At 49.2% G+C, this 243,889-nt stretch overlaps 6 protein-coding genes and 2 long non-coding RNA genes across 16 annotated transcripts; 5 read left to right on the top strand and 3 right to left on the bottom strand.

The window, feature by feature from the left end:
• LOC122384766 lies at positions 1-742 on the top strand. The gene is made up of 3 exons (XR_006257088.1): positions 1-23; positions 228-361; positions 608-742. It is a non-coding gene; the product is annotated as an uncharacterized LOC122384766 (long non-coding RNA).
• Positions 743-4,894: 4,152 nt separating this feature from the next.
• Positions 4,895-21,263, top strand: LOC122384764 (myosin light chain kinase, smooth muscle-like). The gene is made up of 9 exons (XM_043372482.1): positions 4,895-5,030; positions 5,336-5,523; positions 5,671-5,831; positions 9,024-9,153; positions 18,088-18,230; positions 18,447-18,609; positions 18,784-20,197; positions 20,511-20,674; positions 21,158-21,263. The coding sequence occupies exons 2-9, from the start codon at positions 5,349-5,351 to the stop codon at positions 21,184-21,186; spliced, it is 2,379 nt and encodes a 792-aa protein (XP_043228417.1). The 5' UTR covers positions 4,895-5,030; positions 5,336-5,348; the 3' UTR covers positions 21,187-21,263.
• Positions 21,264-21,806: 543 nt separating this feature from the next.
• On the top strand, positions 21,807-25,218 carry LOC122384765. The gene is made up of 4 exons (XM_043372483.1): positions 21,807-23,844; positions 24,157-24,264; positions 24,583-24,765; positions 25,201-25,218. Exon 1 carries the CDS (start codon positions 21,872-21,874, stop codon positions 23,555-23,557), a length of 1,686 nt encoding a protein of 561 aa, XP_043228418.1. The 5' UTR covers positions 21,807-21,871; the 3' UTR covers positions 23,558-23,844; positions 24,157-24,264; positions 24,583-24,765; positions 25,201-25,218.
• Positions 25,219-25,234: 16 nt separating this feature from the next.
• LOC122384762 (titin-like) lies at positions 25,235-134,195 on the top strand. 5 transcript variants are annotated; one of them, XM_043372480.1, is made up of 53 exons: positions 25,235-25,349; positions 25,631-25,658; positions 29,866-29,967; positions 31,100-31,204; positions 31,981-39,861; positions 40,721-40,813; positions 46,394-59,185; positions 61,071-61,496; positions 62,876-63,235; positions 63,483-63,929; positions 64,620-65,033; positions 65,663-66,889; positions 70,457-74,503; positions 74,812-75,162; positions 75,878-76,081; positions 76,355-76,456; positions 77,882-78,085; positions 78,472-78,678; positions 78,916-79,116; positions 81,009-81,090; positions 82,310-82,360; positions 95,788-101,982; positions 105,007-105,129; positions 105,709-105,861; positions 115,366-115,538; positions 115,762-115,952; positions 116,308-116,936; positions 117,196-117,319; positions 117,575-117,754; positions 117,882-118,017; positions 118,154-118,271; positions 118,406-118,557; positions 118,862-119,065; positions 119,299-119,479; positions 119,903-120,175; positions 120,438-120,595; positions 120,822-120,957; positions 121,172-121,313; positions 121,624-121,778; positions 122,057-122,177; positions 122,493-122,656; positions 122,934-123,218; positions 123,716-123,769; positions 124,874-125,028; positions 125,335-125,485; positions 125,967-126,121; positions 127,225-127,375; positions 128,510-128,614; positions 128,930-129,124; positions 129,477-129,569; positions 130,092-130,204; positions 130,459-130,558; positions 133,174-134,195. In XM_043372480.1, the coding sequence occupies exons 5-53, from the start codon at positions 32,491-32,493 to the stop codon at positions 133,368-133,370; spliced, it is 40,041 nt and encodes a 13,346-aa protein (XP_043228415.1). In that variant the 5' UTR covers positions 25,235-25,349; positions 25,631-25,658; positions 29,866-29,967; positions 31,100-31,204; positions 31,981-32,490; the 3' UTR covers positions 133,371-134,195. The 5 variants fall into 5 exon arrangements, with proteins under 5 accessions (XP_043228415.1, XP_043228412.1, XP_043228413.1 ...); XM_043372477.1 differs by having other exon boundaries at positions 64,620-65,015; positions 92,437-101,982; XM_043372478.1 differs by lacking the exon at positions 123,716-123,769 and having other exon boundaries at positions 92,437-101,982.
• LOC122384767 lies at positions 31,023-114,803 on the bottom strand. Its single transcript, XR_006257089.1, has 4 exons — positions 114,610-114,803; positions 85,381-85,466; positions 84,966-85,035; positions 31,023-31,184 (listed from the first exon to the last, which is right to left on the bottom strand). It is a non-coding gene; the product is annotated as an uncharacterized LOC122384767 (long non-coding RNA).
• A 2,157-nt stretch (positions 134,196-136,352) lies between the features above and the next one.
• LOC122384768 (protein eiger-like) lies at positions 136,353-151,161 on the bottom strand. Of its 4 annotated transcripts, none has more exons than XM_043372487.1 (7): positions 150,686-151,161; positions 145,335-145,537; positions 144,191-144,338; positions 143,117-143,276; positions 141,579-141,733; positions 139,267-139,414; positions 136,353-137,336 (listed from the first exon to the last, which is right to left on the bottom strand). In XM_043372487.1, the coding sequence occupies exons 1-7, from the start codon at positions 151,016-151,018 to the stop codon at positions 137,236-137,238; spliced, it is 1,248 nt and encodes a 415-aa protein (XP_043228422.1). In that variant the 5' UTR covers positions 151,019-151,161; the 3' UTR covers positions 136,353-137,235. The 4 variants fall into 4 exon arrangements, with proteins under 4 accessions (XP_043228422.1, XP_043228421.1, XP_043228420.1 ...); XM_043372486.1 differs by having other exon boundaries at positions 143,108-143,276; positions 150,686-151,160; XM_043372485.1 differs by having other exon boundaries at positions 144,065-144,338; positions 150,686-151,154.
• A 22,574-nt stretch (positions 151,162-173,735) lies between these two features.
• LOC122384777 (5'-nucleotidase domain-containing protein 3-like) lies at positions 173,736-213,798 on the bottom strand. 2 transcript variants are annotated; one of them, XM_043372507.1, is made up of 10 exons: positions 213,375-213,798; positions 212,744-212,919; positions 212,300-212,430; positions 188,980-189,073; positions 180,062-180,190; positions 179,393-179,550; positions 178,486-178,672; positions 178,006-178,146; positions 177,058-177,212; positions 173,736-176,188 (listed from the first exon to the last, which is right to left on the bottom strand). In XM_043372507.1, the coding sequence occupies exons 1-10, from the start codon at positions 213,517-213,519 to the stop codon at positions 175,984-175,986; spliced, it is 1,521 nt and encodes a 506-aa protein (XP_043228442.1). In that variant the 5' UTR covers positions 213,520-213,798; the 3' UTR covers positions 173,736-175,983. The 2 variants fall into 2 exon arrangements, with proteins under 2 accessions (XP_043228442.1, XP_043228443.1); XM_043372508.1 differs by lacking the exon at positions 212,744-212,919 and having other exon boundaries at positions 213,375-213,787.
• A 17,677-nt stretch (positions 213,799-231,475) lies between these two features.
• Positions 231,476-241,632, top strand: LOC122384778 (hyaluronidase A-like). The gene is made up of 6 exons (XM_043372510.1): positions 231,476-231,735; positions 234,405-234,669; positions 238,183-238,343; positions 238,997-239,166; positions 239,410-239,500; positions 239,721-241,632. The coding sequence occupies exons 1-6, from the start codon at positions 231,604-231,606 to the stop codon at positions 240,258-240,260; spliced, it is 1,359 nt and encodes a 452-aa protein (XP_043228445.1). The 5' UTR covers positions 231,476-231,603; the 3' UTR covers positions 240,261-241,632.
• The last annotated feature ends 2,257 nt before the right edge of the window (positions 241,633-243,889 follow it).

Here is a 243,889-nt window from a genome sequence, read left to right on the forward strand (position 1 = left end):
GCCGACCGCAAACAGCCGCCGAGGTACAGTGATCATCCTTCAACTGAACGGGGAATGGCACTAAACTAGATCGGGGCACCTGTTAAAATATCGACGTTACAAACTCGATTACGCTTATATCCAATGTCGGTCCATTAAAAAGAGCTACTGAAGAAGACAGGTATAAAGATGAGCCTGTTCCTACTAAGTTTGAAAGCTGTCTGACCATGTGTTCGCCTCGTACACAGGTTCGTCACCCAGATCCAGAGCCAGCCGAACTTGGTGGAGATGGAACAGACCAAGTTTGAGTGCCAGCTGGCGCCCGTTGGAGACCCCAACATGAAGGTCGAGTGGTTCTTCAACGGCAGACCACTGCCATACAGTGAGTTGATGCGTTAAAACCAGATGGGTAAAACCGCAAGAAGCACGACCTTGATCTCATAGAGTATTCTGTCGATGGTCTGAATAGGAGGGCAAACGGCATTCGGGGTATCTTCATAACAAGTACTCATTCATCAATTTGCGTTGCTGGCAAATGAAGTACGGGGTCTTACATATCAGATGTATGACCATCGACCTCCATGAAACCCCAATCAGCCGCTGACATTCCACGTATGTGACGTTGCAGAGAACCGCTTCACACCGATCTACGACTTTGGTTACGTGGCGATGAACTTTGGCTGGGTGTACCCGGAGGACTCTGGGGAGTACCTGTGCCGCGCCACCAACCTGTACGGCATGGACGAGACCAAGGCCATCATCAGACAAGATAAGGTCAGTAGAGGAGAGTGAACCGAAGGCAGGGTAGCGCAAGGGTTGGGAATGTCACGGAAGGAAATTGGTCCTATCATGGAAGGATAGGCTGCATCTTATTTGGCGATAGCACTAAGAAAACGACAACTTATCGAATCAAACCGTTCAGCATTCTCCGTCTTCCGCTCAACGGGTTGGACGCTTAGACCATCATTCAGAGGTCTCCGTTCTGTAGTTACGAAAATTTAAATGTAACCATTACCACCCCTACGTGACGGCCCTCTTCCTTCCATCAGGGCAAGCCGGGGTATCGTGTACGAGTCCCAGCTGCCGAAGGGCATGGAATCTGTCAAGAAGATCCAGGAGATGGAGTCCCACTGGAACCGGGCGCCCGACGCGCCCCTGGAGGAGGAGCGCGCCACGCGAGGCGCCCGTGTTTGTCACCAAGCCGGAGCCGGTGACGGTGAACGAGGGCGACTGGGCGCGCTTCTGCTGCCGAGTCACCGGCCATCCGCGACCCCGCGTCATGTGGCTCATCAACGGACACACCATCGTCAACGTGAGTGCCGAAAGCTGGTATGCTCGGTGGTATACAGCGTAAAATAGTATCAGGAGATGGCGAATGAGCTCCGGAAGGTAGGCTTTTCGGTTGTGTTTTAATATCCATTTAGATGGAATATAACTATTGGCGGCCGGCCTAGGGGCGTAGCCGGCCTAGCCGCCGGCTACGCCATCACACCAAAAGCGATCGAAGCACGATACGAGCCAGGTAGTAACTTGTAATAAACCGTCCACAGGGCAACACGCTACAAGCTGACCTACGACGGTATGTGGCGACTGGACATCCCCAAAACTCGTCAGTACGACCACGGCAAGATCGAGGTCGTCGCCCGCAACTCTGCCGGCGAGGCCTACTGCTCCTGCGAGATCAACATCAACGCTCGGCAGGACGACTACCGTGCCGTCCTCAAGAACTCGCCGAAACGTGAGTGGGCCGGGCGGCACGCCGCGCGCGCCATCCGACGGCGACCTGGGTTACCAGAGCCTCCCAGGTGGCCGTTTGTATATCGGGAGTAAGGGGAAGCAGAGACCAGCACATAAACAGCACGACTAACGCCGCTGGGCATCTCACACACTACACTTCCGTCACAGCGCTGGCCGCAAAACTGCCGCCGCCGCTCACTGACTTATTATAGCCAATAACACCGCCGTCTTATTGCTCAGCAGCGTTTGAAGTGAACAGGTAAGGAGCCGTTTCAGGTGCATGAGTTTCCGTTTGCGCATAAACCTATTTGGCGGTTTGAAGTGATTTTTTCCTAGGCTTTGCTTTGTTTTTATTTGCTTTCTTCGAGCCTCTGTCGCCTGATAGAATGTGCGTCCTAACCCGTAACCGAGGTGTCATCCTCATAAAACTTTGCAGCTGGTTATGCTTACCTGCGTGAAATGCAATCAATGTGTGACCACATTGGGGCCGAGAAGACAACGGATTGCCATAACCGTTAGCGAATTTTTGGTGTCAGTTGATTGCAGAGTAGTGTTCTACGTGCGACTTGATGCTTTTAGACAGTGCCTCGTGATTTTAGCCATGTTACCCGACTAATGTCACTGTCCTCGTCTTTATATGTGACCACACCCAGCATTTGTGCCTTGTCCTTGAGCGTTGCCCCGCATGTGACATCAGCACCGTGCTGCCACCTGCCGCTGCCCGCGATAACTTGCAGTTCCTCTTTTAGCCTGGTATGACTATGACCTGCGACAATACCAGAGCGAGCGCCAAGAGGTGGAGACCGAGCGGGTCTTCGAAGAGAAAGTGCGGCCCGGCATATCTGTTCTCTATCAGGGAGAACACAGCAAAGTTGTGGAGGAGCCCGAGGCGCCCAGGCGGTCCAAGCGGGGCTCTGACGCTTCAGACGTCGGCAAACAGGTACGAGCGTTTTGTGCCAACTGCCAGCACATATCTAGCCATGCATTCAGCAGTGTGTTGCAATGCAATGAATATTATGAAGGGCTATCATGAAGCGTAGATGCTGCGATATCAGTTCAATCTCAGTAACATAAAAATAGCTCCGACTTTGAATGTGAAAGTACAAGATAAAAGCTTTACGAGAGCTTTACACGTTAATTATCGTTGAATGTGATTGTGGCTGGGGTGATGGAGTTCATGTCTAGAACGGGGATTGACGGCAATTTCACTCTGCAGCTGCCGCAAGAAAGAACCCCGCTCGGCTCTGTGGCCAAGGGCATGGCGGCTATCTACGTCCAGAAACTGTGAGTCGACCAACATGGGCTTCCCCGATCACCGGTGGAAATTTAATTCATTTTGATTAATGTATCTTATATCAATCAGCATCAAATCAATTAACTCATATTGATATAACCATTGCAAATAATAACAGCTTACAATAGGTGCACAGCAAAACTTAGAATGCTGTCTAAACCACAGTGGTCTATGAGACGAGATGTGTTCATCTCAAACAATGAAGAGTATACCACCCTTAAATAGCATGGTATGTTTTCTCGCATATACCACTGTACTGATCACGCTTTCATGTTTGTTTTGTCCAGGGCTGAGGCAGGACAGAAGCCGGGAGCAGCCCGACCTGGCACAGCCTCAGCGCCCACTGAACCCGCAGCACCCGGAAAGGAGGTGAGCTAATCACATAAAAGGCGCCTGGTAAGAGTCGGACTGCAACAACGATCGTCATTACTGAAATCGAACACATTCCAGTAATAATGAAACTGTATTTTAGGCATCACGCAAACCACTTACGTCTCGTGTGTCTTCCAGGCGCCAGGCCGTGCACCGATCTTCACCCGTAAGATGCAGCCGAGCCGGGCTTTCGAGACGAACGGGGCCCGGTTCGACGTGGACTTTGTGGGCGTGCCACCGCCCGAGATCACGTGGTTCCGAGAGGACTTCCCGATCACGCCCAGCCACGACTTCAAGGTAAGTTGGTCGAAATATGGATTGTGTATCGCCACATTCATATGCCATCTGTGATCTGGCACTAGTCACAATGAGCAAAGGCGAACATGCAAGCAATTATCTATGCAGTAATGAACAATGAATATGCTACGATGTCATCTCACACTTTGCTGTCTTCGTCGTCCCCGCAGGTCACCACCACCGGTCGGCACTCGACGCTCGAGATCCGGGAGGTGTACAGCGAGGACTCGGGTCAGTTCTCGTGCGTGGCCTCTAACGAGCACGGCCAGGTGCGCTGCTCCGCAAACCTGGTGGTGGAGGAACGTCCACTGCCGCACGGTGTCCAGGTGCCGCCCAACTTCACCCAGACCCCGCGCGACGTGCAGCTCTGGCCCGGCACCAAGGTTGTCACGTTCGAGGCCAAGCTGGCCGGAACGAAACCGGTCGACGTCTACTGGCTGAAGGTGAGAGAGAAAATTGGCAGATTAGTGGAAGGTTGAAACGATTATGAAAGGTAGATGAACAAATACATTTATGAGAGTAATCTGAAAACCTTAGAAGAAACTAGAAAGACACATAATATAAATGAGCGATGAGACGTAAACAAAAGGAGATTGAAATGTCGGTAAGGATTAGAATCGCATCTCTGTCAGCTTCTCGCAATTTCCACCCTTCCTTTTGACACCACATTGCCCTCCCGTCTGTTCAGAGCGGAGACCACGTGGAACCTGACGGTCGCCACAAGGTGGCCAGCGACCGGGACACCTACACGCTCACTGTGCTGGAGCCGACTGCCGACGACTGCGGGCCGATCGAGTGTGTGGCCATCAACGCGTCCGGGAGGCGCGCTGCCAGGCTGAGGTGGGTGGGCCGTGCGCACGTTTAGAGGAGGTTCGGTCAACGACGCAGGCATGTGTCGCTTTTGCTTGTCTGGGTGTGTTTTTCTTCTTTTACTCAGTTTCGTTGAAATGACATCACTTCGCACGAAGTCGGATAAATGGTTCTTTGATGCGTTTAATCAGTCCTTGAACAGCAATGTTGTTGTCATCAGGAATCGAGCATCATTTTCTATCTTCGAATGAAACCACTCGCTGATGTCAAAGAACACCTTTAGTCGGCGTTTGACTGAACCTAAAGAGTCGAACTAACTCCATTTAGAGGTGATTCACACATGTGAATCGATTTGCTGAATTGCTGATGCCCAATTTCTCTTTTCAGCTGCGAGTCGCTGAGGGTCCAGAGGACACCACGCAGCCGAAACCCAAAGCCCAGGGGAAGGAGGTTCCGCCAAAGATAACCGTGCCCATGAAGGGCGTCACGGTGCAGGAGGGACACCCTGCCACACTGCGGTGTCGCTTCTCCGGGCAGCCAGGTTAGTTAGACGTGGTGTTAAATAGTGGGAGGAAATATTAAAATTCAGCTGCAGGGTGACACTTGGTAAAAGACGGCTTTATGGATTAGATTCAATGTAGCAATTCCTCAGCCCTTTTCTCTTATTTCATCAAGCCATCAATCAATTCCATCATAGACCACTATATAGGTATATAGTGGTCTATGATTCCATCAATTTCACTGATCAATACAACATTTCACCGTGCGATTTTTTCACTGAAGTTAAGCATTCCACCAGCTGTAACGATCATTAGCCTCTGACATGCCTTCACACTTCGCCTCCAGCTCCGACGCCGCAATGGCTGAAGGATGGACAACCGGTAAAGCCGTCCAAATACTTCAAATCGAGCAGGACGGCGACACGTTCGTGCTGAAGATCTCCGAGTGTTTCAAGGAGGACGAGGGAATATACACCTGTGTGGCGACCAACTCGGCAGGCAAATCAACCATGAAGGCGCCGCTGAAAGTCACAGGTGAGTGAAGCTGAAAGTGGGAAATGACGTATGTTTTATTCGTAAGCATTTAGAGTAGTCTGTAGTTATATGGTAAAGCCGGCACAATGTGTTAACGGACCGTGATCATGGATCGGTGTCTAATATGTGGATTATTTCTATTTTCAGCTCCGAAGCAGGAGATCGTCCCCACTGTGTCCCCGATGAAGGACGTCATCTGTATGGAGGGTGAGCCCGCCCGGTTTGTGGCCAAAATCACCGGCAAGCCCACCCCTACGGCGACGTGGCTGCGCGAGGGCCAGATCATCCCGCAGAGCGGGGAGTTCAAGGTAGGTTCAGAGGCGAGAACTTGACACACATGATTTCGGATCGTGTTTTATGACGGAAAAAATGCTATGGGGCATTCCACGTCAAATCGAACAAAAATCGGCTGTTTTGCACCTTACCATCAGCGATTTCATTATAAATTTGTGAGCGAGTTCCTGTGTCGCCCCGGACATTACATTGATGTTTTTTGCACATTCTGACCACAGGTCTTCTAATATAGGGCATCAAATTTTTACAAAATGTTGCATCTTTATATTTTTGAACGACCATAACTTTGGTTGTACTTGTTTGATTTGAATGAAATAAACCTTACTGTTAAGGTAATTTCTTAAGCATTTGTTTAGAATTGCATCGACTTAAATATATGACCTTGAAATTTGCTTAACTCTGTTCTTAAGCACAAAAATTGAAATAGCAAAAAACACGCCACCTTCGATTTGGCTCATTTTCATATATTTTATTGCCTACCATATTCTTAACAACCTGTGAAAAAATTAGAGTGGGCCATTCATAAGTTTTGAAGAAAATGGCACATATGCAAACGTATGTTAGCACGTGCAGTGGAGGGGGAAGAGTGAATTTCGCCCCACCCCTCCTGTTTTTCGCCAGTATCTCATAATATTGATGCGAAATTACTTATGGCTACCTGTCCAGAATTGAATTGCACATCTCATCGTGCAAGCAATAAGAAAATCGGTTCACAACTGTTCTAGTAATAGCGGTGTAAAGTGAACATCCTGTGGCCGCGGCGACGCGGCGACTCGGCAGCCGGCGCCGACCGCTACGCGCCGCCTGAGTTGTAGACTGTGCCGGGACGGAACGGAACGGTTCCGTCTTTACATCGCGCTCCTTACCGCTGATTACGTTCGATTCGCGTCAAATTTTGTGAGAAGACTAAGAAATGTACAGGCAATCTTATGGTGAAAGAATTCTGAAAATAGGTTGGTAAACAATTGAAATATGAACGTGTAAACACAAAATTGTGACTGCTGCGTTTCCCGCGTCGGCCGATCCCGCCTCAGCCGGCGACATGTTACTCTTAGCAGGACTCTAACTGCCATATTTATTATCGGATTAACTAGAAATTCCCCATACATACTCAAAAATGTATGCTCTTTCGTATAGTGAAGATCAAAAGACGTGAAGATATCGTTGCGTGATAATGTTTTCGTTGAATTTATTTCATGATGCATTTCCACACGGCTCAAAATTCACCGCAAAATACCGTTTGCCTGAGACACTTTTACGATGGAACGTGAATGCTTGACTACGATGACTATGCATTTCCATTCTCGCAGAGTTTGGGATATCACTAATCAGCAATCATTCATTTCAGAAAGTGTACACAAGCAATCATGTCTTGACTCTGTCTTTCAAGGTCACGCGCGGTTGCGTGATGTTGATGCATGAAAACGGCGTTTGCCGCGAAAGTTATGAATGGCCCACTCCAATTTTTTCACAGATGGTTAGGAACATTGTGACGGACATAATATGTAAAAATTACTCAAATCGAAGGTGGCGTGTTTTTTGCTATTTAAATTTTTCTGTTGTAACTCAAGGTCAAATGCATTTCAAGGTCACTTCAATTTAATTTATAATTAAAAATCAAAGCCTTATCAATTGCCTACAAGACCCTGTTAATATCATTTTGATACCAGAAAAGGAACCAGAGTTATAAGCATTTAAAAAAATGATGTGTGGCATTTTTGGCTATATTTGATGACCTATATCTCGGCGATACGTTATCAAATTTCGAAAATATGACACGTAACTCAGTTTTGAACCATGCCCAGTCTGCCTACAAATTTTCAGAAAAATCGAAGGGGATGACGGATTTCGGTGTTTGATTTGACGTGGAATGCCCCTATGCTGTATTAGACTGATAAGTGTCGAACAAACTTCAAATTTCTCAATTGACGAGATCATGTTTTCGAAGCCTGACATTTATGTATCAAAATGTATTTTATCAAACGGCTGAGCATAGAAGCATTACACTATTTATCGCTCACAAAAGACTGCCAAACTTATGCATTCTAAAGGTTGCGTGTTGTAAAAATATTTCGTAAGAAGACCATATCCCACCAAATTTATTGCCTGCGCATCGCTGCCAAGGCTAGAGTACAATTCAGCTCTGTCTGGAATGCTGGCGCCAGAAGACACACAGCCCTATGCCAGGCACGTTCCTGGCACCGGGCCGGTTCTGGCATCTAAATCCCACCTCACACGGGCCGGCAAAGACCTCTGGCTGGACGGGTGTTTATGGCGGCCATTGGGGCGGCTGTTTGGACGCCGCGGGTGACAGTTGGCACAGGGAGACCGCAGACTTATGGGACACCCTGCAGCGGGATCTGAGAGAATTCTCACATCTGGTGCAGAGTTGGCAACCGAGCTGGTCACGCGAGGCATTCGTGGTAGCTTTTTGCAATGTTTTAATTATTTAAATTTCGCAATTCGGAAAATTCGCTCCCCTTCCACGCCACTCTCTGCGACGTTTCCCGTTATGCAAGCGTGCCGGAAACACATGAAGTTCCTTTCAGGGTGAGCTGGTGCAAATGCAAACGACCACGCACCGGATCATTTTTCTTGTAATTTTTGTTTTGTTTTGTTGGGTTAGGCCCTTTCGGTCCAATGAGACCATTTCAGAGCCGGGAGGATGATAGGATGTAGGGGGAGACATTGGTCTGGGCAGGCACCCTAGTGAGTCGCCGGGGCTGAGCCCGTCCAGAGGACAGGCCACCCGGCCCCAAGGCACTCACTGCACCCGGCTACGGGGTGCGCTCCCTCGGGAGCAGCGGTGCCGCTCCAAGGGAGCAGCCCGCATGAGATAAAGTTGCCTGTCCAGCCCGGAGAGGGGTTGCGGCTTGGAGGAGAAGGATTTCAGTATCCTGAGGATAGAAGCACGGAACGGTCCCAATTCTTGTAAAATACCTATGTCAAATGAATCTATAAGGATGGAGTGTTAATTATCTTTGTATGAACCTTTCATCCATTTTTCATGGATACAACTTTTTCACAACCGTACATTCATGGGCAACTGATAAAAATCATTGACATTATCGAATAACTAAAATAACAAATGCAAGCAAATCGATTCAAAACAGTGCCAATTGACAATATTCTGTAGCGTTATCAATCAATGCGACACCTTATCTTTAACCTCATATTTTCATCGCCGTCATCCTCGTCGCCACCAGATGACACTGACGGGCGGCACGGCCGTGCTGGAGATCTGCGAGACGTACTCGGACGACACGGGCACCATCACGTGCCGCGCCACCAACGGCGCCGGAACCAGCGAGGCTTCCGCGCGGCTCACGGTCCAAAGTGAGTCAGAGTCAGAGTCGGAGTCCGAGTTGGATGACTCCGGTGAGAAATGAGCGGCGACGACCGGCGGCGGGATCCGCCGGGTCGGAGCGCTCAGGTAGCTGTCCCAGTCGTTTGTTGTTTAGACCCTGCCCCGGGATCTGTCCCAAAGGTATACCAATCGGTAGCGGTGGTAGTGGTGGCGGTTGTGGTGACTGGTGCTGCCTGGTGATGCTATAGGGAGGGTACTGGTGACGGTATCCTTTCATCCGAAAGCTGCCCGTGCGATGCACATAATGCAAATCACCCAAACCGTTCCTGCCGGTTCCCACCGGCCCGCACACAGACAATCACATGCTAACTCGACATTAATGAGTATCCAGTATTCAATGATTATCCTGTAAGATGTCCTTTTATCACCATACATGTACATATGTTCCACGTCCACTAATGCAGAAACGGAGTGTCTTATCGATTCGATTTTTTACGTCGATCGTTTTCTAATACCAACGGGTGCTTTTGATAACTGACCTAACACGAGGTTTTTGTATTCAGTACGACTCACCTGGCGATAATAAATGTGTACTGTTCTTGTTTTGACGAAATGTGACTCTTTTTGTCGCAGACATACTTTGCCTAACATCATTTTTTTAACATCATGCCGACGAATGGATATTTGAGACGTTTATTTTTGGAGATAGCTTCATTTGGCTGCGTAAGCACATTTAAACCACTAAATTAACGGACTAATTAACCTTGGTGCGGATAGAAACAAGGTACCGCAGTAAATAACCACATGCTCACTAGATACTCGATTTATTTTACACCGCTAACGACATTCGGCAACACTAACCACGGCGATAGATTTGACAACTGGCCGGCAATCGTAGCGTTACTACTCCTGTGCAGAAAACGGGTATGTTGACCATAAATATCATCATATATTTAAAAGTAGCCTTCCAACACCTCACAAAATAAGCTCTAACGAGATTGAGATCGCAACCATGCACTTCATTTCTCAATAGATCTGTCACAAAAAAAGAAAATCAGAGGATAACGCACACATCGCGGCAAATTCACCAAGACATTACTCAAGAGGTTCATTAGCATTCGGCAATACAAACCGTGATATGGATTATGAAGGCGGTGGCCGCGGAGCGCTGCGGAGGGGAACGATCGTAGAGGGACGGACAGGGAGGGGTCGGAGGGGAGGGTGGCCGGGGAGGGATCGTCGCGGAACGAGCGGGGAGGGGTCGCCCAAGACTGGACGGTAATTTAACACCGTCGCGGTGCCAGCTGCTGTCGCCCCAGGTCGCCGCGACAGCCCCGAACAGCGTCAGCAGATGACCTCGGGGCCCTGGCCGCAGCTCGCCGCTTCCAACGCGGGAAAGACAAATAAATGGGAGCGACTGCGGCCAGCGTCAGCTCGGCCGGGTGTTAGCAAACTCAGCGGGAGTCCGGGCGCAGAGATTCGCGGAACACCTAAAACATCGGTTACGCAGAACCCGAGAGCTGCTTGACAGGAGAGCATACGACTAGCATGATCAAATGGAGCCAAAACGTTTTAGCCATCTTGGTTTCTACAAAATGTATGACTACGTGAAAACGCATAAGCTTTCCCTTCAGCGTAACAAATAGCACATCTCAAACACCTTCGGCTGATCGAGCCGACTGGCACATACGCACTATGTAAACACAGATCTATAAATAGTGGGTAGCCCACCTCCTGCTACGCAAAGCAGGAGGGAAGCGGGATTTGTATACTCGCACGCACGCAGAATAACGACTTCCAACGTAACTGCGCGGGTTCTGTGGTTGGGACAGTCCGCCAGCCCGCCACATGCTATCTCTGGCACGCACGTCTTTGCGCGGAACATCACCCTCGCAGTTCAGTAAACAGGGGCGCGGATCGTAGGAGATATGCAGCGTGGCCGACGGCCCACGGCAATCGCCACTCTCATCGACGCGCGACGCACGAGCGACGACCACGCGGCGACGGCGGCGACGCAGCTGGCCAGCGAGACGGGGGTGAATGAACCGGGCGGTGAAAAGCCGTCTCGACGGACAAAAACGGGTCTTGGAGGGCGGACACAGGACGCGTGCCAGCGGACAGTAGGGTGGGCGCTCAGGACAGAAATAGACTTCCACCGGACACATTGCACGGTGCGCAGCCAAGCCGCGGCGGAATGGGCGTGCAGGAGCTACGGCCGACTCCAATAAAATTAAAAATTGTGGCGAAATGCTACAAGAAATGGCGAGTGACTGGGTCAGAAGCGAGGCTTCACTTTCGGAGGAAGGCAGACGAGCGATAGATCCAACAGATAAGGTAGCGTTTGGTAACAATAATGGAGTGCATAACACAAATTCAAATCCAATCTTCACATTTTACACCAAGAACTCTCAACTATGTCCAGTCCAACAATTAATTTCACTTTCAACAATTGCATCAATTCAACCATACCCAATCCTCCCCCTTTCAATTGCCAATCAGAGCCATTTTTCTCATATACATTTTCATTGCATACTACACACCCGTCCTTCACTACGCCATTTATCAGCCTTTACGTTCCACTTTACACGCCCGCAGAAATCACCATTCACCACACATCGCCAAGCTCAAGTCCTCACCAATCGTTCACTTTTCTCTGGTAACAGGCTCATTCTTCCCCAGCCATCGTCCTTTCCCACAGGCCAGGTCAGGTAGTCGTTGAAATGCTCAGGACTTCGTCGTGTCACATTCCGGTAGTTGATGTGCCATGACGTCCTCGGTTTCATCAGCCTGAGCCTGCCTGCATCGTTAACCTTACAGCAGCAGGGGCTCTTCCGTCCTGTTTTGAAGCTCTCTTCTGGCTTTATGTTCTCGTACCCCGTGCAGTTATGTATGTTGACAGTCCAACCTAATCACCCGCATCGTCACTAACATTACCGTCACGATACCACCTCAGCCCATCGCACCACTGTCTCAGTCGCACCACTTCCGCCACTACCTCACCCCTTCTCCACGCCGTCACCACAACTGCCACCGTCGCCAATTCCAGCCCCGTCGTCCCCACGTCGCCGCCGCCGAGCTACTGGCTCCTCCCGCGCTGGGGGCGGCACGGCAGCGTGAGCGCCGATTGGTCGACCCGCCCGCTCCCCCTCCCTGTCCCCGCCCCACAGTCTGGGGAGGGGATGCTGGCGGCGTCGGTGTCTCGACCGTCGCCTGAGCCGAGCACGAACCCTGGTATAATTAGCGACGCAACCTTTCACCCGGGAGGACAAATTGCACGACAAGGGACGGGAAGTCAGGCACCGTATCTGTGTTTGCCTGAGCTGGCTTGTTGATGACGTGCTTTTTCTTGAATGAATGAAAGAATGAATGAATGAATGACTCTGGAGTGTTAGGTAGGTAGATATGTCCTTTCAATTAAAGATGGTGCCTAGAAGTGCTCATGAACAGTTCAAAATGAGCCAGTAGTTTTAGTACAGTAGGAAATGTACCAAACGGCATTCGCTGAAAGCTGGAACACGATGTTCCAGTATCACGTAGATTTTGCTGTTCCGCTGTTGAGTGTCGGGGAGCATGGTCATCTAAAAGAACGCACCCTGCAGTAGATCCTACTGACATTTATGCGTTGTCTGATGCATTTTCAGAACAAAAGCCCGTGCTGCCAGAGACCAAAGAGGGCAAGGCAGCTCAGCCAACACAGTCAGCACAGCCGGGTCAACCGGACAAACCAGTGTGGCCGCCTTCTCGTATCGAGGTCCCCGTACTGGTCACTCCCAAGACTCCGTCGCCCACGCCGGAGGATGACGAATCTCAGCGTGAGAAGAAGGTGAACACCGCCAAACGGTGGTGGGGTGCGGCGCCGCTCAAGAAGGCACCGCCCAAAAAGCGATCTACTCCGAAGAAGAGCGAGAAACCCGAGACAGTGCCATGGGCCAACGCCAAGAAGACGCTGAAGCGCGCAGAGCGCATCGTTCACAAGCCGACCAAATTCCAGCTGGAGCGTCCAGAGCTTCACCACGTGGAAGACGACGACGATTGGAGCGATACGATGAGCGTCAGTTCGCACATCAGTATCAGCGAGGACGACCGCGGTCGGCGCTACTCGTTCCTGATGCCCGAGGAAGGCCTGCCGGGCAGCCGGCGCGGCTCGACGGACCGCGCTCGCTCGGCTTCACCGATGGGCCGCCGTCCGTCTGAGATCGTGTGCCTCCGTCCCACGGAGCGCCAGCAGCCCAAGCCAGTGGAGAAACCTCGCATCGAACAGGTGCCGCTCAAACCGGCCTTCGAACAGCCTCCTCTGTCACAAACACAGCAGCCACAGCAGTCACAGCAGGTTCCGTGGCAGCAGCTATGGCAGAAGCCGCAAGTTGAGCAGCCGCAACAGCCTCAGGAACAGCATGACGAGCAACAACAGCCGCAGCAGCCGTGGCAACAGCAGCCTCAGCAACCCCAACAACCGTGGCAACAGCAGCCTCAGGAACCTCAACAACCATGGCAACAGCAGCCACAACAACCCCGGCGGCCATGGCAACAGCAGCCCGAGCAGCCTCAGCATCCTCAGCAGCCTCAGCAGCCGTGGCAAGAGCAACCTCAGCAACCTCAACAACCGTGGCAACAGCAGCCTCAGCAACCCCAACAACCGTGGCAACAGCCTCAGCAACCTCAACAACCGTGGCAACAGCAGCCTCAGCAGCTCCAACAACCGTGGCAACAGCCTCAGCAACCTCAACAACCGTGGCAACAGCAGCCTCAACAACCCCAACAACCGTGGCAACAGCCTCAGCACCTCAACAACCGTGGCAACAGCCTCAGCAACCTCAACAACCGTGGCAACAGCAGCCTCAGCAACCCCAACAACCGTGGCAACAGCAGCAGCCTCAGCAACCCCAACAACCCTGGCAACAGCAGCCTCAGCAGAAACAGCAGCCTGAGGAGCCGTTACAACAGGCCCAACAACCTTGGCAGCAGGTTAAGCCTGAGGAGCAGCGACCATGGCTAAGACAAAAACAGCAACCACAGCAGCGACCGCAAGAGCAGCCGATGGCCGCCGAGGACGGACGCATATCACCCACAGAAGAAGAGCTAGTAGAAGCTTCTCCGTGGGCACGTGGCCTCGTGCGCCAACGGGTACAGTACACGAGTGATACGGCACCATGGGCTACCGGCAGCGTACAGTTGAAAGCCGTCGAGACCGTCGAAAAGAAGGTGTTGGAGAAACCGCAGCTGGCCACGGTGGAACTCCGACCGGTGCCTGACCAGGCTGATACTCTGCGCCGACGGTCCATGGACGCACGCGGTGAGACATCAGAGCTCCCACAAGATGCGTCCCTCCAACCTGAAGCAGAGCAGCAGGTGCCTTGGGCTCGCGCAAAAGAGCAACTGCGCACAGCAGAAAAGCCAGAAAAGAAAAGGCCGGAGAAACCTAAACTAGAACCGGTAGAACTAAAACCAGTTCCGAAACTCGAGGAAATGCCTGTGCCAGAACGTGCGGTGGAAACAGGCGTTGACGACGAGAGACGAAACGAAAAGCGACTCCGCAAAGCCACCATGGGCGAGACGCAAGGCAGAACTAAAGCCAACTGTGACAGAAAGTAAGCCAGTCGAGAAACCCAAACTCAGCAAGGTAGACCTCAAGCCATTAAGAAAGGCGAGGAAGCAGCGGACGGACAAGAAGCTGAAGAAACTGAAAACATCAGTGAGATGCTTAAAGATTCAGAGGTCAAGGCGCATCCAGTTCCCTGGGCACGTGAAAATGTTCAGCTTAAGCCGACCAAACAGGAAGGAAAAAGGTATTGAAAAGCAAAAACTAGAGACGGTGCAGCTGAAGCCTACGCAGCCTGTAAAACATCGCAAAGCGTTGCAGATGAACAAGGCTATGAAGTCGTAAAGAGCAGCAGCGAATCATCATTTGAAAAGATTGACGTTGTGAAAAGCTCAAGTGCTGAATCTTTTGAGATGGTGGAAAAGGCAACAATTCCTCAACAGCAGGATATCGAGCAGACAACCACTGGACCCGAAGCCGACACCCAGCCTGCTGGAGAGCTCCCAAGAAGCAAAAAGAGAAAGCACACCAGAGAAGACGGATGAAGCTGACACACCACGAGCAAGTCCCGCCAAACCGGAAGAGACGACTCGGCCAAGAGGAATAAAACCTCAAAAAGCCAGCAGCTACGGACTTGCCAGAAGATGAACTAGCACGCGAAGAGGAAGGCAAAGCGCCAGAAGAAACCGCATCACCTACCCAAAAGCAGGAACCAAAGGGGGTTCCATGGGCGCACCCTAAACCACAAGAACCGAAGGAAGTTCCGTGGGCTCACCCCAAACTGAAAGCTACGCCACGTGCTGAGCCTACAGAGGAGCAGCCATTGGGCCAACAACCGCAGCAGCGCACCCGGACGACAGGTCGGAGCAAGATCTTCATCCATCGGAACCTGCTGATGAAAAGAAAGAGGAGCCCGAAAAGGAGCCATGGCCAAGAGGTAGAAAGCACAAGAAGGGCACAAGACCAGAAAAGGGTGTGACTGAGGTGCCAGCTGAATGTGCTCAGTCACCTGAAGATTGGGTGTCGTTGGATGCACCAACTGACGAAGAAATCACACAGAAAACGATGAGGCTGCTGTCAAGAAACCAAAACAAAGGCAAACTGAAGTTGTTCTGCAGAAACCAGAGGAACAGCAAGCGGCTGTACCTCCCAACACAGAGGCCAAGGATCATCCTGAGGACGTAAAATTAAAAAAGAGACCAGCGCCAGTAAAATTACAGGAGCCAGAGGAAGTTCCTTGGGCACATCCCAAGCTGAAACCTTCCGCACGGAAGGATTATGAGCCTGAACATGTGACAATGGAAGACGTTAGTCTAAAGAAGCTTCCGGAACAAGAGGAAGCTGAAATACCGACTGAGGAAAAGGAACAGAAGATCATAGAAGTAGAGCCATTCGCACCAACTGATGTGCCTACGCATGACGACGTTGAACTTGATGAGCTTGAATTGGATATGCCCGATCAGCCAAAGAAAGACAAAACTCCCAAGACTTTAAAGAAAGCTCCAAAAGCTGAAGGTCCCAAAAAGCAAAAGGATAAGTCTCCAGAGAAAGGAAGGTGGGTAAGAGGGGCAGAAACCGGACCAGGAGACACCTGAAGACGAGGAAGGTCTGAGAATCGGAAAAGGGAAACTTCCTGAAGATGATAAGCCTTTAGAATATAGGCTTAAGCCTGGTAAGCCTGGACCTCGTGGCGAAGAGCCACAAGAAGAAATAACCCTTAAGCCATTTGCTAAAGCACCAGCAGACGAAACACCAAAAGAGGCAGATGGTCAAATAAAGCCAGATTACGTTCCAACACTGCCTGAAAGAGAGCCAGTAGAGCTTCAACCGTATGACAAGACTCCCAAAGATACAGACACACAGAAGGAGGATCTTCCAGAAACAGAAGAGAAGCCAGTGCCAAAAGACAAGGAAGATATTCCAAGCGAGGTTCCAACGGAACCCGAAAAGCTTGGTGAAGAGTCACCGAAACCAAAGGATGGAAGAGAGACGGGTGCCATTCCCAAGGTTCGACGAGCTAAGCCGACCCAAAGGGCGACCGAAGAGGACGTCAGTGAGGTCTTCAGAAACATGGACAACCGAAGACTTTGAAATTGTTTCCAAGGAAGCCGTTGAAGTCGATTCAACAATGGAGAAACCTGTGAGAAAACGATCAGAAAAAGAAAGTAAAGCCTCGTAAAATGAGGCCTGAAAGCCAAGAAAAGCCCGATCAACAAGAAAAGCCTGAGAGTGTTACTACTGAGGAAGTTTTCACTCATGAAATGGAAGAAAAGGATGAATTCGAGGAGGTAATTGAATACAGTGCTGAAGATGTTCCTGATCAGGGAGATGTTCAAGTGGAAGAAGTCCCAGGCGAAGATGTTCCAACTGAGAAGCCGAAGACAAAGAAAAGTCGCATGGTATTCTTCCCAGCCCTGGCGCACAGAAAATCAAGCCTCCTCGCTTTACTAGAAAGATGCAGCCCGTGGTCGCTAACAGAGGCGATGTTGTTACCTTTGAGGTAGAGTTTGAGGGCAATCCGGCGCCTACGGTATCGTGGTTCCTGAATAATGTTGACTTGAAAACGACTAAGCATACTACGAGCTGGAGCACCGAGTCCACAGCTGTGCTCGAGATCACCAAGGTGACGCGCAAGCACGTCGGACACTACACCTGCAAAGTGACCAATCCCGGAGGCTCGGCCACATCAACGGCTAGCCTGGTGGTACAAGGTAGATTGCATCTCTCAGTTCTGCTGATTTCGTTTTCTGTTTTCCTTTTTCGTTTGTTTGTTAAATAAAGCATGCTTGCGTGTGTTTACTCACATGTTCTTGTCGTTTCAGGCAAGCGACAACATTACGATTATTTTATGCCAACGTGATTGAGTCGTGACATTTTCATTGATCCCGCTTTATTTCTTTCAGTTTCTAGTGTCATTTACTTTAATGAGTCTTAACGATATCTTAGCAATTGTGATGTGTGTTAATAAAATATAACTAATCATTTTTTTTTCGCCAAGTTTTCTCCGTTTTGATGTTTTGCCAAGGATACCAATGCATCAAGCAAAATGTTAATAACCGCTTCAGTGTTTGAAACGTGTCTTTACTTAACAATAATTTAACATAATGAAACCTCGTGACATAACATTAACATAACATTAACAATCATGAATCATAAAATTAACAACGCAATGATCTGTAATGTCGAAAAATGCCAGTGCAAATTGTATCGCACTTAGGCTGAGTAAGCCAGCTAAATAAGGATACGCTTAGGTATGTATATAAATATGAGGAACTTCAAAGACGATTTTCACATTGCCCCATATCTTTTGTCATTTGAAAATGCTGACCATTTTATCAGTAACATTGCATAACAATGATTGTTGCAACGTGCAATTAAAAACAAAAAAAGACCAAGCTGACCCTGTTTTCACCAATTTTTGCAGAGAAACCAAAAGAAGGAGCACCGGCTCAGATTGTGGAGCCACTCAACCCTCGCCAAGTGCGACCCGGTCAAACCTTGGCCTGGGAGGTCAAGGTCATCGGCTCGCCACCGCCGCAAATCACTTGGTTCCACGAAGGACAGCCGGTGAGTCTTAAAAAAATAATCTGTTTAATTCATTGTAGATGCTACTGGAACGTTCTTCGTCGCAGGTGTCTAAAATATCGTTTTTCATCATCACTATCCACAATCATTGCATTGACAACATTCAGTATTCACTAGATGTTGTGATGTGTCAGTTGACAATCGAGTCAGGAGAGCAAGATTCATTTATAGACATTCCGTCGTGTTCTCACTCCACAGATCCGTCCCTCGGACGACTTTGTTCCGTCCTTCAACCCCGACACGGGCGTGGCGCGGCTGACGGTACCCACCGTGATGCCGGAAGACGTCGGCAACTACACCGTTCTGGCAGAGAACCCCTTCGGTCGGGATCAGAATACCGCCAACCTCATCATTGTCGAAGGTTCGTTCATTACAGCTGTAATGGCTTGCTCTTGACCCAAAGATGTGATGAATGTTCAAGCCTTTGTTTTCACCTTTAGATGCATCCATCCGCGATAATATCTATGGACCAATATTTTTTCAAAGAGCTAATACATGTTTAAGAAAGTCGACAACCGTGAACCTTTTGCCACAGGAACCGATTTGGAGAGTCTGCCCGAGGGTAGCCAGCCGCCAGCGCTGGTGGTTCCCCTTCGAGCGGTGGTCGCCAGGCCGGGAGCCGATGTCACCTACCACACGGCCTTCGAGGGCCTGCCGCCACCGGTCATCACCTGGTTCCACAACGGCAAGCCTGTCGACGAGACCGAGGGCTACACGGTGATCACTGACGACCGCGAGTCGCGACTGGTGCTGTCCCGCGCCTCCACTCCCGATGAGGGTGTCGTTGAGGTGGTGGCAACAAACGCGGTGGTGAGGCGCGGTCACGTGCCACGCTGGTCGTTTCGCCAGAGCTGCCTGACGAGGCGGAGCTGCAAGCTCCCAGTTTCGTGCGTCCAGTCCGACCCAGCATGTCCCGCTAGGAGAAACAGTGGTCATGAGGCAGAGGTGACCGCAAAGCCTGAGGTCACCTTCACTTGGATGCGTGATAACAAGAGGCTGAAGAACACCAAGAACATTCACATTACCAGTGACGGCAACAAAACTGTGCTCGTTATTAGTGAGATGCGACCGAAGGATGTTGGAGAGTACACATGTGTTGCAGAGAATGAGGCAGGCATGACGTCCTCAGCGGCGTCCATCCAGCCGCGATCTTCGCCGGAGAAGGCGCCTCGTGAGCCTTCTGTCACCCAGCCAGCCCCAGAGCAGCCGTCCGAGACTAGCGTGGGAGCTGATCGATCCAGCCCAGTCTCCGTGACCAAATCCGAGTCCCAAGAGCAGGTGGTGCCAGACGAAAAGACGGCGCCAGAAGAGACTCCGAAGAAAACGCCAAAGAAGGCGCATAAGAAGAAGCCAGAGATATCCGAAGAAAAGCCTGAAGAAAGACCTGAAGAAGCACCTGAAGAGGTGCCAGACAAGCCAGCGGCTCCTAAAAAGGAGCCGGTACCTGAGGAGCAGGTTCCGACTGAGGAACTTCCTGAAGAGGAGGAAGCACCTTCCGACTTGCCGAAGGTAACGAGCCTAACACCGGTTATCAAGCTGATGGACGGCGAAGAGCTCAAGGTGTCCTGTAAGATCGTCTCGCCCACTCCGACCCGCGTCGCCTGGTTGCACGAAGGCCAGCCGATGGACGAGCACCGTGACGTAGAGGTGACCATGTCGCCCGACGGCGTGTGCACGCTCTACATCAGCGAGGTGTACCCGGAGGACGCCGGCACCTTCACCTGCCGCGTCACCAACGCCGTCGGTCCCGGCGAGGCCACGTCTCACGTCAGCGTCGAGCCGTACGAGTACGTGCAGGACTCGGAGATCGCCTCAATGACGGTGGGCACCCTGCTCAGCGTGGACGACCACAGTGAGGAGGACCTGCTGGACGCACCCGATGAACTCGGACCGCGCTTCGTGCGCCGGCTGCCGCGAACGACCAGTGTGCCGGAAGGCAGCCCCATCACGTGAGTAACGCAAAGAACGAAAATTGTTTTCAATTAAGGAAGCTTTATCGAGCTGTTCAAAAAGTAATCTACTGCAGTCCAGGAAAAGAGATAATTTAAGAAATACGGTCAATGTATTCTAATGGGGAACTTCCTGAGGCCACAATCAATGCCAAGCATAGCGAGTGGCGCAGATTTTGACAAAAGGGCGAGATCAGGATAGTTCAGCCTGACTTGTTGATTGTTGATCTACTTATGCTGCATGCTCCCGACGCACACGCGGCATGTATTACCAGGGCCACCACTGAAATCCTACTCCCGCTCTGGACGGCAGGTTCGAGTGCCGCCTGGCACCCGAGGCACCGTGCGAGGTCACGTGGTACCTCAACGAGCGCGTGATCCAGCCGGGCCGCGACTTTGAGGTGGAGGCGCTGGAGGACGGCACGCAGCGCCTGACTGTGCTGCAGGCGTTCCCTGACGACGCCGGCGTGCTGACCTGTGAGGCCGAGAGCGAACGGGGTGTGGCAACCACCAGTACCCAGCTGCTGGTAGAGTCCGCGCCCAGTGAGTACCGCATTGGCGGCCGGTACCGGTGCCAGTACCGTAAGCAGCTCGGTCTGTCAGGGCGAGGCGTTGTAATTTTGGCAAATGTTTACACTTTTCATAAATCATTGTGTTGCTTATGTGCGAGAATTTGATCACAAGTGTTACAACGTCTGGTTTCTCATTTTACATCGAACTGTACTTTTTAAATGGTGTTCAGTGTCACGCAAACATCACTAAAATGGGATCAGGTGCTGGTTCACATATTATCTCATGCTGATGCGTTTGTTGAAACTCGTTCAATTTTTCGTCCTTATAATGTGTTGCATGCAGCGAAGGGCTATTCGCTTATTTGATGCTAACATGTCTGTTTGAACGGTACCTTCATTGAGAGGTACATTGTGCCTGATGTAACTCACCGTACTAACTTTGTTTCAGATATTTTGCTTCTTGGCTCTTTGCCTTGACAAAGGCACGGCTCTGGGACGGTTACTCAGATTTCATTTCCAGAGTTTTCAGCATACCTACATAAATACTGACACATAGGATAATAACACGGTAATCATGCATCGACCAGTGAGTGAATTTGTTGCAAGTATATATAATCTTGAAAGAGTCAACTCATTGCAATTAAAAAAGATTCACTGAAAACAATGTTTTGTCCCATTTTAAACCAGAAATATCACTTTTAACACTTTATAGATTAATCAACGACGGCATCGCCATTATCATTGTCATCACTCACCGGTCGATGTCGAGCTCATACTGACTACTAAGCACACTTCGGTTTGGTTTCATGCGCTGGTCTCTGCTTCAATTGATTTATTCTTGTGGTATTGTCTTCTTATTTTCTTCCGCCTTCCATTTCTTCTGGACTCTTGCTATTTTACTGCATAGCACCAGTAACGCAAGAATAGCTCCCATAAAACTTAACGTATCGATCATGAAACGCACGCAGTACACCAGCTTCCCTCAGGCACCTGACCACATTCCCCGCATCCAGGTCACGACGAGGACTCTCCCAGCTACCGGAAGCCGGACTGGGTGGTGCAGATGGAAGAGACGAAGGCGGCAATCCGAGGTAACGACTCCGGCCGCGCCGCCGACCCCGCGTGCGGTGAATCACTAACCCAGCATGGTGTGCCGCCTCCGATGGATGCCTCCACGGTCAGCATCGCAGAAATGTCCATGGGCGACGACAGTGTGTTTGCCTCTGACATGGAAGCCGCCAGCGAGGTGCAGCGGAAGCGCAGCCTCCTGCTGGAGCTTCGCGCGGCCAACAGCGAGACTGCGGACGATGATAGCCTGATGAACGACTACCTCAGCCGCCATCGCGGCTCCATCTCCGCGGCCATCGAGATGCTGAGTCTGTTCACGGATGATGACATCCCGGCATGGCATGGTGCCGATGCCGAGGGAGACTGCAGCTCCCGCGTTGATGATAGTCTGTCACTTCACGGGGCAGACTACACTGACATCATACCTGCCATGCTGCGAGGTATGGGTGGTTGGCAGGATGGCGATGTAGGTCATCGAGGTCCGCGTGACGCCGGAGACGGAGCGGAGGATCCCATCAGCACCTCATGTCGTCAGCCAGCCACAAGCGCTGTGTTCAAGAGCATGAGTGACCCTTGTGTGCCAGCTAGCCGGGTCTCAATTACTGAGGTCGCTCATGATACGCAAGCACCGACAGTCACATCGCCAACTCCGACTGATGATGCATCACGCACCTCCGAAGTCCACACCAAGATGGAGGACGTAACCGAAGTGACACAAATCGACTCTGGAGAAAGCATCGATGAGTTTCTCAGGCTGGAATCTACACTTGCCAGAGAGGCCTCAGAGGCTAACAGTGGAGCTTTTGACAAAAGTCTTGGCTTGGAGAGCAGTGGCAACGAGCATGAGGCAGCACAAGAGCGCGAGCGCAATGTAAGCATCTGCTCCGTGATGTCTGAAGATGACCCTGCCTTGTTCCTGCGTGCCCTGTTAACCAAGGGTCGCCAGGACAGCGTAGCCTCTGCCTCGTCCGACGGGGTTCGGGTGATGGAGGTCACCTCACCACACTCTGTCCTGCATGAGCACAGCTACGACGTCGAGGAGCCCGAGACTACCGACGCAGAGGATTCTCAAGATGATGACGATGATGAACAGACGCTGGCCGGAAGTGAAGGAGAAGAAGATCTCCTGGATGAGGCTGAAGAAGACGACGAGGAACCAGCTCCAGAGGAGGAAGGGTTTCCGTCCATCCTGTCTCCAATCAGTGAGCGCAGTGAGCCAGGGAGTTCAGAGTCGCGAACGCCCAGTCCTGATGAGGTCAATCCCGTGGGCGAGAAACTACCGCGCGGCTACAGCGCGTCTCACTCTCTGCATGGCACCATGCGCTCACTGCTGGACAAGCTGAAGATGCCGCGCTGGTCGGCTGTGGAGCGACTAGCGGCCCTACCACCACCCTCCGCGCATCAAAGAGCTCTGGCTGCCACCCTGGCCGTATCAGAGTACAGTCCGCGGCCGTCGCTAGCAAGCTCCGGAGATGAGAGTGATGACACGCTCGGAGAAAGAGTTGTAGAAGGCTCTGAAGGAAGCGGAAGTCTACGAGCAGCCCGTTCGGGTAGTTTGGATGAGCTGTCGTCCTCGAGGAGCTCAATCGAGCGATCTCGAAAGATTTCCCGAGATCTAGAGACGCATGAGCTTGAAGAGTCAAAGCGTGCAGGTGCTGAAAGGAGGGCTTTCCCTTTACGACGTAGCTGCAGCACCGAGGAGCTCGATGAACTTAATGAATTTCTGCAGCTTGAGAGGCAGATCATGTCAGAGACAGAGACAGAATGTGAAATGAGGTGATGCGTTTTTGGAAATTAACAACATCGAAGTCAAACAACCTGCCAACTGTCTCGCTACAAACTTTGTGTTGTGACATGCAAGAGCGTAACGATGTAATGTTTGATACTAACTGCAGTGAGAGTCCGGGAATTGTAGCTAGAAGTGTGCTGTGTTTTCATTTATTTATTGAGCTAACTACGCGTGAAGATTATTTTGCAGCCGCATGCCCCAATGCATGCGTATTTTGCAGCTAGCCGATGCTTATCAAGGGGACCAAACAAGACAACGGCCCTGTTTGACCAGTAGTGGTAAGTCATGGACTCAACAACGATGATACAAAGTTGATCAGCATTCTTCTACAGGCTAATATGGTAGAGTTCGAGGAAAAAGTTGAGTCGTTAATAATAATATTACGTTTTAAATAATACCAGTCGTAAGGAACTGATGTTTTAACCTCTTGTTCCAAACAGCATTAGTGAAGTAACTGAAAATAGTTTGCGAACATACTTACGAACACACACTTACTTTTAACGACAAAATACTATCAGACGATATGAAGTGCAGGCGCTGAGAGTAAAAAAAAAGAATACGCGGTCTGATAAACTGTCTCCCTGTTTTAGCCCGCCAGCAGCCGCCCAAGTTCACCACGGAGCTCACCGACCAGAAGGCGAAGGAGAACTCGAGCGAAGTGGAGTTCAAGTGTGCCGTCTCGGGTGTACCGAGACCAGGTCAGACAGCAACGCTGCTTCGTTGGCGCCAGCGAACCCCACTCCCTCCCGAACACAATCGTAGCTGTCTAGCTTAATTCCCCATAGAAAATTAGAATATTATTTATGTAGACACATACTCGTATCAAGCCATTTCAATAAACTACAATACGGTTCCACAATAAAGCATAAACTAGTAAAAAAAATGTACTGCTGCTATTTCACATGATGATCCTCATAATCAAAATGCTAATGAGACATGCAAGAGCAGCGAATGGGATGAGAAATTCACGTTTCCACTTGCCGATCTCGTTCACCACCAGTCCGTTCTCCCCACAGAGGTGACGCTGTTCCACAACGACCTACGACTGTCGCTCTCTCGCTTCGTGCGTATCCTGTACGTGGACGACCGCGTCAGTCTGGTGCTGTGCGATGTCACTCCAGACATGGCCGGCCAGTACACGGTGCGCGCCGTCAACCCGGCCGGAGAGGCCACCTCCACCGCCACGCTGGAGGTGCAGGGTGAGTCGACGCCCGTGCTCGACACGCACGGTCCCCCTCGGCACGGATGGCACTCGGTTGTCTGACGATTTGATGGAATGGTTGGGGTTGGATGAAATACCGAGCAAACACGGACAGGCATAGCGTGGGTATTGTGATGTGTAGTATTTGTTAAGCGATATCACAGAGATATGGCTTGTAAGTGTTTGACGGATGTTATGATTGTGAAACATTGTGCAACACAGTGATCAAGGTCGTAACTATGCGACCGAAAGCTTTGTGTATTTTAAAGTAATTTAAAAATAAATATCATTTTGTTATTTTGAGTTTCTTGAGTTGTCGTTATTCAGCGTACATCTTAATGTCATTTGAGTTGTGTATAACAACCATTAAACACACGATGAAGTGTAGCAGCTGTTGTTTTGTGACTGTAACGGCGACTCGGTCCGTCGACAGAATTGTCTGAAGAGGAGCGCGAGGAACTGATCAAGGAGCGTCAGGAGGCCGTCGAAAAACGGAAAAAGCGCGAACAGGAGCGCATCCGACGCATGGAAGAGAAGAAAACGAATCCAGGAGGAGACGGCGAGGAAGATCCGGGAGAAGAAGTGAGTTCAGGCCTCTGCCACGTAATTATCCAATATCTACATCCCAGTGAAGTTCTAATACCATTGTTCTATGGTATATGCGCTGATATTTTAAACCAAATACTCTAATGTCGCAGCGTCTTTCCTTTACAAAAGGGGTTTTAAAGGTGTTGGCAAGTGGTACGTTATCAACATTCTCCCCAAGTCGTCACCATGGACTTACACCTGTCTCCCCAATATGTGTATCTTATAAACGTGTAATGTGCATTTACATGCGCTTAACCCATGTATCTCCTTTCCAGGGAGCTTCTGAAGCCTATAAAAATAAAGGTATAGTCACTGCGTGATAAACATCTTAACGCTTTAACAGTTCATTCTGATGAATAAACGCCTAACAACATACGCTTAAACGTTTCTTTTAACGCGGCCACGCATTGCATTGCCAGCTTGGTTTCAACAGAAATGCTTACTTCGCTTTGCTTCGCTTCTAATGCTTTTGCCGTTTACATATGCTTATTTCGTGCCTGATAAATCTACTCTGGTACGCTTTTACATTTGTGTGCTTCTTGCTAGCATACAAGAAGTCAACGCTTTATTCAATCGCTTTCCCAATAGCATTGCTTATTTGTGCATGAGCCAGCCCAATGCGAGCCCTATCCGCGATATGGCTGTTCATGAGCGTAACAAACTAACACACTGCCTCTTCACAGTCGGAGGCAGGTCAAAGGCCGAGCGGCGCAGGTGGAAGTCAGACGAATGAGGATCTTCCAAGTTGGACCAGTGTGCGACTGAAGCCCACCCAGCCCGACTCTCAGTCAGCGCCAGAAGACAGCGCAGATGTACAGCTAAGGCCGGTCTCGCCACAAGAGTCGCACCCACCAGTCGATGGTGATGACATTATTCTTAGGCCCGTTCCAGAGAAGGAGACAGAACTCCCTCACAAGGACCAGGTTAAGTTGAAGCAAGTACATTTCAAGGGACTAGATATGTTGGAAGAAGGAGAAGACATTGACTTGAGATCAGTCCCGGCTAAGGAAATTGAGGTGCCTCATAAAGACCAAGTGCAGTTGAAACAAGTTCACTCCAAAGAGCTGACAACACTTGAAGAAGGAGAAGATATACAACTGAAGTCAGCATCGGAAACACAGCCCCAGATTCCACATAAGGGACAAGTGACGCTGAAACCAGTACCTCCAAAGGAGCCAAAGCGATTGGAAGACGCCGAGAGCATCCGTCTTAAGCCCGTTCCTCTAAAACACGTGGACCCCCAAGATGGACCGGAAAACATTGAGCTTAAGACAGTTATGCAAAGAGAAATTGAAGTGCCACACAAAGAACAGATCAAGCTGAAACCAATCCCACCAAAGCCTGCAAAACCATTGAAGAAAAGGAGAGTGTCAAGTTAAAGCCGGTTCCCCTGAAGCAGTCAAAGGTAACGGACAAAGAGGCCCACAAATTGAAACCGATAGCTCAACAACAACAACCATCAGTACCACATAAGCAACAGACATCGCTGAAACCAATCCCACCCAAGGAACCAAAAGCAAAGCCAGAGAGAGAAAGTGTTAAGCTCAAACCAGTACCTAAGAAGGCTGCAGCTCAGAAAGGTGAATCTGAACTCAACGCAAAAACTCAAGCATCACCTGAGCAAAGAAGGCTCCAAGATCTAGAGCTGGAGATAAGCGAGGAAGACGGGATCCCGAAAACCGAGCCAAAACAGCAAATGGATGACAGTGAAAAACGGTTGGAAGATGTGGCGGACCAAGAGGTTGGTATGGAACAAACAGGTGATGTATCTCTGAACCTCACACCAAACAAGGAGCCAGACGACGTCCAGGTGGATCAAGATGATGTGTTAAAGCCGATTCCACCCAAACCTACAGAGGATGAAACAGACAGGGAGGAGGCCGCACCTAAATCTGTACCACCAAAGGAGGTTGAAATTCCTCAGGAAGAGCAGGTTTCTCTCAAACACGTCCCAGGCAAATTACCAAAGGAGACACTGGATAAGGAAGAAGTACAGCTGAAACCTATTCCACCAAAGCCTGAGAAAGAAAAGGAAGCTATAGAAGAAGTGAAACTAAAGCCTGTACCACCAAAGGAAGTCGAGCTTCCTCACAAGGAGCAGGTGTCTCTCAAGCCGGTTCCTGGCAAAGTACCACAAGAGGCTGAAGAAAAGGAAGAAGTACACTTGAAACCAATTCCACCGAAGCATGAAAAAGAAAAGGAAACTAAAGAGGAAGTAAATTTAAAACCTGTACCACCAAAGGAAGTCAAGATCCCTCACAAGGAGCAGGTGTCTCTCAAGCCGGTTCCTGGCAAAGTACCACAAGAAGCTGAAGAAAAGGAAAAAGTCCACTTGAAACCAATTCCACCACCGAAGCTCGAGAAAGAAAAGGAAACTAAAGAGGAAGTAAAACTAAAACCTGTACCACCAAAGGAAGTCGAGCTTCCCCACAAGGAGCAGGTGTCTCTCAAGCCGGTTCCTGGCAAAGTACCACAAGAGGCTGAAGAAAAGGAAGAAGTACACTTAAACCAACTCCACCGAAGCCTGAAAAAGAAAAGGAAACTAAAGAGACAGTAAAACTAAAACCTGTACCAACAAAGGAAGTCGAGATCCCTCACAAGGAGCAGGTGTCTCTCAAGCCGGTTCCTGTCAAAGTACCACAAGAGGCTGAAGAAAAGGAAGAAGTACAACTGAAACCAATTCCACCGAAGCCTGAAAAAGAAAAGGAAACTAAAGAGGAAGTGAAACTAAAGCCTGTACCACCAAAGGAAGTAGAGATCCCTCACAAGGAGCAGGTGTCTCTCAAACCTGTCCCAGGCAAAGTACCAAAGGAGCCTCAACAAAAGGAAGAAGTACACCTGAAACCAATTCCGCCGAAGCCTGAGAAAGAAAAGGAAACTAAAGAGGAAGTAAAACTAAAACCTTTACCACAAAAGGAAGTCGAGATCCCTCACAAGGAGCAGGTGTCTCTCAAACCTGTGCCAGGCAAAGTACCAAAGGAGACTGAAGAAAAGGAACAAGTACAACTGAAACCAATTCCAGCAAAACCCGAGAAAGAAAAGGGAACTAATGAGGAAGTAAAACTAAAAGCTGTACCACCAAAGGAAGTCGAGATCCCTCACAAGGAGCAGGTGTCTCTCAAACCTGTCCCAGGCAAAGTACCAAAGGAGGCTGAAGAAAAGGAAGAAGTACAACTGAAACCCATTCCGCCAAAACCTGAGAAAGAAAAGGAAACTAGACAGGAAGCAAAACTAAAGCCTGTACCACCAAAGGAAGTCGAGATCCCTCACAAGGAGCAGGTTTCTCTCAAACCTGTCCCAGGCAAAGTACCAAAGGAGACTGAGGACAGGGAAGAAGTACACCTGAAACCAGCTCCACCGAAACCTAAGAAAGAAAAGGAAACTAAAGAGGAGATAAAACTGAAGCCCGTCCCAACAAAAAAGCCCAAGGAGTCGGAAGAGAAGAAACAAGTTCAAATGAATGCAGTTCAAGAGACAAGTACTCCCTCAACGGGAGATCAATCAAGCGAACCCCCAAATAAAAAAGGGACCAAGAAGAAAACAAAGCCAAAGGAAGCTCAAGAAACACAAGAGGTTATCGTCGAGGAACTCATTGAATCCATAAAGGGGAAGAAGCCCATATGGAGGTATCCGTCAGCAATAGCATTCATATTTTTCCCTAGTTTTAATTTTGCATGCGTCAATAGTGATGAGATACTAAACAAATGAAGGTAAGCTTACAGCAGCGTTGTAGATATACTTAAAACATTTAATTCGGTCGTTCTCATTGTTGTCCTTTTTTATTTTATTTTTCTTTTTGGTAGCTCCTTTTAAGGTGACTTCGCTTCATTGGCTCATGTTTTGTGACATCTATCAGTTTCACCGTGCCGAATCGTTATGTATTTAGAACTACGGTGTTCCACTTTCATGCATCTCCATCAAGCTAACCATAACTACACCATGTAGACCAATGTAGCTTCTTCTCTGCACGTTGTAGAGAAGCACATGAACTTCCCTCACAATATTGTAAAGCTGTCTTCGGGGAAAAACAGATTGAACAATAATGACAGTAGTACAGTGAAAATAGCTATTAATCTTAGTCTTAACTAGCAAGAAATCCTCTTGAATTCAGAAGTCAAAGTACAATACTTAGTTACATTGATGTGCAATGTGCATTGAACAATTAATTACCTAATATAATTACCCAAGTTACCTAACCTAAGCACCAACTTATTGGTCGCATGGTGATTCAAAATGTCGTATATGACCTGCTTATGAAGATGTTTCGATGAAATCTTAAGATGCTTCTATTATTCGCATATGAATGGGATAGCATCCCCATCTTCCAAGCAATTATGAATGGCATCACTGTCTTCCAGAAGCATTTAGCTTATATCACTGTTATCGAGCTCCATCAATATCTCCACGACACATCTACATATCATCGACTCGTCTCCCCGACCCGTGCCTGACCGAAACCACTATCTTCCCGACCCGTGTGTGACCGAAACCACTATCTTCCCAACAACAGAAGGTGCAGCCGATCATTGAGGAGCAGACCGCCCTGGAGACAGAGGAGACTCTGAGTGAGTCACAAACGGAGCCCCTACCGGAGGAGCGGCCCTCGCAACAGGTCAGTCGGACGCCACCAGTCCCCCGCTAACCCCACCCCACAGAACTACGGCCGTGTGTAAATATCATGCGACTGACTGTACAGGGAGATAGGAACATCGGAGTAAAATGAGTCTTTGACTGTGTGCTTGTAACGACGTAATGACTATAACCACTGAATATATGAAATAAAATGAGATGTCAGCAGCGTGTTTTTCTGCAATAAACTGCAATGACAGTGTGTCTAGATCTAACAAGTCAATCGAACATTTTTGTTCGTTTTTATTTTTGTTTTTGTAACAGTGGTATGGCCGCGGAAGTGGCCGACATTTTCGCGCGGTTATCACAAGACTTGAATAACCTTTTGAGTGCGTTTAAGTTGAGTTGGTTGCCTAAGTTGTGACTTGGTTCACCAGCGACTCATCTTTTGTGTCGCGTAGAGCGTCGGGTTTTCTTTCTTTGGGCAGAGTAACTCCTTCCCTCTGCTCTTCTGAACAATCTGTTTTTAAATGATACTTTTGTGTAAACATGTGGTGAGTTATTGGTAAGTTTTTAATTTTTATCATTTTTGCATGACGAAAATCAACCGCATGTGCGTGAGGCTGTGACCAAGTATGTGCTATTCGCAAATCCTCTGCGGTCACATGCTTTTTCTACCCCGCTGATACCTACACATCCACAATTTATTGTTGTGCTTCATCAGACATACAATACATCAATGTCCAGGTTGTGTGTTCCAAGCGACTGAGCAATGAACGTAGATGCATTTGCAATTCACAAGCTAGTAAACAGTCACCTGACTGTTCAGCTATGGATGCCGTGATACAAGTCATGTTCTGTGTTTGATCACCTTGTGTCGGCAAGCTCGCACCGTGCGCCTAGCCCTGATGCCGCGTTTGTGTGCCTTGATGTCTGTCATGCATTCCACTTGCTTGATCACTGCACCAATGCATGTGTTCTGGAGAAAACGCCCCCTGCCTTCCCTGTTCCTGCCAAATATCCCATCAGAGCCCAGCCCAAATTCGACTCCCGGTGATGGGCGGCCGTCCACCGTATTCCTCAAGCTCCGTACCTGTGTGCCGGGCACCGGTCGACGTCGCGGGCTTGGTAGACCCCGCCGCAGCGCCGCGGTGCTGACGGGCGTCATTTTACAGCCGCCAGTAGATGTAGAGGCGGTCCGCGACCGGCCTGAGGAGACGGCTCCGGCACACCGGCCACCCGGGACGACGTCCCCGCCGGCTGAGACCGCAGAGCGAGAGGTCAGCCACGGCCATCGAGATGGCCGGCTAACAACCTAAATAAACGGCTCAGCACGCTCCACAGGACACCGACGAGGGATTAAAGCAGCCGCTCACACTTCATCTTGAACATGCTGCACTTAAATAAATTTACAAAACACCAATATATATTGAATGGTTTGACGCGATGTTTAAACCGTCGTGCCCTATTAAAAAGATGCTAAATATGTAAAATAAAATAGGTAACACGTTTGGCTCAGAGTAAAAGGTACCATTGCGCAAGAAAAAAAAATATCGGCAAAGTTAAGCAAGATCCTTGAAATCTGGCTTTGTTCTTGCTTGAACTTTGAAGCGTTCCAGGTTTCCCAATTGGATCATATTACTTACATGACACACATTGGATCTTAAGTCATCACTGTGGACGGTAATAAGTTAAGGATTCATCTTTCTTTTCCATAACTTATCACATCACTGACCTTAGCACACCATACATCATTCAAACGCAGACATACAAAAACACACGGTAAACTCCTACTAACCAAAACATTTGTATGTGCTTAGATCATAGTCTCTCATGCTCGCCCCTTTCAAATTGGTGGAGAAACAAAGCTACATTTTTTGAAAGCAGTCTCTAGGAGCCTTGGTACTTAATTTACTGCAAATCCAGCCGAATCAAGCTCAGGCTATCCTAAACGTTTATTTAAGTAGTATATATATTTTCCGTCCTATGTGGGACGTAAACAACTTAAACCTGCCAACATAGACAATCGCAATTTGACGCAATTCAATACTTCCAGGACAAAACACCCGAATGGCGCGCAGCCAAACCCCTGCATGAAGAAACCGAACAACCGAAGGACACAGTCTCTGAGACTTCAACGCCTATTGAACACCCAGCCACGGAGCAAAAACCAGACACATCAATTGTAGATAATGCCATTTCTAATATCCCAGGTGCAAAACATATTTCCGAGACAACAAAAACCGAAGAGCAGGAAGCTGATGATGAGGTGACAAAACTGGTTACTACGACCAAACGTATTCAGAGGGAGAAACCTGAAGACATCGAGGAGACTCAAGAGGAAGTGCTTCCTGAGGTGCCCATCGAAGCTGAACCTACCGTTACTGTCGTTGAGTCGGGAGACTTTGTTGAGGTAACAGAGGTCACAACCACAAAGGAAGTGCAGCCTGGGCCAGACAACAAGGAGGAGATTATTGTAAAAACAAAGACAAAGAAAACAAAGAGGCCCAAAGATAAACCAACCGAAGGTCCAAAGCCAGACACAAAAACAAAGACACCTTTGGATATGGAGATTGAGGACATTCCTGGTGTCAAGGAGGTCTCTGAATCAACGGTTACTGAAGTAACTGAAGAAGACGACCAGCCAGTTGAGGTCGTCACAACGACAAAGAAAATCAAACGAACAAAACCAAAACGGCCGGAGGACGAGATTGACCAGGTACTGCCTTCGATTCCGCATGTTCCCGAGACCACCGTAACTACAGAGGAAGGCGATGATCATGTTACCGTCGTAGAGACTACAACTGTCAAGGATATCACCCCGAAACCCGACAACGAAGAAGAAATAACAGTCGTCACAACCACCAAGAAAACACGCAAACCAGTTGAAGGGGATACCACACCAAAGAAGAAACCAAAGAAAGACAAACCCAAACGACGAAGGCTTGAGGAAGCTCCAATCGACAAAGCTATAGCCGAATTGCCGGGGGTGACAAATATTTCCGAGACAACAAAAACCGAGGTAAAAGAAGCTGATGATGAGGTGACAGAACTAGTTACTACAACAAAACGTATCAAGAGGGAGAAACCTGACGACATCGATGAGACTCAAGAGGAAGTGCTTCCTGAGGTGCCCATCGAAGCTGAACCTACCGTTACTGCCGTTGAGTCGGACGACTTTGTTGAGGTAACAGAAGTGACAACCACAAAGGAAGTGCAGCCTGGGCCAGACAACAAGGAGGAGATTATTGTAAAAACAAAGACAAAGAAAACAAAGAGGCCCAAAGATAGACCCACCGAAGGTCCAAAGCAAGACACAAAAACAAAGACACCTTTGGATATGGAGATTGAGGACATTCCTGGTGTCAAGGAGGTTTCTGAGTCAACAGTTACTGAAGTAACTAAAGAAGACGACCTGCCAGTTGAGGTCGTCACAACGACAAAGAAAATCAAACGAACAAGACCAAAACGGCCGGAGGACAAGATTGACCAGGTACTGCCTTCGATTCCGCATGTTCCCGAGACCACCGTAACTACAGAGGAAGGCGATGATCATGTTACTGTCGTAGAGACTACAACTGTCAAGGACATCACCCCGAAACCCGACAACGAAGAAGAGATAACAGTCGTCACAACCACCAAGAAAATACACAAACCTATTGAAAAGGATACCACACCAAAGAAGAAGCCAAAGAAAGACAAACCCAAACGGCGAAGGCCCGAGGAAATTCCTATCGACAAAGCTATATCCGAATTGCCGGGAGTAACAGATATTTCCGAGACGACAAAAACCGAGGTAGAAGAAGCTGATGATGAGGTGATAGAGCTAGTAACTACAACAAAACGTATCCAGAGGGAGAAACCTGAAGACATCGAGGGGACTCCAGAAGAAGTGCTTCCTGAGGTGCCCATCGAAGCTGAACCTACCGTTACTGTTGTTGAGTCGGGCGACTTTGTTGAGGTAACAGAGGTCACAACCACAAAGGAAGTGCAGCCTGGGCCAGACAACAAGGAGGAGATTATTGTAAAAACAAAGACAAAGAAAACAAAGAGACCCAAAGATAAACCAACCGAAGGTCCAAAGCAAGACACAAAAACAAAGACACCTTTGGATATGGAGATTGAGGACATTCCTGGTGTCAAGGAGGTCTCTGAATCAACGGTTACTGAAGTAACTGAAGAAGACGACCAGCCAGTTGAGGTCGTCACAACAACAAAGAAAATTAGACGAACAAGACAAAAACGGCCGGAGGACGACATTGACCAGATACTGCCTTCGATTCCGCATGTTCCAGAGACCACCGTAACAACAGAGGAAGGCGACGATCATGTTACTGTCGTAGAGACTACAACTGTCAAGGACATCACCCCGAAACCCGACAACGAAGAAGAGATAACAGTCGTCACAACCACCAAGAAAACACGCAAACCCGTTGAAGGGGATACCACACCAAAGAAGAAACCAAAGAAAGACAAACCTAAACGGCGAAGGCCTGAGGAAACTCCAATCGACAAAGCTATATCCGAATTGCCGGGGGTGACAGATATTTCCGAGACAACAAAAACCGAGGTAGAGGAAGCTGATGATGAGGTGACAGAATTAGTTACTACGACAAAACATATCCAGAGGGAGAAACGTGACGACATCGAAGAGACTCCAGAGGAAGTGCTTCCTGAGGTGCCCATCGAAGCTGAACCTACCGTTACTGTCGTTGAGTCGGGAGATTTTGTTGAGGTAACAGAGGTCACAACCATAAAGGAAGTGCAGCCTGGGCCAGACAATAAGGAGGAGATTATTGTAAAAACAAAGACAAAGAAAACAAAGAGGCCCAAAGATAGACCCACCGAAGGTCCAAAGCAAGACACAAAAACAAAGACACCTTTGGATATGGAGATTGAGGACATTCCTGGTGTCAAGGAGGTTTCTGAGTCAACAGTTACTGAAGTAACTAAAGAAGACGACCTGCCAGTTGAGGTCGTCACAACGACAAAGAAAATCAAACGAACAAGACCAAAACGGCCGGAGGACGAGATTGACCAGGTACTGCCTTCGATTCCGCATGTTCCCGAGACCACCGTAACTACAGAGGAAGGCGATGATCATGTTACTGTCGTAGAGACTATAACTGTCAAGGACATCACCCCGAAACCCGACAACGAAGAAGAGATAACAGTCGTCACAACCACCAAGAAAACACGCAAACCCGTTGAAGGGGATGCCACACCAAAGAAGAAACCAAAGAGAGACAAACCCAAACGGCGAAGGCCCGAGGAAATTCCTATCGACAAAGCTATATCCGAATTGCCGGGAGTAACAGATATTTCCGAGACGACAAAAACCGAGGTAGAAGAAGCTGATGATGAGGTGATAGAGCTAGTAACTACAACAAAACGTATCCAGAGGGAGAAACCTGAAGACATCGAGGGGACTCCAGAAGAAGTGCTTCCTGAGGTGCCCATCGAAGCTGAACCTACCGTTACTGTTGTTGAGTCGGGCGACTTTGTTGAGGTAACAGAGGTCACAACCACAAAGGAAGTGCAGCCTGGGTCAGACAACAAGGAGGAGATTATTGTAAAAACAAAGACAAAGAAAACAAAGAGACCCAAAGATAAAACAACCGAAGGTCCAAAGCCAGACACAAAAACAAAGACAACTTTGGATATGGAGATTGAGGACATTCCTGGTGTCAAGGAGGTCTCTGAGTCAACGGTTACTGAAGTAACTGAAGAAGACGACCAGCCAGTTGAGGTCGTCACAACAACAAAGAAAATCAAACGAACAAGACCAAAACGGCCGGAGGACGACATTGACCAGATACTGCCTTCGATTCCGCATGTTCCCGAGACCACCGTAACAACAGAGGAAGGCGACGATCATGTTACTGTCGTAGAGACTACAACTGTCAAGGACATCACCCCGAAACCCGACAACGAAGAAGAGATAACAGTCGTCACAACCACCAAGAAAACACGCAAACCCGTTGAAGGGGATACCACACCAAAGAAGAAACCAAAGAAAGACAAACCTAAACGGCGAAGGCCTGAGGAAACTCCAATCGACAAAGCTATATCCGAATTGCCGGGGGTGACAGATATTTCCGAGACAACAAAAACCGAGGTAGAAGAAGCTGATGATGAGGTGATAGAGCTAGTAACTACAACAAAACGTATCCAGAGGGAGAAACCTGAAGACATCGAGGGGACTCCAGAAGAAGTGCTTCCTGAGGTGCCCATCGAAGCTGAACCTACCGTTACTGTTGTTGAGTCGGGCGACTTTGTTGAGGTAACAGAGGTCACAACCACAAAGGAAGTGCAGCCTGGGCCAGACAACAAGGAGGAGATTATTTTAAAAACAAAGACAAAGAAAACAAAGAGACCCAAAGATAAACCAACCGAAGGTCCAAAGCAAGACACAAAAACAAAGACACCTTTGGATATGGAGATTGAGGACATTCCTGGTGTCAAGGAGGTCTCTGAGTCAACGGTTACTGAAGTAACTGAAGAAGACGAAGAAGAAGTTGAGGTCGTCACAACAACAAAGAAAATTAGACGAACAAGACCAAAACGGCCGGAGGACGACATTGACCAGATACTGCCTTCGATTCCGCATGTTCCCGAGACCACCGTAACAACAGAGGAAGGCGACGATCATGTTACTGTCGTAGAGACTACAACTGTCAAGGACATCACCCCGAAACCCGACAACGAAGAAGAGATAACAGTCGTCACAACCACCAAGAAAACACGCAAACCCGTTGAAGGGGATACCACACCAAAGAAGAAACCAAAGAAAGACAAACCCAAACGGCGAAGGCCCGAGGAAACTCCAATCGACAAAGCTATATCCGAATTGCCGGGAGTGACAGGTATTTCCGAGACGACAAAAACCGAGGTAGAGGAAGCTGATGATGAGGTGACAGAATTAGTTACTACGACAAAACGTATCCAGAGGGAGAAACCTGACGACATCGAAGAGACTCCAGAGGAAGTGCTTCCTGAGGTGCCCATCGAAGCTGAACCTACCGTTACTGTCGTTGAGTCGGGAGACTTTGTTGAGGTAACAGAGGTCACAACCATAAAGGAAGTGCAGCCTGGGCCAGACAATAAGGAGGAGGTTATTGTAAAAACAAAGACAAGGAAAACAAAGAGGCCCAAAGATAAACCAACCGAAGGTCCAAAGCCAGACACAAAAACAAAGACACCTTTGGATATGGAGATTGATGACATTCCTGGTGTCAAGGAGGTCTCTGAATCAACGGTTACTGAAGTAACTGAAGAAGACGACCAGCCAGTTGAGGTCGTCACAACAACAAAGAAAATCAAACGAACAAAACCAAAACGGCCGGAAGCCGAGATTGACCAGGTACTGCCTTCGATTCCGCATGTTCCCGAAACCACAGTAACTACAGAGGAAGGCGATGATCATGTTACTGTCGTAGAGACTACAACTGTCAAGGACATTACCCCGAAACCCGACAACCAAGAAGAGATAACAGTCGTCACAACCACCAAGAAAATACACAAACCCGTTGAAGGGGATGCCACACCAAACAAGAAACCAAAGAAAGACAAACCCAAACGACGAAGGCCTGAGGAAGCTTCCATCGACAAAGCTATAGCCGAATTGCCGGGGGTGACAGATATTTCCGAGACAACAAAAACCGAGGTAGAAGAAGCTGATGATGAAGTGATAGAGCTAGTAACTACAACAAAACGTATCCAGAGGGAGAAACCTGAAGACATCGAGAGGACTCCAGAGGAAGTGCTTCCTGAGGTGCCCATCGAAGCTGAACCTACCGTTACTGTTGTTGAGTCGGGCGACTTTGTTGAGGTAACAGAGGTCACAACCACAAAGGAGGTGCAGACTGGGCCAGACAACAAGGAGGAGATTATTGTAAAAACAAAGACAAAGAAAACAAAGAGACCCAAAGATAAACCAACCGAAGGTCCAAAGCAAGACACAAGAAAGACACCTTTGGATATGGAGATTGAGGACATTCCTGGTGTCAAGGAGGTCTCTGAGTCAACGGTTACTGAAGTAACTGAAGAAGACGACCAGCCAGTTGAGGTCGTCACAACAACAAAGAAAATCAAACGAACAAGACCAAAACGGCCGGAGGACGACATTGACCAGATACTGCCTTCGATTCCGCATGTTCCCGAGACCACCGTAACAACAGAGGAAGGCGACGATCATGTTACTGTCGTAGAGACTACAACTGTCAAGGACATCACCCCGAAACCCGACAACGAAGAAGAGATAACAGTCGTCACAACCACCAAGAAAACACGCAAACCCGTTGAAGGGGATACCACACCAAAGAAGAAACCAAAGAAAGACAAACCTAAACGGCGAAGGCCTGAGGAAGCTTTCATCGACAAAGCTATAGCCGAATTGCCGGGAGTGACAGATATTTCCGAGACAACAAAAACCGAGGTAGAAGAAGCTGATCATGAGGTGATAGAGCTAGTAACTACAACAAAACGTATCCAGAGGGAGAAACCTGAAGACATCGAGGGGACTCCAGAGGAAGTGCTTCCTGAGGTGCCCATCGAAGCTGAACCTACCGTTACTGTTGTTGAGTCGGGCGACTTTGTTGAGGTAACAGAGGTCACAACCACAAAGGAAGTGCAGCCTGGGCCAGACAACAAGGAGGAGATTATTGTAAAAACAAAGACAAAGAAAACAAAGAGACCCAAAGATAAACCAACCGAAGGTCCAAAGCAAGACACAAGAAAGACACCTTTGGATATGGAGATTGAGGACATTCCTGGTGTCAAGGAGGTTTCTGAGTCAACAGTTACTGAAGTAACTAAAGAAGACGACCTGCCAGTTGAGGTCGTCACAACGACAAAGAAAATCAAACGAACAAGACCAAAACGGCCGGAGGACGAGACCGACCAGATATTACCTTCGATTCCGCATGTTCCCGAGACCACAGTATCTACAGAGGAAGGCGACGATCATGTTACTGTCGTAGAGACTACAACTGTCAAGGACATCACCCCGAAACCCGACAACGAAGAAGAAATAACAGTCGTCACAACCACCAAGAAAATACACAAACCCATTGAAGGGGATACCATACCAAAGAAGAAACCAAAGAAAGACAAACCCAAACGACGAAGGCCTGAGGAAGCTCCAATCGACAAAGCTATAGCCGAATTGCCGGGGTTGACAGGTATTTCCGAGACGACAAAAACCGAGGTAGAGGAAGCTGATGATGAGGTAACAGAATTAGTTACTACGACAAAACGTATCCAGAGGGAGAAACCTGACGACATCGAAGAGACTCCAGAGGAAGTGCTTCCTGAGGTGCCCATCGAAGCTGAACCTACCGTTACTGTTGTTGAGTCGGGAGACTTTGTTGAGGTAACAGAGGTCACAACCACAAAGGAAGTGCAGCCTGGGCCAGACAACAAGGAGGAGATTATTGTAAAAACAAAGACAAAGAAAACAAAGAGGCCCAAAGATAAGCCAACCGAAGGTCCAAAGCAAGACACAACAACAAAGACACCTTTGGATATGGAGATTGACAACATTCCTGGTGTCAAGGAGGTCTCTGAGTCAACGGTTACTGAAGTAACTGAAGAAGACGACCAGCCAGTTGAGGTCATCACAACGACAAAGAAAATCAAACGAACAAAACCAAAACGGCCGGAGGACGACATTGACCAGATACTGCCTTCGATTCCGCATGTTCCCGAGACCACAGTAACTACAGAGGAAGGCGATGATCATGCTACTGTCGTAGAGACTACAACTGTCAAGGACATCACCCCGAAACCCGACAACGAAGAAGAGATAACAGTCGTCACAACTACAAAGAAAACTCGAAAGCCTACCGAGAACTTGCCTGAAGAAGCACAAAGCCCAGTTCAAGAAACCACCGCTGATACAAGCATCCTCAAACAACGCAGAAGTGACGTGCCTGAGGTAACTTAAATGACGTTTTTCGAGCTTATTTTTACTGGCTTAAATATTAATTATTCTTATTTCAGCCAACAAAACTGTGTATTATGTTAATAACCGCCAGCGTTTACCATCCATTAATATGGAAATAATACCACTTTATTTTATCGCTTCGTTATTCATATTAAAGATCCTTCCTTAATGTATAACGCATTTCACAAAACTTTTAACAAAAACTGAAATTGAAGAAATAGGCAAGTAAGTTTAGCGTGAAACATTCTTCTTGGTGAATAAATTATATTTCATACCTTTTATAATGCAAAAGAACGTAAAAACACTAATTGGTTCAAGCATTTTCCAATAACGCTTTTTAATCGTGTCTTTGGCAACCTATTAATTTCGGAAAAAGTAGGCAACCAGTGAAACAGAGCTTTGTTTAAGGCAGCATCACACGTATTTATTTTCCTATGGTTCTCGAAACGGCAGGTACCTATGTATAATTTAATATTTAGTACGCAGCTTGGAGATCGAGTTTCGACGAAAGATCAATAAACTATTTAGAACGTAGGCCAGTTTTTCTAATCATTTTCATTGCCAGCCATATCCATTATCCATGAACACCCGTCGCCTCAGATTGAATTAATGTTTCTTCTCAATCCAAGCATGCTAGTATGTAAAATGCATGGATAACAATGCATCGAATCCGTCCCAGGATGTGCTTACCACTTGTCATCAATGGTTACGCTGTGCCGTCATCATGTTGTCGGGTTGTTCCATTGTCATGTTAGCATGGGAGTCATGTGTCTCGTCAGTGAACACCGTCCGTACATGTGTACAATAATTACGGAACAGATGATCTCAGCACGCCACACGCTACACGCAGGGTTCACTTCCCCGCCCGGACGCGGCGCGGCCCGACCGCCGGGGGTCGCCTTCCGTCGCCGACAGCGATGCGACAATGCCTTCTGACGCCGAGGTTTGTGCAGGCCCTCGCAGCAGCCTCGCCTGATCACTTCTTCTTCGCTCTGTCAATGGCTTTTTTCTTTTTCGCTCGCGGGGCTGTTCGCCCATCGCTTTACCACCGTGTTGCCGTACTGGAGCGAGACCTTTACTTGAAACGCTGATGTTCACGCAAGTTTGACTTCCCGCGTATCAATGCATAACGCCTTCGCTATGTGTGACAACGCATCTGTCAGATTTAGAGACCAGGTTGGTACTTATTTTCTTCGTTGCTCTTTATTCCTCTAATGGTGACTAGTTACTTGTTAATGAACTTGAACTTTGTGCCCGTTAAGCAGCTATGATTTCATTTAAGGTTGTTGATTCCCTAAATAAAACGTTGCATATTCTTCCCTATGGGGAAACAGGGCGCAAACTGTTTCCTTTTTTTCCCACGAACTGTTTTGATTTGTATAATAACATTTTAACCTTTTAAATGATGTTAATGAATAATGTTGTACAAAATGGCGAACAAAATAAACGAACTAACCATCAATCGACCCAAGATCATATTAGTACAAAATGAGATGTGTAAGTTGATAGTTGTTTGTTGTTGTTTTTTTTACTGTTACGTAATGATAATTTGTAAAAATATTACGCGATGGTTCAAATAGAAGAACATCATTAAATCTTCACTGAGCCGATGCGTAGTGACGCTTCATGGAGGTGAAAATCCTGCAAATTTCTATACCAAGATATATTCTTGAAAAAAACGTGGTACTTGAAATTAGTATAAACTTCAACCCGCGCACCAACGGGGGGGGGGGGCGGATATCCGCCCCCTCCCCCAGAGGTTTTCGTAAATAGCGGGAAACGTAGGGACTTTTTGCAACTTTGTCACCGTGTAAGAGCTACAGTAGATGACGGAGGCCTTTGAAAGTCGCAGGATATAATGCGGTCATTGGTAGCTACAAGTTGTTTATCTCGGAATTTTGATATCGATGACCAAAGGTCAGGTTGACCAAACCTTGACCTCCCCATTATAGTTTTTTCACTAAAATGCGTCGGAAAATGACTTCATATGCGATTGACCTTGACTACCTTCAGGCTTGTTTTGCTATTGGGCAGCTGTAGGGTCATGTGACGTCATCAAAGGTCACCAAAGTTTTTTTTTGCAAAAACTCCTTACAGAAGCAAGATGCAGTCGCGCGGATAGTCTCAATGTGTTAAGCTCGTCAAGGCGCACTTGATGATATGCATGATGACCTTGAGGTTACGTGACCTGAGGTCAAACTTTGACCTTGACCTTTCGAGGTCAACATATTAATGAATTGATGCGGATTGACGAGAGGATCACGATGGTGTCATTAGCTTGTTCTTAGCTTGGCTACTTCCAATGTTCTTCGAGAAAAACTTCAAAACTCTAGTCTGTTCCACATCAAGCTTGCGGTCGGAGTTTCTTCAACAGGTCGCTCCTCTGCTTAAGAATTTGCTTCCTTAAATGTAAGAGCTGTATATACAGAAATCACACACTGCTTTCAGCATGACAGTTCGGCCGCAAGCTTGAAACGGAACAGAGTATAGTTCCGCCATTTTGACTTTTTTCCCCTTTGACGTTATCTTTGACCTGAGTCTGACCTGAAAATGACTAGAAAAAACAACTGTAGATCTTGTCCGTGCGTACCCCATGCCGTTTACCGCTTGTCACTATCTTGCTTCGTTCTCGAGATATCAGGTGGCGGTCATCCACCCCTCCCCCCCCCCCTCCGCTGTCGGTGCGAAGTTCACGCGGATGGACGGCGGACCCCAGTCGGTGCGCGAGTTAAGGACAAAGTTATATTTATAAAGAAAAAGCATATGAATGGCAAAGCTTCATGAGAGCAGACGAATGTTTTGTGCGCTGCACACATTTTTTATGACACGGCCATACTCAGATACCATAAATACCATAAATGTCATGTATGAGCAGCAAAGCTGAGCTTCGTGGATACTAGATCCTCTACGAATCAGAAAACTTTGTCACATAAGAGTATGTAACTGTCGCGCATCGACGCATCGACGTAACACTTAAGTTCCATAGAACCTTTCGAATCTTAAGTTTTTTTTCTCGAAAACATATAAAAAAGTTGGCGACGCTTTGGCAACATTATCATTCATATCTTGTGAAAACGACTGATCAGAATCACTTGGTCAGATATGTGATCCCAGCTCAAAGCGTGGGTTTTATATTTTGGATTGAGTTTGGCTCCCCTGTCCGTCCAATTACTTCGTACTTAAGCTTTTTATATAAATTTAGTCCGAACCTTTTGAATGGAAGGATTCACAAGGACATAGCCCCCCCCCCCTCCTAAGCGAAGCTTATTGCGTTGACCCTCCCCTCTACCCTCCGATCGCGCAATTACAGTTCTATGGCAGAATTTGGAGAATTCTGCCATAGCACCCACGTTAACCCGCGCATGACTGGGGTGGGGGCTCGACAGAGCCCCCCTCCCGTTTTTCGGCAATATCTTATTTGACGGATCAACACAAAATTCGCGGTACCTTCAGCGGCATACATTTAACACTTTGTGTTACAATTTCGACTTCCTAGCTACCATAGTTTGGCCGGAAATGACTTCAGAGTGACGTCATGTCGGCCGATTTTGATGCAAAATATTGAATTACGGCTGACGCTCTCAAGAACTCAGTTTTAAAGCTAGATCCAATTTATTTGCAAGAGTGGACTACAAATACACTTAGCTACCAAACTGCTATCTCATTACCCCTCGCCCGCACATGGGGGGGGGGTTGCCACCCCCCCCCCCCCCCCAGGTAGTCTTTCGGCTCTGCACTCGACATTTTTAGAGCTAGAAGGCTGATTTTTCGTATAGCTGCTCCTCTATCCTTTCTTGATGTCTGCTGAAAATTTCAAGTTTCTGTGATTTTTGGTTTCGGAGATATGACCTTGTTTTTCACGTCATGTCATGACCCAAATGGCTAATTCTCAACATCTTGCGTTTGTTATGGGCCTTGTGAGCTTTTGACACCTTGATTTCGGCCTTGTTTGCCAGTCTTACCTCCCACCTATCATGGAACATGTTGTTCGACGATGTACAGGTGTCAAGGTCAGGGTCAAGGTCAACCTAGGTCATCTAAGATAATTGCGTTTTAGGCAAGCTGAATTTACTTTTTGTGAAGTTTTTTGACTGCATTTTTGGTAAAAGCTTCTCAGATCATGATTTCATGTAAAGTGGACACATAAACAATCGGTGCACACATCAGTATACACACAGACACACACAGACATACAAACACATATAATTGACCTTGACCTAACTTGACCTGAAATGACCTCAGCAGCAAAAATTTGGTCGGGTAGTGTGACAAAGAGCTTCTAGCTGGCTTGGCACCAGAAAACGGCATCGTCATCGGTATATGCTAAGCAGCGCACTTGATATCCAACGGTGACCCAAAACAGCAACATTTTTTAGTTTGACCTGACCTGGAAGGTCAATGACTGACCTGAGAAGGTAAAACTGGGTATCATTGGATTCGTCTCTTCCCAAAGAATCTTTTTGGTCTTTACCGCTAAGCTCTATCTCCAACAGGAACGAAATGGCGCGGGGGGTGGCAACCCCCCCCCCCCCCATGTGCGTTCTGGGATGGGAAAATGGCATGTGCGGGCGAGGGTTAAAAAAAAATGAAAAAATATGTATTTACAATTACAAAAATATATTTTTTGATTTCTACAAAAAGTTTCTCATTTTTGTCAAACACCGGAATATGTGTGATAAAACCACTGAACTCTAATATATACTGGAAGGAGCATTGGTGACTTGTTTTTGTCTATCGATTTCCGCCATGTTGTGTATACCAGAAATATAAATTGCATGTACGGTAGCAGAGGTGCAGTTTAGTGAGAGGTACACTACTCAAAAGTGCTGCTGCTTCATGCTTGCAGTTTGATTGCAGTGATCAACTTTTCAAGACTTTGGTATACACAACATGGCGGAAATCGTTAGACATTCTGGCCCATATACGGCCAAGGCGAGTGCCTCCCCCTGGATAAAACACACACTGATAAACTACTTTAGCAAGTTGTAGCCCAATATCTTCAAAAATAGACAAGCTATTTGCATTATTGTCAAAATTTTACAATTATATATTTTTCAAAACAATTTTTCAGTACATTTTTGACATCGTACAGCAATATTCATGGCACCATCGTATTTCTGAACTCAAACTGCATCTGATAAGCACCATTTTTTGTTAAAAAATTTCATTTTCAAATTTTGACCTTTGCTGACCTGAAAGTGACCTGACCTGTAAATTCAGCTAGAAATGACCTCAAATGACGCAGACGACATTTTTTTCGAAATATCCGTGTAAAATGGACCATGAGACATGCGTCACGTGACCGATACATGATATACAATTTTCGTGACCTAGGATGACGTGGCCTTGGCCTGAAAAAAAAAAAATTGAAGTAAAAGTTCGGTACCCTCAGGGTATCTAAAGCATATATTAAGGAGTGCGTAAACCAAAAATGAGCCTGATCAGTCTTGTCAACCGGCGGTCAGAGCCTAAATTGTGAACAAGCAAAAATGCTGATAATTTTTACTTTGACCTGACCTATGACATGACAGGTGACCTCGAGGTCAATGACAATAGGCTTCGCTCGACAGTTTTTCCAGGTCTATCAGACGCCGTTTGAATTTTGACGATCGGCCCAGTATTTTCGGAGATAGGACGCCGGGGGCTTTGGAGAGTCACTCGCGTTATGGAAAATACCCCAGCCATGCGCGGTTTAAACTTTAGCAGCATTTCCAAAGTTTAAGGTGCGCACATAGCCAGCGCGGCCGGTCCCCTCACTGACTTCACCTGGCTACGGCCTGCCACCAACCGCAACCATACCTGTCAGGAGGCCCATAAACGTTAATCGCCCGTCGCGCTTCAAACCCGGACTGTTATAACTAGGAACGCGTGCTCTCACCACGCGGAGTCCAACGCTCTACCGACTGAGCTACCGGGACCAGCTAAAAAGAAAATTTTCACATTAACTCGTGTAGGGCCTTCGCCGGGCAAAGTTTAAGTAAGCATTCCCTCCCCTGTATAACCTGACTACTGGGCCACGTAGAGGCACGCGGTAAGGGGCGTTTAAAAAAAATCATAAAGCCATCAAAAATATACTCCGGTCAAATTTCTGCTCAGTTGAAAAAGGTCAACGGCTCAGTTGAAAACAAGAGGTCAGCAAAGGACAAACTATGCCCCTATCAACCTTTTTTGACAAATCGGCGCAAAACTCGGGACGAAAAGAGCTGCAACGCCGCAAGAAAACGAAATAATGTATTTGACCCAAGGTCAAAGGTTTAGCCTCTATCAGGCATGACTAAGCTTTAAGCTGAGCTATGACATTTTACCTTCCTCAACCGTAAGACGATATTCCCACTCAAACATTGAGATTGATCCGTACCAACTTTGTAACAACTCCGAAGAATTAAAAAAACTTAATTCACTACACCTTATGTTCTTATGTTTTTCGTCTACGAAGAGGGGCAAAGTAAAAAAAAAAATCCTGTCAAATGTTCGAATGTTATGCTCTTATTGACGTTACAATTACAACTTCTTCTTTTTGCAGGCACCGGATCAGCTGGAGCTTACACGACTGTTGGATAAAGATATACCAGGTGTCACCGAAGTTAGTGAGCAAATCACTGCCGATGTTGAAAGGAATGGCGATGAGAAAGTCGAGACCATCACGACTACAAAGATAATCAAACGAAAGAAGCCGAAAGACGGCACAGAAACTACGGAAGAAATCCTTCCAGAAATTCCGGAGAAAGCCGAGCCCACTACGACTGTTGAGGAGACACCTGACCACGTCGAGGTAACTGAGGTTACAACGACAAAGGACATCCAGGAAGGTCCTGATGACCAGCTCATCACAGTTGTCACCAAGACAAAGAAAACTCGCAAACCGAAGGAAAGGGCGCCGAAGGAGAAGCCAAAGAAAAAACGGCCATCCAAAACTCGACTGGATCAACAGCTTGAGGAAATCCCGGGAGTCACCGAAATAAGTGAACATACCTCTACTGATGTAGAACGGAATGATGATGAGAAAGTTGAGACCGTCACGACTACAAAGAAAATCAAGCGGAAGAAGCCTAAAGACGGCACCGAAACTACGGAAGAAATCCTTCCAGAAATTCCAGAGAAAGCCGAGCCCATTACGACAGTTGAGGAGACGCCTGAGAACGTCGAGGTAACTGAAGTCACAACGACAAAGGAAATCCAGGAAGGTCCTGATGACCAGCTCATCACAGTGATCACCAAGACAAAGAAAACTCGCAAACCGAAGGAAAGGGCGCCGAAGGAGAAGCCAAAGAAAAAACGGCCAACCAAAACTCGACTGGATCAACAGATTGAGGAAATCCCGGGAGTCACCGAAATAAGTGAACATACCTCTACTGATGTTGAACGGAATGATGATGAGGAAGTTGAGACCGTCACGACTACAAGGAAAATCAAACGGAAGAAGCCTACAGACGGCACCGAAACTACGGAAGAAATCCTTCCAGAAATTCCAAAGAAAGCCGAACCCACTACGACTGTTGAGGAGACGCCTGAGCACGTCGAGGTAACTGAAGTCACAACGACAAAGGACATCCAGGAAGGTCCTGATGACCAGCTCATTACAGTTGTCACCAAGACAAAGAAAACTCGCAAACCGAAGGAAAAGGCGCCAAAAGAGGAGCCAAAGCGGAAACAGCCAACTAAAACTACGCTGGATGAACAGATTGTGAAAATCCCAGGCGTCACCGAGGTTGGTGAGCAAACTACTACTGGAATTGAAACCATTGATGACGAAGAGGTTGAGACAATGACCACTACAAAGAAAATCAAAATAAAGAAGCCTAAAGACGGCACCGAAACCACGGAAGAAATCCTTCCAGAAATTCCAGAGAAAGCCGAGCCCACTACGAATGTCGAGGAGACGCCTGAGCACGTCGAGGTAACTGAAGTCACAACGACAAAGGACATCCAGGAAGGTCCTGATGACCAGTTCATCACAGTTGACACCAAGACAAAGAAAACTCGCAAACCGAAGGAAAAAGCACCGAAGGAGAAGCCAAAGAAGAAACAGCCATCCAAAACTCGACTGGATCAACAGATTGAGGAAATCCCGGGGGTCACCGAAATAAGTGAACATACCTCTACTGATGTGCAAGGGAATGATGATGAGGAAGTTGAGACCGTCACGACTACAAAGAAAATCAAACGTAAGAAGCCTAAAGACGGCACCGAAATTACGGAAGAAATCCTTCCAGAAATTCCAGAGAAAGCCGAACCCATTACGACAGTTGAGGAAACGCCTGAGCACGTCGAGGTAACTGAAGTCACAACGACAAAGGACATCCAGGAAGGTCCTGATGACCAGCTCATCACAGTTGTCACCAAGACAAAGAAAACTCGCAAACCGAAGGAAAAGAAGCCGAAGGAGAAACCAAAGCGGAAACGGCCAACTAAAACTACGCTGGATGAACAGATTGAGAAAATCCCAGGCGTCACCGAGGTTGGTGAGCAAACTACTACTGGAACTGAAACCATTGATGACGATGAAGTTGAGACAATGACCACTACAAAGAAAATCAAAATAAAGAAGCCTAAAGACGGCACCGAAACCACGGAAGAAATCCTTCCACAAATTCCAGAGAAAGCCGAGCCCACTACGAATGTCGAGGAGACGCCTGAGCACGTCGAGGTAACTGAAGTCACAACGACAAAGGACATCCAGGAAGGTCCTGATGACCAGTTCATCACAGTTGACACCAAGACAAAGAAAACTCGCAAACAGAAGGAAAAAGCACCGAAGGAGAAGCCAAAGAAGAAACAGCCATCCAAAACTCGACTGGATCAACAGATTGAGGAAATCCCGGGGGTCACCGAAATAAGTGAACATACCTCTACTGATGTGCAAGGGAATGATGATGAGGAAGTTGAGACCGTCACGACTACAAAGAAAATCAAACGTAAGAAGCCTAAAGACGGCACCGAAATTACGGAAGAAATCCTTCCAGAAATTCCAGAGAAAGCCGAACCCATTACGACAGTTGAGGAAACGCCTGAGCACGTCGAGGTAACTGAAGTCACAACGACAAAGGACATCCAGGAAGGTCCTGATGACCAGCTCATCACAGTTGTCACCAAGACAAAGAAAACTCGCAAACCGAAGGAAAAGAAGCCGAAGGAGAAACCAAAGCGGAAACGGCCAACTAAAACTACGCTGGATGAACAGATTGAGAAAATCCCAGGCGTCACCGAGGTTGGTGAGCAAACTACTACTGAAATTGAAACCATTGATGACGAAGAAGTTGAGACAATGACGACTACAAAGAAAATCAAAATAAAGAAGCCTACAGACGGCACCGAAACTACGGAAGAAATCCTTCCAGAAATCCCGCAGAAAGCCGAACCCACTACGACTGTTGAGGAGACGCCTGACCTCGTCGAGGTAACTGAAGTAACAACGACAAAAGATATCCAGGAAGGTCCTGATGACCAGCTCATCACAGTGATCACCAAGACAAAGAAAACTCGCAAACCGAAGGAAAAAGCACCGAAGGAGAAGCCAAAAAAGACACAGCCATCCAAAACTCGATTGGATCAACAGATTGAGGAAATCCCGGGAGTCATCGAAATAAGTGAACATACCTCTACTGATGTGGAACAGAATGATGATAAGGAAGTTGAGACCGTCACGACTACAAAGAAAATCAAACGGAAGAAGCCTAAAGACGGCACCGAAGTTACGGAAGAAATCCTTCCAGAAATTCCAGAGAAAGCCGAGCCCATTACGTCAGTTGAGGAGACGCCTGAGGACGTCGAGGTAACTGAAGTCACAACGACAAAGGACATCCAGGAAGGCCCTGAAGACCAGCTCATCACAGTTGTCACCAAGACAAAGAAAACTCGCAAACCAAAAGTAAAGGCGCCAAAGGAGAAGCCGAAGCGGAAACGGACAACTAAAACTACGCTGGATGAACAGATTGAGAAAATCCCAGGCGTCACCGAGGTTGCTGAGCAAACTACTACTGAAATTGAAACCATTGACGACGAAGAAGTTGAGACAATGACGACTACAAAGAAAATCAAAATAAAGAAGCCTAAAGACGGCACCAAAACCACGGAAGAAATTTTCCCAGAAATACCGGAGAAAGCCGAGCCCACTACAACTGTTGAGGAGACGCCTGAGCACGTCGAGGTAACTGAGGTTACAACGACAAAGGACATCCAGGAAGGTCTTGATGACCAGCTCATCACAGTGATCACCAAGACAAAGAAAAGTCGCAAACCGAAGGAAAAAGCACCGAAGGAAAAGCCAAAGAAGACACGGCCATCCAAAACTCGACTGGATCAACACATTGAGGAAATCCCGGGAGTCACCGAAATAAGTGAACATACCTCTACTGATGTGGAACGGAATGATGATGAGGAAGTTGAGACCGTCACGACTAAAAAGAAAATCAAACGGAAGAAGCCTAAAGACGGCACCGAAATTACGGAAGAAATCCTTCCAGAAATTCCACAGAAAGCCGAGCCCATTACGACAGTTGAGGAGACGCCTGAGGACGTCGAGGTAACTGAAGTCACAACGGCAAAGGACATCCAGGAAGGTCCTGATGACCAGCTCATCACAGTTGTCACCAAGACAAAGAAAACTCGCAAACCGAAGGAAAAGAAGCCGAAGGAGAAGCCAAAGAAGAAACGGCCATGCAAAACACGACTGGATGAACAGATTGAGGAAATCCCGGGAGTCACCGAAATAAGTGAACAAACCTCTACTGAGGTTGAACGGAATGATGATGAGGAAGTTGAGACCGTCACGTCTACAAAGAAAATCAAACGGAAGAAGCCCACCGACGGCACCGAAACTACGGAAGAAATCCTTCCAGAAATTCCGAAGAAAGCCGAGCCCATTACGACAGTTGAGGAGACGCCTGAGCACATTGAGGTATCTGAAGTCACAACGACAAAGGACATCCAGGAAGGTCCTGATGACCAACTCATCACAGTTGTCACCAAGACAAAGAAAACTCGCAAACCGAAGGAAGAGGCGCCAAAGGAGAAGCCAAAGCGGAAACGGCCAACTAAAACTACGCTGGATGAACAGATTGAAAGAATTCCAGGCGTCACCGAGGTTGGTGAGCAAACTACTACTGAAATTGAAACCATTGATGACGAAGAGGTTGAGACAATGACGACTACAAAGAAAATCAAAATAAAGAAGCCTACAGACGGCACCGAAACTACGAAAGAAATCCTTCCAGAAATTTCGCAGAAAGCCGAACCCACTACGACTGTTGAGGAGACGCCTGACCTCGTCGAGGTAACTGAAGTCACAACGACAAAGGCCATCCAGGAAGGTCCTGATGACCAGCTCATCACAGTGATCACCAAGACAAAGAAAACTCGCAAACCGAAGGAAAAGGCACCGAAGGAGAAGCCAAAGAAAAAACGGCCATCCAAAACTCGACTGGATCAACAGATTGAGGAAATCCCAGGCGTCACCGAGGTTGGTGAGCAAACTTCTACTGAAATTGAAACCATTGATGACGAAGAAGTTGAGAAAATAACCACTACAAAGAAAATCAAACGAAAGAAGCCGAAGGACGGAATCGAAACTTCGGAAGACATCCTTCCAGAAATTCCAGAGAAAGCCGAGCCCACTACGAATGTTGAGGAGACGCCTGAGCACGTCGAGGTAACTGAAGTCACAACGACAAAGGACATCCAGGAAGGTCCTGATGACCAGCTCATCACAGTTGTCACCAGGACAAAGAAAACTCGCAAACCGAAGGAAAAGGCGCCAAAAGAGAAGCCGAAGAAGAAACGGCCATCCAAAACTCGACTGGATCAACAGATTGAGGAAATCCCGGGAGTCACCGAAATAAGTGAACATACCTCTACTGATGTGGAACGGAATGATGATGAGGAAGTTGAGACCGTCACGACTACAAAGAAAATCAAACGGAAGAAGCCTAAAGACGGCACCGAAATTACGGAAGAAATCCTTCCAGAAATTCCAGAGAAAGCCGAGCCCATTACGACAGTTGAGGAGACGCCTGAGGACGTCGAGGTAACTGAAGTCACAACTACAAAGGACATCCAGGAAGGTCCTGATGACCAACTCATCACAGTTGTCACCAAGACAAAGAAAACTCGCAAACCGAAGGAAAAGGCGCCAAAGGAGAAGCCGAAGCGGAAACGGCCAACTAAAACTACGCTGGATGAACAGATTGAGAAAATCCCAGGCGTCACCGAGGTTGGTGAGCAAACTACTACTGAAATTGAAACCATTGATGACGAAGAAGTTGAGACAATGACGACTACAAAGAAAATCAAAATAAAGAAGCCTAAAGACGGCACCGAAACCATGGAAGAAATCCTTCCAGAAATACCGGAGAAAGCCGAGCCAACAACAACTGTTGAGGAGACACCTGAGCACGTCGAGGTAACTGAGGTTACAACGACAAAGGACATCCAGGAAGGTTTTGATGACCAGCTCATCACAGTCGTCACCAAGACAAAGAAAACTCGCAAACCGAAGGAAAAGACGCCAAAGAAGATGCCAAAGGAGAAACGGCCAACTGGAACTACACTGGATGAACAGGTTAAGGAAATCCCAGGTGTCACCGAAGTAGCTGAGCAAACCACTACTGAAGTTGAAACCATTGATGACAAACAAGTTGAAACAATCACGACTACAAAGAAAATCAAACGAAAGAAGCCTGAGGACGGAACCGAAACTTCGGAAGAAATTCTTCCAGAAATTCCAGAGAATGCCGAGCCCACTACGAATGTTGAGGAGACGCCTGAGAACGTCGAGGTAACTGAAGTCACAACTACAAAGGACATCCAGGAAGGTCCTGATGACCAACTCATCACAGTTGTCACCAAGACAAAGAAAACTCGCAAACCGAAGGAAAAGGCGCCAAAGGAGAAGCCGAAGCGGAAACGGCCAACTAAAACTACGCTGGATGAACAGATTGAGGAAATCCCGGGAGTCACCGAAATAAGTGAACATACCTCTACTGATGTTGAACGGAATGATGATGAGGAAGTTGAGACCGTCACGACTACAAAGAAAATCAAACGGAAGAAGCCTACAGACGGCACCGAAACTACGGAAGAAATCCTTCCAGAAATTCCGCAGAAAGCCGAACCCACTACGACTGTTGAGGAAACGCCTGACCTCGTCGAGGAAACTGAAGTAACAACGACAAAGGATATCCAGGAGGGTCCTGATGACCAGCTCATCACAGTGATCACCAAGACAAAGAAAACTCGCAAACCGAAGGAAAAAGCACCGAAGGAAAAGCCAAAGAAGACACGGCCATCCAAAACTCGACTGGATCAACACATTGAGGAAATCCCGGGAGTCACCGAAATAAGTGAACATACCTCTACTGATGTGGAACGGAATGATGATGAGGAAGTTGAGACTGTCACGTCTACAAAGAAAATCAAACGGAAGAAGCCCACCGACGGCACCGAAACTACGGAAGAAATCCTTCCAGAAATTCCGAAGAAAGCCGAGCCCATTACGACAGTTGAGGAGACGCCTGAGCACATTGAGGTATCTGAAGTCACAACGACAAAGGACATCCAGGAAGGTCCTGATGACCAGCTCATCACAGTTGTCACCAAGACAAAGAATACTCGCAAACCGAAGGAAAAGAAGCCGAAGGAGAAGCCAAAGAAGAAACGGCCATGCAAAACACGACTGGATGAACAGATTGAGGAAATCCCGGGAGTCACCGAAATAAGTGAACAAACCTCTACTGAGGTTGAACGGAATGATGATGAGGAAGTTGAGACCGTCACGTCTACAAAGAAAATCAAACGGAAGAAGCCCACCGACGGCACCGAAACTACGGAAGAAATCCTTCCAGAAATTCCGAAGAAAGCCGAGCCCATTACGACAGTTGAGGAGACGCCTGAGGACGTCGAGGTAACTGAAGTCACAACGACAAAGGACATCCAGGAAGGTCCTGATGACCAGCTCATCACAGTTGTCACCAAGACAAAGAAAACTCGCAAACCGAAGGAAAAGGCGCCAAAGGAGAAGCCAAAGCGGAAACGGCCAACTAAAACTACGCTGGATGAACAGATTGAGAAAATCCCAGGCGTCACCGAGTTTGGTGAGCAAACTACTACTGAAATTGAAACCATTGATGACGAGGAAGTTGAGACAATGACGACTACAAAGAAAATCAAAATAAAGAAGCCTACAGACGTCACCGAAACTACGGAAGAAATACTTCCAGAAATTCCGCAGAAAGCCGAACCAACTACGACTGTTCAGGAGACGCCTGACCTCGTCGAGGTAACTGAAGTAACAACGACAAAGGATATCCAGGAAGGTCCTGATGACCAGCTGATCACAGTGATCACCAAGACAAAGAAAACTCGCAAACCGAAGGAAAAAGCACCGAAGGAGAAGCCAAAGAAGAAACGGCCATCCAAAACTCGACTGGATCAACAGATTGAGGAAATCCCGGGAGTCACCGAAATAAGTGAACATACCTCTACTGATGTGGAACGGAATGATAATGAGGAAGTTGAGACCGTCACGACTACAAAGAAAATCAAACGGAAGAAGCCTACAGACGTCACCGAAACTACGGAAGAAATCCTTCCAGAAATTCCGCAGAAAGCCGAACCAACTACGACTGTTCAGGAGACGCCTGACCTCGTCGAGGTAACTGAAGTAACAACGACAAAGGATATCCAGGAAGGTCCTGATGACCAGCTGATCACAGTGATCACCAAGACAAAGAAAACTCGCAAACCGAAGGAAAAGACGCCAAAGAAGATGCCAAAGGAGAAACGGCCAACTGGAACTACACTGGATGAACAGGTTAAGGAAATCCCAGGTGTCACCGAAGTAGCTGAGCAAACCACTACTGAAGTTGAAACCATTGATGACGAACAAGTTGAAACAATCACGACTACAAAGAAAATCAAACGAAAGAAGCCTGAGGACGGAACCGAAACTTCGGAAGAAATTCTTCCAAAAATTCCAGAGAAAGCCGAGCCCACTACGAATGTTGAGGAGACGCCTGAGAACGTCGAGGTAACTGAAGTCACAACTACAAAGGACATCCAGGAAGGTCCTGATGACCAACTCATCACAGTTGTCACCAAGACAAAGAAAACTCGCAAACCGAAGGAAAAGGCGCCAAAGGAGAAGCCAAAGCGGAAACGGCCAACTAAAACTACGATGGATGAACAGATTGAGAGAATTCCAGGCGTCACCGAGGTTGGTGAGCAAACTACTACTGAAATTGAAACCATTGATGACGAAGAGGTTGAGACAATGACGACTACAAAGAAAATCAAACGGAAGAAGCCTAAAGACGGCACCGAAATTACGGAAGAAATCCTTCCAGAAATTCCAGAGAAAGCCGAACCCATTACGACAGTTGAGGAGACGCCTGAGGACGTCGAGGTAACTGAAGTCACAACGACAAAGGACATCCAGGAAGGTCCTGATGACCAGCTCATCACAGTTGTCACCAAGACAAAGAAAACTCGCAAACCGAAGGAAAAGGCGCCAAAGGAGAAGCCAAAGCGGAAACGGCCAACTAAAACTCGACTGGATCAACAGATTGAGGAAATCCCGGGAGTCACCGAAATAAGTGAACATACCTCTACTGATGTGGAACGGAATGATGATGAGGAAGTTGAGACCGTCACGACTACAAAGAAAATCAAACGGAAGAAGCCTAAAGACGGCACCGAAATTACGGAAGAAATCCTTCCAGAAATTCCGAAGAAAGCCGAGCCCATTACGACAGTTGAGGAGACGCCTGAGGACGTCGAGGTAACTGAAGTCACAACGACAAAGGACATCCAGGAAGGTCCTGATGACCAGCTCATCACAGTTGTCACCAAGACAAAGAAAACTTGCAAACCAAAGGAAAAGACGCCTAAGAAAAAACCAAAAAAGAAACGACCAACAACAACTACACTGGATGAACATATTGAAAAAATCCCAGGCGTCACCGAAGTTGGTGAGCAAACCACTACTGAGGTTGAAACCATTGATGACGAACAAGTTGAAACAATCACGACTACAAAGAAAATCAAACGAAAGAAGCCTAAGGACGGAACCGAAACTTCGGAAGAAATCCTTTCAGAAATTCCAGGGAAAGCCGAGCCCACTACGAATGTTGAGGAGACGCCTGAGAACGTCGAGGTAACTGAAGTCACAACTGCAGAGGACATCCAGGAAGGTCCTGATGACCAACTCATCACAGCTGTCACCAAGACAAAGAAAACTCGCAAACCGAAGGAAGAGGCGCCAAAGGAGAAGCCAAAGCGGAAACGGCCAACTAAAACTACGATGGATGAACAGATTGAGAGAATTCCAGGCGTCACCGAGGTTGGTGAGCAAACTACTACTGAAATTGAAACCATTGATGACGAAGAGGTTGAGACAATGACGACTACAAAGAAAATCAAAATAAAGAAGCCTACAGATGGCACCGAAACTACGGAAGAAATCCTTTCAGAAATTCCGCAGAAAGCCGAACCCACTACGACTGTTGAGGAGACGCCTGACCTCGTCGAGGTAACTGAAGTCACAACGACAAAGGACATCCAGGAAGGTCCTGATGACCAGCTCATCACAGTGATCACCAAGACAAAGAAAACTCGCAAACCAAAGGAAAAGGCACCGAAGGAGAAGCCAAAGAAGACACGGCCATCCAAAACTCGACTGGATCAACAGATTGAGGAAATCCCGGGAGTCACCGAAATAAGTGATCATACCTCTACTGATGTGGAACGGAATGATGATGATGAAGTTGAGACCGTCACGTCTACAAAGAAAATCAAACGGAAGAAGCCCACCGACGGCACCGAAACTACGGAAGAAATCCTTCCAGAAATTCCGAAGAAAGCCGAGCCCATTACGACAGTTGAGGAGACGCCTGAGCACATTGAGGTATCTGAAGTCACAACGACAAAGGACATCCAGGAAGGTCCTGATGACCAACTCATCACAGTTGTCACCAAGACAAAGAAAACTCGCAAACCGAAGGAAAAAAAGCCGATGGAGAAGCCAAAGAAGAAACGGCCATGCAAAACACGACTGGATGAACAGATTGAGGAAATCCCGGGAGTCACCGAAATAAGTGAACATACCTCTACTGAGGTTGAACGGAATGATGATGATGAAGTTGAGACCGTCACGTCTACAAAGAAAATCAAACGGAAGAAGCCCACCGACGGCACCGAAACTACGGAAGAAATCCTTCCGGAAATTCCGAAGAAAGCCGAGCCCATTACGACAGTTGAGGAGACGCCTGAGCACATTGAGGTATCTGAAGTCACAACGACAAAGGACATCCAGGAAGGTCCTGATGACCAACTCATCACAGTTGTCACCAAGACAAAGAAAACTCGCAAACCGAAGGAAAAGACGCCAAAGAAGATGCCAAAGGAGAAACGGCCAACTGGAACTACACTGGATGAACAGGTTAAGGAAATCCCAGGTGCCACCGAAGTAGCTGAGCAAACCACTACTGAAGTTGAAACCATTGATGACGAACAAGTTGAAACAATCACGACTACAAAGAAAATCAAACGAAAGAAGCCTGAGGACGGAACCGAAACTACGGAAGAAATCCTTCCAGAAATTCCGAAGAAAGCCGAGCCCATTACGTCAGTTGAGGAGACGCCTGAGGACGTCGAGGTAACTGAAGTCACAACTACAAAGGACATCCAGGAAGGTCCTGATGACCAACTCATCACAGTTGTCACCAAGACAAAGAAAACTCGCAAACCGAAGGAAGAGGCGCCAAAGGAGAAGCCAAAGCGGAAACGGCCAACTAAAACTACGCTGGATGAACAGATTGAGAGAATTCCAGGCGTCACCGAGGTTGGTGAGCAAACTACTACTGAAATTGAAACCATTGATGACGAAGAGGTTGAGACAATGACGACTACAAAGAAAATCAAAATAAAGAAGCCTACAGACGGCACCGAAACTACGGAAGAAATCCTTCCAGAAATTCCGCAGAAAGCCGAACCCACTACGACTGTTGAGGAGACGCCTGACCTCGTCGAGGTAACTGAAGTCACAACGACAAAGGACATCCAGGAAGGTCCTGATGACCAGCTCATCACAGTGATCACCAAGACAAAGAAAACTCGCAAACCAAAGGAAAAGGCACCGAAGGAGAAGCCAAAGAAGACACGGCCATCCAAAACTCGACTGGATCAACAGATTGAGGAAATCCCGGGAGTCACCGAAATAAGTGAACATACCTCTACTGATGTGGAACGGAATGATGATGAGGAAGTTGAGACCGTCACGACTACAAAGAAAATCAAACGGAAGAAGCCTAAAGACGGCACCGAAATTACGGAAGAAATCCTTCCAGAAATTCCAGAGAAAGCCGAGCCCATTACGACAGTTGAGGAGACGCCTGAGGACGTCGAGGTAACTGAAGTCACAACGACAAAGGACATCCAGGAAGGTCCTGGTGACCAGCTCATCACAGTTGTCACCAAGACAAAGAAAACTCGCAAACCGAAGGAAAAGAAGCCGAAGGAGAAGCCAAAGAAAAAACGGCCATCCAAAACTCGACTGGATGAACAGATTGAGAAAATCCCAGGCGTCACCGAGGTTGGTGAGCAAACTACTACTGAAATTGAAACCATTGATGACGAAGAAGTTGAGACAATAACCACTACAAAGAAAATCAAACGAAAGAAGCCGAAGGACGGAATCGAAACTTCGGAAGAAATCCTTCCAGAAATTCCAGAGAAAGCCGAGCCCACTACGAATGTAGAGGAGACGCCTGAGCACGTCGAGGTAGCTGAAGTTACAACGACAAAGGACATCCAGGAAGGTCCTGATGACCAGCTCATCACAGTTGTCACCAAGACAAAGAAAACTCGCAAACTGAAAGAAAAAGCGCCGAAGGAGAAGCCAAAGAAGAAACGGCCATGCAAAACACGACTGGATCAACAGATTGAGGAAATCCCGGGAGTCACCGAAATAAGTGAACATACCTCTACTGATGTTGAACGGAATGATGATGAGGAAATCGAGACTGTCACGATTACAAAGAAAATCAAACGGAAGAAGCCTACAGACGGCACCGAAACTACGGAAGAAATCCTTCCAGAAATTCCGGAGAAAGCCGAACCCACTACGACTGTTGAGGAGACGCCTGACCTCGTCGAGGTAACTGAGGTTACAACGACAAAGGACATCCAGGAAGGCCCTGATGAAGAGCTCATCACAGTCATCACCAAGACAAAGAAAACTCGTAGATCAAAACGCATCACAAACGACGACAGACATGGGCCGCCTTCGCCTGATGGCACTCCTGACGTCTCTCCACATAACCAGGTGTTTATAAAGGGAACATCGCCTTGTTTCTAAAATATATGATTTGTCTTGGTTGAGCAGTTTTTTTTACAGCTTTCGTAATCTATTTGCAGTGATGTTGTTATAACTCGGATTCCATTGCTTATAAAATGATGATAGAACAATAACATGATAAATGATGAAATGGCTATTCTGCGTTGATTTAAAGGGAATATTTCACTTTCCTGAAATTAGTTAATTGCTGTGGATTAATGATTTTATGCTCAAAATAACCAGATAATAAAATTAAACCTTTTTTGTGAAAACGATGTTTGTCTATGTTTTAATATAGGAAGAACTACATTATATATTAAATCATGTTTGTCGCAGAAGCGTATTACGCGTTGACTAATCATATGGCTTAACATGGGAATTTTCAAAGTCACGTGGCACGTGCACCAGACTGTCTGCGGAGGAGAGACCCATACCAGAACGTAGATCACCTGGCCCACTAGAAATCCTGAAAAAATCAGAATTTTTGGAGCAGCCGTTTTCTAGAGCATCAAGTTGTACTGATCTCAGGCAGCTTTTGCCAAATTGTCAGGGAACTCAGATTTGTTTTTCAATAGAAAAACACAATTCTAAAGAATAGTGTTTTAACTATTGACAACAAACCTTCGGTTATTGTGTAGTTCAAACCTACGCATGCTGCATTGGCTGTATGCTGAATGTCTGACGATGACGTAGCTGCATTCCTCAGCAAGGCACTCTTGGCGGAACGAGAAATGAAATTTATTCGTCTAGGGTGATCGTTGGGCCGTAAAAGCTCTTGATTTGTGCTAGTCTCAGCGAAAGCTACGAAACTGCTATTGCAGTTCAAAACCCCATGTTAAAAGTGAACTGTGCCCTTTTAAGTCTTCGCTACTACGTTTCTAGCAAGTTTTGTTTAGTTTATTTATGTGAATTTGCTGCTGCTTTGAATAAGTTTATATTTAACTCCTTCAATGGCTTCTCTTGTTTTCAGTTGCAGCTACCAAAGCTCTGTCGCAAAATATCAACCATTACCTGCTTGTGGTGCTTATTTTTAATTGTTCACCATGTTTCACCGAAAGCAATTGTGGTGTCTTTCAAGTTATGTGAAGCATCTATGTACAACAGACATAATTTCTTTATAGCATAGTTATTACATTTGCTTTAGTAGTTTGGTACTGCAACTTTAATTCGCTCAATATTGCGTGACCATAGTTTAGCCTTTCGTCGTTATAAGATACCACTGCAACTATTCAGGGTACTATTTGCACCATAAAAGCTCCCTGCTTTTGATAGCTTTAATGGCTGGATATGATTCCCTTGCTAAGCAGTTATCCCTGTTACGGCGATGACGGACGCAGGATATGGGCGTTGTATGAATGTATATTTATTGGCGTTACATGTTATGTAGCCCTTTACCGTGGTATTAAAAGGTGTATGTAATTGATTTGGGCTTTTATTCTTAAGTTTCGACAGATGGAATGCTTTTAAGAATTATTATGATTGTTGTTAGGTTGTTCAGCGAATAATGTTTGACACTATGAAGCTCCGACAAATGCACACCCGCCGATCAATCACATAAAACACAATGCAGCCACAAGATATTCTGGAACAAACACAATGTCACCGGTGCATGCTGAATCCTGTCATGCGTGCATGCATGTTTTTAGGAACGCATCTGAAGCCTACGAGCTATTTAGCCTGATTTCCATCGCATCCTGCTCAATACCAAGCTTGAGACCACGCGTTCCGAATGAGCCAACTGACAAGACACTGCTCGTCTTATCGTCACTGCTTTCAGCGGAAGTGAGCATGCTACTAATCCTGCACCCGGTGACCCACTGGGTGTCGATCAGCTCTGTCCCGTGCTGTCACTCACTGAGTTGTGTACCCGCAGGAGCACGTTCCGGAGGACGCCAAGCCGCAGCAGAAGGAGAAGCCCAAGAAGCCAGACGGAGCACCCGAATGGAAGGGCTTCAAGTTGAAGAAGGTCGCCAAGCCGGAGGATGAGGACGAGGACGTGTTAACGAGCATGACACTCAGCCGCCCCGATCGGATACCCAGAACAGAGTTGGAATTCAAGGAAGTACCGAAAAAGTCATCTGATGATGTTCAGCCGGCAGATGGTATCATCTCGGAAGAGGATACGAGACCAGAGGACAAGATTCCCGGCGAAACTGAGGAAGACAAGAGCAGTGCAAAGAAACCAAAAAAGCGAAGGCCTAAGAAACGCCCGGAAGCTGTCGAAGAGGTTCCCGTAACAACACCCGAGGCAAGAGAAGGAGAGCAAGTTCCAGAAAAGCAAGATGACCGGCAGCCAGAGGTAAGTTTTTTTTGTGATTGTCATATATTTTACAAAGACGCTTATAAAAGACCAGCAATGGAGATCAAACCAAACAAACAGTGAAAATGCAAAAATGAATGACACATCATAACATAAATTTTGTGGGTATGTTGCTAGGCTTACATGACCTCTAACAAAGAAACATCAAGGATAATAAAATAGCTCATTCTTAATACACCTACTTACATGTATTACTTAGCCTCCTAACCAAACCTTCCTAAGTGCACTCAGGCAGCTTTTGCAAAATTGTCAGGGAACTCAGATTTGTTTTTCAATAGAAAAACACAATTCTAACGAATAGTGTTTTAACTATTGACAAAAAAAATTTGGTTACCGATTAGTGTATGTATATGCGCTAGGAAATGGTTGGGTGGTATGCTATTTCACCTTGTTACAATTGTTACCATCCTCTTCAGATATCATCCGTCACTGCTTGGTTACGGAGCGAGCGAAGCGAGCGTAGCTTTCCTTAGATTAACGGAAATTTCTGAGTATGAGCGGCCGGCCGGCCGGCCGGCCGTGGTCACGCTTTTGCGAGGCTTATATCTCAGCAACCACTTGACCGATTTACACGCGGTAATTTTTGTAGGGTAGCTTCATTCCTTCTACCAAGTATTGGACTATTCCTGATGCATGTGGGTGACCCCTTATGCACGTGCCACGTGCAAAACGAAGAGGTGTCCGTTTTGTAATTGTTGCAATATCTCGGTAACTACTTGGCCGATTGCGCTGAAAGTTGGCATGTAGGTAGGCACCCACTAGGCACTGCATATCCATGTGCCAGAGTTGGGGCGCTGCTGCACGTGCGCACGTGCAGGGGTCGTTTCCAGATCTCCAGAACGGCTCGACCAATTACCCTCAAATTTGGTACACAGTTAGGGACCGGTTAGTAGGGTGCCGTGCAAAAGTCAGTTGGGACCCATTTTGCACGTGCGCACGTGCAGGGTGCCGCTTCCAGATCTCGAGAACGGCTGGGCCGATTGTGCTCAAATTTGGCACATCGCTAGAGACCGGTTAGTAGGGTGCCGTGCACAAGTCAGCTGGAGGTTACCCCTCGAAATTTCGCACGTGCAAGGCTCACCCTCTCGCTCGCTCCGTTAGTCGCCCCAAAAGGCGTTATACTGGTTTGGTATTTTTCATATTTGATCTTTATTTGTTGCTGCCATTAAATCTATCAATGCATCATTTCACTTACAGTGAAAAGTTTTACAACTCACTAAGCGCGATCAACGTTTCCATGCGTAATAACAAACATGCCACCAAGGTGGATTCAATGGCACCCATATTGATACGTTTTTTCCCTGAATTAGTACCATATCCACTGGTTCTGTCAACTCATGTGTAAATTGCGCTTTCAGGACAAGGACAAAAAGCCGAAGAAGCCCAAGCGCGGACAACCATTGGATTCAGAAACTCCTGAGTGGATCGACTTCTCATTAAAACCGGTGAAACAGGTTCCCAAGGAGATAGACGAGGAAAAGCTGGAAACTGTGGAGCTGAAACCACTAAGTGATACAGAGGAGGACATCACTGACAAAGGCCGCATTGATAAAAAACCAGAACAGCCTGGAGAAGCGGACACGATTCTCAAGAAAATCCCCGGTGATGATAAAGAGAAACCCGATAAAAAGCCAAAGAAGAAAAAGATCAAGAAGCTAAAAACACCGGACGACATGGCCAAACCGGATGAAGAGGAATTGCCGTCAGGGGACGATGAGGTTTGTGCCGTTCATACTTATTTTAATGCGCTAGCATATCTTTATGTTGCACTGGATATTCAAAGAAGCTCAGGTTTGCCTCTTTGGATGCTAGTTTATTTAATATAAATAGTGCGTAATAAAACATGTACAGTAGTTATCTATGCTAGTTTAGCAACAGTACTCAGTAGGCTGTCCAATGTAATGAATTTAATCAAGGTCTCTGATACTTACATAGCTCACCGTTCATTTCGAATGAATATTTCAGGAGGTGCCGCAGCCAGCCGAGGTGACGGAAGTCCAGCCGGAGGAGCCGCTGCAGCCCGAGGACCACCTTCCAGAGTGGCAGCGTGTGAAGCTGAAGAAGGTGGAGGTGGAGCAGGAGGAGGACGCCATCACCTCCCTCATCATGACGCGACCCGATCGCATCCCCACCACCGAACTGCCCGACTTCAGCAAGAAGCCGCCGAAACCCGACATGGAGCAGACGGCGCCGGCGCCAACCGAGGAAGAAACTCTTGACGAGACCCCAAAGAAAAAGACCAAGAAGCCGAAGAAACAGAAAAAGCGACCAACGGAGGGTGAACAACCAGAGGCGCCCACTGAGGCCGTCACTACCGAAGAACCCGCTCAAGACGAGGCACATTCAGATGAGGTTCCCGAAGAGAAGCCGACGCCTCTGAAACAGCTACCAGACCAGACAACTTCAGACGAGGTTTGTGGCCGACAAAACGGTGTCTATGCTTAACAGGGCTATCGAAAGTAGCCTAAATAATGATAAACCCTCGTCCGGTCGGGCGGTCTCAATATATTCATTTTTTCCAAAACGGCTTAGTGTAAAAATGAGACATACAAGATACAAAATTAGCTGCATTTTAGGAAGACCTCTCATAGCATATGTGAGTTCTATGAGCTTGCATTAGATAGTTTTCTCTCATTTGAATAGTATGCTGACTGTTGAGCTCAAATTTTAAATTCAAATTAATTATATGAGGCCCGTGGCCAGGCGAGGGTGAAAATGGAGTGATAAATCTGCTTTATTATGTTTATATAACTAAATGTTTGTAAAGGACATTCTAAAATGCCTCAAAATAATGATTCGGCTTCCATGCACCAAGCAATGGCATACGAGTGAGCATCTGTTCCACTCATATGGCTACATATAAGAGTTTGAATGCAATCATCAATAATGAAACAAATCATACCTGACACAAATGATTTGACATGTCAGTTGAAAGGTCATGGAAGCAAAGTCATAGAAAGTAAAAGTATCCTTCCATTATTGCATGTTAACACAACTGAGTCAGTTTTCTAAATATGTTTGGATGAAAGGGTAAGTTGCATGCAATAAACAGACACTGCAGACTATGTAAAAATGTACATTAAATTCAAATGCACGTTTCAGGCTACACCGGAGCAGCCAAAGAAGCCCAAAAAGAAGAAGCGAGTCATAGCAGAGGAGGGACAGCCGGAATGGGTCAATTTCGCGCTCAAGCCAGTCCAGGCAGAGCCCAGACCAGTGGAAGCACAAGACATGGAGACCGTGGATCTCAAACCGATTCCAGACGTGGACGAAGAAAGTCCCATTGAGGCAAAACAAAAACCAGAAACACTTCAATGGGATTCTCTAGAGTTGAAACCGATTGAGAGCATGGATAGGCCTGTACTGGAGAAACCCACAGGCATTGATGCAAAACCCCTAAAAAAGAAAAAGAAACGCCCAAAGAAACCGGAAGGACCAGAAGAGGAAGAGACAAGTGACACAGAAAAATTGCCAGGAGACGAGCAGAAGCCAAGTGATGTCAGTGCCACGCCTGAGGTTTGTCGTGCTTTCAGCGTCTGTACAAAACTTAGACGATCTATGAGTTGTATTTTTGAAGATTTTAGTCCATTACCAATGGACCGGGTATTTGCATTAAAAGCAATGCGCTCGTATTGTATTTTTATTTTTGATGTGGTCATGTGCTGATATGTGGTGGTATTTTTATTTTTGATGTGGTGATGAAACATAACATTTGATCACAATGATATTTTGCAACTCACGTTTGGAAATGTGCATATGATACTGATACCAAATGACACTAACAATCGAGCAATGCTTATCGCAAGTGAAGCTGTTGTTATTTTCAGGCCAGTTTTATCATTCATTATCTTCGCGTTTCTTATTTCGTTGTGGTTGAAATGAAATTTCTATTGATAAAGTTCAACTGGTTGGAGGTTCGTAAATTGTATCGTAATGGTTCGGATTCAAAAACTCAGTAAACAAGTAATTAGAAATAAAACGAAGAAATATCAAAGAGCCCACACCTGCTTTCGTGCAGCCTGGGAGAAAAGGGGAAATATTGCTCCTATTTAGAGTTTAGCTTAATTTTATTCATTTCATCACCGAGTCAGGAACCATCAGATCGTGACCTAATAGCTAATCATGAACATGATCAATGCCTGCAGGAATCGGATGACTCTAAGAAGCGTAAGCCGAAACGAATGCTTCCTGCGGACGAAGAAACTCCGGAGTGGCAGAGAGTGCAGCTGAAACCCGCGAAACCCACCCAGAAAGGAACCGAGGATGACAGGGAGACGGTGACGCTCAAGCCGGTGGAGAAAATCGATGAAACAACAGTAGTTGATACTACACTAACAGAGGACACGACCATAACAACAATCGAAGAGGATATCACTGAGGAAAAGAAGCGAAAGGATAAGAAAAAGAAACCAAAGCAACCAAAGCGTGAGAAGCCAGAGACTGAGGAAGTTGTCGTTGAAGTTCAAGAGTCCAGTGAAGTGATTTCAGATCAAGAGGAAACAGAGGAGACCATTGTCATGACAACAAAAACAAAGAAAAAGCCGAAAGACAAACCATTTGAAGAGGAAGTGCAAGAAGTTGATATTAATATACCGGATGATAAGGACGTTGAAAAAGCAGACACAACGGAAGAATGGAGACGGAAGAAAGAAAAGAAACTCAAAAGACCCAAAAAAGAAAAGCCAACGACAACAGAAGTGACTGAAACCACTGACTTTGTTGAAATATCATCCGATCAAGAAGAGACAATTGAAGAGACAACAATGATCATGAAGACGAAGACAAAAGAGAAGCCCAAAGAGGGGCCTTTTGTAGAGGAACAAGCAGATACAAGTGAGATCGTAAAAGAAGAGCTTTCAAAGCGCGTGGAAAAAATTGATAAGACTCCGGCCACCGAACAAAAACCAGATGAAAAACCATTCGAAGAAGAAGTCCAGGAAGTTGACGTTGAGGTAGAAAAGAAGGACGAACTTCAAGAGGACGAAGTAGAGGAATGGAAAAGAAGAAAGGACAAAAAGAAACCTAAAGGCCCGAAAACAAAGAAAGACAAACCTGAAAAAGAGATAACGACAGAAAAAACGACAGATATAAACGAGATTGTGACCAAAGCAAGCTCTGAAGAAGACGAAGAAGAAGTAATCACAACTACAGTTACAACGCAAAAGAAAAGGTTGCCAAAAGACAAACCATTCGAGGAAGAACTGAAGGAAGTCGACATTCAGCAACCCGAAGAGGAGAAACTTGAACCAAAGGAAACACCAGAAGAGTGGAGACGTAAGAAGGACAAGAAAAAGCGAAAACCAAAGAAGCCTGAACCTGAAGAAACTGCTGACGATGTTGCAGAAGAGTTGGTACCGACTAGACCGGAGCAGGTCAGAGCAGAGAGCAGTCTGACAGTTTTCGCCAACATTTTGGAGTGACACTAGCGTGTGTATAATAACTCACGATTTTCATATCATCGTATTTTTATGCGTAACAAATATCTAACCAATAAATAAGCAATGTACTTTAAATCTATAATTCGCAAATACCTTATCAGATTTCCGACTATACCATTGTGTGACGAGTCTAAGGCAAAATTAAAATTAGTAGGGGAGAGTGGGGAAAGATGCCCAGGGTTTTGCTATGTCATATATTATTCGAAAATGACGATGGGAAAGCAAAAACTTGAAGCTTCAACGGAAGCCGACATCATTTTTCTCCAAAAATATCACACTTTCGTGCCCGAAATATTATAACTTTTTTTGCTATTAAGCATTTTCCTGAAGAAGTGAAAGGGGGCATCTTACCCCACAGGGTGGGAAAGACGCCCCCTGACGTTGGGAAAGATGCCCCCTGCACTATAAGTGACATAAATGGGCACGTGAATCGCCTGAACGAATCAGTAGTCCCTTCGAGCCTGCAGTAGACACCAAACATTGGACCTTGTTTGATAAACTCTTGCGTCGAGGTGTTGATGCCACTATTGTACAACTATTGGCTTCGTGGTATGGTTCGCAAACATTCCGTGTGATGTGGGGCACCTGTTTGTCGGAAGGCTTTCATGTGTCCAATGGCGTCAGGCAAGGTGGTATCTTATCCCCATATCTTTTCAACGTGTACATTGATGAGCTGTCTAAAAAATTAGACAGTAGTGGTGCTGGTTGTCATTATTTGGGCAGTGTTAATCACCTTTGTTATGCAGATGACATGGTACTGCTATCGCCAACGCCTCAAGGACTGCAAAAATTGCTTGACATTTGTGCTAGATATGCCGATGCACATGATATTGTTTTCAATGTTAAAAAGACGGTATGCATGGCTATTCTGCCCAATTTGTTTAAAAATATGTCTTTACCAGATATAGTCTTGAATGGTACTGTGCTTACTTATGTGAATAGGTATAAATATCTTGGCTTTGAAGTGAGCAATGTTCCAACAAAATCTGATGATCTGGAGGTGCAGCACCAGTATCGCCTTCTGTGTTGTCGAGCCAATTCGCTGATCAGAAAGTTCTCTCTCTGTACATATCAAGTGAAGAAGTATTTGTATTCCATGTATTGCTCGAATGTTTCTGGTGTTCATCTATGGCATTCGCATCGTGCTGCTGTTCTGCGTAAATTCATAGTTTGTTTCAATAACGCCGCTAGAATGTTCTTTGGTTATGACCGCTTTAGTAGTGCCTCATCTATGTATGTGAATGAGCGCATTGATAACTTCTGGGCTATGTACCGGAAAGCTGTTTTCGGCTTCATGTCTCGTATCGGACAATCTCGCAATGGCATCATCGCATCCCTATTTCATGGGGATCTTCGCTTTTTGTCGTCAATTCGACAGACCTGGTCCACTGCACTGTTTGCATATAGCTGATTGTATATAGCATATAGCCGATCACTGATCAGTGATCTTTTACCTACATGTACCTTTTTTATTGGACCTCGAGTCTGCAAATATAGAAATCTCTCTCTCTCTCTCTCTCTCTCTCAAACGTCATCATAAGGGCCCTCAAAAGTAGTCGTAAGGGCTTCAGAGGTCATCGTTAGGGCCATCATAGTCCAGCGCGGCCAAACAAGCCTCCGTGGTGGCGTTCGGAGACCACTGTGGGGCTCTTATAGGTCTTCATGATGCTTGAGGGCCCTCGAGCCCATCGTGGGGACCTCCGATGCCAACGCGGCCCATGGGGCCAACGTGGGAGCCCTCAAAGGATGTCGTGAGGGGGCCTGGAGCCAATATTGGGGCCCACATAGGTCGTCGTGAGGGCTCTCAGAGTCAGATGCCGCCCAAAAAGTCGCTATGTGGGCCGAGAGACCGGCATGGGGAGCACCCGACCGTACTGGACTCTCAATAGTCCCAGATCGGCTTTTGTCTACATCACAAGTATGTAATAAATGATTTGACGGCTGTTTGAAGGACAGCCTACGGATTTAGGGGGGCGTCTTTCCCCATCAGGACAGGGGGCATCTTACCCCAAGGTACCGAAGTAACATTAAATCAGTACAATTTGTTAGTCATAAAACTACACCCTGAAACAAACTGTTTGGGACACAGTACACGCATGCTAATGTATCACGACTATAGCAAGGGACGCAAAAATTATTTACATTCTTTGATATTTACAATGTTTTGACACCAAAATATTTTTTGAAAGCAGCAAATAAAAAACATGCAATCATCAGCCAGCCGTTGCCCAACTGAGCTTCGCAAATTTTTGTGCAGTTAACAAGGCAGGCTTCCGCTTTACGCTAAGAACATTAATTTCCAGGTCCGATTCTTTGTTTCGCCGCTAGAGTCTTTCCCACCCTGGGCATCTTACCCCACTCTCCCCTATAACTTCACATCCGAGTAATGGAATATTATCTCCAAGAGAAATAACAACAATACACAAAAACAATTGCAATACTGAGCCCTAATACAATGTCAATTATTTTTTAGCGCGATGCTTGTCTTTCCCTGACATAATGGAGGAACACTAATGAACTACGTAGAAAAAAAAAACTATTGATATCCCATAAATGAACTGGCAAGGGCAATGTCGATGGTTTTTATCGGTTGTTGCAAACCCATTCTTGAGTGTGAGCCGAATGTTTTCCCATAAACAATTACTTACTAGCATGAGCTCCTCTTTCTCATCTACAACAACAAGACGTCCATTGTTGTAAAAGTAAAATTTGTAAAACCCTAAAATATGTTCAAAGCAGGATTGAAATAACAGATACCATGAAAGAAATTTTATATTTTTTATCATTGTTATTATTAATTGAATTTTATTCTCCAAACCGATTACCTTTCATTTATCGAGAAAAAAAAGTAATTTTCTCGAAAATTATTTGCCGATACTTTGCCGTCTGTTGTTGTTCTTTCAATGGAATTGCAATAATGTGCAATGACTATTTACAAACGTTTTTTAAATCGTGTTTATTTTTCTGATGTGATTAAAAAATGCAGTGCACTGATATGTATGACTGTATGTATGTATGTTGATGGCATCGATAACAATTAAAGTGTGCATGTTTTAACAACGGGAAACTCGTGTTGTTCTTAACAGGTGAGACGTATTGGAGTTATGTAATATGGTAGGGCTGCTTAAATTTTTAGCATCATCCCAACCGAAGTTTCTCATGACGATACTTATCAACCAGGTCGTTCAAGGACATTTGTTATCCCTAAACAACGAAAATAAAGTCATGAATATCAATGATCCAACAATAGTGTCTATCAACTATCAGTCAAAATTATCTTGCGTGCTGATTGTTTCATAAAGTATGAATTCGGCTAATTCGAATTATTTTAAACATCACTGTATTCGATTCGCGCCCCTAACTGGAGTGTCTGGAGGGTGAAAGTTACATTTACCAAAATCACATTACATAGTGTTATGGTGGAAGGCAACATTCAAACAACCACAAATTTCGCCCCCCTTAATTCCTTTGCAATTGACCTATGTGTCTATGCGATTACAGAACGTTCCGGTATCAGAAGAGGATGTCACATCAGAAGACATCACAGAGAAACCCACCGTCTTGCGCCAACCGGAGGAAATCGACCTCAAAGAAACCACAGAGCAAATGACCGTGCAGTCATTCGATGAAACCACTGTTACTGAGGAGACAACAACACAAGAAACAGTGGTTCTGGTTGAGGAAGATGAGGTTGCAGAGCAAGAAGAAACAATCGCTGACACTACGATCACTAAAAAGAAGAGGCCAGAGAAACCAGATATTCCTGAAGGGACAGACGAAAAGAGTGACTCTCCTGAGAAGCCATTTGAAGAAGAGGTGCAGGAAACAAATGTTAGCGTTCCCGAAGAGCAGCCATTAACTGAAGAGCAGCCAGAAGTCTGGCAAAGAGGAAAGCCCAAAAAGAAAAAGCCAAAACGTCCTGAAATACCGAAAGAAGCTCCAGAAGAAAGGCCGGATCAGAAACCAGAAGAGAAACAAGAGGACAAGCCCGAGGTTACCGATAAGAAGCCCTTCGAGGAAGAGGTCCAAGAGACCGACATTGGAATCGAAGATGATGAAAAAATCGCTGATGAACAGCCTAAGGTATGGCAAAGAGGCAAACCGAAAAAGAAACCTAAGCGTCCTGCTGCTCCAAAAGAGGTTACTGATAAGTCAGAGGAAACGACAGAATTTGTTGAAAAATCGGAGGTAGAAGAAACACGCGAAGGAGCGGTAGAAGAGCAGCTCAAGGTGGACGTTATTGACAAGATTACACAAGAGGAAAGCGAGACTGAAGAAACTGAAGTTGTGACTGAAGTAAAACAAATTGAAAAGAAAAAGCAAGAGCGTGAACTGCCTAAACCTTCAGAGGAAACAAAACCACAAGAAGAGATCGAGGGACCGGACGCCCCAGATCAAAAAGCACTTCAAGAAGAAGTCAAAGAAGCAGACGTTGACATAGCAGATGACCAAAAAGTCCATGAAGAACAACCAGAAATATGGCAAAGGGGTAAACCAAAAAAGAAGAAGCCGAAACGTCCTGAGGCTCCTGAGGTACATGAAGAAAAGCCAGAGACCCCTGAAGAAGCTCCAGAGGCGAAACATGAGGTGCCCGTACAAAAGGAGGATAAGCATGAATCTCCGCAGGACAAACCACTGGAAGAGGAGGTCCAGGAAGTGGATGTAGATGTAAAAGAAGAAAAAGAGATAATTCAAGAAGAAGAGGTGTGGCAGAGAGGCAAACCGAAAAAGAAGAAGCCGAAGCGTCCTGAGGCTCCTGAAGCACCCGAAGAAAAGCCGGAAAAGCCTGAGGAGGTTCTTGAGACGACACCTGAGGTGCCTATACAAAAGGACGATAAGCCTGATTCTCCGCTAGACAAACCACTGGAAGAGGAGGTTCAGGAAGTAGATGTAGATCTTAAGGAAGAAGAGCAGATTATTAAAGAAGAAGAAGAGGTGTGGCAGAGAGGCAAACCGAAAAAGAAAAAACCAAGGCGTCCTGAGGCTCCTAAGGCACCCGAAGAAAAACCGGAAAAGCCTGAGAAAGATCTCGAGGCGACACCTGAGATGCCTGTACAAAAGGAGGAAAAGCCTGAATCTACGGTAGAAAAGCCAGTAGAAGAGGAGGTTCAGGAAGTGGAGGTAGATGTTAAGGAAGAAGAGCAGGTCATTAAAGAAGAAGAAGAGGTGTGGCAGAGAGGCAAACCGAAAAAGAAGAAGCCAAAGCGTCCTGAGGCTCCTAAGGCACCCGAAGAAAAGCCGGAAAAGCCTGAGGAAGATCTCGAGGCGACGCCTGAGATGCCTGTACAAAAGGAGGAAAAGCCTGAATCTCCGGCAGACAAACCAGTAGAAGAGGAGGTTCAGGAAGTGGAGGTAGATGTTAAAGAAGAAGAGCAGGTTATTAAAGAAGAAGAAGAGGTGTGGCAGAGAGGCAAACCGAAAAAGAAAAAGCCAAAGCGTCCTGAGGCTCCTAAGGCACTCGAAGAAAAGCCGGAAAAGCCTGAGGAAGATCTCGAGACGACATCTGAGATGCCTGTACAAAAGGAGGAAAAGCCTGAATCTCCGGTAGACAAACCAGTAGAAGAGGAGGTTCAGGAAGTGGAGGTAGATATTAAAGAAGAAGAGCAGGTTATTAAAGCAGAAGAGGTGTGGCAGAGAGGTAAACCAAAAAAGAAGAAGCCGAAACGTCCTGAGGCACCACAGGTGCCCGAGGAACAGCCAGAATCACAGGTGCCCGAGGAAAAGCCAGAGACCCCTGAAGAAGTTCCGGAGACCAAAGATGAGGTGCCCGTACGACAGGAGGATCAACCTGAATCTTCGCACGACAAACCACTGGAAGAGGAGGTTCAGGAAGTGGATGTAGATGTAAAAGAAGAAAAAGAGATAATTCAAGAAGAAGAGGTGTGGCAGAGAGGCAAACCGAAAAAGAAGAAGCCGAAGCGTCCTGAGGCTCCTGAAGCACCCGAAGAAAAGCCGGAAAAGCCTGAGGAGGTTCTTGAGACGACACCTGAGGTGCCTATACAAAAGGACGATAAGCCTGATTCTCCGCTAGACAAACCACTGGAAGAGGAGGTTCAGGAAGTAGATGTAGATCTTAAGGAAGAAGAGCAGATTATTAAAGAAGAAGAAGAGGTGTGGCAGAGAGGCAAACCGAAAAAGAAAAAACCAAGGCGTCCTGAGGCTCCTAAGGCACCCGAAGAAAAACCGGAAAAGCCTGAGAAAGATCTCGAGGCGACACCTGAGATGCCTGTACAAAAGGAGGAAAAGCCTGAATCTACGGTAGAAAAACCAGTAGAAGAGGAGGTTCAGGAAGTGGAGGTAGATGTTAAGGAAGAAGAGCAGGTTATTAAGGAAGAAGAAGTGTTGCAGAGAGGTAAACCGAAAAAGAAGAAGCCGAAGCGTCCTGAGGCTCCTAAGGCACCCGAAGAAAAACCGGAAAAGCCTGATGAAGTTCTGGAGACAACACCTGAGACGCCCATACAAGAGGAGGATAAGCCTGAATCTCCGCTAGACAAACCACTGGAAGAGGAGGTTCAGGAAGTGGATGTAGATGTTAAAGAAGAAGAGGAGATAATTCAGGAAGAAGTGTGGCAGAGAGGTAAACCGAAAAAGAAGAAGCCGAAACGTTCTGAGGCTCCTAAGGCACCCGACGAAAAACTGGAAATGCCTGATGAAATTCTGGAGACGACACCCCAGGCGCCTATACAAAAGGAGGACAAGCCTGAATCTCCGCAAGACAAACCACTGGAAGAGGAGGTTCAGGAAGTGGTTGTAGATGCTAAAGAAGAAGAGAAGATAATTCAGGAAGAAGAAGTGTGGCAGAGAGATAAACCGAAAAAGAAGAAGCCGAAGCGTCCTGAGGCTCCTAAGACACCCGAAGAAAAACCGGAAAAGCCTGTTGAAATTCTTGAGACGACACCTGAGGCGCCTTTACAAAAGGAGGATAAACCTGAATCTCCGCTAGACAAACCACTGGAAGAGGAGGTTCAGGAAGTAGATGTGGATGTTAAAGAAGAGGAGCAGATTATTAAGGAAGAAGAAGAGGTGTGGCAGAGAGGCAAGCCGAAAAAGAAGAAGCCAAAACGTTCTGAGGTACCTGAGGTACCCGAGAAAAAGCCTGAAGCCCCTGAAGAAGTTCCAGAGACGACACCTCGGGTGCCTGAAGAAAAGGAGGAAAAGCCTGAATCTCCGCAAGAAAAACCACTGGCAGAGGAGGTTAAGGAAGTAGATGTTGATGTTGAAGAAGAAGAGCATATTTCTAAAGAACAAGGAGAGGTGTGGCAGAGAGGTAAGCCGAAAAAGAAGAAACCGAAACGACCTGAGGCTCCTAAGGCACCCGAGGAAGAGATAGAAAGGCCCGAGGAAGTTCTTGAGACGAAACCTGAAGTCCTAAGTAAACCACAGGAAGCACCAAAGGCTCCTGAAGAAAGGCCATTAGAAGAGGAGAGTAAAGAGGAAGACACTATGGTTTCTGGAGATCAACCAATAGTTGAAGAACAGCCTGAGGTGTGGAAGAGAGAAAAGAAAAAGAAACCGAAGAAACCGAAACATACTGAACAAGCAGCACCGGTAAGTGGGGTTTTGATGGTTTGACGCTCATTTCGCGCAACATGATTCCAATTTTTCGACATCAATAAATAGGTAAATAAAAAAATGACAAACAAAAGTCACGAGCATTCGGTGTTATATGCTATTACAATCTTCAAAATTGTGTTTTGCGCAATTATTAACACTATATAGTCTTATAGCATTTCATTAGGTGCAGCCAAAGAGTTCTGCAAATTTAAGTCTGCAGAGCTCCATGTGCAGCATATTTCACGAACACGCACTGTTAGACAAAAAGTAAGACGATTTTAACGATGTTTTGGCTGTTTCAGGATGAAATTGCCGCAGAAGACATTCCACTGGATGAAGACGTGATTCCAGAGGCTCCCACTACTGAGAAGCCTGAAGATGAAAAACCAAAAGAAATCAAGAAACCGGAAGATGATAAGCCTGAGTGGCAAGAGGCTAAATTAAAACCAACCAAGAAGCCCAAGCAGTTACCAAAACAGCCCGAGGAACAGTTGGAACAGGTGCAGCTAAAGCCAGTCAAAAAGCCCGAGGAACTAGAGAAGGTCGAGGTTGAAGAAGTCCAAGTGACTACCATAAAGCAAAAGTTTAAGGAAAGGAAGCCAAAGCAGCCAGACGAAGAAGTCGAAGAACTGCCAATAGAAAAATTAGACGAGGTATTTTTGTCCGAGATGTGTGCTCGGATGCACAGTGCTGTAACTCAAATGGTGACTGACATGTTTTAGCTAACAATCAATGAATGATTTCGTATACGTTACTTTTAAAACGTTGATTACGCTGACGATTTTACCAGCGTTAAATTTTTCGTGTGTTTATTTCAAAGAGTGCCACTTTGTATGCAGCTGTGTGGCTAACATCTGTGATTCATGTTTTTTCTCGTTTGAAGTGTTCTTCATGTATTTTACATTATATTATATCGAACCACTTTTACAGCAGGCCCTCTGCAACATGTTAACTATGTGATAACAACATGCATACCTGCCCCACCAACAACCGTCTCTCAAACATCGGTGACTAACTGCGCTGGTCGACTTTGATCAGCTGCTGACCGCCATGTGACTAAAAATGTTGCAGAGCAGAACGATAATTCATTTACTAATTGTTCGTTACGCGCGTTTTTTACCAACTTGCCAACACTGGAGCTATTACTAGTTCACATAATTCGAATTCTTCTCAGCCTTCTCATTTTTAATTGTCGCTTCACCAATCACTCGTAAAAGGTTAAATGCATGCAAGCTCCACCAATAAGTCCATCGATAGCTAGCCACCTGTGATATAATGTCTCTAAAGTCTGTCTCCCAGGCCCAAGTACTTATGGTGTTTGCTCAAACACTGCGGACGCGTCTCTGAGCTTCCACTTGGGTGACACAGGAGACGGCGCGGCGCAAGATCAGCACGCTGGAGGCGTTCACACAGGAGGAGATCACCGTCGGCATGAGCGTCGACGAGGTGCGCCAGTTCATCGTGGAGCGCGAGACCGCCGAGCGCAAACTCTCCGAGGTGACGGCACCCGTGGTGCAGGAGATCACGCCCGAGCTGCTGGAGCAGGAGCTCAAAAAGGTTACCGCCGAAAAGGTGAGGCACTCGGAACAGAGCAACACACAAAATTTACCCCCAGTCATGAAGGCTTGTGAAAGTTTGAAAAGAAATGTTATTTCCTTGACGAATGATAGTCATACCAAAAGAAAACAATCGATATGTAAAAAGACCTTAATAAGGGCACAAAGGTTACAATGTTGCGAATCCCTTATGAACAAAAAAGATCATTGACAGCGAAACATCGGACAAAAATGAAAAGCACCATTCCAATACCGATTGATAGGCAAGTCACGGCTGCCGTCCCCTCAGGTCGTGGCAGAGACCAAGCTGGCAGTGATGCAGTCCTACACTGTGAACGAGATCACTCCACAGACCACTGTGGATGAGCTGAAGGCCTTCGTCGACGAACGGGTAAGCGACAAACTATAACCAGAGGAAACAACAAAGAATCGACGGCAGAAATAAGTGCAGAGGATTTTTAATGCTAAATATTTATGAAGAGCCCGCGCACCGACGGGGGTCTGCGCCAACTTCGCACCGACGGGGGGGCGGATGACCGCCCCCCCCCCCTGAGATCTCGAGAACGAAGCAAGATAGCGACAAGCGGTAAACGGCATCGGATACGCACGGCCAAGATCTACAATTTTTACTAAGGTCATTTTCAGGTCAGGTCAAAGATGACGTCACAGGGGTCGAAAAAGCCAAAATGGCGGCGCTAGATATGCAGAGAGTTTTTCTCGAATAACTTTCGAATTGGTCAAGATAGGAACAAACTAAGGGCATCATCGTGATCCTCTCGTCAATCCGCATCGAATGATATATATGTTGACCTCGAAAGGTCAAGGTCAAAGGTTGACCTCAGGTCACGTGACCTCGAGGTCATTATGTATATCATTCGATGCGTCTTGACGAGCTGAACACAATAAGACCATCCACGCGTCTGTATCTTGTTCCTGTACGGAGTTATTGGCCAAAAACCTTTGGTGACCTTTGATGACGTCACATGACCTCACAGCTGCCCAACAGCAAAACAGACCTCAAGGTAGTGAAGGTTGATCGTATATGAAGTCATGTAAAGTATATGGGGCCATTCCGACCCGTTTTAGTGGTAAAAACAGGGAGTTGATTTTTCCCCCATTGACTTATAATGGGGAGGTCGCGAAATTGACCTGACCTTAGGTCACCGATATCAAAATTCCGAGATATACAAATTGTAGCTACTAATGACCTAATAATATCCTGCGACTTTCAAAGGCCTCCGACATCTACTGTAGCTGTGGCACGGTGACAAAGTTGCAAAAAAGTGACTTGAGGTTGGGTCATTCAAAGTGACCTGGTGACCTGACCTTAAAAGGTAGGAAGTTCAAACTTGCACACCATGTGTAAAATTGATGAGGTTATAGTCATACCAAATTTCGCGGCGCTACGCGCCGCGGTTTTCCCGCTATTTGCAAAAAACCTCAGGGGGGGCGGATATCCGCCCCCCCCCCGTCGGTGCGCGGGTTAAGACGTTGGAGGCGTTCAATGATGCAAAATGAATACGAATGTATGTCCATTAATGTCTGGTTGCGTTGTGCATTCATACTGCTATAAAACAGTAAATATTTTCGGCCAGATAAGCATTATTTGATGGCTCTAGAACACAACACACGCTGTTTTTATCATCCACCAAATCATCCACAAACCACCCTTATTCATAAATATCCCCGTTCCTTGCCAAAATCTACGAAACCCCGTAGTTAAAGCAATACGAGCTTTCTACAGGAGAACGGATACCATCCATCTTGCATTGCGGAGACCTGCACATGACTCGAGCGTGTGTCTGTGACCCGGCAGCACGAGGCCGAGCAGGTGTGGAACACGGTCGAGACGCTGGAGATTGTCGAGCCGGCGCAACAGCACATCACCGAGGAGATCAAACAGATCAAACAGGACTGCGCCGTGGCCGAGGTGAAGCTCGACCTCACCGAGGGCTTCCAGGTGCAGGAGCTGCGGCCCGAGCTCACCACCGACCAGCTGGAGACGTTCATCACTGAACGGGTCAGTGGTGCAGACCGAGCGGCTTCAGTGGTGGAGACCGAGCGGCTTCAGTGGTAGAGGGCAAGGGTTGGTGACGGAGCCAGAGGGTTGGTGACTGGAACTGAGGCTTAGTGACGGAGATGGAGGGTTCTGGGTTAGTGACAGAGATCGAGGGGAAGGTCAGTGGTGAAGAACGAGAGTTGCTAACGGGGACGGCTTGTAAGTTACGAAGATGTTGAAAACCGAGGTCAGCGTCGGAGACCGAGGGCTAGTTGGCTTTAACTAATCTGCTAGTTGGGTTTAAAAGTTTAACTGTTACGAACCCAATTAAAACATCACGACTTGTAGTCCGCATGGCAATCCTCTTTTCCCTACAACCTCGCTGACACCATTTCCACTTCCACCAGCGTGACGCACAGCGGCGCATCTCCACGGTGGAGTCGCTGGCCGTGCAGGAGGCTGCGCCCGAGGAGGTGGCCAAGGACCTGACGCAGCTGCTCACCGTGGAGGAGAAGTCGGCCAAGATCAAGCTGGACCTGCTCAACACCTACTCGGTGCAGGAGGTCACCACCGACACCACGGCAGAGGAGACCAAGACGTTCATCGAGGAGCGGGTACGCGGACAACCTGACGAGACCGGACAGCGATACAATCCCTTGTAGTCTGTTTTAGCACATGGCATTGTTTTTAAAGGTACAACAATAAAACTTGGAATAAGCTCATCTTGCGTCAAGTCACGCTTACTAGGTCTCAAAGCAACAATAACATTGAACGCTGCAGCTGACGCTCAACCATGTCCTATCACGACAGCCTCAACGAAGTGTTGCTAACGTGGCGTCCTCTGCCGGCAGCATGAGGCTGAGCAGGTGCTGACTACGGCACTCCAGACGGTGGAGTCGACCGAGGTCAGTCCGGCCTTCGTCACGTCCGAGATCGAGCACATCCGCACGGAGAAGGTGCAGGCGCTCCAGCACCTGCAGGAGGTCCAGCCACAGGCCGTACAAGAGATGGAGACTCTCCTGCAGACCACCGTCGAACTCAAAAAGTTCAAGGTTCGTGCTGGGTGTGTGAGGGCTGTGGCGTAACATATCGAACAGCCCCAGGGATCCCGTGGATGCCTGTTCCGTGTAGGACCTTCGGTTTCTCTTTGCTTATATCTACCCATCAGTTACGCACGATGAACGATAATTATCACACAGCATCGCTTCATCTGGTTTTACCATCTTCAGGGCACTACTTTGTATCTAGCAGAATACATTCTAATCCGTACTAATGATGTGTTATATGTGTACAAAGTTTCTTAACGACTGTGACGTTACTTTTATTTTCTTTATGTTATGTCTCCTAAGTTGATGTCGTGTCACTTTTTGTTTTATTTCATTTGTTACATCCCTTGTGAAATAACACAAACGAGCGGGTTTATTTTCTTCCTGTATTTTCAAACTTAACCCCTATCAGTTCAACAACCCCTTCCACTATGTATTGTCTAAGCCCCACACTTCAAAGTGACTAACAGCGTGTGATGTCGGTCCCGCGACAGAACCTCTTCTGGGACTACTTCTATGGAACTGTGACCGTTGCCTACACCATCTACTTGCCGCCCGAGGGCAGCAATGAGCACTTCCGTATCGAACCGGTAGAGGGCTACAGCCCTCCCACTAGTCCACGCTAGAGCACAGCCGAGCAAAACGCCCAGGCCAATATCTATTGCTTGAAAGATATTAATGTTTAGTGTAATTTGCAATCAGTTTGAGATGTTCCAAAGTGTTATCCAACTTCAAGTGATTTGCGACAAACGGAGTTTTAGCTAGACTATTGTTTATGATGAATTTCACAATGGCAGTGTATGTCTTTGTGAGAATAAACCAAATATAAAAGTAACTTGTCTAACCACAAAACACTACAACCCAATGTTTCACGCAACGGAGCAACAACCAAGTACGTGATTAATTGTTTCACATTTGCAGCTTTTAGTTGATTCACGTAGTTTTCAGATGACTGAGCTTTGGTCGTATTCCCACATAGACATACCCTGCAGAATGTTTAGTCATCGCAGTTCTAAAAAGTCGATAGTTAGCCTAGAATGGCTATTTGTGGCTACTCGATGTTCTGCTGGTGTCACCCTTATTCGTAGCACCGACGTAACCCACATGCTCATGCAAGTGGTTCTCAGCGAGACATTCCGACTTTTGACGTTGTGACCCAATAGTCATAAAACAATAATACCATGTTTATCCCCTCAGTACTCCGCGATCACTTCGTCACACGCCGTCATTTTCAGATATGCCTTCGCATTGCTTTATTTGTGATCATAAATATGCGTCGAAGAATACAATCAATAACGTTACTTCAAAACCTATCCAAATCAAATTCAAAGGCTCAAAGCAGTCACTAACTACAAAAGTTGTAACAAAAAATCGCAAAATCACAGTTCTTCGGATCAGTGAATGTCCGTTGGAGACCTTCTAAGAGTATTTTCCCTGAAGTGCCAAACCAAACGAAACAATTGAAATGTAAGGCAAATGTGGTGCCTAGCATCGTTTTTGAGTGGGCGGTAATCCTTTTGAGAAGTTGTTTCAGTCACGTGTGTCCGAAAAATAGTGTGTATCGCGCCAGCTGACCTCTCGTGTAGATGTGCATGGTTAGTTGGCTGTATGAGAAGCATAGCATCCTGTTCAATAGCATTAGCTTCACCAGCGTGTTCAGAACCTCTCACACCTCGCGGGTATCTACTAACTATTCCAGGGAGATAACCCAAGCCCCCGGAGAACCTACACTCTGCTCTCGCGCGACACACGACAATGTTCTGTTTTACCAAAAATGAGCAGCGTATGCATGCTATTTGATCAGCTCAGGTTGCCTCAATCATCACATGAGGCATTGCGGGCACATGCCATCTGCAGCGAATAGCCCTTTACTCAGCTAACGTGCAACATGTTTTCAGTATGTGACGGAATTGGCAAAGGAAACGTCCGAGGCGACTACAGAGAAGGTCACTGCCACCAAAACCGAAACAACTGTGAAAGGTACGTAACGAGCTGCGTAAGTCGAATGCTACCAAAACTCCACCTAGATACGACCGGCGTTCACAAGCTAATGCATGTACCGTGGCGCCAACAACCCTCGATTTCCTGCTGGCCCCAATACTCTGCATGGAAATACGCTCCTTTTGCGCTTATAGGCTGAACGTTTGCTTTTACACTTCAGCGTTTAGTTCTCCTCCGTCGCATGTTACCTGCCTTTTTCGATGCACGTTCGAATATTATTTTGCGTTGTAGTTCAATTTTGGTTGTATTGCAACACGACGTGAATTTAATTATTTGTTCGCTTGCGCCACAAGCAATGTTTATTTCCTTTTGCTCATTATTTGTATAAAGGAGCACTTTAGCTTCGTAGCAAATCATTCCTTTAGTACCACTATTTTATTTTTGGCTTGCTTTGTTTTGTTTTGGTCTGCTTTTGTTTTGAGTGCTCCATTGTGCTGCCCACCCGCTAGTTAACTGTCCCGCCTGACCCCGCGTGACCCTGCTCTGTCCGTCCAGTGTATGCGACCTGCCCGGCTCTCGTGACCTGCCGTGACCTGACTGAGCTGCTGTCGGAGTCTGTGTGTGACCCGTCAGCGACCCTGCGAGGAGGCAGCGCCGACCGCCGCCTGGCCACGCTCCCCTGTGTGCTGGAGAGGTCGGAAAAGACGTCGTTCCGTACCCTTGTGTGTGTCAATGGCAGCGGCGTTATCAATAATCCGCTGCTCTCCATAACCAGTCACTATCTAAGGACAGTGTTGGTCTGGCCGTGCACAGTGGACACAGTCGTGGCGCACAGCGGACGAAATGCGGCGCGATATATCCAGCTGCAGTCAGACGTCCAGTGAAGTTTAGGTTCCCCTGATGAACTCGGCTAGCAATGAGTCAGTGATGAATGTTAAATGAATGGTAGGTCGAGGAAGTCCGTATATTTTATGTTTCGAGTGCCTGTTTCGTTAGATTAGTTAAAGATTGTATGAGCATAAACTGCCAAGGTTCAGATGAATGATGCATATTTGAACAAAACATTCCGCAGCTTCGTATTTACAACCGCCTTACGGGCGCCCCCAATAACTCGACTGCAACGCATAATGCTCGTATCGGTACATTTTTTAAATAAATTGAAAAGAATGCGATGTTTTTTTCCAAACCCATACAATGAATCATGTAGAGCTCGCCGCCAGCCACACGGTCACAACTTCACACACTCTACCGTTTCCAGACAAGAAAAAGACGCTGAAGCCGCGGACTGCTTCCGTAGAGCGTCTGCCAGGTTCGAGCCTCGTGTCACTTCGCTATGTTTCGCTCTGTCTAATATATCGCCTCAGCGTGGGGCGACCTCTTCTTCTGTCTCTGTCGCCGCTCTTTCGGTCTCTGCCACCGCTCTTTCAGCCTCTGCCGCCGCTCTCTAAAGTCTCTGCCTCTGACTCTGCCGGTGCCATCTGTCCCCACTCTTCCCGCTCACGACCGCGGCCGGCGTGCTGCGAAACTCACCAAACTCACTAAGCACGCAGCACTCACCGGGTTCGCTGACCTCTGCGGAGCGGTAACCTAACGAGTCTCACCGTGACTCCATGTGACCTAACATCACTCACGATACGATCTAACAGGTCATCTACTCTACAGCGTCAGTTCATGACAGTGGCGTTCGTGCGATGCCCCAACAGTTCACTCTCTTGGAAATATCTGTCTTTCTTCTTTCCAGTCATCCGTGTCACCGAATCTTTCTGGCATCTGCTTTGTGAAGGCATTTTTCACTGACCTGACAAGGCTAACGCTTTTCTGACCGGTTTCAAGCATCATTCGACGCAATGAATGAATTAACCGGTCGCTGAGCGAATACTACTGCAGCGCCAATAAGCTACCGCTTTGAATGCATTTATAACCATGTGACGTAACTCAACACGCAATGCAACATTTTATTTTGCATGTCAGGTAACGCTAATTGTAACAATTGTTGATTGTTGAGTGTAATGCTGAGGGCACTTTGCGCTAAGCAAGCAGCCTCTAATGGTGTTTTACTTACGATTCAGAGCAAGTAGTTCAGCGATGCTGAATGCATTAGCCATACTGCCCCAAGCATTACAATCAACAAATGCATTCATCGTTTATTATTGAATTAGATGTCATGTTCGTCTTGGTAGACCGTAACGTAAAACTTTTGATAAATACCAGTCTCTTAGCTTGCCAGATACATGAGAGTTGTGTCGAAGGACTCGATTCTTTTTATGTAACAACTCTTTCGCCTTTTATTTTCATTGTTCGTATTTTTTTTACCTCTGCTCTCTGGTTTGACCTCTATGACCATTTTTTATGCGCATCGAATTGTATTTTTGAAATGAGCGTAATGCCGTCATAGTTAGGTATTGCTGAGTGCTCTATGTTCGTATTCATGTCATCCGATGAAACGGATGTGTAAATATGAAATAAACGGGAGTCGTCGAAACACAATCAACGAAAACCGGCAAACCGTCAAGTCATCGTCAAGATATCGATTAAACCGGACCTAAACAAGATAATCACAAGAATAAACCAGAGATAACACATGTGGCCGTCAACTCACAGCTCACTCCTTGCGCTCGCCTCTCTTTCACTGTCTCACTCTTTCCTTTGCCTAACCTGCCGAGTTCTGAACACTCCTTGCCTTACTGAATTTGGTATGGGGATTTTTCATGTGGTGATTTTGTACTAAAAATCACTTCGCCGTGCTGCTGTCACGTGACTGTAGAGCACCGCTCACGTTGTATGCTGTTTTGTATATTTCTGCCAATGTGTGTAAATATGCTTAATGCAATCTGCTCGAGAAAGTGAACGAAGGGCAACAACTATTGGTGGAGTGTCTTTGTACCAATCGATAATCGACCACAAACATGTTCAAGATAACTTCAAGACAACTTTAATCGCAAAAGGATTATCATTGACAGTTTCTCGAGCAGATTCAAACACATAATCACTATGTTCTTTCTACTAACGATTGTTGTGATTGTTTACATATTCTGTCTGCTTTCTTCAGCACTGAAGGTCAGACACATAGCCGAACCAATCACGCAGTTGCTGCAAGAAAAAAAAACAAATTCATACTTAAGTGCGATTTAAGTATTTGTTTTCGTCACACAGAAGTTAACGTCATTTGTAAAATATGAATAAAATATCAACGAAACAAAAAAAAAAAAGAAAACGATCATGCATACATCTACTGAACTTTGTAACAAATCTTCTGAGCAGCCTGCAATTTTACTGAAAAACAGGGCAGTCAACGTTATATTTGCTTTACCTTCTTCTATATTTTGTGTAACAAAGCACTCATCACTATGTTTTTGAAACCTTCAATCACCGCACCACAATACATACTCTTCGATTTTCTTCTGTCTGTGCATAGCGTCTTTGTTTTCTTGCCGTTGAGCGTTGTTTCGTGTGACTTGAAAGCTGCTTTCATTGAGTCGTAACACATGCGGAAGACCAGTGGTTCCCAGTCTTCTCTTGTCATAGAAAGAGCAATATGTTCAAGTAAATATAAATTTTATTTTTTTCAGAGACCCATAAAAGCAAACAATGGTTGCTAACTGCCAGCCGTAAACCTATAAGAAATCGTGAAACGTTGACAAAAAAAAGAGGTATATCAAGACTATTCCGTCCGAAACAATTCAGATTCCGATGCTTCATTTCTACTTCTTTCTTGTTGTTTTCCTGTTCTGTAACTTAAATAAAATTGGCTTGGAGCCTGGTCATTATGCATGTAATACTGAGGAACGGGCGACTGGGCACAGAAGCGCACTGGCCAGAGCTGAAACCTTAACCTGTTTTTTATTGGTAACGTTCGTAATTGATAAAGATGTGCATAATCTGTCGACATCTGGTTACCGACGTAGTATACTTACCCAAAGCCTGCCGCCAGCTCCGCTGAACGTGCCCAGTGCAGCTCTGTGCTGCAGACGTGCTGTTTTAACTCTGTAACATAAACCAATAAATCGATAATAACAATCAACCTAAACGACGAATCAAAACATTGTTATTGCTCGCAAGACACAAAACAGGGGAACACAACAAGACAACAAACAGCACATACATGCACAGACAATTGTTATGAACGGCACAGGCATCCAAAAGTCCGAGGAGAGACTATTAACGATCGGTCAGACAAAAAAAAAAGATTGAAAGAAGCGCTTATAAGAGAATTTCACATAAAATTTAGAGGAAAATTTCTAACCGGAGAGTAGAACTAAGTTAAAAAAAGGAGTGAAAGAAAACATTAGGTGATTATTTAACTTCTTTTTAATTATAATGCCGACTTACCTATGATCAAGATTAAATACGTTGCAACGTAGATATCACTTGCAGGGCAGATCAAGTCTCATCATCAGTATTTCATTGCGATTGGGCTAAAACAAGCAATAAGACACGTCATCATCATACGACGACATTCTACAAATGCACAAGCAGCAGCACATATTACAACACAAAATACGGCTCACGAGGTGAACTTTAAACTGGAGTGTAATGCGGTGCCTTCCTATGACTGTGCTCAATATCTTAAGTGTACACTGCGTGTGCTCTTGTATCCTCATTCTGACATTTTGTCTTTCTTGCCGTTCATTTTTACGAATTTGACTGACGGTGGTTGTGAATGACTTATTATGAAAGTGAAGCTCCTCGAACTGAAATAGCAATGCCATGATTTTTGTAAAATGCTATTTTTTTCAGCAAGATGGTGAATGCTTTCCACATTTCCTCCTTACATGTGCATGTTACTAATATTATATCAGAATCGCTACGTCCTTCGTCGACCCTCAATATGTATCTCAATTATCAGGCCAAAAACCACCCACGTCTAGACCTGCTTAGTTGTATTAAAGTCCCTAGCATTCCCAAATATAAATAATGTAAATGTCAGAAAGTATTAAACCCTCCCTGCTGGTTAGATGCACCATAAGCATGAAGCATGTCCCTTACCAAAACCCGGCCTTGCAGAATTCCCGATCGAAGACGTCGAAGAAGTTAGCATCAAAGACGAAAGGCCAGTTTCTCCAACACCTGCCATCGACAAATCGGACGCAGTCCAAGTAAGCCAGATAATACCCCAGGAAGAGACAGAGGGTGAGACCGATAAGCTAAAGGTGGTCACTGGCGAAGGTAAGTCGGTGACAGAGCTGCGCAGAAAACATGTTGTCACGGTGGAGGCCGTCCAAAGCGAAGAGTCGGTGGAAAGTGTTCCCGACAAAAAGCCGAAAACGGATGCGGCTCGTGTTTCACTCAAAGGACAAGAACCTATTCACGTGGAAGAAACTCTCCCAGAGGAGACATCGATCCCTCAAGACAAAGAAAAACCGAATAGAGGAGAAACCACAGCAACCAGCATAGTGACAGTTGAAAGAAAAGCGCCCGAAGTGCAGGCAGTCAGCACAGATGATACAGCGGAAGAAATTAAGTTGCAAAAACTTCCGGAGGATAGCGCTAAGCCATCAGTAGTTCCACAAGAGTCCATTCAAGTAACTAGGCAGCATCTGGAAGAAAACGTTGTTGAGACAGAAAAGCTACCAATGGATGAGAAGAAAACCAAGATTTCCAGCGTATTGACAGATATGCGGGCACCCGAGATAGAGGCCACTATTCCAGAGGAAACTACAGACAGAGTTTGCGTCGAAAAACCCAAAACCCACAGCGGCAAGATCAGCGTTAGCCCTCATGAGGCCATCGAAGTGACATCAGCGCAGGTGGACGAGGGCGCGGAAGAGCATGAAGAGGTAAAAGTTAGAGACACACAACAAACCAATGTCACCCAAGTGATAATGGCGCGAAATGTGCCGGAAGTCCAAGAAACGCAACCAAAAGAAACCACAGAGGAAGTGAAACCGTTCGACATGACGGAAAATGTTGCCCAAGAAATATTAAAACCATTAGTACCCGTGGAAGTTATAGAAACAACAACAGAAGAATCGTCTCAAGAATCCAAAGAAAAGCTTATCATGGATGTGAAAGAATCAAAAACATCTACTGTTGTTCGGGATATGAGAGCACCCGAAATCACTGGAGTAGAGGCAGATGAAACCGCTGAGACAACAGATCATCCACAGCCTAAACACAGCAAGGCTGGTATCGACTTGAGCCCGCAAGAACCGGTTGAAGTACAAACAGCCCAGCCTGACGAGCAGGTCATCGTGAAGCCGAAGGAACAGCGCGACGAGCAACAGACGGGTGTCACCCAAGTAACAAGTGAAAGGCTTGCTCCACAAGTGACGGACGTCACAACAAAGGACGATGTTGGCAGCGTCAAGGAGTTCACCAGCAGTCCGGTTGAAGCGCTGATCACACTGAAACCTGAGCAGCCGTTGGAGATATCTGAAACGACTACTGAAGAAATCACAACGGAAAGCGGTGACAAGTTTATTATGGACGCAAAGACTCCTCAAATGACCACTACAATTACTGAGATGCGATTGCCGGAAGTGGAGGAGCTCCTTCCTAAATCCAGCACAGACATAATCGCAGACTTTGTTGCTCAGAAAGACTCAGCTGTGATTGACATCATAAAACAGGAACCAGTGAATATCACGGAAACTGTCACAGAGCAAAGCTCTGAGGACTTAATGAGCAAATTGGTGATGAATGAGAAAACATCTTCAGCCTCCACTGTAATCCAAGACATGCGCGCACCTCAAGTGCAGGAGATTCAGCAAAAAGAAAGCGTCGGAGATGTCGCTGAATACTCCCCACACGAAGAATCAGCGGACACCGAGATGGTCACGCTGGAAACAATAACAACGAGCGAAACCGAGACGACAGAGATGTCTGAAGACACAACGCTGACTCTAGAAGCTACCACATGCACTAGTGAGCAGAGAACTGTTCTAGGGGAGCGAAAGGCTCCAGAGACGGCCGAGGTGGTTCTGAAAGACACGGTGTCAGATGTGGAGAAGTTGGATATGGTTGATGATAAGGCTGTGCCCTTAATAAACCCTCAGAGTTCGATCTTTATTGAGGAAGTGGTGCCAACGGAAACCGAAGCCTCGTCAAAGGAAACCAAGCCAACTTCCTTCGTTGCGAAGATGGATGTAACCAGTCAGAAAGCTGTAGAAGTCACAGAAACAAAAACAACGGACACTGAAGAAGGACTTATCATTGAGGATGCACCTAAGAAAACAGCCAAGAAAGAGGCCCCTGAAAACCGTTCGCTTCAAGTAACTGAGATCGATTCAAATGAAGCACCAGTCGAAACACCAGACTTTAAGACATCTACAGAGACAGCTAAGACCGAAGTTACGATATCAAAATCTGTTGTTACATCGGATGTTGCTGCTATGGACACCATTGAAGAATTTGACGAAGAAACTATCAGAAAAACAAGTGCCCAGCCTACATTTGATGAACAAGTCACTGTTGACGTCACGAGCTCAGAAATCCTTGAAACTGAAGGCGAAATGGCGCATTCAGTCACACCAGATACAAAGAAGGCAAAGCACATCATGTCAGAAATTATCGCTTTAACTACAGAAGAAAATGTCACGGATGAGAACATTGGAGATGTTACTGAAGCAGAAACGCCACAAAAACGAGCACAACTGCGTCTCTTACCCATTGAGGGTCTTGAAGTTACTGCGCAAGAGACGAGTGGAATCACTAAAGATTTGATTAAACCGGATCTTGGCAACCAGCTCGCTGGCGTTGAAATGGTGCCGATGCAATCAGTGAATGTTACAGAGACAGAGTCCAGCGGCATGGAAGCCCCTCTTCAGGAGTTTACTAAACCGCAGCAACAGCAATGTGATACAGTCCTTCCCGAGTCCACTCCAGTTCAGGTCCAGTTGACCGAAGCATCTGAAGTTGAAACTGTTCTTGAAGAAAAGGTGACTCCAAGAGCTGAGCAAGCTGAAACGGGCATGCTGCCTCAACGAGGCATCACCACCACTGAAACGGGCACCTCCGAGACTCCTGAGACATTTGATACGAAACCAGAACAAACGGTTGTCGGGCATGTCGAAATGGAAGAGATGGCAGGCGTAGAAATCGCTGAAGCCGATACACAGGACGCCGAACAAACGCTTGAGGAGAAGAAACCAGTAACCGACAAAGCAAACATTGGCATTGACACATCGAAGGCAGTTAACGTCACAGAAGAATTGACCCAAGAAAGTGAATCATTCCTTAAACCAGAGGAAATTCCGAAACAGCAAAAGCCACAGACTTCTGTGACGCCACTTGATGAGGTTCAGGTTACTGAAAATCAACAAATGCTCTCCGAAGAAATCTTAGAATCTCGTGAACAGCCGCGCAGCGAAGAAGCTGTCGTACAAATGAACCAGCAGCTGAGAGTGATAACGAAGACGGAGACAGATGCTTTTCATTCAGAGTCAACCTTTACAGATGAAATTAAATCTGAGCAAGCTACTGTTGAGTTTACAAAGAACCAAAGCATTGTCGTTTCGGGTGCTGAAGATTTCGCTTCTGAAGATATACTTCAGCATGAGCGGCTACCGAAGACACAGTTGGCATCTATGGATGTAGACTCAATTCAGGCTGTAGAAATTCAACAGACTGAAGTGGTGGAACATCCAGCAACACTTCCAGACAAAGAGACCCCAAAGCCTAAGATCGCCATCATTGAGCTAGACAGTCATTCCGTTCCAATGATGCAAGAAACTGTAAATTTGCAGACAGAAGAAATGTTGCCAGAAGACGCAAAGCCAAAGTCGCAAGCTGCAGATGAGAAAATGGAAAACTTCGAAACTGTCTTCACTACTTCTGATGTAGTTATGCAGAAAGAGGATACATTCGAAGAGAAAGATGTAAGTTGCAATCAGGCCAATATGGATATTCAACCCCTCGAGCCGACTCAAATGACTGAAACTGAGGTGCTCCAATCAGAACAACCAATGGAAGAATACGAAAAGCCAACCGTTCGAGATGCTAAAACTGACTTGACGCCCCACTTCAAGATCGCCGTTGAGAGCAATGATACTCCCATGTCGAAAGAAGAAACTATTCAAGGAGACAAGCCAAATACAGATACCGTTACGGTATCAGTTTTGGAATCAAAGAGCGTTTCTGTCCAGGAGACTGCAGTGAATGAGACGGAAGACAACCTCTTGGAGGACAGGAAGCCAAAAGCAATGGAAGCGTCACTGACCGTTGCTGAAAATGAGCCTATTACTGTTGAACTGGCAGACACATATCACGGAGAGTCCCAGATGAACGACTTCAAACGACCACAGATGTCTGAGGCGTCTCAGACCCTTATAACGTCAGAGGGCATTGGTGTTGAGGAGACCGGTGCAGTGGAGGCTGAGGAAGAATTCGCCAAATTTAGAAAACCGCGCTCCGAAAACGCAGCAGTTGACGTGACGCACTCAGAAACCGTGGAAATTACGATGGATACTGCAGTGGAAGCTGAAGCATCAGTAGAAAGTCAACCGAAAGCCGCCGAAGAAATAGCTGGATCATCAATCACTGAGCACGAGGGCATATCGATATCTCTAGATGAAGCTTTAATCAAAGACGAGCCAACAAGTGATTTCGAAAAACCAAGAGAGGCGTCGGCGCATGTTCAGTTCCTAACAAAGAAAGGCATTGATGTGTCGGATATCGGACCAATGGACAGCGAAGATACAATGGACGACTTCAAGACCATTCCATCAACGGAGGCCATCGTCAGCGTTACATCCAACGAGGAAGTTGTCATTCAATCTTCAGAGTCGTATGTGAAAGAGGGAAAGGTCGATGAGAAAAGCATGCCTCAGTCTAGTGAAGCGTCTCTCACTGTGTTGCCCCAGATAGCCAAAACAGTCACAGAAGAAGAGCAATATATCAAAGAAGGCAATGTTTCAGAAGACAAACCGAAATCGCAATCCGTTCGAGTAGAATTTTCGCAGGCCGAGGGCATTCAAGCGGTGGAAGAAAAAACACTAGACGTTGAAGAGGAATTAGCAAAAATGAAGAAACCAAGAGATGAACAAGCCAACGTGGGGCTTACTGACCGAGAAGGTCTTCAGGTTGAAGAGAGCGTGGATCTGTTCAGCGTGACGACGCTCGACGCAAAACCATCACCAGCCACCGACGCTGCTAACATAGAGATGTGCTCCCATACTAACATAACCGTCTCTGAAATGTCCGAGTCATATAAGGAGGCTCCCTTGGACGAGTTCCGCACCCCGCTGCATGAGAAACCCACCGAGTCCATTACCTCCAGGCAAACGATCACTGTCACTCAAACAGAAACAGGCGAAACCCTCGATAAGCATGTCCCTGAAGCTTTGCCCGTCCCTCACTCTGCCACCCAGGACATGTTTCCCCTCCAAGGTGTTTCAGTTACAAGCACCCGAACCGATGAACTTCCAACCGATCTCGCCGAGTTCACCAGCTCGAAGGCGGTGGCGGAGACGGACATCGAGGCGCAGCACGGCTTCAGCGCCAGCGAGCAGCAGCGGTTGGAGTCGGAGGATACGTTCGAGAGCGAGGCACTGCCCGGTAAACATCAGGCCGAGGTAGGTATTGGTCTTGCTGAGGCCGGAGTGACTACAGTTGTGGAGCATAACGAGGCAGAGGATGAGTACACTCCAGGAAAAATGCCCGGAGCTGTTCAGCTCAAGTCTCGAATGATCCCAAGCGAGGGTATGCAAGTAGAAGAAGTGCAGCCTGGTGATGGTACTGGTAAATTTTTCCCGGAGCAGTTTGTTGCCACTGAGAAAGCTGCTGAAAGTGTATTACCTTACAAGAGCATTTCAGTGAAGGCGACTGATATAAACGAGCTGGAAGATGACTTACCTGATTTCAAAATTCCTTCATCATTCCGAACCTATGGCGATATGGTGCCCGAGCATCATCTGGAAGTCGAAGAAATTCTGTCAGAAGACATGACAGGCAAAATTTTACCTGAAAGCTTTGTTGCAACTGAAGTCGCTCAGAAAAAGATAATTGAGCTCAAGGGCCTGAAGGTGTTTGAGACGACAGCTGAGGAGTTTCAAGAAATATTGCAGCAAGGAAGCAAACCCAGAGAATTTATGGGCTCTGAATCCATCCAGGAGACTGAAGCGATGGAAATTCAAGAAGTGACACTGACTGAAGAATCTTCAGAGAAGACCAGTGAAGCTTTAGATACTCATCATGGCGTGATTAGGCTAGCTGAGCCGCATAAGGCTGCAACTGTAGACATTGTATCCAGTGGTGATGTTGAAAGTGATATGGCGGATAGTGTGAGACCTGATGTGCATGAGGCTGCGACCTCATATACTGTTGTGCAGCCAATCGATGTTTATGAGGTCAAACCAGGGGATATCGAGGAATCCTTTGAGCGTGACATCCTTCCATCCACCCAAGCCCACACCAGGCTCAGCCCACAGAACACTCTTGAAATTTCAGAGTTCCCCGCTGAGTCCTCTCCTGAGGATTTCACTCCAGAGTCCCGGCGGGAGGCGAGCGCAAGGACGGGGGTCGTCGAGCAGCAGGCCGTCATCACCGACGAGGCTAGACCTGAAGACGTCCAAGGAACAGTCGACGAACTCAAAGCTGCGCCAGCAACAGCCCGTACCGAGATACTCGAGCAACAGTCACTTCTCAGTTCCGAGGTGTGCATAGACGAGAGAGAGGATACGGTGGCGCCGTTCAAGGCTGGAGAACAGGTTCCTGAGACGACCACGGAGCTCGTCATGAGACACACGGCACTGCTCACAGATGTTGGTACACGGGAGGAAACAGAAGAGTACTCGCCAGAACAGCCGACCACCGCATCTCCAAGGGAACAGTTAATTGGTCTCGAAGCACCAGTTCGAGAGCAAGTAGAGCTGGGAGAAGTTGAGAGTGATTTCGATCAGAAACAGCTTCCGGAGCAGAAACAGGCAACTGAACGACAAGAGCTGGCTCAGAGTAAAGTTGTAGAATCGGAGGACATCACCAGCTTCGAAGCTGAAGAACAGTTCATCACATCAAAGCCTTCGGAAGAAAAACAGCCTAAGATGACCATGGTCGAGCAGATTGGAGTTCAGGGAATTGAAGAAATCGTTCATGACAAAGAGGGGAAGGTTAGCGATGAGGTAGCGCCTACAGAACAGAAAGCTGCCTTGGATGTCGTCCCCCAGCAGAATATCATTACATCAGAAGTAAAAGCTACGGAACAAGGCACCGACTACAAGGAAACAGACGTTAAACCAGTTTCAGCTGAATCCAGCATTCTGGAGATGGAGTCCATGCAGGGTGAAGTGACACAGACCGTAGAAACGGAAACTGATTTTGCTCCAGGAGAGCTCAATCTGAAGAAACCGACAGTGCGTCTTAACATCGTTGAAAAACGTTCCGCACAAACAGAAAATATTTTGGTCGGTGAATCGGAGGACACCTTCACACCCGGCAAGCTAAATGAAGTACAGCCAAAAAGTTCTTTCGCCGAGCAGGAATCTGTGCAAATTACTGAAGTTGCCCCGGATTCGCAAACAGGGGAATATGTCGTTGGCGATAAACCAGGCGAGAGAAGTGCTGACGTCTGTTTGTCTCCTATTGAACCTGTCATAACGCAAGACGCAAAATCAGAAGAAACTGAGAAGGACTTCGACAAGTTTGTGTATCCAACAGAGATGGCAAAACAGACTATTCCCGAGCAAAAGAGCACTGCTATTTCTGAGATCACAACGGGCGAGACTGAGTCAGAATATGCTCCTGATGTCATGCCAGAGCTACAAGAACTGAAAGAAGTGGTTGAGCTTAGGGAGCGCAAGACGGCGATTGCACAAGATATTGTGACGGAAGAGAGAGAAGGTGACAAAGAGAACTTCGTGGCAAAGTCTGTGCGCGTTGAGGGTCGCATTTCGCCACTTGAAGGTCTCATTGTATCTGAGGCTCAGCCAGATTCTGATGAGGATACGTTTGATCAGAAGCCTCTTCCGAAAACCGTTGATGCGCAAGTGGGCTTCACAACAGAACAAGCCTATGATACGACAGAAATAACCACCCAAGAAGCTGAAGAAAAATTCGAAAGCACACTGGAGCAAAAGGTTACAGCCCTAGACTCCATTATCCCCCAGGAATCTACTGTTTCCAGCGAGATCATAACAAACGAGCTTGAAGAAGAATATCGCCCTCAACAACTACCACAAACTGTTGAACTCATTCCCTCCACTAATCTTGTGTCGCAAAAGGCAGCGTCGACATATGAGGCCGAGATTGATGAGAAGGAGGAATGGTACGACATCCAGGAGGAACAAATGAGACAGCCGACCTTATCAACGATTAACCAGACAAGCATTCTCGTTTCAGAGATTGTTACAGATCAAAGCGAAACCGATTTCAACCCTGAAGTTTTACCGAAAACTACTACAGCAAGCCTTGACGTTTCCACGTTTAGTCCCTTGGAAACAACAACTACCCAGATAACAGATAAAACTGAAGATTGGTCGGCACCGGAGACGAAACAGCGTAATGCTACAACTACGATGCTAGAGCAGACCTCGGTGGATGTATCCCAGGTCGTGGAGGATGAACGAGAGGGTGAGTTCAAGCCTGGTATGCTACCGACCACATCAGAAGCTACTGAGCAGCTGATATTTGATCAGTATAAGGCTCCACAGGTCAGCCAGCCGGAGACAGAAGAAAGAGAGGAGTGGTACGATGCCGAAGAAGTTGACATTCGACAGTCGAGAGTTGAGGTAATCGAACAGCGCACGTTGCAAATTTCGCAAGTCATAACTGACGATAGGGAGGACGAGTTTACACCAGACCTAGCGCCAAAGAACAGACATGCATCGCTCCAAGTTTCACCAATGGAGCCTACTGCGGTCGAAGAAGCACTTCCAAATGAGAAGGAAGAAACCTTTGAGACAAAGCCTGACCTCGGAGTTACCGCTGGTGTCGAGGTAATTCAACAGGTGCCACTGCTCACTGAGCAAACCGATGCAGCTGAACGTGAGGACGTTCTTCAAGAGCAGAAGACTCCAAGTGGAGCAAAAGCATCGGTTGAAACGGAAACACCATGGACGCGAGCACCCACCATCGGACAAACAGAGCAAGCTGAAACAACGGAAGAATACTCCTCTGAGCAGGTCACAAGGAAAAAGCCAGGCATTTCGATCTTAGAGCAGGACTCAATCCAAGTCACCGAATCAGTTGTTGAGGAAAAAGAAGAAGAAACAGAGACATTCCAAAAGCCAAAAGAAAAGGAAGCGAAGGTAGGATTCTCTCTCCAGGAAACGCTGTCAACATCTGAGACGTTAGCTGATGAGCAAGAAAAACCTTTCGAGAGCAAGCCCGATTTGGGAGTACGTGCCACAGACAGCATTACAGGGCAGCCTGTGGCAGAAACCTCAGAAACACAGACATCAGAAGAAACTGAAATTCACAAAGATGCTGTTTTGGATACATCTGTAGCAAAAGAGTCGACAAACCTCGTGGAAATGCGCTCAGCTATTTCCCACCAGCAAATCACAGAGGAAAGAGAAGATACTTTCAAAACTCCTGAAACGAAGCAAGTCAGGCCCACTGAGGAGATTTTGGGGCATGAAACAGTTGAAGTAACTGAGGTAGCTCCGGAGACTAAAGAAGTTGAATTCCAGCCAGGTGAACTTCCAAATAAAAAATCAGCCAACGTCAAATTCGACTCTCAGGTTGCAATAGCGAGAGACGAAGTAACCATTACTGAGGCAGAGGAGGAATTTACACCAACTGAATCTAAGCAGCGTACCGCACATCCTCAGGTTGACGAACAGATAACCACTATTGTTTCAGAGACGCTGACCGAGGAGGTGACGGAGGATGCTACAACAACCCTGCCAACTGGTCAAACGATCGAGGGCAAGCCTACCATCACATCTAGAGCCGTCACAACAACTTCAGAAGTAACAGCAGATGACACTGTCGAAGATTATGACATCACCCAGATCGTGCAGAAAACTGCGAAACCTTCTATTGACGAACAGAGAGGTGTGGAAATACAAGAAGTTCGTCCTGACGATACTGAAACCTCATTGGAGGAGTTTGTTACTAACTCTAAACAGGCTTCCGTTGACTTTGAGCTTAAGAAGGCTCCAGTCACTGATGAAACAAGGACGGTCGAAACGGAAGAAACATACACCTCCGAATCCATTGGAACAGCTACCGCAAAGGGATCTTTCGTGGAAAAGAAGACCATAAATGTTAAGCAGACCATACCCGAGGACAGAGAAGAGACGTTTGAAAGTCCTTCCACAACAGTGGCTAAGCCAACTGAATCCATGGCGCCTGAAGACCGCGAAGCGCCCGTCCTTTATCAGCAACATCCCGAAGAGAAGGAAGGTACATTCGCCGACAAATATGAAGGCATTACTGTTAAGCCAAAAACGGTGATAACCGAAAGAAAAACTGTGGTCACCGCTGATAATACAACTGATGAGAAGGAAGAGACATTTGACATCACTTCACCAAAGGATAGGCAGGCGAGACCAACGGTTGACGAACACCAAAGCGTGGTCGTACTAGAAACAAAGCCCACTGACAGGGAAGAGAGCCTCGAGGACTTCAAGTTCCAAGGAAAATCTGCAAATGTTGACTTCGAATTACAGCAGGCTCCAGTGTCAGGAGTCACAACAACCGATGAGTCCGAAGATGTCTTCACATCAACACCCTACAGAACCGAAACAGCGGACGGGGTAATAATCACACAAAAAGAAACAGTAACTGTCAAACAAGCTATCACAGGGGACACCAGTGAAGACTTTGATGTTTCACTTCCCTCTGGCAAAACACTGTCGGCATCGATGGTGCCGGAAGACCGCCAAGCAGCCGTTGGATTCGGTGTTGAAGTCGAAGAAAAGGAAGTGACGTTCACCGACAAGCCGGAGGGAATTAAAGTCACTCCAAAGACAGTAATGACTGAGCGCACATCTGCTGTTAGCTCAGAGCCTGTTACAGAGGAACATGAAGATACCTTTGAGTCAGTTAAACCCAAAGACAGAAAGGCCAAGCCAGCTGTGGATGAGACTAGGGGAGTTGAAGTTACTGAAGCAGCACCCACAGAGCTTGAAGATTCTTTGGATGAATTTACTGTCAACAAAAAGAAGGCAAATATTGGTTTCGAAATTCAGCAAGCTCCCACGCAAGCAGAGGTGCGACCAGCCGAATTAGAGGATACATATCAAACCAGAGTCACCAAAACAGAAACAGCAGAAGGTACTGTGATAACAACAGAAACAATCACTGTCAGTCAAACGGTGACAAGTGACAGAGAAGCTGACTTCACGGTTAACCTCCCGAAGGACGCGAAACCGGGACAAACTATGACTCCTCAGGACAGACAGACTGCTGCTACACTTGTCATCACCCCAAATGAAAAGGAGGATGACTTTACTGAGACTACTCAAGAATTCACAATAAAACCAAAGGCGGTGCAGCCCGACCGAAAGACTGCAACAAAATCCGATGAATTTGTCGATGAGCACATCATTGAACTTGACCAAACGAAGCCAGTAGCTGTCAAGGCCAGGAAGTCTTCAGTTGATGAGCTGGTGACGGCATCAGAAGGAATAGTCCAGGAGGAGGAATCGGTTATAGTGGAGCAAGAGGTAGTGGACTCTAAAGGCAAACGAAAACGTTCGAAACAGGAGCGTCGACGAGAATCTGTTGAAGAAATTCGCCGTGGCTCAGTCACTGAAATTCGTAGAGGTTCTTTGGATATGACAATACAAGAAGTCCATGATGACGATATAAGCATATCTGAAGAAGTAACCATACAGCCGACGATAACCGAAGAAGATGACGTTCTCATTACGGAAGGGGATGGTATGGATACGACCCGAAGGGTGGTAAATGAAGAAAAGGATGGAAAGAAAAGAAAGGTCGTCATTCATACGTTTGCCAGCAAACCAACGGATAACACCAACATAGAAGAGATAGAAACAGTTACACATAAAACAGAAGAAGAGGTTGTTGAGCATACCATCGATATTCAACTGGTGGATGAAGAGTCCGACGAAACTGTTACTGACTTCACGGTCAAGAAGAAGAAAAAGAAACCAACTAAAGAAAAGACAAAAGAAACAAAAGGTCCGGAACCTGTTGAAGAAACACAAGAAGAAACAGCAGTACTAAAGAAACAGCCAAAGACAACAGACCAGGACAAAGAAAAGACGGATCATGATGTTGAACACACAATTGATATACAAATGGTCGATGAAGAAACAGATGAAACCATCACTGACTTGACGATAAAAAAGAAGAAAAAGAAACCAGCGAAAGATAGAAAAGAGGATACGACGGCTCCAGAGCCCGTCGAAGATACACAGGAAGAGACAGTGGTGCTGAAAAAGAAGCCAAAGAAGGAAGGACCAGATACAGAAACTGATACAGAAACTGACAACAAAGTAGTTTTGAAGAAATCCAAAAAGCCAAAAGATGCGAATGAAGAAGAAACCACGTTCGTTGTTCAGACTATTCCTCAAAAAGAGGACCTCAAAATAACAGAAGTAGATAATACAACGACAACGGAAACAATCATCAGCCAGGACATCACCGAAGAAGTCGAAGTGGAAGAGGAAAAGACAATCAAGTCCAAGCGCCCGAAGAAACCTAAGGCCAAAAAGCCAACAGAGCAAACACCAGAAGATCAGGCCGTAGTTACTGAAGAAACTACGCCTACAAAAGAGGTGACGATGAGTGTGACTGATCAGAATGTGGACGAGACGACGGAAGACATCGTCGAAGAGACGACAACTGAGTTCATGGTCAAGAAACCGAAGAGAACCAAGCCTAAGATATCTGAGGCTGATGAGTCACATGTGACCGAACTCATAGATGACAAAGAGGAATCGACAACAATCAAGCTGAAGAAAAAACGCAAACCAAAGCAAGGGGAAGACACCGTCAGAGAGGAATTTACGGTGAAAACAAAGGAAGCAGACACACAGGAAGAGGAGTTCACTGTGATCCAGCAGACCGACGAAGACGTTACCGAAATGGAAACAACAGACGTCACGATCAAAAAGAAACCAAAGAAAAAGAAGCCTTCAAAGGATATTAAGATAGATGAGAAGGAAGGTCAGGAAACAACCGACGATGCCGTTGAGTTCTGGGTGAATTGGGAATATGCAAAGGCAATACAGCGTGTACACCACGAAGAACTTCAATGGGCTCGAACATCAGGAGTTGATTTCTCAGAAACGCCCGAACAAACTACCATCCGCAAGAAGAAAGTTCGGTTCATTCAAAAGGGATCTGAAGAGCCCATTGAAATTGTTGAGGAGGTTTTAGAAGACATTCCAGCAGAGGAAACCGAAGAACAGGAAACAAAGAAACCAAAGAAGAAATCAGCAAAGCGAGAACTAGTTACACAAGAATCCCTGCAAAATGAGGAAATAATTACTAGTGAATATCCAGAACAAGATGATAAAGAAGAAGTCCCAACAGAAGTGGCGGAGCCGCGTCTTGACACAACTGACGACGCTGTTACAGTATCTGCAGCTGATGTTGAGGAAACAACACAAGTATTGCCACAAAAGAAACCAAAAAGATCAAAAGCAGACAAAACACAAGATGTGCTGCAGCCAGTGGTCACTGAGGAACAAGTTACTCAAGAAACACCTGAAGAGCTTGAAGAGCTTAGAAAACCGGATGAAAAAGCTATCACAGGCATTTCCCCTGATGATCTACAAACAGCGGTGTCCAAATCAAAAACCGACACGCAGGAAGCTCCTCGGGAAAAGCCGGAAAAGAAAAAGAAACCAAAAACTAAAGTGCAAAAACCAACCGATGAGAAAGAGGACGAAGATCAGCCACAGGAGGAAGTTTCAGCTCAGCAACCTTCCGCTGAGGAGGAGCCTAAGACAAAGAAGAGCAAACGGCCAAAGAGTCGACCAAAGGATGTTTCTGAGGCAGTTCCCGAAGACCAAGTGCCTGACAAGCCAGAACAAAAGCCTATTGAGGAGTCGCTTCAGAAGCACACTGAGGGCACTGACACCGTTGCAGAAGAGATAGTGGAAGAGATTACGACAGCGCCCATAATAACGGATAGCGCAAAGGAGCTCTCTGAAGAGGACAGCCTGGTTGTCGCAGCTGAAGAGCAGAAACCCAAAATGGAGCAAATAGAAGAAAGTGTTACGGTAGAGACAAAGCGAGTGAAGAAGCCAAAAGCGAAGAAGCGACCTGATGAGAAACCAGTCGACAAGTCTGATGACGTGAAAGAAAGCGCAAGTGTACGCTTACCAGACCAGGAGACGCCGATCGAAGAAACATCTGTAACCGTTGATGTCCCTGAAGATGAGCAACCATTAGATGAGATCACCGAACCAGAAGCAGTGACAGTAAAAACACCAAAGGGAAAGAAAAAGAAACCAGTGGTAACAGAGGAAACTGAAGAGGTTGTTAAGCTACAAAAGAAATCTAAGGTCCACAAGACTGAGGATGAAATTGAATCTGAGACTATAGATACTGAGGTAACGCTTAGGCGAGCGTCGATAGAAAAGCCTCAGGAATTGACTGAAGATCAGGAAACAGTGTTTGAGATCACTGCCAAAGACACTGAAGAAGATGCTGAGGCAACGGAAGTAACGCCTGACAATTTGCCTGAGGCCGCTGAAAGCATTACAATAATCAAAAAGGGTAAAACTAAAAAGCACAAACCAAAGGAACCGACTACAGAAAAGCCAATCGAAGAGGGAGAACAAAAGCCGGAAGAGTCACTCCCGGAAGAACCAGAGGAGGTTTCGATAAAACTTGCCAAGCAAAAACCTGTAGTCAAAGAAGAAGTGGGTGAGGAGGTAACACTCAAGAAGAAAAAGCCAAAGAAACGCGTTCCAGAGACAGATCAGGAGGTAGTCGCATCATCAACAACACTGAAAATTAAACGTCCTGAGGATGACGTTGAAGCAGAAGCGACTTTACCCGAAGATCAAGAGGTAGAGTTCGAGCTACCACAAAAGACAAGGACTGAAAGCCCTCTGGAGGACGTTGAAGATGAATCTGCTGAGGCGCAAGTTGTTATTAAGAAGGTAAAAACCCCAGATGATGTCGAGAAGGTGGAAGAAGAAGTTATTGAAGAAATCATCAAAAAGAAAAAGCCCAAAAAGAAGCGAACTGTCGTTCATGAGCCCGAAACCGAGACCTTACTGAAAAGACGTGATTCTTCAGAAGATGACGTAAAGGCGGACGCAGTTTTCGGAAAGCCAGATAAAGAATTTGATGACGTTCAGGAAGAGTTCGTCATAAAAAGGCCAAAGAAAAAACCATCAACAGTAGAAGAGCCTGAAGAAGCCATTACCCTGAAGCAAAGGAAACCCAAAAAATCAATCGATTCCGCAGAACAGGAAATAACATCAACGGACATCACTGTAAAACGTATTGAAGAGACTGTTGAAGAGCACTTCGAAGACCAAGACACTCAGTTTGAATTTAAGACAAGTAAAACGCAGGAGGTCAGCGACACCGAACAGCCGGACGAAGACGCAGAAGCAAGCGTCCGAATCAAGAAGATCAAAAAGGGTGACAAGCCGCACAAGAAACGTCATATCCCCTTCGCTTCACTGGACGACGAGGAGCAAGTTCGCATCGAGCTCGCTAAGAGTGCGTCTCAGGAAACAGTTGAGACGGTCTTCTTCCACGACATGCCCTCAGTAGCAGATGACATCAGCGAAGACGTTGAGTTGGCTCTGCCGAGACGTCGAAAGCCTGAGTATAAGGTGGAAGACGTTGAGACCGAATTTGGTGTCAAAGCACCGCGCAAAAAACGCGAGCCGCAAGACGACTCAGCTGACGGTGCAAGTCGTACCGTTCGGCAAACGTTTAAAATGAAGCTGCGTCAGGATACCATAGGCGCTGTGCCGGGCTCTCCTGGCTCATCTGTGGGCGAGGAATTCGATTTCAGGTTGACTCCCGTTCCGGACAAGGAGGCGCCAGTCTGGAGCGAGGACAGCGAGGACGCGTCGCTGCAGCTTAAGCTGCGACCCAAAAAGAAAGGTCAGCTGGCCAGTGAGGTCGAATTTTGGAGTGGTGCTGTTGTCTCTAACATTCTGTCGAGGCAACATGGATGCCTGCCTCCCTTTCTGGCTGGCGCTCGCTCTAATCATCAGCGCTTTCTAATGGCTCATATAATTTCATACTTCAACGAGTGCTGTCTACCAGCGGTCTTCCGCGCTGCTGCAAAGGAATCCGCGATTTGCGTGTTGTGGTGCAAAGGCTAACAATGTTTTATATACGCTGACACGGAATCCAAGCCAGAATGCTGTGTTCTTTTCATTTTTGGTTCGTCAAAAACATGTGCACTAACATTCTAAACCTTTCGTTTCCAGGTGGACCTTTTCAGGCTCTCACAACTTCACTTTTCCAGTTTGACTTTCTCCAGCAGCAGATTTAAGTCGCATCTCAAGTATCATGCATAGTGTATATTGTATTACTAGACCGAAGGCTGAATATTGACCGAAGGTGGTTCTAGCCGCCAACTGGTGTAGGTATGCCGTAAACTAAAAGGCACAACTGCTGAGAACGTGTACATTTTGGTTCTATGACTAACGACTATCTGTTACGGAGATTGAAGAGGGGTCGGAATATCTTCACCTGGGGTTCTCAAATCTCATCACTCCGAGACACTATTGAAATCTGAAGAAGTTGCCTACCTTTCACCCTGAATATTACTTTCACTTTAACCGAGGCTGTTCGTGGCCATATATGTAAAGTGAAACTAGACGGAGTTCGTAACAGCGTATGTTCATTCGTAGGTTCGTTCAAAGGTTCGTTAGGTAGGTATGTTAGGAACTTGGTAGCAACCAATCCCATGCATTGCAACATTAATCTGGTCATAGTGACCCAAGCTCTGCTGTTTGAGAGGCTCAAAAGTGTAATCGCCACGCCGATTGTGGATTGCTCTTGATCGTCAATACATACATACATACATACATACAAAATTGAGTTGAATATTCCATTGTGTTAACTTGAGTCCGTGCAGCTATGCCAAATGGGAGCTGAGAATGGACGGTCTCAAATTAAGAGTACGGTCTGCCTCTGGATCATCTATCTGTAAGCTAGCGAAATGGTGTCACAAATGCTGATAGTCCGTGAAAATGGTTAGCGATTAGTGGCAAATGCACATTGTTTCAACTGATGTTTTACCGTATTAATTTTCATCAGAAGATCCATCTTCTACGGTCGTTGGATTTTTCACACTAGAGCATAGCATGTGCTTATAACAATATGAACGGTTTCTTATAAGATCTGTTTCATATGATAATTCCTTAACTCATCATTAGCAATTGCAGGTACCTTTTCTACTTCATAGATATCATAGGAGCTCGAGCAGGTCTACCAAGAATTCAAATAGCCGCTTCTCAATGGGTAGAAGACTAATGAGATCAGGCAATGTCATGTATTGTGGTTCAGATATGTAAATTATAAATACCGTCGCCTTCTTCATATTCCACCGCGTTAAGCACCCCTTTGTTTGCCCCTTTGTTTTGTTTTATTTCGTTTTGTTTCCGATGTCTTTTGTATAGGTAGCGAAGGATGCACAAGTGCTTGATATTAACGTGTATGTAGGATGTCCCGGTGTCTTTGTGGCAGTTCAATCTACTTCATTTGATCGAAAATACGTGATATTCATTGCCCGTAAGATTTTCATCACACCTTAGATTGCAGTGGCTCACGATTTATAAAGCATTGGTAACAAATAAACCGTTAAAATTAACTCAGTTCTTATTTTGCATTTCGAAACATTACTCCAACCTGACTCAGATACTAAAAGAGGTCATAGTTGACATGTTTCCTGGCAGTCACCATCAACCAAGTTGTGTTTAAACATAAATCCGGACCAATAGGTTACCGAAAGATCATCCCCTAGAGAAGCTAATGTGTTGTTAATTGCGCTTTCGTGATTTTTTTCGCTTTCTGGTGCACTGACCTCCCTCACTGTGTTTCGTCCTTGTGATATTTTACAGCCGATATTGTGCTTACTGAGCATAGGCACACAACAGAATTTGTAACAGAAGGTAAATTGCATCTATATTGCATCATTGATGAATAGCATGCAATAATATTAATCTTTTTTATAAATGACATGGACACAGCATGAGGTATGCGCAAGGCACAAGAGCATCGACCCCTGGCTGAAGATTTGTGTCTGCCAGTATCTGCGCGCACAAATCCATCGTGCTGTCATATTCACTGATCCACAAATTTTGTTTAGGTGAAGATGGCCTCTTTTGAATGATAGTGTAATCTGTGTCAATCTGTATTGTCAACCCTGTCTGCCATCTGTTGGTGTCCTGTTCCAAGAATGCAAAATGTTCTGCCGTGAAATGATCACACTTAAAATCATTTACACTAGATAATAGGTGGGTATCAGACTTATCTTCATTCTGTGGCTCGAAACTGTCCCCTATGCCTTGCTGACGTTGCATCATGATGGTTTGCATGATTGCTCCATTGCATTCAATATCGTGAAGTCTATTAGGTGAATGCGAAATTATTCCATTGACCTACTCTCAACGAGTAATGCCTTGTGTACTCCTCGTTTTATATTGTGTCCCTGTCCCACTCCTCATGTAATGTATATCATCCATTGGAAACATTTGGTAGCGTTCAGCATTGAGCATCTTACCAGGAATTCTTTCACAGCTATCTATCCTTTTTTCAGTTGTTGTTGTTTTTTTTTTGCCATTTCGGTCTGACAAAACCTATTTCAGCGATTGACGGTGCTGATTAAGTCTTTGCTGTATCCCAGAAGAGTTCGAGCTGGAAAATACCCCGTGTGATCGGTCGCGCTAAATAAAGTGGTCGATTGGCATACCTCCATGCCCGATATTTCTCACCCAGTCAAAACCACAAGATAGTTTTTTAGTCGAAACAGTCGTACCCCATGTAATCGATAACTTATGCATCTTATTATTGGCATTTTAGCAACAGAATCACAATCGCGCCACGATATAACGTCTATAGTGACCCCTACCGGCGACCTGGGAAAGGTCGTGACCTGAGCGCCTGCGTCGCCAGTGGCTGAGGAGACGACAGCCCTCGAGGTGACCGAGGGTGACACCTTCTACGCGGTGTCCACCTATGTGGCCGAGTCGGACGAGACTATGCACCTGGTGGAGGGAGAACGCGTCTACATCCTCGGTAAGTGTGCCGGTAACGGAATCGGCGCGGTAGAAAGCCGGCAACAGAAATGGCGCGATAGAAATGGGAGCGGGTGCGTGGGGGGGAGAGAGCCCATAGAAGGAAGCGGACGTGTGAGGGGTGTTCATAGGGAGAGCGGGTACGTTGGGGGTGGTCACTGTTCATAGAAAGGGAAGTGGGTGCGGGAGGGAGCGGCATTCACTCGCAGCTCAGTGCCAGCCAGTCGGTGCTTAGGCTATGTGAGTGTCTTCGTTATCGTGCGACTTACGAGTCGCACAGTGCGTGTGGAGAGGTCTATGTGGCTGCAGAGATTGTCTGGCATTAGGGAATGGTGAAAACAAGACATCAAGATGATCATGTTGGGGTGCATCTGCGTAAGAACCGAAGTTTAAGTTTGCTGAGGGCTAAATGTTCATATATGTCAAATGACACGCCATAATTAATTTTTCGTACACCGAACAAACCGTAAAAATACCCCCAAGAAAAGTTCATCGCTCAACATTGAAATCCCCGTTCACCAGACATCACTATGCCTGATAAAAAGCCAACCACTGACGACCCTCCTAAACACGTTGGCAGAGAGCCACAACAGCGACTGGTGGTTCGTGCGCAAACACCTGACCGAAGAGGCCGGCTGGGTACCCGCCTCGTACCTCAAGAACGAGGACGAGTACAACCACTACGTGCAGCGCAAACTGAGCGAGAAGATCGGAAAACTGCCCGTCTTCGAAGGTAAGCCGGGTGTCCGTTCTTCTGCAGCTATTTTTTGTCTTACCATATCTACCAGTAAAACGCCTTTTGGGCGCCTTGTTTTGGGCGACCAACGGAGCGAGCGAGAGGATGGGCCTTGCACGTGCGAAATTGCGAGGGGGTACCTCCAACTAGCTTGTGCACTGCACCCTACTAACCGGTCTTTAGCGATGTGCCAAATTTCAGCGCAATCGGCCTAGCCGTTCTCGAGATCTGGAAGCGGCACACTGCACGTGCGCACGTGCAAGCGGGGTCCAAACTGACTTTTGCACGGCACCCTACTAACTGGTCCCCAACCGTGTACCAAATTTGAGCGCAATCGGCCCAGCCGTTCTCAAGATCTGGGAGCGCCCCCTGCACGTGCACACGTGCTGTAGCACCCCAACCTTAAAACATGCAGATGAATTATCTGATGGAGACCTAACTGTGTACCGAGTTTCAATTCAATCGGCCCAACCGCTGTGCCGTTATTGAGGTTGCAATTTTGGGGGTTCTTAAAAAATGTCCAACTTTACCACGCGCCACGTGCGGTGGTTGGCAAGAACGCATGGTGGCCATCACACCACAGAACTTTTACGTCCAAGTGACATAAGAAGACCGCTTGTCAATCGGATGTCCCGTTCCTAAGATATTAGCTTTTGAAGAGCAAGACATCAAGATGATCAAGTTGGGTGGCCGGCCGGCCGGCCGGCCGGCCGCTCATACTCAGGATTTTCCCTTAATTCAGTATGAGACTCCGCTCGCTTCGCTCGCTCCGTCATAGGCGTAGGAACAGGGGGGGGGCCAGGTGGGCAAGTGCCCACCCACTTTTCGAGGTGGGGGGGCCAACCATGTGTTTTGGCCCACCCACTTTTTACTCGAGGCCCCTCGTCTCGATTTGAGAGGACGTCGTCACGCTCCAGAATAAACAAACTCGGTAAAAATAAGTTCCACGAATCCCCACGCACGGACTCCAAGGGGCCGTGATGGATCCAAGGAGGCCCTCTGTTCATACCTGTCAGTCGAAGCCCCTGAGACTGATGGTCTGAGAGGCCCTAGTGGATCTGAGGAGGCCCCAATATCCACACTGGTCTGGGGAGGCCCCTGACACTGGCGGTCTGGGAAGCCCCTCTATCCACACTAGTCAGAGGTCTGAGACTGGTGGTCTGGGAGGCCCCTCCATCCACACTAGTCAGAATAGGCCCCTGACACTGGCGGTCTAGCCGAGGCCCCCTACCCTCACTAGTCAGAGGAGGCCCCTCTATCCTCAATAGTCAGAAGAGGCCCCTGAGACTGATGGTCTGGGAGGCCTATCCATCTACACTGTAGTCAGAGGAGGCCCCTGAGACTGATGACCTGAGAGGCCCTTATAATCACACCAGGCAGAAGAGGCCCATGCGACTGATGGACTGAGAGGCCCTTCTATTCATACTGGCCACAGGAGACCCCCAAAACTTTCGGTCTGGGAGGTCCCTCAATCCGGCACCAGTCAGAAGAGTCCCCTGAGACTGATGGCCTGGGAAGCCCTTATATTCACACTAGGCAGAGGAGGCCCCTGAGACTGATGGTATGAGAGGCCCTCATATTTACACCAGTCAGAAGAGGCCCCCGAGGCTGATGGCTGTGAGGCCCTTCTGTTCATATAAATGGCCACTGGAGGCCCCTGAAACCGGTGGTCTGGGAGGGCCCTCTATCCAAACTAGTCAGAAGAGGCCCCTGAGACCGATGGTCTGAGAGGCTCTTATATTCATACTGGCCACAAGAGGCCCCTGAGACTGATAGTCAGAGAGGTCCACTCCTAATGAATCTGAGGGGCCCTCTATCCACATTTACACTTTTCTAGGGAGGCCCCCGAGACTGATGGTCTGAGAGGCCCTTTTATTTATACTGTCCACAGGAGCCCCCTGAGATTAATGGTCTGAGAGGCTCTTCTATTTATACTAACCAGAAGAGGCCCCTAGGATTGATGATCTAACAGGCTCTTCTATTTATACTAGCTAGAGGAGGCCCATGATACTGATTGTCTGAACTCCCGACTCTGAGGGTGAACAACTCTGATATAATACATCCTTTTGATGTCGCGGAGGCTATAGCTAGAACACTCTCAGAGCGCTGCCGGGGTGACGCTCCCTCGCAGCCCGCACTAGGGCGAGCCCGACCCCAGCTTGGCTTGGCGGATTTTTCCACTGACGAACATATAGAATATAACGAGCCTTTTACAATGACTGAACTGAAGCACGCCATATCCTCGCTTCGAAGTGTCGCCGAGGGCCCAGACGCCATTCACAACTCCATGTTGAAGCACCTTCCTTCTAGCGCCCTGGAAACACTGTTAGCGATATTTAACTCGCTATGGGAGAGCGGTTTGTTTCCTGCAGCATGGCAAGAGGCCACGGTGATCCCCATTTTAAAGCCTGGCGAGTCGGGACTTGACCCACTTCACTACCGTCCTATCTCATTGACCTCTGCTCTTTGCAAGTTGATGGAGAAGATGGTGAATGCTCGCTTGAGTTGGTTTCTGGAACATAACGACATTTTTACGGACGCGCAGTGTGGTTTCAGGAAACACCGCAGTTCAGTTGACCATATCTTAGCTCTTGACACCGAAGTGAGGACCGCTTTTACCGAAAAGAAACACCTTGGGGCTATCTTTTTTATATTGAGGCTGCTTACGACACAGTTTTACGGCAGATCATCTTGAGGAAGCTTCTCAGCTATGGTATCCGTGGCTGTATGGGCTTTTTCATTTGCAACTTTTTATCTTATCGCACCTTTCGTGTCAGGGTTGGAAACCACTTGTCCAGCTCCCACCTTCAGGAGAATGGTATTCCACAGGGAGACGTCTTGAGTGTGGCACTTTTTGCTATCATGATTAATGACATTGGCGACAGACTCCCAACGGCTATAGGGAGATCCCTTTTTGTCGACGATTTGGCGGTATGGTTCTCCGCCTCAAGTGCGCGGCACACGTCACGACAACTTCAGCTTGCTGTGACGCGTTTAGAAAAGTGGAGCAAGGATAATGGCCTTAAGTTCTCAACTTCAAAGACTGTGGCTGTTCACTTTTGCCGTCGCCGCTGCCACGATCCTGATCTTGGAATCCGCCTCTACGGGCGAAATATCCCCACGCAGCCGGTTGCAAAGTTTCTTGGTGTTGTTTTGCACAGACGTCTGACGTACAACGAGCATTTTAAAACTCTTCGTGAGAGATGTTTTAAAACTCTAAATATTTTAAAATGTGTATCACGTACGTCGTATGGAGCTGACCGACGAACCTTGCTTTTACTCTACCGCTCTCTGGTACGTTCAAAGCTCGACTACGCAAGTTTCATTTATGACAGCGCCAGCAAGTCGCGTAAGAAAATGCTTGACACCATTCACCATGCCTCACTTCGCGTTGCTACGGGTGCTTTCCGTACTTCGCCAACAAGCAGCGTTCTGGCTGAGGCTCACGAGCCACCGTTATCTCTCCGTCGCCAGATGTTGGGCATGCGGTATGTTTTAAAACTTCGTCAATTTCCCTCGCACCCGGCATACCCGTATGTCTTCTCGCGAGAGATCAGTCGGTCTGACAGAGTGGCTGGTCGATCGACTTCCTTCGGTGGACGTATGCAAGCTCTCTTCTCAAAAGCAAACATTTCTCTTCGCGGCGTGAGGCGCACGTGGGGCGCGCCCTCGCCGCCCTGGAGAAATGCGTATCCACGAATCGATCTTTTACTGACAGACATCAGGAAGGACGATCAGCCGCCATGCACACTACGAGCACGGGCGCTGGAACACATTGCCTCATATGATGGTTTTACCTCGGTTTTTACAGACGGCTCGAAAACAGAACATGGTGTCGGCTGCGCTTTTGTGACTGGTCATGACACACGCACATTCTCTTTGCCAACTTCTGCCTCTGTTTTTTCTTCCGAGCTCGTTGCAATTGAGGAGGCTTTGTGTTTTATCGAGGTGTCTGACAGCTCCTGCTATCTGATCTTGTCAGACTCCCTCAGCAGCCTCTTATCTTTACGGAGTTTTAATCCAGACAACCCGATAGTACAAGACATTTTATCTCGTCTTACGTCGGTGGAACGAGCAGGTAAATTCATCCAGTTCTGCTGGATACCGAGCCATGTGGGCATAAGAGGCAACGAGCTTGCCGACGCGGCCGCAAGACGCGCGGCCGCGGCCCCCTGCCTCCGTCGTTTGCCTCTGCCGGCTCGCGATTTTTACCCAGCCGTTCGATCTTTTACGACGTTTAGCTGGCAGACAGAGTGGCGTCTCCATGGATCCGAGAAGCTACGAAAGGTGAAACCTACTCTGGAGCCCTGGCAGTCCTGCTTTCAAGGCAAAAGACACCATGAAGTGGTCCTCTGCAGACTACGGATAGGGCATACGTATGCAACGCATGGCTATCTCCTCCGTGGAGATGCTCAACCAACATGTAGCCATTGTGCCGTGCCGCTCACAGTCACTCACATTCTCTTAAGTTGCCCGCACCTCGAACCAAACCGGACACGCTGCCTCGGCCGCATTGCCCCAGGCACCACCATTCGCCACCTGCTGGGTGATGACTCACCCTGGGTTTTATCCGGCAGCATCTTTTCTTATATTCAATCCATCAGTTTTCCTGTGATATACTCGTTTTACTAGTATAACGTATCTCAAGTAGTTCTAGTCTTCTTCAGTTCGTCAGTTCTCTGTTGACATATCCGCTTTACCAGTACAGCGTTATGGGCGCAAAATGACCACCGCAGTCGACGCGCCCGTAAACCCCAATGAACGAACGAATGAACTGATTGTCTGAGAGGCCCTTCTATTCAAACTAGGCAGATGAGGCCCCTGAGAATGATAGTCCGAAGAGCCATGCGGCGGCAACTGGCCGTGGCCATATTTCGGCTCGGTAGGGCCCCACAGAGCTCATGAGAGCACCTCAAGGGCTCCTAAGTAGACACGCTTATCCCCATAAGGGTGCCACGCCGGCTTCTGAAGGCTCCTTGTAGGCATCTAAGGGCCCTTTCCGGCCTCTAACGGCTCAACCCGCCTGTGATGGCTCCACACCAGTGTTTATGAGCGCCACACAGCGGCGCCTTTGAGGGTCATACTAGTGTCTCTTAGGGCCCTATATCGGTGGCTCTGGGGGCCCACACCGGTGCCTCTGTGGGCCACCACACCTGTGCATCTCAAGCCTCAAGGCTCTACAGGGTGGGGCAGCATAATCGGGAATGCTTTTTGGGCTCTGGTCATGAGTAGGCATGGCATTATTTTGATAAATTATATCATGGCAATGAAACGCCCAAAAGTTGTGCATCATCTGACATGACTACATCCATGAGCATGCAACTTCCTGGAAAAGAGCAGCAAAATAGTTCGACGGTGCTCCAAGTGCTTTGCGCGCGCCCATAGGCCATAGACACTAATGTTAAACGAGTAAAACAAGAACATTTTGTTTAAAACAATGCCATTCCACGTAAAGGTTGCTGGACAGGTCAACGTGTTATCACGGACGATAAGGATTGTGTGGGGATACTTAGGACAAAAAGTTAACGTAATCGTCGTAAAATAACTCTTAGCAGAGGACATACAAGATGACTCACTTGAATATAAGGAAGAAGCTCTTGAGCATATTAAAAAGAAACAATGTTCAAAACTTCAGCGACCAAAAATCTTATCACCGACTGGAATACGATAAAAAAGAATGGCATGCCATATAGGGGATTGTATCGAGAATATTGCAGCGGTCATGCAAAGTAAACATCCTGTTGAGGTGATGGACCTATGGGTGGTCTTCAAGGGAGGTGCACGTGGTGCACCCTACTTCATCGAGCCCGGATAAAACGAGCACCTCTGGTAAATACATCCACACTCTGGCAGACTCACGTGGAGTCGTCGGAAGAGAGGATCACTGACGGTCCAGATCACGTCTTACGAGGACTCTGTCCGTGCTGGTACTGCAGTGAGGACGACATGTTATTGTGTAGGGCACCTCCACCTGAGATGAACCAAAAACTTCTGGTCCTTCAACTCCGCCGATTTAAATCCGACCAAATTCTTTATATGGAGCGTTTTTTGGTAGAAGTTTAATGAACAACTTATCATCAGTAAAAACGGTCTTCAGTGCAAGGTACGAAGCTGATGGGCGATCATGGACAAGCAGGAGGCTGCACGTGCATGCGCGTGCTTTTGGACCCGCCTTGAGAAGGTCATCGACGCGAAGGGCGGTCAAATAGGATGAGGGATAGGTAAAAGGTGACCGATTGATGGGATGTTGTTAAAATAGTGCTTGGAGCTATATTTTTAAATTCATGACCAAATAATCCCGTTTGATATTTATTCCCGATTATGCTGCCCCACCCTGTATATAGGTATGTACATCTGAAGGACCCACACCGACACCTCTGAGGGCCCCACACCAGTATCTCGGAGCTCTGAAGGCCCCACACCGGTGGCTCTGAGGACTTACCGGCTCCTGAGAGTACCATGTTGATGTCTAACGGCTCCACAAGGCCACTGAAGGCACCACACAAGCTCTCACTGAGCTCTAATGTCCATGTACCGGCCTCTGAGGGATTTAAGCCAGCGCATTCATAGCTCCACACCAGCAATTGTAAGGGCTTCACACTGAAGTATCTGAGGGTTCCACACCGGTGTCTCTAAGGGCCAAAATACCGGCATCTCTGAGGGCCCCATAGCGGCGTTTCCGAGGGTCCACATCTGGCGGGCACCCATCAGCGACTGAAGGTCCGACACTGTCGACTCCGAGAGCCCCATCTGCGTCTGGGAGCAACATGCCGTCTCTAAGAACCACAGCGGCTCCTCCGTCGAAAGATGGGCGTCTGCATGCCAAAGGGGAGCGATTCTGAGACAGTAGGGCACCTATGTGCAATAGAGGGGCGCCTATGAAGCCCCTAGGGGCGCCTCAATGCGAAAGAGGGGTGCCTCTGAGGCCTACATATATGGGCGTCCACATGCAATAGAGGTCTGCAGACTGCAATTGATCAATGCCATGGGGGGTGTATTCATAAGAAACAGGGGCGCCGGCATGGCAAAGAGAGGCGCCTTCAAGTGTCCATAAAAGAGAGACGCCTATGATAAGCGCACAATGTATGCGACAACGGGGCGACTGTGAGACATATAATAGGGATGTCTCTGATGACTATACCTACATAGGGCGCTTATTGCCAAAGAGGGCGCCTATGAAGCTAATGGGGGCACCTGGGAAACGAGGAAGACATTTGTGTAAGGGTTTTCAGGGGTCATGCGCTGTTTGCGGCAAATAGATTCTAAAAAAAATCGGAGGGGGAATAAATTTTAAAAATGGTGCGGACTTTCCGCGCTGTTCGCTTAAGCGGTTACGCCCCTGGGTACATCTGCCCGATCTCAGAAGCTAGATTTGGTCATACTTGAAAGCAGCCAGCAGGACGAGGCAAAAGTTGGAGGCCCCTGAAAATAGGAGGCCCCCTGGAAAAGGAGGCCCCTTGACAGGGTGGCCCACCCACTTTTCGTGACGTTCCTACGCCCGTGCGCTCCGTAATTATCTAGCTATTCACAAAGCAAAGTACAGTGGAAGTGGAAAATATATAGGTACCAGCCTGTTTCCCTGTTTCCGCTTCTACCTCAGTCACTGCACCATATAGCACCGACATGAAGCAGGACGGGCTGACACTGGCGGGTGCGGGATGGGCATCAGAGGCATATGCCCCCCCCCCCCCCCCCCCCCCGTGTAAGCGTCCAAAATTGATAAAAATGTTACAGTTTCCTTCCCACAGACAAGAAACTTATGAAATTACACCTTGCAAAAAAGAAAAAAAAATATGTGAATATGACTGCAAATCATGGGAAGCTAACTCCGAACACTTTTTACGATTTGGACACCATTTGGAGGGCATGCGTCCACCCCACTCAATCCAATACCTAGGTACATGGGTATATGTGGGTATGTACTATGTACATACCTGGATCCTCAAATATAAGCGGGCCCCGGCCGGAAGGTACCTAAATAGGCCATTCATTACACCATAGACTGAGGCAGCCGCAGCGGAACGGGGGGAGGCACCGGGGCACCGTGCCCCCCTTTGATTTTGGCATTTTAACGTTAGCCCTATCGGCGTTGCATGGAAAGAATGGGACCAAAAGTCGACAGTGCCCCGCCCCCCCCCCCCTTAATTGCAGGTGTTCCGCCGCCACTGCACTACACGGGGATTTCCCAGAGAACAAAAAAAAAACGGGCGATTGATGAACCACCGTCATATTTTTTTTTTTTTATTCAGGCCTCCCTCCAACGGGCTCTTGTGTTGTCCCAATTATAGGAGGGCTCCATCTCCTCCCGGCCACTATACCCTACCCCCCAGGCTACGGCTGAAGTGGGAGCCTACCCCACACCCGCACAGCCGGGGACGACGCCCGCGGAACGGGCGGAACCGGGAATCGAACCCGAATCCGGCACCGCCCGCACCGCGGGTCGACGCCTTAACCGACTGCGCCACCAGGTGGACATATTCCAGAGAAAAAAGTTATTTCACTCAATATACGCTAGCTGGATAAAATTGCAATCAAATAGATACTCTCCACAGGCACAAGGCAGACAATGCACATTGCAGCGTATGGTAAGCGGCAATGGGCTCCAACTGAAAGAAAAAAATAGCGCGAAACGAGCTTGTTATCGGAAACCGGATCCGTGTGAACAGCTATCATCCCTCCAACCACCCTCCAACCTTCGGCCAAAATATTACTAGCGGCGGAAGAGTGTCTCCGCGCCCCACTCACCTAGTTTTCCGGAAGAAAGAAAACACTCCCATTTTCGGCTGTGCGATCAATTGCCACCAGCAATCTTGACATCACATACAACCGACACAATACTTTCACGATCTTCTTCACATTCAAAATGTCAGTCACCACAAACGTTTATCACCAGCCGGAAGACTGAGACACTCACACCCGACCCACGTGGCTCGCGAACTGCCGCAGGCTTGTTTATTTTTGTTTTTGTTATGTGTTTCGGCCGCCAGGTGGACAGTTGCTAAAAAGCTGCAAAAAGTAAAAACAGCTCTGCAAGCATCTCTAAATAAACATAAATGTGTTTTGGCTATTGAGAAGCCCTCTTTGAGTTACACTCGGCTTCAGGTATTACTTTTCGGTATTGTAATTTGTTTTGCAAGCAGCAAGCTGCATTGCTGCATCATGTAGTCGCATTGCTAGCACAGAGCACTACAAAAAGGAAAAATACCTCGCTTCATTTGCTAGCCGATCGGTAGTAGCCTAAATGAAGATGGTCGCAGACTATTGTGACTGTGAGAGGATCAGAAACTCATTTCACGCTGTCACCCTGAACAAACACCCTTGAAGTCAAGTCAGTTTGCCTCATGTTGCTCCATTAGGTAGGTATTGATTGCATCTTGTGCCCCGACATCTCGTGACATGATAGGCATCCTGATCGCATTGCCGTGATTTTTACAATGGTCTTTGCCCGACGTACATTCGCTATAATCCTCATTTAACAAACTCCTACGTGTTTGTTCTCAGCGCCCAAGACGGGCCAGAAGTCGAAGGCGCCTCGCTTCACGGAGAAGCTGCAGCCGGTGAACGTGGTGGACGGCGCGGTGGTGCAGCTCGAGTGTCGGGTCGAGGGCGAGCCCAGGCCTACCATCACCTGGTTCCGCCAGACCGCCATCATTAAACCCTCCACCGACTTCCAGGTACATACGTGGAGGTGACGGCAGAGAACACCGTGGGCTTGTGCACAATTCGAAATATCGTGCACAGCCACCACTAGGCATTTGTTGTCACTACTGAATTTACGTCACCGGATTCCGTTGTATGTTTCGTTTTCAATTGAATGATTCAAAAAAGCCTCGGTGAGTAATACCTACGTTGGCTGGCTGGATCGCTCCCGCTCTGACTTTCCACATCTCCATCCAGATGTTCTACGACGACGACAACGTGGCCACGCTTATCATCAAGGAGGTGTTCCCCGAGGACGCCGGCACGTTCACATGCGTGGCCAAGAACGAGGCCGGCTTCAGCAGCTGCTCTGCGGACCTGGTGGTGGAGGCGCCGCTCTCCGATCACGGATCGGACGTCACCCTCACCAGCCGCCGCAGTCTCAGCAGGTGGGCCCGGCTTTCATACTACCACTTTGTGCAGCATCACTGCGAGGATATGACTGGGGAGAGAAGCATACGGAACCGCATCGATACTTTTTACCTGGCCACCCTGGATTCATATTTGCTAGTGTTCGTCGAGTAATACGGTAGGTATCGTTAATCGCAGTAGTGTAGCGTGGCACTAGTGCGCTATTTCATGAGAAAGAATATCTGTCGTGATTAGTGTCAATGCGAAAGGCGAAAGAAATAATCATTTTGATCATCCCAAGAGTCAGTGGGTCATCTGTTCAAGCTATGCCGACCAGTATGCACGCAACGTCGCAAGTCGATCCCATTATCATCTCCCACTTTTGCTCCCCAGGGAGTCGTCGCTCTGTGACATCCTCGAGGGCATCCCGCCCACGTTCAGCCAGCGCCCCAAGACTCGCACCGTCCAGGAGGGCGACGACGTCGAGCTGGAGTGCCGTCTGGTGGCCGTGCCCGAGCCGGAGGTCCAGTGGCTCCTCAACGGCCGGCCCGTCAAGGAGTCCAAGCGGGTCACCATCACCACTCAGAGCGACATGCACATGTACTGCCACTTCATCCGCATCCGCGGCGCCAAGACCAAGGACGAGGGTCTGTACGAGATCGTCGCCATCAACCGGGAGGGCGAGTCGGCCAACACCATCACTCTGGCCGTGGAGCCACGCGGCGAGAAGCAGCCGCCCGAGCTCGTGCAGCCGCTGCAGCCGCTCGTCGTCACCGAGAACGCGCGCGCGACGTTCGTGGCGCGGATCAGCGGAAAGCCGCAGCCGCGTGCCACCTGGTTCACTGGGAAACACCCGCTGACGCCCGAGATGCTGGCCAACAGCGATGTGACGGTGACCCAGGAGGGCGACGTGTACTCGCTGCACATCCCGCGCTCGCACCGCAGCGACGCCGGAGAGTACACCCTGCTTGCAGAGAACGCCGCCGGCTCCGCCAAGACGACCGCCACGCTCGTGGTGCAAGGTCAGTGGTCAGGCGGCTGAAAGCTCTATCCGATCACTCCTTCGTGGCATTTACGGACTTGAGGCTTTCGGCCTTTGGTATTAAACAGTGGACATAAACATTAAACACAAAAACAGTTTGAATGGGAAACATTGCAACGTGCTAATCTGCATTGATGCGCTTTATATAAATACTTTCTTTTTTAAATACGTCTCGTGACCATCTATCGTTTTCACAATGTCTATCAAGCTTACACGCCTCATTTCTGTCCGATCCACAGAGTCTCAGCTGGAGCCACCCATGTTCATCGAGCGTTTCACCGACGTCCGTGTGGCCGAGAAGAAGCCGATCCGGCTGACGGCCAAGGTGGTCGGCAACCCGCGTCCCGAGGTCACTTGGTACAGGTCAGTGTCATGACTCTGAAGTTTGTGACGGAAAAATATAGCAGACACCGAAATAACGGTGCTTAGTAAAATTTACAGACGGTATCGGATATCTCATCCACAAAGTACTACGTCTTATAGCAAGTGTCATAGGGTTCCAACTTCCAAGTATGGCAGTACCATTTATAGTTAATCTAATAAGTCAAGGAAACGTATATCACTCAGCCACGACACTGCATTTTTATTAACGCAAATGCCCCTGTCGAACATCCCCAGGAACGGCAAGAAGCTGAAGTCGGGCAAGACGACGTCCATCACGCACGTGGGCGAGGAGACCACTCTGGAGGTGCACGAGAGCCGCGTGGAGAAGGACGCCGGCGAGTACAAGTGCGTGGCCGTCAACCAGAACGGCAAGGCCACGCACCAGGCCCAGGTCGACATCGACGCCGACGTCGTGTAAGTTTGGGGGAGAATCGAGGCTACGAGGCTTACATGTATGTTTTATTTAAGAAGGTTACTTGTGGGTTTTGTGTGAAGCAGCTTCTGTCATCGTTTTAACCGATATCGGTGGCTGGCTTGGCAGGAGATTCGTGAAAGACCTGGAGGACTTTGACGTCGAGGAACGGTCAACGGTCGCCCTCGAGTGTCAGACGTCACAAGAGGTCAAGGTCACGTGGAAGCGTGGCAAGAAGGTCATCAAGGAGTCGGACAGATACGAGGTGAGCTTGACAGCATGTGCTTCTCCTCGGGTTGGTGATAAGTCAGTGCAAAACGTTAAAGACAACACACAGATGTCTTGCACCGGTTCGAGAAGTTGTGGGCTTTTACTCACGTCGGTAATATCCTCTTTTTCAGATCACACACGTGGGCAAGACGCACCGTCTGATCGTGCACGACGTGGTGATGGCGGACGCCGGAGAGTACACGTGCAGCACGGACGGCGCCGAGACCCAGTGCAAGGTCAACGTCAAAGGTCAGTCAATAAATAAGAATAAAAACGTCATATCATTTTTTGTTCTTATTTTATTGCCATGTTGAGCTATGCCAAACACTACCAAAGGCTCCGTCCTTCCGGTTTACCTCCACCGTGTTCATTTTCTCGCGCAGAGGGCGGCCCGTTCTTTGTGGAGAAGCTGACCGACATCGAGGTGAAGGAGCAGGAGACGGCGGCTATCAGCGTCACCGTCAGTTCACCCACTGCCAGGGTCGTCTGGCACAAGGACGGCGCCGCCATCAGCGAGGACAACGGACAGTACGAGGTCAGTGCGAGGTCGGGGTCGACAGATCTTACCAAGGGTGATTTACCCATGGCAAAGACGAAAAGCGAAGGATGTTGGCGTTTCCTTCAACTTCTAGTCGGCTTACAGTTCCCTAATTCTTTTTCGTTCGTAACTCTTGTTAATCATAAACGTAGCTAACATAATCCATAACATTATATATTGTAGCAATGTGGAAGTGAGGCCCGATGAAATTGAAAACTTACAGGAAGCTAGAAGCATAGCTTGCAACTTCTTATCGTCCGATCCACGAGTTGACACCATCTTCTCTCACTTTGCCCCACAGTTTATCGCCGAGGGCGTGTCGCGCCGACTGGTGCTGCGCTCCGCGACGGTACACGAGGAGGGCGAGTACACGTGCTCGCTCGACGACCAGGAGTGTACCTGCGAGGTGACAGTCGTCGAACTGCCCCCGGTGCTCACCAAGAAGATGACCGACACCACCGTCACCCGCGGCGAGCGGGCCATCTTCGAGGTGGCGCTCACCAAGGTAAAGAGACACTCATCTGCGTATGTAGGACTTTTTCTGTTATACGAGTATCGATGAATTTCGGGTGCATCCATGGGCCAGGCTGTATTGTTCGGTTAGTGTTTACGCATTATGTCTATTATTCATGCCAGGATCCATGAAGTAGGATTATAGCGTTACCTTTTCCCGAATGTATCGCAAACAAAATCACGGCTACGCACTACGCAGTAACGCTGTTTCCATAACCTTCGTAGGGTGACGCGTTGGTGCAATGGTTCTTCAACGGCAAAGAGATCAAGTTCTCTGAGCACATCCAGCTGGGCATCGACGGCAAGCGCCAGAGGCTGATGGTGTACCAGGCGACTTCTGAGGATGCCGGCACCTACACCTGTCGCATCGGAGGCGACTCCTGCACTGCCAATCTCACCGTGGAAGGTCTGTGTCCTGCTGCATAGCCGTTTCATAAAAGTTGCCTGGCTGTTTACAATACTTGTGTTTACCGACTTTGATAGATGAAGCTATTGACTATGGCTATCTCCAGCCATAGTCAATAGTCTATGGCTGGCGCTCACCAAGGTAAAGAGACACTCATCTGCGAATGTAGGACTCCAGCCATATCTCCATAGTAAATGACATTAGAATGTCATTTTACTATGGAGATAGCTATTGACTATGGCTGCGGTAAAGAACTACACAGGGCCTCGTAATTGCCCTCGGTAGCCGAAATCCTCACTAAGACGTTGAGTGTACGACGTGCGTTTCTGGAACTGTTCTAAAATTGTTCTCTCGATGAAATTCAAATAAGAGCACTTGTGCACACCCCTGATGTCACACTGACCTTCGTCCATTTCACCACAGAGCCGACGGTGGAGTTCATCGGGCGTTTGCCGGAGAAGGTGGAGGCGCCCAAGGACACCACGGCCTCGTTCACCGTAGAGCTGAGCGACGCCTCCGTACCGGTCACCTGGCTGAAGAACGGCGAGCCCGTCACGGAGTCGGACTCGTGCACGATCCTGGTGGACGGTCCGCGGCGCACCCTGCTGCTGAAGGAGGTCCAGTCCTCGGACGATCGCACCGAGATCACGTGCACGGCCGGCAACGTCAAGTGCACCAGCAAACTCAGGGTTACCGGTGAGGGACGATGGATGTGTGTGAGAGCTGGGGTACGATAATGTTGACTGACGGTGTTATAACGACTAGCTCACATCGATGAGAAACATCGCGGGAACGTTGTAAGGGTATTGCAGTAGGATTGTGACAGCACCAGGTGTGGAAGGTCTTCACATGTTATTGATTTCTTTGAAAGTTTAAGAACGACAAAATTAATTTTTAATCTTGAAGTGTTCAAACGTAAAAAATGTTCGTCCTACATGTGCATTTTCTTCGTTCCCAGTGGTCCAAATGCAGCCGAAGATCCGCGAGGACCAGCTGAAGACGGAGTACCTAGTGAGGAGAGGAGAGGACATCAAGATAACTGTACCATTCCGCGCCGCTCCGCCGCCCAAGGCCGAGTGGCACCACAACAGGAAGACCATCAAAAAGTCGAGAAAGGTGAGACCCAGGTCTGCCATTAGGTGTTTACGTTTAGCTGCTCAGGCACCTGAGGAGTCATCGATACTTTTTTCAAAGGCTCAAGTATTGAGCATCCCTAGCCTTTTAGCTTCTCCATTATGTGATCTCTGGGCTTCAGGGTCTCAGCTCCAGTGCCCTTCACCTTCTGTTGATCCTGGTGTAACTGTGGTTCAGCATGTGACCTGACGTGACGCCGTTGTTGCAGTACCTGCCGACTATCACCGAGTCCGAGGCGTGTATCACAGTGAAGCAGGTGGAAGACTCCGACTGCGGCACCTACACGCTCAAACTCGGCAACGAGGTCGGAGACATCTTCATCAACATCTCACTCAAAATCATGGGTAAGCTTTCGTCGTTTCTTTCTGCTATTTCAAAGGGAGCGCTGTGGTTAACCAAGTTGAAACTGTCCGCCATCTTCAAGCACTGCATATGATTAGTCTACGTCCTTAGAAACCGTTAGTCTTTTGCTGTCCCAAAACATCTTTCAAGTTTTCCCATACACCCTGAATGTGACCCCACGAACTGACCTCTGACCCGGTGCCCCGTCTCCCGCAGAGACGCCGTCGAAGCCGGGTCGTCCGGAGCCGGTGCAGGTCACGGACGACTCTGTCACCCTGCACTGGACCCCGCCTCAGACGGACGGCTGCTCGCCAATCACAAACTACTGCATCGAGTACCAGCTCAAACAGCAGAAAACGTGAGTGAAGCGGCACTATAATAGTGAATATACTATTATAGTCGATCCATCGACTAAATACTACATCATATGTGGGTTGACTAGGATCATAAGAAGCATGACATAACACGCATCGATGAGTGGATGAGTATTGGGTACCGAAGCCGATGACAACCCATAGATTCACAAATGTTTTCCAAAACACAGTTCGGAAATATATCATGCATCTTCTATCCAAATGATTGGCTTTCGACCCATACTCTTTGTATCCGCGGTACATGCGCAGCACAAATAAGCGATTCACTGACGCCAATTCGCGTATCGGGTGCAGGTGGACCAAGTTCGAGGAGACGACGATCGTCAAGGAGACGACCCGGACGGTGACCTCCCTGACGACCAGCTCCGAGTACCGCTTCCGCGTGTACGCCCTCAACGACATCGGCGCCAGCGAGCCGTCAGAAGAGTCCGAGTTCATCAAAGTCAAAAGTCAGTGGTTGTATGATGTATTGCTTATTAAGTCGACTCAATGTATTTCGATTGATCGACAATGTGTTTTACCTAATGTACGCCGTATTTTATTACGAAGCCACTTAATCACTATGTAAATATCGGAAAAGATGCGTGATTGGGTGATTTGTGATTAGCAGAAGTCATAGCTACGTAACTCAAATTTATAGATAACGTAGATAAAACTCAATCCGTCTACACCGGTTACCTCCATGCATGCGTCACTGACCTCTGACGACGATACCCGTTCACCGCAGAGCCGGTCGCTCCGGAGCGGCCCACCGTGGTGGAGGACCTGAAGGATGTGGTGGCCGGACTCGCCGAGAAGGTCACCCTCCGCTGTGTCATCACCGGCGTCCCGGAACCAGACATCCGGTGGTACGTTTACGAAAGCGTCGTCACTCTCCTCTACACTCTGCAACTTACGTGAAATTGCGTCCAGACGAACCGTTTCTTGTCGGGAAAGGGTTTCGTGACTTGATGTACTTGCATTAAATGTGCTGATTTACGTAGCCTACATCCAATAATCGTTTGTATACGTTGTCAAAAGTCTCTTAAAAGCATAGCATCTTTCATTAGTAGCTCTTCTTCCGAACCCACTTTAACGCTTCCGATAAACGATTAAAACAAGCGCTTCTCTACCACCCACTATTCGCCGTTCCGCTAATTCTTTTCTGTGCACTTCCTGTTCAGGACGCGTAATGGTAAGCCGGTGAAGAGCCGGAAGGTTCAGTACGACCAGCACGTGGCCACGCTGACCCTGGAGGACACCACGGAGAAGTCTGCCGGCACCTACACCTGCTACGCCTCCAACTCGGCCGGCGAGGTCGAGACCAGCTGCATGGTCCAGATCCAGGGTGAGGATGCTTGTTTCTGCCTCAACGGGACATTTTCTACGGAATGGGTAGATAGGGGGTAGTTGAGTGTTAGGGTGAACTGTGTCCATGGTATTTTCTGCGGATTTGAAGTGATGGTAAAGTCAGTTAACGACGGTACTTTCATTTTATTATTTTATTCATTGCTTATTCTGGACATATTTTCAGCTAATGCAATTATTTATCCATAAATAAGGCATCCTTGGCGATTCACGACTATAACTGTGTAACTGTCGCAATCACCTTCTCCCTTCCACAGAGCCGCCGTCTCTGGAGTATGAGCCGGCTCTGAAGGAGCAGCGGCTGGCAGTGGGAGCGAGTTGGACGGTCAGGGTGCGGGCCCGCGGCATCCCGCGCCCCTCGCTGCAGTGGTACCGCGGCGAGCAGCTGATCACCTCCTCTGAGCGGCTGGAGGTGCGCACAGAGTCCGACAGCACAGAGATCACCATCAGCCGGCTGGAGCGAGACGACTCGGCGCCCTACCGACTGGTGGCCACCAATGACGTGCGGACGGTCACAGAGGAGTTCACACTCCGGGTACTCGGTGAGTGGAGACGCTGCCGGCTGGTGGTTGTGTGGGCTGTTCGAAAATGAAAAATCAGTGATTTTCTGTCTGGGTATTGATCGTTTGGTCGGTCGTCTACTGGTGAAAGTAGTACATCTTAACTTCAAACATTTTACCTTTTTAATTAATTATATTTATATCCTGACTTTGACTTCATTATTTCTTTTTTGTTTAACAGTGGGTTTTGTTGTGTGTCCATTGATTGCGTTACATTTAAAGTTTTCTCCGCGAGAGTTTGAAATGTCGTTAATTGTCGGAACTCGTTACGGTGTCGACTGTCGTAGATGTTCGTAGATGTCTTAGATATTTCACTGATCCTGCTCTGCGATCGGTCCCAAAGACTCCAACCATTTACCTTTTTGTTTTGTTTTTCCGTTTGAAAGGCATTAGAAGTATTTACTACGACCCTCTAAATTTGTTTATTTCGTCAGACGTTTCGTTCTCTTTGACACATTCTGTTGTATTCGCCCGTTTAGATTACAGTCGACGCTCTATGAGTCGAACACGATCCAGTAGTTTGGAGAGCATCGGTAAATGGGTCCGCCTGTGCCAGTGTGCGGCAGGCACCGTGTCACCTCTGTCCACCCACCCCAGTGACTGGAGCTTCCGCCGAACCGCGCCCCTCTCCCCCTCTCTTTCCCACTCTCTTTCTATTTCTTTCTTTTCTCTGTCTATTTTCTCTCTTCCTCGATGCGCCCGTCTCCTGGGCCAGTCGGAACTGTCGAGAGGCACCAACTCCTATTTTTTTCACTGGTCAATGTGCATTGTGCAGTCACCTGAGGCATCAAGTGGACCGCCAAATATGCTACCCAAATGTGTGATAAATAAGCAGCTGTGGCGGCGCAACAAAGCATGTGATAATGTGACGATCTGGTCTTTCATTCCTCTTTTTCTTCTTCTTTATATTCTTCTTCTCTCTTCTCTCTCGGCCTCTTCTATTTCTTCTTTTCCGTATCTTGCAACTTGCAAGTTTACAAGCTCACAGGCGCTCCTGACTTTCCTCATCTCTGACACTGTGTGAGACCCGAGTCAAACCAATGTGTCCGATGTGCTTTTGCCTGGTGACGGTGAGGGTTGACCAATCCGTATAGATGTAGAAACTACTGTGCTATTGTGCCCGACTGTTCGGCTGGTGTGCGGGCTATAGGCGTCCTCTGTGGTAGGAAAAACGCTCTATTCATGAATGCCGATGGTGCGTTCGAACACCAATCCTTGTTTACCATTGGGCACGAGTGACTACATACGACCCGTTGTGAACCTAGCCAACAAATAAAATCACAGTCATCGCAAAGTTTTGTACGGGCGCTCAGTAACCAACAATGCATAACTCGCCATTTTTTATGCACTCCACTGTTCAACTAAAATAATACCTTAAATTAATCGATGATAACTTCTAAGAAATATTTCTAAGAAAGTGTTCGGCTCGATACTGTGCACACAACTTCTCGAAGGTCTATGTAGCTATAGTTGTCACCAAGCTAAGCAATCGCACCCTATTACTTTCAATTTTGAAGGCATATTAACGGAATAAATTCCAGACACCACCAAACTCTCATGTCCCTATCTGTAGCATCTCCCTTGCTACCATCCTCCCGCGTCCCACTGACCCCCCTGTGTGTGCGGCGCCCCGGCAGACAAACCCAGCCGACCGGAGGGTCCCCTGCTGGCCCGGGTGGCCGACCAGGAGTCGGTGACCCTCGACTGGCAGCCCCCGGCCGACGACGGAGGGTGTGATGTGGCCGGATACTTCATCGAGAAGTTCGACAGCAAGAAACAGACGTGGACCAAAGTGAGAGCAGTTGACCACTCGAGGGGGTGGGCATAGTGGATGTGGTTAGTTGTTTGAACTTATTTCGATGAAACTTGGCTGTCTAACTACGCTATAAGAGGAAGAATCGAACAATGTTACGAAGCATATCGTTTGCGTGTGTGGCACATATCAGATGCCACGGACACCCAGAAAAAATATCGTTCGAAGGGCTATTTTGATAATGACACTGTATGAGACAAAGTTCGTTTCACTAGCGTAACATTTAGTACCGTCAGTGATCCACCCACAAAACAAACTCCACGGCTGACCTGCGGCTGTCCCCAGGTTGCCGACATCGTTGGCGACATCCTCAGTTACTGCGTACAAGACCTGCTGGAGGGACACGAGTACTTTTTCCGGGTGTACGCCTTCAACGTGTTCGGCAACTCGGAGCCGCTCGAGACAGCGGAGGCGGTCGTCGTCACGAAACCATTCGGTACGAGATTGTACTAGAAAGACGGCGATTTATTGGATTAGTTGCCAGTATCACCGTATTTGGAGGGATAGAGCCACACAATGGATGGGAACCGGACCGTTGGAGCATTTCCTTTCTCCTTGAGATTATCGTATGTTGTTTGAGATTATACCACGATAACGATCAAGGATTGTTTTTGAGTGACATTAAACGGTTCCGATTAATGAAAACAATGCACCGGTAAAGATGTGTAATTGTTTAGTACGTAGCACCGGATGTCTGCCGTCTGGTCTTTTTTGAAACACTTGGCTGCGGTTTTTGGTGGAAAGATGATCTGACTTTTGACCTGACCGTAAACCTGTCGTCTGACTTGAATTTGTCGAGTTGAAGAGTTGTGTTTATTTCATGTTAAGTTCATCGGCATGACTAAACATGACTGACTTATAACTGACATCTGACCTCCTCTGATCTGACTGGACCTTTGACCTCACCCCACTCGCAGCGCTGCCGTCCGCTCCGGTGGGTCCGTTCGAAGTATCCAGCATGGGTGACACATCTCTGACCCTGTGCTGGCAAGAGCCCGAGTCGGACGGCGGGGCCGCCATCGTCGAGTACCTCGTCGAGAGGAGAAACGTCGGAAAGAAGGCCTGGCAGAAGGTGCGTGAAAAAGTGGTTTCTCTCGGACAATGTAGCTAGATGGGATCAGAGGCCATGCTTGACGGTGAAGGTCAATGCGGTTGGTTCGCGTATGCCACGCAAAGGCACACTTTAACTTCAATCAGCATATTGCATCATGTTGTGAGTCAAATGACATCTTAAAGTCAGTCCGTTGGGTTGCATGGTCGTTTCGACACAAGTACATCCCTTTACAAGTACCTACGTCCGTTTACGAACGCAATTATAAATAATTATAACTCAATCAACTTGCAAAGCACGGGTACTGCAGGAAGGAAACTCGCAATGTCCGACCGATCTTCAGACGATGGGAACCGATGACTCAGATCGCTTTACCTACTTTATGCAGCTGGATTTAATTACGAGCGCTTTGACATGTTGACTACTTAGCGTCAACTTGTCAGCATTTTATTAGCCTTTGACAATTTTTATGGACGTTGATTATAGGACAATCACTTGTTATCTAACTAAATCAGACATGCGACGATATGTTCAATTGATCTAATTCCGATTTGCGGAAACTCAAAGGTCTGTTATCTTTTTGCTGGTTACTGGTTAGGTATATGAATCTTTTCCGCGCCACGTGCTCAGAAACTGCCGAAGTGGGCAAATCCTAACCATGTGGATTGCTGTTACTAATAACATTCTCTGTATTCGGCATTATCGCATCGAAAAATATTGGTAGTGCAGCTGAACAGACTTCAAGGGCGTGTCCTCAGAAATGTCCCATTACACAAAATGTCAATAATTGGCGAACAACGTTCCCCGCCTACCATAAACGAGACCAAACCCCTGTATGATTCTACGGGATTTGACCCGCGGTCCTGAACGCTATGCGTCACATTGTTACAGCATGGATGATATAACACTATTATCTTATTATCTCATCCATGGTTACAGGTTGGAGTTATAATTATTTATAATTGCGTTCGGAAACGAATGTATAGGGATGTACTTGTGTCGAAACGACCATGCAACCCAACGTTTCTACTCCATTCGCAGCCTATCTGCGTGTTTTAAAACCGTCGTTTTACTGCACCCACCCAATTCATCTCTGACACTATCGACGCCGTTACGACCGTCAGGTGGGCACCACCGACTGCGAAACGCTCAGGATTGACGTCACGGGCCTGAAGAAGAACATGCAGTACAACTTCCGCGTGTCGGCACGGAACGCGGTGGGCGCCGGCCCGCCGCTCGCGCCAGAGGAGGCCATCACCGTCGGCAAACGGCTCAGTGAGTAAAGGGAGGGGTGTGGCGGGGTCGGTTGACAGGTGAACGGTGGTGGGACGGGTAGAACGTATTCGGTAATTAGTCGAGGATGTCATTATTAGGAATGTTTTAAAGGATTTGGACCAATCCCGATAACTTTATCCGTATAGAACGCACTCCGATAGGCTGAGTGGCTGAGTATCTAAGTTTTAGGGGAAGAGCAACATGTCATCGTTCCGTGCTTCTATCCTCAGGACACTGAAATCCCTCTCCTCCACGCCGCAACCCTCCTCCGGGCTGGACAGGCAACTTTATCTCATGCGGGCTGCTCCCTTGGAGCGGCACCGCTGCTCCCGAGGGAGCGCACCCCGTAGCCGGGTGCAGTGAGTGCCTTGGGGCTGGGTGGCCTGTCCTCTGGACGGGCTCAGCCCCGGCGACTCACTAGGGTGCCTGCCCAGACCAATGTCTCCCCCTATATCCTATCATCCTTCCGGCTCTGAAATGGTCACAATTGACCGAAAGGGCCTAACCCAACAAAACAAAAAAGCAACATGTCTGAGGATTGAGGCAGTAGTCAAGTGGGCGAAACGGCTAATGCGTGCTCTCTACGTGCCATGTTTGTTGCACCCTTTACATTTCATAAGGTTCGAGACAAGCATGCCAAAGATTAAGCCCGCACACCGCCTTATTCAAACGGTCTGTAAACCAGTGCAGTCACCGATCAGCTGAGGGCACCTTTCACGGGGACGGGGAGGGGAGGGGTCAGCCATGGGAAGGCCGTCGGCCGAGGGGAGCGGCCGAGCTCAGACGGCTCAGCGCACGGCAAGGCCGTTCGACAGGAAGGATCGCCCGCCGGGGCGCAGGGTGCGGTCGCCATGAGTAACACCCCGCCACTGACCGACGAGGAAAGAGCCGCCCGGGGCCGCCCGACGGCGCCAACAAAGAACCCAGTCCCCAGTATGCGCGGAATCTTTTGGAAACTGGCAAAAATCCAGTAGTGGATTCCACGATTATGATGTTGTCATATCAAGATCGGTGCAGGAAATGTGTCGTGGAAAGTGACGGTAGCATTGTATCGGGGCGGGTCAATGCCATCTGTGTAGTATATCTCTGTGTTGGTGATATCGTGCCCGTATCACGCGCTGTTGTTGTTTTCAGCGCCTCCGTCACCGCCGACAAACCTGACGGTCTCAGACGTGACGAGTCGCAGCGTGACACTGCAGTGGGCCCCGCCCACCAACATGGGAGGAGCCAATCTCACAGGTGGGTGCCGCAAACGATTGGCCTTTGAGCGGTGCCGTAGTGTTTGTGGTTTCGTTGTAAAGGCATATGACGCGCCGATTAATGGTCAACGGTCATTTAACGGCCACTGACGTCAAGGAAGCGTACTTCCAGCAACATGTATGAAGTGGGTCAGATAACTTACCTGCTTCTGTCGGGCTTTTTCGAGTACTGATCTACAGTGAGTTATCGAAACAATGCTTGGCTTAACCTCATGAATAGCGGTTATCTGATGAGTCAAATTAGGCAAATGTTCTGACCCTGATCCCCTCCCCCCACCACTCCTACCCGTTGCAGGATACATCATTGAGCGCCAGGCGGCTGGCGACTCCACCTGGGAGAAGGTGGTCACGCTGGACAGCTCCGTCACCCTCTACTGTATCTCGAACCTGCGGGAGAAGTCGTCCCTGTTCTTCCGCGTGTCCGCCGAGAACCCGATCGGAGCCGGCGCGCCGGCCGACACCGACCTGGTCTCGCTGAAAACGCACGCCAGTGAGTGCGGATGTGTGATGATGATGCCAGTACTAGTAGATCAGTGCTGGGTGTGGGAGTGTCGGGCATCTGTGATTATCAGGAAGATTATTGCCGGAAATGATGGTATGGGAGGGTAGCAGAAATATGAATGCCTTCGGGACTGAAAGGGAATTCGCTAAACCGTTGGTGATATTTTAGCGTAGCATTTGCATAAAATAAAATTGTAGATTGATGTGGATCCTTTATCTATTTTCTTATTTCTTTGTAATCAAAAATTTAAATGCTTCATTTTGTGCACTGTTTTCTGCCGCCCGTGCCCCCCTCCCGTCCCCCCCAGCCCCACTGACCCTTTTCGCCCCCGTGCCCGCAGCTCCGCCGTCCCCACCCACGGCCCCGCTCGAGATGCGCTCCACGGGGCCCAACTCGCTGCTGGTGGAGTGGGGCATTCCTGAGTCCGATGGAGGTGAGAGGTCGCCGGTCACTCAGAGGTCACGGGTCACTGCAGGGGTCATGGGTCACTCCTAGGGTATAGGGGTCACTAATGGATCAATGGTCACTTAGAGGTCACGGGTCACTCCAGTGGTCATTGGTCACGGGTCAGGATCAGGATACACGCCTCAATGGCTGCTCGCTTTGACCACTAAACGGAAGGGAAGGCTGAAAATGGCCATGAAATGTTGGGAGTCGGTCGGTTTTCCTTGACTTTGTATTAAACTGTGCGCAGCTTTCATAAAAAGATATCATGTGTCGGGCGCCGTTATGGTTCAGTCTCACTTTTGCGTACGCTTTGGTAGTTAATTTTCCTTGCATTTGGGATTTACTATGAATGGTAATTCTAGCAGATCTTTGACAGTCATTAATCCGCTTCTGGTAGCTGTGTCTAAAAATCATCGCATTTTCTCGAGATCACGGGCCAGCGCTATGACAGGTGCCGTCGTCGTTTACCGATTCCCTGGCGGTACTTTGACGAACCACTGTTTGACAGGTGCGCCGCTGGAGGGCTACGACGTGGCGATCCGCGATGCGCGCCGAACCATGTGGATTCAGGTCGGCATGGTGGGTGCCGACGTCACACGACTCCAGATCAAGGAGCTACACGTGAGTGTCGCTGCCTCTGGCTCTGGCCGGCCGGCTCGCAGACGGGTGTGTCCTCGGCAATGTCCGGGAAACTGGAGATGTCCGGAACGAGCGACAGCGGACACACCGCACCGTTTGCCTCATCAGAGCGGCCGGTTTTCAGCGATGGCGATCGATTAAATTGACGATTTGTATTCATGTCTGTTGATTGCTCATTCAGAGGTGCGTTTTTGCGAGGACTTTCCGGCTGATTATCCGTCGGTCTCCGCTTACAGGAAGGACACGAGTATTACGTGCGGATCTTTGCCAAGAATGAAGTGGGGATCAGCGATCCCCTCGAGAGTGAAGACGCAGTCAAAGTGGTCAGGCCGGCAGGTATGCATATTTCGCTCCATTCGAGATGTCCTAGATTCAAAGTAATTCGAGTTGTGTGAAGAATATCTCGGAGTAGAAAAGGTTACGCAACTGTGCACCGTTCATATATAATGCATGCAAGGAAACTCCACGGATTATCGATCTCCGGTTAAAGAGTGAAGACTGAAGGATATCCGTGTATTAGTCGATGTTTTGTTCCTTCCTTCCTCCCCATTACTGTTTATATGCGGACCATCGTGGTCTATAAAAACTTAGTGATCAGTGGGTCATACGGTAATAAGGTGCACACTGCTGCACCCTTCCCGGCCCAAAAGTCACCACCTTTTTCTCGACACCCCGCGATGATATAATTTGCTCTCATTTGAAATCTTTCATTAACTTTTAATTGCTCTCTTTTTTTACTTTTCAGAATTTCGATGATGTTAAATTTCACAGAGGCTCCTAAAGGAAAAAGCTTTTTAAATCGCTGCTTTCATAGCATGGAAACTTTATTCAATACGAGTCAGCAAAAAATTGTCATTTCATCCTTGCCACACCTCGACTGAGCGCATCAGACAACAATCACCGTCCTTGCAGGGACGATCATTGTTGCTGCCCTCAAACCGGTGTCATCGGGGCCTTCAAATGACCGTGGAGCCTACAATCGGAGATGACCCAGCCCACAGGCACTTCCTTCCCTCTGCTTCACCCCATTGTGTCCTCAATGAAACCGCTTGACAATAAACTGAACCGCAGTCCCTGGTGACTAACAGCTGAAGATGATCTTGATAGCAGCGATAGAGACAAACATGACTGCCTTAAGGTAATTTGATTTAATCATTTAATATTTAGATTAAATTTTATACACATGTCCGTCGTTTTATGTCCACTTAAGTAAATTCACCATGCCCTTATTTTGTACAACAAATTACAAAAGGTGCAATTTTAAAATCGAGCGTCGCAAAGGAAACTAATGAAGGCAAATCGGAAGAATTCGAGGACATATAGGAACAATCAACAATACACAGGAAGCACCCTACATATACGATGTAATTGCTAATGAACTAATGCAATCTGATTGATTGGATACGAGTCTTTTTATTCAGGCCAATGAAAAAGGACCTCACCTTACTTGACATTCCAATTTTGACAATAACAGAAAACTAAAAAATTGCATCGATTGAACGGTCTGGAAACTCATCAGAGCATTGTGCAATTTCAACCGAGAGTATTTACCTCATACCTGCCACACCTCTTCACCGCTCCACATTGTGGAACTTTTCCCGACTCTCACGTTCTTACATGTCGAGAGACAAGCAGTGATACACCCATCGAACACTGACATCGGCATTTTCTAGTATGTGTAGCGCCAAATATTTCCTGAGCATTTGCTGTTCTCGGAATTTTGTACTGAACTTACCCTGCGCAACTTTGAGACACAGGTGTCACTGGAGGCCGTTCTAATGCCTCGGATGAAACGAATGAGTTCATTCGCTTCACTCACATTCCTGAATCCAACTGTAGCCGTGACCCCGCTGACCCCAATGACCTTGACCCCGCTGACCGTTACTCCTTTGACCGTGATCCCACCGACTGTGACGGGTGACCCCGCTGACCCCTGTTGTGACCCTGCTGACTCTCTTCGTTATTCCACTGACCGCTGCCGTGACCCAGCCGTGACTCCTTTGCCCATGACCCCACCGACACCTGCTTTAAAGGTAGTGTGCCACCTTTGAAAGATTTCCCATTTTATTTTTCCTAGGATAAGAAGCTTCTGTTTTTACCTAATATCGCAAAAAAAATCAAAAATGGGCCTGGAATAGTGCCTTTTTCGCCTAGAAGTTTTTCGGTTTTTAGATATGTATAACAACTGTAGTGGGCTCACCTGCAAACAGGCGTCGGGCAACAATCGCGAATGCGGCGCACTTGTGACAATAAGCAAAGGTCATTATAGTGTTACGACCATACGACGTACGGGAATGAGTTATCAGCTGTCTAATCGTAGACAACACAATGTCGAGCCTTAAACTGTAAGCCCGTATTGGTATTGTTTCTTTTATATGGCTGTCGAACATTATTTATGGTTTGAAATATGATTTTATGTAAAATAATTGATATGAAAAAGCCGTCTTATAAGTTATGACCCCATTTCACCACACGCAAGTGGCAGAAATGACAATGATCAGCTGACGCATTTTTCTTGGCCGAAGTCAGAGCGCGCGGCCCGACGCACCACGCGTATTTGGAAATTCCGACCTCGACGAGCATCAGAAGCCACCTAACAGGCGTGTTCGAAACCGCAGGAGATGATGATGAACGGGTTTATCGAAACTTGATTGGATGAGCATATCGGTAATAGCGATTTCAGTGTGTGCATTTATTGTTCATAGTGGTGTGAAATGTGGTTGGGGTACGACCGACAACCCGTCGGGGCGAATTTCGCACTGGGGTACTCAAAATTTGAAGAATTTAGGACGTTTCCATGAGTTTTGAAGGTATGGATAAGTTCTAAAAATCCGGTTCTCCTTATCTGGGCCATTAACTCCATACGGTCCAAGAAAGCTGGCACACTACCTTTAATCCTACTGACCCCTATCATGACCCCTATCGTGACCTCCCTAACCCATGTCCCCCAGATTACCTGGAAGCGGAGACGGTGGACGGCGTGGACTGGGACCGGACGCCCTCCCTCAGCGCCACCACGGAGACCTCCTCCTGGCTGCGGGAGGCCGGGATGGACGCCGACATCCACTCCTACAGCCGGCTGGCGCTGCTCCGGCGCGACGAGTACTTCTTCCGAATCTGGTACTACTCGCAGGAGCTGTTCAAATAAGCGGCCGACCGCCGCTCGCGCGCGCACCCACCGTCCCCCGTTCCGCGTGCTGAATCAAAATGTGTCGTGTCTGTGCGTTTGTACCTTTTATGAGTAGCGACGACGTCCGGAGGAGGGATGGTTCTCTGCCGGCTGACCCGAGCGGCCGGTGACCTGACCTGACCTGTGCCGGGTCGCGGCCGACTCTGCGCGGCGTGAGACCCGTGTGATACGGTGTAGAGCTGGACGGCAGGATCCGCGGTGTACATAGTTCTTATGGAGTGATCCGCCGGTACGCAGTTGGATTCTCAGGAGGATGGTGACGACTTAGAAATGGTGTTTGACCCGTCCTGCCCCGGCGGGACCCGTCGGCCGCTCCAGGCTGACCCCTACTCTCGTGACCGACGGGCTGACCCGCCCGGGGCGCCGGCGGCTGACCTCGCCTGACCTCTGACCTCGCCGGTCCATCCATCTGCTGCTTCCATCGGGCCGGTGGGGTCAAGGCAGGGCGAGGCGGCTGCTGTCTTTGGGACGTGACCTGTGTGTGACCCCGCCTGACCTGACCGCGACTGGCCCTCTGCTGCAATTCCATCTGGTCAGTCGTATCGGGGAGGGTGAGTTCACTGCTGTCACTGCGGGTGACCTCTGCGTGACCTCGTCTGACCTGACCTCGGTCGGCCCTCTGCTGCGTCCATCCGACCGGCCGGGTCGGTAAGGGCGAGTGTCGGCGCTCTGAGGTCATTGAGGCGTCTGAGGGCCCACGGGTAGCGGGCAGACGCCAGCGAGAGGCCATGTTATTTGTTATGGAGAGGTGTGAGCTAATGGAATACAGTAGTATCGGCAACAGCTGTTTTATTACGATCGCGTAATCGTATTTGCACTGATCTAGTCATAGCGGAATTACTCTGCGGTGGACTTTTCAGATGCTCCTCCATTTCATTGCCTATTAGCTATAATTCTACTGAAAGGACTAGCCTTTTCGCAAAACCATTGGCGGGCAACCCGACATGCATGTAAGTAGATATAGCCTTATGTGTGCCTTAAAACTCCATCATACTTGTGTACGACTACGAACCCTAATTGAATGATTTACGGCGAAGAAACAGGTGGGCCTCTTATCAATATATCTTATCGCAAAGATCAGAGCGACTAAGGCAAGCACAGTTAACTTTCGCTGGCGGCTGTTTTCCCAGAATTAATTTCCTCTACCTTCTGACTTCTCCATTGATAAAACAAACAAGACATGTGTAATCGGGGAGCGCATCTGCCCTTGTACCTAGGTGAAGAGACAACAAGCAAACAGTTTTATCTGATTGCGGTTGGTTTCCGGATTTGAGTTTTGGGGCCGTTACGATTAGTAGCCGTTAACTGATTCACTGTCCCGTATCGAAACGGCAGCATATGTTATCTTGCCCAACTTACCCTTTATAAGCTTAGAGCGTCATTAATATTGCTACTCGAGAGCGTGAGAGCTTTTCCATTTGATTCAATGTCGGTTTTTGAAAGTCACTCATCACTTAGGTAAATAGCTGATGATTATTATCGATATCGATGACATAATTGTCTGCCTTTATTTAACTTCCATGGCTCTCGCCTCTCTGTCAACCTGTCTCCTTGATGTCTCCACGGTCTCATTAACTCCTCGTCACCAGCTCGTTGCCTCGTAATTCACTAATTGTGCCTCTATTCTTACCTCTCCACTTTTACCGTCCCCAGCTCTCATAAACCGAAGTCTAGTTTGAAACCACTGAGACGCTTCGTCACAAACACTCACCCCAGCCACCTCCCTCTGCCCGCCAACTCCGTGTGTCTCCCGCCAACTCCGTGCGTCTCCCGTCAGCTCCGTGCGTCTCCCTTCAGCTCCGTGTGTCTCCCGTCAACTCGTGTCTCCCACGGAGAGCAGTGACATCATAAACCTCCACTGAACCGACACCGTTAAAAACTCTCACCTGGCCGCAGATCCTCCAAGCAGATAGAGCGTCACAGTCACGACCCGCTACCTCAGTGTCGGTCCTTTGAGTCGCCCTGACCAGGCTCGGAAGTGGGTGTGTGAAGGGGGAGGGGACGGAGGTGCGCAGTCACGACAAGAGTGGATCATCTCAGACTGACCGCGCAGAGCGACGGCAGGCAGACCCGTAAGACGCCGCTGGATCCGAGATAGCCGTCAAAACATGTGTAGTTGTCGTTATCTCTGCGATCCGCCGCCGCGACTTCGTCGTCTGTCGTCTGTCTCGTCTGCCTCGTCTGTCCCGTCTGTCGTCTGGCTCGGTGCCTTATCTATTCGCCCGTTCGTTTGTTTCACATTCGTTCCACATCGCCCTGTTACGTTTGGGGAACCGCTAGAACGGTTAGCTTGGAGCGCAGAATCACCATCGTTGGTTTCCATCACTGATGACATAACTCATGGGATGATTACCGGGGAACCTGCGGTGAATGTGCCACACCGATTGAATAATAGTGACGTCATGATCAGCTGTGGAAGGGCGGAAGCACCAGTCGCTATCTGCTTCCAGTCACTGAGTCATCAACTCCGGACCGGCCAGTGAACATGCTACGCGCCCCGGTACCGACAAACTGGAAACTCTGTGAGGTTTAGGTACTGGAGCAGCCCAACTATGTTCCGGTGACTCAGCTGTGACTCATGACTCGCGTAAGGCGGCTTGTTGACCACAAAAAGGCGGTGGTGAGGGGAGCTGGACAAGTTGGGCATGTGAGGTGAATCGTGAAGTTTGTGTGGGTAGGGTGATTGAATTAGGCAGTGATAAGCAGCACCTTGTTAGCGGAGATGCGGATATGGGCGGCAGCTACGAACGATTATGGCGAGAATCGTCAAGTTTGTGTTTCGATTCATTGATAGGAAGACACAAGCTCTCGGCCAAGCAAAAAAGGCAGGTAGTGGTTTCAGTTGTGCTTCGACGGAACCATATTACATAGAGTGATGATTGCAAGATTGCCCAGCCCGAGCCTTCAGTAGCTATTCCCATCGTTGGGCACCAAACAGTGTTTCGAACATGAGTTATGAGTATATTTTACATCACAATATATTCACAGTTCAGGAACACAGCACTAGCACATGAGTGGTGACACCAAATGTCCTCACCGCGCAACCCACCTCGCATGCATAACTTACGCGCGCGCGCAGCGACCGACCTGACTCTACAACTATCACTGTTGGGTATAAGCGCCTGCCGGCCTACATTGCCCTGGTTACTGCTCCCCATGCACAGCCCGGCGCGCGCGGCCCGCCTGCCCGGCCGGGCGTGGAGGACCGGTCGCCTCCGCTCGCCGCTATGACTCAGGAGCAGCACGCTCTCCACACACTCCCACGGCGGCCAGCGCCGGGCCGGGCGTGTCGCGGCCTGCCCCGGCCGACCGGAGCCGCCGCGCCGCCGCCTCCGCTGGCGGCAGGACAGGCCCCGCCGGCGGCCGGCGACGGGACGCGATGTGACACATTGGCGAGCGGTCGCACTGACGGCTAAAAATCCCCAGCGCCGGTCGACGACGGAAAACGTCGCCTACATTTCCGGCACGGTATGGCGACAGGGACGCGGCCGTCCGTCGCCCATCACTCTGAGTTTGGCCTCGCAGAATTCACCGGGAGAGCGACCCGGACCTGACCCAACGTCCGGCGACCGGCGGTGACCGGCGGCAGCGCTCGCCACTCCGGAGTGGCGCCATCGCGGCCGGGTTCCGGGTCCGGGTCCAGCCGCCGCCGTCGGTGAGCGTCGGTGACGTAACAGTCGATGGCTCCGTCGGCCGCACACGTCCGGACAGGTGCCGGCCGTCTCCCGGTCGGGTGGGATGGACCGCAGCGCTGCGCGGGCGCCGCGCCGGCCCCTGCTGGCCGGAGGATGCCCGAGTGACCCCGGCGGTGACCGGCGGCCGCTCACCCTGATGAGGAGAGCCGCACCAGGCCAAAGAAGCTGCGGTCCCAGAGCAGTATCGAGTACCGGTTCGGCTCCAGGTCCCGGATGCTCACGGCGTCGCCTGTGAAAACGGACAGAGATCGCGGTCAAGGTCGGCCGCGGCTCGGCAGCGAGAGTGACCGGTAATGTAACGTCCGGGAGCCGCCGGACGGCGGGCCATGGGACGATGTAATTGGGTGAAAAGCTAACGAGCTGAAAACGGCAACGTCAGCCCGCGTGAGCAAATAGCGGCTTGTGATTGAGAAAAGACGCTTCTGGCATGCCGCAAGGATTGAGAAATGTACCGAAACGTTGACTGCCAGACATAAGTAAGCTTAAATTTTATGTTTTACGTTAAATAAAATATATTTGCTTGAGCAGCTGAGAGCTGTGCATAAGTCAGGATGCGTTTTGCTTTCTCAGCTGTTGCATGGTGTGCCGAAAAGTTTAAACGGAATGCATTCGTTTAATGCCTGTTAAAAGTTAAATATGACTAAGGTTTTTCAGATTTGGTTCAGCACCTTCGTAGTCTCGTCGGACTTTGTCTCGACAAAACAAGCCTGAGACCATGAGTGTGCAAATCCCTTCTGCGGTGTCTGAAAATGATTATGCAACGAGCGCTAGATAAGGTATCTTGTTTTGGGTGTTTTCGGTAAAAAGCAGTAACAAGTTAGAGCTGAGCGTCTATGTGAAGCGGTTGCCGCCTAAGGAGGCCGTCACGGTGTGGATGTTCGGCCGATTTCACACGTGATAAGGCCGACGTGAACCGGGCATTAAACAAGGCGTGGAGTGGGTGCCGTCCTATAACCCGCGTCGGAAGTAGTAAAGCCCGGCGCATTTTAATAAGGATGAGACTTAAAATGGGAGTGACACCAGAGAACAAGCTGAAGAACAATGACAGTGTACCACAGAGAACAGAAACACGTTAATGGTATTAATAGCACGGGTGCTCCGATGGAGTTATTGCTCTTGCGGTCAAGCCTTTCTCACTTTATGGCTCGATGTCATGCTGCCAACTTAATGCGGCCATTTTTTGCGGTAAAGCGGGGGCGAAGAGCGGACGGAAATTCGCGACAAAATTCACAGGTGTAACGCGGAAAACTGGATTCTCAAAGCACGAAAGAGTCGCCGCTGACCCACCGGCGTCGGGTAAGGAAGGTTGGGAAGCCGCGGCAGTGGCCAGTGGTTGACCTTGCTACATTAATTTTAAAACGAACACAACTAGACAGGGAGCGCTAACCTGCGTTACCAAGCAGAGAAGTTACATTGGAAAACATGGATTGCATGCTAAGGTGTCAGAAGTTCCCACTAGAATTGTAAAAACAGGCCCAAACAGGGGCAAATACAAGCATGTTTTGCTATGAGAGACAGCAGACATGTAAGGAAAGCTAGGATATTATAGTCTCGCCAATATGCTTTTCATCGATGATATGCCAAGCTGGGAACCTAATAAAATGTACTTTTCAAATCCTATTGTTACATCCAACGAGCTGCAATGCCTTGAAACTAGCACACAGCGATGCTTTTAAGTCCATTTACACTTCCGGAAGCCTTGGCGCATATGCATCCGCCCATAAAGGATCGTTTACTCCAGCGAACCATGCGATTTCTGACGATCTAATAACCACCCGAGCACGCTCTCCAAAACATCACCAGCCTCGTAACTGCATGATCCGCATCTTAACGCCTGTCGCCACACCCCGCAGATTTCACCCCTCCCTCGGCTGGCTGTGAGTCACGACGCCCGGGGCTCGGCGCCACCCCACTGTCCCACGGCCAACCGAGGCGCCCAGCCGGCTGACGGTCGCCGACCGGTCACGTTACGGCTTCCGTAGCGCGCACGAGATGCCCGGAGGCACCGGCGCGGCGCGGGGTGGCACCTGGTGCCTGGCGGCGGGCTGCGGAGCGGTGGACACTGGACGGGGAGGAGGGGAGGGGTCCTATGCGCAGGTGACTCACACAGGTATAGGTGACCGGAGGGGGGGGGGGGGTCCTATACGCAGGTGACTCACCCGGCCCTAGGTAGGTGACGGCGCCCGTGTGACATGTGTTGATCTTCTCCTCGAGGTCGCTGGCCTCCATTGCGATGCACTTGGCCACGGAGCGGGCGTTCACCTGGATCTCGAACGCGTTGATGTCGTTGTCTTCTAAATAGTTTATCTGGGGAAAAAAAGGAAAAACCGGGTCAGCACGGGAGCGTTAGACAAGCAGCAGGTTTAAATCAAATTACTTTTTAGGGGATGAGAATCCGTAGATATGAATAAATCGATTCTCATTTTTACTTATCTCTGATAACGTTTGCCGTTTGGCAATTGCAATGATTTAATGTTATATTTGTTTCGGCTATTGTGACAATCGCCCGTAAAAGACTGATAATTGGTTCCCAAATGAGATCATGTAATTACATAATCAGCCTTGGGAATTAGATGTTCGATAAGCTACTGCTTGCTACGGGTCCATGCAGCAGGCGAAGGCTAGAGGTAAGCCATGTTTCGTCAAGAAGACTAAATGGTCTTTGCAGAGACGAAGGAATGCCGAGTGTGCGTACCAAGACTGCTGAAAAACGTAAGGCTTATGGCTTAATTAATTAATAGATGAATTTTGCACACTCCTTCAACGAAATGTCGCCTGCATGTTAGTGTGTACATGATGTATGGTGTTTCTTGTTTCCGTTCTTACGACTGACGCTTTATTATAAACACCGTGGTCTCTTCATTTCGCAACTCAGGACGTGCCTGTCGAAACATTTTGTAACGGCACACAAGCATAAGCACAGCTAGAGAAATCAACGCCAGTGTCCTGGTACGCCAAGGCCTACAAACAATTTCATAAATTCCGGTACGGCCAGGCTCACGACGAAGCGCGCGCACATACGCCACACGTCATGTCGCAAGCGTTCGCAGAAGTGCTGTTCTGGCGGCGCTAAGAGACAACCACCAGACCACAACACAGTCCAGTTGTTTGGCGTAGTGAGGAGACCCTCCCCCATTTTCCCGAACCGCCGTCGACCGCCGCTCCCCACGGCCCAGTGCGTGCGTGCGTCAAATCTAAACATCTGACATTTCTTATTAGGAGTCTGGATTCTGCTCTTGACATTGAGGCGCGGAATACCGCTGAGCGAGCTGTGATAAAATAAACAAACGCTCGTCCAAGACCGGGCGCTGAGCCAACAAACTCCGTAGTTACTCTGCTCGAATGTTCCGTCCCGCCTGACCCGGCAGGGCTCGGAGACAGTCGCTCGCTGCGTGAGTCCAACGCGCTGCAGGAAAACTCGGACATGCTTTCCTGTGTGGATCACTTCTGGAAACTTGGCATCAGCCCCGGTTCGGGCCGGAAGCAGACAAGACGGGCGACGGGGAACCGGGGTCGGTGGGCGACCGGTCTGCGACGAACCGGCTGATTGTCGCTTCCTTTCCAGCCGGAAAAATGACGCTATGCGAGCGGCAAGAACCGTCTTTGGTAGAACTCGGGAAGCACTGTGACCTATCTCAAAGCGCAGTGGTCAAGAGGAATCCTGTGACAAATGATGACGCGTAGCTAAAATCGGCGCATCTCGTCATAGCCACACAGTACTGCATCCGCAAACGTCATGCCGCGTGAATTCCCGGACTGCAAGAGCGACAAATTCGGCTTCTTTGTCTCTTTGTGTTATGGAATCTCCGCAAAATTGTGTTACCAACGGCACAGTGGTCATGTTGCGTTGCGTAATGGTACAAAATATCGCGAACGAAAGGCTGACTGTATCCCATGTAGCCAGAAAGTCATTCCTGTTTCTCATTGACAAATTATTCATGGTCTGCTCCCTTGATAGCCCAATTTATCCTCCCAATCACCTTGAACGGATGGTTTGACCGTCACCGCGGCTGTTGACAACTGTCTTATCAACGATCTAATCAGTGTCCGTGAAGCCTAACGGCTGAAGTTGTTTTAGCTCCGCGTCAAACCGACAAACCTATTAATGTTGTAGTGATTGTCAAACGGATGTGACGCTTGTTTGATGTCTCATTCAGAGGGAAATTTAATCAGATTCCCAAGGATGATTAGCGTGATAGCAATGGGTGTGACAGTCACCAATGCTATCAGCTAGGGATCATGCGACACAATAGCCAATAAAACTAGGCATCTTAAAGCCTCAGGCACTGACCACAGAAACTACCGTCTTCCTTGGTCGGCGCATTCAGATTCAAGGGAGTTTCGATAGAGAACAAACTCAGTTCCTACGTGCCGCGTAGTCTGTCAGTCTTATACTGATTGCACAAAGTCTTCCAGTCTCTAGTCGATGATGCCGCTAGTCTCTCTAGCTCTATATCTCATCTCTTCTCACCTGTGCGTACAAATAGTAGAGCCCCGGCGTTGTGACGGTGACCTGGCCACCGTACAGCTGGAAGCTTTCGTCACACCGCTGTTCTTCCATCCAGTCGGCAGGCCGCCAGTTGGCGAACATGCCGTCGGGGTTGGCGTTCCTCAGCCGGCCGTTCCCTGAGGAGAGACAGACCCGGGCACTATCAGTACAGCTGCCAGGGACAGTGGACTGGCAACCAGATACAGGCACTAATACCGGGGTGGGTATCCCCGACAGGCAGGGAGGGAGGGTGAGATGTCGGAAATGATGCTCCACGATGCGAAATCAGAGATGCATCCCAGTGCGTTCGTATACCACCCCGTGAGCCGGAAAATATCAGGGGTAACGTGAAGGAAAGGTTGAGTAGAATAAATAAAATAAAATGCGGATGATGTCGGCGAAATGCGAGCTTTGGATATGACAAAATCAAACCGTTTATGTAAACAAGCAATTTTGCATAAAAAGAAGCCCGGAAAGGATTTTGACCGAGATGAAAATAATGAAAAGGGCATAAACTTATAGAGATGGATAGAAACGACGATAGAGACGAAAAATGAAACCAGGTCGGAGCGGGAACGGGGACCGAAAATGCAGACAGAGGTTGGGACGGGGCCAGTTGGGTCAGCCCGGGCACTCAGCAGTGCACGGCACGCGGGCAGGCATGCGTGGTTCCCGTCATGCTCCAGACGCGGCCGTCCCGCTGCACTACTGGCCGAGCCCCAGTCGGCGACGGCGTGCCCCCCGATCTCTATCACGGGCATTGTTGACAGGGCCATTGTACGACCGTCAAGGCTTCAGTCTCCACGTCTGGCCGTCCCGTTTAACAAGCAACAAAAATGACGGGCATGTCTCTTTCCGGTGAGGTGTTGTAAAATGCAGGGATGTGGGATTTGAATTGCCTCAGAATCGGTTCCATTATGTTTATATGGATACGGTAAAGGAAAACAGAGACAAAATATACAAAGCAAACAACGACATTGAATATCAATCAAAAAAATAAAGCTTAATGATTTAAATGGGTGAACATGTGTTAAAACTGTGCATAAAGATCCCCAAGGCGAAGTTAAACGAGTCCATTTGCAAAATAATTCGGGCAATTTATTCTTAAGCATGTTACTTCAAAGTTTGTTGATATTTTGTTGTGCCCAATTTTAAATTGACGTAGAAAAAGGCAAAAGCAACAGAAAACATATTGCGATCGTTCCAATAAAACGGTAGCAAAATAATAAATCATAAGTAACATTTTGGATGTTCAGCAAAAAAAAAAATAAAAAAAATCCAAAATTGTAGTCCAAAATTTATGGCATTGTTTTCGACGCACCGCTAAACAATCTTTTTTTTTGTAAGAGGAACAGTTATAGTTAATACCAAATAGCGATAATGTTTACCACATATTAAATGCACAAAATCTTTTAACAATTATCAACCATTATCCGCGAAATGGACTCGAAAGCCAGCGAGCACATGCCTTCACCCACAAACTACCATGCTAACAGTGGACAGATAAAAACCTTCACTACCGCCATAGGAGGACGTCTTGCGGCTGAGCTGTGACACATGTCCCTCGAAGTGCGCAGCGACGCAGCCGGTCGCCGCCTGCTGCTGGTGCGGCTTCGCTCCTCCGTGCAGGCCGGGCACGAAGGCGGTGGGCGAGCCGCGCGCTTCCAGAACTGGCGCCGCCTGTGCGAACATGGGGTAGGAGTTAGGGGAGGCGCGGCGGAGAAGGGGAGCTGTAGTGTGGGTAGAATGGTAAATGCATTGGGTTGGAAAGAGAGAAACGTTTATGAAACGAGCAGAGACGAATCAAAGTGAGAGCTTTTGAGATGGAAAGAAACTTGAAAGTTACACTGAAATGAGTGACAGTGATGCATACAGAGTGATGAAATGAAATGAGAGAAATAAGAAACGAAATAATGAAGAGATGAGCGGTGACGTGCAAAACACTTGAAATGAACATGCTGAGCGCTAGCTCACTAGTGCAAAAACATACTGTGCATTCTAACATGCGCTGCTCTAAAAACTACGTGCGGTAAACGACATTCGCATTTCGTGCGGTTCTCCGTGATGGTGCAGTACGCTGACAGGGTGGTGGGAAAGAGTGCAAACGCATGCTGTTGCCTCATTATTTCGGCAATTTGTACCTAGTTGATGTTTGACTGATGACGTTTAATACCAGACAAGTGTTAAAAATGAACCCAAACATGCCAACGCAAAATTTGCCAAAAAGAGACAAATTGCCTTCATCTGAGTGGGACAGTGGGACATCATTCATCATTCATTAGTAGGCATTAATATCCACGGTATTAAAGTTGTAAACGTCTCCCCTTCCTTTAAAAACTCGTCAGTCACCAAACACAACATCACAAATCGGTTACCGAACTTCTCGCACTCCCCCATCACAGTTAGGTACTTGGTGCGGCGTGTCCATGCGGTTAGCCGCCCTGTCCCGCGCTCGGCCCGTCCCTGACCTGTCGATTCCCAGTTTCGTTGGCCCGGCCGCCCCCCTCGGAGCGGCGCCCGCCAGCGGCCGCTCGGGTCAGCTCGTACGCCTTCGTTCCTGCTCCCTCGCCTCGCTCGCGACTCGTGTTCCTTACCCGGGAGCGGCGGTGCAGCTCTCCGGGCGCGACGGCTCGCCGGCCCGTCGGGGCCGACGCGGCGCCGCCCGGTGACCTGTCGTCGCCGGAGGCCGCGGGCGCGTCCGTGTTGACCCGGCCGAACCGCACCTGGTATGCGGCACTGCTTCTGCGCGGACACCAGCCCCAGACTGTCAGTGCATGCAGTGGAGAGAGCAACGGAACAGCGTGCATCGGACAACGACCGGACACAGGTAGAAAGAGAACGGGAGAGGCGCTCGTGGTGATGACTGACGCGGCCTTGGCGTGGCCGGCCGGGCGGGTTGAACGGACTCGGACAGAGGATGGGAGCTGTAGTAACCTCCCACTGAGAGCGAGAGTTGCACGGAGTGGGCCGCTGAGGCGGAACGGGCCGGTCAGTTCCCTGAATGGACCAGTGAGGCTCTCACTTCTGAGCAGCGCGGGACGTTTATGCATGCAGGCTCGGATCAGCAGGGAACCGGTTGTTGGGCTAGGTCAGGTCGCCGTGCCAGCACAACTGGCGGGGCCGCTGCAGAGCCGGTGGGATCAATGACCAGTGAATGGGGGCGTGGTAAACGGATATGGTGCTGGCAAAAGGAGCGGTGTTGCGCTAAATGACAAGGTTTGACATGGGAGGGGAGTAAAAATATCGAGGCATTCGGTGAACCGATAAACTTAAGCATCATTGAACACAGTACGGCGATTTTAAACTGGACCAGCAAAATGTTAGCCGACAACCGGTAGGTAAGTAACTGACTTTCACAATAATCGTCATGAACCGGGTCCAAAACTATCCGCATTAAGTTACAGATACTGATCTCCATTCAAGTTTTATTCAATGCAAGGCACAAGTGAGTCACCACAGTTAGAGGAAGAGCAGCGTAACATCAGCCTAATCAATGGTCTGAATCAGAGTAAAACCTGTCCCCAAATTCCCACGGCCCGAGGAGCAGACGGTTTGGATTTGCAGAGCTGAAACGGAAGGTTTGTCTATTGGACAAAGGTCTGCTGGTGGAGAATACGGGATAACGCAGTCACGGACAAAGACTAGAGGACTATATTGGCTGGACTCGGGACTGCAAGGGCCGGACTCGATGTTGAAGGTTGATAGACGGATGGATACGATGTTCCTGGGCCTACTGACCTGTGGTGGGCCCGGATGGAGGGGTCGTCGACCTGGGGGTCATCGGTCGGCGGCGGTCCCTCGCGCTGCGCCTGGAGGGTGCCGTACAGACTAAGGCCCTGGCTGGGGGTCCCACTCCGGAGACCGTACGGCTCGTCAAGGATGGGCACGCCGTCGATGGTGCGCAGTGGGTCTCCCACCGACCGTCGTGAGCGGAGGAGGGCCTGAAACACGCGCCACCGAGCTACTGTCACCGGCTGGAATCGACTTCGATTGGGATCAGAGGCATGCCCGGAGTATCCCGGGGCTGTCCTTAGCGGGGCTCTGCAGGTTGTCTCGACTCTCGAGTAGATCTTGAGAGCGAATCGAGCATTTCTCGAACGTCACTCGTGATCTCCTCGAGTGATGTAATTCTCTGACGCCGTTGAGTGGTTTTGACGGATACAGGTGATCCTCAAGACACCTTCAAGATCTTTACGGATTTGGGGTCTCCAATTAACCACGTTCTTGCCGCTTGCGTTTATGTTGTTTGCGGCTTAAGTCGCCAGAAGTTGATGAAGCCGGCACAATAAAAACAAACAAAATAAGAAGCATCGGACGACAAGAAACCTCAAAAGCAAAGGGACCAGAGCAAAGCATGCCAAACGACGACAGTCTACCAAACCACATTGAGCGTTCGTTGACACAAACCACACCAAGTACAAAAGCGCCCAAGTGGAATAAGCCCCGACTCGGAACAATGAACCGTTGTTAGCCGCATCGCTCGAGCGGACGGCGGAGTCTGGTCGCCACCACACTACCCATCACCATGGACAAAAGCGGACCACACCTTGCCCTGTTATTGAGCCATCAGACAAGGAAAGACCAACCGTACAAGATCGCGCCTCCACCCGCGTCGCGCGACGCATAAAAAAACGCCATCACACAAACTGCGCTTTACAGACCGGTAAAACCAGCCATAAACTATCGAGCGGCCTTGCGGCTGACCAGCGCAGCCCTCTGCGGTCTGTGCCCGGTCGGGGTCCATGCAGTGACCACCGAGACGTCTGAATCGGTGCAGAATCTGCACCGTGGTTTCCGGCGCCGCGGGCGGACGGGTCGGCCAGAGACGGACGGGGCTCTATCAGGGCTGCGGTCAGATCCCGCGGCTGAGTGCGGTCAGACACCCACGACCGGCGCCGGGAGCGCCGCCGATGAGCCGCCGCCTAACACAGACAGGCGAAAGATCTGCCACATTAAAAGAAATGGTACGGAACGTCGATACGGCTTATAAGGGGCCTCTCGGTCGGTATTTGCATTATTTACATGTCGTTGCTGCATGCGCCTCGCAATGAAACGGAAGGAACAGGCGTGGAGTCCTTCCGCTTCCGCGTCTTTTCTTTCTTTCATTCAAGGGTTCATATAACTGCCACCTCCATTCACCACACCTTTGAAGATCGCATGCATTCCTCGTCAATATTGCACACCCCTTACGGGCTACGAGTGAGCCAGCTCCTGGAATTATAACAGCTTGTACTCGGTCCAGCCAAACACAAATACTGAATCATGAATGTGTTCCACGAATCTGGCCCGCTGTGCAGTCATGCATGTGTCAGTCACGAAACGGTCGCTGCCACCGGGATCGGCCGACGACAGCCGCTCAAAAAATACCTGAGGTCGTACAGGTGGCTGTCTGGGGCCGTTAGACAGGCAGCTGAGGGGTCCAGGCTTCCTCAGACCTGGGTGGTAGCCCGTAGATTGCCCTGCCCGGCCCGGGTGGAGCTCGGGACGGCAGCAGGTGCGTCGGCGGGCGCCGTGGAGCGCCGACCGACCCCACCTGCTGACCGGCGCAGGTGCGAGCACCGCCACACTCCCAGCCGGCGGCCGCTCGAAGCCATAAAGACTGAGCAGCGCGGACGAGGTGCCGGCCACCGACAGGTGAGCCCGGTGATTTTGGAGGGTAACGTCTAAGGCTAACGTCTGCTGTGACCGCCTCCCAGCGGCTGCAGTTGGCGCCAGACGAGCCGTTAGCTACGGCCGCGCGCGGCGTGATCGTTGGGCTTTGTTTGAAACACCAAGGAGTGGCCGAGGCGTGGTTTTATGAGTAATTTTACTTGTCGTAGTGTCTAGAAATGAGTGGATGCGTTTAGTCTGGAGAACACTGGCAAAGACTTACAAAACGATTTCTTCACCAGCAAAGCCCCGAAAATGTCTAAACACAGAAGTACCGGCGTCTGAGACGAAGCAGATGTATAAATAATCGAGCGTGTTTTTACTCCTCGACAAACTGACCCCAGCCAAGTTCAGTGCTAAGGTCTCCTTTCAAGGTCGGTATTTCGCCACGTGGTCAAAGCACTAAACGCGAAAAGTGAGCCAACAATCACAATTAGTCAATGATCTTTCAATATTATTCACTTTCCCACACGCCAACTTGGGGTCGTTGAGCCTACTCATGCTAGAAAGTGTGCTTTGTGTCATTTTTCGTCGTCGAAACGAGTAAAGGAAGGCATGTAGGCGAATGTCGCAACACCCTCAAAAATTGTTCGTCCTTGCCATGTTCTGCAGTGGCGTGCAGCCCAACTTTTAGGTCTCGGCCGCGTGTTTGCGACAATGTAGCACCCAGAAGCCGGTTTGCAGGGTCGTTGGTGGCCGAAAAATCAACGGCAAGGAAATTGCTCACGGCCAGAAGGCCGCCAGTAGATTATAGATTTGTATGTTTTTCACACCCATGTGTCAATTTGACGGTAATTTTCAGATGTTCCCCGGCTTATTTACCCCATTGTGTTCATTAGGAGCTTGAATGATGACACCCGACACCAATCGGTATTGTTTTGATGGCTCATCGATCATGTCGATCAGCCTCTGTCTCTATATGCCGAAGGGGATAAGTTGTCAAGTTACAGATTGAAGCAACGTCAAGAGGCCATTGGAAAGGTGCGAACACTGCATGGGGTGGGGTCGAGTTGCTTTATAATGAAAACACGCCAACTGCATATACGTCTGCTATTAAATATGAGGTATAACAAACAAGCACAAATCTCAAGCTTACTAGAAAATCAGCAAAACATTGGTCAATTTTGCACGACCCATAAGCCAGGTGGGAAAACTTTCAAACAAGTAATAGTTGAGAACTGTGGAAAGCACCCTGCAGTTGATCCATTTTCCATATAACGTGCCTAAAGCGGGTTTAGTAAACTGTACCGCGCAAAGCACTGGCGACCGACAGGGCTGGTGCACAAACAGTCCATGCAGCAGCGCGGTTCCACACTGACACAATAGCCGGTGTCACAGTGGACAGCAGCCTTCAGTCGATTATCAGTCTGCCGTCTTGATACGGCCGAAATGCGGTGTGGGAACGGTATGCTGGATGAAATAATAGCGGGCGCAAAAATAATATTAGTGTATCAGAAGCCGAAGGCGTGCACGATGTAGGTGTGGAAGTAGTGTAGTTATATTTATTGTAAATTGGAAACTAGCTGAGACGTCGAAAGACAAAAAAGTCAAATTTAACAGATTACAAAATTCAGCCCGGTGTTGTACGACGATATCATGTTATACGCCGATGCTTATATGAGGGAGACTGACAGTGAAAAGCAATACCTATGGCAATACCACACGCTATTTCCCTTTAGATGTCACTGCATCGTCATGATGTTCGGCACTTGTTCGGAAACCGAACTATCGCGTACCTATGTGTGTGTGTGCTAGCGAATTCCAGGCTTAGTTTCCCCGGAAAAGATAGTACTCGACAAGTGATACAAAAAAGGGTGCAGTCCGTATCGTTCCTGGGTGAATAATGAACAGGTGGTGGGCGATTAGCAAATCGTAAAACACGCATACAATCGGCTCGCGATTAGCTCGAGGTTAATGGTAATTAAGATATCGTGTTTGCTACATAAATGATTCATGGAGCATAACACGTTTCATTTATTCTGCTTTGTGTTTGTGTCAATTTATCCTGGGCACACGAATCCAAAACGTTATTTGTCAAACAATTAGCTCGATTAGTAATTTTACGGACGATCTCATTGTTCCCCGACTGGACTTGCACAAGAGCTCATCACAACAGTAGCAGGCACGTGCCGTTTCTCACGCAATGTCGCGTGGTAATCAAACGGCACGAGCCAAACCTACAACTCAATATCATGAGCCATGCCAGTTTAACCATGACTGGACAATTTTTGGGGCAGGTTTTCTGGAAAACGTCGGTTTACTAGAGCAAAAACCGTTCGAGGGCGGGCTTTACATTCCTGGTCACACCTTACGGTGGGGACACTAGCAACACCACCGTTCACCGACGTACCGCTCACCAGTCCGTTACATTTGTCCACCGTTACTTTCCGTCTCCACACACCCAACCCAGTTGTGATATTCTAAAGCAGCCCATTAATCATCACATCACAGAGAGCTGGCTCATCACGCGGCCGCTGGCTTTCCTGGTGATAATTTCAGCCATCGGTGCGGAAAGGCGGGCACATGACTGGGGGCCGCCGCGGCGCCCCCGTCGCGCACCGATTCTCATCGGCGATTGTATCGGTCACGTTCAGCGCCACACACCCGCGGTAAGGCAGATTAGGGAGTGCAGATAGCGGTCACCGTCTCCGAGGAAGTGGACTGGTTTGTCGGAGTTTAACCCGTCCGCGATGGCGCCGAGCGGTTTGACCGGGAGCCTGGCCTTAACCACTCCTGGATTAACGCGAACGATTTTAGTGTTTGATTCTGAAACGATAAACTCGTAGCTGCTTGGGAGTGTATATCGACGAAAGCGTTATCATTATTTAAACGATCTTTCTCATAGACCATTTTGGTTGAAAATGACAAAACAAAAAACCTAACAAGATTTTGATCAGTAGGAAGCATCCATTAACATGGAACTTAAAATAATAAAACGAGCGCCAGCACCAAACGAAAAGATGTCCAACACCAAAGCACATTGAACTTAAATAGACCATCACCAAAGCATGAAGCATCTACACTAATGTGCAAGAAGAAAGGAACACTGGCAAAGTAAAAGCTACTATTCAGTGCCTGTCATTACACAACTTCTTTTAACGGCGTTTAAAAATGAACGGATTAATGACGCCTGAATGGCCAATTAATGCCAATGAATGAATAACAATGAATGACTTTGAGGTTAATACAACGAATGATGCACTATATCAATGCCAAAGATTATATCATCCTCCTGAAGATTCGAAGCTAAAATGAACAACACATAATGCAGCGCCTTGGCTACAAGTTACCAATAAGACAATGCTGACCGGTTGACAATTTGTCAAGAATTGTTGACAAAATTGATACCATCTAGGTAAGACTGTGCAAATAGCGGACAGCCAGTGAAGAGACTCAGACTAGTGCAGAATGCGAGCGCTGCTGGACAGCTCAGTCCTTACTGATTCGTCGCCGCCGCCGTCTGTCGCCTCGTCGAGCCGCGGCCCGTCGGGCGCCTCGCTCTCGAGCCGGTCGAGCCTCATCTGCAGCTGCGCCAGCTGCCTCTGCAGCTCGGCGCCTTGTCGCAGCCTGTGCAGCTCCACAAAACCCAGACAGAGACAGCAGGCGGCCAGCGTGAGCAGTGTCAGCACCCGGCCCAGCGGACAGCAGGACCGGCGCGCCGGGGCGGCACTCTCCTCAGCCGCCGCCGCCGCCGCCGCCGGGTCCACTGTAACCCGCTCCAGACTGGCGGCCTTCTCGGCGGCCACGTCCCCTCCTCTTGAGCCGAGCGCCATGGCAGAGACGTCCGTCCAGCGGGTCCGTGCGAGCGCAACTGACACTGACCAGCGCGGCACTCGACGCACGACCCGTCGCCACCTGCCTCTGGCCTGGACGACCGGCGCGATTTGAGGTGACTCTGGCGGCGCGCCGAGTCGGAGGCGCCGCCCGCCGGTGGCGCCGCCTGGCCGGAGGAGCCTCCGCGCCGCCTCCTCCTCCGCACCGCCTCCTCCTCCGCAGCCACCGGAAGCTGGACTAGAGCGAGCGGGAGCCCAGCGGTGCCCCACCGCCCGCGGTCAGGAGCCGTGGGCACGTGCGGGATGTTTGTTGATTTTCAGCAGGACCACATGCGTCGTGGTGCTGCCCAGAGACAGGCTCCGAGCCAGGCTCTGACGGACATTCGGGAGAAATTTGCGACAGAGAAACACCGAGAATAGATTCAGACGCAGATGCAGAGGCGACTGGCGGGTCAACTGGGCAGATGAGACGAGTTCCGTGTGTATTTTGCAGAAATTAACCGATAAATGACCGTGCCACCGCGGAGATGACGCGGCTGTCTGTTTGTGACCTTTCAGCTGAGGGATTTTAGTGAGAACGGCTGGGTGATTTGTTAGCTACCCGAGCGTCACAGGGCTCAGTCATTGTTTACATTGCATTCATCTCGTACCAGGGTCGGCCGGTCACTCAGTCAGTGAGGCCTCATAGTAAACAACTGCTGCAGGCTAAAAATACGTGACCTCTGACGTGACGTTTGGCTGAATTATTAGATGGTAAACATCAAATAACCCGCAACGGAGCCGGTGGTTTGAGTGAAATGAAAGGCTGAGTTCTACGTCCTATTTTGTGACGTAAAAGTAAGGAAAATTAAATTTATGTAATAAGAGTTTCAAATGACCTTTTCCTCGATAATTAATTGGAAATGCAATAAAAAGTAAATCTTATATTTGCAAATATTAAATTGAATTTAAATTAATTTACTTTACTTTAATCTAATTTAATTTAAATTCAAGTATAACTTTTTGGCTCCTATTTCTGATTTACATATATTATGAGGTTACTGGTTATTCTTATATTATTATTATTATTCATGAGCCTCAAGCAGAGTATCAGCCTTTTAAGAAAAATTAAATTGTGCAACTCTGGCTGCCACTGCCTCTAGATCACACGGTGCATCGGTATTAGGGAAACGCTTTGCGATTGGAAAAAGGAAACGAGAAAAGGATGCTTTGGAATGGTATAATAAGACGTAGCGTAGGCATGTAACTAGAAGAAGCGACATGTCATCAATGGGAAACATACGGCTGGCATTAAAATCCATTCAGCGAAAGATCATTGATTGCATCCATTTTCACACCTACCAATCATCAATCCCTATACCAAGACACGAATCAGTGTTCCCATAAATCCTTCCATCTATCTAAAGCCATCTTTGAGTGAAGCATTGATTCCTTCGTCACGACGTCCGTCGATGGGATGACATCGGCCCATGTTCGACACCTGCGACAGATAGTGTGCGTGTCCTCTTACCTCACGCATCTTCCTTATATCGATCCGGCGTGCTGCGACGCGTCCCGCTACAAACGGTCCGTTTAGCGGCACAGTGCAGGTCTGTTCCTGCCCGGTACGGCGCACCAAGGGCTCTCCTTTCTGCCCCCTGTGGTGCAGTCAATGAGCGCGTGGGACCGGACCCGTAAACTCGGACGGGCGGCCTTTCGTGGGTTCACACGTGTCTGTGTAGGGAACACAACGCGTTCGTGCCCCAACACGCGCCTGCTCGTTCCCCAACGCGTGTCTGTTAGTTGTTACCACCCAACCGTCTGGGTCCCCTAGCAGAACGTGTCCAAGGTCGCTGGTCCTATGGAAGCGGCTATCGATTTTCGGCGGCGCCGTGGTTTAAAGGTCACTGCTCTGCGTGACAGTACACTAAAATTAAACGTCGATTGGCGTTGGAAGGTTTAACTAGTTCAAAGACAATAAATAATCAATGAAAAAAGAACCAATTTAGGAATAAAATAATGCAAGCTCACTTAGCAGCGAGTCTTTGATTACTTTAGCTTGGTTTCTTTCATATACTTCGTCTTTTTACAACCAAACCCAAGCGTCGACACTCGACAAGATGGAACATGCGGGATCATGTCCTGTTATGCCCTTACAAACGAGAGGAAACCAATTACAAAACAAAATGTATAAACGTGACTTGTGAGCTGAAGCGACCACATCAGTATACAATAGAAGGACCGAAATATATTGTAGTGCATATAATTACTGAAACCGTCTGAAGTGGTATGTGAGATTTTGGACACGTATGTTGGATAAGCCATGGGACCGTTTCAGCCCCATTGCGTCATGGAGCACAGGTGTGACCATGCGCCCCACCACCTCGGCCAGACGGGTTCTCACCGGGTCAGTGAGTTTTCCCGCCTTTTTCCGGAGGTCGGCGGGAGGCTCCCGCGGTGCCAGAGGGGTCACCGACTGCGAGACTCGGTGTGATGTCTGTGGGACTCTGCGCTGGTCTGTGGGACCGCCGGACGGGTCTGTGGGACCCTCTGTGGGACCCTCTGAACGCCGCGCTGACCCGGCACCTGTCCGCGCGCGGGAAGTGAGGAAGAGTCGTGGTCGTTTTCACGGTTACTGACACGCCCGCGCTCCCACCGGAGCGGCGAGTGTTGCGGCCTGTTCAGGTGCAGGTCAGACCATTGAAGTAACGGAGCGGTACAGCCGCCGGAAGTGACCTACACCCATCCTCAGGGGTGACAGGTCACCGGTACTGCGGGCGGGTGTCAACAATGCGTGAGCAGAGGAAGATGCACCCTTCACTTCACAGGCCACAGGACTAACCAGTGACCAGCTGCCCTTTGCCTGCCTTCAACTACTGACTGGAGTCCTAATCCGCTTACTGCGGCTAATCGAGAGATTTAGGATCGACTTAGCTGATATCCTGGAAGTGGTGGGGTAGTGATCTGGAGGTGTGATCAGTGATGTAAGTGAGATAGAGAACTGGCCGAGTGCTGCAGGCTGCAGCGGAAATGTTATGTCATCTGTCAGATGGTGCGGTTTTGTCGATGTGCTGGTCATCAGTAAATTGATGCTCATCATGTGCGGGGTTTCTAAGCATTATGCCATTTCACAACGGTTAGAAGGATTGATTAAAAGCGGTTTCTTTCAGCAATGCCCTAATCGTTTGTTTTGATATATTTATATTCACCTGCATCTCTAAACGCAATTCAATTGCAGTAAACTACCTAGTTCTACGAGTAAAATATCAGCATGTTGACCGACATTTAATGAACCGTCTGTCTGTCTGTTTGTCTGTCTGTCTGTCGGTCGGTCTGTCGGTCTGTCGGTCTGTCGGTTTGTCTGTTTGTCTCTATATCTATCTCTATTTTCTCTCTCTCTCTCTCTCTCTCTCTCTCTCTCTCTCTCTCTCTCTCTCTCTCTCTCTCTCTCTCTCTCTGTCTCTGTCTCTGTCTGTCTATCTCTGTCTCTTCGCTCTCTCTCTCTCTATCTCTCTCTCTCTCTCTCTCTCTCTCTCTCTCTCTCTCTCTCTCTCTCTCTCTCTCTCTCTCTCTCTCTCTCTCCCCTCCCCTCGCTCACTCTCCACCAGCCCAGGTGGCTTTCGTGACCCGCTGTCTCTCCCTGTGAAGAGCCGCTGTCTCCCAGACCTACCGACAGCAGAGGTGCTCCTATCTGACACTGATATCACTACTCAGATCTGATCTCTGAACCACGACTGAGTCGTCTACAGGGTGTGAGTCTGTCTGATGGTATCGGAGTTCTGGCGCCGTACGGAGCCTTTTCTCAATGGGTGCTGCTCCCATATGTGCGTGTTTTTTTTTTTTGCAGTTAAGAGATTCATCTTGCTGTTGCGCAGGTGGTCGGTGCTCGGTACGGTAGTGCGTTGATGTGGGTAGGTATATCGTGGCATGGCGTGTGGCATGACTGCTGGATATATGGTAATTAAATGTAATGAATGCGATCACTATTGGTGTAGGCGTAATCAACTGCAGATGTCAGCAGATATTAATGAGGCAATGCATAACAGGCAAACTGATAATAACCTTTGGGAACAGGAACCGTGGTTGACTCCGCAAAGGTTTCGTTCGTTTTGTGCACAATAATGACCACTAGCAGTGACAAGTAAATGTAAATACAACAAAAGCAACTTCAATTACGTTTCATCAAGCAATCAGTTTAGCTCCATAACCTCTTTCTTTTTACACGGAAAGTTGACGGACCCATACGCTGGGGCAGCCATGCCTGATCCCAGAGCCCGCGGCCCTCATGACCCTGCAGCTAAGAGGAGGACCCCCGAGTCACGCCACCTTCGGCTGGCACGGTGCCACCGTGTCGTGACCTCCCGTGACGACGCGGGCCCCTTCCAGCGGAGACGTGGTCCTGCGTGATAAGGAAACGCGGCATCGAACGAGCGTATGCACTGTGCACTGTGTTGAATGTGCAAAGAACAAGTCAAGCCCACGGGCAACGTAACAGTGTCAATGTAAGTCCTTTCATCGGTGACAGACAGGTAAGCTATCCGATCAGGTAAGAATAAGATGCGCCGGATGTAAAGCTATTAGCGTCGTAGATACCGGTGTAGTAAGGCTTTGTTTCTCCTTGACATCATGCATCAATCAACTTATGACAGAGCATTGGCATATAAACGCTTCCGGCGTTCCATACCAAGAAGACCTATCGTGATGGATGGGATCATAGCGAGGTTAGGATCTTCTGCAGACCGCAGCTGTGTTGTCATGTGGCTGTTTCAATCGTAAGCTTTCAAACGGTAAACGGAACTACCCACCTGACCAAATGTTCGTTTACCAAATCAGGCATCCTGCAATCGTATGCGACTGGGTCTCACACCGGGCTTGTTATAGGTCAATGTCATACAAATCTCACAACCGGTTTGCACTCCCAGTTGCATGAACGAAAGCGTCACGGCCTGGGCCTGGCGTCATGTATACCGTAACATCTGAACACGCTCTGAACCGGGCTCGAACCGCTACGGCGCGACGCCACCCCGGTTTCGTTTGTAGTCTGTCACCGGGGGCGATGTAATCACGGTCTGTGAGGAGTGAGCGGTAACCCGGCGCTCAGGTTCTCCTTTCCGCCGCGTGTATCGCTCGTTCACAGACGGGGCAGGGTGTGCTGACACTATCTTCTGATGTGTATCTGGCCGCTGAGATGGGTGGGTACGGGGCTTAGACTACTGCGCAGTCTACTATCCCTCGGAACGTGTTTAGAAGACAGAGTTCGTGACGTTTGATAACGGTTTTTAATGAGCTCTCGCAATCACCATTGATTTTATTTTAAGGCACAGCAACCAAAGAAGATTGAATGATATATTAAAGTTATTTAAAAGAAAATGATAAGAAATAATTAATATTTCTCCAGAATTTTAATGACAGCTTTTCACCATTTAATAGTGTGACTTGTAAGATGAAATGAATGTGTGCAGCGTAGCCTCTAAACAGACGCAAACAATTCCATGACAGTTAATGTGACAGCGCTCATTGTCTGGTCGATAACCAAGACCTCAGCCGTTATGTGCCGCTCTGTGGGGCCCAGAACTGACCGTAAGGTATGTGGAAACACACCGCTCCGCCACCGCGACCACCGACGGCGGATTCCTGCGCACCTGTAAAGATCTGCCGATACTGATACAGATCGGTAACAGCCGACTGTCACTTTGACCCCCACCGGTCCCCTCCCCCACAGCCAATGATCGAATACCGAGGGTGATTACCGGCGCGTCCCGCCGCGGGAAAAATTCCGACCCCTGCGGTCACCGGTGTGCGGACACTGCACGCCATCGGCTGTCATCACACGTCATCAAACGCCATCGTGTGTCGCAAACGGGTACGGTGCCGCTAGTAGTGACATCTATCGGGCCGAATGAGTAGCGACACGGCATTTTTTAGCGGACGGGATGGTATGTGAACTGGTGCCCCACGACGGCGACAGAGGACGACCCAGGCATTTAGTTCTCACGGTGGGAAACCGCGCGGAATCTGGCGCCGGAAGTCGCCGGAAGGAGGATGATGGGAGCGAATTGCACGACGCGCGTGGATTATGGCGCCGGATAAAAAAGTGCGTTCAACAGGTACCTAACCTGTCATATAATCTTGCATCCAGTCACAGATCAAAGACGGTCTTCGATTATCGAACAAAAAGAAAAAATAACAAAATTATATTTTTAGACAATAAAAGTCCACAATTTGATCCCACTCTCTTTGAAGTAGGTAAGCACGTTCGAGCGTAATGAGAAGTATTTCGGGCGTCCGAGGTTGTACGCTTTAAATAAGGCAGTACAGCGGTCCCAAAACAGACAATCCGAGCTCCTTGCAACAAATCATGTACCTATTCCACTAATGAGCCGCTTTATGTCCCTTGTAACGCCTGAAATAAAGGATAGGCTATTACGTAATAGGCGCCAAGCATCGTGCACATTCCCGGTGACTGTCTATTGGCCGTGGCACCCCCCTCACCTAAACACGTGGCACTGTTATTATCATTACTAATGCATGGTGTAACTTATTCACACTGCAAATAACAGGCTGCATGCATTGTCCAGCAAAAGAGTAGCGGAGTGTGATAAGGTGATTCAAGAACATTAAAGTTATCACTGAAAATGAATAACTTTTCCTGTCACCTCACCAAGACTTTCTTTCTACATAAACGGTAAGCAATTCAATACCTGTGATGTACAAATCGAATAATACAGTCACTACTCAACAAGCCGGCCGATAACAAAGGAGGACGATGACTCATTCACCAAACTCGATAAAAAAAAATCACGACAATCGGAGCACATCGATCGGAAGCTGTGCATTCCCGATCCGCTCGATCGGAAACGGCACCCCAACACTGACCGGTCCTGTGTGATCACTGTCACCTCGCCTGTCACCTGTCACGCCACCTGTCACGCCGCCTGACATCACGAGCTGGCCCTCAGAGCGGCGGCGTAGGGACCTTTCCTCTGACGTCGACATTGGTCAGCGGCCTTCGCGTGTGGACACTGGGCTCGGACAGTGGGCTCCTTCGCGCATTGTACACATTCCTGGTGACTGAGTGTCAGTGTCTATGGGCTGTGGCACCCCTCCCTCACCCCCTCACCCTCCCTGCATCCGCCGGAATCGACCGCTGCCGCTTATGTGGGGGCGTGAGAGTGTGGGGCGGAGTGAAGGATGAACTTGCTTAAAAATGCGTTTTACCATGATGATCAATTGATCGGCACTGATTCCAAATGAAGTGTCTTATATTTAAATTCTTATGAATATGAAAGACGTTGATCCAGTTGCTAATTGAGATCTTTACTGCATGACTGTAACGGTAACTCAGAATGGAGCGGTCTCCATGAGACAATGAGAGAATGCACATTGTTTGCGCTGGGGGCTCTGTTGCAGGGCAACATACCTTGCTATCTTTTAGCTTTACCTTCTGTGGTGTCTAGCGATTAGCAAACGGTACGTAGCGATAGGTTGCCTTGATTTTGAGGTGCAGAAGAAGCAATTTATGCGGACACATTCATGATCGCCTGCATCTATCAACTTTTCTAGCCATTAACAAAAACCGTAAGTGCAATAGCTAATAACCGAATGTAATTATTCACCATGCACTCCCACATATCATGTATTACAACTCACCTAAGCAGCTTAGCCGTTTGATGCTCGTGCCATCTGGGCCCTGCCTGGCTACGGCTACAACCGCTAGTCTTATCCCACGCCCGCCGCACCCACACCTTGAATGGCCGGCTTTGGCGAAACTTGGCCCGTTCTTAGAACACATGGGGCCTGTTGACATGAAGGTGGGTCGACAACTCGACACTAAATGGACAGTAAAGAGCATGGTTTCCGTGAGGATCCCAGCGCTATAAACGACGCAGTTTATGAGGCGGTTTGAGGAAATTTTATGGGGACTTAAATGATCAAGTTAATTGTTGGTGCATGGTAAACCAATTTCGCTTCCGAAAATGTTTCAGACTTCGTTAAACACAGCCTGCACACACTTCGTTTCCAACATACATGTACTGCAGCTGATACCCTTAAGGGTAAGTACAAGCGTCTATTGTCGTCATTCAAACGCGTGTCATTCCATAAGTCTCAACGTGTACAATACAGCCCCACTTCAGTTAAAGCATGTTTTGACTTTTTTTAGATGACCATTGACCACCTGTCGTCACTAGGCAGCCGAGGAACCGAACTGAGAGGGCGGGATATTCAAACACACCCCATTGGGGCGTGGGAATTCTGAATACCCACCGAAGCACGGGTTAACGGTACTATAACTGCTCCGCTCCCTAGGATACCGTTATGTTTTGTTCAAAGGAGCAACGGTCGATGCCGATGGTGAATTCTTACAACGGATGTGGGTGCCCACTGTTTGTTCTTAAATAGTCATATCAGGATTATCTGATAAACATTATTTACACGGGCCGCGCGCATTGGACCTGATGTGCAAAATCTGTACAATATTACATGGCGTGGGACACTGGATCCCAGCCATGCATGTGCGAGTCACTCCCTCATGACACCACTGCAACAAGATAAACCGCGCATTAAACATGTAAGCCAATTTTGGTCACCTACTTAGCCACCGCTCGCAGGGCGATCCCAGCCGCATCTTGCCGTCACCGGGCCGGAACGTGGGCGCCGGAAGTTAGGTCAGGGGTCAGCCGGCCGGCCTATGACCACTCGGTGAAGGACCGACGACGACATAATGGTGCCAGGATCGGTGCGAGTTCCCACGGCGCCTCACAGACTCCCACGGGGTCGGCCGCGCCGCAGCGCCGCCCCGGGCCAGGCTACAGCTCGAGCACGATTCTGAGTCAGGCAGAGTTTTGACTGGTGCACCGCCTCTGGCGGCCTAAAACGACTGTAGGGGCCTCGGGGCAGCCTATGTCGGTAACAGACGCATTCGGGGCGGCTCATGTCGGCTACAGTCGCCTCGGGACGATCTAACTCGATTACGGTCGCATGCAGATGACCTAGCTTGTCTCGAGGCGATCCGGGCTGACTTTCCGGGTCGATACGGTCATTCACCACCCCCGTTCGATTTGCTCCCGGCCCGTGCCGACCGCGCACGCCCCGAGCCCGTGCGAAGATGACCCACAGGGAATGCGCCGGCCGAAAATCACAGCTATTTGCCCGGGCGGTTTCCGGATCCAATTACCGAAATAACGACGGGCAGGGGTCGTGTGGCCATGGGTTCGGCGCGAAACAAATATGTCCCGAGGAATGTTTAATGCCGATATCCCGTGCGGATCCGTATAATACGTCGGTTTTGGAATGTTCTATCAGGTTGGGTATGCTGTAAAGTGGTATAGATTTTGTGAGCGGTAGTTGCACGGGTGTATTATGAGCGGTCAGCAGCATGGGAACCCGGCAGCTCCCACGATCCGAGATGTCTCCCGGGGGCGGCCGGCGGCGGCCCTTCCGCGCGCTAATTTGTATTTAAATCACTGCTCCTAATACAGCAGGTCGCCCGGCGGCGGCCGAGTAGCAATGCAGGATCCGGGCCCGAGCGGCCGGCAGCATCCCAGTTCTCACGAGCGACGGTTTCACACGATCTCTGACCGCCGCCGCCCCCGCCGCCAGCGTCACCGCCCCCGCCCCCGCCGCCGCCCGTGCAATCTGCGGCGCCATCTCCGCTCGCGCGCCGCCGCCCCCGTGTCCGCCCAAATTGCCGCGCCTGCAGTGCCCACAGCGGCTGGCGCGCCCGTTGTGCATTCGCCGGTGGTTTGCGGGCGAGACTCTCACCTCACCGAGCACAGCACTGCGACGGTTTGTACCCTCGGTGCAGGATGACCTGCATCCATGACGTCACGCCCAGTGACCGTACCAGGTACAGAGGGTCCGATCAGACAGAATGGGCGGACAGACGAGCAGAAAGCGACAGAGAGCGCCGCCACCAGCCACCGGCGGAAACGGAAATGGCTGGCCGCACGCCCCCGGTGGCCGGCGCGGCGCCGGGCCGCGAAAGGAATGTCCGGTGCCCGTCCTCGCCTCTTTCTCTCTCTCGGCGGCAGCGGCGATCAGCGGCGGCGGCCGCCGAAATGGCCCATCCGCCGCCACCGCCGTCTCCGCCCGCGCCGCCGCCCGCTCCCCGCGCCGCCGCCCGCGCCCCGCGCCGTCGCCCGCCAAGCTACTCGCGGCGGCCCGAGGCGACGCGCTGGTGTCTCGACTGGCGCATTAATTACCGCGTTGGCGCCGCTGCCGACCCTCGACACCCGAGCCACCCCCGTGGCGCCCGGGGAGCGGCGTGAGGCCTGCGAGGAGCGGCCGTAAGGGCGGGATCCCCTCCCCGGGAACCCCTCCCCGGCTACCACCCAGCGCAGCGCCCGGCACTGCGCGGTGGTCGGCCGGAGATGTCGGGTGGCGGCCCGACACGTTATCGTGTGACAGTTAACGGCTCGGTAATGGAGCTGACGCGGCCGTTACCGGATTGTTAATGGCCCATGGACTGGAGAGCAGTGCGGCCCCTTGCCGCGCCGCGAATAAAGCACGGCCAATGCGTGGGGCTAGACCACCCCCGATTGAGACCTCCGTGCTATTGGCGCCGCGTAGATAATTAGATCTCACGCGGGAGAAACAATTTATCTGCCACCGGTATCGCTCTTCGCACAACCGCAAGTGATCAACCGCGACAGGAGGGGAAATTGAGGGCAAAATAAATCTGGGGGATAATTAGCTGACCGCGACGGCTGAGACTGAGCTCAAACGTGGGTGGTAACAAGGGCGTAAAACAACAAATTGGTCACGAAAAGACACATAGAACATGAGAAAGCCGTGACTGCGCAGTGCAGGGGTCGTCAGGCACATACAGTCCTATTAATATGCATGAGGGACCATCGGTTTACTACGAATGCCAAGTCAAACTCCACTCGATCGATGTGTTTATTTACACCCCAGTGACGTATGGGCCGGTGGCATCGGGTGCGTCAGTGGCGCTGATGGGACACGCCACGGGGCCCTTCCGGGAACTGGGCGGCCGGTTCGCGCTGCCTGTTGTGTGCCGAGGAGCGATGGCTGTCGACAACAAACTGCAGCACCGGGGAAATACACGGAAACATTTACCGTGCGCTGGGCGAGCGAGCGAGTGAAAGAAGTGCAGTGTTTTATTTTTTCTGAGAATTGGTTTGCATTTTCGTATGTGATTGTTTCGGGGTATTGATTTAAGGACGAGTGAAGAAACTGTTTTGAATTCACCAGACTTTCCGAAGACCAAACTTTCCCAACCTTTCCCCGTAGGCGTTTGTTTTGTGATGGCGCTGGGCGATAACAAGAGCAGGATGCACCCCACCGATAGCGATCGCCGCGGGGTGTGAACAGACCTTACCGGGCGTGTCGGCGTGTGAACGGTGCATTATCGAGGGCCGGTGATGGGCCGATGGACTGCAGACGGACAGCGTTTGGGAGCCGTTCGGCAGCCCGCGGCCAGAGCCATAAATCGCCTTGCATGAATGAACTGTGTTAGCTCGGTGCTGGAAGCCGGATTTAGTTTCGCTCAGAGGGAGAGCTTTATTGTCGTTGTGAACTGAATGGCGAATCGATAAGTACTGCCCTCCGGCAAAAGAGTGGTTGGTTAGCCTATGTGCTTTTGGTGAAATAACTTTAAATGACAGAGCTATAAAATGATTCAATAGAAATGATAAAAGGGCTCGTGCACACATTTCGGCAGTGGTTTTCAACAGCCATTAGACGTACTCATCATGCAGATCGATTATTGTGATGTTGGCAATCAACCACTTACCTAATACCTGGAGGGCCGTACAAGTAGAAAATGCTCTTAAAAACAAAATAATTTGCAGTCATTTCATCAGTTGTTGTCAGTCAGTTCATCCGTCAATATCAGCCATTTCCATGTCTGAATCACTGAACCATTATCAGTCATTTCAGATAAAGAAATAAATAAACTAGCAGTTCAGAGAATTGTGTGAAACGGGTAAACGAAATTAGGGCTGGACATCAGAATTCAAATTACATATTGATCAATTGCGATTGGAAATCATTAATCTTGCTGATGAGTTTTGCCATTCAAACTGCTGAATACCACGAGTCATTAGCTCATTAACCCATTGGCATTGTTATTTTCCAACATTGATTGCAAGATGCAATTAGCTGAATGTCGTACATTTTGGACGACGGTTGCATACTATATTAGACGACATTGCAATCTATATAGCACCCAACTCCCAGGGGCGGTCATTTCGTAATGATGATGCATCGATACATTAATGCGGTGTACTACACTGTACACACCACTGTATATATAATACATTCCTTTTTGAAAATAAAGACAGATTTTTGGGAGTGAAGTAAATTGGTAGGGATTTTTTTTTTTCGTAACCTTAGCCTCCAGAGAGAGATAACTTTGTTTCATATTGGGATACCGATAAGAATTAATATAAAAATTGGGACTAGATTTTGAGATTTGGACTTAAATCTCTATAACTTATCAGTTTTATTGACGCTGCAAAGTGTTTTTTTTTTTTGTGACATAAGTAACGGCTGAAGACTGGCAGAGTTTGGGGTCAATCTGTCTCCCGCTCACTACCCCCGCGTCCTCGTTTCGTTTCGTGTATTGTTGAGACCATCCACACCGTGGCTATTCAAGTCTCCCGTCATACATGTTGTAAAAGCAAAGTGACGCTAAAATATCGACAAGTTGCACATACACATAATGCCACATTACACACGATAAAACATATACTGCGATAAAAACATGATAAGAAAAGTGGGATGAGCTAAGCGTGAGCACATGACTAGGTGATGCATTCCCTTACTCATGATGCATTCCTCCCGACTGACCGTTCTGCGACGCCCGGCGCGTTGCCTCTATGTTTTGCCACGCGATGTGTTGCATTCCGTGTGGTGTGGGAGAGGGCCCGTCATGGTCGGGGAATGCGCGGCGGTGACAGCGGCGGGTCGCCACCGGTACCGCGGCACGCCGAGCCCGCTGATCGGCCGGGGAGTGGCGCTGCTTCCGCCGCCCGCGGACCGCCGCCGCGCCGCCCCCTTCTGTTCCGGCGCCGAGCACAGCACCTCTCGGCTGCCCCCGGCACGGCTCGGCGCGGCGCGCCAGGGCCACGGGCCGCCGCTTCTGCAGGGGCGCTGAGCGGCGCACGCTCCCCTGCACGCGCTGCCGCTCATACAGCCGACAGGTATGTCTATGGTACAATTATTATAATGGCCTGCAACACAGCTATGTGGGGGCAAGACTTTGCGAGGAAAGGTGTGCACATAAAGGATTACAGATTTAATGAATGAATTCCTAGGGAGCGCTTCAAACCGGACTGAGGTATGTTATGGGAGGCAGTGGTGCATAAATCAAAGTAATGACGAATAAAAGTATCCATAAACCATGAAACGAACCATGAAATGTGAAGTCTACGCCGAGTGGTTAACAAGTTTCAAGCATAAGTCACTAACAAAGGCATATGTATTTAGGTACTTTTGCAATAAAGTATCTTGTTTTCCGTGAAAAGGCATTGTCTCTTTTTTACCTTTGAAATTTAGGCTTAAAAAGGTCAGAGGTCAAAGTGAAAGGAAATTTGGGTCAAGGTCATGCAATTTTCAGGGAAGTTCAAAAATTGATTCACTCGAACATGCTTAAAATTCTCGTTGCGATTAGCCCCTATTTAGGCGAGCTATTTGTGAAAAAAGCCTCGGGACGGTCCGTTCGACCCCTCATAAGTGCGAGGGTTGAAATAAAACAAGTAGGTATTGCACACTGCACATCATGGAGTCTAAAAAACCGTTCTCCACTTCAAATCTAAACTGCGCGTCAAACTAACCGCAGATCACCCGTACCTACCATTCCCCGTGTGGGCGCCAGCCCCATTCCAACAGCTGGGGAATTCGAGCATAGCTGGGGCTGTTGCGTGCACTAATGGTACCTCCAAGCTCCTTACCTGCTCCTTTCCACGCAAATAAACTGTACCTACATGTGCACCTCTTATACTATTAATGATGTTCCATTTCCCGCTTCATGAGGGGAATGGAACATCATTATTAATTAGGGGAATGGAACATCAGCCCATTCCAGCGCTATGGAAGGGCTTCATGGCGCTGGAAGTCTGCGCGTTCATCAAAAATCGGCCATGATATTGACGAACGTCTCCCTAGCAACCGACTCCGAGCGAGGTTGGTCCGTTTCTTATAGGTATCTTGGTTGGTCCCGAGTGGTTTGTTTACATACCACTCGGGTATGTAAACACCGTATTTCAATTTATTTCAATTTGGTAAAATACCATACAGAATTAATTGAAACTTCCGAACCTTATGTTTCCTACACACTGGCGGATCCAGACTTGCGTTTTGGGGGGGGGGGCCAACTCGTGCAAGGAGCCAAACCTAGGGTACCCCCAAATCCTGTTTTCTCATCGGATTTAGGCCACTTATTTTTCGTCACAGCCCTGAAACGATAATTTTTTTTAAACTAAAAAAAAATAGAGAGAGAAATGGTAGCCCACTCAACCCGTGCCTTAATATTACTTTGAAAACACTTCAAATTGCTTTTGTCGACCACCGCTCCGGGTCGGTGCTTGGCGCAGCCTTCGCGGGCTGGGAGGTGTCGGTTGAACCTCTCTGCCGTTCGGCCCCTGATCAAGCTAGAGCTCGCGGAAAAAACGAGTGTGTTGCCTGTCAGTGACGAGAGGAAGCCGATGATACCCCATTTTAAGGTCCTTGGTCATTGGTTAACCTTCCAGGGCGGTGTTTCACGGTCGCGCTGCCAGCCGCTGCCAGCGCATTCCGCGAGCTAAGGTCAACCTTCGGTAGTGTTGTAGGTATAGGCTAGTTGATGTCTCCATGGAAACCAAAAGTGCCAACAGCGCTGGCAGCGTGCCGTGAAACACCGCCCAGGTCAGGTCACAGACCCAAAAGACGGGAAAATCAGGGCCTGTCAGAACCTCCTAAAGTAAGGCTGTAATAGATTTTTTTTTGTGCTGATCACGAATTTCATGTTAGTTTGGATCATAGATGATGTCTTCATGCCTTTAGGCCATGTCGGGGCAGGCCAGGTCAGGTCAACCAGGTCAACCAGTACTTATGGGCGTCCGTGTAGCAGGTGTCCGACTACCACTGGCAGCTACGTAACATGATACGAAGGCATCAAAACTACTTCGTAAATGTTCAAATGGTTGCTAAATGCTAAATTCAAAATCAGCTAAACGAAACTATCCTAGAAACATGTTAAACTCGGAAAAGTGCACCGAGGTCACCAAAGGTCAATGACCTGACTTGACCCTAAGGTGACATTGACACCTACCACAATGGTTGGGACCAACATCATTTCACATGTTTGAGCGTTTTAAACCACGAAAAGACTGTAAACGAGCGGATAATGTGAGCCGACATACGCGGAATCGCGATTCCGGCCAAACATGGCCTCAAACATGGCCAAACATATGGTGCGTTCGGAGAGGCACATTCCACGTGGAATCCGTGGAATACTCCATGCGCGCGGAACATTCCCGGAGATTGGCCGTTCAGAGAGATACGCCTCCGAACGCGGCACGGGGAATATTCCAGGGGACGGTGAATATTCCATGCTCTCCGAACGCACGGATAGTCTCGAGAAATAGGCCACAGGTCAAAGGTCACTTGGGTCAGGGTCATGAAATTTTCAGACTTTGTCAACATGAGGGTGCTAAAGTTTCGTCGCGATCGGATTCATGATAACTTACACGATAACTTCACGCGTCGATCGAGAGGTAAAGTATGCAATAAGAACTTCTTGGGTGAAGACGAGACCAACACTCAAGCTCACATATTTTTAATGATACGGTAGTTTCTACCTACTACGCTACTTTCTCACATTCATATTTCTTAAGTGTTTTTGGGGGCCAAAATACATGTTGCCCCCTTTCAGGCTTGGGGGCATGACCCCGTGGCCCCCCTGGATCCGCTAGGCCGAAACTAACTAGGCCGTTTTCAAACGGTCTGATATTTCAGGTCATGGTTTGCAAACGGCCGGTGTTTTCAGGCTGTTTCATATGCCCTGACTGGGCCAGGCCGTTTGCAAACGGACAATTTTCATACGGCCTGTAACATATATTCATATTTCACCATCTGTCGCAGCATCAAATGCTGATGTGGTGCACTCAAAAGCCGGAATTGGTCCTTGGATGCCGTAAGGACCCTTTTAAGAAATAAGTGACCCGACTGACCCCTTAGAGATTGGCCTGAGCTCTGACCGAAATAAGTCTTTTACCGTTTCACGGGAAGGGACAAAAAGGTCCCTGATATGCTTCTTGTACAATTACCAAACAAAACAAGCTTTTCAACGCCAACTCAGTGAGTGTTCCTAAAAAAATTATTGCGCATATTCCGTGAATGAAAAATTGCCGGGTCATGTCAGGTCAGGCTGCCAGAGCAAGTTTGTTAACTTGACAGTTCAATCGATATGTATGTATGCAATAAGACCTTCTCGGGCGACGACAAGACATGACGACACTTTATGAAGGAAGCTAGTAAACCCGGTGGTTTCTCCATAGGCACGGGAACCGGGGCAGTGGGGACAGCTTGCCCACCCCCCAACTATGGGGCCGTGGGGGCGGTGCCCCCACAACTTTCAGACGGAATACCCCATTTTTTGCAAATGTTTTCTTTTTTTGTTGAAAAAAGCCAAGGGATGAAAAATAAGTGGCCTAAAACCACCGGTGAGAAAACTATATTTGGGGAGACCCTAGGTTGATCTCTATTATGGTGTGCCCCCCCCCCCCCAGTCTGAAAGTAGTTCCCGCACCCCTGTGTTTCTCTACGCTATTGAATCACGCCGGTGATTCTAACTTTTAGGTATCTACTACGAAACCTTCTCACATTAATTTTTCTTCAAGCGTTTTGGGAGGGGGGCCAAAAGATATGTTGGCCCCCCTTTCAGGCTTTTGGGGGGCCATGGCCCCGGTGGCCCCCTCCCTGAATCCACCAGTGGGGGGCGGTGCCACACACAGAAAAATATTAACACCGTTATCGGTGTAATTGCACAGTACATATCTGAGCACTTGAGGAAAGTTAATTTAGTCCCTTCCCCGCTTAAATTACTCGCGCTTCCAAATGAACACCAGGAAGAAGGTAATAGAACACTGTTAGGAGGGTTGGGTGTTTTGCTACATGTAGTAAAACACCCAACCCTCCTAACAGTGTTCTATTACCTTCTTCCTGGTGTTCATTTGGAAGCGCGAGTAATTTAAGCGGGGAAGGGACTAAATTAACTTTCCTCAAGTGCTCAGATATGTACTGTGCAATTACACCGCTAACGGTGTCAATATTTTTCTGTGTGCACCACAACTTTCAGACGGAATACCGCCCTTTTTGCAAATGTTTCTTTTTGTGTTGAAAAAGCCAAGAGATGAAAAATAAGTGGCCTAAAACCGGTGAGAAACTAGATTTGGGGGACCCTAGGTTGATCTCTATTATGGTGTGCCCCCCCCCCCAGTCTGAAAGTAGTTCCCGCACCCCTGACTTTCTCTACGCTATTGAATCACGCTGCTGATTCTAGTAGGTATCTACTACGCAACCATCTCACATCAATTTTTCTTCAAGCGTTTTTGGGGGGGGGGGGGGGCAAAAGATATGTTGGCCCCCCCTTTCAGGCTTTTGGGGGGGGCCATGGCCCCGGTGGCCCCCCCCTGGATCCGCCAGTGTTCCTACAACTGAAAAATAGATATAATTCGTTTACTTTGTTTTTAGCTCCATTTCCTGCGATTCATATTTCGTCCGTATTCTACTTGTCTATGAACAGCGTCCATTAGCGGTAAGTTGACGAAGTAGAGCACGGGTGCCTTTGGGGGAGGGGGGGGGGGTGTTTGAGCGGGAGAACTGACCCAGACATGTCCGAGGAAGGAATGTGCGTGTCGTTGTGCGTGCGGTGTCGTGATCGGGCTAGTGCACATGTGACATTTTTTGGGCTTGATGTGACGTGTGAAGTGTGATTTTGTGAGTGAGAGAGGTGTCGAGTACAATCGTGGTGATACACAGATCGTGAATGACACTTTCTGGCTGCGGACTTCGTAATTTGGAGCCGTGATTCGTGAGCGTAGCCAGTGAGTTGTCGAGCTGTCAAAGAGTGAGTTAGTGAGTTCAGTAAGAGGTTAACCCTATTCCTGGCGGGGGGGGGGCTCAGGAGCCCCCCCTGAGGTTTTTTGGTTATTTCTCCCAAACGCGTTGAGCTAGGAAGCTCAAATTTTCTGACTTTTCCTAAAAGGCTTCTACGCAACATGTCTGAAAATTTTGAGTTGATCTGACCTCAGGTCAGGTCACCAGAGGCGGTTTGGTGACCCTACCTCAGAAAAGTTTGCAATCACGCCAGAGCTAGAGTTTTTGACCGATCAATTTTTTCTCTTCAGGCTTTAGTTAGGGTACCAGTATGTGCAATTTGTATATCTCGGAATTTTGATATCGGTGACCTAAGGTCAGGTCAGTTTCGCGACCTCCCCATTATAAGTCAATGGGGGAAAAATCAACTCCCTGTTTTTACCACTAAAACGGGTCGGAATGGCCCCATATACCATACACGACTTCATATACGATCAACCTTCACTACCTTGAGGTCTGTTTTGCTGTTGGGCAGCTGTGAGGTCATGTGACGTCATCAAAGGTCACCAAAGGTTTTTGGCCAATAACTCCGTACAGGAACAAGATACAGACGCGTGGATGGTCTCATTGTGTTCAGCTCGTCAAGACGCATCGAATGATATACATGATGACCTCGAGGTCACGTGACCTGAGGTCAACCTTTGACCTTGACCTTGCGAGGTCAACATATATATCATTCGATGCGGATTGACGAGAGGATCACGATGATGCCCTTAGTTTGTTCCTATCTTGACTAATTCGAAAGTTATTCGAGAAAAACTCTCTCCATATCTAGCGCCGCCCTTTTGACTTTTTCGACCCCTGTGACGTCATCTTTGACCTGACCTGAAAATGACCTTAGTAAAAATTGTAGATCTTGACCGTGCGTATCCGATGCCGTTTACCGTTTGTCACTGCGATGTGTAGTTTTTGAGATCTGAAGGGGGGGGCCGAATCGGCCCCCCCCCCGCCAGTTTCTTGTCCCGGCGGAGCCCGCCAGGAATAGGGTTAAGTGGGGCGTTTGATGTGAGTGTTGACATTTGTCTTCTGGGAGAACTTCAGAGAAGGATCCCGACCGACGAGACTGCACGCCTCAGAACTGCACTACGAGGAGCTTCGGATCACGACTGGTCAGTCCGCTCCCCCGACTGGTGGAGCGGTTATTCAGTTTCAATCGTGAGCTTAAAGGTAGATCGAATGGTTGATCCAGATGGGGTACGCTTGATTTGTCAAAATTGATTGGTTTGCATAGACGCGGGAACCGGAGGGGGCTGGGAGGGGGGGCAATGGGGGCAGCGTGCCCCCCCCCCACTCTGGGTCTGTGGGGCACGGTTCGTCGGAAGGCCATTTCATCCACAAAAGAAACGAGTTATACCATTCGAAAGCAGACGTTGAGCTGATTCCAAAAATGTATTTTTTGTTGAAATCGTTCGATGGCCTTTTTAAAAATTGCGTTTTTGTAAAAACGTACCTACCTACCTAATTATTTTTAATTTAATTCAACGAGCTGTCCAGGACATTCTTGACATCATAGGCATGTTTTTCCGTTTTTCAGTGAAAGCTGAATGCCAATAGAACAATATGCAGCGAAAAATATTATCAACTATTAATATGCGTCTCTCCAAGCCGGCAACAAAGCGCAATCACACAACTCAGTGTCACGATGGATCAAAGTAAGCCACACAAAAGCGTGAAATGACCCTTATCAAGTCGCCTTTATCTGTTCACAAGTCAATTTCACAAGTCAATGCAGTTTCACGACCCCATAATCCCAAGTAGCTACTTAGGTACTATTGGAGGACCGTGTCACTATCTATCTACCTGCGGTACGAAAATCATTAAAATTGCCATCGGTGAAAAGGACGAGGCCGAGGGCAAGATTGGGTGGTCAGTCCGGTCAGTCTGTGGACCGAGACAGTCCTAAGAGTCTGTCTGAGTGGCTCACAAATAAAAACGGCCCGCTCCCGAAGCGACCGCCGTTATACCGCGCTGTGAAAGCGATCACACCCCGGCCCTGTGCTGAGATTCGGCGCGTGATAGCCCACTGCGTGCCGGAGGACCGGTGGGGATGGGCCGCGCCGGGCCGGGCCGGAGGTGGCCCGCACACAGACGGAAATGCCAGCCGCTCGGCACGCCGCGGCGGCAGCGCGCGGTAAAGGAGGCAGGTGTCTTCTCCAGATCGGCAATCGAGGACAAATTATCCGGTGACGGCCAATTTCCACGGGGCCCGGGCGGCGCGGGCGGGCGGCTCTCCTTTCTAGTTCAAACAGCCGGTCGGTCGGCGTGTTGTGAGCGCGCGGCGGCACACGTGGTGACGATTTTCGGGGCGGCACGTCGTCAGTTAGAGGGTGTTTTACGGCTCCCTGGGTGGCACGTGAATAAATACGGGACGGCCTGCGAGCCATTGGACCGCCGGGTGGGGCGGCGGCATTGTGTGATAACAGGAGAGGCGGCTGTTAGGGCCGTTCAATGAGTTAACTAATTGGTGACCGGCTGAGTGTTTTGTATGACGATGTAATTGAGTCGTAATATAGGGCGATTATGGAAGTGCCGAAGGGTATTCAATGCATACCGGAACATCACATGGTTGGAGCACGTTTAGAGCCGATATAGCTGAATATATTAGCTCGACATCCTGATACCTTTCGAAATGCGTACCTAATCATCACACGCTTCGAAATGGTTTAACCCGGAAGTTGCTGGGGTATTTCGCCACCCACCGTTTGCTGGGGGGGGGGGGGGCGTTAAACGCCCCCAGCCGATAACTCGAGAGCCAATAGGCGCAGCGAAACGCACGAGGCGGCAAACGAAAGAACGCGACGAGACGCTTCAGATGAGTACTTTTAAGTTGAATTTTGAGGTCACAGGTCGGGTCAAGGTCAGGTCAAACACCTGAAATCGGGCTTTCAGTAGCATGGACTTCAGGGCTTCGCAATGGGCGCCTCTCGTCATAAACTCCGTCAAAACGGTGCACAATCCATCATGTAAGGCCTACAAGAGTGTCAGCTCCATGTAGGGGTCAGTCAAGCATAGGTCAGGGTCAAGGTCAGGTCAACCGGGTAGGCACATATCCCGGAAAATCAAAACTGATATTCGCAGCCTTTGACACATGTTTTATGGGTGATTTGGAGCGTAGAACACGATGGTGACATTCATATATGTGTACGTGGTTGGCTCAAAAAGTTCAATTTACGAAATTAATGTATCATGGTCGTGAAGTAGTCACGAGAAATTGCCAAGATTCAGTTCAAGATTTTGGAGATTGCGGAACGATAATCAATAATCGGAGATAGCCATTTGATTGTTCATGGTATTGGCAGTCTAATGGCGTTTACGGCATGTCTATATGTCTATTCTGTGAATTTATATGATTTTTTAAACATATGCCGTTTTTGGTCGAAAACTCAGAAATAATGACGTCACTAAAACCTCGATATGTCAAAATTTTTCCGACCGATTTTTTAGAAACTTTGTCATAATAAACTTCAATCAATTCCCTACAGGTACGCGCGCCGTTTTTATGCTATGGCCCGGCGAAAAAAGTGGGTGCGTTTAAAGGTAGTGTGCCACCTTTGAAAGATTTCCCATTTTATTTTTCCTAGGATAAGAAGCTTCTGTTTTTACCTAATATCGCAAAAAAAATCAAAAATGGGCCTGGAATAGTGCCTTTTTCGCCTAAAAGTTTTTCGGTTTTTAGATATGTATAACAACTGTAGTGGGCTCACCTGCAAACAGGCGTCGGGCAACAAACGCGAATGCGGCGCACTTGTGACAATAAGCAAAGGTCATTATAGTGTTACGACCATACGACGTACGGGAATGAGTTATCAGCTGTCTAATCGTAGACAACACAATGTCGAGCCTTTAACTGTAAGCCCGTATTGGTATTGTTTCTTTTATTTGGCTGTCGAACATTATTTATGGTTTGAAATATGATTTTATGTAAAATAATTGATATGAAAAAGCCGTCTTATAAGTTATGACCCCATTTCACCACACGCAAGTGGCAGAAATGACAATGATCAGCTGACGCATTTTTCTTGGCCGAAGTCAGAGCGCGCGGCCCGACGCACCACGCGTATTGGGAAATTCCGACCTCGACGAGCATCAGAAGCCACCTAACAGGCGTGTTCGAAACCGCAGGAGATGATGATGAACGGGTTTATCGAAACTTGATTGGATGAGCATATCGGTAATAGCGATTTCAGTGTGTGCATTTATTGTTCATAGTGGTGTGAAATGTGGTTGGGGTACGACCGACAACCCGTCGGGGCGAATTTCGCACTGGGGTACTCAAAATTTGAAGAATTTAAGACGTTTCCATGAGTTTTGAAGGTATGGATAAGTTCTAAAAATCCGGTTCTCCTTATCTGGGCCATTAACTCCATACGGTCCAAGAAAGCTGGCACACTACCTTTAACGCCCCCCCCCCCCCCCCCCAGCAACTCGCGGGTTAAAAGCCGAACAATAAGCTCTCTTAGCAACACATTTAAACTTACTTCATGTGAAGCATTAATCTTAAATATTTTTCAGAATCTATTTTCAACATCTGTTTACCATGTGACGTGATATTTTTGTCACTGATTGTAGCTATTGATTACGCATGGTGTTTCTCCATACGACACGGCATCTTGGTGAAACGTTTCTACACACTTGCACTTGGACGTTGAGCATATATTGCACACTCCATGGACAATGGACAACGACACACCCCCGGCGCTTATTCCAATGTATGGCTAGGCTATGAATAAAATACATGGCATGCAACTAAAACAACTGCAATGCTATGCAAAAACACTATGGTCCTACAAAAAATATTGCCACAAAAACTGACTAAATGCCATCCTAGTTGTAAAAAAGTTCCATTTGTGACTAGAATCAACTACGAAACTCGCAAAAACGATTCTAAATCACACAAATAAACCTTCCTGTAAGTGCACACAGTGCAGCATTCTCCCTGAATACAAAACCAAACACCACACCAAAGCACACAAGACGGCCGAATCTACTATCTAACTAGGTTTAACGGTATACCGAATTCATCAAATGGCTATGAAAGCACATCAAACGCTTTTGCGTAAAACGAATCTAAATCACACAGTGGCAGGAGCTCGCTCGCTAAGGTCGTTCGAGTGATAACACACGACTGCAAAATAATCGCACTGTATACATGAATCGACGCCCTTCAATATGCCTCGAAAACGGATATCTGTACGACAAAACGGCTATCAGATCAGTGCACATGACAACACCATCAAAAAACGCCATGTTAACCGCAGCGGCAGCGGATACATGTGGAAGTCGCATGTCGAATACTGGGACTGTGGGGGCCCGATAGTGGCCGCGGCAGGAAGCGGACAGAGCTGGTGACGTCAACTGGTGACCCTGACGTCAGCTGGGGCACGTCACCAACTCCAGCCGTCACTGGGCTGATGGTTTATCGAGCGCAGACGTCTCGTGCTCTGCGGTCTGCGGCGCCGCCAGCCGCCGGAGCCGGCGGGCGGTGGCGGATATCGGACAGGATACAACCGATCCGGGACCGGCGACCGGCCGGCGCGGAACAACCAGGCGTAAAGATCGAATCGATTCGGGGTCGCCGAATTTAGCGGACATGCAAAGAGCTATTATTACATATACGATCATAAAACAAGTTTGGTGAACAGCAATTACGCTTCTTCCATCGTGGGAACGACTGAAAGTGGATATAATACACCCGCAACTACACCGTTTTCACAAAGCTCGTTCGGTGGCAATGCTGGCTAGCTGAATATTACGACGATGACTTGTGAATGAACACCAATATCGACGAGAAACTGCGCATAGTTCTGCAATGGCACTGTTACAGTATCACCACATCGTAAGACGCTCCCTTCTCTAGCACAGACAGATTACATATCGGTCAAGATCACAACGGAACCTGCGAGGGAGCTAAGTAATCCCACCACTGAGATGGTAGCCGACTATTGTCCGTTTTCTTTTTCAGGAGATTTCTGCGAGCGGAAACCGAAAACACAGCCGCTGGGATCTGATAGCGGCTTCAACACGACTTATCGTGTCTTTGGGAAAACACCGACCGAAACTCGCTAAAACGGGCTGAGATGAGACAATTGTGGAGTCACGCTTTACGTCACTCTAAGCTGCTTAGGGCCAGAAGACGCAGTGAGAGTAGATCTGAACAAGTTCCGGCGGCATTTTCATATTTCAACAGGGCCACAAGTGGAGGTCTGGCTTCATGCAGAGTGTTTTATTTTTTGCTGTCTGATTCTTTTCTCTTACTTTGCTATTCAATGCGTTTTTTTATTTTTGATACAATTCATAAAAAAGTGTTAATGATTTGAATGATAATTTCAGAGGTCAAGACCACACATTAAGTAGTTTTATAGGTAGCAGCACGAGGCAAATGAGGCGTTCCAAACCAGGTTCGAGCCCAGGTCTACCTTCTAAACGAAACAGTCTTTGAGAGCGGTAAGCACCGAAAAAGTGAAATGTTTACCAAGCAATTAGAAAGTACCTCAGCTGTATCCTCGAAACATGAGACCATAATCTCAAACCTAATCTCATTCAGTTTTTACCGTCATGTTGTTTGTGGTGTTGATGATATAACCGCCGCACTCCCTGCTAACCAATACGGAGAGCACGGCGGACAGTCCCCTGATCCCTGTGAACTCGTGACTAGACGGCTCTGGGTACCTCTCGGCGACATCTACAGCTGTTCTGTACACAATACACCTGTCCAGTGTCCACATCAGACTTTCCATCACAAACTCTTTTGACACAAGTTTTGACTGAAACTAGTTCTTTCGTGACGTACTTCCAAACACCCTCCTCATGCCTCTCCCGAGCGTCGTTCTCACGCAGCGGGCGTCAGTGACGTCACTGGAGGCTGCTGATGACGTCAGCGGTGTCTAGACGAACATGGAGCGGTACTCGTGGGGCAGGGCGCCGCGCCGCGGGAAGAACACGTGCGAGGGGTGGAGGTCGAGCAGGTTGGAGATGCTCGACGTATACAGGTCGCAGAAGTGGAAGAGCCGGCGGGAGAAGTAGCTGGGGTTGTGGTGCGTGCGGAACAGGCTGCCGAACTGGTGGTTGAAGATGGTCTTGGTGTACAGCCTGAGGGGGAGAACGTGCAGCGAGTTGGTGGAGGTTGCGACCGAAAGCAGGCATCCATAGTCTTCTTGGCGAAACAGTGAAAAATGCAGACATGAAATATCACACCCGACTGTATGGAATGAACTGGCAGTAAAATGATGCTGACCCCGCATCGTTCCTCAGAAACTCGATGCTACTAAACTTTAAGCACACCTCAGCAATTTCGACACGCCCCATAAAAAGCAGGATGTCATACATTTTTCAAAGTGCACGTCTGAGTTCCTCAGTCTTTCAGCACCATAACGATTCAATACCAACCAACCGACCACAGCCCTGACCTCGGCGACCAACTAGCCTCGCTATAAAGACATAATGAACATCAAATGGCCCTGGACACAAATAGCGCCAACAGCAGGCATTTCCGGTGCAGCGAGCTCCCGATCCCAACTCTCACGCACTATCCTCGCACTACCTGTGCTGCCCCCTGTCCTGAATATCAAGCGCCCCATTCTACCCACCCACAGCCTGGTGATTGGAGTCTATCTATCGTGCTCAGGCTCGAGAAGAGGAATTCTCCACGGCAAGGAAACTTCTCTTGTTTATAGACGATATGAACTCCTCATATTTCGCTTAGTCATATCATCGTTGCCGCCGCTTGTCAACTCTTCACTATTACAGCAGTCAAGCCGTTCTGATTAGCTCCCACCCTGATTAGGAACCGGCCCCCCAACCCGATAAGAGTGAACCCCTCCCAGCTACCTCTTAACCTCACCAGTAGTCAGTCCCACCCACTGACTTCCCTTCCTCTTTTGACCCCTCGGCACCTTCCCTGTCCGTCTCTCGGCACATCCCCTGCCCGTCTCTCGGCACATCCCCTGCCCGTCTCTCACCTGAGTTGATCACGCTCGGCCTCCCACCGCTCGAGCACGGCCCGGTTCTCGGGTCGGCGCAGCTCGTTCTGTTCGCCCTCGATCAGCTGCTGTAGCTGTTGCAGCCAGTTGCTGTTCTCCTTGTACTCCGGACGGTTCAGGATGCTTATCTCGTGCTGGGGGAAACGCAGAGTGGAAAGGGTTAATGGCGAACAGAGCATTTACAACAAATCACATGATACAGAAAAAGAGAGCACGTTAACAGGAAACCTAACATTAGTGTGTGTAGACTTTGGTAGTAAGTTAACTTAGGATAACTTTGTAAGCTTCAGACAGTCACGTATCTTTGCAGCGGCCAACATCTCTGTTACTCCTGTCGCAATCTCGCCCCGCTCTCCGTCCCGCCGCACAAAGCCGACTTTCTCGAGTGTCGCCGGGCGGGCGGTGTGTTTGATCCTCGGCTCGTCCGCTGTCTGGCACGGCACGCAGTCCCGCACCCACCCGCACCCCGGCACCCCGGCACGGTGTGGGTGCGGGTCAGACCCCCAGGGAGGGGCAGGGGGTAGGTCTAACACCACAGAGACGCTCTGCCCACTGCAGTGCATTCCACACCCGGGCTTAGCACCGCGGCTCAACATTCAGCCGCCTCACCCACACAGAGGCAGAGGCAGAGTTCAAAGGCGGGTTACCGACGTACTGTGGGGTTACTAACAGATCACACGGCGGAATATGTGCTCCCGGGAAACCAGATTCAGGGCAAAATGCCCACCGTTATCTTCTTCGAAATAAAAAATCGTCGCTCTTAAAACAAAACACCGTACCTTACATTCAGACTGGTCGAATTAAATGATCTGTAATGTAACTCACAAACGTATGACTGAAAATGCCCAACTCAAAACGGCCAATTATTCCAACACCAAGGCATCCAATTATATTACCAGAGGACCAAATACATCACCCTTTACTCACATCCAGCTCCCAGAGAATGGCGCCGGTCCTCCATCCGTGGTGGAGTCGCACGTCGGCCAGATCCGTGTAGGGGTGGTCGCCGAAATACAGCACGTTCCCGCCGGCCCAGCCGGTCAGCTGCTGCAGCTGACGCACGTTACCCTGGCAACGGGAGACAGCGTCAGTCAGTTACCATGGTGATAGAGGAACAGACGGCGCCTGAGCAACGGTCAGAGAAATGGAATTGCGAATGGGAGGCGAACTCAACGCACTACCATAGGTGATACAGATGAGGGCAGATGAGGTGCGTTTCGTTGGCAGCAGAGATCAAAAGTTAACTTGGTTATAGAAGCACCAGTGACTGTAGCGACAGAAAGCTGATACAATACAATGTATTCATTATCTTTGGGAGGAATGTGATGTGAGCAATGAGTATATACAAGCATAAAGCCTAAAATCAGCGCCTTAAACGACAAAACTCCACACCGGCGCGGTTCCTACCTCACAGTAAACTTCTCCCTTTTCAATCTTGGTAACCTGGCTCCAAGTCTTCGACTTTGTCTCCAGATCATATCGCCTTAGCGGAGACGACCACTGGGTGAAAAACTTTGGTTTCTTTGCCTCGACAATCACAAGATCAAAGCGATCCCTCCAATCATCCCCGACCAGAAAATTCATGCCTCGATTTCTGTAACAAAACACACACAAAAACCATGTGTGAAAAAGGACGCCACACAAAACACGCGCTTCACAAGTGGGACCGGAAGCCTATTCAAAGGGCGGCGAGTGACCGAGCACGACTGCCCAGCAGGGGTGGCCGTTTGATAGGCATAGAGAGTATGCATTCCGCGCGTGCCGGGCATAGCGGGCGCGCCTCGAGTGGCGGCTGGTTCGAACGGAGGCGGGCCGGCCATCATAAAGGGCCTTTGGTGATGCGCCGGCCGGCCATCCGTCTGTATTAGAAGCGACGAGTGAGGTGCCCGCGCCACATGAGGCATTTCCTGTCACACGGCGGCGGCGCGACGGAAAATAGCTCCGGTAGTTACACTATGCGCCGGTAGGTGGCAGCGCCGGCACACGCACACAGGTATCAATGGCCCATTCATCGACAAACAGCGATCAAACACACTGTTCGATTCTTTGCTTGGATTTATGCAAACAACTACAGTGTAACACACGTTATCCTCCTTCACTATTCAGCGGTTTAAATAGGGATGATTTGGGTACAATCAATTCGAGGGAAAATAATAACCACAACAGTTCGAAACATCAACGAGACTGAAGGGGTCTGTCTCCCTACCCCTCCCCCACAGACTCACACAAAGTCGAACGGGCTATTGGTGACGAGGAGCAGCCTCATGCCGTGCTGCACCAGTCACCAGTCCCCTCCCCCTCCCTCCCGACTCACACAAAGTCGAACGGGCTGTTGGTGACGAGGAACAGCCTCCTGCCATGCTGCACCAGTCGGTCCAGGTAGCGCACCAGGTCGGGACTCTCCTCCATATAGTAGGCCGGGTCGCGGCCGACAATGCCGTGCATCAGGGGGTGGATGCTGCCAATGGCGTTCTGGTGGGACAGAGGGGAGGGGGCACGGGTCAGTTGGTGGGTGGTTAGGTCAGATGGTAGGTCAGGAATGGGTTTTTAAAAAGGGTAATTCAGACATGATTTGTGTCCTTTCTTTGACATTAGTTGTCGGACTTTCGTCCCCGTCTTGAGTTGAGCTGTTAGTTTCACAACGTTTCGGCCAGTTACTTCTCCGGCCGTCGTCAGGTGTTCAAGTCCGACAACTAATATCAGTGTTACTAACACCTCGTCTCAAGCATTCCGAAGAATTATGTCCTTTCTTTATCGTGAAAAAGCATTTGCGGACGTAAGGGACAGTCGTTGACAAAAGTAGGGAAGGTTTGATAGAAAAAACGAGCAGATAAGGCAAATAAGCGAACAATTGAAAAAAAAACAGCGATCAATCGAAGCTACACATGTTTTCAATCTTACATTTTCATGCACTTTCTCTATTCCAAGACAACTTCACTTATAGCGACCACTTACCCTGACGTCACGATCTGATATCACTTACCCTGACGTCAGTGAAGAGGACGGCCGGCTGGAAGTCGATATTCTGCTGGATGAAGAGGTCGGTGACCTGGCACATGAGACACATCTCGGGCAGCGAGAACAGGTCGGCCAGCTGAACCATCCGCGCCTCCTGCCGTCAGAGGGGACAAAGAGGGTCAAAGAGAGGTCAGGGAGAGGTCAGCTAGAGTAGAGGGGTCCACAGAGGGGTCAGGAAGGGATACCAGTATGAATATCAAGTAGTATATTGTGGCCAGGAGAGGGTCGACTGTATGATACATTCAGACCTCATGCGGCTCGCCAAAGGATTTCAGAATGCCAAGTGAATGTATTTGATCTTGACCTCAGACTGAACGGAATCCAATTCTATCACTAAATGTGACTGAATTTCCTGACTTTTTATCCTCCGTTTCTTCGCACTGAATCGAGCTATTTCTTTTCAAGACGCACGAAAAACGACAACACTCGCGAAAAAGTGGATAATTGATCTTGGGCATTCCGTCTTGGGTTCCGGCAAAAAAATGAATTGCCTTCTTGAACCGCTTCATTGATTCTGTCCTATCATCAGCAATCTGTTTGCGACGCCTAGTAACAATCGAACAATTACGAATTATTTATTCGATTGTCCGCCACGGGTTCATTACTCGGTCGAAAATTATAGCGATATACTATTCCAACTCAAACACAGCATTTCTTAGGGATTCTTCCCTCGTCGGTGGAATGACTAAGGACTGCGAGTGGCCCACCGCAGAGACGCGCCGGCCGGCCGGCCGGCTACTACACTGTGCGCACTGCACCATCAGAGGGGTGAGGGTTTCCAGAGCTGTGGTCATCGGGTCGGTAAAAGGGTGGTAAAGCCAAGGGCGGTATCAGGCGGTATCAGCGCAGTATAGTGGCGGTAGGAGGGCGGTAACAGGGCGGTACGAGGGCGGTAAGAGGGCGGTATAGATCGGCATCGAGGCGGTATCAGCACGGTATAGGGGCGGTAGTTGTAGTGTGAGAGTTGAGTTTTGGAGGCTGTCGCCTCGGCGCCGCGGGGAGCGTCGGCCGGCCGCCGTCTGCCCCGTCCCCTCCGGTGTGGACGGAGGGGCACATCTGGCGTCGGAGCGGTCCCGGCGGCCGTTCGCCCCAGTTTCGGGGCCATGCCGGCGCGTCGGACGGGACAGAGGGAGAGTCGTGTCCGAGCCATGGGACCGCACGGTGGTGTGTGAGGGTGAGCGAGAAATACAAAGAAATTTGGCAAAGACTACCTTTTACAAGCTATTTCGGCAACATGCCTGAAGAGAGCGATGGTGCAGTGACGCGGCAGTGATCGGCACCGCTTGCAACGACTTGCAACGGAGCTGTCGAGGCAGTGAGAAGCAGGGGTCGCCCAGGAGCCGTGGCGTCTGCCGTGGACCCCGCCCGTCACCTCGTCTGTCCCGGTGGCTGCTGCTGGACTGGCCCATATACAGCCGGCCGGGAGGATCGGCAGATACGGCGAGGTGGACTGCGACCGGCAGAAGAACCTAGTGCCGCTGGACTAACTGGACACTGAGCGGCTGGGCCGCTCTGTGCAATGCTCTGGCGAGTGATGCTCGCAGTGAGGGTGCTGGCGAGTGATGCTCGCAGTGAGGGTGATGGCGAGTGATGCTCGCAGTGAGGGTGCTGGCGAGTGATGCTCGCAGTGAGTGCGCTGGCGAGTGATGCTCGCAGTGAGTGCGCTGGCGAGTGATGCTCGCAGCGGTGAAGGTGACAGCCAGTGGGGCTGTGGAGGAGCGGCAGCCGGTGGGGCTGTGGGAGTATGTAGATTCTGTATTCCTCAGCGCGCACCCTCACACCGTCAGTCCATCTCGCTCACTGACTCACCGCCTGCCCGGACACAGCTTGGCCCCGGCGGCAGCGACCTGACACCGCCTGAGCGAAGTCCATCCGACTCGCATCGCGGAAAGCATCACTTAGCATCGAAAAGCATCACTGAAACTACACTCCACCCTTGATCTCAAAGGATCAACCCATCGATTGGAAATACTGGGCCTGTCTACGTTCCCGCTCGCTTCTACGTGGAATCTGTCGCTCCTCCTCGCCCACAATCTCAGCTGACTCTCCCTCCACGACTTCCGGCCCACTGTTCCCCTCTGAGCCCGCATCATTCACCACCGGCACGGTAATGACCAGACTCTCACCGTCCCTCTCTCCCTCACTGTCGCCCTCACTAACGGGCCCCTCCTCGACGGCGGCATTCCGTCGGCGTAAATTTCTCACGTGCCACGGCACTCCATCGACTTCTACGACCTGCTCAGAAACGACATCAGACACCGTGCCGGGACGCGACGCATCAACACACCGAGTTCCCCGACGACGTACCCAGACAGGGTCGCCAACACGATACGCGGCTGCCTCACTGTTCACTGGTACGGGGTTGGGCGCCGGCGGTGCAGCAGCGGGCCGCACATTGTCCCTCACATTGTACCGGAACACGACACTCGCGGGTGCAGATCCACCCTCGCGCGGCGTTACATTGTACAGGTGGACTGCCTCGGCCACCGAGCATTGTTTTCGCGCAGCAATGACCTTGATCGTGCGATGGTTCCGCTCAACTATCGAATTGCCAGCCGGCTCATGAACCGCCCTAAATCGAAGACGCACGCCCCACCTCGCTGCAAAAGCCGCAAAACTCCGACTGCGAAAGATGGTGTCATTATCACAAAGCAGCTCCTCAGGTGCCCCGCGCTCGAAGAAGATCTGTTCGAGCTGAGCGATCGTGACATCAGCGTCCGGACGACTCAGGTGTCGCCACAGACAGAATCGCGAGGGTCCACAGTCCACAACCGAGAGAAACGACTGGCCCCGGTAGTGCGTTACATCAATTGCCAGTCGCTTCCATACGTCAGACACTTCCAACGAGCCATGCCTCCACTTCATTGGCGCCGGATCGATTGAGCGGCATGCGTCACACTGGCTCACCACATTTTGCACTTGAGCTCGCGTCACGTCCTTTGAAATGTCACGCCGTGCAAAGTACAGTGTCCGACGAACCCCGGGATGTCCGGCGCGGTCATGCACTCCTGCGATGGCCTCCGCAATATCAGCAGAGCCTCCTGGTGCAAGCTGATCCTCCGTCCGGTCCTCTGCCGCGCCGGCCGAGTCTCCCCGCGGCGTCATCCGATCCACATCAGCGCTGCTACCACCTGCAGCTGCGACTTGATCGCCTCCTCTCAGTACTGCCGAACCCGATGAATCGTCATCAGTGTTAGGCAATGCCAGCCCATTGGCCGCAGCCTCGCAGCCGGCCATTGTCTCAGTAGCTGCAGGCGATGACTCATCACGCACCCAGTCTTTCGGCACTCGGGTCAGCTCGTCTGCTCGATTCGCTGCGCTCCGCACTAGAGTTACAGACAGCGACAGCTCGAGCTCATCCACCAGCTGTCGAATCATGTCGACCCTGCGTCTGATCAACATCTCTCCGTGTGCCTTGGTGCGCAGCCGAGTGCGGCCGCTCAATGCATCGTTGATCCAACGGTGCACTGTGACCGAGTCCGTGCGCAGATCGATAACACGCATGTCCCAAGCGACAGCCACGTTGATGCCTCTCACGGCCGCATTTAGCTCCGCAACATTTATGTGTGTGGATTCATCCTTCCTCAGCCAGCATCCATCTTCAATGACGTCGCCGTCAGGTGACTCCACCACCACGCCCGCTGCTACGGAGCTCGCATCCACCCAAACCACAGCGCGGTCGCTCCGCACGCTCCACAGACCGTGTGCCGGATCGTGACTGGCTACCCGAGCCGCGACATGACTAATCTGCTTCTGCAGAACTCCGTCGTAGGTGATGTCATCCCATCCTTGTGTGACGTCATTCACGCGTCGTTTCAACCAGGCCACGGCAGGGCGGAGCCAACCACACACGGGCATGTGAGCGATCAGGCGTCCGCACCACGAGAACACACCACGGCGCGTGAGCACAGCCGGTGGTGGTCCGACTGGGTTGTCTCTGCTCCACACCAGCCTGCCAAGCTCCCGTGAGACTCGCAGACCGAGCAGACGCGCACCGCCTGCCGCCCGCTCTGGAGGCTTGCACTCGAGACCAAAGTTCGCCAGATGAGCCACCACTCGCTCCGCGCTAACAATGTCCTCGTTCACCAGCAGATCGTCCACGTACGGAAGCACTGCCCGGTTTACGTCCGCGTCACGTTCCAGAACCGTCCGAATCACCGCCTTCATGACGAGCGGAGCCACACACAATCCATAACCGAGCCGTGTCAAACAATGTCTCTGGTTTTCGATCATCACCGTCTGAAACGGCCACAGCTGGCGGTCAACCTGAATCTGCAAATACGCGTGACGTAGATCTACGACCGCAACGTTTTCGCCATGTCGTCGCCACTTCCTCAGTTGGTCCGCACAGACGTCTGCGTCAGCTGTGTGAGCTGTCAAGTAGTTGTTCAGTTCACGATAGTCAAGCACAGGTCTCACTTTCGATTTGTTCTTTTGTTGGACTGCCATTAAAGGCACCAGACCCTTTGGTGGGCCAAGCTCTGACTCGTTGTAGGGAATAAGCCAGCCCTGCTCCACCCAACGTTTGAGTTCATCGTCAAATTCACGGCGAGCGTCACACGGCACCCTGTACTGTGCGACAGTGTTCTGCAAGCACTCCGGCTCTGCTCCGTCAGTCCACTTCCATTTCATTCTCCACGCCTTAGATGTCGGATCAAAGTACACGGCATAATCTGGTGCATCCACAACTGGTGCCCGGTCCGGGTGCAGGTCGGTCGGTGTCGGTTCGGGTTGCGCCGCCGTCTCATTGCAGCCCGGATGCAGCGATGAGGCTGCTCCATCCGAGACGCCACTGGCAGCCGCTGCAACTGGAGCGGCCGGCACAGCTGAGTCCACTCCAAAGTTCACTTCACTGGATGCACTAACGAACACGCCCTGCAGAGCAGTCACACCGTTCATTCCCAGAATGAATGAAAAGTTCAAAGGCTTTCTAGCAGACACCAGCACTTCCAACTCAACTCGAGCACCAAACATGGTCTGCACTGACACGTAACCTCTGCCTTCGCATGCGTATCGTTCTCCACTCAGTGTCACAACGTTGATTCGCTCCGCAGACCAGCGGCGGCAAACGGAGGAGTGCGCGACGCTCACGGTGCATCCGGTATCCACGAGGGCTCGACACATCACTCCGTCCACCGACAGGCGCGTGGTCGGCAGAGCGCCACTCACTGGTGAGCCGGAGAGGAGGCTGGCGCTGAGGCCACCTCTCCGCCGCCGTTTTCCGGGCAGGTAGCTGCCACGTGGCCGGGTCGGCTGCACCGGAAACAGAGCCTGTTTCCGCCCAAACCACCTCGACGTCCACGGCCACCTCGACCACGAAGACAATCGCGGGCCAAGTGGTTGGGCTGTCCGCACGCATAGCAAACGGTGGCTTCCTGACGGCGCGGACCGCGGTGGTCTGCCGCTGCAGCTACCCCCAGAACGCTATCTCGACAGAGGATAGCACGGGCCCGGTCCGCCATCTCCGACAGAGTCAGGGACTCCATGCGGGCGCCTGTCTGGAGAGCGTGCCGCACGGACTCGGGCAGTCCTGCCACAAATGCGCAGCTCAATCCCTCTTCGTTAATGCCTCCGAAGATCGACGACAGTCTTTGTAGGTCCGCCAGAAACACATCGACGGACTCGTCGACCCGCAGCTGGCGATCTCGGAACTCTTCGTAGGCTTTGAACTTGTCGACTGCAAACGCACGCTGCAAAGCCGCCTTCACTTTCCCTGCGTCCGCCTTGTCGGCTTCACTCAGTTGGCGATAAACAGCCGAGGCACCCCCTGTCAGTCTCAACGGCACCACCACGGCCAAGTCCACTGCCGGTTTTTGCAGGCCACACACCAGTTCCACCTTCTCATACCAACACGAAAAGTCACTAGTGCCATCATACTCCGGGATAAGTTTCAAGTCGAAGTTCGCCATGATGGCCGAAATAGCTTGTAGATTCTGTATTCCTCAGCGCGCACCCTCACACCGTCAGTCCATCTCGCTCACTGACTCACCGCCTGCCCGGACACAGCTTGGCCCCGGCGGCAGCGACCTGACACCGCCTGAGCGAAGTCCATCCGACTCGCATCGCGGAAAGCATCACTTAGCATCGAAAAGCATCACTGAAACTACAGAGTAACAGCCGGTGGGGCTGTGGGAGTAACAGCCGGTGGGGCTGTGGGATTGGCAGCCGGTGGAGCTGTGGAAGTGACAGCCGGTGTGGCTGTGGAAGTGACAGCCGGTGGGGCTGTGGGAGTGGCAGCCGGTGGGCTGTGGAGGTGGTGGCAGTTGCCGGGACTGCACTGAAAATTACACAGGAGGGCCGTGTGGTGGCAGTTGCCGGGACTGCACTGAAAATTCCACAGGAGGGCCGTGTGGTGGCAGTCGCCGGCACTGCACTGGAAATTCCACAGTGTGGTGGCAGTCGCCAGCACTGCAATGGAAATTCCACAGGAGGGCCGTGTGGTGGCAGTCGCCGGCACTGCACTGGAAATTCCACAGGAGCCGTGTGGTGGCAGTCGCCGGCACTGCACTAGAAATTCCACAGGAGGGCCGTGTGGTGGCAGTGACCGGGACTTTATAGAATAAGTGTCTGATTGTTTGTGAGCTCGTGGTCTTTGTGTGCATTTGATTTAAGGTGACCAATTAATTTTGTGTGCACCTTTGATGGACAGGAGAGGGCAAGTGGTTGAATGAGAGAGCTGGTAGTTTCGTGGCATCTGTGGTCCGTGTGTGCATTTGATTTAAGGTGACCAATTGATTTTGTGTGTGCCGTTGATGGACAGGAGAGGGCAAGTGGTTGAATGAGAGAGCTGGTAGTTTCGTGGCATCTGTGGTCCGTGACACAATTGGTGAGCCTGGCCAAGCGCATTTCTTCATGCCGGGCGCTGCATGCCGGGCGCTGCACGTAAAAAAGATTCTTAAATGATTGGGGAAGGTTCGTGGACATTGTGCGTGCTGATTAGGAGCGTTTAAGAGAATGTCTTAGGATTGCTTGGCTGGTTGTGTGCGTGTTTGTGTTAAAATTTCAGTGGTTGATTCTTGAGAATCAGGGGAAGGTGTAGTGTGAGAGTTGAGTTTTGGAGGCTGTCGCCTCGGCGCCGCGGGGAGCGTCGGCCGGCCGCCGTCTGCCCCGTCCCCTCCGGTGTGGACGGAGGGGCACATCTGGCGTCGGAGCGGTCCCGGCGGCCGTTCGCCCCAGTTTCGGGGCCATGCCGGCGCGTCGGACGGGACAGAGGGAGAGTCGTGTCCGAGCCATGGGACCGCACGGTGGTGTGTGAGGGTGAGCGAGAAATACAAAGAAATTTGGCAAAGACTACCTTTTACAGTAGTAGAGCGGTAAGAGGGCGGTAGTAGTCAGTAGAGCGGTGAACGAAGGACAGAGTATGTAGGGTACGACTACGGACGGCCGTTACAGGGCGACAACGGGGTAGTCATGGGACGAAGTTGGGGCAGTGACAGAAAGGGTTAAGTGGGGCGGTTATCAGAGAGGATCGCCCGCCTTTAAATTAGCGTCGGTGACCACCGTGGCCGCACCTCCTCCTCCCCCGGTGACAGATAAGCCCATCCGACCACCCCAACGGCTGACGTTCTCTGCCCCTCCCCTAGTCCCTGGCCCACCCATCCCGCCCGCCGACCGGCCGGTCGGCAGTCCCCTGCAGGGGACGGGGTGGGCGGTCCTCCCACTGTGGCCGCCCACCCGGTAGGACCGCACTCGACCACCCGTGTCCACACATTGTCCTTGACATCCAATTCAGCATGCGGTCGCGTTAGGTCTTGCAGTGCACTGACGCAACTCACCATGTCTTGTCGATCCTGGCAAGCCGCAAGGTGGAATGAAGGAAGGCAAAGATCAAGATCTGTCAATAACATAAATTCACCCCTCCACTTTCTGAGGGGAGGCTAATGTTATTGGAAACTAACGTCAGTTCCTCATCATTATCCAGTTGAAGCGGGATACATCGGCAAACTACACAGCAGGTCACAGACGGCCCCAGTGCAGTACGTGAGACCTCGTATCTCCTGGCTGCCGACAGGAGTGAGGGGAGAGAAGGGGGAGGGGAGAGGAGAGAGGAGGGGAGGGAGTGGTGACGGAGAGATAATAGGGGAGGGGCGGTGCAAAGTCCCATGGACCAATCACGTTCGACGGTGGGAGTAAAATGGCGCCCCGGCCCGGCGGAGGGACATGAGAGGTCCGTCGGGGGAGGGGCGCCGACGAGACGAGGGGAGTAGGGGATGGCGGGAGGACGGAGAGAGGATGGAGAGAAGACGGGATGGAAAGAAACCAGCATAATGCAGTTGGTCGATGGGGATAGAGCAGAGGGGAAAGAGTGTTGACACCAATGACTGCTTACTTAACTAGAACTTTAACCTTACACACCCAATAAGCGCTCAAGCGGTAGAACAAGAGCAGCAGGGAAGATGTCTTCGTCGCCAAGTGACTTCACGAATGCTTATAAAACCAAACAATTTTAAAGACTACTCACTACCGAAAGTCGCGTCACCCTTCATCTTCCACTGCATCCATCAATCCACGGCGTCCATCGTATAGCTATTTAGTCAAACTCCACATACCGTGACCGTCCCCGTGTAGCCGGCCAGGTCACTCCAGTAGACCCGGCCAGGTCACTCCAGTAGACCCGGTCAGGTCACTCCAGTAGACCCGGCCAGGTCACTCCAGTAGACCCGGCCAGGTCACTCACCGGTCGACCTGACCCGTTCAGGTCAGGTCAGGTCACGCACAGGTCAGGTCAGGTCACTCACTAGTCGGCCCAGTCAGGTCACTCACAGGTCGATCCGACCCGGTCTGTCAGGTCAAGTTAGGTCACTCACAGGTCGACCCGACCCAGTCAGGCCAGGTCACTCACAGGTCGATCCGACCCGGTCAGGTCAGGTCAGGGTCACTCACCGGTCTGCCCGGCGGCGGCTCGATGTAGTTGATGGGAAGCACCGTCGAGCCGTACAGCTCCATGACCTCTGCATCGGACACCTTGGACAGACCCCTGTCGGACAGAGAGGAACAAACAATCAGGCACTGCACTGGGCACCAATCACATCTCAATGATGGAAGGGTATACTATCAGAACGGTCACCAATGCTCAGGATATGCCGTGTCCTGCTTGATTGCTTTAACAAATTAAGTTAAAACAATCATATTTGTCTTGTATATTTCTCATGAACTCGCCGATCGTGGGAGGGGGCCTCTAACATGTCAGCCTCTACCACGGCCCAGTCCGGGGCGCATTCGTAAGTTCGTTTGCCAGGAAACCGGCCGCGTCTCAATAAGGTCTCGTAAGTCAGTTCTCGGTCAAGTTAGAATGCCTAATTTGCTAGAACTACCGATAGCTATGGTTTGGTTTCAACATTCAACCCCTACTACCTAATCAATAATCATGTAACCAATGCAGGTACTTGTAAAGCGAAATAATGGATTTCATCCGTCTCTTCGTGCATCAACTAGGCAAAATGAGATCAAAGGCGAAAAAGCGCCGAAAACGTTATTTCAAACGACCTATCGACACTTAATTCAGTGTACGTAGTCGATCGTAAGGCAGAGCGATCACATAAAAAAACCCACCCAGCAGAATCGTTCGATCGACACGTTACCAATCCATTAGCAGCCGTGGAAAGCTTCACCAAACAGACTTAGAAGCCAACACAGCATGGCGATGACATTCGCGTATTGGCTGCTGACCACCCCATGTGTTCAATCAACACCCGACGCCGGTCTCCCGTCGATCGACAAAAGCAGCGACTCATCATAGACGGGAGTAGCGACGCTGCACCCACAAAAGGTCATAGACGTAGTCCGCAAACACGAAGAACCGTGAGGGCATTCAAACATGTTATTGTTGCGGAACATGTCAACAGAAAGACCGGCAATATCGACGGAAAGACAGTGGCAATGGGGTCTCTCTTGTAGACAGTGGATGGTGCGTGAAGCTCGTCCAAGGTCTGTTGACAGTCAGTGCATACGTTAGCGGCCTGTTGAGTCAACACCAGACAGTACCGATGGTGTTTGCCGTCCGTCGCCCCAGAGGCCCGCCCCGGTGCGGGCGGGCCGTCCGGACCAGTCCTCTGCCCCGGACAGTCTGACGTCCCTGCCACTCTCCGCCACCACCATGGTCGTCTCGCCGAGCGGCGGTGTTGTGGTGCACCGCACCGTCATCTCCGGCGGTTCGCCCGATGAGCTGATGCCGCCGCCGCAGCGGGCTGGTGCCGCCTGGCCGTGGTCCGGTCCGGCGCGGGCCTTCCTGTCGCTGCTGCGGGCCGCCGGCGCCTCGGGCCGCTCCGGCTGGTGCCCCACTCTGTACGCCACCCTCGTCTACGTCGTGTTCAGCGTGGCGTCCTTCCTGGCCGTCCGCACACACATTCAGCATGGTGCGGCTGTTCGGGAGCAGACGGGCAGTCTTCTGACGGCCGCCGTCGACTCGGGGTTCTTTGGCGTGATGCCGGTGCTGGCCTGGGCCACGGTGACGGCCACGTTTGTGCGCGGCCGCCCCCGGTACGGCCGGCTGATCGCCCGCCTGACGGGGGTACTCACCGACACCGAGCGGCTGCTGCCGAGCGGCGGCCGCGCAGGACCCGACCTGCCCGCCTGGGGAGCCTGGTTCGTGGCCATTGTCTACACGGCAGCCATCATCATCATCGGTATCCTGACCTTTCCGTGGCCGTGTCATACACTGAACTTCGGCTGCATGCTGATGGTGGCGATGATGTTTATCATCACCCTGACGCTCCTGGCCTTCATTCTGGTGCCGCTTAAGTTTGTGTTCGCCTGTCAGAAGATCGCCGCCGGCCTGCAGAAGATCGAGGAGTCTCTCTCCGCCCTGCTCTCAGGCCGGGAGGCCGACCTTCGGCACCTGGAGCGGCTGGGCCAGCTGCAGACGCGGCTCTCCGAGTGTCTCCAGCAGCTGACTGAGGACATGGCTCCCGAGCTGCTGCTGGCCACCACGTACGCCGTGCTCTCCCATATCACCGTGATGCTGATGCTGCTGCGCTACGTCAGCCCCGAGATGCGGCACTACAACGGTGTCATCAACTGCGTGCTGATGCTGTTCACCAACGTGACGACTCTGGCGGGTCCGTGCGAGGCCAGCCAGCAGCTGGTGTCGGCCGCCGGCCGGCGCTGGGCGCTGCTGCTGAGTCTGGAGCGCCGCCACCCAGCGCTGGCCGCCGAGGCCGGTCTGCAGCGCGAGGAGGCCGGCCGCCAGCTGGAGACAATCGGCGAGCTGGGCCTGTTCCGACTGCGCCGCTCCACCCTGCTCAGCCTCGTCTCCACCGTGCTCACCTACATCATCGTGGTGGCGCAGTTCCAGTCGGCCGAGATCCCCACGGCCTCCGCCGCCGCCAACAGCACCGCGAGCCGGGGGTTGGGGCAGACGGGACAGCCGGAGGTAGGGGCAGCCAGGCGCCGGGACCGACCCTCCAACACTCGACGGCACTAAAAGCACTGACGGGCAGCAGGCGCCGGAACCGACCACAGCACTGCAGTCCGGGGTTAGGCCGTAGGGACAGCAGGCGCCGGAACCCACCACAGCACTGCAGTCCGGGGTTAGGCCGTAGGGGCAGCGGGCGCCGGAACTCACCGGGACTGTTGAGCCAGGATCGACTCGCCGCCTGCAGCCCAGAGCGGCATTGAGCGGAAGATATGCCTATGATATTATGATTGCGCTGTTTTGTTATCCGATCCGTGCTCCTACCTACCAATCAAAAAATTTGGCTCACTTTTACCTACTTAGTTACCTACTACTTATAACTGCATAGGTTTTGTTATCTCGTAGGTATGGTTGCTTTCTTGATTTTTCCATGAAGAACACAGAAGCCTAGAGCCCAGCTGTGTATCTTGAACAGGGTTACTTTTACAGGAAAAGTTGAGAGGGGGAATAAAGTTCGGGGCAAGGGCGGATCCAGGGGCATCTGAAAGGGGGGCCCAATGCCATTAGGTTTTTGTTAGGATGGCGCCTGCAGAACCTTACCTACTCCCAAATCCTACTCTCTCCCCGGAATCTAGCCACTTTATATTGTTAGGTTGCAAAAAAATAGCTAAAAACTATACGTAGGTACAGCCCTCTGCACACTGCGTGGTAGGTATTCTTTTTCCGACAAAACTTAAAATATCTCAAAGACTATATTATCAGTCGGTCGGAACTCATTGCACATAGATGCGCCAATGCTCCACTCCTTCGATTGGGTGCCTCACTGAACAACGTATACGTCTAGTGTGGCAGCAAAATGCAAAAGTTTGTTTCGGGGACAAATATAAACTTCTGTGTGTTGTTGCTAAACTGGATGGAAAATGTATACTATGATATGCCCAATCTAAGGTGCGGAGTCTCGCGCGTCTTGCTGTTACGATTTCCGAGTGACAGATAACATAGTTTTCGAGTTATTTTCAGTTTTGTCAAAAAAAGAATGCCTACCACGCAGTGTGCAGAGGGCTGTACGTACCTACCATGGCGGTAAGGGGCGGGGGAGGTCCCAACTGGACTGCGCCCTTGCAAATGTCATTCAGTAGTATCCAGGGTTACTTTTACAGGAAAAGTTGAGAGGGGAAATAAAGTTCGGGACAAGGGCGGATCCACGGGCATCTGAAAGGGAGGTGGGCGGCAATGCCATTAGGTTTTTCGTTAGGATGGAACCCGCAGAACCTTACCTACCCCCAAATCCTATTCTTTCCCCGGATTTCAGCCACTTTAGTTTGGAAGGTTGCCAAAAAATAATTTTGCTAAAAAATATACGCACCTACCTTGGCTGTAAGGGGCGGGGAGGTCCCAACTTGACTGGGCCCTTGCAAATGCCAATCAGTAGTATCAACCTATCAGTAGTATCAATAAGTAGTATACCCCGGCCAAACATTAAGTAACGCCTTGCTAAAGAGAGAGGTTAACCCGCGCCCTGATTGGAGGTCATTTTGGCCCCCATGTGGGGTTTCTTGAAAAGCGAAAACGGCGGCGCGCAGCGCCGCCAAATTTTTAGTACCTTACCGGGCATCAATTTGAAACCTTCACACAAAATTTCAAGTCTTAGGTCACCTTAGGTCAGGAGTAATTGATGTCAAACTGTTCGAGCAAAGATGAGCAAAAAACATGAAATTCTTAAACGCTCACAAAAGCTACAGTTAACGAGCAATTCCAAAGTTCTTTGTGTGGTCGTGTACCTATGTAGAGAAACGACGGCGCTACAAAACTGCAACCTCTACAACTACAAGGTGGGCAGTGATATCCGAACAAAAACTAATGAAGCACAAAACCTGAATTATTACGATCAGTATTGGTGAGCAGTGAAATTCCATTGGGAAAGCCGGCCGTGATGAGGTACCTACATTTTTTTTTTGCGCCCTCTGCATACAAAGCAGATGAACGTGAATGCTACATATAGAGAAAACAGTTATTTATTACTCAAAGCTTTGATGCCTGTGGGACAAAAATAACGTTGCTTTCCTCAATGATTCCGGATTGGAGGATGGTTCAACACAGCCATTGTCACATTGGGACAAAAATTTTAGATATCTGGCCTTGGCGTTGCTGAAAAAGTGAAAACAATCGTGAATAAATGGGTCGTTTCTGAGAAAGGACAATGATAAAGGGGGGGGGGGGTCCAAAAGGGGGTCACCTTCTTTTTTGCGTCAAAGGAGGGGCCATGGCACATTGCCCCCCCCCCCGTATCCGCCCTTGGTTCTGAGAGGTCATGACCCCCGTCCCCCGCCGGTTTCTACGCCGACGCCTGTACCGATATGTCAATGAGTGCGAATTGCGACAAGACAAGAGATCCACCGACCATCCGATCGGTTTCGGATCAAATCTGGAGTTCCCATTGCACTAAACGTAAAATGGTTGGATGGAACCTCAAATTGAAAATTATCTAAGCGCCAGCAACGTTGATTGATGACTAGAGTCTGATCAACGATGACATGGGTGTCGATTTGTATACTTTTGGGGGTGCTGCAGCACCCCCAATGCTCAAATGAGCACCCCCAATGGTTTTCCGGGCACCCCCAAATGTTCCAGTCAGCACCCCCAATTATTTTGTCCCTCAATAACTCCCACTAACTCTGCTTGAGGAAAATAATTGGTTCCGCAGTCTTTCACTACTAAAAATAAAACAATTACGCAATTTACAATGCATGAAATAAAAATGTAACAAAAAAGAAAAGTTAGTATTAAGAAGCAGGGCGAAAAAAGACGTTAAGTTGCAGACTGCAGAGACACTGGTGTGGGTCCGTCGTACACGAGTGTCTGACCCTTAGAGCTGATAACGCGTACCCTTTACAAGCCGGCAGGGGGCTCCAGATACCGGCGACGGGCCCTCAGAGGCCGGCAAAGGGCCATCAGATGCCGGTGGTACCTTCAGAAACCCTGTGGGGTCGTCTTTAGAGACCGGCACGGACTCAGACGCCGATGGGGCCCTCAGAGTCGCCGGTGTGGGGCCTTCAAATGTCACCGGTGGGTGGCCGTCATATGTGCACTTGTGGGCAGGGATGCGGAGCCGTGGAAATTTCAGACGGCTCCGGCTCCGGCTCCGGCTCCGGAGAAAAAATCGGCTCCAGCTCCGGCTCCGGCTCCGGGTGAAATGTCAATACGGCTCCGGCTCCGGCTCCGGCTCCGAATAAAATGGTCCGGCTCCGGCGGCTCCGGCTCCGGCTCCGGCTCCTACTCAGTACATTCCCTATGCGATTAATTAAATACGGGTGGAAGAAAAAAGGCGATTGGATTGGCACACGTTGTTTCTGCATTTGCATAACAAGGATATTTGGAATACCACATGTTTTACTGCTTTGTACTGTCAAACCGAGTTAGGTCAATATTTTTTTTCCTCAGAGCCGGAGTCGCCCCTTTTTTGACGGCTCCGGCTCCGGCTCCGGGCTGTGTTGTTTCACGGCTCCGGCTCCGGCTCCGGGCAAAATATATCGGCTCCGGCGGCTCCGGCTCCAGCTCCGGCTCCGGCTCCGGCTCCGCATCCCTGCTTGTGGGGCCTTCAGAAGCGACGGTGTTTGGCCCTCAGAGCCGCCGATATAGGGCCTTAAGAGGCACTAGTGCGGGGCCCTCAGATATGGCAATGCAATGTATGGCCCTCGGAGGCGCCGGTGTAGGTGCTCCACAGTTGCCGGTGATGGCCCTCACAGGCGCCGTTGTGGAGGCTCTCAGAGACACTGGTTTACATAGGCGCGGGAGCCGGGGGGCAGTGGGGGCAGCTTGCCCCCTCCCCAACTCTGGGGCCGTGGGGGCGGTGCCCCCACAGCTTTGAGACGGAATACCACACTTTTTTTGCAAATGTTTTCTTTTTTGTTGAAAAGCCGAGGGGTGAAAAATAAGTGGCCTAAAACCGGTGAGAAAACTAGATTTGGGGGTACCCTAGGTTGATCTCTATTATAGTGTGCCCCCCAGTCGGAAAGTAGTCTGGCTGGTGTAGCCAGTAGAAACACTGTAACATACAGATATCTTTGAGTGATGTATAGACAAATATATATATATATTGAGTAGGAAAAACATCAACAAGATAAAAAAAAAACAAAAACAAGATATCTCTTGTATTTCGCCACAAAATCGAGACATATATAATTTTACATACGAACTTAGTTATCTAGTATTGCACACATGTTGGCGAGAACATCGAATGTAATAAACGAATACATATGGTTTTTAATATACACATAGCCAATACAATTGTCCAAACAATACAGCAGTTTAAGCGAACGGAACGTTAAAAGGGGGGCGCACAACTTAATCAAAGGCTTTAGCAATTTAGAGACTGGTAAAAGCGACACCTATTAACAAAACTGTAACTCGCGGTTCACAGCATCTAGCGGCGACCGGCAGAAGTACATGGGCCTAGCGATGACCGGCAGAAGTACATGGCTACATCACTCCCCCGCCCTAGTTAAACACCATAAAAAGATGTTTGGCGGCGAAGACGCGACGAACGACGGAGAGGGGGCTGCGAAGCAGGCGGCGGGCCCGGCGGCACGCGGCGAGACGGGCTAGAGCCGCCGGGGGCTCCCGAGCGGCTGGGTGCAGTAGGCGGGCGGTCCACCGAGCTGTCTGGCGCTGTAGGAGGCGTGTCGATCACCAGGACGTCCGGCGCAGGAGGCGGCGTTGCGGCAGGCGCGTAGTCCGTGAAGGCCGGCTTACACCGAGCCAGGGTGACGGTGTCGCGTCGCCCGAGACGGTCGATGGTGACGGTGTGCTGGTCGCGGGATAGGACACGATAAGGACCGTCATAGACGTATTGGAAAGGAGAGCGATGCGAATCGCGTCGGATGAAGACGTGGGAGCAGGTTTGCATGTCTTGAGAGATGAAGATTTGGCGGGAGCCAGGACGAGGAGGAGTTGGACGGAGCTCCGACATGGCGGCACGGAGACGAGAGGCTAGGGAAGCCGGATCAGAAGAAGTGTCCGACGACATGGGGGAGAGGAAGTCACCAGGAAGTCGAAGACTGCAACCATAGACTAGGTCTGCAGCGGTGCATCCGAGATCCTCCTTGAGGGCCGTGCGCACTCCGAGTAGCACCAGAGGAAGTCGGTCCGACCAGGAGGCGGCGTCGTCATCGGTCCGCAAAGCTGACTTCAGTTGGCGGTGGAAGCGCTCTACCATCCCGTTTGCTTCTGGGTGGTAGGCGCAGGTCCGGATCCGAGAGGTGCCGAGAAGCTTGGAGACTTCTGTCCAGAGGCGGGACTCGAACTGGGATCCTCTGTCGGTGGTGATGAGTTCGGGTACTCCGAAGCGGGCGATCCAGCCGCTGACGAGATGCCGAGCCACCGTGACGGCGTCCATGGTGGGCAGAGGAATTGCCTCGGGCCATCGGGTGAAGCGGTCGACGACAGTCAGGAGATAGGAGTTGCCATGGGACGGAGGAAGTGGTGCGACAAGGTCGATGTGGATGTGCAGGAAGCGAGAGTCAGGTGGCTGGAAGCTGCCCATGGGTGGCTTCGTGTGGCGCTGGATCTTGGCACGCTGGCAGTGCTGGCAGCTCCGGACGAAGGCACGGATGTCCGCGTTGATGTGGGGCCAGATGAACCTCGATGAGATGAGATGACGCGTAGCGTTGATGCCAGGATGAGACAGGTCGTGGAAGCTCTTGATGATGGAAGGGCGGAGTCTGGCTGGGACTACAGGTCTAGGTGTGGCCGTTGAGGTGTCGCACCAGAGACGTAGATGCGGATGATCAGGGACTGGGAAGTCACGGATGATCAGAGATGAGGATTGTTGCAGCTTCGGCAGGTCAGGATCGTTGGCTTGGTGTAGGGCGATGTCGGCCAAGCTCAGAAGGCCGGGTGAAGGTGTAGCTGCGGCAGAAGCTGGCGCAGACACTGAGCTGATCCGTGAGATGGCGTCAGCTACCGGGTTGAGGTGTCCAGGAACATGTCCGATCTTGCTGGTGTGCTGCAGAATCAGGTCCATGTGACGTTGTTCACGGAGAGAATGGTTGGCGTTGCCTTTGGCCTTGAGAGCAAAGACGAGCGGCTTGTGGTCCGTGAGGATCTCGAAGTCGCGTCCTTCCAGATAGGGCAGGAAATGTCGCACGGCGAGGTACATGGCGAGCAATTCCCGTCCAAAGGTGCTGTAGCGGCGTTGGGTGGGCGTGAACTTGCGCGAGAAGAAGACGAGAGGCTGAAGAGAACCACCAACTCGCTGGTGGAGCGCGGCGCCGGCTGCCGTGCTGCTGGCGTCAGTGCTGAGGCTCAGAGCTGCATCTTTGACGGGATGAGCGAGCTGGGTGACGTCAGCGAGGGCGGCTTTGGCTGCAGAGAAGGCGGCGTCTGCCTCTGAGGTCCACGTGACTGAAGCAGCTCGGTCGTCTGAGGCAGTCAGGCCGTGGAGAGGTGCCAGAAGAGCAGCAGCGTGTGGGATGAAGCGGTGATAGAAGTTGATCATCCCCAGGAACTTCTTGAGGCTCTTCTTTGACTCTGGACGGTCGAAGTTCTTGATCGCACTGACTCGATCGTCGAGAGGAGTGATGCCTCCGCTGGAGATCTGGTGGCCGAGGTAGGAGATGCTTTCCATGCCGAAGGCGCACTTCGATGGGTTGAGGAGCACACCGTTGCGGGAAAGACGGCTGAAGACCTCTCGGAGGTGTGTGAGATGTTCCGAGATGCTGCTGCTGGCGATGAGGATGTCGTCTACATAGACGAAGGCGAAGTCCAGGCCACGGAGGATGTGATCCATGAACCGTTGGAAGGTCTGAGCGCAGTTCCGGAGACCGTACGGCATACGGAGGAACTCGAAGGCGCCGAAGGGCGTTGTGATCGCTGTCTTGGCGATGTCTTCTGGGGCCATCGGTATCTGGTTGAAGGCCCTGACGAGGTCGAGCCGAGAGTAGATCGATGTCCCAGCGAGGCAGGCAGTGAAGTCATGGAGATGTGGTAGTGGGTACCGGTCAGGCACTGTGATGCGGTTCAGTGCACGGTAATCTCCACAGGGTCTCCAATCTCCAGACGACTTGGGCACCATGTGCAGCGGTGATGCATACCGACTGCTGCTGGGTCGGATGACTCCGAGACTGAGAAGGCGCTGGAACTCTGCCTTGGCAGTGGCGAGTCGAGCTGGATCCAGACGGCGTGGGCGGCAGAAGACCGGAGGGCCGGTAGTCTCGATGTGATGTCGGACTGAGTGCTGTGGCTCCGGATGATGTGACGGCTGGGTGAGGCTGGGGAATTCTCGAAGGAGGTTAAGGAATGCTGGGTTGTCGGATCCGACGACGGCTGTCAGTCCGGTGGATGGCACTGAAGAGTGGGAAGCAGGTGAAGACAACTCAGTTAGGTGGTCGATGAGACGGCCTCTCTTGGTGTCGACGAGGAGATCATACGAGGAGAGGAAGTCGGCTCCTAGGAGAGGATGGGAGACGTCCGCGATGATGAAGATCCAGTTGAAATCTCTTCTGAGGCCGAGAGAAAGCGTGAGCATGCGCTGACCATAGGTCTGGATGCTGCTGTTGTTGGCTGCTTGCAGATCCAGTCCGTTGGTTCCGCGAGCACGATCGGTGGGTGTCGCTGGAAGAACACTGTACTCGGCTCAAGTGTCGATGAGGAAGGTGATGCCAGTGTTGTTGTCCTTGAGTCTCAGAAGGCCGCTGGCTGGAGGGACGTCAGGGTTGAGCAGGGCAGGTGCAGACGTCTGTGTCACCTGTCCTACTGCTGGTTTCCCGAGGTCGGAGTTGCAGTTGCAGACCACGAGCACGGTGACTGACATGAGCGCGCGTTGGTACCGAACTTGTGGTGGTACCAGCAGTAAGAAGCACCAGCGCCGGTAGACGTGTTGGTTGCAGGGCTGGGTGACCGGGCAGCAGCAGACAGGTCGCGTGGTGGACGGTGGCGAGCGCGGCCGGGCGCACGGGATGCAGACCTCTCTCGGCGGCGCGTCTCGTCCACCAGTGTGGCGACTGATGTTGTGAGGGCCGTGATACCAGTCAGCAGCTGGCTCATCAGGTCTTGGAGGTGGAAGGGTCCTGCAGGAGCAGCAGGTGAGGCTGCAGCAGGCGCAGAAGTCGATACCGCGGCGAGAAGGCCTGAGGTAGGTGCAGCGACGTCCGACTGCTGCGGAAGCTCCAGGAGTCGGTCGGCAGTGCTAGCGATGGTCGCAAGGTCCGTCCCAGGCGGCAGGCACTGGAGGAAGGGCTGAGTCCGAGGCGGAAGAGCATTGAGGAAGATCTGGCGGATGAGCGGGGAATCTTGTGAGCCTTCAGCTTCAGCAAGGTCCAGGAGATGCCGAAGGAATTGGGAAGGACGCCTGTCGCCGAGTGGTTGGCCAGAGAGCAGGCAGCGAAGACGCTGTTCGACTGATTTGCCGAACCGCTGACGGATGGCGTCGGAAAGGATGGTGTAAGGTCGGTCTAGAGGAGGGTTGCGGAGGATGTCGGTGAAGTCGCGCAGGAGGTGGCCAGGAAGGAGAGTAGCGGCGATCCGGAAGCGGCTGAGCTCATCGTCCACAGCTGCCTGAGAGAAGAAGAGGTCGAGCTGGACGAGCCAGATCACGGGGTCCTCCTCGAAGAAGCGCGGCGGCGCGACGTGGCTGCGTGGCGCGGTCGCCATGCGGAGGTAGTCCGGTTGGGCGGCAGCGGCAGCAGCAGCAGCGGCATGCGAGGCGGCGGCGGCGGCGGCGGCTGCACCGGCGCCGGCAGGCTGGGTCTTCTGGTCCATGGCTGCCGAGAGCAATGGTCGGGAAGATCGGTGGCGGCGACGGCGACACGGCGATCGGCAGGTGCTGCGGTGCAGCTGCAGAGGTAGCCGGACGGTGAGGTGAGCCGATGAAGTAGCTGGATCGTAGTGCAGCAGTAGTAGTCGGCGTTATCCAGTTCCACACAGCACAAAAGTAGGATCCTCGTGGAGACACACCATCCGCCACTTCCTTCCTACACAAAAAGAGCTGGAGGAGATAGCTCAGGGTGCAGGCCAGTGTCGGTGTGCCAGGGAACACAAGAGGATAGCGATCCCTTAGTGCGTAGAACGCGGGGTCACCAATCTGGCTGGTGTAGCCAGTAGAAACACTGTAACATACAGATATCTCATGTATTTCGCCACAAAATCGAGACATATATAATTTTACATACGAACTTAGTTATCTAGTATTGCACACATGTTGGCGAGAACATCGAATGTAATAAACGAATACATATGGTTTTTAATATACACATAGCCAATACAATTGTCCAAACAATACAGCAGTTTAAGCGAACGGAACGTTAAAAGGGGGGCGCACAACTTAATCGAAGGCTTTAGCAATTTAGAGACTGGTAAAAGCGACACCTATTAACCTTCGCCCCAGTGGGGGGGGGGCATATGTTACCACCCTGTCGCGTTTTTTGCGTGTGAATAAAAAACCGCGGCGCGTAGCGCCGCGCCGCTTGGGGTAGCTTTTGGTACATCAATTTTTGACAATGTGTGAAATTTTTGACCCCAGGTCATGTCAGGTCAGGTCACCAGGTCAAGTTTACTGACCAAGCCTAAAAAAAAGTTAACAATCATGTCCAGCCTGCAGTGTTTGTCAGAAAGGTTTGAAACTTGGTGGATTGCATGCTGTTATGGGCGCCTACAATTTGTATATCTCGGATTTTTTATATCCGTGATCTAAGGTCAGGTCAGTGGCGTGACCTTTCCATTACAAGTCAATGGAGAAAAATGAAAATGCCTCTAGATCCGTGTGTACGCATCGGAACAGTCCAAATATTTCAGAATCACAATGATTTAGTCCACTCGTGATGACCAAGGTGTCATTTTTGCTGATAGCCTCTAGACAGGTCATCCGAGGTCACTTGAGGCTACAAACAGTTTTTTGCCAATAACTCGCGATTGGAAAGAGATAGAACGCTGGGGATGGTCTCATTGTGTTTGTCTTGTTGAGACGCATCGACTGATATGCAACATGACCTTTTCCGGTAAGGTCATGACCTTGACCTGAGGTCAAATTTTCAAGTTGACCTTTCAAGGTCAAATTATAGTCCATTCGACGCGTCTCGGCGAGGGGAACACGATTCTGGAAATAGAAATGTCGTGGCTTTTTGTAGTCGAAAGTTATTGTCGAAAAACACTTTTCGTAAAAACAGCTATTTTTGGAGTTTTTGCCCTCTGGAGGCTAAACCGTTGACCTGAGGTCAATATTGATAATGACCTTTTCAAAAGAAGAGTTCAAAAGCTATCGATTGCTGTTCCATGCGTTTTTCTAGCTACCATAGTTCCTGAGATAGCGGCATGTTTTCTGAAAAATATAATGACAATTGGCAAATTTTGACCTTTGATGACCTCTGGTGACCCCAATATTGCTCTAAGGTGAAAAATGACCGAAATACTTTCAAACGTACGCATTGAGAGCTATCGACTGCTTTTTACTGCGTCTTTCTAGCCCTCTTAGTTTTTGAGTTAGAGGTGGGTGGTAACATATGCCCCCCCTCACTAGGGCGAAGTTGGCTGAGACCGCCACTGGGGCGCGGGTTAACAAAACTGTAACTCGCGGTTCACAGCATCTAGCGGCGACCGGCAGAAGTACATGGCTACAGTAGTTCCCGCGCCCCTGCTGGTTTAGGGCCATCACAGGCGCGCGTGTGGCCCTCAGAACTGCTGTTACGGAACGGACCCTTCATAGGCCGACAAGAAGATATCAAGAGCTCACCGGTGCCTTCAGGAGCCTTGTGGGGTTCTCAGAGACCGGACATGGTGCTCTCAGACGCCGCTGTGACCCTCCGAGTCACCTGTGTGGGACCGTCAGGGTCGCTGGTAACTGACGAGGGTATCGCCGTCAGATCCGGGGTTTGGGTCGATACGGCTCTATTCCGGCTAGCCAGTATATGCCGTAGCGCTCCCGGGTTGTTATGGTTCCGAACCGCCAAGTCTGGCTCAAGTCAGACTCCCTGCCATGGCTCAAGTCCGGCTCCCTACGACCAGGTCCGGCTGCACCTCATAGCTGCTCTGGCTTACTGTGGCTGAAGTACGGTGGAGGCACGGCACGGCTGATGCGGCATAAGTCCGGCTGTGATGCGGGCGAGCTCCGGTATCGTGTGTCAGCTCCCGTAGGGCCCCAGACCTTGCCCATACTTTAGCCGGAGCAAATGCCGGAGCTAGCCAGAGTAAGACCAGCTACGGCCAGGACCAAATTTGCTGGCTGGGAATAGGCCGGTTAAGACCCCCATAGTCCGACATGTGGCCCTCCGAAGCCGGTAAGGGGCCCTCAGAGGCCGCCAAGTGGCCCTCAGAGACTGGCTTGGGGCCCTTGTGGAGATCTTAGTGTTGGTACTTGTGGGCCCATGAGGGGTTTTTACGAGCCCCGTGGATCCCTTCTATGTCCAAATATGGCCAGCATTGACCCTTAGCGGCCAATTGGCGCCTCAGGGCCCCTCAGGCCCGAATAACCCGAGGGGACCCTGAGGCCCGACCCTGATTGGGGGGGGGGGGGGCACGTGCCTCACGGCCCACCTGGCTACGCCACTGGGGAAAATCGTAAACCCGTAAATATCCAAATGCGATCACCTGTCATTTGTCATCGATATTGGGATCGTCTGATTACCGCCAGAGCCTCGTAGCTACCGTTGCCTCCGCGCAATGTCCGCCCCTGCGGACCGCAGCGGCTGCTGCACCGGTGCTAATCACCGTCATTGGTTTCTGTCACCTTATTACAGAGGTGTCGGGGCTGCTGCCATGCTGCCGGCAAATATATTTTTTTCAGAAAGATGTTTATGTAATCAGGTAGCCAAGTACTAGGACGAGCAGAATGATTTTCAAGAAGAACGTTCTGCCCTTGGGAAATGTTAGTATATAGAAATCCCGGCATTATCAGTACCTTATGGGGATAACCAACCCCGCCTTGTACGGTTGTGCCGCATGGCAAAGCTGCAATCTGTCACCCGGTGCAGGGGTTGAGCACCCCCAACCATTTTGAAAAATCGACACCCCTGCGTTTTATAGAATCTGAGTAGCGAATTGATTGAAAATGGGCTCAAGAATAAATTTGAAAGGGGGAAATTCCCCCTTCCCTCCCTAGCCGTTCACGCACAATTTGAAAGGGGGAGCGGAATTTTCGAAGGGGGGAAATTCCCCCTCCCCCTTTAAAAGTTACCCTGATCTTGAAGAATCTTGGCTCCACGGAGAGCTGCAGTCACATCAGTTAGGTATTCTGTAATAACACACACTATTCGTGCCCCCATCATTCACTCCTCTGGTAGCTCAGTTGGTAGAGCGGTGGACTGTAGCGGTATTCATCAGACATCCATAGGTCGCTGGTTCAAATCCGGCCCGGAGGACGTTTTGAAAATTTACTCGCGAGCTCAGAGCTCCCACACACGTTCCAGAACCTTGCGCGGCGTCGCCGCACATTCTTTTAAACTAATGGAACACAAACGATTGCTGAAATCGGCCGTCCAAAGCAGATCCACAGAGATAATCGCGATAAGCATAGAATTTAGGTACATAATTTGAGCCGACTGGTCATGAAGGACGACAAAAAAACGCCTAGCAAATACGAAAGCATAAACACCTACCACAAACACGTCTAGGCTAAGTTCATCAACAAATCTAAAACATGATAAAAGTTTTTACAACAGCTTATCACCTCTCATTCCCGTTAGGGAGCCCCTGGTCTCTGACCCCACGATGTCGCCTGGTGCGGAGCTTGCTATGCTACAGAGGTCGCTGTAGTACCACTCGTCGCGACTCGCTCCGATATAGAGGTCGCTGCAATAGGATATCAGCCGGGGCAAGTCGCAATCCTGTGGAGTGGATTGATTGCGACAGAGGTCATTGGGTACCCATGCCAGTGCGCCGTTTATTTTTATTGGAGCTGTCCACATCAATCACAGGGAAGCCAACGCGGATTTTGTTGTCCGACGGCTAATTAGGAAGAGTTGTTAGCGTTAAGTCCGAAGCTGGCGTTCTCTTGCTGAATTTCGCGCTGGCTGTCGTTTGGCGGCTGAAGCTACAGCTCAAGAGGCGGAGGAAGCACTTGAGGAGGCCTGGTGAACAACTGCTGCTGGTCTTTGCACGCTGATCGACCCTGGAGGAGCACTGCACTGCACTCAATCTGCACAAAGCTTACCGGTAGGGTGTCTGGAAGCTGACCGGCTTTCCTTGTCCGCATTGCACGCCTCAGCCTTGGTCTTGCCTGCTATTGTTTCTTGCCTGTCCCTTCTCCCAACCGCATGGCACCGACACGCCCTCGTGGCGGTAAGAACAATGCATCTGCTAACAGTCGTGCAGGTACTGGTGCTGCTTCTGCTCAAGGTGCCCCAACAGCGGGTGGGGCAGAGGGGGGTACTGATGCCGCTTCGGCCCAAGAGACTGATTCTGGCCAAGCTGCATTGGGGGATGAGCCACGGGCTGGAGGGTCTTCACAGCATGATGTGTTTCACTGTGGTATGTGCGAGACTGTGGTGGATGACTCTGCAATAGGGTGTGACAGATGTAATGCATGGTTTTGTCCATCTGAGATGTGCACGGGCCTCGCTGACAATGCTATTGCTCTAATTTCTTCTCTGCGTGAGGAGAACTCTGTGCTATTTGTGTGCTCTGGATGTCGTGTGAAGCCTGGTGCGGGCGCTTGGACAGAGGTACCAAATACTCGCAGCAGGAAGAGCAAGGAAAAGGAAAAAGAAAATGAAACTGTTTGTGTAAAACAACTCTACCTAACTGTCAAAGGTCTATGTTCTGAGATGGCTAAGCTCACAGCAAAGCTGGATGCAGCCATTGGACAGAAATCACTGGGGTCTTCTGCTCCTCCCCCACAGCCAACACCTTCAGAGAGAACTGTTCCGACTTTGTCCTCACGGGACTTCCCTGCCTTGCCCCCTCGTGATGCCAGTGTGGTCAGGCCCTCAGCTGATCAGGACTATCGGAAAATGATCAGACAGGAAGTCATCGAGGCACGGGAGAGGGAGAAGAGGAGATGTTCAGTGGTCATCAAGGGTCTTGTTGCCAGAACTGCTGATGCCATATCAGCAGAGTTTGCAGAGCTCTCCACTGTTATGATGGGGGTCAGGGTGTCTCTAACAGACATTGTGAAAATCAAAGATCATCCTGAATTATGTCGAGCAAAGATAATGGACAGCGAGCTCAGGGCTCTCGTCCTTGACAAGGCAAAATTCTTGAAGGGATCACAGTACGACCATGTTTACATCCGTAGGGACTTAACTTTCACCCAGCGACAGGAACTAAACATGAGAAGGCAGCAACAACCTATCGCTCGGGTGTTCACAGCGAGCGTGCCTCGGCCTCACGGTGGAGCCGAAGCTCAGAGAAAGTCAGAGTGTAACCAGCAGGCAGCACCTGCCAGGGAACCCCCTGTTAGTGGCACTGATACTGAGGCCATGCCCACGGCGAGTGCTCTGCCTGCCACGGAGACCCAGAATAGTGTGGGAGCACCTGCCACCACCCCTGTCAACCAGGAAAACTAGGTGACCCGTCTCCCAGTCTGCAGCACACTGTGATCAAATGTTGTACAGTAAATGTAAATGGCATCTGCAGTAAGATGACCTCATTAATGAGATTAATTGAGCAGCATGACTTGAAAATTATATGTATTACTGAATCTCATCTAACGTCCTCAGTCTCGAATGCCATTGTTTCTATTCCACATTTCCAGTTGTTTCGTAAGGATGTGATTGGCGATGTAGGAAAACACGGAGTCTGTGCTTATGTCCATGAGTCTTTAATGGTTGATGAAGTAGCTGATCTCACTGATAATGCTTTGTTGTTTCGTCTAGCTAGTTACAATGTGTATTTTGCGTGTGTTTATAGACCCCCTTCAAATGATTTAGCGAAGAATGATGCTCTTGTTGATTGTTTACAGAGTATTGTGGAGGGCAAAGAGATTGTAGTCTTGGGTGATCTCAATCTTCCAGGTATTCAGTGGTGTCAATCTGGGTGCTTACCAGTGGGCTCGTACCCGCCACTTGAGACTAAATTTATGGATGTGTTTGAATCAAAAGGTCTAGTACAGTGGGTGTCAGAGCCCACGTTTCCTAGGTCTGGAAACACATTAGATCTCGTCTTGACTTCTGAGTGGGATAGAATTGGCAGTGTCATAGTGCAACCCCCCTTGCCTGCTTGTGATCATGTGCCTGTAGTATTTGACTATATCTTCAGTGGCGAGTCATCAGTAGCAAAGGCAGTGCAAGGGAAGTTCTCTTGGCACAAGGGAAATTATCGTAGATTGAAGGAGGACCTAGGATTGGTTGATTGGAATTTTGAGCTTAGATATTTAAATGCCTCTGATAGTTTTGACAGATTTAGAGACATTGTCGTTAGTAAAGTGTTAGATCATGTGCCTCCTAAAAGCAGGAGCTCGGGTGGCAAGCCACCCTGGTCAAAAAATCCACCTAGGAGTTTACTAAGCAGGCGACACGAGGCTTGGCTGACATATAAAAGAGTCAGGCTGCATAGCGGCCGGACATCCGCTGCGGCCCGCGATGCCTTTGTTCATTTTTCTACTATAAACAAGAGAGTTCGTAACTTTGATGTGATGTCTCAGGCGTCATACGAGCAATCTATGATACAGAGGTTCAGTGAGTGTCCAAAACTCTTGCACTCTTACGTCAGATCTAAGAAGGTTGCGCCGGTTGCTGTAGGGCCTTTAAGGTTAGATACGGGACAACTGACTTCGGACCCATTAGTCATGGGTGAAATACTGGCCTCTTCTTTTGCCTCTGTGTTTATGAAAGAGGTCCCCACTGCCCAAGAGCCTCATCAGACCTTTGACGGTTCTATTGACGCTATCCGAGTTACGGCGCAGGATGTGCTGTCACATCTTCGCTCCCTTGACACAAACTCTGCAATGGGTCCTGATTTTATTCATCCGCTAGTGTTAAAAAATTGTAGTGATGTCCTAACTTACCCTTTACATGTTATCTTTAACCGATCGATTGTGGAAGGTACCGTTCCAAGCGCCTGGAAGAGGTCTAATGTAATACCGCTGTTTAAGAAGGGAAAGCGATATGAACCCCTTAATTATAGACCCGTAAGTCTTACCCCTGTCTGTTGTAAGGTGCTAGAACGTGTCATTGCCAAACATGTATACGAGTACCTGGATTCAAATAGAATTATATCGGAGCACCAGTTTGGGTTCCGTCCCGAGAGATCGGTGATGGAACAGCTCCTACTTGTCTATGACGACGTATCATTGAAAGTTGACGCAGGTCAGACCGTTGATCTTGTTCTGTTTGATTACTCCAAGGCGTTCGATGTGGTGTGTCATAGAATACTGCTTAGGAAACTTCAGCTGTTGGGTATTGATGGATGCCTACTCTCTTGGATTTCTTCATTCTTAACAGATAGAGTCATGCAGGTGTGTGTTGGTGGTAACTTAAGCAGCAGCAGAGACGTGTGCAGTGGTGTTCCACAGGGTTCCGTGTTAGGTCCGCTGTTGTTTTTGATATATATTAATTTTGTGTGCTCAAAGCTTTCCTGTACTTTTAAGATGTTTGCCGATGACCTTAAATTGTATGCTTCTGTTGCGCGCAACTCTGTGGCGTTGTATCCCCAGACAGATCCGACACTGCAACAAGATATTGACGTGCTGTATAAGACCTCTCTGTCCTGGGGCTTGCGCATGAACAAGGCTAAGTGTGCGGTGTTGAGATTTTCCCGGAAGTTCTGTAGCCAATCTCAGCCGTTGTACACGTTAGACGGTACACCACTTCCGATCCATCACTCGCAGCGCGACCTAGGAGTGTTGGTCGATGATTCGTTAAAATTTCATCTACATATAGCCACTGTAGTGCATAAGGCCGGTGGACTGTGTCACAATTTTAAAAAGGCTACAGTTTGTCGATCACCCGCATTCATGTTGTTCCTTCTCAGGACGCATGTAAGGCCTGTGCTTGAGTATGCGTCTTGTCTGTGGTGCACCGAATATGCTGAGGATGTGCGTAAACTAGAAAGGGTACAGCGCAGATGGACAAAACACATTGAAGGGATGCATGACATGACTTATGCGGAGAGGCTGAAGGAACTTGACCTTTTCTCTGTGCAAGGCCGACTAATTCGCGCCGATCTGATACAGTACTGGAAGATTTTCCATGGGAAGAGCACAATAACCCCTGAGGACATTTTCCATCAGCCTCCCCGAGGTGGAACTCGTGGTCACTGCTTCAAGCTGCATGTAGCACGTGCTGTTTCGAACGTGCGGCAGCGCTCGTTTTCGCATCGTCGGGTGGCTATCTGGAATAGTTTGCCAGAGGCCGTGGTGGCCGCTTCAGATCTGTCGTCTTTCAAACGACTTCTCGCACAGGCACTAGGTAACACATTGTACGACTACATCTGACTCGCGATATTTGTGCAAACATACCGATAAGTGTTGTTTTCCAATGGCATATACCACGAGGACACACACTTTCCAGTCATCTGGCCATATCTATAGGACATCATCGTGGGGAGACTGTGACTGGCGTGTCCTGATCCTATCCGGGTTCCTCCTGCTCCAGTCCTTACTACCGGCTGCGAAGCAGAAGGAGCCCCACCAAGTAAGAGTACCAGGTAAGAGCGGCCACACAGTGACACGGAGACAATTCAGCGCCAGCCGGGGCCCGCGTCTACTTGATCGGCGCGTCTGCTGAGCGCTCCTCGGCGTGGTACGCCTCGGCCAGCCGGCGGACGGCCGGCTGCTCGCAGTAGTAGCACTCCATGCGGCTCTCGGCGGTGGCCGAGCGACATCCGAAGCCCGCGTAGAACCGTACGGCCGGCTCGTTCCAGGCGTACACGTTGAAGTCGATGTGCGGCGCGCCGAGACTGACGCCGGCGGCGGCGACGGCCTGCAGCAGGCGGCGGCCGACGCCGCGCCGGCGCAGCGCCGGGTCCACGTACAGGTCGGTCATGTAGAGACATTTACCGATACCGTCGTAGCCGGCCCAGGACACGGTGAAGATGGCGTGTCCGACCAGCCGGCCGGCACGCTCGGCGACCACACAGCGGAACGACGGCGGCTCAGAGCCGAACGCCTCGCGCGTCAGATCGGCGGCGCTCAGCTGCGGCAGCGTCATGTCCCTGCCCTCCAGCTGGTTGATGGCGTGCAGCAGGTCCACCAGCTGCTCACAATCGGAGACGGCCAGCGGACGGATGGCGATGGGAGGCTCGTCGGAGAGGGAGTTTTCTGACTGATGAGTGGTAGCTGAGGTCCCAGAGGCGCCGTACCCATTGCTGGTCTCATGTCCATTGCTGGTACAGTGTCCATTGCTGGTCTCGGAAGTAGGAATGTCGACAGCGACAGGGGTGGAGACGGTCTCAGATAAGGGTGGGCCACCGAACGGAGGCATGCCACCCGTGACAGGGGCGGCTCCGTTTGTAACAGGTGCGGCACTTTCTGCCATATCGGAGGAAAACGCTGCTGGTTGTCGCCGCTGGTTTTAGACGAAATTACGGTGGAATGGTGACGTAGATTACGTAGACGATGTAGATGATGTAGATCACTGATGCTGTCAGCCAACTAACGTCCCCACTAGCTGATTAACAGTGACACAACGTTTCAACTTTAAACAGCACACCACCACAATGACTTGACCATCACTCCACTGGCCGATCGTCTATGGAGCACCCCAGCGACTCAAGTCTGCTTATTCTGTGATGACTTACAAATGACGCGATTGGCTGACCTCCAGCCAGCTGATGAAACACGTCCGCACTGCTGGCTGATGGGTGTCACTCTATGCCTATGGTAAGTGGTGACCTCACTGACCCGGCCGTGAAATTTGACGTCAACAGCTGTAACTCTGTTTCTCGACGTCTTGTTATGTCCACTAATGAGCACTAAAGCATCTGAGGTGAAATTTCAATCACTCAATGCCGGATCCGTCCACAAACAAATCCAATTACAGATTCGAAGTATGATTATTTGACTTTTCAACGATGACAGATCCGACTCGATCCTTGACCCGGCTGTGGTAAATCCGACTCTCTGCGACTCCGACTCCCCAGCTTCCGCTGCTCTTCGGTTCCACGTAGTCCACTTGTCCACTGGCACCATCAGTTCCACGCAGTCCACTGTCCACCGACCGCCAGCACCTTCGGTTCCACGTAGTCCACTGGCACCTTCGGCTCCACGCAGTCGTCGCAGTCCACTGTCCACTGGCACCTTCGGTTCCACACAGTCCACTGTCCACCGACACAGTCGAATCTATTCGGAGCTCTCGCAGTAGAGCAGCAGCCCACGTGACACTGAGATCTCGCAGTAGATGTGTAGAGCAGCGACTGACACCGCAGTAGCACGGTAACTGCGCCCGTTAGAGATCAGTCGGCCGGTCGCGTCGGTCACGCCCCCCCCCCCTGCCCTGACCTTGAGTAACCCCCACCTCATCTGACGCGCCTTGGAAGGACGCCATAGCCAGACGGCCTTGGAACATTACCGTCAGGAGCTGAGATCTATAGTGCAACGCTTGGCTGCAGCTAAGTGGATGAACGTTGATTGCGTAACTTGCCATACCTTATGGAAAAACGTGTTTCTTTCTCAGTAATTCAGCACTGCAAAAAATTGAGCGAAGTAAAATATAATTTCAGTGATATAAATATGGTAAGTGATGCACATCATTTGCCCAACTTTCTCACTACAGCTTCATGTTAAAAAGCTCGTGAACAGGTCCGATTGGTGATTCGCAACACCAAACCAACAATATTTTATTCAAGTCAAGTTAGTAAAGGTCACTGAGTTCAGACAGCTAACCCGTTCTTTCGCGCCAGCACATGAAATGGGAGCTCGAAGCTCGAAGAACATGATCAATTCGCACAATCGCCGGTTGTACTCGTGTCGGGCCACCCCTCCTGCCCCGCCCGGCAACAGTCGGGGCTTGTTTATTGCTCCTCAAACGCCGGCAGAGTGGAGTAGCAGCCCACCGAGGGCAGAGGTCATATGACCATGACCACCCAGTGACACCGCCGAGCCATACGACATCCCCCTCACCCCCCCCCCTCCCGGCTCAGGACCGCCACGTGCCATTCCGGAAAACTGCATATCAGAAATGTGGATTGCCGGCCATTTGAGGCCATTCAGTACGATCAAATAGTCGTAAAGGTGGTAACGGTGCACCAATTCAAACAGCCGCGTCGTTCATCACTTCACCACATGAGGAGTCGTATTATCGATATGGCGAGCAATCGCTTAATTGAGACACACTTAGGATATCAGGTGTGAGATCGATCACCGCCCAATAGCTATTCACAATATGCAGGACGCGCGGCAATGATTCCTTCAGGGACGCAAGTAAACAATTATTCCTTTGACCTGGTACGACCTCATCTTGCACCTCTTGGATCGATTTTCTCATGTCAAGTAGATATACAAATGCAGTGCGAACCCCCAACCAATAGATGCTTTGAATAACAAACTGAAACTAAACATACCAAGTAACTAAGACGGACTTCAGTCTTTGGACGGACGTCGAACATTGATTGAACTCGCGTTCTGAAACCGGCACCATCAGTTCGCAGAGTACCCATCTCTATATCTGGGATTGAAAACGATTAAAACCTTTTTCAATCAATGACCATTGCTAAAATGACGAATGCGAAGTCCAACAATATCGTGAGCTAGCGCCTAGCTCGTGGGATAGAAGAGGCTCTACTGGCTGTCGGGAGAAGCTCAGCTTCGTAAAACGGCCGACAGTTGACGCCACCGCATGCTTCATTGTGCTCCCGACTCCCGAGAGACGGCAGATGAAAGGCATGACGAAAACGTGACGAAAACTACGAACACAAACGTATATTCCTACCAGTAACTACAGCGTCTCGTTTCTACATGCTAATAGAAACCGGTTGGTTATGACTGACCTGTACACCGATCCCAGCTGAATCTGGTTGAAGGAGTCCACCTTGATAAGAAGGCCCTTGTGAATGTCGTAGTGTAGGCCGCGCACGGCGAAATCCGGCAAATAACGGAGATTTTCTATGTCCTTGGGATACTGAAAACGGGCAAATAAATCACTTACAATTTATAATTATATAAGAACATAGAAGTATGCACACCCAAATCAGCATATGTAACAAGAACATCCTAACTTTAAATGAATGACAATGATTGCTAAACCAGGTCAATATGAGAATATTGTTACTGAAATGTGCTATATATACACACCACACAGTATGCACAAATGATGAACAAAAAGTGGAAATATAAAAAGAATACACACTGAAACACAGGCAGCACTATTAAACTTAGATATTGCATTTAGCATAGGGTGTTTCCTAGTTCCTAGTGGTCCTATGTCAATGTACCTTGAATTTTTCCACAAGAGCTTTCTTCCCTAGGTCATAGATAAGATGGTGCATTGAGGGCTTATAGTGAGCAAGAGTGTAGTCATAATCAAAGCCATAAATGCTGACATTTCTCAGATGGATTTCATTGTTAGCAAACACTGCTCTTGGATTGACATCAGGAGGTGGCTTCTTTGCTGAAAACAAAGGTGGTTGATAAGTAATTTTGATCCTGTGAACGTTCTCTAACAAATAAAAAATCACATAGTCTGGCCCAGGGATATTAAGCCAGGTTACAATACCAATGCTGTTAACAGTCACCATGCTCTGCTGCCTTCATTGAAAAAATCAATACTCTAACTGATTTACTAACAAATTTTCCTTTACTTTTGTTCCTTGACAGGACATCTAATCAATGGCGGTAATGCTGAATGCATGATAGGTAGACAAAGGTAGACAGTAATCTTATAGATAAAAAACAGGGCAAGTGAAACAAATGATAAATTAAGTTGATGTCCGTTAATCTAAAATATGAATCTAATAGAGCAACACATTTCCATGCAAAAATGTAACTAGCTTTGAGTAGCACCTATACTGATTATCTGTATATAGATGCAAAATTGCCAATAAACACAGGTAGGTAGGTACTTACAAAAGCAAAGTCTCTTTGCAGATTCATATGCTTCCAGGAGATTTCTGTGGCTTTTCACAGAAAGGTGTCTTTGACCATGGTAGGACTGGAAGGATGTTATCACTCCTAAGCGGCCGAGACGACTGTACTTATAAACAATATTCATTTGGAAGATGTGTCCAGATAAATGAAAGGAGCTGAGACACAACACGACCAGCGGAAGTCAAAGCCCAAAAGCTCTTCAACTTCAGTTTTTGGCAAATCAAGCGTCAATGACTCCTATTGAGCACACCATTGAATAACAAAAATGCAAGGTATATCAAAAATGTTAACGAGCAGGGAGCCTTTATAATTTGAATTAAATCACTACACTTAGGTCCAATTTGAATTACAATTTCATGCCAAAACGGCCAAAAGTATTTTGTCTCTTTCGCGCCATATATGCATGCTAAAAATGCATAGCATTCAGCTGTTGCGAGGTTACGTTACTGCCGCTAGATGACACTACAGAGCACACAGGGCACACTCAAGGCCCTAAAACATACTTCCATGGGATTGGGAAGATGATTTTTTTTTATTCAAGGGAATCAATGAATCACATTTATTGCTTTCATGTCATCAGCCGTAGCATGTGCAGTCTGTCTTAAAAGTAGGTACTGCGCAAAGTAACGGTGGATCCACCAAGCCTGAAGCCTAGGACCGAGGAAAGGCCTGCTAAACTTGAGTCACCGACTCACCGCGAAGCAATTGACATCCTTGTGACCTTGTCCATTTCCCACCTATCCGTGCTTCTATCCTCAGGATACTGAAATCCTTCTCCTCCACGCCGCAACCCCCCTCCGGGCTGGACAGGCAACTTTATCTCATGCGGGCTGCTCCCTTGGAGCGGCACCGCTGCTCCTGAGGGAGCGCACCCCGTAGCCGGGTGCAGTGAGTGCCTTGGGGCTGGGTGGCCTGTCTTTGGACGGGCTCAGCCCCGGCGACTCACTAGGGTGCCTGCCCAGACCAATGTCTCCCCCTAATTCCTATCATCCTTCCGGCTCTGCAATGGTCTTGTCGACCGAAAGGGCCTAACCCAACAAAACAAACAACAATCCATTTCCCAGGTCAATTGGTTCGGTCACACCGTTCCGTGCTTCTATCCTCAGGACACAGAAATCCTTCTCCACGCCGCAACCCCCTCCGGGCTGGACAGGCAACTTTATCTCATGCGGGCTGCTCCCTTGGAGCGGCACTGCTGCTCCCGAGGGAGCGCACCCCGTAGCCGGGTGCAGTGAGTAGTAAGTACTTTGGGGCTGGATGGCCTGTCCTCTGGACGGGCTCAGCCCCGGTGACTCACTAGGTGCCTGCCCAGACCAATATCTCCCCCTATATCCTATATCATCCTCCCGGCTCTGAAATGGTCTCATTGGACCGAAAGGGCCCAACCCCCCCCCCAAAAAAAAAACAATTGGTTCGGTGACTTTCAAGAATTATAGCAGGCCCTTCCTCGGTCAGGCTTGATGGATCCACCCGGTCACTTTGCGCGGTACTTTTAAGACAGACTGTACACGATCCAGCTTCCATTAGTACCCAACCCTGATCTCAGCCGCTTGGTTGGGCTTTTGATTTATACCGTTTAGGTTCCTACCTACAGTGAGGGCTGGTCCGGGTTCGTCCAAGATTTTTACAGTGGTCCGTCTTGCGCTGGGAGAACATCCCAGTTGACACTGCTGAGCTGAGCTGACTGGTGGGTGAGGTGAGCTCAGAGTACCTAACTTTGGAAACCTTCAGGCTTCAGCGTCTGTCAGCTTTCTCTATCATCAGGCTAGCTTACTGCTTAGTGCTTACGAGTATTCCACAACCCTGAATATCAGAATTCACGGTAGCTATAGTGCCAGGGATCATTGCAGTCAACTCAGCAGTCGGCAAATGTCCATCAGGCAGTCAGCAGCAGCAGGTATAGGTAAACTGGCCCGGCACTGCTGGCGAGGGTCACTAGGGTGTTACGAGCTCCAGAGCTCTGACGCTGACTCCTTATGCTTGTATGACAAGTGATACTGGGGAAGGGGACGGATGAACGTTGTGCTGGGTTACTGGATAGCCTGTTCCACGGGGACACCCCCAGCAGAAGTCCTGTCCCAAAGGAATTGCGGTAGGCTCAGCAATGTTCCACTGCGGCAACTGGTTACTGACTACTGGTGTGCCGCGACCCACTGCAGCTGGTGGTCGGTTCGGTTAAATCGGTCACTCGGACTCACCAACTATTAGTTAGGCATCCTCCAATCAATTGAGGTTGACCCACGCAAATTACAGCGCAGCTTTGCATCTGACTTTGGCATCAGGCGTCTGCAGATGCCTTCCTTCATTGATCACATCACATTCACCTATTCTTGATTTTTGTCTTTTACAGTAATTCGATATTCTTAACCAAGACCCCAAAACCTTCCAATAACCTCTGGCGATTGGCGATATTTCATGCATGATCAGCAGACTTAATTAGCCGTTTTCACGACGGGCTATCCGGCGAATGCACCTGATTTGACCAAATCTGCACCTAATTTCTTTTACAGCAAATATCTTCATTTTATGAAATAATTTCAGTGTTTTAATCGATGATGCTCCCTGATAATATGACAAAGCAGGCATATAAGCAATTAGTGCAACCCTAGCTGATAGCTGTTAAGAGACACAGTGGACCTGATTTGACCAAATCTGCACCAGATTTGACCAAATCTGTACCAGAGGTGCACCAAATGTGTACCAGATGGCCGTCGTGAAAACGGCTATTACGAGTTAACAGTTTAACACAGCATGATCGTGGCCCGTCAGCCGTCCTGCACCAATTCAGCGGTCCTCGCGGGCGGAGCTTTCCTTTTCGCAATCCTCCGTCTGCAAACGGATTGCGTCAAGGCGGTTCACCGAAACGGGGCGTCACACATCGGCAGAGGGTGGATAGAACCGGTAAATACCGGACACAGGACGCCTGGGCTCTGCCGCCGCCGGTCCCCCTAACCCCTCTGATCCCACCGTCTCCCCGCCCCCACCCAAACCGCCCGGCCGCACGGTAGCCTGACCCCCTGGGTACCCCAGGATTTGTTCCCCGCTTCTGTTAACCATTCTGACCACCCCGGTCCCGTCGAAAACAGCATTCCTGGGCTACACGGACCCTCCGAGTTGACGGTTTTTCCCATTGAAGCTGACACAGGGACCGGGGGGAGGGGGTCCCGTTAATGCCCGCGGTACCGACCCCGACCCTCACCCATCCCTCTCCCTTACCCTCCCACTTACCTGGGCTCGTCTTCGCCCTAGCCCGTGCCTGATGGAAAATCCCCGGTGACAGTCGGCATCGGGCTGAGACCTAGGCTGGAGCTGTCTTTTTGGCGCTGGATAATATAAAAAGTACAATTGTTAACCGTACAGGTAATCGTTAACTGCAACTGTTACTTGTCAGGTTAAAAATGCCGGCATATTTATTTATGTTAACACCAAGGCTATAGAACTCCGTTAAAGGAAATAGTTCACTTTCACGAAATTATTTTTTTTTGCAACGATTTATTATTTTTTATGTTCAAAATAATCAGCAAAGAAAATAAAACCTTTTTATAACAAAAGATTTTTTTTTCTATATTTTGATATAGGAAGAACTTTTCAGTTTCTGTAAGGCACACGCGATCCAGTATGAAAAGAGCATGGGTCCCGAAAATTCTTCACAAACAGAGAAATTATCGCAGCCACCGGCATTTGGGCGATCTGCTCGATCTGATAATGTTCCCCTGAATGTCCTAATTGATCAGTACGAGAATTTCTCTAGAGTTCTCGTAGATAATTTCTCTAGTTTCTGAAGAATTTTCGGGACCCATGCTCTTTTCATACTGGATGGAAATATATGCAAGGCACACATCCTCAACGCAAGACACCTTTTTCGGGACGAGAAATAGAATATCTTTGCCTAGGGTGATCGTTGGGCTGTAAAAGCTCCTGATTTATGCTCGTCTCAGCCCAAGCTACGGAACTGCTATTCCAGTTCAAAACCCATGTTAAAAAGTGAACTATTTCTTTTAACACTAACGCATGTGTGTAGCTGATAACTATTGCAACTTCAAAAGTTGTTTTAAGCCATGCTGCACTTCTTGCTTCAGCATCTTTTTCACTCTATATCAGTTATTTGCAGTCTGTTTTATTCCATAACGTAATGAATGATGTCCGTCGCACATGCCCTCTGTAGAAACTAGAGATCATGCTATGCCTAAATAAATCAAAATTGAAACACAACTGTCCCGCGACACGGAGATGCAGGTGCTTGCCGTCTGCTGTTGATATTGTTACCGGTGCTAATGACGCATCAACTGGTACCTATGTAACTTTGTGGGACATTATAAGTAATCCTTCGGAAGTAATAAAACGGTGGGACGTTCTTCATTGGATTACTCTGAAGGTCAACACTCGCTTCCAAATGTGCTGCAGCGCTCCGAATGTGCGGCATTTTTACATTCCTCGGTTCAAGCTGTTTCAGGGATACCGTTACGGCCGCGCACAAAAGGATACATGATGTTCTATCATAATGGGTCAGTGTGACATTGCGTTCCCGCAAAGGTCGCGGAAGAGTTATTGTGAGCACTGGTGTTCCTTGGCCTGTGCTGCTTAATGGTTGTCAGGCAGATGAGTGGTGGTTCTATTGGGTCAGTGTAGGTATGTATTTTCTCTCCTTCATTCCATTAGCTGTCTGCCTGTCTGTCTCTGAAAAGTGAACGACGACCTTGAGCATTTATAGTGTTGTAGGTATAGCCAAATGTCCGTCGAAACTCAATCGCCTATAGACCGCCTCGGAAAAAGATGAAAGCATACACTGAAAACAATTTCACCCGAAGCTGGCGAATTAAGCGTTGCTTTGCGGGTGGTATATGTGTATTAACTCGCCATGTCCAGATTCTAGCTAGAGGGTAAGCAGACTTGCCTGCCTTATTACTCGTAAATATGCACTGTACCCACAGTCTGCAACACAGGCTAAGGTGATCGTTAACTTGCTTCGGCAGTTGGCATTTCACGGGTTTGTTTTGAGAGCTCTCCTACGTGCGTCCCCACCCCTCACATCCAACCTTTCACCAGTTGTTCCACACACTCTCCTTCACTGCCCACAACCGCATCCAGTTGCCCCACGATGGGGAAGCGGCGCCGTCAGCGCCCGCTATCCGACTCCTTATCCGATTCCGACTCTGACTCCCCTCTGAATCCGACTCCTCCTTCTGCCATGGATACCGACTCCCGCCCGACCGTCAACCCTCCCTCCTCTACCCACCCTTCGACTGATCTACCCGGTACCGACCCTCGCTCGTCCACTGACCACGCCCTGACCGCTGACCTGACCTCTGACCCCGCCCGGCACTCTGACCCTCGCTCGTCTACCGACCTCGCCCGGAGCCATGACCCTCGCCCGTCCACCGACCACTCCCGGAGCTCTGACCCGCGCACGAACTTGGCCAACGCACCTGCCTGTGATTCGGTTGATCGCTCTCCACTCGAACCGTACTTGTCTCTCGACGGCTCCTTTCTGGTTGTTAAGGCTACCGATAGCGACTTCTCTTTCCGGAAGATTAACGTTTTCTGGCCTCAGAAGCAGATCGCTGCTATCTGTGGCCAGCATGGCCCCGACATCGAAGCTCCAGCTAACGGCACTCTCGTGATCAAAACTCACAATCGAAGGGACACCAAAGCACTCCTGAAGACAACCATGTTCTGTGGCAAACAGGTGACGGTCTCTCTCCATCAGAGTCGCAACTCTTGCAAAGGCACGATTTTTGCCCCCGAGATCCGCCACATGACCGAGGATGAGATCCAGTCAGACCTGAGAGGAGAGGGAGTCACGCACGTCAGACGGCTGACTACCTTCCGCGATGGTCAGCGACGGGACACTAGTTTGCTCGTTCTGACTTTCGACTCCACCACCCTGCCCGAGAAGATCGCCATCGGCTGGCTCAAGAAAGACGTCCGAGTTTTCATTCCCAATCCGCTCCGCTGTTTCAAATGTCAACGATTCGGTCACGGCAGTGCCGCCTGCCGTCAGGCTGCCCGCTGCCAGAAGTGTGGTGAAGCCCCTCATGCGGACTCTGCTTGCACCAAACCAGTTACTTGTCTCAGCTGTGGTAGCTCGGAACATTCAGTCTCTTCCTCTCAGTGCCCCACGTGGCAAAAAGAAAAGCGTATTTGTGAGGTAAAAGCAAAAACCGGCTGCTCCTACCCAGATGCCCGCCGCCGCGTAGAAGCAGAGACAGCCACTCCGGCTCCTGGCCGGTCGTATGCCAAGGCCGCCACCACCCAAACTGCTTCCTGCAGTACCCAGACGGACCCCATCGCAGCACTACCCCCTCTCCAGTGCCTGAAGCCTCTGACGACCACGTCCACGTCTGCGACCACGAACACCAGCAACGCCACCGAGACCATATTTGGTGATCCGATGCCCTCCTCCCCTCCAAACTCGCAGCCGGAGGTCTCACCGGAGATCGCTCAGCAGGCCAAACCCTCTGCCGGAGCTGGTCGCTCCACCGGAGCCTGGATAAGAGTCCAGCGGTCGAAAGGACCCCGCCCCCAGCCTCCATCAGAGGATGGACGAGCACCCACCCCTCGCTTGTCACGACCACCGACTAGAGTGTCTATGGGACACAACCGTGCGGCAAGTTGGGCCTCGCCCCGTCGTGATACGTCACACAACAACACCTCTTCAAAAAAACAACAATAAATACACTACTCCAGTGGAACTGCCGAGGCCTAGTCTCGAACTGGGCCGAAAGCAAAATGCTATTTTTGTTATTAGCACCCATTGTCATAGCACTACAAGAGACATGGTTACTTCCAACTGATCCCTACAATTTCTCGTTATTCAATTACTCTTTGTACCGATATGATGAAACTGATGGCGAGCGGCGCCATGGCGGCACCGCTTTGTATATTAGTAATGACTATGTACATGATTTACTCACATTAAACACTCCATTACAAGCTGTTGCTTGTACCATTCGCTTAAATGGACGGAATATAGATGTTTGTTCCATCTACATACCTCCAAACACAGACAATCAGACGCTAGAGAGAAATCTCAATCAACTAATAGCACAATTTCAACATCCATTTCTACTGCTTGGAGACTTTAATGCTCACAGTCCGCTTTGGGGCCGAAGCATTGGCGTCTCCGATGAGCGCGGTGATATAATTGAACGATTTCTCGACACAAATCAACTTGTCTTCCTTAACAAAGGAGATAACACATATTTTTCATTAGCACACAACAGTGAGACTGCTATTGATCTTTCAATATGCTCGACACAAATCGCTACAATGTTCGATTGGTCTGTCGACCATGACATCCACCATAGTGATCACTATCCCATCCAGATACGAACAACATTCTCTTCAGATGCTGATGTTGTCCAGGGTTCGGTTCCACGTTGGAATTTCAAAAAGGCCGACTGGGAGAAATTCCGAACCTTTTGTGAGGTAGACCATGAGCAATTTCAGTCTCCAGAACATGGCATTAAATTCCTCACAGAAACTATTTTAACAGCAGCGGAAGTATCCATTCCGAAAACATCTACTTCTTCAAAATGTAAGCGAGTCCCATGGTGGTCTGATAATGTAGCTCACGCCATAGCAAAGCGTAAGCGAGCTTTCCGCCTATACTTACGCCATAGAAATAATACAACACTTCTTCTAAGAAACCAAGAACGAGCACGGTGCAAGAGGACTATCAGAGAGGCAAAACGAGCCTCCTGGAAGTCTTTCCTTTCGCAACTCAACTATCGTACCCCTCTGAGTAAAATATGGAACTTGGTACGCTCTCTGTCGGGCAAGAGAAGTTTCACGTCTCTTCCAATTTTACACGTCAATAACACAAATATTACAGAACCAAAGGACATTGTTAACACAATCGCACAAACCATAGCCCATCATAGTGCATCACGTCACTACAGGCCAGGGTTCATCGATTATGTTCAAAGACAATCTCGCCTTCCACCACATGCATTTGTATCCGATAATATAGAGCAATACAATGATGTATTTTCTTTATCGGAACTTCGAAACGCCATACAGTCCACTGGGAATACCTCTGTCGGCCCAGACCAGCTACATTATCAGTTCTTTCGCCACCTTCCAGATTCTACCCTACACTTTATTTTGCAAACATTTAATGATTTGTGGACAAAACAGGCATTTCCAGAAGCATGGAAGGAAGCAGTTGTTATTGCACTTCTTAAACCAGGAAAAAGCCGTAAAGATCCAAACAACTACCGTCCAATTTCTTTGACTAGTTGTTTTGGAAAGATATTCGAACGAATGGATGGGAAACGTTTAGAATGGTTTCTGGAGAAAAATACATTGTTATCAAAATATCAAAGTGGCTTCAGGAAAAATCATAGTACATTAGATCACATAATCCGCCTTGAAACAGACATCCGCAAGGGTTTTAAGTTTAAAAAAACACACCACTGCTGTCTTTTTAGATATCACACGTGCTTACGACACGGTACATCGGCCAACACTTCTACGCAAACTTCACAATCTCGGTTTACGCGGACATCTCGCTTGGTATTTAGTTGGCTTCCTAACAGGTGCTCGTAGTTTTCAGCTGCGTTTTCGCTCCATCTTCTCAGATACTTTCTCTTTCGAAAACGGTCTACCGCAGGGAAGCTGCTTGTCACCTATGCTCTTCAATATAATGATAAATGATATATTTAACTCTGTTCCTCAAGATATTCAATACTCATTATTTGCGGATGATTGCGCCATTTGGTGCACAGATGACGATTCGCAATATTCTGTTCCCCGTCTTCAAAATATACTCAACAATCTCGATGAATGGTCCCGGCAGAATGGTTGCATATTTTCTCCAACGAAGTCTGCTGTCATGGTTTTTACAAAGAATACTAGAATGCTGGAGCCTTCACACTTACGTTTATCCGGACACATTATACCTCGTGTCAATTCATTCAAGTTCCTTGGCGTTGTATTAGATAATAGATTGTCCATGAGTAAACACGTCCAATATGTTAAAACAAAATGTACAAGGAGACTTAACTTATTCCGCTGTGTTGCTGGCACAGATTTTGGGGCTGACCGGCAAACACTTCTCCAATTATATAAGTCGCTCATCTTACCAGTAATTGAATATGGCTCTGTAGTTTATTCCGGAGGAAGCGACAACACTTTAAAGAAACTTGACACCATCCAAAATTCATTTATTAGGATTGCAACTGGCGCGATGAAAACTTCACCAATTCCATCCCTTCAAGTTGAGGCAACAATACCACCGTTACACCTTAGACGCATCGAACAGACTTTACGATTCAGTAGTAAAGTCAGATTTCACCCAGACCACAGCGCATTCAAAACACTTACCATTCTTCCATCAATTCACCACAATCGCTTAGGTCCCGCAGAGAAACGATCGGGACTCACCATTGCCTCTAGAATAAGGAAATTTTGTAACGAAATTAACTTCATTCAACCAAACATTCTTCCACTTCCAATACTGAACACCCCTCCATGGGTAGTCAGGTCTTGGAAAGTTTCATTTCTTATTGATTGCCCGAAAACACAAGTGACAGACACAGAAATACAACACAAGTTCCTTCAGACACAACAAGAATTTCCTACACATCATTTTATTTTTACGGACGGGTCCAAGTCGGGTGACCGCGTCGCAAACGCCGTCTTTGATCCCGTAGGAAATCATTCAATATCTACTCGCTTACAAAATGGAACTGGGATATTCATAGCCGAACTTCATGCCATAGTAAAAGCAATTGATTTGGTTAATGAAAAGTCTTGGGCACAAACTATGATCTGCACGGATTCACGATCTGTTGCTCAATCGCTAGAAGCTACATATCCAGCATCACCTCTTCTCATTCACATCTTTAACAAATTACATATATTGTCGAACAACAGGAAAAAGGTCCACTTTCTCTGGATACCAGGCCATAGTGGTATACGCGGAAATACAAAAGCAGACGAACACGCCAAAAATGCCCTGAATCTTACAAGAATCACAAACATTCCTATGGAATACAACTCTATCAGAGCAAACATAAGACAGGCTATTTTTAGAAAATGGCAGGAACAATGGGTACAAATAACACAGCATACACAACTCAGACAAATAAAAGAAAAGATTGAAGTATGGCATACCGCAAAAAGGAATAATAGACATGAAGAAAGGATATTAGCAAGGATGCGATTGGGCCATACAAAATATACACATAACCATATATATACTCGAGACGCCCGCCCAAGGTGTTCACTATGTAACTGCGTACAATCAGTTCAACATATAATTATTGACTGCAGAAAATTCGACAATACAACACAACGGATGCTCGATTATTGCAATCGAAGGAACATACAATTCACATTGGCTTCTGTTCTCGGCGATTCTGAAGAACCCTTGATTGATCTCCTCTTCGCATACCTTCGTGAAATTAGATTATTCGACAAACTCTAACTTAGACAATATGTAAATATACTCATCGATATTAGAATACATTGATGTTCACACATGGGCATGCAATGGTCATTTTGACCGAAATGCCCCAAACACAAATAAATAAATAAAAAACAGTCTGCAGTAAGGTAGCTACCCAGCACCGGATATTGTCCCCGGGGGTGTCGAGTCATTGGCACAGCCCTCACTGAAAGAGTTGGAACTACTCGAGGTATCGTAAACGCGTATCCGTGGATGGCCAACCTTTACATAACCTGCCCTGAAGGAGTTGGATCTACTGTTACAACTAGATGGCGTTGTCTCATACAGTTTTGAATTACAACAATTTTTTAACTTTTTTTTGAACCAATGATATGTTGGCACATTGTTTGGCGGTTTTCAAGTGGGGGCGAAAGTACAATTGTTAGGGTGCATCTTTAAAGCCTCTGCAATATTCATCACGGGACGATTGGCAGCGCTTTTTCTTCCGAAACTACCAAGTGAGACCATTTTGATTCTTATATAGGTCACGAAAGCAGCGGCGACACATCACCGTTCCGTGCTTCTATCCTCAGGAGACTGAAATCCTTCTCCTCCACACCGCAACCCCCCTCCGGGCTGGACAGGCAACTTTATCTCATGCGGGCTGCTCCCTTGGAGCGGCACCGCTGCTCCCGAGGGAGCGCACCCCGTAGCCGGGTGCAGTGAGTACCTTGGGGCTGGTCGGCCTGTCCTTCGGGATGGGCTCAGCCCCGGTGACTCACTAGGGTGCCTGCCCAGACCAATGTCTCCCCCTAATTCCTATCATCCTTCCGGCTCTGAAATGGTCTAATCGGACCGAAAGGGCCTAACCCAACAAAACAAACAAACAAACAAACGGCGACACATCGACACAGGCTAAGGTGATCGTTAACTTGCTTCGGCAGTTGGCATTTCACGGGTTTGTTTTGAGAGCTCTCCTACGCGCGTCCCCACCCCTCACATCCAACCTTTCACCAGTTGTTCCACCCACTCTCCTTCACTGCCCACAACCGCATCCAGTTGCCCCACGATGGGGAAGCGGCGCCGTCAGCGCCCGCTATCCGACTCCTTATCCGATTCCGACTCTGACTCCCCTCTGAATCCGACTCCTCCCTCTGCCATGGATACCGACTCCCGCCCGACCGTCAACCCTCCCTCCTCTACCCAACCTTCGACTGATCTACCCGGTACCGACCCTCGCTCGTCCACTGACCACGCCCTGACCGCTGACCTGACCTCTGACCCCGCCCGGCACTCTGACCCTCGCTCGTCTACCGACCTCGCCCGGAGCCATGACCCTCGCCCGTCCACCGACCACTCCCGGAGCTCTGACCCGCGCACGAACTTGGCCAACGCACCTGCCTGTGATTCGGTTGATCGCTCTCCACTCGAACCGTACTTGTCTCTCGACGGCTCCTTTCTGGTTGTTAAGGCTACCGATAGCGACTTCTCTTTCCGGAAGATTAACGTTTTCTGGCCTCAGAAGCAGATCGCTGCTATATGTGGCCAGCATGGCCCCGACATCGAAGCTCCAGCTAACGGCACTCTCGTGATCAAAACTCACAATCGAAGGGACACCAAAGCACTCCTGAAGACAACCATGTTCTGTGGCAAACAGGTGACGGTCTCTCTCCACCAGAGTCGCAACTCTTGCAAAGGCACGATTTTTGCCCCCGAGATCCGCCACATGACCGAGGATGAGATCCAGTCAGACCTGAGAGGAGAGGGAGTCACGCACGTCAGACGGCTGACTACCTTCCGCGATGGTCAGCGACGGGACACTAGTTTGCTCGTTCTGACTTTCGACTCCACCACCCTGCCCGAGAAGATCGCCATCGGCTGGCTCAAGAAAGACGTCCGAGTTTTCATTCCCAATCCGCTCCGCTGTTTCAAATGTCAACGATTCGGTCACGGCAGTGCCGCCTGCCGTCAGGCTGCCCGCTGCCAGAAGTGTGGTGAAGCCCCTCATGCGGACTCTGCTTGCACCAAACCAGTTACTTGTCTCAGCTGTGGTAGCTCGGAACATTCAGTCTCTTCCTCTCAGTGCCCCACGTGGCAAAAAGAAAAGCGTATTTGTGAGGTAAAAGCAAAAACCGGCTGCTCCTACCCAGATGCCCGCCGCCGCGTAGAAGCAGAGACAGCCACTCCGGCTCCTGGCCGGTCGTATGCCAAGGCCGCCACCACCCAAACTGCTTCCTGCAGTACCCAGACGGACCCCATCGCAGCACTACCCCCTCTCCAGTGCCTGAAGCCTCTGACGACCACGTCCACGTCTGCGACCACGAACACCAGCAACGCCACCGAGACCATATTTGGTGATCCGATGCCCTCCTCCCCTCCAAACTCGCAGCCCGAGGTCTCACCGGAGATCGCTCAGCAGGCCAAACCCTCTGCCGGAGCTGGTCGCTCCACCGGAGCCTGGATAAGAGTCCAGCGGTCGAAAGGACCCCGCCCCCAGCCTCCATCAGAGGATGGACGAGCACCCACCCCTCGCATGTCACGACCACCGACTAGAGTGTCTATGGGACACAACCGTGCGGCAAGTTGGGCCTCGCCCCGTCGTGATACGTCACACAACAACACCTCTTCAAAAAAACAACAATAAATACACTACTTCAGTGGAACTGCCGAGGCCTAGTCTCGAACTGGGCCGAAAGCAAAATGCTATTTTTGTTATTAGCACCCATTGTCATAGCACTACAAGAGACATGGTTACTTCCAACTGATCCCTATAATTTCTCGTTATTCAATTACTCTTTGTACCGATATGATGAAACTGATGGCGAGCGGCACCATGGCGGCACCGCTTTGTATATTAGTAATGACTATGTACATGATTTACTCACATTAAACACTCCATTACAAGCTGTTGCTTGTACCATTCGCTTAAATGGACGGAATCTAATAGCACAATTTCAACATCCATTTCTACTGCTTGGAGACTTTAATGCTCACAGTCCGCTTTGGGGCCGAAGCATTGGCGTCTCCGATGAGCGCGGTGATATAATTGAACGATTTCTCGACACAAATCAACTTGTCTTCCTTAACAAAGGAGATAACACATATTTTTCATTAGCACACAACAGTGAGACTGCTATTGATCTTTCAATATGCTCGACACAAATCGCTACAATGTTCGATTGGTCTATCGACCATGACATCCACCATAGTGATCACTATCCCATCCAGATACGAACAACATTCTCTTCAGATGCTGATGTTGTCCAGGGTTCGGTTCCACGTTGGAATTTCAAAAAGGCCGACTGGGAGAAATTCCGAACCTTTTGTGAGGTAGACCATGAGCAATTTCAGTCTCCAGAACATGGCATTAAATTCCTCACAGAAACTATTTTAACAGCAGCGGAAGTATCCATTCCGAAAACATCTACTTCTTCAAAATGTAAGCGAGTCCCATGGTGGTCTGATAATGTAGCTCACGCCATAGCAAAGCGTAAGCGAGCTTTCCGCCTATACTTACGCCATAGAAATAATACAACACTTCTTCTAAGAAACCAAGAACGAGCACGGTGCAAAAGGACTATCAGAGAGGCAAAACGAGCCTCCTGGAAGTCTTTCCTTTCGCAACTCAACTATCGTACCCCTCTGAGTAAAATATGGAACTTGGTACGCTCTCTGTCGGGCAAGAGAAGTTTCACGTCTCTTCCAATTTTACACGTCAATAACACAAATATTACAGAACCAAAGGACATTGTTAACACAATCGCACAAACCATAGCCCATCATAGTGCATCACGTCACTACAGGGCAGGATTCATCGATTATGTTCAAAGACAGTCTCGCCTTCCACCACATGCATTTGTATCCGAAAATATAGAACAATACAATGATATATTTTCCTTATCGGAACTTCGAAACGCCATACAGTCCACTGGGAACACCTCTGTCGGCCCAGACCAGCTACATTATCAGTTCTTTCGTCACCTTCCGGATTCTACCCTACACTTTATTTTGCAAACATTTAATGATTTGTGGACAAAACAGGCATTTCCAGAAGCATGGAAGGAAGCAGTTGTTATTGCACTTCTTAAACCAGGAAAAAGCCGTAAAGATCCAAACAACTACCGTCCAATTTCTTTGACTAGTTGTTTTGGAAAGATATTCGAACGAATGGTTGGGAAACGTTTAGAATGGTTTCTGGAGAAAAATACATTGTTATCAAAATATCAAAGTGGCTTCAGGAAAAATCATAGTACATTAGATCACATAATCCGCCTTGAAACAGACATCCGCAAGGGTTTTAAGTTTAAAAAACACACCACTGCTGTCTTTTTAGATATCACCCGTGCTTACGACACGGTACATCGGCCAACACTTCTACGCAAACTTCACAATCTCGGTTTACGCGGACATCTCGCTTGGTATTTAGTTGGCTTCCTAACAGGTGCTCGTAGTTTTCAGCTGCGTTTTCGCTCCATCTTCTCAGATACTTTCTCTTTCGAAAACGGTCTACCGCAGGGAAGCTGCTTGTCACCTATGCTCTTCAATATAATGATAAATGATATATTTAACTCTGTTCCTCAAGATATTCAATACTCATTATTTGCGGATGATTGCGCCATTTGGTGCACAGATGACGATTCGCAATATTCTGTTCCCCGTCTTCAAAATATACTCAACAATCTCGATGAATGGTCCCGGCAGAATGGTTGCATATTTTCTCCAACGAAGTCTGCTGTCATGGTTTTTACAAAGAATACTAGAATGCTGGAGCCTTCACACTTACGTTTATCCGGACACATTATACCTCGTGTCAATTCATTCAAGTTCCTTGGCGTTGTATTAGATAATAGATTGTCCATGAGTAAACACGTCCAATATGTTAAAACAAAATGTACAAGGAGACTTAACTTATTCCGCTGTGTTGCTGGCACAGATTTTGGGGCTGACCGGCAAACACTTCTCCAATTATATAAGTCGCTCATCTTACCAGTAATTGAATATGGCTCTGTAGTTTATTCCGGAGGAAGCGACAACACTTTAAAGAAACTTGACACCATCCAAAATTCATTTATTAGGATTGCAACTGGCGCGATGAAAACTTCACCAATTCCATCCCTTCAAGTTGAGGCAACAATACCACCGTTACACCTTAGACGCATCGAACAGACTTTACGATTCAGTAGTAAAGTCAGATTTCACCCAGACCACAGCGCATTCAAAACACTTACCATTCTTCCATCAATTCACCACAATCGCTTAGGTCCCGCAGAGAAACGATCGGGACTCACCATTGCCTCTAGAATAAGGAAATTTTGTAACGAAATTAACTTCATTCAACCAAACATTCTTCCACTTCCAATACTGAACACCCCTCCATGGGTAGTCAGGTCTTGGAAAGTTTCATTTCTTATTGATTGCCCGAAAACACAAGTGACAGACACAGAAATACAACACAAGTTCCTTCAGACACAACAAGAATTTCCTACACATCATTTTATTTTTACGGACGGGTCCAAGTCGGGTGACCGCGTCGCAAACGCCGTCTTTGATCCCGTAGGAAATCATTCAATATCTACTCGCTTACAAAATGGAACTGGGATATTCATAGCCGAACTTCATGCCATAGTAAAAGCAATTGATTTGGCTAATGAAAAGTCTTTGGCACAAACTATGATCTGCACGGATTCACGATCTGTTGCTCAATCGCTAGAAGCTCCATATCCAGCATCACCTCTTCTCATTCACATCTTTAACAAATTACATATATTGTCGAACAACGGAAAAAAGGTCCACTTTCTCTGGATACCAGGCCATAGCGGTATATACGGAAATACAAAAGCAGACGAACACGCCAAAAATGCCCTGAATCTTACAAGTATCACAAACATCCCTATGGAATACAACTCTATCAGAGCAAACATAAGACAGGCTATTTTTAGAAAATGGCAGGAACAATGGGTACAAATAACACAGCATACACAACTCAGACAGATAAAAGAAAAGATTGAAGTATGGCATACCGCAAAAAGGAATAATAGACATGAAGAAAGGATATTAGCAAGGATGCGATTGGGCCATACAAAATATACACATAACCATATATATACTCGAGACGCCCGCCCAAGGTGTTCACTATGTAACTGCGTACAATCAGTTCAACATATAATTATTGACTGCAGAAAATTCGACAATACAAGACAACGGATGCTCGATTATTGCAATCGAAGGAACATACAATTCACATTGGCTTCTGTTCTCGGCGATTCTGAAGAACCCTTGATTGATCTCCTCTTCGCATACCTTCGTGAAATTAGATTATTCGACAAACTCTAGCTTAGACAATATTTAAATATCCTCATCGATATTAGAATACATTGATGTTCACACATGGGCATGCAATGGTCATTTTGACCGAAATGCCCCAAACACAAATAAATAAATAAATAAAGGCGACACATCCTCTTGATTTCGGGCGGTCTGCATGACTGCCGGTGACTGATTCATGTCGAATTTTCTATGGGAATTCGATTTGACCTTTCCCACCAGTGTGAAACTTTCTCACCGATGTTTCCTAGGTGTGAGATTGCTATAACATAGATATTTTCCCGCAAATATGGTCAAGCGTGGGAGTTTTTTTGGCCCTCGTGACTTGGTCGGCGAAGGGTAGGCGTGGAGGGTAACCCCATCTCCTAGGGGTTTGTGGGTCGCTGCTGCCAGGTAGGCGTCGATGAATACCTTTCGATGGAGGGGTCGCGAGCCACTGGTGCGCGAATAGTCGTGGAGGGTTACTACTCTCCAGAGTGAATTGCGAAAGTGTTATGTCCTAAATTGACTCCTGGGAGGGTGGTCAAAAATGGTTGCGGATAGGGGTACCCGCGAGGCACCGGTTTACTCGCCAGTTTTGGGTGAAATTGTTTTCAGTGTAGTATTCTTTAATTGAAATGTGAACTGTAAGCCGTTCACAAATCGTACCAACAAAAATCGCCGAACAAGCCTAATCTTTTTGTGTAGTCTGTTTGTTTGGTGTAATTTAGGGACGAACATTGGCTACTGACGGTGCATTATGTGCCCAAAGATTTTCGACAAATAAACAGACTTAAAGATTTTCGACACAACTGTTTCGACCGGTTTGTGTTGAGATGATGAATTCCCCTAAGAAAAAATGAGGAGCAGCAACGCTTCGTAGAGCGTCAACTCATCTCTTACCGCGAGCATTTGCTTATTACAGTTGCTTAGTTTTCATGGTTTGGTAATGCTTGATTTACAACGAAAGAGTTTGATTCCACATTTCTTGAATTTCGAAACCAAAGCATTTTACAAATTTGTATTCACGCTTGAATATTGTAACATTTAGCTACGTCAGGTCATTCAGCAAAAAAAATTAAACAGCATGTCGCATGTTTTTTGCAACTTTTTGCAAGAGGCAAACTATTTTTATCTACATTCGTAGAGTTACCCTTTCGCTCCAAACCCAGCCATAACCACTTTTATCCGGAGACCCCTTGGCACATTTTCGTTTCAGCCTTTCGACACAGAGCTGTGCGTGTGTCTCGCGTACCCCCCCCCCCCCCTCTAACGGCAGTGTCTGGCACAGACGACCAATCAGAGGTCGCGGCCGCCGGCGGCGGTGGCCGGCGGACGGCCTTTTCACCCGTTCGGCTCGGGTACTACCCAGGGTACCTACATACTACTGTATGTAGGTACCCTCGGGTACTACCCGTTCTGAGGGCTGCGAGGGCGGTCGCCGGGCCGCGGCCAGGGCTCACCGGGGGCCGCTAGAGCACGTGGTCCCGGCCGACTCGAGAGTGGAGTTTTATGTGGTTTTGGAGTGGTGGTGTTGAGGCTGTGAGGATGGGTGCGATGAAGATGTTTGTGGTGTTGTGTCTGTTGGCGTGGAGTGGTAGCGCGTCTGCGCTCAATGTCTATTGGAATGTCCCCACGGAAGAGGTAAGGAGTGTCTCGTGACGGATCTTTAATGTTCCTCAGCTGCTATTGGCTGTTTAAACAGATCCTGCTTGATCTCAATCTTACCGAGGGTCTAGCTGCCGTAAATCCAAGACCGCGATTGTCATTTCAATTTCGCTTTTGTTCTGTTTTACGGACATTGTAGGTAAATATTCAGAAGCCAGCAATTCACTTCTTGAGCATTGATGAGTGCGCTGAAACTGCCGAGACCACCGGCCCCATCGGAGCTTGAAAAAAAGAAGAAAACCACGGTCCGGGAGTGAACCAGTGATCTCAAATATTTTAAGTTATCTAAACAGCTACAAAGAAGTTAATTTAAGGTTATAGCCAAGCAAGTTTAGTAATTATCCCGTAAGAAACATTCAAACTTCATAGGAATAAAGCCGCATCGAACGCGTCACCGGGAACTGCGACGGCGCATGGGCTACTAAAACCGCACCGGAAGACTTCAACGCAGCATGTCTATACTGTCTAGCTAACCGCGCTGGGAGACTTAAACACGGCATGGCTGTCTAACAAATCCAGCAGACTTCAATGCGGAATGGCTAGCCAACCGCGCCGGGAGACTAATGCAGCATGTTTATATAACGAGCCGCACCGGGAGACTGCAACGCGGCATGTCTGGCTGACGGCGCCGGGAGACTTTAATTCGGCATGTTAGGCTTACCACGCCGAGAGACTAATGCAGCATGTCTAGCTAACTGCGCCGGGAGACTTTAATGCGGCATGTCTGGCTAACCGCGCCGGGAGACTGCAATGCGACATGTCTAGCTAACCGCGCCGGGAAACTGCAATGCGACATGTCTAGCTAACCGCGCGGGGAGACTGCAACGCAGCATGTCTAGCTAACCGCGCCGGGAAACTGCAGCGCAGCATGTCTAGCTAACCGCGCCGGGAAACTGCAATGCGACATGTCTGGCTAACCGCGCCGGGAGACTGTAATGCGGCATGTCTGGCTAACCGCGCCGGGAGATTGCAATGCGACATGTCTAGCTAACCGCGCCGGGAGACTTAAATGCAGCATATCTAGCCAACCGCACCGGGAGACTTTGATGCGGCATGTCTAGCTAACCGCACCGGGAGACTTAAATGCAGCATATCTAGCCAACCGCGCCAGGAGACTTTCATGCAGCATATCTAGCCAACCGCGCCGGGAGACTGTAATGCAGTATGTCTGGCTAACCGCGCCGGGAGACTGCAATGCGACATGTCTAGCTAACCGCGCCGGGAGACTTAAATGCAGCATATCTAGCCAACCGCACCGGGAGACTTTGATGCGGCATGTCTAGCTAACCGCACCGGGAGACTTAAATGCAGCATATCTAGCCAACCGCGCCAGGAGACTTTCATGCAGCATATCTAGCCAACCGCGCCGGGAGACTGTAATGCAGTATGTCTGGCTAACCGCGCCGGGAGACTTAAATGCGGCATGTAAAGCTAACCGTGCCACGCGGCCCTAGCTTCCCTTACCCCGACATGGGGTCGTGGAACAATACATTCATTCATTCATTCATTCATTCATTCATTCATTCATTCATTCATTCATTCATTCAGCCCGCTCATGTGTGAGCGGCGTGGTATCATTGGTATGTAATCATGCGGAATATTTTTGCTCCTTGTCGGGCTGCTTTCTAAACAATCTCACGTCCAACTGCCAGAACCGTTTAAGAATCGTTTGAACTTAAGTCCATACCCACTGGTCGGTCATTTTATCGCTGCTTATGCATTGATATATTTAAACGTTTCTCGAGCAGCCCCAAGCAATATAGAAGATTCATGATGCATTTGTATGTAAATCAGACTCTTTTGGCAAATCTGGGAAAATATGATGGTAAAAAATATCAACAATACACCTTAATCACTCGCGCTATTGTTCTGGAAGGAACGCATTCGCCTCCGTACGGTGCTTACACTTCGGAAAGTGCAAACGAGAAAGTCCCGTTGAATCGTTGGATAGCAGTGAATCTGTTGATATATAGGCCAACCGGTGCGGTGGGCGGATTAACGCAGAGTTCTGCACAGTCGTCCCCGGTTCGCCTTGTACCGTCTTCGCTGCAGACCGGCGGCCGACCCTGCACGGCAACAGAGCCCCGCTGCGCGCGGCTGTGTGTGTATGTGTGTGTGCGTCTGCGTGTGTGCTGACCTGTGACGTCACCAGTCACGGACAGAATGAATCGCGGACCGCTTTTGAGCGATAGAAACATCGCTGAAAACGGCAATGTATAACAGAAGGGGAAGGTTCTGAGGCATTCGGAGGTCGCCTTATCTCTGCTATCCAAAACGCGGTACCAATAGGCAGGATAGCATGGAGGAGGCTGGAAAGGGGCAGGGGAGGGTACACGGACCCGGCCCGGGGGTCGGGACACGCAAACAGGCAAATTCCTGGCATTGAGATAACACAGATAAACTGTGACATTTCTTCAAAACATGCACCCTTTGAACTTGGTTGAAGAATCTGGGCTATTAGGTTAACGTATTTGCGTCACGTAGATCTTTTTTCATATTGGAGGTTGAAGTCTGCATTGCATGATTGATATACCACTCGCACTGAATACGAGGATCAATTTCAGCCATGCTTTACCCGTCTTTCGATTTTTAACGCTCGGCCATCTCAATCCAACTTCTAACAGCATCCGTACCCTGCTTCCCAGTGTCCGAAGTCGGTGAAGTTCGACCTCTCCAAGTTCGGTATCATCCAGAACACGGGAGACACCTTCCACGGCGACCGGTTCAACATCCTCTACCAGCCGGGTCAGTTTCCGCACTACCTGCAGAAGAAGGTGACCAGGAGAGACGGCAGGATCTTCAAACGGGAGGAGCCCGTCAACGGAGGCATCCCCCAGTCGGGAGATCTCAATAAACACCTCGAACAGCTACGGAAGGACATCGAGGACATTATTCCGAGACATTACTCAGGTGAGAATGGGATTTAAAGGTCACGAATGTGTTACATTTTTAACGATGCCGCCACGATAAAAGAATATGGTGTAATATTTCACCGCATGTGTATTGTGTAATTACTTGCTTTTACATCGAGTGTTTTTGAGGACCCTAGAAAAGCCCATCCGCATTTTTCTATTATCTTATCTAGATGTCCCAAATTCAGCGGAACGCAGCCGCACATATCTACCCCCATCGTACTTTGATCCGTACTCTTTCCCTCCCTCCTTTCCTCTCCCTCGTCGTCCGATTGCCCCACCGTCCTTAGTCACCAAGCACCACTGGAGACTGTCTCATAAGACGGACAATGACCCCTTCGCCTCCCAGCGCACAGCATACCTTCCCCCGCGTCTCCAAGTTGTTTTGTTTATCGGGTTTTCGCGCGGCTGTGTAATTTCACAAGCCGTCCAGAGGTCATTCCCCTGGCGAACGGGTTCAAAACACCATTTAATGCGAGAGATGTTTGTCGCCATGGGAGCGGACGAGGTCGGCCCAGCGGCCAGCGGGCATGGATCCGCTGGGAGCCGAGCGAACGTCCCCCTTTCAGAGATGATTTGATTACTTACCAGAGCCAGGTTCCCATAAGCGGAGAATGGGGCATGGTGTATGGTGAAAATCCTTTGTACGGAGCGAGCGAAGCGAGCGTAGTCTTTCCTTAGATTAACGGAAATTTCTGAGTATGAGCGGCCGGCCGGCCGACCGGCCGTGGTCACGCTTTTGCGAGGCTTATATCTCAGCAACCACTTGACCGATTTACACGCGGTAATTTTTGTAGGGTAGCTTCATTCCTTCTACCAAGTATTGGACTATTCCCGATGCATGTGGGTGACCCCTTATGCACGTGCCACGTGCAAAACGAAGAGGTGTCACTTTTATAATTGTTGCAATATCTCGGTAACCACTTGGCCGATTGCGCTGAAAGTTGGCATGTAAGTAGGCACCCACTAGGCAATGCATATCCATGTGCCAGAGTTGGGGTGCTGCTGCACGTGCGCACGTGCAGGGGTCGATTCCAGATCTCGAGAACGGCTGGACCGATGGCGCTCAAATTTGGCACATGGTTAGGGACCGGTTAGTAGGGTGCCGTGCAAAAGTCAGTTGGGACCCATTTTGCACGTGCGCACGTGCAGGGTGCCGCTTCCAGATCTCGAGAACGGCTGGGCCGATTGTGCTCAAATTTGGCACATCGCTAGAGACCGGTTAGTAGGGTGCCGTGCACAAGTCAGCTGGAGGTACCCCGTCGAAATTTCGCACGTGCAAGGCTCACCCTCTCGCTCGCTCCGTTAGTCGCCCCAAAAGGCGTTATACTGGTATAATATTTAGAGTGAAGATGTTCATTGGATTGATTATCTTCCTGTTGTTCGATAAACACGAGATTGATAATCCCTTAGAACGTCTCTCTCGTACCTCTTCATGAGATGTTCCGAACCAATAGGACATAGGTCGTTTTACATAGGGACGACGCCGACGGAACATTAACATTGCAAAGTGCTACAAATGTGTCTATTCTTTCTTATTCTGGATTTTTTTTTTGCTTCCTTTAGTAATGAGCAAAATAGTACCTGTTATCCATTCTTAATTCTTATTACAATGTTAATTATACAGTCATACTTAACTATGCTAAAAAACGTTTCAAACCAGCGGCGTATTTAGAAAATCGCGAAGGGGGGGGGGGCCAAGGGTTTGGAGGGCGCCACCTCACCCAAGGAGGGCGCCATACGGTCGCGAGATAAAAAATCGCTCAGTGGGGGTTGGGGGGTTGGGAGGCGTTTTTTACCATGCCACCAGTTTTTTTTGCGTAACCTCGTATAGGTCGTGCTGCATTGATTTTGCATCGTGTGTATTCTTTATACTCCAGGTCACAAAAGGTCAAGTGTTCTTGAAATGCTGCGCCGAAGGCGCGCGAAATTTTTGAAAACAACCTTTTCCTCCGCTTTTTAGGCACGCCTTTTATACGATCACTGTTCAAAGCTCCTCTCGCTCTTTTACCAAATTTGAAGGTGTAAAAAATACCTAAGGTTTGGTCGGGCCGCTGCCACACAAACTGTACAGAAAGCTTGGCTCATGGGTGTCGATGTATAAAAGTTTATTGGCGGTGGCATATCTACGCACCAGATCACCGTATCGGATTGATACCGGAGCGCGAGATGCGTAAACATCATCCAAATTACCTCAGACCAGCCTTCATAGCCTTCTCACAGATGCATACAGTGTACCCACATAACCAGTTTCAATCACCGAAACTTCAGATGCCTGCTGTTGCGCCCGAACCTGTTGACAATACTTAATCGTAATCCATATAGATGCCATGATGCACGTAAAGTAGGATCAATCCGTTAAGACCAAAGACGTGTTTTATGCATCGTAGAGCGTAGATAGTTTTGGTAGGTATAGATACTTCATTCATTGTGCTGAATGCACGTTCATTTGTGGCAGTTTTCACAGGCAAGACATCAACTATGTGCAATAGAACGACTAAGTTGAAAAACATGCCAAAGGAGTAAATAAATGATAGGAGGGCAGCGATCAACGGATGTTGCCAATAGGTAGAAGGGCTGCGATCCACAGGAGGGCACTAATAGGTAGAAGAGCCCCGATCAACATCCCGAGTTTCGACAGTAGGGCACCGATAGGTAGGAAGTTGGCAAGCAGCAGGAGGGCGCCAATGGATAGAAGGGCAGCGATCAACAGGAGGGCACCAATAGGTAGGAGGGCGCCGATCAACAATCAACAGGAGGGCGCCACCAGGTAAGAGGGTGGCGAGGAACAGGAGAGCACCAATAGGAGGGTGGCGATCAACAAGAGGTCGCCAATAGGTGGGAGGGCGGTCATCAACTGGAAGTCGCCAATGAGCGGAAGCGTGACGATTAAAATGGGGGTGGCAATGGTGAGGAGGGCGCCTTTGCTCAAGAGGATGACACGAACAGGAGGGCGTCTGTGCGGAGGGCGCTGGTCAACAGGAAGGTGCCAGTGGATAGGAGGGCGGTGATCAACAGGAGGGTGCCAGTGGTTAGGAGGGCGGCGATCTACACGAGGGCGCCAATAGGAGAAGGGCCCCGATTAACATTCAACAGGAAGGACTAGGGAACCAATAGGTAGGAGGGCGGCACTGAACAAGAGGGTGCCAAAAGGGAGAAAGGCGGCCTTCAAAATTTCACATGAGGGCTCAATAGGTAGGAGAGCGCCAATAATTATGAGGACGCCGATCAGCAGAAGGGCGGCAATGTGTAGCAGGGTGGCGGCTTTGCGATTGGAGGGCGCCTTCGGCGCCCTCCAATCGCAAAGGGCGCCTTCGGCGCCCAAGGGGGGGCCATGGCCCAGTGGCCCCCCCCCTGCCTACGCCCCTGTTTCAAACCATCGATAGTTTCTATTCTTAGGGGTAAAGGTTTATGTGAATGGCAGGTTTTACTCCAAAGTTTCCCGAGATGTTTGGACATTTCTTCCCAATCAGTCACTCCACCTGACACATTCGCTCCCCTCCACCGGCAGGTCCGGCGGTGATCGATTTTGAGCAGTGGCAGCCGACTCTGCGCAGTACCGGCGAGATAAAATACCGCAATTTCTCCAAGGAGTACCACCGCTCGCTGGTGGCGGCCGGGGTCATCCCCGATCCGACTGACATGGACGCACAGACGGCCGGCAATTACACGGTGAGGGACGGTGGGGGGTGAAAAGGGATAGCGAGGGACTAGGAGGGACGAGGAGGGAAGTCGAGGGACGGGGAGGAACGGTAAGGGACGGGGAGGGTTGGTGGGGGATCGGGAGGGACGGAGAGGGATGGCTAAGAACAGAGACTGGAGCGGGATGGCTAGGGATGGCTAGGGATGGCTAGGGATGGCTGGCGGTGGTTAGGACTTAGGGATAGCGAGGGAAGATGGGGATGGTGGGGGACAGTTGGCTACGACAAGGGATGAAACGAGTCTAAATACACGAGAATGAGGAAGTGCGAAACATTTTGTATTGGGTCGTGTATTCAGGTGGCGATAGATGTATATCGTGTATTGAGGTGGGGATAGAGTCTGGCCATGCTAGGCCTTCTCAGCCTAATAAGACCATTTGAGGACCATAGGATGGGACTGAGGGAGCATGTGAGGCGGGAGGGGTACAATCGGCTGGGTCGGCGACCGACCACGATGTGCCGCAGTGGCCGAGGCCATTCCTTTACAATAATGTTCAACTCAACTCAATCGACAGTCGACACAACTGCCGGTCTCCTCCGATGAGCACTCACTAGTTCTCAGTTTTCCCGATAGATGTCAGTCTATACACCCAGCCCTGACCGTCTGCTCTTCCATCCACACAGGCTGAGGCGCTGTTTGAGCGCCCCGCCCGCCAGTACCTGGAGCAGACTCTGCAGCTGGCTCGGCGGCTCCGGCCGAGCGCCCTCTGGGGCTACTACCACTACCCCTACTGCAAGGCCTACATCCCGCATGTGGAGAGCTGCGCGCCGGCCATCAGTCAGGACAACGACAAGTGAGTCCGTGGGGAGGATTTGTTGGCCAGGATAGCGACAAGTCAGTGAATGGGAAGGGAGCTATGGTAACGGTGAGTGGCTTTACGGGCTCGTTACGGAAGCTAGCCTTAGTCGTGAATGTGTTGAATTTTCTTCAAAATTAGTAGACGCAATGTCGATTTTTTTAGCTGAAGTCATACCGAATAGCTGTTTGTGCTGTAGTATAGCTGGTTGTTGACTACAAATATTATCATTATTTTCAGGACGTTGTGGCTTTATGAAAACTCTGACGCCCTCTACCCATCGATCTACTACCTGAAATACAAATACACCGCATGGGAGAAGACGATGGAGGTAAGCATGGACCAACGGTAATTCTGCACTGAAGTAGAAGACATCAAAAATGAATTTCAAATGTATCCCTCACATCGATAAAAATGTCGTCTATTTAAAAACAAAGCACGTTTAATGTGATCGTCGTTCTCGATTCAGCTTCCCTTCTTAGATAGGTGAGGGGAGGATGAGGATCCGATATGCGTGCTGCTGCTGATACAGCCCCCTCCCCTGTCCCCAGACTCGCTCTCGGCTGGAGGAAGCCGACCGGATGTCCCGGCTGGTCGGCGGCCGCCCGGTGTTCCCCTACACCTGGTACGCCTACCACGAGCGGCACACCGACTTCCTCTCACCAGCCGACCTGCTGGGCTCGCTCGGCCAGGCCGCCGCGCGCCGGCCCGCCGGAGTGATCATCTGGGGCGGCTCGGACGGCCTCAACAGCACCCGGCTCTGCCTCCGCCTGCGTGACTATGTCGAACACCGGCTCGGTCCCTTCGTCCGCTGGCTGCGCAGCCTCACCGACGCCCAGCTGGACCAGCTTCACCGTCACCTGGTGGAGAGTCCGGAAAGCTTCTACTCGCAGGTGGCGCTGCTGTCGAAGCAGGGCGTGTTTGGTCGCTGGCCGGTGAACGGTTGGGACGCCGATTTGGAGCAGACTGAGGAGATGAAGAGGGCCGTGCTGCAGGAGATCGCCCGGGAACTCGGACCGGACGAGCTGCTGATCGGAGACCCCAAACAGGTGCGCTATGAGGAGGAGGAGGAGCAACAGTTCCTCATGTGAGAACTCCGGAGCAGCGGCCGTCTGTGGGAAAACTCTCGGGGACGTCTGGTGTGAGGAGAGACGTTAAGCTGCTGCTGATAAGCCAATAACCTGACTGTGAGCTCTTCGAAAATTATAACGAAGTGTACAACTTGGTGCCACCTTACTGGTGCCACAAAAATCCGGTCAACTGGGGCACAAACATCCATGAAGAATCAAAATTCGAGATTTAAAAATAGGGGTCATCAACTCCTAAAATGATCGGTAAACAGGATCAATGCAAGTAGCTTGTTGTATTCTACTTCAAGATATTCATAAACTTGTTAACATGCTCAATCACTATGCAGCCCAGATCGTATGAATGAACCTGTGGGTTACAAACTTTGCAGCTGCGATGCATATTTAGCAGCTCACGGCCAATCATCAAAGCCAAAGCCGCTAGAACTTACCATAAACAATAAACATGTATTCGAGCTCGGAGGACGCTTCCAGTGTGTCGCAACATTCATCAAAAGCTCACTCGGAAGCAGCAAGACGCTCGCCAATCGAACTCGCGGCTATAGTAACAAAGAAGGAGTTCGGTCACATGATCAAGGGGCCAACCATATCTCAGGAACAGCCAAAAATCCGCTAGCTAAGCGGCAACGAACTTCTGGTCTCCAGAGCGGGTATATTTTACTGTAGCATTGTATAGGCAAGAGGGTGTTGTCGGGCTGCCTGGAGTGTCGTGTTTGTGAGTGTGAGTGTGTGTGTGTGTGTGCGTGCAGGTAGGTATAAGCGAATGTCGTGAGCGTGAGCGTATTTGTGTGCTACTTGTTCGGCGGTATGCGGAAACTTTAGAAGACATGATCAAGAAAAGACTGGAAGGGGATGTGAAGACTAGTTTCTTGTCGAGCGCTGCCATGGGGAGGTGCCTGGAGCACTGAGCCAGTACAAAACTACAGGTGGAAGGGTAGGTTCGATTTTTACCGTGAGGATGACGGCCTCAGTCCATGTGAGTCGGCCTTTGCTGCGATTAATTTTGATTGTGAATTTACAATAGACACATTTTCATCGTTCTTAGAAATGAGTGAACAGGACTGGCCTTGACCAGTCTGTTTATTTTAATTGGGATGTGTTCTATTTATCGAGCATGTTCTGATCTAACATAAATCTCCCCTTATCGCATCGTTCCACTGTTCGCGGCCTTGGCGGTTTAAATGAGCTTATTTATCAAGAACGGGTCAAAGGCACCGGCGTCGTTACGCACGGTGCATTTTAATTTATGTGAGCGTGTGTCCATCGTCGCTTGTCGACAGCGAAGAGAAAGTGGTTTGCTCGTTTTAAACTGCTTAGCATTCCACGCAGCTCATTTGTGTAGCAACTGTTGTGAAATAAACGTACTACACCAGCACATGTCTGTAATGTGTATTCGTCCCAGGAGGCCACTAGTACCTTCCACTTTTGTTTTCGGGGCTGCGGATTAGATCGATGACTAAGATGTTGTGTGATTGCGGTGGGGACAAGTGTGATGACAAAATGACCACCGTAGTGGCGGCACTGTGGGTTCATCAATCAACAATGGTGGCGCGCCACACACACGATTGGTACTGCTGGACGTTGCGATGATTGGGGAAAGGAGGCGTCCAGGAGAAACTTGGGCCTAATTGCTCGTGGCCGGTCAGCGAGAGAGTGCTGAGGCGGGGATACGATGAGGCTTATATATTTATCGGAGACTTACCTATCAGACACTTGATATGTAGTCGCGTCACAGTTTTAGGGAACGTTTCAACGAACGTTTCCCGCGGCTTACTTCCTCGCCATACGCCTGCCGTTCTGCTCAGTGTCATAACAAACTCTGGTACCTTTCAGAGCCCAGACATCCACAGCGCACACACAGACCTGCATTTGACCTCTAGCCGACCCCCCTCGGGCGTGACCTTGACAGACGGCACGGGGCGGTGTGTTGCTAGGTGACGGAAGTATTCCAACTTACGACCGCCTGGTCAACTGGAACACGACACCCGCCCTATAGCTGGGTCAGCGTGCAACAGGATCCCGCAGCCGCCTCTGTTCAGGTGTGGTGTGGTGACCGTCTACATACATATTCGTGCGAGGCTGCCGGAACAATAGAGAAGCGAAACTCAAACTTTAATTGCTTCGGGGTTCCGATGATTTTTATATCGCTTTAAGACATCTATTTATGATGAAGTCTTCTCATGACAAGCTCTCCTAATTTATTTTTGACATATTTTGATTTTTATTATTATTGTAGTTATTCTTTCTTAGATGAGCTGATCTCACTTCTTATAAATCTCTAAACCGCACGCATTATCCCATCCGCCCATTAGCACTACACCCCTCTATTCGACCTTCTGTGTGGCGCTCAGTGAGCCGTGTCCCGCTGGTCGTATCTCCTGACCGACAGTCATCTCTGGTAATCACAGGCCAGCGGGCCGGTGTAGGAAGTCCGACACGCCCCGCGGCAGGTGAAAGGAGGGCCTCTCACGGGCGGCAGCCAAGTAGCGTGAGAATGTGAGCGTGGAGTAGACGGCGACCGGCCAGTGTCGGTAGACGAGATGATGGGATGATGGGATGGACAGGATAAAGACAGGGTGGAGACAGGAGGGGACGGAGATGGTACGGGGAGGAAACGGAAACGTGACGGAGACGGGATGGAGACGGGACGGATATGGCGGGCAGAGGTCAAAAAAACTTATTTTGTGTCGCCTACAGAATTTTGAACCCCCTTTGTGTCCCCTGCCCCCGGAGGCCGGATAAGTGTTGCCCTAGGGTGGTAAAATTTCAAAAATTCTAGGATTCATTAGGCCGGGTCACTCGGAATTCTACTCGACAGGGCATGTCATCACTGTTAGTGTGGCCCTAAACCTGGATAATGTATTATTACAGTGTCCCAAAATTTGTTGATTTGGGTGGGAAATACTGAAATTCATTTGCCACATTCGCGACCAATTTCTAAGAGCAATTAACCACTCTCAGCCAAGAACACCTTGAGTTTGTTACCTCAAAAGGCAGTTGTGTGGAATGTAGATAGTTGGTTTATGATCATAGATACTCATGGATAAAAATAAATGCTATTGATCTTTTCTCACTCTTTTTGTATCTAATCTAACCAGCAGTTTCCACCCTCTACCCCTTTTTGGTGGATAATATTCCCCTCTGACAACCCAGCCAAAACTCAATTTTGGGACACTGAATGCATGTGCAACTAATATTGTGCAGATGCATTTAAGAATTGCTGACATTCTATGTTACATTTTTCCATAATACATTTAGATTCATGTGTTCTATATGGTGAGAGTTCACACCTGTTATGGCATAACAAATAATAGGTGCCTAATGCCTACGTATAATACAATATACCTACCTATGCAACATGTTGCAAAACGTTCTTTTTCTACATCAAGGGCACAAATATTGTTAACCAAAATTCCAATCATTAGATTTTTTGCATTAGTATACAATAAGTCCAAATAAAATAGGTGTAGGTGCTAGGTAGGTGGGTTGTATGCTTCGGAGCTTGTCGGTTGGCAGGTTTAAGGTAGGGAAGTTGTAACTTGTAGGTACAGGTAGGTAGAAGGTAGATAGGCTGTATAGGCTGGTAGGTAATAGGTGGTAGGGTAGAAAGTAAGATTAGGTTAGGTTATGAT

This window comes from Amphibalanus amphitrite, unplaced genomic scaffold (genome assembly GCF_019059575.1).
Source record: "Amphibalanus amphitrite isolate SeventyFive unplaced genomic scaffold, NRLGWU_Aamphi_draft 000198F_arrow, whole genome shotgun sequence".
NCBI classification, from domain to species: domain Eukaryota; kingdom Metazoa; phylum Arthropoda; class Thecostraca; order Balanomorpha; family Balanidae; genus Amphibalanus; species Amphibalanus amphitrite.

Bases quoted from the DNA above. Each gene is read 5' to 3' on its own strand.
- LOC122384764 (XM_043372482.1), top strand. From the start codon at position 5,349: ATGGCTGAAGGATGGACAACCGGTAAAGCCGTCCAAATACTTCAAATC. The intron at 5,832-9,023 runs GTAGGTTCAGAG...CGTCGCCACCAG, and splicing joins CGCAGAGCGGGGAGTTCAAG to ATGACACTGACGGGCGGCAC. The intron at 18,610-18,783 runs GTTCGTTCATTA...CTTTTGCCACAG, and splicing joins CAACCTCATCATTGTCGAAG to GAACCGATTTGGAGAGTCTG.
- LOC122384765 (XM_043372483.1), top strand. From the start codon at position 21,872: ATGGATGCCTCCACGGTCAGCATCGCAGAAATGTCCATGGGCGACGAC.
- LOC122384762 (XM_043372477.1), top strand. From the start codon at position 32,491: ATGGAGATTGAGGACATTCCTGGTGTCAAGGAGGTCTCTGAATCAACG. The intron at 59,186-61,070 runs GTGTTTATAAAG...GTGTACCCGCAG, and splicing joins ACGTCTCTCCACATAACCAG to GAGCACGTTCCGGAGGACGC. The intron at 76,082-76,354 runs GTGAGGCACTCG...CCGTCCCCTCAG, and splicing joins AAAAGGTTACCGCCGAAAAG to GTCGTGGCAGAGACCAAGCT.
- LOC122384768 (XM_043372484.1), bottom strand. From the start codon at position 151,018: ATGGCGCTCGGCTCAAGAGGAGGGGACGTGGCCGCCGAGAAGGCCGCC. The intron at 145,538-150,685 runs GTAAGGACTGAG...CGCGTGTTTCAG, and splicing joins ACGGCGGCGGCGACGAATCA to GCCCTCCTCCGCTCACGACG. The intron at 137,337-139,266 runs GTGAGTCACCTG...CCGTTTTCACAG, and splicing joins CGTCACCTACCTAGGGCCGG to GCGACGCCGTGAGCATCCGG.
- LOC122384777 (XM_043372507.1), bottom strand. From the start codon at position 213,519: ATGAATATTGTTTATAAGTACAGTCGTCTCGGCCGCTTAGGAGTGATA. The intron at 180,191-188,979 runs GTGAGTGACCCT...CTCTGACGGCAG, and splicing joins AGCCGCCGCCGGGCAGACCG to GAGGCGCGGATGGTTCAGCT. The intron at 176,189-177,057 runs GTGAGAGACGGG...TCTCCCCCTCAG, and splicing joins GCCGAGCGTGATCAACTCAG to GCTGTACACCAAGACCATCT.
- LOC122384778 (XM_043372510.1), top strand. From the start codon at position 231,604: ATGTGGTTTTGGAGTGGTGGTGTTGAGGCTGTGAGGATGGGTGCGATG. The intron at 231,736-234,404 runs GTAAGGAGTGTC...CCTGCTTCCCAG, and splicing joins GGAATGTCCCCACGGAAGAG to TGTCCGAAGTCGGTGAAGTT. The intron at 239,167-239,409 runs GTGAGTCCGTGG...CATTATTTTCAG, and splicing joins ATCAGTCAGGACAACGACAA to GACGTTGTGGCTTTATGAAA.